This window comes from Petromyzon marinus, chromosome 36 (genome assembly GCF_048934315.1).
Source record: "Petromyzon marinus isolate PM22_M1 ecotype Great Lakes invasive population chromosome 36, UKy_Petmar_22M1.pri1.0, whole genome shotgun sequence".
NCBI lineage: Eukaryota > Metazoa > Chordata > Hyperoartia > Petromyzontiformes > Petromyzontidae > Petromyzon > Petromyzon marinus.
This window is the reverse complement of record NC_133702.1, coordinates 284,062-549,963: the sequence shown is the minus strand read 5'-3', so window position 1 is coordinate 549,963 and position 265,902 is coordinate 284,062. Positions and strand designations below refer to the sequence as shown.

The following is a 265,902-nucleotide window of genomic DNA, read 5'->3' as shown; positions in this document are numbered from 1 at the left end:
AGCTTGACAATTTCCCACCTCAGGCGATGTCACAATTCGGGTTTGCGTTACCATTCAAGACTCGATCCTTTTTAACGCTGAATAATGTAGCTCTAATGGATGCATGGGTGACGTGGACCAATCAACAAAATACTTATTTAAACCGATTATTAACACGATTTGTGGGCAGCTTGTGAGCATTAAGATTGAACTCTATAAAATTATACATAATTCCCACGACACGTCACGGCCACAGTACTGCGTGGGAATTGTCGCGTGGATTGTGGGTGCCCGATGGTGGGGATAGCTGCGGAGGTTCAATTTGGTCAACTGGAGCTCGTTAAAGGATGTTAGGCAGGGTGGTAAAACGTGTGCCTCGCAGCAAAAAGCGTCTGTGTTAGATTCCCGACTCAGACGCTTCTCTGTGGAGCTTGTATATTATCTCTGTTTCCCGCCTTCGCTAAATCACACTGTTAACTGGTATTGGCCAACATCCTCTGCTGAACATTTACCTCACAATTTGTCAATTGGGACCGCAGTGCAGCCATATCGCCCTCTTGTGAAAACTTGACAGGATCCTCCTGAAAAAATGAGGCTCGGTGAGGAATTTTCAAGTTAACGTCACGACGGCATATGAAAGAAAATTCCTCTTCAGCCGACGAACCGTTTGATTCCTGGTATATGCTTTTTTGCTATGGAGATTGTATAAAACCTTATTTAAATATTCTATCTCTGAGCTAGATAGTGCAACTGTCAAGTGAGTTATAGTTCTAGCATCTGGCACGTACGTTTGGAGGCCTTAAGACAACACTTCACCGCGTTGTAATAAGCAGAGCCGTCCCTTGGGTACACTGAAGCGGGACGACAACCCTGGGCCCCGCGCTTTGGGGGGCCCCGCGCTTTGGGGGGCCCCGCGCTTTGGGGGGCCCCGCGCTTTGGGGGGCCCCGCGCTTTGGGGGGCCCCGCGCTTTGGGGGGCCCCGCGCTTTGGGGGGCCCCGCGCTTTGGGGGGCCCCGCGCTTTGGGGGGCCCCGCGCTTCGACGTCACAGTTTAGTTTAAGGTGTTGGGGGGGGGCACTGGGATATGCGCAGGGCCTCGCACCCCCCATAGATGGCCCTGGCTGTAGGTCACTGCGGGCTGCTGAAGATGCGGAAGCGTCTTAAAGCAGCACAGTGATTGGTGCACAGTGATTGGTGCACCGTGATTGGTGCACAGTGATTGGGGCACAGTGATTGGTGCACCGTGATTGGTGCACCGTGATTGGTGCACCGCGTGCCGGGCCGCCTGCGAAGCCGACAGCGCCTGAGGCGATTGCGGTGACCCATCCGGGCACCAGGCAGGGGCTCAACTCCGCTGAGCTCCATGCGGGGCGGGGCGCGGGGGCGGGGCCGGAGCGCGAGTCTGGGGGAGGGGTGACGTCACAAGTACCCCCGCCCCGCCTCCCCCGTTCCACCTTCCCCCCGCCCCGCGCTCAGGAAGTATCGGCGCGCGTGGCACTGTGGGTAGCGAGCGCGGCTGGGTGTGGCTGCTGCGGGCTCTGCTGTGCCGACCGCGACGACTCCGAGCACAGCGCGCACGACGAGAACGGTGAGCGGCGACGATAGCGGGGGGGGGCGAGGAGTCGGGGGTGGATGTGGGGGCGAGAGCCCCCCCGCGCCCTACACACACCGTGGGAGAGTGGGGGTTGGGGGGGGCCCGCTCCCTTCCCGCGGGCCCCCCACTCAGCGGGCTCGCTGTGTGCGGTGCCGCGCATGCGCAGTGGGGGTTCTTTTTAATGTCCGGAGACTTCACTTCCCTGTGCGCGAACAGCGGTAACGACGACGCAGGGTGACCGGGTAACGCGGGGTGACCGGGTAACGCGGGGTGACCGGGTAACGCGGGGTGACCGGGTAACGCGGGGTGACCGGGTAACGCGGGGTGACCGGGTAACGCGGGGTGACCGGGTAACGCGGGGTGACCGGGTAACGCGGGGTGACCGGGTAACGCGGGGTGACCGGGTAACGCGGGGTGACCGGGTAACGCGGGGTGACCGGGTAACGCGGGGTCACCGGGTAACGCGGGGTCACCGGGTAACGCGGGGTCACCGGGTAACGCAGGGTCACCGGGTAACGCAGGGTCACCGGGTAACGCAGGGTCACCGGGTTACATGGTGTGCGGAGCGAGGGTAACAATGTTATGGGTAACAAGATTAAGGGTCATCTGGGGTAAGGTAACCTTGGGTAATCTGTATTATGGGGTGACTGTAAGGGGTGATGAGGTAACGTAGGGTAACGTGGTGCGATACCAGGGTAACCTTGAGCTAATGGCTGCCTTTGTGACGGGTAACCTGGAGTGGTCCGACTAATGAGAATGCTGTGGTGAGTGAGATCGCTAGCAGGTAACCAGGAGTTAGTGACGGGTGACCTGGTCTAAAGTAAACTTGGGTGAGGTAACTTGGAGTACGGTGACCCATTGTGAGTGGTAACCTTGAGTGAGTTATCCTAGGGTGGGGTAACCTCATAAGGGGGAGCCCTGTGGTGGGGTAACCTCTTGTAAAGACTCGCCAGGGATGAGTGGTAGCCTAGAGGGTAACACTGGTGGGTGAGGTTACTTCGAGTTGGGGGGAGGGGTTAACCTGTAACTCGGAGGGGGTTACCCGATGTGTGTGACGGGTAGCCGGGTTAACCTGTAACTCGGAGGGGGTTACCCGATGTGTGTGGCGGGTAGCCGGGTTAACCTGTAACTCGGAGGGGGTTACCCGATGTGTGTGACGGGTAGCCGGGTTAACCTGTAACTCGGAGGGGGTTACCCGATGTGTGTGGCGGGTAACCGGGTTAACCTGTAACTCGGAGGAGGTTACCCGATGTGTGTGGCGGGTAGCCGGGTTAACCTGTAACTCGGAGGGGGTTACCCGATGTGTGTGGCGGGTAACCGGGTTAACCTGTAACTCGGAGGAGGTTACCCGATGTGTGTGGCGGGTAGCCGGGTTAACCTGTAACTCGGAGGGGGTTACCCGATGCGTGTGACGGGTAGCCGGGTTAACCTGTAACTCGGTGGGGGTTACCCGATGCGTGTGACGGGTAGCCGGGTTAACCTGTAACTCGGAGGGGGTTACCCGATGTGTGTGGCGGGTAACGAGGTGACACTGGCGTGAGTCGGACCTCTGAGATGGGGGGTGGGGGGCAGCTGGGACCCGCTCAGGGGGAGGGGAGGCAGACAAAGAGCGGGCGAGCAGTTGATGTGGAAATGTCAGCGATGAATAATTAATACAGCCTCACTCGCCCGTGGCCGACGGTGGCAGCAATGCCCTGTCGCAGCTACACTCACTGCCGCGACTATACTCCTACGGCTAGCACAAATGATATAGTTACAAGTACAGGACGATAGCTGTACTTAATTCGACGGCAACACTTCCCCAGCTATACGACTACAGCAACGCTGCTCTGCATCAGTGATATAACACCGAGCATAGTACAAGTACTTCACCTACAGCTTACATGTGCACCACAACTACTGTGCAACTCCTTCAACTAAACTATTACATATTCTTGGTTCTTTCCCTTCTACGTGACTTTACCGAAAGAACCAAGACTATGAATCCCTGCAGTCACGAAAGCTTTAAATAAAAAAATAAACTATTACAGCTAACAGCCCTACAGCGACACTATTACAGCTACACTACTACGGCAGCTACATAGCTTCTCCTACGCTGCTGCAACTACGTTAATCAAATCTCTAATTGACGAGAAAATCCATCGTAATAGAATAATACTGTAGTGCTGATGACGGAAACCTGTGAAAAGCACACAGCCTTTGTGCATGATGCAAAACATCAGCATATTTCGTATTTTGGGTCTCTTAGGCCAATATAAAATGACATTGACACAGAGATGGACAACCGTATACCTATTTCGTCTTTATCACGTCTCATCACCAAATGTTTTGATGGTGGCCGTAGACAAGAGGACAGCAAAGCACTTCTTCAGGAAATGCTGATGGTTTTTGGATAATGCACAAAGGCTGCTTTTTTACACATTTCTGCTTGTTGTTTACAGCTGCGTTTCAGCAACAGTTGCACTCCTGCTTGTAGATTGCTGTACCATGATAATACATCTACATGAGGACCCGGCTCTACAGTGGTTGTCACATGGGGAGACTGACCCCTACCATAGACATGTGGAATTTCTAAGTGATTTATACAGTGAAGTTGTAACTTAAGACTTTGTAACACTGCTACCGCACTGTAAAGTTAAACCTCCACTTCAATGTTAATAGCCCTGCTGACCCTTCCATGAAAACATGTTTTTCAGAATTCGGGTTTGAGTCTGAGCAGCAAATAGTGTGGTGATGAGATATACAGTACTGTATATTTAGATTTTCTTTTCATACATTTTCAAATGCGCCTTTCCCCCCTTGAAATGTTGAATGACGCTTGTGTTATTAAAGTGTGCGACCCAGTAAAGCAGTATCTCCACGGGGCTAAGGTTTTATTACAACACAGACCTCTTGTATCCATCTTAACAACCGCTGCAACTTGGGCTCATTTCCTGCTCCATTGTAATGGGTGGCCATGCACCCTCGAATAATTTCTCAGTTCCATCGCCACTTTAATGTAATTATGATAACGTCATTCTGATGAACACTCACATTGTGTTTTTACAAGCAGAAAGTCACGATGCACCTTATGTTTTGGAATGGAATTAATGTTTTGTCAATTGGTGTACTGTTGTGTGACAGCCAGTATTTCTCTTATCACAGTGTTCTCATAACTGCTTTGTCATAAATGTTTATTGATATTGAATTACAAGAATGTTGCAAGCCGAAAAGTGCAATTTATTTACTTTAATATAACTACATGATAGATTAATTAAAATGTGGAAGAGAAACGTAATTGGTATAAGAGAGTTTTATTGCTTGAAGTATTACTCGCGGGTGCAGGCAGTGTGCCGCCGTGATCTCGCTTCTCTTCAAGGGGCCACGTGTTGTAACGCGGAGACGCCTACGCTGCTCCGTGTGTGTTGTCATGTAGCCACGGATCGTGGCCACCTGTGAGTCTCAGGGTCTCCTCTGTAGTGGTGCATAGGCTTTCAGGTTGCAACAGCACCTCATCGCAGCGTTCCTACACAGCTAGAAAGCACGACGTTTTGATCGCAAGCGAAGACGGTCGCTTGCGTTGCGATCGAAACGTCGTGATCTATTTTGTCTACCTACGTGACTTTACCGAAAGAACCAACGAGTATGGATTCCTGCAGTCATGAAAGCTTCAAATCAAGATAGAAAGCTCTTGTTTATCCACGTGGACGCTTACCGACTCACTAATTATATGAGTCATTTTTCTGCGAGTGATATCAAAACGTTTGTGGTTGTGGGGTTGCCTTGGTGAGAATTGTCTTGTCTGATTCATCTTCGGATTTGTATGTTGTTACTTTTTACATGCAGCGACAGTTTAGCTGGCATAAACATACATGGATGAATTATTGATCGGGTCGTATGTTGTGATTATAGCAACCGATGAAAGTTAACTTCAGGAACGTATTTAAAAAGGCTCAAAGGCTGAGCTCAAAATAAATATTAGTAAAAACAAGTAATCTGCAACAAGTTTGCTGAACGAGAGAATCATTGTTGGAGGACGCCATTGAAAACACAAGAGTTGTAATTATTAAAGGCGGCAGACCAGCATATAAACGACGCATGAAAGAGGCCGGCCAGTGTGGTTTGCAGTACTTTTAAAAATTTAATTTGAGACTGGAAAAGCATCTTACCTGTTTGTCGAAAGAGGTAACGTTTTCAATTGGTTCACATTACTTCCTGTTACATGCCTCACCGAGAGAGAAAATGCAGGATAAACCTAAAAGTACTCAGGAAAAGCACCGATATGCTTGCTGGTAATTGCAACGATGCACAGACAGAGAGGAGCACATGGATTCGAGAACAGAGGCAGCATACTGACTTGAGAAGAGTAAGTGAGCTTGGGCAAGATCAATTGCTAGATGGGTCGATGGGCCTTCAACGAGATTGGTAACAGAATGACAGCCAAGGGAGGGAATATACCCGAGGATGACTGTTGTGGCGATGAGATCAACTGACATGCAGCAGTGATGTGAATTTATGCATCACAGATCCGTGAGGGATGGTGGTGACATTTGGAGGCCTTAATCTAGCAGGAAATGACTGCTATTTGTTTTATTTTTTGTTTTCATGATATCGTGTTGTATGTGATGTTATATTTGTTATTTCTATATTGTATTTGTTCTATTGAAATTCATTTTTTTTATTTTGTTTCATTTATGTGTTGGTTAAACCCTGCACTCACATCAACAGCAGCCCCGGAGTGTTCTCCAGCCAGTATTTTCCTTTACCAGCTGCCAATTCCACGCCCTCGGCTAACTGCACGCTTTAGCGTGATGTCATTTGGCCTCCCTTGTCTGGAAATAGAACCTGCCCTCCCAGGGCGGCCGTAGAGAGAAGGTTGCCAGAACTCCGAAGCAGGTGTGAGCGCACAACCTCAGTGAGCCTCCATGACCCCTCCGGACGCTGGGGGGTCGCGTAAATTCTAGATTTAAAGCTTTCGTGACTGCTAGGATCCATACACTTTGGTTCTATTGGGTTATTTTATTGGGTTATTTATTTTTTATTGGGTTATTTTATTTTCACCTACGTGACTTTACCCAATAGAACCAAAGAGTATGGGTCGCGTAAAGACGGCTTCCTGAGACTGTGCCGTGGTCCCTTCTTTCCCACGTCTACACAGGACCACACTTATTGGAGTGGCAGCTCTGCAAATGGCTCGTAGAATGTATCCATTCTGAGGGGTGGATTTAACGGTTCTCACCTAGTTTAGTAATATTGGAAACTGCGATTTGATTCCATCCTGTATTGTTTGTAAAATTGATTGACAGACTTATAACAAAACACTGACTGCACCATTCGGCAAAATTCCCAATTCTGAAACCGACTCCTTTATGTTACTGTAATTTTGAAAGCTCACTCACCTTGTCGCTCCTGCCAGGTGTCCATTACCACTGGGCCTCATGACAGACAGGTAGAGCTCCTCTCTTTAAACGTGGGTGACGGCGAGCGGGCGTGTACTGCAACATTGCTGATGTGCTTGCTGGGTGGGCGTGTGTGTCGCAGGGATGGCTGCCATCCGTAAGAAGCTGGTGATCGTGGGCGATGGTGCGTGCGGGAAGACATGCCTGCTCATCGTCTTCAGCAAGGACCAGTTCCCTGAGGTGTACGTGCCCACCGTCTTTGAGAACTACGTGGCCGATATCGAGGTGGACGGCAAGCAGGTAGGGTGCTGGCTGAGCGGGCGTGCATGCGCGTGTGTGTGTGACCACGTGTTGTGTGCGTGACCGAGGACGTGGGCTCACCGTGGGGTCACACTGGCTGTATCGCGTATAATGAATCGCACTCTGACCTCTCACACTTTGATGGAATTGTCACTATTTGTGGTCATGATTCCATTGAAGGATCTACTTTTTTTGTCTTGCTTTTACATGCTTTTTTTTCTGTAAGGTCTTGTTTGTTAATTGTTCTGTCTCATTTGTTGTATTAATGTAAATGTAGTGTTTGTATGTCATGTCTTTACGTCATTTTTTTTTATTCTTGCACTGAAGGTATTTGAAAATAGTACTCATTGCATCCGTGACCTTATAATAATGTCACGGATTCATACTCGTTCATATGGAGCCAGGTCCGTGTGTCAGCAAACACTATAGACAATGTCTGTACCAAAATCCACTGGAAATGTCTGTTTCCTAGCCTCTTCTGAGCCCTGCACAGGGATACCATCCATGTAGTCTGGCTTATGGGGTGATGTTGAGTGTCGTTTCCTTGCCTGCGTGGGTTTTCTCTTGGTGTTCCTATCCAATTTCCTCCCACGTACAAACATGTATAACACGGCATTGGCCAACCATCCCAAGCACGGACCTCGCGAACAAAGTGTTATGGCTTTGATTTAAAGCTTTCGTGACTGCAGGGATTCATATTCTTGGTTCTTTCGGTAAAGAATATAAAGTGTTATGGCTCTTGCTAAATATGGATAAATATTTATAGCATCGACTTGTGCATTCAGTACTGAAAATTCCTAAGCATCTCAAAGTACTAGATTATTATTCACAAGAGAACTAAGCTCCCAAAGGGAAAAATAAAATCGAGCAACAACATTTGGGACAATGTAGTGGAAGAAAACAATGGTGGATGTTTGGCCACTCACAACTGGGGCACGACAGAAGCTGAAGTACAAAATGTTGGTGATGCATCTCCGATGGACCTTCGGGAGCGACTCGCTCCTTTGATGTAACTGCTACACAGCAGGCTCCCGAAGGGCCCTTGCGCTGCCACGGTCTCCCTGCAGCAGACACCGGAAGAGGCCCAGCGCATTGTGGTATGACAGCCGCAGGCTCCTGGGGAAGTCTCGCACAGCCTCGACGTATTCCGGCGATCCCAGGAGAAACCCCACGCAAGTGGAGAATGGTGGAAGGGGCAGGAGAGGGTCAGGAGGCAGAAGGGAGAACAGCGCTGATGCAAGGGGAAAATTTAAGACCAAGAAACAAAGCTTTAAAAGATTGGAAAAATGTAATGGGAAAAAAGGGATCAATTTAGCTATTTTAGTGAAATTGCATTCTTGATATTTAAAATACGGTACATTTTATCGTGTTCTGTTCTTTAACCTTGTAAGATAAAGTTATGAGAAGTAGTTTTATAGGTAATGTTTGGGAATAAGACGCTGTTACCTTAGCACGTTCCTACTCATGGAGGTTGTATGCGGTACACAATTATTTTCATCCACATTGTTGCGGTTAAGAGGGTTTGGGACTTATCGTACACAAAGACAAATAAGTTCTTCTTGCTTGTTAGATCGTAATTAACTGCCCATTTGAAACAGGGGGCATTGTACTATAAATTTACGTGCAAGCGCATCAGCCGTGAAGGCTGAGTAACAGCAAGATGCCGGGTGCATGCACTGGGCAGTCAATACAGCCAGCCCAGTGTTCCGTGAGGGTTGGGAAAACCAGCGCCGCCTGCTGGTGCCGAATAACTAGATGGGCCCCACCATAGGCAGGTGGAGATTTCATTCCTGGATAACCAGCACCACCCATGCATCATCACCAGCACCAGAATGCGCCGGCATGTTTGCGTCGCAGTTGTAGCATTGGTGTGAGTGATTTACTCTGCAACGACTAGATCGTTTTCAATGTATAAATGAGTCGTGTAAATGTCTTCCTGCTGAAATTAGCAATGGGGCAGCACTCATCTCACAAGCATTGAACATTCCACATTATTACGGTGGGATTAATCTCTCTGTAAGACAACCATGGACTTTACAAAGTTGTATCAATTATAAAAGGCTGAGTTGACTCCCATGGTTTGAGCTTCCTAGTATGAGTCAAGCACTCTGACCACATTGCCTCTTGGCTGTATACTTAATACATTTTTAAGTTAAGACAAAATGTAATGAACTGTTCTACCAGCTACACAAGTCGGTGTTTAACTGCAGATTATGCCAAAATAATCTGAAACCAATCAAGTGACATCCATTCAGAATATATGAAATTCACTGTTCCACACCCTTATATACTGTACTAGCTTTACTACCCGGCTTCGCCCAAGACTTGGATTCTTGTCTTGGATTAATACACGGCCTACGCAGGAGGTGGGGGGGATGCGTGACGTCAGCAGGCACACTACGTAACGCTGCCGCATGCGGGTGACATCACAGATGTGACGTCACCACTCACTTGCCGTGCAAAATATATCCATTATTGCGCCCCCCCCAAAATACAAAAGTATATTTTGAGACGTTTTGCATTGTGTACAGTCTGGAAGGTACCCACATGCCAAATTTAAAGTTTGTTGCATGTCGGGAAGTATGGTAACATTTCGAACAGACACACATTCACAAATTTCCCTTTTATATATAGATGGCTTCTTATTAATTACTTTAATGATATGACGTCTGCGATACTGAATCCTGCAGACTCTGGCGGGTAATGCCTGCGCGGGCCACACCCCTAAGTCGAGGTCTTATTCAAAGAAGTTAAACTTACAAAGTGTTTAAATTGTCGTGGCAAAACAGGTGCTTTTATTCAGCTCGCCCCTCCATTTGGTCAAATGCACTCCCTGTCTCTGCAACTCCATTCCAAGTCATACCCGAAAATGCTCGCAAAATGAAATATTTGTAAGCAAATTTAAAACATTTATTTCAGTTGGCTTAATTTTGAGCTGGATTGGTTAGGAAATGGCGTTGAGTTTTGTTATCATTGTTATCATAAGGCAGCCTGCCTTACTCTGCTTTCAGAGTTCTTTATAACAGCTAATTGTTATCGTATAGTAGTTGCGTGCGCTCAAGTAGATGAACAGTGTCATTGCACGTTGCTGTAAGACAACATTGCCCAGGTAGCACATATATGTTCTGTTACGTTGTCACGACCGTGTTACTTTACCACCTCCATATTTGTGGTTTTCCTGCAGAAAGACACTAAGGTCACGTATATCTGGGTTGTCTAAAAAAAACTAAGATCTTTATATTTTCAGCTGCAGCTAATCTCTAATGTCAGCAATTTTTTATTGTGGCTTCACATGAACCTTATGGCGGGAACCCATGGTCCCATAAGCCCACGGCTCTGGCCTAAACTGCGTTGCGACGTCATTTTATGTCTGTTGAAGGCGAATGATACGGCAATCTATTCCTCTCGACGAGCTCTACACGATGCACTAATCAAAGTTTCAAAGTTTTGTTTTTGATTACGGAAATTTTGGCAAAGATGGGTACTTGGTGAAGAACGAGAGGATTGATTTCTGGTGGGTCGCGGCGTTGATGTGCGCAGTGGGACAGTCACCAAAAATAAATAAATAAATTGCGATTTCGGCTTGCGTTTATTCGGGACCCCGGGGTCCCGCCATAAGGTTCACATGAGTCGGCAATTCACAGATATTCTATTTAAATTGTAGGTATATAACTGCATAATAATATATCAGTCTTTCATCCAGGGTGTCCTCACTTAATCTCAAGATTAATTTTCACAAGGGTCCTGGCAAGATTTTGCAGCCGGGGGAGATTTTGCAATGTGGTATCCCTGTGGTCCATAATTGGGATGTTCAGTCAGTCAGTTCCATTTCTGAATGAGTGTATTTGCAAGCGTGAGGAAATATGAGTATCGCAAGAAAATCCACGCATGCACGGAGGATAACATTCGGACTCTGCAGACAGGTCAACAAACCTACTTGCGCTGGAATTCACCAATTCAGAATCCTGAAGGAGGGGTGTCACGCACGTGATGAATTCCACGCCCTCCGCCCCCCACGCCCCCGGAGAGCTGGGTCACGGCAGTGTTGCCACACCCGGCATACTTGGGCTTCTACCGGATTCAGTGTTTAAAGCCATGAAGGTTGTTCCTGGTTAAATATGTTTTATACATGTATCTTTCATGATGATAATATTATACTACGCCTTCCTTCTGTTGTCCCTCAACTCTCTTCTATCACCTTCCTTTCCTTATACATTAACTCTACGATACAATTTACATTACAATGTTGATTATATAGCATTTACATATAAGCACATCTCAAAAGCTAACAAAATAAATATTGTCAAAACCCTTATTGACCCTTCCAGCGTGCTCGCCAGCATTCTTTTCCAATGCTTATTCAATCACCCAGGTCTGCACAATCTGGGGAATACCAAGTCGAGCGACATGCACACTTTTGTCTCCTCCGCAGTTTTAGTTTGTGGCCCTATACATCCATGCTTTTGTTCTGGTTGCTCTTCTCCATGTTGTCAGTGACCACTTCCTATCCTGACTGCCTCTTGATTACTTGTCTCTGAATTTTATACTCGGTGAATCGCAATGGAGGAGAGTTGATTACGTTTCCACAAAGAATCAGATGAAGGACACTACTCAATCTCATTGTTGGTATCAATATGCACACTTCTCTCGCTAAATCACCACCACTCCCAGGTGACACCACCACCGTCAGACCACGAGTTTTGTCTGAAATATTGGGATTCCCTCATGATTTGGTATCGATTTATATAGTTAGTATGAGCAGGAGTGGCGGTGATTTGGTTAGGAATAAATGTCTTTGAGCACTAAAGCGAGAACAGGTTTCCCTAGCTCTCGCTGTCACTTCGACCCTAATCCATCCACCCCCTCTCCATGGAGAGACGTGTAATGGTGTCAGTATGGGAGTGGTGTCAGTATGGGAGTGGTGTCAGTATGGGAGTGGTGTCAGTATGGGAGTGGTGCCTCTTGGTGAGTGGTGTCAGTATGGGAGTGGTGTCAGTATGGGAGTGGTGTCAGTATGGGAGTGGTGCCGCTTGGTGAGTGGTGCCAGTATGGGAGTAGTGCCGCTTGGTGAGTGGTGCTGTTTGTGCTGTGGTCTACAAGCAAGAAGTGTCCATTGTGAATGTTCCAGTGTCTTGACTAGTTGACATACTGGAGAGGATAGCGACATGTGTGCACTCGGGCGTGTGGATGGTACCATGTCCTGGATTTGACTGAGGCCACAGTATGATGACATCCCATTCATTGTTACACGTAATAGTCATACCTGGCATAATGGATGGGGGTTATTGGGGGAATATGCTTGTCATGACTAGGGAACTACTTTTAACGTTAGTGCCAACATCTCTCTTTGTGACCCAGCATGCTGTGATCCATTAACGTGTACGATATTAACTCACGAGAGGGCACTGAAGCATAAAAAACACTTACGTTCCTGTAGAGTAAGCAGTAGCTTCTTTTACTTGAAATGTGAATTGTTTCTGTAAGAATCTGTTGTTTTCAGTTCACATTCTTAGTTTGTGAATTGTTACGCTGAATTCCAGCTTTGTATGTGATCGTGGTACTTTGTGGGTGTTTTGTGATGTGACTTAAAGCAGAAATATAAAAATGTGACATGTATCAATCCGACTTTATTGTTACATTCACTATAGAGCGAGTTGTCGGTGTGATAATTGATAACTTATAGTTTATGAAAATATGTAAAGTACTAAAACGAATGGACAAACAATTAGAATAGATGAATGCGTGTCACTTATGACAATTCATGACCTCGTACAGGGGGCCGGCAAGTTGTCGGTACTGGCGCTGCGGAGGCTGTTTGTTTGGAGTTGACGGTGCTCCGTCTGTTGTTTTTATGAGAACATATTGAAAACAACTCCCTCTGTCGTACTTAACGCTACCTTGTGAAACAGCCTTTAAGGCAGGGTCAGTACTGATGGCAGTGAAGTATTTTTCGCCCCTCCGCTTGTGCATAACTGCCAATGCATTTCCCTTAAGATAATTCAATACCTTGTAGTGTAGTTACGCCCAAATAAATTATCTGTGTGATTGTATTGTGCTTTTGTTGCCCATTATGTCATGTTTAATCATGTGTATTTGGTTACCTCGAACCGCATTGAGTTCTTCGTACAGTCTGTTTTTGTTTATATTTGATCGTTTTAATTTCTGCACTGAAGGTACCAAGACATTGCACCCTTTGGATCTATGATGGGGACTGAGAACCTTCGCTTGTGCATTTCTCTTAATTTCAAAGGCCAAGATTTGTCCCATTTCCGATTCCCTACGGGATTTACTCAAAGGGATTGCATCATATTCCACGAGAAAATTGCGGCGAAGTGGGCACCACCCTTAAGTTCGCCATTATTCACGTCCAAAGACAAAAGATTCCCCGTATAGCGAGTAGCACCAGTGAAGGCCAGCATGGCAAACGAGGGGGTGTGGGTGGCCAGCACCACACCCAGCTGTCTTTGTGTCCCTCGTAGCGATGTTTATACATCACACCAGGTACCCATTTGAGTCTGAGTCGGTCTAGGGGAGGGCCATAACCGGTTCAGATAATTGTCACTGGGGTTGGCCTTGTCAGGTTCATAGCGGTCCCGTAGTGGTACACACGCAGAGACACGCACACAGCCACACACACACAAACACTCACACGTGCCCAAATGCACACGTGCACACGTACAAAATCGCATACAAATACTCTCCCCACAGACACTGTACTGTCACAAATAGACAAAGAAAAGATCCCCCACATAGACTTTTAACAGATTGTTAGTGAGCACCTAATAAGGCCGGCATGGCAACACGATAGATACACACAATACATTCTCTCTCGGACACGCACACATGAAGACATTGTGCAAAGTAACACACTTGAACAGTTGCATACATACCCTCACACACTCGCACAAATAATAGCACACACAATCACACTCGCATAAAAAATCATGAACCTAAATATACAACAGCATCTTAAACAGGACTTCGACAATTTTCAACTGAACGCCCTGAAACTGTTCCTCGACTCTATGAAGACCAAAGTTATATTATTCTCTAAAATCTGTCTCGCCACCTTTGCAAATTGTGGATCTGGACTTGCACTGTATCAAGCAGGTTGACAACTTTAAACATCGAGACATTTATCCTGGACTCACCTGTCTTTCAAAACCCACATCGACCATATGGCCAGCAAGATGAGAATCTAAATTGGATTCTGAGACAGAAACAATTTTTGTATTTCACCTCGGCTCCACATGAATACAGCTGAAGCCACCATCCTGCCCATGTTTGATTATTGTGACACCATCTATTGCCTACCGTCTGACTCTACCTGTATTTTAAATGGAACTTTAAATGTGATACTTAATCTATCCTCTTCGTGATGGTTATTTAAAGATGTAACTCTTGTTTGTATTCATTGGTCTACGCTAGTGATGCTTAACATTACTGTTCATTATAACAGGCAGAAGCCACCTCCTGTCTGTGACAAAATTGTACGTGTGTATATCGTGGCAAAATGGATTGCATGCTGCATCATTGATTAGTGGTATTTGAACCTCCTGTGAGCCTTTGGTCAACTCGGCGTGGTGTGCGAACATCAGCATGGGGTTAAAAAAAGATGGCCAAGAGTGGTGTTGGCATTGCCACCACTGCGTCATGTGCAGCACTTGCTGCTGTAATCCGCAATGCTTTACAGGGGGTTTCTCTTCATGTGTCCTTTGTGAGTTATCCTTCGTGAATGCCTGTATTCATGTTTTTTTTATCTTTGTGCGCGCATTTCCATTTATCTGTGCGTGTGTGCAGGTGGAGCTGGCTTTGTGGGACACAGCTGGGCAGGAGGACTACGACCGGCTGAGGCCTCTTTCTTATCCAGACACCGACGTCATCCTCATGTGCTTCTCTATCGACAGTCCCGACAGCCTGGGTACCAATCTCCTTCCCCCTCACAGTGGCCGTGTAGTGAGAGTCCAGCTCATAGCTTCACACATACACAACAACAACCGCTGGTCTTCACTTAATGGTGGTGACGTCACCACAGCACTTGTGCCACGCTAGGTGCACTTTGAGGCCACATGAAATATCAAAGGCTCGCTGGCAGGAGGTCACGGAGCAGACCCAGGTACCATGGGTTGACTGACTGAGATGTCTGGCAGATGCACCAACTGTGCTCCCCCACTGTGCCAACTTGCTGCGTTTTAGCCGCCTGGCGCTCCTCTCGTTGCTATGAACGTCGCTCCTCTGGGCTCCATTGTTACTGGAAGGCCTCAACTACCAAGTAGTATCCTTCGTGAGCCTCCTACATAGTTCCATTACATGCGTTGTTTTCCAGGCCATGTGTTCACAACACATTGTGCTCATAACAGTTATCGTCATGGCACGTAGTGTCATCGGAAAACTCAATCTTATTCTTGTGTAATTCGATAAGAAAACCCATCTTACAAATATTCCTGCTCTATGTAGTACCCCAGATTTGTTTTTATCTCTACACAGTTCCTTAGACCACTGTTGCCTTGCTGTATATTCCTTCATTAATTCTATCTCAATCACCCTACTATTTACTGGATATGCCCTCCCTATTATATATATCTCGGCTGTGCCACAGTATTTTCAAATTTATAAGCAGACAGACTGAAAATAAGATAGTTAACATTTTATTACATAGACACATAGACATTCAATTGAACACAAGAGATAGACACGTAAATCCAAGTGAAACCATGAAATGGACAGAGGAACAGACGGCTATCCTAACAATTACCTTTTAACTATCGCAGCTGGGTTGGGCAGAATTTGGTAATAAAAACAAAAGTATATTGTCGTGTAAAAACATTGCCGAGCACTGTCCTATTATACTGCCCTAGGATGGTGAAACAGGTCCAGGGTTTGCGTTCACACAGATCCTGGTAAGCGTAAATGTGGAAGACCAGGAGGCTGATAGTTCCTTTGTAGGGATCCTGAAGGGAAGATTATTTATCAAATGTATGATAGTGCACTTGTCCAGTCAAGGATAAGTGGGTTGAGAGCACGAGTGCCCTCCACTTGGTCAGCTGGTATATCCATGTGTGGTTGACCATGATTTTTTAAGTAATCTCGGCAGCACTGCCGTAGTGCTTGGATATAGATGTGAGCATTGGTTATGGCACCTTTATCATGCTCTTCTTGTCCACGCGTTCATAACTTTTAAAATGCGTTGAAAATGTTGCCAAAGGTTCTTTCTGAAAATCTCTGAAGAGGAAACTCGTTGCGTCGTGCGCCGCTTTCCTCACGTGCGTTTGTCTCGTGGACGTCATTTCTGCGCTCAGAAAACATCCCTGAGAAGTGGACCCCTGAGGTGAAGCACTTCTGCCCCAACGTGCCCATCATCCTGGTGGGCAACAAGCGTGACCTGCGGAACGACGACGCCACCCGTCGTGAGCTCGCCAAGATGAAGCAGGTGAGGTGGGGCTACGTGGGGTGCTGCCTCAGGGGGTCCCAGTGCCCTGGCAGCACCCTGAGCTGGCACGGCTCAGAGTTAGCTTGGTTAAAATAGTGCGCTTTTTTGCATTACTGGTAATTGCATGAAAAAAAAACCGCTCAAGTTCCGGTTAGAATTTTGGTACACGTATTATAGTAATGTCTTGTAGCATTAAGCTTGGGTTATAGTTGGAAGTGCTCCACGAAATCAAGTAAGAAGTTAAATCACTGTCATTTACTATACAAGTACCATTCTGGAGGAAGTCAACAAAAGTGGCTCTGTGGGCTACATTCTCACCATGAGAATGTGGAAATTCCTCCAGTCGCTCACGGCCAGAATTGGGAATGCGAACCCCCCCCTCATTGCTTGTATTTTGTATTTTGAACTTCTTTCGCACCGTGCCAACATAGCCAACTGTAATAATCGTGTGAAGAGAGGGTTTCTTTGACTCAGTAATGATAGTGTGATGAGTGATTGGGCAGTGCCCCCACCCCCCTCACCCCCCACCGTGATCATCTTCGTTGCACAGGAACCGGTGAGGACCGAGGAGGCGCGCGACATGGCCAACAAGATCGGTGCCTTCGGCTACATGGAGTGCTCGGCCAAAAACAAGGAGGGCGTGCGCGAGGTGTTTGAGCTGGCGACGCGCGCCGCGCTGCAGGTCCGCACGCGCAAGAAGAAGTCGGGCTGCCGACTGCTCTAGTCTCAGCCGCTCCCCGTGCGCCGGGAGGGGGGCACAGGCTCACGGGACCCGGCCTCGTGACCACGTGGCAGAATCTGGATACCTTTTGAGAGTTTCCCCGGACGCAACGGTGGACTCGATTAACCGCATTTGTTGGGAAACGGGCGACCCTTTGCCGATGATTGATTGTCAAGGTAATTGGACGTTAACCGGATCGCATTGGGCGCTATTAATACAAACTAATTCTGTCAAGCCAGTTTTGGACACGGAGATGATTTGGCGGTGAGGAAGGAGGGGAGGGTGTTGCGGTGAGATGGGAGAGTGCAAGGCTTCGGAATAAATTGATCAAATGTGATGGGACCCCAACCTCACAATAGAAATAAGTTCATCAGTGCACATGCCAGCAGCATTGTTTGAGACTGATTGAAGTGCGGTTAATCGAGTCGGCTTTGTATAAATTAATTCCAATGAATTGTTAACGATTGAAAATGAACAATTATCGGGGATCAGTAGGGATTCTGCTAGGTTTCATGAGATCACCCTTTGCTGAGTTTGGTGCCCCTTGTTTATGAAGCACAGATCTCTGGCCCTATTGCCTTCCTGTTTTAAGTGCAGCCAGGCTGTGGTGCTCCCCACTAGGTGTGTTTAGAAGCCTTTGTGCCTGCGCACTGTGGTGTAAAACCTCAGGTTAGTCCTCTCTCAAGCATATCCACAATGTTCGTTTTGAATCCACGGCGTAACTAAGATTGATTGGACGTGATTCGGACACAGTGCGAGCGCGGCAGCTTGCTCTGTCGTCGCGGACATCGCGAGCGACGGCAGGTGATTGCGCTTGAGCGGCGTTTCCGAAGGTCTTCCTGCTAGCGTGCTGCTGCTGCACGCTGTGTGGTGGGGCTATACTTGTGACATGACTAATGGGTGGGCTGTCGCTCCATCGTGATCCCCCAGCACTGTGGCCGTCTTTGTCCCGTGCGTTTGGCAGCCAGAATCTCGCACCAGTGCGTTTTGAAGTAATGTCCGTCTGTTGCTACTGTTATTACGTGCACCTGCCAAAGCTAGAACACAATACAAGAGGTTGCCTTCTCAGCACGTTGAGCATTTGTATTTTAGATTGCGAAGTCTTTTGAAAACTAAAAAAAAATGTTGAATGATGATTTTGTAATTGTCTAAGGTACTGTGACCTCTGCGTCTGGTTTATTAAGTAGTGCTGTGGCTCATTAAGCACTCCCGGTGTAATTGTTGGGAAAAGGGATCGGTGTTTGGTTTAACTAATTTTGTTCTACCCAATTAAGCCAATTTTGTCAATTAGGCAGCAGGTGTGGCTCAATGCACATAATTATAACTAGTGTGAGGTAGCACATTAGCTTACTTAGTTACATTCACATAGGTGATTCTGTTTATTGTTATTATTATCTGTTAAAGTAATTCCAGACTGAAATGTTCTGCTTCGTGTACCATGGTCTGTTTTGGAATAAAGAATATGCTGTTGTATGTGGTGAAGTGGCCCTTGCAGAGCGATCGTGCGGTGGGGAGCGGTGGTCTCGCGGTTAGCGCACTACACTACGAACCCGGCAGAGACTCGTTCGATTCTCGCTCACGGCAATACCAGTGACAATTATCTGAACCGGTCCGGGGTCGACTCGACCTCGAAAACGTTCCTGGTGTTGTGTGGGAAGACAAAGGCGGACAGGGCGTGGTGCTGGCCACCCACCCACTCGTGTTCCATTCCGGCCTTCATATGTACTACTCGCTAACAGCACTTTGCTTTTGTTGAAGAGTGTGCTCGGCACCAGACCCTTGCTAGGTCCTTCCAAAGTAGCCTCGTGATTCAAATAAAATGAAATGTGCAAATGCGTGCATTGAACATAATGCGTGTAAGAATACAATCGATTTGTGAATGATTTTCCTTTAGGCTAATGCCCTGGACGATAAGATGTATGTTACCAACCACACACTCCCACGGAGACAAAATCCCGTACAAAGGAGCTGGTTTTAGGATCCCACCTCGATGAGGGGCTTTGCACCAGAAACCTCAAGTCTTGTCGGTCTCTTGATGTTCTGGAGGTGCAGCTAAAGTTTGAGAGCTCTCAAGAAAGGGGGAGTGGGCTACACTCGCACGTTACACCGACAAAAGATGGCAATGCCATATGCCAAACTATTTTATAAAGCAGATGGTACAGCTGTGGCGGTATAAACGATAAATAAATTCCTGAACCCTGAGCCTGAATTGCGCCAATTCACCAAGTCGTGCAGGGAGGGTGAATACCCCGGGGGTGTTTTGTATTCGGGTCGCCATCCGTGATCGATTCACTGCTGGATTTAGGCCTCCCCATGTCGCCATCTTCGTTGATCCTGCATTCCCAAATCCGCAATAATGCTGCTGATGCGATTGGCATTGCTCCATCGCAATGGATGTCGCTCGAAAGAATGGTGGCCGGTGGTTGAGACTCGTGACAGTTGCAGCCAAAGGAGTGACGCCCGAGAGCGTCTATCGCGTGGCGATGACATCTCGTGTGCAGGAGCCAGGTGAATTTTTGCCTTGCAGAACTGTCCGGCATGGTGATGCCTTGGGGAGGTCTTCATCCAGCAGCGGATTGATCACGGCTGATGACCACCAAGGAATGTTTTGGGTTTAGCACGAGTATCGGAGCTGTAATGGTGCACGATGGGGCTGCATTTTCCCACCAAAGGTTTGGCCTGAACTCGTGGCATGTGGAGGCGGTGAGGAGAGGAGGAGAGCTCTCAAGGGGGCCGCTTCTGCGCGGCGATCTGCACCGCTCCGCAAAGATTGACGGCGGATTTAATGAAACGTTGACTCGTTTTACAAGGCCAGGGCCCATCACGTGCACGTTCGTGGCGGTGTGGTGACAGCGCGCTGAGCAATATCAACAAGCAGCAGTACACAACAGCAAACACTTGAGCATCCTGACCCGCTTACATGACCAATCATAAAACCCTAACCCTTTAGATGCTCCTACAAATCTGCCTATCCAAGCAGATCTGCGAAACCTGAACCACCTGAAATCGTGCAGTTTTTGACCACATCCCTTGGAATGTGTTGCAATTCAGAGAAATGGCAACGGATGCTTGGCAAACTCCAGCATCCCGAAGCAGTTCTGATCACTGATCTCACTCAAGAATCTCCGGGATTTAATCTACCTCAGAATCAATGGTCGTCCAAATTAGAATCGAGGCCACGCAGTTCACGGCGGATCCGCACATGGCCTTCGCAAGTGGAAATTCCAAGAAAGCCCCATGTGTGATTGTGGAAATAACGTCGACCCCTTCGTGAACGTCTGTGGAAACATGTAATAGAGGCATTAAAGCAATCCACTACCCAACTGAAGTAATTTCCTGGCTGAACGGTCTGGACGTGCGTTGCCAGTGGCCTAGACGTGTGCAAGACAGACAACTAATTTCCCCACTCGGTGCTCAAGCAATCAGCAAACTCGTGAGACGCCTCTTGGGAGAGCGCGTGGCCACGGGATTCACCAACGCCATCACTGAACGGCCACGGAGATAACGGAGAGCTGTGACGCCACCACCACAGCATTGGCGCAAAAAACGTGGCAAGGGCCTTGGGGCAAGGGATAAAATTTGGCCTCCATCCAATTTCCCCCTCCCCTCGATGTAGCGCGGTGCCTGGCCACCTCTGGCCCATGGGGTGCCCGTGAAATTGTATCGCCTGCACGCTCGATAGCTGCGCCACAGTTGCTATTGGGGTGGCACAATGCCACCATAACGAGACGTGCACGTTGCACCCACGCTATACCTTGAAGCTCCCTGTAGGGGGCAGCATAGGCACCAGATTCCTCACAAGGACTGGACATGCGTCTCTGGCGTAACGAGCGTTCTGACGAGAGAGAATTCGCTCAGAGCAATTTTAAATGACCAATGTGCTCGCAAAACGAGAAAATGTTCGTGTAACGAGCAGAGACCGACCGATAACTTTATGTTATATTTTTCATAGATGCTTAGCAAACATAAACATTTTATTAAAAGTTACTGTAAAGAACGAGAGGGCAGTCATCGCCAGGCCACGTGGTAGTACACGCGGTTTCCCCTGTGCTCCGGCGACACTTTCGAGATGACAACGGCTGAGATCGCGACGTGGGCTGTGACCTTGCGGTTCAAGGCCCTCCCTGCCAGGGGCGGCCCGCCCATGGAGACGAACTCGGAGGTCACCTGGGTCGCCAAGTTAAGTGGGGCACCAAATTCGAAGAAATATTTTTTCAATAATGAACATGTCATTATTTCAATTCCCGTGCGCGTACAGATGGAATATAGATTATCATTACTTTCTCAACATTTCCGAGAATGTATTGGTTGGACAGACGGGTGGACCAAACGAATAATTATGCCCCTGTTTTAAAAAAAAAATACGCTGAACAAACATTAAACGGAAAATAGTGGCAAAATGTTTCCCAGTTTACCAAAAACCTCAGTCTCGATCTGCCCTTGGGGTTTTGCATGGCTCACCAGGGCGCCAGTCGCTGGCTGCTCGTCTCGGGCCATCCCTGCGAGTCGCTGCCGTGCCCAGTCCAAATCCCGCTGTGACTCACCGACTGGCCCCAGATAGGTGCCGGTGCACAACAGGGTTTTTTTTGTACACGGGGTTTCTGTTTGAAGTTATAAGTTTGACAAATGCACGTTTGTGTTCTAGAAACTGTCGTAACGTAGGCAGCTGGGCATTACATCATCTTTCAGACCTGTGCACTGACACGAAACGCAACTTCTAAAATATGTGCCTGGTATCGATCAAGGATTCCAAATGGTGTGGGACTCAAATTCTATAAAGAATAGGGGTGGCTACATGGTTTTCACGAAAATCATGGACAAAGTTTAGAGCCAACCCCAATGTGTTGGAACAAAGTTGTACGCTGAGGTTTGTGATCGTATCCGTCCAAGATTCGGGGTTTTGTCTATTCACTCTTCCATTGCCAAACGCGCCCTGACCCGCCCATTGTGCAGGGCGCGACAGAGAACCGAGAGCGTGCTCTGCCGCGCGTTCATTCCGTGTGACTTTTCAACAAAGCGCGCCGAGTCCCATCACCTGGGCGGGGGGCGTCTGCCAGGGCGGACTGCCCGAACCCGGTTCTCTCGCACGCACGCCGGGCAGCGCAGAGCAAATAGAATGGGGTCCGGGAAATGTTTTGAACTCAATTATGATATTCATAATAAATGTTTTTGGGTTAGATCGCGTTATTTCTAAATGTGTCGTAACCCTCCACCACCCGACACGGCCAATCAGCAAAAAAGTGTCACGTTGACAAAAGACACTTAGTTCACTACTTTAGCCCACAGGTGTGTTGAAGAGTGAATCCACAACATTTACAGTTTGAGTACTGTGACGTTTCGCTGGTAATTACATCCAGCATCATCGGGCAATTCGCCAGAATGTAATTACCAGCGACACGTCGTGGGCTAAAGTAGTGAACTAATTGTCTTTGGTCAAGGTGACACTTTTTTGCTGATTGGCCGTGTGGGTGGTGGAGGGTTACGACACATTTAGAAATAACGCGATCTAACCCAAAAACCTTTATTATGAATAATATTGGTCGCGAAAGCCTTCTACGTGTTATACTAAATTATGATAACATTGGTTCGGTGATACGTGATGATAATGCCCAAATAAGGTTATCCTGGGCGCGTGCTTGCCCGTGTCAGGAGTTTATTTTGTACCCACGGGGGCTACGCTGTCCCCAGCAGTGCCATTGCGAGCCGTGGAGGGTGGCGGTGCTACAGGCCCCAGTCCAGCTGCGATGGCTCTCAACTCGCTCGTCCACGCGGCCTCTTCCCACTACTCAAGGAGTCTCCCGCTGCTCAACGGAGCTTCGAGGCGGTGCTCATTTCCCGTTTGGAGACCTGAGCCAGTGGTGGAATTTCCACGTCCCTAAGTCGGGGGGCAAGTTTCTCAATACCACTGGTGACTTCCCCACGAAGTGGTATATATTTTGTTGACCCCGCAAGGATGATGGGCTGAGTCAACCCCCAGCCAGGATTCGAACTCGCAACCTTCTGATTGTGAGCCGCTCGCTCTGCCGCCGACTCATACAACTCAGTAACAGAGCAGACATATAACATCAGTACGCAAGTGGAACTCAAGTGCAGTGATCGATGATAATCTCCCCCGATTCCTCACAGCACGACGAGGCTCAATCACAAGCATCCGTCGACATTTTCACCTTGAAACTCACTGCAGAGGCATCGTGAAGACTCCCGGACGAAGCAGACAGCCAAGACACGGCCTGCTGCTGCTGCTGGCAGTGACGGCTCTGTTTTGGGACATTCTATTCCAAAGTCGTGGACTTCATTGCCAGGGGCATGCAACCTCCTCTCAGATAATTCTCTCGAGACAGAGAACAATACTCCAACACCAACATGGCACTCCTCCTCCCGTGCCTGGCGACACCAGCAGACCTCACACGCGCCCGAGGACCGCAGAGGCCAAGACCGGAGACACTGGGCCACTCCGATAGCCCAGGCCCGGCACCTTCTGACTCCCACCTTCTCGCTCTTTCAGAGCCGTGACCTTGGCGGACAAGACGTTGACGTTGATGCCATAGAAGGAGCTCCTCCCAGATGGCTGCATGCTCGATACTGGTCGATGATAATTGTAATGCGTTCAGGATTCGCTCACTCTCGTCCACAGGACGACTCCAGAGGCGCGAGGAGGAACCACAGACGAGCGGTAAGGCAGCTACACAGTGAGCCGACTCCAATCGATTGTCCAAGCTCTGACGTCCTCTAAGTGTGAAGGTGTTATCGTCCAATTACTGAATGTTATCATGTGGGAGGAAACCGGAGTAACCAGAAAAATAAACCAGGCATGCGAGGGGGAAACACTGTATCTCACACAGACGGAACAAGTGGAGTCCACATTGCTACTATTCTGTCCTCTCCTGGCAAGCCAGGGTATGATACATCACGCTGGTGACTCGAAGCTCCACGACTCTGTGTTGTGATGTGGGCACACGAGCCTTCTTATAAACAAACATTCACAAACAACATTAAGAAGCGTGTGGAACAATCCTCATTTTTATTACAATAGCTTGAGCACGTGAGCATATCGTTGAGACCTAACAATATAAATAGCATCATTTGTATCCCTAACGCACGGAAAGTTGACACAGTTACACATTTAGTGTTCCGTTGCTGAACCCCAGCCCAAAATGCACGGCCGTTTTCATAAACCCAGACCCAATGGCGCACAGACACGAGCCATTTGGCTTGAGTTCAAACGTTTTCCTTGCATGATGCACACTCCACGTACTCGACACTGAATATGTACAGCCCTTTGTCGATCCACTGATGGATGTATCAAGGGGAAAGGTAAAGGGGCAGCGCTGACATTTCTCGTTCACACCACTGCTGGCAGAAAGGCCTCCACGAGAGGGAGCTCTAGAGGGCTCCCTCTACAGGGTATTGGCCTACTCTTCCACACTGGTCAAACATCCTGGAAGAGGAGGTGGGGAGGTGGAAGAAGCCGTGCCCTGTGTTGTCTCGACTGCCGCGCCGGCAGACGTAGCCGGCGACCTCGTGAGTCCGTGCACTGTGACACGTGGGCTGCGCTCCTCCTCCGCTGCACTCCTCGACAACTATTCAGGGGCAGCTTTTCTGACCAAGCAAACCCTGCGGTTTGCTTCGGTTGCTATATCTAACAGTAACCAAAACTGCCTATTCACTAACACAGCATGAACAACAACAACAACAAGGTGAATGGGAATCATCACAACCAGCGAGGAGGCCGAGCGGCTAAGCGACTCGTAGCACCGGGCGGCTCCCGGCGCTGGGTGTGGGATTCCTCTCCGTAGGAGCCGCCTCCGTGTGGACAGTATCGGGCTCACGGCCTCAGCACCAGTCACCCATTACTGTCCAAATGAAAGCCATCAAATATTATTTGGCTTCACCCTTGACTTGGATAAAGTTGAGCTTTTGAGAACTCGAATTTTTTATCGAGTCTGCTGGGTAACACAGGCGATACATCTCCTTACACGGTGTGGCATAGCAGGCTGGATCTGGAGCCTTTTCTGAGACCCCCTTGGATCTGAGGCCACGCGCAAACTTCCCTCCTAGACCCCCGACTCCCCCCGCTCTCTGAGGCCCTGTGACAGAGTGCCGACTGACTCGCGTTGGGTGGCAGAGGCCTCTGGATGAGTTCCGTGGCGTAGCCTTCAGCATCATTCCCTGCCGTGACGGCTTGGAGCCCTGCCCACCGAAGGAACTCCGGAACGGACATGTCTCTTCATCTCTTGCCGTCAATCTGATATGACATTTAAGATGCAGTTGTTGCCAGCATCCAGAAATATATAAATATACATGTTTAACAAAAAAACACAATGTTGTTACAGAGGAAGTTAAAGGGGAGTGGCCTCAGATATTTGGTAAAAGTTAAAATCTCATTGTGCTTGGGTGGTCGAAAATTATGTGCTGAACGGACGAGAGATGTGGGTCGCACTCTGCTGCTGCGGAGCTGCTGCTGCTGCTCCTGCTGCTGGCGGTGGTGGAGCTACTGCCGGTGCTGGCGGTGTTGGCGGTGTTGGTGCTGCTGGTGGTGTTGGTGCTGGCGGTGCTGCTGCTGGTGGTGTTGGTGCTGGCGGTGTTTACTGGGCTCACACATCAGACGCCCCTAAGCGTCCGTCTCCTTTTTGCCGTTCCTGTGCGTGAGGTCGCTCTCCCCGTGTAGGGTGCCCGAACCGGCCCTGGTGCCCGACAACTCCAGGTCGCCCTTCTGGTCCTGGCTCTGCTCTTGCAGCTGCTCACGCCGGAGCAGCCGGAAGTGGATGAAGTTTCCGACGCCCAGGAAGAGTCCCGACAGCACCATGATGCCCCCGCACGTGAGGTACATGGCGTTGTAGCTCCCGGTCCTGTCCACCAGCCAGCCTGCGGCACACACACGCAAAGATCCCCCGTGTAGCCTTTACCAGACTGTTGGGGCAAGTGCTATTGGCGAATAGCACCTGTGATAGGATGGCACGGCACACGAGGGGGTAGGTGGCCAGCACCACGCTCGAATGCCTTTAGTCTCTCCAGTGGCAAGGTTTACAGGTGTTCATTTGAGAGGAGGACCAGAACAGGTTCAGATAATTGTCACTGGTGTTGGTGGCCGTGAGCGGGAATCGAACTCGGGTCATCGGATTCGTAGTGCAGCACGCTAACTGCTGCGCCACCACTCCCACCCCCCACAGACATCGCAACCGCAGTGTGGGTCGACAGAAGGCGTGGGAGCGGCCGCGTCCCGCCGTGCCGCACGTGTGGAGAGGGCACGTGGAGAGGGCACGCGTGTAGAGGGCACGTGTGGAGAGGGCGCGTGTGGAGAGGGCACGTGTGGAGAGGGCGTGCGTGTAGAGGGCACGTGTGGAGAGGGCACGTGTGGAGAGGGCACGTGTGGAGAGGGCACGTGTGGAGAGGGCACGTGTGGAGAGGGCGCGTGTGGAGAGGGCACGTGTGGAGAGGGCACGTGTGGAGAGGGCGCGCGCGTCCTGGGAGTGTGGCAGTGAGGCGAGGGATGCTGTGCGGGCTGCTTCCACACGGGGGTGGTGGCGGAGTGGGGAGGCCACAGAGCGGAGTGGGGAGGCACGCGGCCGCGTGGTGCAGGCGACAATCCAGACACGTCAAAGAGAAGAGAGACGCGGAAGAAGAGTCCCAGTTTGTAACGCTCATCTATTGTACAGCCTCTGTGCACGCACGTGCGTTGTGTAAGGCGGTAGTGTGGTTTCGAATAATTCACAAATAAAATTAGTTGCAGCCCACCCAGGCAGGGGTCGACTTTGTCCATCATCCTTTCGAGGTCAATAAATTAGTTACTACTTTGTGACAAGTCAACAGCGGTCGTTTCATGTCAAGGTTCGCCTCCACCGTCGGAATTCAGAATTTGGAAAATCCGCCGCTGTCTCAGCGCCGACCACGCTCGTGACGCTTCGTTGTTGGCATCGTGTGCGGTCGTGCGCGGTGCGTGGGACCTGGTGGGGGGCAGGGAGCGAGTGGGGTGGTGGGGGGGCTCACCTCCGAAGGGCGGCCCCACCAGCAGCGGGCAGCACACTGCCATGGTGACGAGTCCCAGCGCGCTGGGGAAGCGCTTCGCCCCGACCAGGTCCATGAGCGCCTCGAAGAGCACGGCGCACAGCAGGCCGTAGAAGACGGCGAAGCCCACGGCGAACACCGCCAGGCCCCAGAATCCCGTGGCCAGCGGGCACAGCAGGTCGCACACGCCCGTCAGCAGGATGGAGAGGCTCAGCATGTTGTGGATCTGCGGGGGAAGGGTGACGCAACACGGCCGCTGAGTTCCGCGACTGGCACGGAGGCCCGGTGCCGGCAATGTAACGTGGCCACTGCGGGGAGTTGATGTTTGACCCATTTGTGCAGATTTACCAGTGCTCTCGCCCTATATGTGCACGACAGTACTTTGTTTAGCTAGGAGCTTGTTTCTTCCCACACACCCAACATAGCCAACAAGGAATGACCCAATGACCCAGGCATGACCCTCCTGGGAAATGTTCTTGGCTCTCACTGAGGCTTACCTGGATGAAGCTAATCCAGTTTCAGCAATGCATTTTGTTTCACTCATGTTTACAGTGAACCTAACATTGTAAGCCTCTTTTATTAAACATTCTCAGAATTATTTCCTGCAGATAATTTCCATTCATCTAATGAGGGAATGAATATAAATGGGGAAAATATATCAGCGCTCTTGGATTTGTTGATATAACAACTGACGGAAATTACTGACTTGAAATTACACAACGACTGAATAGAGAAGGCTGATCTAACGTTGACGGGGAAAGACCCATCTTTCATCCCAGCGTCCAAAGAGCCAATCAGAGATTTGTCGATTCGAGACGCCATTAGACACCAGCCCTTCCCATATGTTCTCCATCTGTCCGTCTGCCTCTCTCTGTGTCCGTCCACAAGAAGGCCGAAGCGAAGGGCCCCACGTTTCTGTGGCCGTGCCACCCGGCCGCTTCGCGATACCGAGGGCAGCGAGGCGGTTACCTGCGGGCGGAGCCAGCGTGAGTTGGCGATGGCGCCCCAGGCGGGCCGCGCCACCAGGTCCACCATGGCCAGCACGGTGAGCAGCAGGGCGGCCGAGTACTCCTCGATGCCCATGTGCTTGGCGGAGGGCGTGAGGAACACGATGGGCACCAGCAACCCGATGTACATGAGCACGTTCCCCACCAGGTAGATCATGAACCCCCGGTGCACAAACAGAGTGAGGTCCAGGAGGTCAGTGATCTTCCCGCAAGCGCTCTTCTTCTTCACCTCCTCCACCTCCTCCGCCTTCTTGCCTTCGATGGTCGCCAATGGCACCTCCTCCTCCGCCTTCTTCTCCTCGACCGTCGGCTTCTTGACCGGCAACTGAAGCGGGCGGAAGAGAGCGCCGGCCACGCAGCAGTTGAGGAGGATCCCGCCCAGGATGAGGAAGCTGCCGCGCCAGCCGAAGGTGTTGAGCAGGAACTGGTTGAGTGGTGCCAGCGTACTCAGCAAGAGCGGACTGCCCATCATGCCCACGGCGTAGGCGATTGGCCGCCGCTTGTAGAAGTAGACCCCGATCATCGTGAGCGACGGCTGCAAGTTGAAGGCCAGGCCCATGCCTGTACGCGGCATGATGGGGGGGGGAGGGGTCACGCGGGGTCACACGAGGTCATTCACGACGAGGCTGGTCTCCGCTTGGCCCAAGAGTCAGAGCTTTGGGCTGAGCCGAGGGGCAGCGCGGCGCTCGGCCCAAAGTGAACTTTATACGGTGCCCTTGACACGGCCAACGGTGCCTTCTCATAGAGTGGTACTCGTTTTATCTGCTCCTGTAGGATGATAGGTTGAGTGAACCCCTGAACTGGGCTGTTACGGTATGGAATGATTTGGATCTGAGTGGGCTTGCAGATGGCCGGTACCAGCGTTGCCAAGGTCAGCCGCTGTGGAGGAGGAGGCTCGTGAAGGACGCTGCTCGGCATTTGGAGGCAGTCGCCCTTCAACAACAATGGAGTTTGGGGGATCGACGCTCACAATAACGAATCGAACGCCGGACGGCTAAAACACAGCAAGTTGACACAGTGGGGAGCACCGGTGGTGCATCTGCCAGTCAACTCAGTCAACCCATGGCACCTGGCTCTGTCCCGCGACCTCCTGTCAGCGAGCCTTCGACACTTCACGTGGCCTCAAAATGCACCTAGCCTGGCACAAGTGCTGTCTGTGGCTGTGTCACCGCCACTTAGTGGCGTATGGCGTTTGTTGTTATGTATTTCTGATGGTACGGCTCGATGTTTAGGTGCTTCGCTCCCCATCTGTGAATATCACTTCATTCTCGGAATGCGTGGTTCGCATTTCACAGTCGTCACGACAAATCACACGCTGATGGAAACAGCCGATTTAGTGGTGGTGCTGCGCTATTGCCAACTTGTGATTTGGGAACTTACACTCTGCGTTGACTTTGCGCCTGCATCTTGGAGTTATCGCCAGGGTTTTGGGGAGTAGGTATTTGCTGAGGCTCCGTATGACATACAGATGCATTATTTATTATGGCTCAGGCTACCAAATGTCCTGCCCGGTATGACTAGGACATTCCAGTTTCAGAAGGGCCATCCCGGTGTCCAATAGCATTTGTAAAAAAAATCATAGGGATTTTGTCCCGGCTTTGAAAAGTTCTGTCCTCATTACTCAATGACAGGGCCAAGGGCGCGGTGACGTGGGTGGCGCGCGGTCTGAGAACGAACGGCCACCCACTGTGGGCGGTGATAGCAGTCGAGTGGGCGGGGCTATTGTAAAAGTGGGTGGGGCTGATTGAGGGAAGGGCTCATCAAGTGGCTGCATGTACATGTATATTGAACTTCTTTCGCACCGTACGTAGCCAACCGTGATAACCGGAGGTGCAGGGGAAGGACAACAAACTAAACACACAAAAAGCAGCTCTAGATAAATTAGTTTTCAAACGTGTCCTGGTTGAGCCTTTGAGATATTTGGTCGCTTTACTTTAAACTTACGCCCAAACGCCACGTGATAATCCCACCACCACCTGCACATCCCGGCCTGGTTGGCCAGGCGAGTGGAACGTGAGCCTGGCGATGATTGTGTGTTCACCAAGAGCTCTGATGATAGTCGTATAAACATCGGGGACGCTGATTCAAGCAAGCACTGCGTTGTTTTCACAACTCGGGCGTAAGCAAACACATTCACCTCGCAGTGCGGTGTACAAACTACACAAAGCAAAACATAAACAAGCGCCTCTTCTGGTCCAGTCTCCGAACTGTGGAAAGTGATTACCCTAATGCTCCTTTGTCACGGACCACGTCTCCCTCGAACGTTTGTGTGACATTTTTACTCGGGAGGACGGCCTCGCTGAGGGTCAATAGGCGCATTCTAAGTTCGGGCCATGGCACTGGTACATTATTTAGTTCACGTTATCGCAGATCTCACTCTGTCGTGATGCTGGCAAGAGACGGGGGCTTTGAACTTTGAGACCCGAATCTCTTCAAGTTCAATCAGTGGTAGCGCATGCCTGATCATCAGAGTTTCGGAGGCGGGGTTGGTGCATCACGGAGAGATTGCCACGTGCTGTGAGACTCCAAATCCAATTGGCTGGTGGTGGTGGCAGCACAGCATTGTGGGTTTCTGATATGTTTGTGTCAACAATGGAGCATCATTCGCTCCAATGAGTGGGTTTTATCCGGGTACACACGTTTCCTCCCAGAAGCATAATGCATATGAAGAAGATTACAAAAAAATACCATGATTTCAGTTGCGCAGGCATGTAAATTCCACATTTGCACGACAGGACCAAATATGTTCTTAACGCAACCACGATTGACTTTCTGTAATAGTGGCGTAGCCCCATTTTTACCCAACCCAGAGGGATGAAGGTGATAATGATGTCAGTCACGACAACGGTGAGGCTGCTGATGATGACGATGATGATGACGATGATTCTGACGATGGCGACGCTTGCCGTCACAGTAGCCACGTGAGGCGGCTGCAGCTCGCCAGGGGAGTCAAAGACGTTGCGTTGCGTCACGGACCTACGAGGACACCGAGGCAGATGTAGAGCTGCATGATGGACGTGGCGAAGGAGGCGATGATCATGCCGACCCCAGCCATGATGCCGCCCAGGATCACCACCGGCCGGCTGCCAAACTTGTTGACGAGGACCCCGCACACGGGACCTAGAGGCGGCACCACGTGACACACACACACTGCTGTGACACACACACAGAGCTGTGACACACACACACTGTTGTGACACACACACACGCTGTGACACACACACACGCTGTGACACACACACACTGCTGTGACACACACACACTGTGACACACACACAGAGCTGTGACACACACACACTGCTGTGACACACACACACTGCTGTGACACACACACACACTGCTGTGACACACACACTGCTGTGACACACACACACACAGCTGTGACACACACACACTGCTGTGACACACACACACACACACTGTGACACACACACAGCTGTGACACACACACAGAGCTGTGACACACACACACAAAGCTGTGACACACACACACTGCTGTGACACACACACACACTGTGACACACACACACGCTGTGACACACACACACTGTGACACACACACACTGTTACACACACACACAGCTGACACACACACTGTGACACACACACACACTGCTGTGATACACACACACACTGCTGTGATACACACACTGCTGTGATACACACACACAGCTGACACACACACACTGCTGTGACACACACACACAGCTGTGACACACACACACTGTGACACACACACACACAGCTGTGACACACACACACTGCTGTGACACACACACACAGCTGTGACACACACACACAGCTGTGACACACACACACACAGAGCTGTGACACATACACTGCTGTGACACACACACACTGCTGTGACACACACACACAGCTGTGACACACACACACAGCTGTGACACACACACAGTGACACACACACACAGCTGTGACACACACACACACTGTGACACACACACACAGCTGTGACACACACACTGCTGTGACACACACACACTGCTGTGACACACACACACGCAGCTGTGACACACACACACAGCTGTGACACACACACACTGTGACACACACACACAGCTGTGACACACACACACATTGTGACACACACACACAGAGCTGTGACACACACACACAGCTGTGACACACACACAGAGCTGTGACACACACACACTGCTGTGACACACACACTGTGACACACACACACTGTGACACACACACACTGTGACACACACTGCTGTGACACACACACACAGCTGTGACACACACACACACAGCTGTGACACACACACACAGCTGTGACACACACACACACGCTGTGGCACACACACACGCTGTGACACACACACAGCTGTGACACACACACACAGCTGTGACACACACACTGCTGTGACACACACACACATAGAGCTGTGACACACACACATAGAGCTGTGACACACACAGCTGTGACATAAACACACACAGCTGTGACATACACACACAGCTGTGACACAAACACAGCTGTGACACACACACACAGCTGTGACACAAACACAGCTGTGACACACACACACAGCTGTGACACACACACACAGCTGTGACACACACACACAGCTGTGACACACACACACGCTGTGGCACACACACACGCTGTGACACACACACAGCTGTGACACACACACACAGCTGTGACACACACACACACACTGCTGTGACACACACACACATTGCTGTGACATACACACACATAGAGCTGTGACACACACACATAGAGCTGTGACACACACACACACTGTGACACACACACAGCTGTGACACACACACAGAGCTGTGACACACACACACAAAGCTGTGACACACACACACTGCTGTGACACACACACACACTGTGACACACACACACGCTGTGACACACACACACTGTGACACACACACACTGTTACACACACACACAGCTGACACACACACTGTGACACACACACACACTGCTGTGATACACACACACACTGCTGTGATACACACACTGCTGTGATACACACACACAGCTGACACACACACACTGCTGTGACACACACACACAGCTGTGACACACACACACTGTGACACACACACACACAGCTGTGACACACACACACTGCTGTGACACACACACACAGCTGTGACACACACACACAGCTGTGACACACACACACAGAGCTGTGACACATACACTGCTGTGACACACACACACTGCTGTGACACACACACACAGCTGTGACACACACACACAGCTGTGACACACACACACTGTGACACACACACACAGCTGTGACACACACACACACTGTGACACACACACACAGCTGTGACACACACATTGCTGTGACACACACACACTGCTGTGACACACACACACGCAGCTGTGACACACACACACAGCTGTGACACACACACACTGTGACACACACACACAGCTGTGACACACACACACACTGTGACACACACACACAGAGCTGTGACACACACACACAGCTGTGACACACACACAGAGCTGTGACACACACACACTGCTGTGACACACACACTGTGACACACACACACTGTGACACACACACACTGTGACACACACTGCTGTGACACACACACACAGCTGTGACACACACACACACAGCTGTGACACACACACACAGCTGTGACACACACACACACGCTGTGGCACACACACACGCTGTGACACACACACAGCTGTGACACACACACACAGCTGTGACACACACACTGCTGTGACACACACACACATAGAGCTGTGACACACACACATAGAGCTGTGACACACACAGCTGTGACATAAACACACACAGCTGTGACATACACACACAGCTGTGACACAAACACAGCTGTGACACACACACACAGCTGTGACACAAACACAGCTGTGACACACACACACAGCTGTGACACACACACACAGCTGTGACACACACACACACGCTGTGGCACACACACACGCTGTGACACACACACAGCTGTGACACACACACACAGCTGTGACACACACACACACACTGCTGTGACACACACACACATTGCTGTGACACACACACACATAGAGCTGTGACACACACACATAGAGCTGTGACACACACACACACAGCTGTGACACAAACACACACAGCTGTGACACACACACACAGCTGTGACACAAACACAGCTGTGACACACACACACAGCTGTGACACGCACACACAGCTGTGACACACACACAGCTGTGACACACACACACACAGCTGTGACACACACACACAGCTGTGACACACACACACACGCTGTGGCACACACACACGCTGTGACACACACACAGCTGTGACACACACACACAGCTGTGACACACACACTGCTGTGACACACACACACATAGAGCTGTGACACACACACATAGAGCTGTGACACACACAGCTGTGACATAAACACACACAGCTGTGACATACACACACAGCTGTGACACAAACACAGCTGTGACACACACACACAGCTGTGACACAAACACAGCTGTGACACACACACACAGCTGTGACACACACACACACGCTGTGGCACACACACACGCTGTGACACACACACAGCTGTGACACACACACACAGCTGTGACACACACACACACACTGCTGTGACACACACACACATTGCTGTGACACACACACACATAGAGCTGTGACACACACACATAGAGCTGTGACACACACACACACAGCTGTGACACAAACACACACAGCTGTGACACACACACACAGCTGTGACACAAACACAGCTGTGACACACACACACAGCTGTGACACGCACACACAGCTGTGACACACACACAGCTGTGACACACACACACACAGCTGTGACGCACACACACAGAGCTGTGACACAGCACACATAGAGCTGTGACACACACACACACACAACTGTGACACACACACACACAGCTGTGACACACAGACACAGCTGTCACTGACACACAGACACAGCTGTGACACACACACACAGCTGTGACACACATACACAGCTGTGACACACACATAGAGCTGTGACACACACATACACAGCTGTGACACACACACACACAGCTGTGACACACACACACAGCTGTGACACACAGACACATCGAGCTGTGACACACACACAGCTGTGACACACACACACAGCTGTGACACACAGACACATAGAGCTGTGACACACACACACACATAGAGCGGTGACACACACACAGCTGTGACACACAAACATAGAGCTGACACACACACACAGCTGTGACACACACACACAGCTGTGACACACACACACAGCTGTGACACACACGTAGAGAGTTCTCTGCAGGGGAGAACGTTGCGCAACTCCCACTCGGAGGTTGCGGATGCCGCAGGAGTGGCGTCAAGAACATTTGGGTAGAAACTCCCGAGGTGTTCCCAGGAGATTCGGCACCCGACAACATTTTCCGAATGTCTGAGCGCGGTAAAATTAAACCCGCACGTGGGAAGACATCGAACACGTGCTGCGATATATCTCCTTCTAGCTGCCAAGTGTGAGATGGCATCCCGAGATCACGCGTACCCAGCAGCAGCCCCAGTGTCGCCCTATACCCCAGATTCCACAGCCTGCTCGCTGGCTGCAAGCAGTTGCACCCCTTAGCAGAAAGACATCGGTGCCCTTAATCTTACGCAGCATCTGCCAAACAAAATCACCCAAGTGACAAGAAATAACTCTGGCCGTGGATATGAAGAAAGTAATCGTAAATATATATTGTTTTGTGCCTCATGCAGCTAAAAACATGTTTTGAACAGTTCTGGGCACGGAGCCTTCTGTGGGTCACTGCTCCCCCACGACCGAGCTGCATGAGAGGCCTTGGCAGGCGTCGTGGTCCCAGCGCCCCACGCGGGGCGAGTGTCCCCCTCGTGTGTCAACAGTCTTGAGCCAACTGTTGTTGTTGTAGTAACGCGGTTGCCTGCGTTGCGATGTCTTACCCCAGCCGTACATGAAGGCGAGCATGATGGAGGAGATCCAGGCGATCTCGCTGTAGGTGGTGTCGAACACCTCCTGGATCTCTTTGTAGTAGACCGTGACCCCCTTGGGGGTGGCGTAGGAGAATCCGATGGAGATGACGGAGCCGGCGAGGACGAGCCAGCCCCAGCCGCCGTCGGGGACGCCCTCCCCGGTCCCCGAGCTCGTGGGTGGTGCCATCGTGCGGGCTCCGTGCTACGGCGCCAGCGGCGGTGGCGACGGCTCTGCTCTGCGGGAGAGGCGCACGCGACGCAGGCGGCCGCCGTCAGCGGGAAATAAGCGGCCTCGTCTCTATTAGATTCTATGGTTCTTTCGGTGAAGTCACGTAGATTTAAAAAAATAATAACAATATTTAAAAGTTAAAATAAAGTGAATAAAAAACATAAAAACATCACGACGTTTCGATCGCAACACAAGCAATCGCCATCGGGAGAAAAAAGTTTGGTTGTTTGGCTGCGCTCATCTGTGATGGAAATTCCACATTGCTGTGGTCAGGGCAATCTCACAATGATACGGCGACTGTTCACGACGTGCGAGGTGGCACGCGCCGTGGTTGTTTTCGACCCTGTCAGTGGAAATCCCTAAGTGCCACAAGCACGAGCAATTGTCAGCACGGCAAGTAGGTTTCTGCTCTAACAGGCAACAGATGTCTTTCCCTCGCACGAGTTAGCTTCTGTCAGGCACCCTGCTCAAAATGAATGGCCAGGCGGGCCCCCTTCCACACACAAATCTCTTCAGACTCAATGAAGCTTTTACCTGGCCAACGTCTCCGCATCATTCTGTCATTATTTGTACAGACACGGTCAACGCGAGAGGACAGTGACGCTGGCTGTGCGTGACGCTGGCTGTGCGTGACGCTGTGCCAGCCTTGGTGGATGGACACTCACGACGCCACCTTCACTCGGTTTCTGCAAATAGGACAGAAAGACGCGGCTCTTCTTGTGTGTGGACAACCCCTCCTGACCCGCGAAATGTTCCAACTCACGCGGCACCCCCACCACCACCCGCTCCAGCTCTGCCGTTTCCACCAAGCGAGGTCACACACGGAGACAGCTCGCTGGAGTCTTTCCACAGCCATCAAATGCAACTGCAGCCCCAGCGATGCGTTGGGGCTGTAGGGGAGCTCATTAGCGAGCGCGCAGGGCGGAGCGACGGGGCTATCAGCCGACGTGGATGGAAACGGAGTGGTGAACTGGGTGGAATGACTGCCAGGGCCGAGTTTAGCGGCGGCGAAACGTGCGGCTACGAGGTCACATTCCAGACCCCCCCACTCACCCCAGGCGCTCCGGGCTCAGTGGCAGCAGAGCAGTCCCTACGACTTTCTCGAACCCACGTCTCCGGAATGCACCCCATCTCAACAGACCTCGGAAGCTAAACAGGGTTTATGTATGTATGTTGAACTTCTTTCCCACCGTACGTAGTCACCTGTGCTAATGGAAGGTGCGGTTGGAGCCTGGATAGCGCTTGGACGGGGGACCTCCGTGCACTGTACAGGTGGTATAGGCTGCTGCGAGGCTAAGTTGCCAGCAGGGGGCAGTGCACACAAATCCATTGTACTGTAGTATGCTCCAATGCCCATGTCCCTTGCGTTAGATGGGCGATCACCGAGCATCACTCGGGGGTTGTGAGCAGCTGCCGTGGGGCTTTGTTGTGGACAAGGGACACGGCCACAACACCTATTGTTGTACTGCACCGTACCCCCGCTTCTATGCTCCATTCACCAATCCACACTGACAAGCGTGGTGACGCATGGAAAATAATTGCTACGACCCACGCGGTTTGGGGAGGCCCTCATCCAGCAGTGGATTGACAAGAAGGGCGGTGCGTGGCTGTTTCTCTGCGTGCAACGGTAACTTTAGAGATATTGCTGAGCCGCGGTGTGAGACCAGTCATTCTTCTGAAAATTCCACATTTGTATTGCAGGAGCCAGCCTCTGCAATGGGTGACCAAAGCTGACCCAGGTGGAATTCTTGCAGAGCGCTCTGCTCGCAAGGGGAGGTCGTGAGGCGTTCACGCCGTGGCCGGGAGTCAACTCAGCTCAGCGCCTCTCTGGGGGCCACGGGATTAGTAGCACGGGCGACGTCACCGCCAGACGCGTCGCACGAGGCCGACGTGAATATCGGGGCAGACTGTGGGGTGGAGTGAGCAACAGCAGAGATAACTATGGAGGCGTGGGTGGAGCTGCGAGAGAATGGAGCAGACAGGAGGGAGGTCACCCCGGGTGAGCCCCGTGGCGCTGAAGCGTGACCCACCGCGCTCGATTTTGACTTTGCAGGCACCTTCAGAAGAGGTGGCGTCAAGGCCGAAAAGCCCATTCCTGCTGGCTTCCGGGAGCAGGCGTGCGCCACATCGTCAGCATTACAAAGCAAAATCTGAGCCACGTGGGACAAGCGGCAGTGAGTATTCACAATTTCAGTCGACGTGTGACAGGTGTCTCTGGGCGGACATGCCTGAGAACCGAGGTTCAAATCCAGTTCGAAGCCAACCGCGATAAAACCGGATTCTCTCAGCCCGGTCACCAATGACTACGCAAAGGAGGGATTTCTGAAATGGTTCTGTGATGTACTCTTCTGGCGCCATTCTCTGACACGAGGTGGTGCACGACTTGCTTCCTGTGGCAGTTCGCGGACAATTTGAGGCAGTGACCTCTGTGGATGACTGAGTGATGTCTCATCGCATGCACGCGGTGTCCCGAGGTACTTTGTTTTTTTCTTTCAAACAAGCAACCACACATCCCAATAAATAAAGGGAAATATTATTGTAATTTCAGGTCACTAATTTAGCCGAAGGTCATTGCACGTCAATCTTGGCCTAGAAGCAGACACCACATATTTAATTATATCCCATTAATGACCGGGAACTCTGCAGAGAACCACCGGACAGCGAAGTTGATCCCTAAACGAAGATACACGAGCTCAGGTGAATGTTGGAAAGAGACTCGCAATGTCAGCAGAATACAGCGAGCGTGCAAGGAACACGAGTGTGACGTGTGACACAATGAGTGTGACGCGTGACACAATGAGTGTGACGCGTGACACAATGAGTGTGACGCGTGACACAATGAGTGTGACGCGTGACACAATGAGTGTGACGCGTGACACAATGAGTGTGACGCGTGACACAATGAGTGTGACGCGTGACACAATGAGTGTGACGCGTGACACAATGAGTGTGACGCGTGACACAATGAGTGTGACGCGTGACACAATGAGTGTGACGCGTGCCACAATGAGTGTGACGCGTGACACAATGAGTGTGACGCGTGACACAATGAGTGTGACACGTGACACAGTCCTGACCACTGAGGAGAACCCTCAGCCTTCCTCCAACTGCAGCTCGACGAGAATCGACGTCTGGGAGGGCCACCGATGCCGACCGATGCCACCGCTACGCCGTCCCGATCGACGCTGGCCCAGCTCTCTGGTGCGGCCTTTAGGCCTGACAGGGGCCTGAAGCCACGCACCCTTCGGTTGCCTCGAGTCAGCCGATTTGTAAACCAGAGCAATGAAGTCGGAGTCATATTCTTGGTTCTTTCGGTAAAGTCACCACGTAGAAGGGAAACAATATTGCTCTGGTTTACAAATCGGCTGACTGGAGGCAACCGAAGGGTGCGTGGCTTCAGGCCCCTGTCAGGCCTAAAAGCCGCACCAGAGCGCTGGGCCAGCGTCGATCGGGACGGCGTAGCGGTGGCATCGGTCGGCATCCGTATATTTTTATTATTTTATTGTTTCCCTTCTACGTGGTGACTTTACCGAAAGAACTAAGAATATGAATCCCTGCAGTCACGAAAGCTTTAAATCAAAATCTATTATTTTATTGTTTCCCTTCTACGTTGTGACTTTACCGAAAGAACCAAGAATATAAATCCCTGCAGTCACGAAATTTTTAAATCAAAATTGAAGTCAGAGTCGTTTATCCAGCAAAGCCTCGAAGAGGCTCAAGCCACGTTTTGAGGAGAGATTTAACTTGGACAGTTTGACCAAAACACTCTCGAGTGACAAAATAGAGAAAAAAAACACAATCTTTACAAACCATCGGCCTTCTGGGAGCGCATACTTTCAGAATAATTGATTCAGTCGAGTAGTGAGTTCGTGTGTGTGTGTGCCCAGGAAAGATGGTGAGAAAACACACAACACGCGCAATTCTTACGTGCATCAGCAATCTACTCACTCGTCCGCTTCTTACTGACCACCCCATGTATAGGCCTGTAGTTTGAGAGTCTCTCACACACACACACACATATACAATGATCTGTGTGACCCACCAACCCCTCCGTGTGATCCACACTGACTAAGCAGCGAGCCTAAGTTAGGGTTACCCTGTCCCGGTGTTACCTGGAGACGTTCGTGGGAATAACTGGCATCTGTATTCGGGCAACAGGAATTGATTTGTACCGAGGTGGCCTGACACCGTTATCGCTGCGGTGGTGAACTTCATCCGGCAAGGCTGCCCGGTGGAGATAACAGAAACTCGGCTGACTGGGAAACGCGCGTGGGTTCGTTCTGCTGTGGTGGCTCTCTCGGGAGTTCGCTCCGCACGGCGGCGGCGGCTGCTGCTGCGCACAGTGCAGCGCCATGCCGAGGTCACTGGGAATGGAAATAACGTTCGGGAAACGTTCATCCCAAAGGAGCGGCGAGCAGGCCGAGCGGAAGCAAGACGAGAGGATGCGCCGCGCGCGCCGTGAGGATCTGGGTGAGCGCTCGGCCCTGCCGAGCCTGCGGGGGATTGCCAAAGCGCGCCGTCTGCGTAGCGTGTACGTTAAAGACTCCGCGACATCAGGGCTTTTGATGCGTTCCAGTTTCACGGTCCAAATTCAAAATTAGGAGAGATAAAACCCACCAACTAATGCCAACTTATAATCTACACTTCCAGATCTGCTTTGTAAGAAACAAATACAGAATAGGCTCTCACCTGGTTTAATTATATATTTACAGCCGTTGTGTCAATCCACTGCTGGATGAAGCCCTCCCCACACTGTCGGTCATGAGGGTTGCTTGCCCATATTTCACCACGCTGGGCAAGTGTGAGCGTCGCTCCTCTGCCCTCCGTTGTTGCTGGAGGGCGACTGCCTCAAACTGCCCAGCAGCAGCGTCCTTCACGAGCCTCCTCCACCGCTGGTACCGGTCATGGGCAAGTCCACTCAGCTCCACATCCTCCCGTGCCGCATCAGCTCCATCTCTTATCTCGTCCCCCCCCCACTCCCCGTCAAAATGCCGAGGACTCAGATCCCAGTATCAAGAGTTAATTTCCACTCACTAACTTTCCGACTATTTAAGTTGTACGCATTACAGACAACTGCATCAGATACCTTACCTGCACAGAAGTCACATTAATGTATGAGTACCCCAACCCTTGTGAAATGTAGATGTGCACTCTGTTAACAGTCGCGCTAAAGAGAGGTGAGCTCGCTGCGTTTCACTCAAACAAACCTCACCGCATTCCCTCCACCCGCACCTCCGATTTGCACAGTTGGCTACCGACGGTGCGAAATAAGTTCAATCTACTGTACATACATACCTCTGTGTATGTTTTTAAATGCATCTACGTGGCATTGATTAAACGTTCCCAGAGCAGGACCCTCATGAAAACGAGTCAGTGGGGCTTTTTTTAAATAGATAATTTATATAATTATTATTACTATCGAGCATGTTTAACTTCTTTAGTCATCCACATTGTGGTCGTGGTTTATGATTTTTGTTTAATTTATATTTTTTCCCGAAAGTTTGTGCGTCCAGTGCCCAGTCTTTGGTAAACTCGGCCCATCATCTATCTGGGTTCAATAAAGCAAAGTGTCACTGTCTGGGCAATCAGTCGTAGTCATCCGAAAGGTATACTGGCTCCTGCATTAGGAACGCGTTGTCCATACAACCGGCTCAGGGCTAACGACAAACCAACCGAGACATATTTCACAGTCAGCCTATAGGCCTGTCAAAACTCCCCTGTATACCGGAATGAAGGTCAGCACAAATACCACGCGAGATCTCTCGCTACGAATCAACGCGTGCCACCGACACTCACACACAGAGGTGCAACCCCAGAACTGCCCAATGCCCCTTTCACTGCTTCTTCCCCTGCGGACCGTGGCCACCTCGCTTGGGCGTCCGTCCCCCCCCCAGGGCCCCTGCCTAAAGCCTCGCATCGCCACCGTCGCCTCGTGCACCCCTCACGTGCCGATGGCGACGGAGCCAACCTGGACGGGAGCGCTCCATCTGCCGCCCACTGTCCGTCTCGAGACACCTGCCCGGGGCTGGCTGTGTCAGGCCGTGCGTGGCCGTGCGTGGCCGTGCGTGGCTGTCGTTTGACTGGTCAAGCGACTTCTAGGGATCACATCCCACCCGCCCCGGTAGTTCGCCAGCGCCCGTCGCCATCTGCTGCTGGCGCTGCATCAAAATAAACTGCGCGGCGCGTCTCGAGCTGCAGGCTGCGATCCACTGCGACAGCCCCCTTTGTCGTCGGTACTTTACTGGGCATCTGTGAGAAAGAGCTTCGCAGCTCAACGGATTCATCCAGGATAAATACTAATTCTGATTGTTGCGTCACAATCACCGGTGACCTCGACGACCTCAACGCGGCCAATGGGATGGCAGCGCTGAAGGTGGCGCGTCGAGGTTCGGAGCTCGCGCCGCGTTGTTGTCGCCGCGGGAATCGGAGCGGGCCCGGGGCGGGGGGGGTCACGGTGGCCGTGTCGAGACGCAGCGCTGCTGACTCGACCAGGTTATCTACTACAGCGTAGCAAGTCGATTGTATTAGCTCGGTCATCATTTCTCACGAAGATAAAAAAAACATTAAATTGGGTTTTCCCTTACAATTTCATTTTGTTCATTGCTGAAACGAATACAGATGAATGCAGTACTGTGCTCTAAGTGAATCTATGCTGAACTTCTTTCGCACCGTACGGAGCCAACCGTGCTAATCGGAGGTGCTACTGGAAAACAGAAGAGCCCAGATTGCAACGCATCACCCCACCAGCTGCGAGAGACCACGCGTCCAGCTCACAGCGGTGGCGTGCGACTCTCCCTCGAGTTGACTCGCTGCTGTTTGACCCGAGTAGGACTTTGGTGCAAAACACGAGAAGTAGACATCACCAATGGCTATTATATTATTTTATTTTTATTATTTCTACGTGACTTTACCGAAAAAAACAAAGAGTAATCACCAATGGCTATCTGCTTGAGACAAAGGCAGACATTTTACATCTAATAATTTATACGTTTTTGTAATGAACGCGTTTCGGATAAGAAACGGTTTTGTCGTCGCATTTCTCGCGATGTCGATTTGAATGTCGGAGCGCGCGAGAGAGACCCCGTGGGTGCTCAGCTGAGCTCGCTCCCTACAACGCTGGCGACACGCACAGGTAGAGTTGAGACAGAGAGAGAGGGAGACGGGACACTCACTGCACGGCAGGAGGAGCAGGAGGAGTGGGGGGTTCACTCTCCCCGGAGGATGCGCTCTGTCCTCTTCGACTGCTGCCGCTGCCGCTCCGTCGGGCAGTGGCCGTGGGGACGAAGGGCTCCGTGAGTCCAAAATCCGGACTCGCTCTTCTGCAGCAGCCCTGCAGGAGGCAAAGCGCGGCGTCAGGCGAGAGAATAAATCTCGAAATGTAAATCCCCGTGCCCCGGTGCCTGGTGCCCTCGCCCGGCCGGCCGTGCGACTCTGACCTGGGTGCAGCCAGGCGCGCCGTCAGCAGCTCCCGAGGTGGCTGGTGCGGGGTCGCGTGCTCTGCGCGGACACTCGTCTCGCCATAATGAGCGGCGGGAGATGAACAGTCGGAATAAATAGCGCGGGCTCGCCTCGCTCCGAGCGGGGGGAGGGGGTGGTCGTGTGGCGGGGGGAGGGGTGGTCGTGTGGCGGGGGGAGGGGTGGTCGTGTGGCGGGGGGAGGGGTGGTCGTGTGGTGTGACCAGGTTTCGTGAGCCCGCTCCACCGCGCCCTGCGAGGCGCGGCTCCACGCTGCCTGGCGCCTTGCCTCGTCCTGCAAGGCGCCAGGCAGCGGTCCTCTCTCGCGGATGATGGGGAACGCCAGCGTCAATAAATACTCATGGGATCACAGTCTGCCCTGACTCTTTCACAAGCCAGGATGGGGAGTGGGCTGACTCACAAGTCGCCGCTCGCAAAACGTGTTCAACCGTAACTTGGGTGTCCTGTGCAGAAATGGGTGGCGATGTTGTAACTAATGAGTCCTAATTACGACGAAACTACTGCACAGTTGTCCATCCTGCATCATTGCTGCTGCTGCTACTGCCGTTATTTCGTCACATCTTCTCAAATGTATTTTATGGTGACCTTATCGAAGATATCAACAATACACTTCTTCAGGAAACGCTGATGGACTTCGCATACTGCACGAAGGCGGAGTGATTTTTACACTTTACGATGATGAGGGTAGTAGCTATCAGCAAAACGTCGTTCCCAGGAGTTCAACGTTGCGAGATGGATCTCCAATAACATCCCGGTGTGCTGAAGCGCATTGGCACGTTCACGTGACAACTTTATTAATTATCTGTGTCGGGTGGGAGAGGGTGCAGGACACACGTGGCGATGTGAACAAAAACGTTAATTGTGAACCCCTGTTCTGTTTGTTGGTTGAAACTTGTGCAGAAACCGACTGAGACAACCAGATAGGTCATATCATTGCCAGCGCTTCCTCAAGTTGGAGGGGTGCCAGATACAATCCGGTTGATTCTATTCCCATATTAATGTGAGAACGCCACGCAATGATATAAGGATGGCGTCTCCACTGCGGCGACACAATCAAGATCTCCCAGAAGAACATTCACCATTGTGTATTTGCGCCACAGCCGTTAGCTTGATGCAACATTGTGCTCGATGGAGCTCTCCACCATTCTCATGAAATGTAAATTCTAGGCCATCAACAATTTAACCGGTTGGATACCATCCCGAGGGCGTCCTGGAAACCAACTGGGGTCAAATGTTCTCCTGGGAGAGGCTATTGTGTTTGCCAGACGTTTCAGATGAAGGGAGGATGATGTCACCTCCACTGCCTCCATTCCAAGGCCAAATCCGAGACCGGTGCGACCCCACGACTCACATTCCAGCACCCGGGCCCCCGAATCGGGGGTGCTGGGCCCTCGAATCGGGGGTGCTGGGCCCTGGAATCGGGAGTGCTGGGTCCCGGAATCGGGGGTGCTGGGTCCCCGAATCGGGGGTGCTGGGCCCCCGAATCGGGGGTGCTGGGCCCCCGAATCGGGGGTGCTGGGCCCCCGAATCGGGGGTGCTGGGCCCCGCTCCACCACGTTACCGGTGAAACCCCTCAAGGTCACTCTCCTCCTGAGCGCTGCTCTATTATTGTCACCGTGGCCCCCCACACATAATCTCTCCCCCCCCCCACCTCGCCATCTGAGAGGAGCTGGAGCCTGGGCTCCCCGCTGCATAGGCAACTCACTGGGTCAGGAGGCCGCACGCTCTCGCCTTGACCCCACGACACCCCCGCCCCCACCTCGTCCTATCTCTCATCTCCCGACTCGTTACTCAACCCAGAGCCCTGTCTCGCCGCTCAGGCCACCCAGGGCGGCGCGGGTCCACAGCCCCACCCCCACAGAGAGGCTCCCACAGCGATGGGGCAGCATGACCGCCCGCAGTAGTGGGAGTACAGATCACCACCAAATCTGACAGCTGCTCAAGCGGCACCACAGCCACTATAGGAGGAGGAGTAGGAAGAGGAGGAGGAGAAGGCACCGCGTCTCGTTACGCATGTCCACAGGGGGCCATGAGAACAGCGGTCACGTTTTCAATTCGACTCTCACCACGCAGCAGCGGTGCTCGGTTTGGAACCCTCGAGAGCATAACGGGCTCTGTCGAACCCAGGGTGAGACTCGAACTCGGATCTCTCACATTGTCAGTCGAGAGCTCTCAGCACAGAGCCGCCGGCGGATTGAAACTCAAACAGCGCTGTAACATTAAGCAAATGAAACCAATGAGTCTTTAGGTAAAGCCACGTAGAAAAAAATATAAAAGACCCATAGAATATGTATTCCTGCAGTCACGAAAGCTTTAAGTCCAGATTCAAACTCAACACGTTCGTCAAGAATATATTATTATAATATCATGTCAATAATATAATATTATGTCAATAATATAATATTACAATAATAATATTATAATGATGTCAACTTGCAACGCGCCGCCGCACAGCGGCCACTCGCTCTCGTCGAGAGGAAACTCCTCAGAGGCACGAGGAGGAGGAACACGACACCAGGAAGGCAGCAGCAGCAGCCACGCGGTGAGCCGGCTCCAACAATTTGCCAAGCTCTGCGGTCCTCTGAGTGTTAAGGTGTTATCGCCCAATTAGTGAGCGTTAATTCACGGGAGGAAACCGGAGCACCCGTATAAAACCCACGCGTGGCAGGGGAAACACTCTACCACATGCAGACGGAACTCGTGGAGTCCACATGGTTGCTGCACCGCCTTCTCCCAGCAGAGCCAGGGCACGGCACCTCCTCGACGCACACGGGACGGAAGTTGTAAAACATCAGTGCGGTGATCTACCAACCCTCGCTGCTGCCACCACAGTGCTCGGTGACGGGGCGTGCGCCACGAAACAGAACACTCCGTGCGGCCTTAAACAGAAACCAAATTGGCGACGTATCGGGCGACGGCCCTTCTCTGCAGCACAGAGAGAGAAGCCAGAGACAGTGAGGAAGAGCGAATAGGAGGAGGGGTTGGAGACTGAACTCATTCAACATTGCGGGCGATGGAGCTGGCCGCACGTTGTTGCATCAAACATCGCTCGTTGTACGCGACTGACACTGAGGTCCCCCCACCCACACAACCGCACGCACATCACCCCACTATCTTGCACCCAACCACCCAACCCACACTCCCTCCCTCACCGCCCGGTGGTCTCCCAGTCCCAGAGTAACCCCAAATAACCCAAGCTGCCTTCAACCCGCTCAGCACGTGTCGTTTGGTAACGCGGGGGCGGGCGGGCAGCTGGGCGAGCACACGGAGCTCAGATCTCGGATCGAGATAGGAGCGCGATTGGAACTCGAATCGTCTTCGTGTTGCGTTCTCGAGCACATTGGTGTCGTAACGCAGCTGGCTGTGTGGATAGACTCCGGGCACTGTGATTGCAAACACTCAGAGCAGCGTGGCCCAATGGCAAACGCTCGTGCCTCTCAGCAATAAGTCCTGAGTTCGATTCTCGACTCAGTGCGTCTTCTGTGTGGAGTTTGTGTCTTCTCTCTCCTGCTGCTCTGCACGGGCTTCCTCCGGCGTTCTTCCATTGCAAAAAACCCAACTCACACACGGTGTACTTGGCGTTGGTCAAACACAACCCCAATGCTGAACAATTGCACTGCCAGTGACTCAACTGAGATCACACACACAGCAGCAGCAACATCGCCCCGGACTGCGAAAACTTGGCGTGACCCTCATGAGGGTTTTGAGACTCGGTGAAGCTTTCCTGGATAAATACGCGGAGTAGAACAATATGGAACCGTCCCTCCCTCCGGCCAGCCAGCCAAACTTTTTTTGTGCTTTAAAAACTCACGAATATAAATACGTCGAGGTCGTGCGTGCACGCCCGTGTGCAGAGTCACTTGCACGCGCTCTCACGTGCTCCTAATCAAATCACATCTTGTGCCCCGGCCCACACAAGAGGAGGAATGCGGGCCACGTGGGTCGCCTGTCACGCGAACCACCCTCCCCCTGCACTCGACTGGCGGCAGTGGGCAAGCAGCGGCACCGAAACGTGACCCACCCTCCCACCCCTAGCCCCCCCCCCCCACTCGACACCCCGCCTCTTCCACGCCATCGCGTCTCCACAGAACACCTTCAGCCGCAGGTGGAAATTACACATTCCCATGGCGAGAGACAGTCTATCCAAAGAACGACAACTCTGGAATGTCCACGAAGTGGTACTCCCTTCCCAGGCCACCCTTGCAACTCTTACTCAGCACCTTGAAGGTAGCCTCCACTTAACGTGACGCAACAATGTCCCTTTACAGTCTCGTGCGGATAATGGGCCGTGCTATAAATGGCTCCGGGGTCGGATCGGTCTGTCTGCTCCGACTGCAAACTCGTACTGACCAACGCCCACCAGCGTGGTCCGCTGAGACGGAATCGCGCGCGCGTTCCACAGAACTCGCTGGGACCAGACGTCGCGGTCCCGTGCGACTCGCTCGGAACACGCCTGCACCCACGGGGTCACGCCACGTCCCCGTGACCCCAAGCCGAGGTCACGGCGTGTCCCGTGCGGGCCTCGCGTGACCCCACCCGACCACGGAGACGTTAATTCCCTGACCACTTCAAAAATGTATTGTGCCGAGGTTGTAATGTATCTGCATTCATCTTCAGTGAGTGTCTATGGTAACTATCAGTAGCTATCTTCTTGGTTATTTCGGTAGTCACGTAGAAGGGAAATAATAAAATAAAAAAATAAAACGTCATGATGATGATTGCTTGTTTAGCAGTCGAAACGTCGTGAGAATTGTATTGTTTTATATTTTTATTATTTTATTGTTTCCCTTCTACGTGGTGACTTTACCGAAAGAACCAAGAATATGAATCTCAACGCCTGTTTTGTTGCCAGACAAAAAGGGGGAAACCTCTCCTCAAATTCAAACAAACTCAACGAGGGATTCGTGAATCAGTGTCGATGACAGCGCCGTCTTTAACGCGTAACAGTAACAAATATTATGCCAACTTTAACAAATATGTTGCTTAGGGTGAGATTCACGTGGAGACGAAGCGGCCTAATGGCTCGGCGTTGGCAGGGAGACTGCTGATCGCGTGGCTTATGAGCCGATCCTCTCACCCGACGCGACCTCCCCTGGGAGACACTCGCTAATGAACCGAGGTTACTACACAGAACAGAGTAACACGATAGGAGCGCCATAATAAACATCAGCTTCTGATGATCCACCAAACTGAAGCAGTGAATACAGAGCACACGGCAAGGGAATTAACTCGGCTCCATGAGGAGTAGCAGCAGCATCACTCCCTTGGCTCCAGCCTCTCTCGCCGGCTTTGAAGAACGCCACACGGCGCTGTGAACTCCAACTCATGGTGCATGGGGTCGGTCACTGCATGGGACAACCACGTTGCCTTCCCATAAATTGGTACTTAAAAAAAATAATCTCGAGTTATGATGTGCTGCGTCAAGTCGACTGGGATTTGAGCTCGCGACTTCCGACTGCGAGTTGATTGATGCTCTGGCCGCGTCGCAGCGACACCAACACGCAACCAGGAACGAAGTTGCACGCAACCAGGAACGCCGGGGCGATCCCACAAGCCACGAGCTGGCCACAGCTGCTGGGGGATTCCGAGCCCCCAGCCCTGCACAGCGTCCACGTGCAGAGTTCAAGCGGCCCGTACGACCCTACCGAACGTACGACCGCGTGCTGCAGCCGCAGGGGATCCGTTTACCCGTCACAGTAACCACGATTGTCTGGGCCACTGACGATATTGCGAGCAGATGCCGCTTTGACGAAACGCCGAGGCGACGCGCACGGCCGGCCAATGGAGACGTGCGGCCACTTCCCGCGGCGCCCCCCTCCCGCCATCCTCCTCGCTTGGAGCACTCGGCAGCCCCAAGCGGCGCTCTGCTCTGTCGGTGGCCAAAGTTGCAATGCCACCAAGCGGCGCTGGCGTTGTATCGACCCCTGAAGGACGATGGGTGTCATCGGCTCCTGACCGGCATGTGAACCGAGTTGATCCGCGGTGTCAAAGCCACTGCACGACGCAGCAGAGTGGCACAGCTGCTACGTTGGGTCTGCTCGTCCGCGAGTCCAACACGCTCACCACAGCTCTCCAACAACAGAGCTGAACGTAAATTATGAAAAGCCGTCCTCTTCAATCTACAAGGTGGGTGGCGAGCGTTTCTATTACAAACCCATCCCAATATCCCTTTCCACCCATCATATTCTTGTGTAATATGGCAGCGGCAATGTGTGCAGGAGCTCGATGCCAATGTCGAGGTTTGCTGGCCACGACGAGAGGGCTTCAGCAGAGTTCGTGTTGCGTTGCTGCATCTCCACTGAAAGAGCGCAGGCCAGTGGTTGACCATCTGGTCTGCTCGCCCATTGCACAACGCGCACGCTCGCCGTGCAGAATGCTCGTCTGATGGACATTGAAGGGCGTCACCAGAGCGCGGTGGTTCTCAAGGTGCAGTGCCCGAACCACCGCTGGCCCGCGACGGTCCTGCCAGGTGTTGATGGCCGATCTAGAACCAATGACAATCTTCATAGCTTTTTGGTTTGGACGTTAATATTTTACTTGTTACGTAAACTACCCTAATTAAACTATCATGACCAAGATCTAAATGCCGCTCATAAAACAACTTTAAAGCTGCGTAAAAAAAGTTGTATGTACGATTGAATGAGTAGGCGTGGTATTTCGAGAGGCGTGAATGCGTCGTCACCAAGGGGTGGGTGGGTGGCTGGGTGGTCCGCGAGACAAAACCAGTTTGAGAAACAATGCAAGAGGCTCAATTTGGGCAAAGTGCTCCCACGAGAGCCTCTGGTGATCAAGTTGTTTACCTTTAAAACAAAGATGCAGAGAGGCCTTGGTTTAATTCTGTATTAGTCTAGAGAAAATTGCTTCATGAAACCAGAACTTTTTTTGAAACTTTATTTGCAACTCTCAAAGTCATAAAAGGCAACACAAACATTTTAAAACCCAGACACTTATTTTGTTGCATGAGAGGTGTCCCATCTGCATGACTCGACTCTTCCCCCAAGAAAACAAGAGGAGTCCTGAGTCAAAGAGAGAGCAGGGAAGCAGCAGCGGACACGCGGACACGGCCACCAACCATCCACACCTCCGCCTTGAGCGCTCGCATGCTACAAGAAGTCATTTGTTGGGTGGAGGGGAAATGTTAAAAATGTTTGCCACATCCTTTATGCACGTGTGCAAGTGTGGCACAATCGCACCGCTACACATTTCCATTCACGGATTTCAAAAGACGACCCTTGGGTTTGTAAACGAGGCCGGACGAGTTGGTGGGTCTATTTTCGTGCAGCACGGCGGGAGAGCAGTTACAGAGACAGGTACCGGAGAGGTGGCCCAAAGGGAAGAAGCCACAGGCAGACGCTGGGAGACCGGAGTGGGGCGTTCTGAGGGGGGGGGGGGGGGGGGCTGCAATAGCCCAGCCGAGCGAGATAGCGGAAGCATTGGCAGGTTGTGGTGGCATCAACGCAATTGGCCACGATGACCGTGGACATCAAGCCCTCCACCTCACGGTTTTAAACATGGGGAGCAATTTCTGCTATGGCCTTCACCACGGACCCCAGGACATGGGAGCTGCGCTCCGGAGTCACCGAACGAGGTCGAACTGCACCATCACCTCCTCCCCACCGCACACTAACAAGCACAATTCGCTCACACAACACCAGCAACACGGGCAAATTAACACATACCCCAGAGGATGCCCAATATAAAAACACATCAGCAGCCTCTTGTAGTTTCAAGTTATGCAGTGAACAGTGAAGGCAACAAGCAGTAGCGCCGCGTTCCCAGAGTTTGGCGGTCGAGCCGTAACGGAGCAAATCCTCGGGCGAAGGCGATGGCCGTGGCGCCGCCATGGCGATGGCCGTGGCGCCGCCATGGCGATGGTCGTGGTGCCGCCATGGCCATGGTGGTGGTGCCGCCATGGTCGTGGCGCCGCCATGGCCATGGTGGTGGTGCCGCCATGGTCGTGGTCGTGGTGCCGCCATGGTCGTGGCGCCGCCATGGCCATGGTCGTGGTGCCGCCATGGCGCTTGAAGCGGCGTCTTGGTAACACCAACAAGGTGAAAACTTCGCTGGTGCGGGACGTGTAACATTTAGCGAGATCCGTGTGGTCCTTCAACAGTTGGCGATATCCCAGTAATCCTGCAATGCCAGCGATATGTAGGTCGCACGTGGGCCGTGGTACACGCGCCACCGATAACCGAGCCAGCGCCTCGCCGTACGCGGCACACACGAGCGTCTCCGGAACGCCGTTGCCACGTCCAGGAGCTTGCGGGACGTGGCCGCGTGAGAATCAAAAATAAAAGCGAATGCCCAGTTTAAAAGAGTCAAGAGCTCCGACGGTGTTCACAGAGAATGGCCGTGGAGAGAAAGCATCATAAAAAAGACAACGTTTAAACCAGGGGGGCATCAACGACAAAGCCCAACCTGCAAGGGGCCAACGACTAGAGGTGGGGGGCAATTCAGTAAGCGGCCTCCGAGCAGCAGATCACATTTTGACAAAAATACGCATTTTCCCCAAGCGAGCCTCCAAGTGTTCACATTTGTGCAGATCGCAGCACCGGTAACAATCCCAGCCCTGGGGTGCGGGGGGTGGGGCGGGGGGCGGGGCCCTCCCCTTTCGAGAGATGAGAAATACAGCAGCAGTGCTCAGAGCTGTACGCCCAGCACTTTCGCGCACAGCACACACACACGAGGGACACAGAATTTTGTAGGCGCTGCTACGACCATCAGTATCATAGAGGCGCATTCAACTTGCGCTCGCAACACGTCCGAGTGATATTCATAAAAAAGTGGACGTTCAGGGACTGCGTAAATGGCAGAAAGTGGTTCTGGCAGTCCCATCAAACGGAGCTTGAGAGTGGTGGTAACACAGTGGAGGAAACAAGAGCGCTGGTTCCCGATTGCACCTTCCGTTAAGACAAGATCCGTCACGCAAACACGCATGGTAGCTACACCCACCCAGGCTGCGCGTGCCGTCCGGCCCAACACCAATTTGGAAGTCTTCGTGATGAGGAAAATCTAATCAAAGCCTCGCAATGGAGACGGTGTCTTGTGGCCACGAAATCGGAGAGATTTATTGGCGACGTTCGACCGCTGCACTTCAGTGAAATGACGGTGTGTTGATATTTAAATAAAATAAAACTCTGCAGTTATTGGTGGAAAGTTCCTACGCATTCTGGGACCTCCCGCTGTGCCCTCACCTCATCCTCGAGCACCCCCCCCCCCCCCATCACAGCACCTTGTGCAGGCACTGCGGGTACATCTTGGCGGCGACGCACTCAAAGTGGCGCCCCAGGTCCCAGAGTCTTTCGGGCGCCGTGTACACCTCGCGCCACGTGTCGGCCTCGCCCTCGTTGGCGTACAGCGAGTACCGGCGGCACATGCTGAACACCAGCTCCTCCAGCAGCACCTGCGTCTGCCGCACGAACATGTGGAGGCGCCCGCCCAGCGCCACGGGCCGCGCGTAGGGGCTCGCGCCGGGGTCCAGCGGCAGCTCCGAGCGCCGCTCCCACACGTTGTTGCGCAGCGAGTAGCGTTCCACCGTCAGCGTGCGCCGACGGCTGCCCTCGCAAGGCCCCCCCGCGTCGTCGCCGCCGCCGTCGCCGCCGCCGGCCGCCGCGGCCGCCGCCGCCGCGGCGGCCGCGGCCGAGGAGAGGGCGCCGCCCACGCAGTAGAGCCAGTCGCCGCACACGAGCGCGTGGCTCTGCAGCCGCGGTACCGTCATGGGCGTCAGGTACTCCCAGTGGTCGTGCTCCGCCTGGTAGGCCAGGAACACGTCGCCTGCACGAGAGACACACGGCGGCCGGTTCACGTTCTCTCTCTCTCAAGGTTTCGTTCCACCCGCGCCGTGTGCGTGTGAACATACGTGCGCGTCTCGCACGCGTCATCCGTATGCACGTGCGCGTCGGCGAGTGTGTGCCTGTGCGTGCCTGTGCGTGCCTGTGCGTGCCTGTGCGTGCCTGTGCGTGCCTGTGCGTGCCTGTGCGTGCCTGTGCGTGCCTGTGCGTGCCTGTGCGTGCCTGTGCGTGCCTGTGCGTGCCTGTGCGTGCCTGTGCGTGCCTGTGCGTGCCTGTGCGTGCCTGTGCGTGCCTGTGCGTGCCCACCCTGCAACACGTAGATCCTGCCCAGTGCCGCGGCCGCGCTGTGGTACTCCATGGCGACCGGCATGGGGCTCACCGAGGTCCACACCTCGTCGCGTTCCGAGTAGCGCTCGACGGACTTGAGCGCGTTGCGGCCGTCGCCCTCGTACACGTGGCCCCCCACGGCGTACGTCGCCCCCCGGCAGTGCGCCAGCTGGCAGCGGATGCGTGCGCGCACGAGCGTGCCGCAGACGCGCCACTGGTCGCTCGAGTGCTCGTAGCGCCAGCACTCTGCCTCGGCGCGGTGGTCCACGGCCGCCTCGTTGGAGCCCGGCCGGTAGCCGCCGGCCACCAGCAGGTCGTTGTCGGGCGTGACGAGGAGGCCGGCCTCACGCAGGTCGCCCGGTAGCCGGCTCAGGCGGTAGACGTCGTGCGTCGCCGGGTCGAGGCAGATCACCGTGCGCTTGCGCGCGGAATGCTTGTGCGCCGCCTCGAAGCAGATCACCATCTCCGTGGCGGTCATTCCGAGCCGCGGCCGGCTTGCCTGGGCCTCGGGGTTGGCGTCTGCGGAAGCAGCGGCTCCGTCCGGGCGCAGCGCGCGGGACAGCGCCGCGGGCAGCGCGCGGACGTACTCGGCGTCCATGAGCGAGAGGCGCAGGCAGCGCGCGAACACGCCGGGCAGCTCGGGCAGGCGGTCGGGGTCGCGCCCGGCCCACGCCACGACGCTCTCGTAGACCTGCTCCTCGCGCTCCACGTTGAGGTCGTCGCTCAACAGCAGCTCCTCGAGCTGGGCGCGGCTCAGGCCGCCGAACTCGCGCTCGCGCGCCACCGCCGGGTACCAGCGGCGGATGAAGCCGCAGGCGGCGGCGCGCAGCTCGGCGTGGTGGTGCGCGTCGGCGAACGCGAACACCCCCACGACGTTCTGCGCGTCGAGACGCGACGCCATGAACGCCGCCGTGAGCGAGAGCAGTCCTGGGATCTGGAAGAGGTTGGCGGCCGCGAAGGCTCCCTGCACGTTGGACTCGGTGAGGTTGGCACGCGACGTGTACGCAAAGTCCAGCACCAGCTGCATGGCCTCCACCTCCACGCCGAGGATGGAGACCTCGCGCTGAGAGCTCTCCGTCAGCCCATTGGTGAACATCGACCTGAGTGGCGGTTAGGGTTAGGAGGCAGACGAGTCTTTTGAATTTATAAACGGTAGGAACGGTACATTTACGGTAAAAACTACAATTTGGAAACTCTTAAATGGCTCGACAGCCATCCGCCTCCTTAGGATGGACTAGTTCCTTACAATGAGAAAGCAGAATTTTTACTGACGCAGGGAAAGCCTTGGTGACGAGTTTCATCGCACAGCTTGCTTGCAGAAAAACCACCGGAAATTAAAATAAACATTTACTTACCTACCAGGAGTCGTCGTTTGGGCGTTTGACAAATCTGTTACAGGCAGGCCAGCAAACTACTTGTTAACTTCCCACTTGAGACAAGCACCACCCTGCCCCTCGCTTCACGCAGACAAGAGCGCAGGTTACCAGGAGAGAGTTTTGCGTGGTACCCAGCGGCGGGCGTACAAGGAGAAGCGCTAAAGGTGGTAGAAGACTCTAGGACAGGCCTCTGGTTCACGAGGCATGTAGAAGGCAGTGGGTGGCTTTGACGAGGTGGCCCCGTGCATTGACCGTGACGGCCTTGTGACTTTGATCCCAAGAGAATAAACAGGCCCTTGGTAAAAACCGAACGCCGCTGCACAATGACGAAGGGAGATCACGAGAGTGGCCTCAGCCCTAGCCCCTGCACACGATGTCAAACGACTGTCGGTTTTCTTTTCAGAACCAGACTTAACGCCGCGGTAATAATCTGGGCGGCCGCTGAATTCAAACCGCGAACCTTTGCAACGATGGAGCAGCGAGCGCGCTACCGCCGGGCCGTGGAACCGCGCGGAAAAACCGGGAAGAGCCGACTGGCGCGGCAACGCTTCTCACCGGAAGTAGGGGCTGACGGCAGCGAGGACGTTGCGGTGGCAGGGGAAGGAGCCGCCACACTCGACGAGGAGCAGCACGTCGGTGAGCAGTCTCTCGTCCAGCATGGCCTTGAGCTGCTGCAGCAGCTGGCAAGCATGCTGCTCCACGGGCAAGCACGCCCCGGGCTGCACCCAGCCCAATAGATCTGCAACGCCAGCGGCACGCGGCGCTCGTTCACGCACCAACATACGACAATCCCCTCATTGCGTAGCCTTGACCAGACTGCTGGGGCAAGTGCTGTTGGACAGCACACCTCAAGGCTGACACTGTGCATAAGGAGTTGCGTGGCAAGCAGCATGCTCGGCCACTTTTGTCCCTTCATTCGCAATGTTTACACATCGTACCAGGTATTCATTTGAGGCAGAGTCAACCTATGGGAAGGCCCAGAAATTCATCAACGATGTTGGCCCAGAGTGGAATCGAAATCTGGTTGTCGGGTTCGTAACACGGCCTGCCAACCACTGCACCGCCGCTTCCCAAACATCACACCCCACGCGGGAACGCGCAACATCCCGCTAGCGCCAAGTGCCGTTCGCGAGAACAAAGTCCGGCAATGATATTGGGAATCCGAGGTGACTGGGATCGTAGTGCAGTGCGTGAAGCATCGTTCTAAAATAAACCCCGTGTACACTCCCACACAGCTTATGTAGACAGCTTGTGTCTACACAAGCTGTGTACACTCCCACACAGCTTGTGTAGACACTCAGCTTGTGTCTACACAAGCTGTGTACACTCCCACACAGCTTGTGTAGACACACAGCTTGTGTTTACACAAGCTGTGTGTGTACACTCCCACACAGCTTGTGTAGACACAAGTGTCTCACCGCTCTTAAAAGTTACACATTTTCCTAATTTGCCCTATTATCACCGTCAATGTCATGAGACTAAGTACTGTATCTATTTAGATCTCTGTGCAGTGCAACAATCTTTCTATTCGACAATGCCCTATGAAAGTGAAGATCCAAGAGATCTCTGAATATCGCTTATAAAATTACCTCTCATCGACACAGTTGAGGCCACGGATCCACTGCAAATCTAAGATAAATTGCTGCCAGCAATCATCACCAGCAACGGTTTCCACAGCCCAGACGACATGGCAACTTCCAAAATCAGATCGCAAAAAACGGCATCTTCAGGATTCTGGCTGGGATTGGGGCGTGATGGGCCATGACGGGCTGCAGTCGTCAGATTAATGACAGCCATAACTTAACTAAAAATCTGCAGACCAATAAGCAAGCAAACATTTATTTTTCATTGGCTAGATAGAACTCTGTCAATATATTTAATTACCCCATGTCCGAGATTAATTTAACCAGGTGAGAATTCGTGACCATGGGACAACCGCTATTGCCTTCAAAACAAAAGTGTTCGACTCATTATACGATGACAGAGTTGGTGCCTCAGGATTTAAACGTGGGACGTTCCAATTCAGACCTGGGTTCAAGTACAATTGTAATTGTGGCTTTAAAATTAATTGCTATCAAAGTGCAACTTTAGCTAAAAGGTCTGCGCTGTCGGATCCGATTACGGGTCGGGCACTTTACAAAAGCACCACCAAAGCCGCTTCGATGCCTTAAAAAGCAGCAGCAGCGACTTAGGCTCGCAACGGACAATGCGGGGTCGACGCGGTTAGAACCGCACCCACCCAGGGAGCTCCGTCTCTCCCGTGTGCGCGAGTTGATCCACTACCGCACCGAGGTCTGGCCCATCTGGTTTGAGCGCCTGGTCCTGACGCACTCACACACCTCCATGCAAAGACAATGATCCCCCGTATAGCCTTTAACATACTGTAGGGGCAAGCCCTGTTAGCGAACCCCTATGAAGGCCGGTAATGCACAGGTGTTGTTGGGTGGCCAGCACCGCGCACGGGCGCCGATGACTCTCTCTCTCGTATTAAGTGTATATATCACACCAGGTACTCATTTGAGGCCATGTCGACCGTGCGGAGTCCCGGATCAGATGAGCCGTCAGTGGTGTTGCTCGTGAGTGAGCGGGAATCGAACTCGGGATGTCGGGCTCGTAACAAAGGGCGCTAACGGCTACCCTTCATAAATACTGTACATGTTTTTGGGTTGGATCTCGTAAATATCAATTAGTCGTAACCCTACACCACCCGACACAGCCGGGAAGGTTTGTCACGTAAACAGAACGCGCCAATTCGTTACTTCAGCCGACCGGTGTAGTCGCGAGTAAGTCCACAACATTTACAATTTAAGTCCGACGTTTGGCTGATAATGACATCCAGCATCACCGGGCGATTGAACAGCTACCCTACCGCTCCCCAGGCGCGTACGCACGCACGCGCGTGTCGCGTACGCGCGTGTCGCGTACGCGCGTGTACACACACGCACGCGCGCGTGTCGCGTACGCGCGTGTACACACACGCACGCGCGCGTGTCGCGTACGCGCGTGTACACACACGCACACGCGCGTGTCACGTACGCGTGTACACGCACACACACGTGTGTCACGTACGCGTGTACACGCACACACACGTGTGTCACGTACGCGTGTACACGCACACACACGTGTCACGTACGCGTGTACACGCACACACACGTGTCACGTACGCGTGTACACGCACACACACGTGTCACGTACGCGTGTACACGCACACACACGTGTCACGTACGCGTGTACACGCACACACACGTGTCACGTACGCGTGTACACGCACACACGTGTCACGTACGCGTGTACACGCACACACGTGTCACGTACGCGTGTACACGCACACACGTGTCACGTACGCGTGTACACGCACACACGTGTCACGTACGCGTGTGCACGCACACGTGTCACGTACGCGTGTACACGCACACACGTGTCACGTACGCGTGTACACGCACACACGTGTCACGTACGCGTGTACACGCACACACGTGTCACGTACGCGTGTACACGCACACACGTGTCACGTACGCGTGTACACGCACACACGTCACGTACGTGTACACACACACACGTCACGTACGTGTGTACACACACACGTCACGTACGTGTGTACACACACACACACACGTGTCACGTACGTGTGTACACACACACACACGTGTCACGTACGTGTGTACACGCACACACGTGTCACGTACGCGTGCACACACACACACGTGTCACGTACGCGTGCGCACACACACACACGTGTCACGTACGCGTGCGCACACACACACACGTATCACGTACGCGTGCGCACACACACACACACACACGTGTCACGTACGCGTGTACACACACACACACACGTGCTCGCACGCACCGCTGCGCGCCGCCATGCCACCCGGCGACCCACCCGGAAGCGGAACCAGCCTGGGGCGAGCGCGAGCTCGAGCGCGTCGGGGCTTCATCGTGACTTCCGCTTCCGGTCCGAGTTACTCACGTGACGAGGGGGAGGGAACTTTCCCCCGCGCCTCGCGCCGCGCCTACAAATGGGCGCGAGCCCCGCCCCTCAATTTCCCCCTCCCCGCGCCCCTCACCTCCCCCGCCCCTCGCTCACTGCCCTCCTACCCCTCCCCCACTTACCCCGCCCCTCCCCCACTTACCCCGCCCCTCCCCCACTTACCCCGCCCTACGCTCAGGTTGAACGGGTTTTGTATTTGAACGACAGTCGTCTCAGTGCCACACAGTAACACACACACGCACGTCTGTTACGTTACAAACAAGGTTTTCATTAAGTTGCCCCCAGGGTCTGGAATACTTTTGCCAATAAACTGCAACTTGAATAACTACCTATGAGATCTTCACTCAAAACTGCTCTAGAGGAGTTGTACACCCCTAGCTGCCACTGCTATTCAGTGGCCTAAAATAAAATAAAATGTTTCGCTCCGGATGACCGCTGCAAAGTATTATCTGTATTTTGATTTAGTGTGCTGATCTTAAAGGTGCATTGGAAAATGTGATACTCTGACTGATGCTCCTGTTGTTGTGGAGTAACTCATGCAGCCAGCTATGGCTCTAGGGTTTGGTGTTACATGTTATTTATGTAGTTTATTGTTAAAAATTCGGTCACAGTCCCTATGACCACTGTTACATTGCAATTATGGCTTTATTTTGGTGATTTCGAAAAGTTTTTTGGTTTGGCCATGTTTTTGTTTGTTGAAGTACGGAGTTAGACTGATGGCCTTAATCTCAGTTGTCTTGTGGTTGTTGTTGTTTGACTTGCATCCCACTGGGATTTTTGCACACAGCGTTGGTGTACGGTGCTTTTTCAGGAATATTTTGATGTTTTTTTCCTGGATTTTCTGTTTGCACAGTCACATAATCACTTTAAGATGTTTTCTTGTTCATGTTTTTGTTTTTTTGTTTGTTGTGGTTGCACCCGATTTAAGAGTCGAATGGCTCACAGGGCTATACCAAATAAATGCAACTATGAAACTATGAAATGAAGTTCTAATTTAAGAGACGATACGTATCTCACATGAACAACTTTGTTTCATAACGCCTCGCGATGTACACATTGGCTTGATGGCCACGTTGCAGAGGCGGGAGGAGAAAGTTCTTAGGGGGCGTTGTTTGACCCTGAGGTCCAAAATTAGGGCCCAACATTAATAATAATAATTAATAAGTCATTAATAATTAATAAGTCATCAAAACACCGGTAATCAGGGACTTCACTAATTACAGCCATGCCCTCTTTCACAACAACACCGCGTGAGGACGAGCCGGCTACGCTTTGTGTCTTTAAACTCGGCCCATCAGCAGCACCGCCAATCCACGGGATAAAGACAGCGACTATAGCCGAGTCTTTGGCTTCTCAATCGTGGGATTGTGGAGTCTCCACCATTGGGCCTGGGCTGTCCATATCCCAGGTGTTTATTTTATGTTCTCACTGGAATTTCATCGGAAGATTGTAAGAATCAAGTTGGCCTGAGCTAAGCTTGAGACGTTTCTTCTGCTTGCGAAGAGCGCCCTGTGGCGTGGCCATCTGTGTCTCAGTGGAGACACAGAAACGACTCCCAATTTCAAAAGCGAGCGGCTCTCGATACTCGACCGCTCTACCAGTCAGGAAATTAAGAATCATTTAGAGGATTATGTGATGTGGTTCATAAGAGGTCAACATAATGAAGGGGGAGGAAAATAAATAAATTGCAAGTTTCACCGAATACATTTTTGGTAAATTTGGCCACTTTGCTGAACAGCTTTAGCATTTACAATCGCCAATTTGCGGGCTCGGGATCAAAATCACACAACGGATAGGCGTGGCCTCCCATTGGTGATGTAACGAGGGTTGCCACCGGTCCGGGGATTGGGATTTGAGAAATTAAGTGGTCTTTTAGTTCATTGCCAGATTTGTTAAAAAGAGGTGAGACTTGGCTCCAACAAAATCAAGTGGTCACGAAGCATTTCGGTGGGGGGCCCAGGCGATTATAGGGAGAGAGAGGGACACCTGATGAGGTGAGGGGCTCGAGTGGGACAGAGGGATGAGTGGGACAGAGGGATGAGTGGGACAGAGGGATGAGTTGGACAGAGGGACGGGGAGGCCCGGTGGGGAAGCCAGCGGCGCATTCAGGAGTCCGTACCAGCCACAGACACGGAGGAGATTTGCATTGTTGGCAAGAACCAGAGGCAACAAAACACAGCAGAACCACCACCTTTATTAATCCACGTGTAACATTCACTGTACCGAGTAAATCTTGAATCAAACTTGCAGCATATTTTTTTTTAGTTTTATTACGGTGCAAAAACTACCAAGCGTGTTGACGATTGGTGGGATATCGGTCAATGCTAAACTCAAACATCAAATGCATTTAGAGCTTTTATCCCAGCGTTCCGCGGTAGAGCAGCTCGCAGAGCCTGAGCGCACAACACCAAGTCAGAGCACCAAGCCAGCACCACTAAATCTGGGACTACATTTGAGTTTCAGCTATGATTAAACTGAGTTCTCTCGTAGCAAGTTGATGGTCTCAGTCCAGTCAATATCAAATAATTTTTTTGGATATAATTCCAGTTCTCCAGCTCTAAAAATCTAGATTGAAATGCAACGGATGCTCTACGCAGCGCATGTACCGTATAAACATTTTTACCTTGTGTGTAGGAGTTGAGTAGTTCCGACAAGCCATTTGACATGTGCTGGTGCAAGGCTCACCGTGACGCTATCAAAATATGTTGTTTCTTTCTCATGACATCTTGATATTGACAGCACCATTCAAATGTAACAAAAAATGAAAGCCAAAGTGACTTATCGTCTCACAGGGCTATTAGCAGGTTACAATGGGCTCTAGGAAAACAAGATTGTTTTAAGGCATTTGACTCATCCACAGTTTGAGTCGTATTCATACAGTTTAAGGACGACACGTATGCCTGCAGGAGTGGTATTGTAGCATGTGTTCGTGTGTATGGGAGTGGAGTGCATCATGGCTTCAGCTGTGTGAGGATGGCCTCTATCTGCTGGGCGACGCTGGCCCTGGCGGTTCCCCCTGGAGCCGAGTACTGCTCCACACTGCTCTCGTAGTCCCACACTGCGCACACGTCACTGCCAAACAAGGGGCTGCACGCAAACAAAATGCACACACACACCACACGTACACGCATCCAACACACACCTCTGTTTATTAATGATAGTCAAGTCGAATAGCACACATCAAGTCGAATACCACGCTTCTGTCTCAAAATTTGTGTTACTTTGAGACGGCTGTAAATTCTGGTTGCAGCCCAATTTATCTGGGTTGATTTCACTTCTATGGCTGGCATAAATTTCCCATATTAGAATTCATACTGAGCCGAAATATGCCACCTAACAAATAACAATCACACATGTTGTAGACGACGGGAAGATTCCATTCAACATTAACAGTTACTTTCGTAGCAATGCAGTCTTGACGTTTTACTCGCAGGTAATTCTGGGAAGGTCTTACTCGGATGTACTCTGCGAGAGACAAGTGCTACTTACGTGTTCACTAGACGGACTCAGCAAATCATGGAAACGCCACTTTATTTTAACCAGGATTGATTTCTCTAAGAACTCGAGTTCAACTTAAGTTCGGGGAGAAAGCAGGCCAACTCAAGTTCGAATCGAATGAGGCGGCGGTCCCATGAACAGGTTAAAGGGTCACCTTGCTACAAATGAGCTTGAGGCTGTGTTCATCTTCAAAAGGTTTGAACTAGGTACTGATTTTGATCCGAGTCTACGTTTCTGTGTTCAAGTGCATATATTATGTGCGCGGTACGGCCTAGAGAAGAGATGGCGCTGATGTGGTACAGAAGGATGTGGAGCTGATTAGACTTTGCGATGACTGGTATCAGCGGTCTCAAGATCGGCCTCTGTGGCGACTTGTGAAGGAAGCAACTGAGCTGTTGGAGGCAGGCGCCTTCCAACAACCATAACGGATGGCAGAGGATCGACATTCACAATGAGTGGAGTGCCGGGCGGCTAACACTCAGCAAGTTGGCATAGTGGGAAGCACAGGTGGTGCATCTGCCTGTCATCTCAGTTAACCGATGGTACCTGGGTCTGTCCCGTGACCTCCTGCCAGCGAACCTTCAACACTTCACGTTATTGCCTCCAAGTCTACTAGTCTATCACGACAGTTAACCTATAACAACTTGACCTGTCCTGTGAACGCTTGCCAGTAGCTTTAAAGCGTATCTAGGATGGCACATGCACAGTGATGATGTCACAACCACTTAAGTGGCAAATGGCGGCTGTTGATGTTGTGTGCATAATGAGCGCTGTGGTGGGTCCACCTGATGGTTTGCAGCTCATCCACGGAGAGGTCCTTCAAGGAGCAGCCCTTGGCTTCAGATTCGGCCACGGCTCGTCCAGCGAGATTGTGTGCATCACGGAATGCAACCTGAGGCACACCGCGATTACAACACCACATATACATCATGATGACAACACCACACAAACACCGCGATCACAACACACTATCACATCCAGCAACACACAACACACACACAAGCGTTTAAATATTTGACCCTAACCACACCGCTACCACTACCTTCATCTCCAGGTGCACAGAGGAGGCGAACTCACCCCCTTCCGGACGAGGTAGTAGGCGAGGTCTGTGGCCAGCATATCTGGGCTGAGAGCAGCTCGCATGGCAGCTTTGTTCACCTGCCACACACACACCGAGCCTTATTCACCTGGCATACACACCCAGCCTGGAGAGCCTGTGGAGATGAGTGTTCTCAGCAATTGCCTGTTAAGACTGCAAGAGCATAAGGAGGGTTTTATTTGGGGCCAGCACCATACACGCCAGTCTTCTGCTGTATGCCCAGTCCTGATGTTCCACATCCCATGCTGACACCACCACACCGACCACACCATGTACACAGATCCTTGAAATATCAGGCAAGGCTGCGTTGGCTGGGCCATGTAGCCCGCATACCCAGCCACCGCATGCCCAAGCAGTCTCTGTTTGGCCGGACAGAGGAGGGCTAAGTGGGCCCAGAACGGGCTAGAGAAGAGTTGGGCTCATGCGGTACATAAGAACCTCGAGTTAACTGACTTTTCTGACAACTTGTACCAGCACAGCCAAAATCGGCCTCTATGGATGGGTCTCATAACAACGATGAGAGCATCAGGTGGATAGAACACAGTCCTGTAAATCGGTTCAGTAGCGAGTGCGAGTATTGCATCTGCCAGTCAGAAGGCCTGCGCCTGTCCAGTGACTCCTCTGCAAGCCTTTAGCATTCCACGTGGCACCATGTTCATCGAGTGTGTGCTGAATGGCGCTGTAGTTGTTAGTGCGTGGGCGCGCACCAAGTTACCGTGAGTGTGGATATGACGCCCGTTGCGATCTGCACCACAGCGCTCAGTGTGTCGTAGACATCAAACATTGCTTCCTTGTCCTCCTGTACGCGTTCGTCAAACACAAATACATTTTAACTCGATAATCAAACCGGATATTTCCCTGCATAAGTAACCATCGGAATTAGCATGAGACCATTTTCGGAGCCAGCCAGCTGTGGAAATCCCATATTCTGATGGCAGGAAATCCACTGTAGCCTTCTCACGGAGTAGAGCTGCTCACGACAACTGGGAGTTGCGTGGTAAATGTTTGGAGTGAGGGCGCTGGAATATAATAAAATCGGACACGAATGAAATTACTAATCAGCGATCAGCCCGACCGTGGCAATCGCACCTCCGATTGGCTACGTACAGTGTGAAACAAGTTTGACATTCATACAAAGTAGGCGTGGTGTTGCCCGTCGGGGCGTGCCACAGAATCAGAATCTTTATTGACACTGGAAAAATCTGATGAGCTATAAAACTCTTTTTCACATATGTCCAGTAGGGGGGGGGAGGTAAGAACGTTACAATAAACAGTACAAAAGCACGTGATAGTAGTGCACAGTACAAGAAAGGTAAACAAATCACCCAAACACAAACGAATAAAACTAAACCATCCGTCGAGGTATCTGTTGTATTCATGCTGGTCAAAGTCGATCCGACAGCTACGTTAGAGTATCAACTCATCGAGCGATAATCACTGTGTCAATTTATTGACAAGCAATCCATGGATCAAGTAATCCCATTGGTTAGTACAGCGTAATGTGAAACGCCCCTTTTTATGACTGGCCAATATCTGCGTGATCGGCGATTCGCTCGCAGTCCAATTCTATGACGTGACAGTCCACGGCATGCTCGAGAAGCCGCGATGGAGGCGGACGCAGCACGGGTCGGTGATGACGCGGCCCCGGCCGCTGGCGGCGCAGTAGACAGCCCCGGTGCACACGCAACACACGGACTGGCCGTGCCGTGGACTGCGGTGACGGGCGACACTGTAGTTCTGTGTGCTTGATGGTGATAAAGTTTATGACAGCTGCGTAGATTGTATTGATGATTATGAGTGTTATGCCAATGATGGTGAGAATGATAATGGCGGTGATGATGTCTCACCTGCAAGTCCTTGTTGTACGCGGTGGGCAGCCCCTTCATGGTCATCATCAACCCAGCGCACTGTTGAAAAACAAAGACAAATAACTCCTGTTATACTTATGGACCATCGCGCAAGTCCTTTCGCGAGCATGGCACAAAAGGGTGCAGTGTGGGTAGCACCACACCTGGCCACCTTTGATTTCTAAGCGCTGTAGTTGTCCACAAACTGCAGGATTAATTTAGGCTGAGTTGACCGATGGGATTACAGGCTGAGTTTAGATACAAAGTACCTATGATTTTGAGTATCATGGCCAGGAATGTATTTACGTAGCCAACCGTGCTAATCAGAGGAATGGAACCTTTGTGGAATCAAAGCAAAGTGTGCTGCTAATCATTACAATGCCACTCTACACATACATACACACACGCGCACACCACAGTAATAAAGGCAGTGACCCCCCAATCAGCCTGGTGGGGACTGGTGGTTCAGGAGCTGTTGGCATCTATCCATCGTTGTCAGCTCCGAGTCCGGAGCTTGGCACTCTCTTCGTGCGAGCTCTGCGATGCTCTCCAGGCTGTACTGGATCTACTCCTCGATATTATCGCCCCCCACCACATTCATCTTTGTCGTCCCCTTCTCCTTCTGACGTCTATATCCCCAAGGAGGTGGCGGGGCAGGAGAGTTCCCTGTGATCCCTGCACCGCACGGTGCGTTCATCCCTCTTCTTGTCCATCCTCTTGTCAACATTAAACACCAAATATCAAACGCTTATATCCGTGCCGTTTCATCAACCAAGTCTGGCATCTGCGGTTTGCACTGGCTGATGACGGCTGCCTTTGCCATTGTAATGTTTTTCTTGATCTCCTCTTGGCCACTTTCCCTTCTCATCGATCACTTCCCCCGGCTTTGGGAAGGAGTCAATCTTGTCCCCAATGATGCTGAACTTACAGGGGTCTCTAGTGTCCAGCTCGGCCACTTGCCATTAGAAACCAAACACCAAGGGTGACGTGCGACGAGGTGAGAGCGAACAACGAGGCGTGAACAAGCGACGAGGAGGGGTTACCCTGCCAAAGACAGTGCCAGTCTTGCCCCGGATGAGCTCCAGGCTGTCTGGGTTCCTCTTCTGGGGCATGAGGCTGCTGCCCGTGCTGGAGCGAGGGGTGGGGTTAGGGGCAGGGTCACACACACTCACAACACCGACATAGATCCTAACACCATCATCATCGCACACCTCCCACCACCACTATCAGAACAATAACTGCCATTCGCCGCCAAAATGGCGATGACGTCACAATGGTGCTTGTGCCAGACCACGTGAAGTGATGAAGGTGCGCTGGCAAATCACTTGACAGACCCAAGTGTTTCGCAAGAATAGAGAAGGGGGGGGGCATTAGTGTGGCCGATAAGAGACGGAGCTTTGTATGGAATTTGAAAGAGAAATAAACATTTTTTTTAAACGTTTGGATAGCTACCAACTTAGTGCTGTGTGGAAGCAAATAATCAAAGAATACACTGTTTAAATGCATGCTTATACAGGCCACCATACATCAATAGATGACACTCTACCGATTCCCAGTGAGACCTCCACTACCAAAATAGTCACTCATGAGGATACTGCCCAGGTATGGGAACTCCTCCACTCTATTCACAGCTGTCCCATTCCTCACGAGGAGTGGAGGGGGTGGAATGTTTCATGACACATGTGCTTTAGTTTTGTTGGGCTGATAGTCAGGCCCCATCTCTTAGTAGCACAGCTTCAGGTTCAGTAGTAGTATCATGCTTAGTACCACCATCACACACCTCCTATGTTTACACATCGAAACAGGTACTAATTTGAGGCTGAGTCGACCTAGGGGATGCCCAGAACCGGTTCAAATAATCGTTACTGATGTTGGCCAAGTTCGTGGCGCGACGTGCTAACCGCTGCACTCCCGCACCGCACACACCTCCCACCACCATCACCGTGCGGTGCGTCTGCATGTGTGTGGTCACCTGTACGCATCCGAAAGGCTGACGAAGCCGAACTCCTTGCTGCTGTAGAGCACCAGGTCCTCCGCCATTCGGCTCAAGTGCGTCATGGTGAGGGACGCCGCAAACAGGAACTCGGCTACACGTGGCACCATCACCACGTCACAACACCACCACCACCACGTCACAAACCACAACACCACCACATCATAAACCACAACACCATCACCATGTCACAAACCAAAACACCACCACTACCACGTCACAAACCACAACACGATCACCATTAATACACCACCAGGTCACACATCACATCACCATCGACAACATTGCCATGTCACATATATTGTTACACAGCCATCCTTCCAATCCAGCAGAGCCCTTTTGCAAGGAAAGCAGCTGTGATGATTTTCCCGCAGAGGAACCAGGACATAGCCAGCACCTCTCTCCCTCTGAGCGCTTCGCTGAGGACAGCAAACACGCCCAGCGCTTCAGCCGGTCTCGGGCCTAGGATGGCCCTTAGCTCCTCCTCAACTGAGGATGCCAATGAGCCAGTCGCAGAATAATTGGGCAAGCGGTGTTAATGAACACTCGTTATGCGACCAGCCACATGCACGCGCGCACCGGCCCACTCACCTATGAAGTCTCTGTCGCTTGTGGCGTCCATGCTGTTGAGGCTGATCGAATCAAAGTTCAGTTCTGTAAGAGGATTGGCACGTTAGCTGTGCACATGGGCCTACCATGATCAACGTGTGAACATTAACACTCTTATTACTACCAAGAGTGGTCCTTCCACAAGCACGTGTGAGTAATGCAGAATTGATTCCGTGTAATAGGTGTCTATTTGGTGTTTGAACATATTAACACCTCCTGTATTTATTGCCAGAAAGAAGAAATATTTTTTTCTTTTTTATCATCTTGATGCTGGCAAAAAGGACCCCCTAAACAATGATAATGCAGTGTGTCAATGTAGGTATAATCCATTATTAAAGAACTGGAATGAACACAGCAGCCAACTTGTGTGGCCTACAAAAAATGGCTGCTGCAGCAAGTTGAACAGTTTCTCTCAACGTGGAGTTGTCCTGCCGACGTGTGATGTGACGTGGTTATGCCCTGTATTCTGTTCACCACAATCTGGGTGGTGTTTTGCAAAACAAATCTGGGGAGTTGTTGTTCCACTAGGATTACACTTTAAAACTTTTCATACAAGACTACAACATTTGCCCGGCTTACAACAGGTGCGAGTGTGAGTGACATGCACACCGAATGTGGTGTACGTGCATACAGCATGCTCTCTGCCACGTACCCTTGCGCAAGACCTCTCGGTCAATGTTCAACGGGTTTCCGGCTATGGCTCCACTGCGTGAGCACGCACACACACAGACAACAACAACAACCGCGATTCGCCACTAAGTGGCGGTGACATCACCACGACGCTTGTGCCAGGCCATGTGCACTTAGAGGCCACGTGAAGTGTCGAACACCCGCTAGCAGGAGGTCACGGGGCAGACCCAGGTGCTACGGGTCGACTGACGGAGACGACCGAGATGACTGGCTGATGCACCACCTGTGCCCCCTACTAAGTCAACTTGCTGTGCTTTAGCCACCCGGTGCTCCGCTCGTTGTTGTGAGCGTCGCTCCTCCGCCCTCCATTGTTGTTGGAGGGCGACTGCCTCCAACTGCCCAGTAGCATCCTTCACGAGCCTCCTCCACAGAGGCCGATCTTGACACCGCTGGTACCAGTCATCGGCAAGTCCACTCAGCTCCACGTCCTCCTGTACCACATCACTCCATCTCTTCTCTAGCCCGTGCCGCGCCCGTTCAGCCCCCTCGATCCGGCCGAACAAAAACTGTTTAGGCATGCGGTGGCTGGGCATGTGGGCTACGTGGCCCAGCCAACGCAGCCTTGCCTGCCGGAGGAGCTCACACACGCACACACACATACGCATACGCACACACAGACAAAGACGTTCCATTCATCCTGGACAGACTGAGGGCGTCACCGTTACCGAGCGTCCATTGACTGAGGGTTGTGTCCCCAGTGCAGATGCAGGGACCACACCAGGTTCTTATTTCAGGCTAGGTCAGCCTCGGGGAGGACCAGGCCCCATGGGGTAGATTTCAGACAGAATTCAAATATCAAACTGGGCCACCATAGTCAGACTGTGAATGAGATCTGCCCATTGGGTCACTGTAGAGAATGTGAATGAGACCCATCATACAGTCACTGTAGAGAATGTGAATGAGACCCGTCACACATAGAGTCACTGTAGAGAATGTGAATGAGACCCGTCACACATACAGTCACTGTAGAGAATGTGAATGAGACCCCTCACACACACAGTCACAGTAAAGAATGTGAATGAGACCCGTCACACATACAGTCACTGTAGAGAATGTGAATGAGACCCCTCACACACACAGTCACTGTAGAGAATGTGAATGAGACCCGTCACACATAGAGTCACTGTAGAGAATGTGAATGAGACCCGTCACACATACAGTCACTGTAGAGAATGTGAATGAGACCCCTCACACACACAGTCACTGTAGAGAATGTGAATGAGACCCGTCACACATACAGTCACTGTAGAGAATGTGAATGAGACCCGTCACACATAGAGTCACTGTAGAGAATGCGAATGAGACCCGTCACACATACAGTCACTGTAGAGAATGTGAATGAGACCCCTCACACACAGTCACTGTAGAGAATGTGAATGAGACCTGTCACACATATAGTCACTGTAAAGAATGTGAATGAGACCCGTTACACATAGAGTCACTGTAGAGAATGTGAATGAGACCTGTCACACATACAGTCACTGTAAAGAATGTGAATGAGACCCGTTACACATAGAGTCACTGTAGAGAATGTGAATGAGACCTGTCACACATACAGTCACTGTAGAGAATGTGAATGAGACCCGTCACACACACAGTCACTGTAGAGAATGTGAATGAGACCTGTCTCATATAGTCACTGTAGATAATGTAAATGCTCTGTCTGCCATGTGGAGTCACCTGCCCAGAGGCAGGACGTTGGTGCGGGCGCGTGCCTGGGCAAGCCGCTCTGCATCCCTCAGCAGTGCCGTGGCGTGGCTGGAACAAAGCCCAGATTACGATAAGCACCATGCCACCATCGCATCGACACATCAACAAATCGTCACGTCTACACATCATCACAAGCGGGTTCACCACCAGGCCGGGTGTGGCCACCGCTCCACCACATCCACCTCACAGCGACGGATGACCTGTTGCACTGTAATCCGGTCACCTGAGCAGCCAGTGGCTCCACCGGATTGGCTGCGCTCGCTGCAGGTGCGTGTACCCAGGGCAGAGGACGTCCATCTCCCTGTGGCAACACGAGACAGCACAGCAACGAAGCACACAGCACAACACGGCGTCCACACCACACTCCACCGCTCACTCATTCAGCCTTTCACTCTCCCACCCACTCACCCATCAATACACCTACACACTCCACTCGACCACACACTCATTCATTTTCTCACTTACTCCCCCACCCTTTCACTCCCTCACCCACTCACCCACGCACCTACCAGTCCACCCAGTGACTCCACCACTAGCAAGTAAGAATGCAGGTGAGCCTGTAAGTGAGGTGCAGGGGCCGCGTGCAACGGGGTGCAGGGCGTACGCGTGGGCGCGCTGAGCGATGGAACGCACGAGCGTGTGCAGCAGAGCGAGGAGGTGGGAGAGTGACTCCCGCAGCCAGATCCTCACGTCCGTCACCACCTGCAGGGGAAACGTGCGGAGAGGCCGGGCCGTGGCTCGTGGGCCGTCACGCTCGCGGGGAGTGGGACGCACGCCCGCTGCACGGTCGCCATATTAAGTCCCTTCCACTATTTGAGTCCCATTTAAAATGTTTGTTGTTTTCTTTGGCCTTGAATTGAGTTGACCTTGGTTTGCGTGCGCTATGTATGTTGCGAGGTACAATATTCTTTCTTTGTTTATGTAATGTTTTTGTCTTGTACACCGTTGTGGGATGCAGTTTTGCATGAACAAGCGCGATATGAAAATTAATGTAATAATTATTGTTATAAGTCTAATGGGTTCTCCCTGCGCAGGTTTAAATCTTGGCGGCTATGGAATATTGATATTTGCTCCATTGTTGTACCATTTTTTATGCTATTTTATGATTTTGGTGACCCAGGTCAGTCTTGCAAATGAGACTTTATCCTGGTCCTGTTGAGTTCTCATCTGGTTGGACAAACCCAACTTGAAAACCCGAACATGAGCAGGGGTGGTACCCATCTCTGTGCCGTACGCGAGGCTTAATCTCTGTGCCGTACGTGAACGTTACTGAGCGTGCGGGTTACTGACTGAGTGAGTGAATACGTGTGTGGGTGTAAGAGAATACGTGTGTGGGTGTAAGTGAATACGTGTGTGGGTGTCAGTGAATGCGTGTGTGGGTGTAAGTGAATACGTGTGTGGGTGTCAGTGAATGCGTGTGTGGGTGTAAGTGAATGCGTGTTTGGGTGTAAGTGAATACGTGTGTGGATGTAAGTGAATACGTGTGTGGGTGTAAGTGAATGCGTGTGTGGGTGTAAGTGAATACGTGTGTGGGTGTAAGTGAATACGTGTGTGGGTGTAAGTGAATGCGTGTGTGGGTGTAAGTGAATGCGTGTGTGGGTGTAAGTGAATGCGTGTGCGGGTGTAAGTGAATGTGTGTGCGGGTGTAAGTGAATACGTGTGCGGGTGTAAGTGAATGTGTGTGCGGGTGTAAGTGAATGCGTGTGTGGGTGTAAGTGAATACGTGTGTGGGTGTAAGTGAATGCGTGTGTGGGTGTAAGTGAATGCGTGTGTGGGTGTAAGTGAATACGTGTGTGGGTGTAAGTGAATGCGTGTGTGGGTGTCAGTGAATACGTGTGTGCGTGAATGCGTGAGTGTGTAAATCACGAGACCTGGTCATTTCGGCTCCGTCCCGTGTGCAGTTTCCCTCCGGCTTCTCCAATCAGCTCCTGCAGTCCCCATCATCGCAAATTACGACCAGCACCACCTTCACCATCATCAACACCATCACTACCATCGGCATTAGAATCACCGCTGGATGTCTCTGCACTGTGGCTGTAAGCCGAGTGCTGGGTGGGGGTTTTCTGGGGTTTCGGAGGGCTCCAGGGCTCTGCCACTGCGCCAGCTGCCCATGTAACATCACTCCACACGGCCATCATGACAACTGACCGATTACCATTTGGACTCCAGATTAAATCCATTACCTACGAATGAAGTCGCTTCGCGTGCTGCTGTTCCATGGTTTCAAGAATCAGTACTGAAGGTTGCGTGTGATGTGTGCACGGTACTTGCACTCATTCATCGGGAGGGTGCATTCTGAAAAGCAATTAGTCTTTGGTTCTAATTAACTTTACGGTTTGTAAGTAATAACAATACAATTTTGATTTACATAGCATTTAAATACAACGAAATCTCGAAATGTATCGTAACGCAATGGTGAATTTGGTATTTTCACGGGAAAAAACAGGCATTGGAGTGCTAACCAGGGGTGCCACCCAGGGGTGCCACTCCAGCTGGTGGGACACCGTAGAAGTGCACCTTGAAGGACAAGTTACAACCCTGCAACAGCTTTGGATCTGACGGAAAGAAGCACTCGAGCTGTGGTGGCAGCAATGGCAATAAAATAAATGAAAACCTCCTTATGGTAATCTGATTACCATACTGCTCGTACGATGACTCTGATGTCATCCAGAAAAAAATAGTAATATACTGGATGACCGGCACTTGCCTCTAATAATCTGGATGACCAATGAGCTACACCCACTGTCTTCTCGTAAGTGCGCTCACGTCTGTGTCTGTGTGTCTGTGCGTCTGTGTGTCTGTGTGTCTGTGCGTCTGTGTGTCTGTGCGTATGTGTTTCTGTGCGTCTGTGTGCCTGTGCGTCTGTGTGTCTGTGCGTCTGTGTTTCTGTGCGTCTGTGTGCCTGTGCGTCTGTGTGTCTGTGCGTCTTTGTTTCTGTGCGTCTGTGTGTCTGTGCGTCTGTGTGCCTGTGCGTCTGTGTGCCTGTGCGTCTGTGTGCGTTACCTTGAGGCGCCTCTCGTTAGCCGTGTGGATGTCTTCGTCGTTCTCTTTGACCTCAAACTTTCCCTGCTCCCACTCCTTCTCGATCTGCAACATGCATGCACGCACGCACCAGCTTCATTCACGCTCACTCCAGCGCCTACAAACCAACGCACGATCAATGCTCACGGTCACACAAGAAAACCTCACTGCTCAAGCGCGGTGCTCGTCTCCGTTGGTGGCCATGAGCCAGTGGGGGAAATTCCACGTTCCTATGATGAGGTACTCCTTTTATGGACCCTGAAGGAATGATGGGCTGAGTCACCCTCTGACCATCATGTGAACTTCAAATTTTCCAGATTACCCACAGCACATCGCGTGAGCAAACTCCCGAATAGTGCGCATGTCTGTGCGTCTTTACACGAGCGCATGCAAGAGGTCACGCCTCTCTTTGACAACAGCGCTGCTTTGGTTTCGCATGGAGAGGTGGAGTATGCGCAGCACGAGGGGCGCACTACGCTACGGGGAGTGGAGGAGCAAAGTCCCCTTGGGGCATGTGGAGTCTCGAGTCACTGGCGCCGCTTGGCTGTGAAATTCCACAGGCAGCGTCCATTGCTCAGTGGTGTACAAGAGACCCCGCATGCGCATTGCACGTGTGGGCAGCCTTGTGGCACTGTGGCAGAGCGCTCGACTCACGATCCAAAGTTTACGACCGTTAAACACCAAGTTTGTTAGTTGTGCAATATTCCTTAAGAACCGTGTACAGGCGACCCCCACACCTACGACCTAACTGGTTCCTGAACGACGGCCGCAAGTGGAGCCGTCGTAAGTCGAATCCTCATTTCCCATAGGCGCAATGTAATACATTGGGGTTCCGTTCCTGTGTATAATGAGTAGTGTGTGTGTCTGTGTATAATGAGTGGTGTGTGTGTCTGTATATAATGAGTGGTGTGTGTCTGTGTATAATGAGTGGTGTGTGCGTCTGTGTATAATGAGTGGTGTGTGTGTGTCTGTGTATAATGAGTGGTGTGTGTGTGTATAATGAGTGGTGTGTCTGTGTATAATGAGTGGTGTGTCTGTGTATAATGAGTGGTGTGTGTGTCTTGTATAATGAGTGGTGTGTGTGTCTGTCAATACTGAGTTGTGTGTCTGTGTATAATGAGTGGTGTGTGTGTCTGTGTATAATGAGTGGTGTGTGTGTGTGTATATAATGAGTAGAGTGTGTGTGCCTGTGTATAATGAGTGGTGTGTGTGTCTGTGTATAATGAGTGGTGTGTGTGTGTGTGTATAATGAGTGGTGTGTGTGTCTGTGTATAATGAGTAGTGTGTGTATGTCTGTGTATAATGAGTGGTGTGTGTGTGTGTTTGTGTATAATGAGTGGTGTGTGTGTGTCTGTGTATAATGAGTGGCGTGTCTGTGTATAATGAGTGGTGTGTGTGTCTTGTATAATGAGTGGTGTGTGTGTCTGTCAATAATGAGTTGTGTGTCTGTGTATAATGAGTGGTGTGTGTGTCTGTGTATAATGAGTGGTGTGTGTGTGTATATAATGAGTAGAGTGTGTGTGTCTGTGTATAATGAGTGGTGTGTGTGTGTGTCTGTGTATAATGAGTGGTGTGTGTGTATAATGATTGGTGTGTGTGTCTGTGTATAATGAGTGGTGTGTGTGTGTAATGAGTGGTGTGTCTGTGTATAATGAGTGGTGTGTGTGTCTTGTATAATGAGTGGTGTGTGTCTGTCAATAATGAGTTGTGTGTCTGGGTATAATGAGTGGTGTGTGTGTCTGTGTATAATGAGTGGTGTGTGTGTGTGTGTATAATGAGTAGAGTGTGTGTGTCTGTGTATAATGAGTGGTGTGTGTGTCTGTGTATAATGAGTGGTGTGTGTGTGTATAATGAGTGGTGTGTGTGTCTGTGTATAATGAGTGGTGTGTGTGTGTGTAATGAGTGGTGTGTGTGTGTGTCTGTGTATAATGAGCAGTGTGTGTCTGTGTATAGAGTGGTGTGTGTGTGTATATAATGAGTAGTGTGTGTGTCTGTGTATAATGAGTGGTGTGTGTGTGTCTGTGAACCTGTGTGAGTGCGACGCGAATGGCCTGGGCCTCGGCTTGGGTTAAGATGCCCGTGAGGCTCAGCGCGAGGGCGTAGGCCGAGCTGCCTTGCAGGTCCGCATGCCACATACGGCGATCGACGCCCAGCGAGGCGTTGAACCGAGACATCAAGGGGTCCGTGGCTCCTACAAAGCGGCCACCCCACAGCTTACCAGCCTGGGACACGCACACACACACCACCAACATCACGTGAAGCCTCATAGAGCAAAAGAGTTGCATTAGCACTGTTCTGCACTGTTCCTCGAGCCCTTTGGTTCCCCTGTACATTCGACATCACACCAGCTACTCGTTCATAGCCAAGTCAACCCACGAAAGGCTCAGAGACAACGTAAACAGCAATGATCATGCCGATGAATCTCACCATCTTATCAATGGACTTACACCTGCCGACCTCTCACCACTCACACCAGTCTACTCTCCTCCACATACTCCCTTGGCTAAGTCATCAGTCTGGAACACCCTTCCCCCAGCCATTTGGACTTTTCTCTCTCTCTCTGTCCTTTTTCAAGTCCGGGCTCAAAACCTTCATTATTTCCTACAATTCATAAAATTAACATATAAATAAAACCCTTCCCCCATGTTGCCCAATTTCCACTGTTTTGAACAGGGAGATTTGATTCCCTTTAAGACGCTCCGTCAGATTGACTGGGTCTTGGGACGGTAGATTTGACCTAAGTTAGACAATAGAGACTCTACTGGGGTCTTTAGTCAACAGCCGTATACAGCAGCTTATGTTCCATCTCCATATATATAAAAAAGAGAAATTTGTGAATTTGTGTCTGTTGAAAATGTTTAGCATATTTTCCGACATGCAACACACTTTAAATTTGGCATGTGGGTAGTTTCCAGACGGTACACAATGCAAAAAGTATAAAAATAGACTTTTGTATCTTTTTTTGGGGGGGGGGGGGGCGCAATTATGGATATATTTTGCACGGCAAGTGAGCTGTGACGTCACATCTGTGATGTCACCCGCATGCGGAAGCGTCACGGAGTGTGCCTGCAGACGTCACGCACCCCCCCCCAACCCTCCGTGAGTAAAGTGCCATACAAATGTGTTGCAGGTTTAAGGCGTTCTTCGCGCAGCATTGCTTTATTATTTGAGTCGTTTACTGCCGTACGCACGCTGAAAGTTGTGTGTGTCTGAAGAGTAACTGTGTGGAGTGTGAACATCGCCACTGGGGAGACAAAGGCGGCCGGGCGTCGTGAATACAAGTCCCGGGCGAAGCTGGATAGTAAAGCTAGTAAAAAATAAAACGTCCCCTCTCTACACACGCGCACGAACGTAAACACACACACACAGCATCACTCACCTCTGTGCTGCCCGATGTCTCGGACATTTTCAGCAGCAGGTATCTGTAAAGACAAATGTAATGGTGTCAGGGACACGGGCCCGCATTCGCTGTTCTGTCGTAACATAATCCAGCAGATTATCTTTCTTGGGCCCGGTGTGCATCCATGATGTGTGGATGCACTGACGAGGTTGGGAGAGCGTGTTGGTTACTCCAAGGCCGTAAAATGCACACACGTTTAGGAACCTTTAACTGTTATTGTTTTACGTTTAAAACAGGTCCCTGCAGGGTGGGCTGGTAGGACAAGTCTCTGCGCTGTCTATTGCTGATTTTACACCCAACAGCACGAGATTTCACTTCGTTAAAGTATTGAAAGGGGACGGACGGACACATTAAGCTATTGCAGGCTGGTACACTCAGTTTACAACTTCGTTCCTACCAGTATTATTTCGTACGTAGCCAACCGTGCTAATCGAATGAGGGAGATGATTCCAATGAAACCAGCACAGGTGCCTGCGTCATTACCCACTCAGGCGTCAAGTCGCCCAACAGGAGGAACCTCGATCCCTTTGGGCCACTTTCGCCAGCATCTGGGACAGTTCGCCCTCCTGTAATATTCAACTTCGGTGGGAGTGCCAGCCATCACCACCATTCTCGCCTTCCGTTGAAGGCTTGCACGGAACGCCAGGGGGTGGGTGGCTCGTACCACGCCCGACCGCCTTTGTCTCCCCAGTGGCGATGTTTACTACACACCGCACCGGGTACTCGTTTGAGGCTGAGTCGACCTAGGGGAGACTCAGGACCCGTTCAAACAATCGTCACTGGTGTTGGCCATGAGCCGGAATCGAACTCGGTCGCCGGGTTTGTAGAGCTAACCACTACACTGCCGAGGTATGGGGCCGTCCATAAATGACGTCACGCGATTTGGGCCGATGTTTTTTACCCCCCCTCGTCACACGGCGTCACAAAAAGTCAGACCCCCCTCAAATATGCACCCCCCCCCCCAAAACCATATTTCCATTTTGAAAATAAAACATGCTTCAAATCACTTTAAACTATTGTCATTGTAGTGCGTGTTTAATGTGGTGCTGCACTCTGATGTTGTAGGAGAAAACACGTACTAAAAATGTGGCGTTGGAAAGCTGAAATTTTGCATAAAATTCAAAGTCTAACTAAAACTGCAGATGTTCAGAATATTATATTGAAATTCTCTTATAATTATAAAATATTAAAAGTAATTATAACTATAAAAAAATACTTGAAATTTTGTAGTAGAACGAAGCAAAATGGAGAGTACAATTATAACAATCACATTCATTCCACATAATGAAAGCCCTGGTAGAATCATTACAATCTAAATGTTTCATAACTAAATGTATGCTTCTCCATTCTCCCATGGAGAAGCAAAATGCTCCTTCATGGAATAAATAAAAGGTGACCTTAGTAAATTTAAATAATCAAATAGTTAATAATGAAAATTAATCAAAATGAGTGTTGTTATAACAATTCTATTTAATCAAGTAGAACGTGTTTATATGTATTTAAAGTTGCGCATTTTTATGTGATGTGTTGTTTATATGTATTTAAAGTTGCGCATTTTTATGTGATGTGTTGTTTATATTTATTTAAAGTTGTGCGTTTTGATGTGACGTCACATTTCTCAAATCCCTCCTCCCCCCTCGTCACACGTCACAAATGTCTGACCCCCCTCCCCCCCCTAGGTGCGTGACGTCATTTATGGACGGCCCCTATGACTGTACAACACACGCTCACCCCCAAAACTCACATGCACCCCCAACAACAGCAGCCACCATTCGCCACTAAGTGGCGGTGACGTAACCACGGCGCCTGTGCCAGGCGAGGTGCACTTTGAGACCACGTGAAGTGTCGAAAGCTCGTTGACAGGTTACGGGACAGACCCAGGTGCCATGGGTTGACTGACATGACTGGCAGATGCACCAGCTGTGCCTCCTGCTGTGCCATCACTCACACCCACCCCCATCACTCACCCCTACCACTCACTCGCTCCCATCACTCACACTCACCCCCATCACTCACACTCACCCCCATCACTCACCCTATCACTCGCTCCCATCACTCACACCCACCCCCATCACTCACCCCTACCACTCACTCGCTCCCATCACTCACCCCTACCATTCACTCGCTCCCATCACTCACACTTACCCCCATCACTCACCCTATCACTCGCTCCCATCACTCACACCCACCCCCATCACTCACCCCTACCACTCACTCGCTCCCATCACTCACTCGCTACCATCACTCACACTCACCCCCATCACTCACACCCACCCCCATCACTCACCCCTACCACTCACTCGCTCCCATCACTCACACTCATCCCCATCACTCACCCCTACCACTCACTCGCTCCCATCACTCACACTCACCCCTATCACTCACCCCTACCACTCACTCGCTCCCATCACTCACACTCATCCCCATCACTCACCCCTATCACTCACTCGCTCCCATCACTCACACCCACCCCCATCACTCACCCCTACCACTCACTCCCATCACTCACACTCATCCCCATCACTCACCCCTATCACTCACTCGCTCCCATTACTCACACCCACCCCCATCACTCACTCGCTCCCATCACTCACTCGCTCCCATCACTCACACCCACCCCCATCACTCACCATATCACTCACTCGCTCCCATCACTCGCTCCCATCACTCACACCCACCCCCATCACTCACCCCTATCACTCACTCCCATCATTCGACCCCATCACGCACACCCCCATCACTCACTCCCATCAACTCCCATCACTCGCTCACCCCCATCACTCTCACCTGACTGTCCGCTTGAATGAGCTTCGCGTTTGGGTCACGTGGCCCTCGGGAGGCCTGGGTGGGGGGCGCGGCCCGCGCCCACTTGGTTCCCCCCACCCCCGCGTTACGTCATCACGCACAGCGAAACGGAATGACGTCAACACGTACGCAAATACAATGGCGTGGCCATACACGATGGGTGTGGGTCATACGGCACCACCGCATGGGAACGCCACACGCCCGGTCACGTGTCTCGCGTGGTATTCACACCAACATCTCGCGAGAGGTGGCGAGCCCGACTCGTCTGGTGATGCACCAATGGTTGAATCCGCTCCCGGAGTTGTGCTCGCGTCTAACCAATGCTGCTGAGATTCTGCACGCCCCAGAACGGACAGTCACGCGAAGGACCGCGTATCGTCTGCTATGCAGAGGGGGGCTCACGCCGCAACCCACTGGGGATTCCTTTGCGCGAGGTCACTAAGCCCCACCTTACGATGGGAGCCAAGTCCCAACGGCAACCGCCGCTCGCTCGCCACCAAGTGGTGGTATGTTGTTGAACTTTTTTCGCACCGTACGTAGGCAACCGCACTAATCGGAATGGTGACTTCTCTATTTTCCACACTTTGCGGTTAGCACGGTTGGCTATGTACGGTGCGAAATAAGTTCAACACATACTGTGGCGATTGTGCCAGGTTAAGTGCACTTTGAGGCCACGTGAAATGTCGGAGGTTCGCTGGTTGGGGGCCGTCCATAATGACGTCACGCGATTTTGGACCCCTCCCCTCGTCACAGGGCGTCACAAAAAGTCAGACCCCCTCTCAAATATGACGTCACAAACCTCTGCCCCCCCCCCCAAAACCATATTTCCATTTTGAAAATAAAACATGCTTCAAATCGCTTTAAACTATTGTTATTGTAGTGCGTATTTGATATGGCGCTGCACTCTGATGTTGTAGGAGAAAACATTTATTAAAACGTCTATTTAATTAAGTAGAACGTGTTGTCTATATGTATTTAAAGTTGCGCATTTTGATGTAACGTCACATTTCTCACCCCCCCCCCTCGTCACACATCGTCACAAATGTTTGACCCCCCCCCCTAGGTGCGTGACGTCATTTATGGACGGCCCCTTGGTGGTCACGGCACAAACCCAGGTGTTATGGGTTGAGAGCCGACTGGCAGGCCATGTCCAAAAACTCACAGCGCCAGTCTGGTTCACCCAGGAGGGGCACACTCAGCCCAGACTGATATTCTAATGCACACCACGAGTGTGCAAGGAAGATTCATCTCTCCCCGTGAGAATGTCGCCCTGGTCCCGATTCGACCCAGTCCTTCCCAACCTTTATGGACCTGCGGCCCAGTCAACCCTCAATGTTTCTTGGTGGACCACCATGGTCCGATACCAGCATCAGCAAAAAAATACGAATTTAAAAGTGCTCAGAAATGTCGAATTAAATGGCCATAACAATTTACTTGCCTTTTATTGGCTCACAAAACGTAAATAGATGTGCAATGGGCTGTAAAAAACTATGGTATTTGGTGAAAATAATTGTGATAATTGCAAGTTCCACAAAATCGCACGCCCTTGCAGCCTACAGGTTGGGTGGGATCCACTGCCCTACCTCAACCTTGATTTTTAGAAAACAGAGACAATGCAACGCTCTGGACGTGGATCATACATACTTGTTCAAACTACATCACTTTTGATGAATATATGGTTAATGACAACACGTACAATGCAGAGTAAACACTAAACTGTTAAAGTAGGTCTACAACAGGTCCATCTGGTTCGCCTAATTTCATTGTTATCCAGACCATACCCCCAAATAATTGAACTCGCAACCTCCAGCACGCTCTAACTGCACTTTAATTGGGCTGCTTGCTATTGTAGTGACTGGGAATGTCACTGTGTGGTGCCGGGCTTGAGAGGCCACAGTGGGATGTCTACTGTTGTGTGTACACCCCGGACACGGGGTGTAGCAGCAGCCCTAGTGGGGGCTTGGGTGAGTGCTGGTTCAGCGTGGTGGCACCACGCACAGCGTGCGGTGCGGGCTCCCGTTGAGAGAGCGAGAGTCAGCCAGCTGGGGTTACGTTGGGGGCACGATACTCTGGCTGACCCGGGGACATGTGGCCGGATGATACTGGAGGGGGGCCAATGGGTGGTCACGTGGTCCGAGAACTCTCGAGAGCCTTCGGGCAAGGGCGAGTGAGATCGAGGTGGGTGGGGCGAGAGGCAGAGCCAGCCCATATAAGAGGGGCCCCTGTGAAGGGCTCGGGGTTCTTACTGTTGGAGAGGCAGGAGATCCACGTCAAGCTTGAAGAAGCTTCCAGCCACGAGGTCCGGGACCCAGCTTGTGGTCCGGACCGGGATAGTGGAACCGTGTCTCGTTCCGCCATAGCGTGGTTACCACCCGAAGGTTTGTTTTGTTAATACCCCTGGAGTATGTTGTGCAAATAGTTAATAAACGTGTTACTCTGAAGACGTCTGCGACTCAGTTGGACTCACTACACGATCACACCATGTTTCAGCTCAGTATGGAAATTGCAGGGTACAAACATCCAGGTATTGCTGTTGTTATTCTGCTTGTTTACCCCAGAACAGCCTCACCAAGTCTCAAACTATTTTTAGGAGGATCCTTCCAAGTTTCCACAGTAATGGGTGATTGCCGTCACTTCCAAGAGTGATTTGCCATCAAGAGTAAGTTTGCCATTACGGCCGACCTCCTCTTCGAATGACATCACGGGATATTTAACGTGCACTGTGAATAGGGCGTGTATTTTGAGTCAATCCCGCAGTATTAATCAGGGCAGCCGCTGGGTTTGAACCATTATCCTCTGCAACAAGTGGCAAAGGAAGGTCACAAACACTTTGGCTGCATTGTAATGACACCCCCAATCACGCTACAATAAACTCAAGCAATTGCCCCATATTTCCACCTGATAACTGGTACGTGATGGGAAACGGGATGCCATGTGTTACATTACAATGGCAGGAAATGTTATTCTGAACGACAGAGGCATGCGAAGAGGTTAACAGGATTGGCTTCCAAAGGCTCAGACACCGGACCAGTGATTAGATATGCAATAGACTGGGTAACTCATTTTAATAAAAGCAACTTGCGAATGTATAATTTTACAGAAGATGCAACCTTTGTGAGACAGGTGGGTGCTTGGTAATAAGTGTGCCATCTGCTTCAACACAAATTGGCAATACAACAAGACCTGTGTAAGTAAAGACCATGTGAACACCACCAGACCAACCAGATTCACTTGTGCCTCAAAAATAAATACCGCATATAAACAGCGCATCCCAGGTCAAGGGTCAGGGGAGCCCACTTGAGTTATTTATTCCAGGACATCATCGTTTTTGGCTCCATTAAATAATAACTCTGGCTCAAACGTTGAAGGTTAACCAAGTTTTATGTGGCACTCATTTAAATCATGAGGCAGTGGTAGAATTCCACATTTCTATGGCAGGGTCAATCTATCCATAGAACTGCGGTACTCATTTAATCATCCACGGAGAGATGATGGGCTGAGTTGACTCCTAAACTTTGACCTCCCAAACATTCTTACTGCAAGTTGGGCACTTCTGCTGAAACATCACCAGCCAGGTTCAACTAAACAGCTACAGAAACCTAAACGTGGTGTGGAGAGTGAAAGCGACGAGTCTTTCAGTGCTGTCAGATGACAGAGTGCAGGTCATGAAGGTGGCGCTCTCAGGGGCCCCACCAAGCGAGCCTCGTGTCCACCCTCCCCAGCGTAGGGAGCGCCGCCAGCACACATCACTGCGCCATCTCTGTCTCCATGGCACGCGCCGTCCACTCGGGGGCGTGCTGCGTGATCTTCTCCAGCAGCGTGTTCACCTGCGCACACAAACGTGCCAAGACAATAAGATAAAGGTTCCCCCTATAACCTCAACAGACATTTGGGGCAAGTGCTGGTATGGCACAGGAGGGGGTGGGTCGCTAGCACCACGCCTGGCCACCTTTGTCTCTCTAGCGGCAATGTTACATGTCGCACAAGGTACTCATTTAAGGTTCAGTCGACCGAGAGAAGGCCCAGGACCCGTTCAGATAATCGCCAATTGTGTTGGCCGTGAGAGGGAATGGAACTTGGGTCTCCGGGTTCGTAGTGCAAGACACGAACGACTACACTGCCGCTCTACACACACGAGCACACACGCGCGCTTAAAACACGCACCTGCCGTGCGTCGCAATAGTGGAGGTGGCTTCCGAGGCTTGAGGCATCGATAAATGAATTAAAATACATTTCAGCCACGAATAATTAATCACGCTCATGCATAGTCACAGGAACGCGTAGGCCGCCCGCCTTGCCTGGAAGCACAGGGATTGGATTTGCTTGTCCCACGTGGGCAGGGGCTCCCGCGACTCGAAGTGCACGATGCCGTCGATCTGGTCCACGACGCCGGCCATGCGGCCCTCGGTGATCATCTGTGACGCGATCTTCTCCGCCTTCTCGGGCGGGATCTCCAGCAGGGCGCCCAGCTCCGAGAACGTGATATTGTTGTACAGCTTGCTGGCCGACAGCAGATTGTGCTCTATAACTGCACGGTCCAGGATGCTGGAGCCTGTACACGCCAGGGTGAAGATGCAGTGAGGGTCCCGCTCATCCGTGATTGCCACAGAGAATTACGTCTGTGTTTTGTTTGTGAATCAAACCGCTGTGCAACCACACTCTATCACCATACTCTGCTTATCTGGAAGACTGCAGGGGCAAGCGCTGTTGGTGAGCACCTATTAAGGCCGGAAAGGCAAATTATTTGTGTGGTGGGGCCAGCACCCTGCCATTGTCCCTCTCATGCTAATGTAAACAATGTGCACCAGTGATATAATTCGAGCCAAGGGGAAGCAGAGGGCATGCTCAGAAAACACTTGCCAGCTATGTTATCTGTGGCAAGGGGTTGCTGGGTTTGTGGCACAGTGTGCCAACTGCTGCACCACAGCTCTTGTGCCCCTCTCACCGTCTGCTGTGGTGGCCTTCTGGTGCGGGGCGAGTTCGGCTGAGAACTCGTGCAGCTGCCCGCTGCGGATGATCCGGTCAAGGTACATCTTCTCCAGTATGCCGTGGGCTGCCAGCTGCTGGCACCGCTCGTCTGGTGACGACACAGCCAAGGACAGAACGCATGGTTACATACGGCAATATTCAACAACGGGGAGGTGATTTAAACATACCTATATTTGTGCCCGCACACCTATACGACTATTAACGTACGTGATTACGCCCTGACAGCGTGGTGACTTATCTCAGAAGTACCAGCCCCATGCTGCAATTGCACGGTTTATAGAGTGATCAGTACTCACTGCTGTAGCTCTCCTCACATTAACCCCACAACAAGCAGAGTGCCGGGTGGTTAAAACGTGAGGTGGCAAGGTGGGCATCACAGGTTGTGCATCTGCCAGTTAGCTCGGTCAACACATAACAGATGGGTGTGTCCCGTAACTTCCTGCAAATGAGTCTCCGACACTTCATGTGGCATCAGTACACCTACCCTGGCACACGTGCCGTAGTGACGTTACTGCCACCTAATGATGAACAACGGTTGTTGTGTGAGAGACACGTGTGCGACCATACCTTTAAACAGCGTGGCGAGCATGCGTGACCGCTGCTGTCCAGCGGAAGCCAAGATGGTGCAGTGCAGTGCATGCTTGAGGGCCTGACAAAAGACAAAGCACCCTCTTAAGTCACCGAGCTGCCTGTCAGGGCAAACGCTGTAACACCTGTCACGTTCAACACAGCAAACAAGATGGTGGTGGGGCCAGCCACACGCAAGACCGACTGCTTTTGTCTCTCCAACGCCGATGCTGACCACACCAGATGATACTTTTAAGTTTAATTAAAGAGGTCAGGTTAAATAAGTTCATTAAGAGATGTCCAGCAGTAAGATATATGTGAAAAAGTTTTTAAGTCTTGGGCAAAATGTATCTCCATACTCAGGGTGCTCATCTATGTTGGTGGCCAGTTTCAGAAAATCCAGTCTATATGTCTATGGCAGAGAAAAATCTACAGACTATAAAATTATGATGGAATGTTGAATGTAAACATCAGTTTTCCCAATAGATTAACTAATTGTCTGCCTCCCTGCTGTGACCTGATATTGCAATGATGTGTAATCATAATTGTGGGTCACCGCTATTCCAGGTACCTGCAGACGCTCCTCCTCCGCCACAAGGGGCTTGTAGGAGAGCTCGTTGTAGCGCTGCGCAGCCTCAATAAACTTGCGCCTGTAGTCCAGCACACGGGCATAGCAGACCTGTACTCGCGGGCACACAAAGACAGACATATGTGCACAAACATTCTCCGATTATCCTGGTCAGAATGTTATGAAGAGCGATGGCATATATAATGAGCATGTCTGATATAATCTATAGAGGCAGAGGAGAATATGAAGGATGTGGTGAGATGATGTGCGATACATGCAAACGTTACCTCAAGGATAATTGAATGAACCAGACAATAAAACTTAAAAAGGCAATACAAGCTAGATGGGGCAAACAATACATAAAATAATCAAAGCTTAAACGAAATTCTGACTGCAAATTGACGATTCAAACTGCAAAGGAGAGGTCAATCGCTGCTGCATACGCAATGGCAGCTCTGGTTGTGATGTCACAGGCATTGTCTGCTGGATCATGGAGACGGCCGTAAGCCTGAAACAGGCCCGGGTCTGGTGGGGGCCACACTCGGAGCACGCTGCGTGCCCCGCCGTGGCAGCCACACGAGCACGGCGAGGGCCACCGCGGCATTTACCTTGTAGTGGATCTGCAGCAGGGGGCTGGCCGACTCGTTCTGCAGCAGCGACGCACGATTGATGAAGGCCTCGGCCTGCACGGGGTCATCGTCCTCCAGGTAGAGGCGTGCAATCTTCAGGTACGTCTCCAGCTTGTAGTCGGTGCTGTAGTGCTTCTGCCCGGTCTCCAGCGGGATCCCCACCAGCACCTGCGCCGCATTGCGCCAGTCCTGCTCGCGCTCGTAGATGCTGGCCACGTGTTGCCGGATGCTGGCGACCTGCACGCCACCATTCCATCGCAGCCTTCATTCAGTTTTCATCGCACAACACACGAGAGCGTGACGGGAGTGAAGAACTAGAATGAGGTAGAACTGTGCATGATGCAGGGGGATGCGAGGAGGTTGAGAGATGTATTCCATTACTTGGGCGCGCACTTCATGGAACACACAAACTACTTTGGAAAATGGTGGGAATATTTTGTTAAAAGTGTAAAGTCTTCGTGACTGAAGTAATTTTGGTGTTAATGTATGGGCCAACAATGCATTGAGAAAATAAGTATTTAGCCATTCAGGGCTTATGGGGGAATGTATAGGATGGTAGGAATGTTATGAAAGGAAAGGGCAAGCAATTAGGAAGTTTTAAATTAAATGCGGCAAGAGTGCATTGGATATGTATTCATGAAGAGGGGGGTGACGAGGAGGAAGACAAAGCCAGATAGTGGGTCACTATAAGCGCAGGAAGAAAGGTGTTGACTGCACAAGAGCTGTGGGTTTTGGTAAAAGAAAGCAATGGCGAGCTGTCGGCCTCATCATCACTGGGCCATGGTGACTTCTTCGTGACTGACCATGTCACCATGGCCAGTCACATGCTTACTGTCGACTTCAACGTATTACATCCGTTCAGGAAAGAACTAAAATCACAAACTGCCCCGCTCAAGTGCAAGGTGATGCTCATCTCCCACTGCGCTACTCGGAAGCATCTCAACTTCACAAAGGCGCTGTGGAGCCAACGCCGACACGGGAGGCAAGCGGCACCTGCTCCTCGAAGCTGATGACACGCGGCTGGATCTTGTCGAGCGCGTGGTGGGACACCTCCTTGGAGACGGGGTCCGGCAGGCGCGCCAGGTGGCCCGTGAAGTCGGAGAGCAGCTGGCGCGATATCACCAGGCTCACGTTCTCGTTCACCATCGCCTCCACAAACGCCTTCAGGCCCTCGGCCTGGTCCTCGGAGCCCGGGGCGGCCACGGCTCGTTCAAGCACCTGCGAGGCGTGCGGGCCGAGACAACAACAACCCCGTCAGCCGGGGCCAGAGAGAGTGGCGTGTGACACGTGCCACTGTGTGCGCACGTGTCAGTTCGGGCGCATGTTTGTATGTACTGTACGTTGAACTTCTTTCGCACCGCACGTAGCCAACTGTGCTAATCGGTGGTGCGAAAGTGTGTTGCGTGTTAGGATGTTGATGGTATATAGTGGTGATGGTATATAGTGCAGTGTTGTTGATGGTGCTGGTGCTGGTGTGCCAGGCACGCTGTGGATGTTGAAGAGCTGCTGCTGTTGCGAGCCGGACCCCTCACCTGGCGGTACCTCCCCGCCAAGTCCTTGTGGGAGCCGCTCGACGACACCAGAGACGCGAGCTCCTGCCGCACAGACGCCGCCATCTTCGCAAGCGTGACGTCAAGCGTAAAGATGACGTCATGTCACCGTTAACGGACATCCCCCCCACACAAATGACGTCACCAAATGTGACGTCACCCGAAGCGTGTCGTTTGCCGTGACTTTACAAACAATTATTTATGTTTTGATTTAAAGCTTTCGTGACTGCAGTAATTCATATTCTTAGTTTTTTCGGTAAAGTCACGTTGAAGAGAAACAACAAAATAACAAAATATATATAAAACAATAAAAAATTCTCACGACGTTTCGACCATAACTCAAACGGTCATCATCACCTGATGAAAAAACTAAGAATATAATTATTTATGTTTTAATGTGTTTAATAAATCCGCCTTGTCGACACCGACGGCGTGAACTTGTCACGAAGTTTAATTTCAAACTGCACGTGATAATACGGTGTGAATTCAATATTTCTGTTTGGTCAATGTTTTTTGTGGAGAAAAGTTTTTGTTTTATGTTGTTCCTTGTTAATGAAGTGAAATTATTCTGAAAAAAGTGATTTTATACCGCGCTGTAAATTTACACAACCTGCGAGGTGACGTCATCACTACATCCGGGGCACAGCGCGACCCCTGACCCGAACGGCGCTGCTCACGGTGCAGACACGAGGAGCCGAGCGTGAGTGCGGGACAGAGCCGAACACTCTCCTCACCTTATATTCACCACCACACTCACCTTACACTCACCTTATACTCACCATATTCACCACCACACTCACCTTACACTCACCACCACATTCACCACCACACTCACCTTACACTCACCACCACATTCACCACCACACTCACCACCACATTCACCACCACACTCACCTTACACTCACCACCACACTCACCTTACACTCACCTTATACTCACCATATTCACCACCACACTCACTACCACACTCACCTTCACACTCACCTTATACTCACCATATTCACCACCACACTCACCTTACACTCACCACCACATTCACCACCACACTCACCTTACACTCACCACCACACTCACCACCACACTCATCTTACACTCACCACCACACTCACCTTACACTCACCACCACGCTCACCTTATACCCCTCACCACCCTCACCACCACACTCACCTTACACTCACCTTACACTCCTCACCTTACACTCACCACCACACTCACCTTACACTCCTCACCACACTCACACCACACTCACCTTACACTCACCTCACCGCATTGATCAAACTCGGCCCATTCATACCACACGAACATTTATCTCACCACACTCGGCTTACACTGACCACAGCCATGTTCTGTGTGTGTGTGCAGGGCGCGTGTGAGAATGGCAGCTGCTGACCCTGCTGCTGCTGCAGGAGCGGGCGCCGCGCCGCGTCCCAGCCGCCCGGCCGTGCCCGCGGACCTGGGCGCCTACCTGAGGCGCGCCAGCGAGACGCTGCAGCAGGGCTTCCCCGGCGCCGACGAGCAGGGTGGGCTGCGTCCCACGGCCATCGTGCATCATCCACTCGAATCGCTCTCCTGTGGTGCACCGTGCTTTCTGGTGATGCGTGTCGGCCAACGTTCCGTGCCCCTATGCGCCGAGTTATTTGTGCTGCGCTCTGTAGACAACCGCTACGTTCTACAAGGATCTGAATATTTATTTATACTGGAGGATTCCCGTGAGCTATAAAGCGCTTTTCACAAATCTCCAGGGCAGGCCAGAACGTTACAACAACAAACAATACAAAACACGATAGGAGTGCAAAGTATAGGAACCGATAAACAATTTGAAAAATATATACAAATAAAACTAAACTTTTTTTAAAATCTAAGTTGCACGCTGCGTTGTGTGCACGTGTGAGCAGTCCTCTTCGTGGAGAACGTCCTGACGGAGCTGCGTGGCCACGAGCTGCCCGTGGCCATGGACCCCGTGCTGGGCCCCTTGCTGGAGCGGCTGCTCGAGAGCGCGGACGCGGGCGCCGCGGGCCGCGTGCTGGCCGCCCTGCGCGCCGCGCTGCTCTCCGCCTGCACGCACCGCTCGGCCGCGCACGTCCTGCAGACGGCGCTCACGCAGTGCTCGCGCCTCGCGCAGGCCCCCGCGTCCGAGCCGGGTGGCGACGCTCGGCAGCAGCCGCCGCCGCGCAAGCGCCAGCGAGTCGGTGCCGCGCGGGACGGCGACGAGCAGGGGGACGGCGACGAGCAGGGGGACGGCGACGTGGTTCGGTTGCACGAGGAGGTGGTGGGCATCGCCGAGGCGCTGGGTCAGGACGAGGATGAGGAGGAGGAGGGGCCGGCGGGTGGCACCGCTGGGCTGGAGGAGGAGGAGAAGCCGCAGGGCGGGCGCTTCATGCAGTGCGCGCGCGACGTGCGAGGCAGCCACGTGCTGCGCTCCCTGCTGCAGGTGCTGGGCGGCGTCGCGCTGCGAAGCGCGGCCGCCGGGGTCAAGCACACGGCGGCCAGTGGCGTCACCACGCTGCGGGGTGTGTGTGTGTGTGTTCCTGCTCACAGCCAACATCAGTGATGAATGTTTGAACTGGTCCTGGGCCTCCATAAGATCAACTCAGCCTTAAATTAGTATTTGTTGCAGTGTTTAAACATCATAACTGTGGAGAAAGACGCCTGGACGAATTACTGGCCACCCACCCGCTTGTCCGGCGTTGCCAGCCTTAATAGGTGCTCGTTAACAACACAAGGACGCTACTGGGCAGTTTGAGGCAGTCGCTTTCCAGCAACAGCTGAGGGCAAATAAGTGGCGCTCGCAACAGCGAGCGGAGTGCTGGGGGGCTAAAACCCAGAAAGTTGGCACAGTGGGGAGCGCAGGTGGTGCATCTGCCAGTCATCTCATTCGGTCATCTGAGTCTATCCAACGACCTGCCAGCGAGCCTTCCACACTGCATGTGATAGTCTCAAGGTGCACCTTACCTGGCATAAGAGCTGTGGTGTGCGTGTGTACATGCACGTGCTGGGTGTGTGCTGCTGCCGAGTGACTCGCGTGCCGGGTGCTTTTTGTGCAGGCGAGGGCCGTGGGTCTCAGCCAGATGCAGCGCCCGTGCTCTTCCCGGTTCCTCTGAGTTTCCGCCCGGCGCTGCGCTCGCTCATCACCCAGGGCCTCCTCCCCAACCTCCTTGGTGAGACCATGCTCTCCACTAACGAATCGACACGTGCACACAGATACGTTTTGTTAACAAAGTGGATATAACAGGGCAACCCACCACTTAAATGGACCGGTATTTCAAGGACAACACTGAATTAAAAACATCTCCTATATCCCTCTCAACGAGGGTTTGACCCAGGTTCCACCCGGACAGTCCGGAATTAGCATCTGTGTGCGGGCGGCAGGAATTGATTTGTTTGGAGATCCGGTGGCATCGTGTTGAACTTCATTACAGTTTACTACACATCTCTTATAGCCCGAGGCTGACTTAAAAGAGATTTGTTCTGGTTTGGTCTGCAGTAGAAATGGTGGGAACCCTCATAAACAAGCGTTTGCCCTGCTTGTGCATGTGCGGTGTTCCCACCTTAGCGTGCATCCACGAGGAGGCGCCGGCGCTGGTGCTGCAGACGGCGCTGTTGGTGCTCCACGCCAGCGATCCCAAGCTGGGGCGCAGGCTCTGCACGTCCCTCCTGGACGGCCTCACGCCCAGGTGAGTGCCACCCACGGCGCCGCCGCCGCCCGACACGACGTCGGATCTTGCAAAGAGTCGCTGCATCTGTTTCCGCAAGTTGGGCGCATCGCGTTGGGGTTTTTAATCGTATCCCAAGTGACGCACGTTGGTACAGGAAGAGCAGTCTGGTTTCCTAGAGAGTGGACTGCAGCAGATTCGCATGTTTGTGATGAAATTCACGCATTTTGTGGTTGTGTCATCTCACACAACGATAGAATCATTGCAGTGATTGTATTTATAAGCAATTCCAAACTGTCGCTCGTTCAGGTTTCCATTCCCCGATTCGATTCTGGAAGCTGTGATGCAAAGACACGAGCAGCCTGCCACTGTTTAGCTCTTTGCACTTTCCAATAGCTGCCTCCATCTATTACAAGGAGCATTGGCTCCGTGGTAGTGAAGGATCACCTGTGTGGGTGTGCGTGTGTGTCTCAGCTCCGTGTTGACACTCATGAAGGATCGCGTTGGAAGTCGTGTGCTGGAGCGCATCGTCGAGGTGGGAAACCCCAAACTCCTGCGCCGGCTGCACAAGGAGACGCTGCAGGGGAATCTGCTGCCGCTTGCGCTACACCCCCTGGGCAACTTTGTGGTGCAACGGCTGCTGCAGTGTTGCAGCGAGAAGCTGGTACGCGATCGTGCTGCCCGCACGCGGCCCACGACGCCGGCGTGACCTTCGAAGCGCGGTCGGTCTCGCCGATTCCTCCGGTCTCCTGCACTGCCGTCATCACCTCTCTCCTGTGCTTTGCTCCTGTGCTCGCTGTCTCCGCTGCAGTTTCCCCGGCTGTGTTCCGAGCTGGTGCCGGCCGTGGAGGAGATCATGGCCGAGGGCCACATGGGCGTGGTGACGCGACTCGCGCAGGCCGCCGGGAGACTCGGCGTGCTGCAGAAGGAGTGTCTACAGCAGCTGCTCGTGGTGCGCCCTGCACGAGCCCCAAACGCACGCACGCATGCACACGCACGCATGCACACGCACGCACACGCACGCACACGCACGCACGCACACGCACGCACGCACACGCACGCACGCACAAGCACGCATGCACACGCACGGGCTCGTGTCACATTCTCGTGGTGCGGTGTGTAAACATCGGCACTGTGCCTTCCCCAAATGTTTTGCTGCTTTTCCTAAACTTGCATTTATTATTGAATAATCGGGAGGAATTGATGTACTTATGGAATTTGTACTAATATTTTTTTGTGACTTACCTTTTCTCTACTTTGCGCTCCTATCGTTGTTTGTTGTAACTTGCTGACCAGCCTCTACTGGACATCTATAAACAAAAAAACTTCATAGCTTATTGGATATCGCCAGGATAAGTAAATAAAGATTCTGATTTTATACCTGTGTGTGTGCGCCATGATCTGCAGGCTTTCCACTGTGCGGAGAAGTCGCGGAGGAAGAGCTGTGCGCTGCCCTTTGCCTGCCTCCTCACGTGGGACATGCTCTATGGAGAGAGTGGCACTGAGCAGCCAGAGTCCTTCGAGGTGCGTTCTCATCGCCGCATAATCACGGCGTGCCGCGTCCTGTGCCGTAACGACGGGATTGATTGGCTGCGCAGCGTCTACCGGAGCCCACATTCACACCTAGGCTGTGCCGTGATCTGAGAACTCGGCTCTCTATCGTGAGGTTGCACGATGCCACCCACCGTACCTTGCCTTCGTGATTGGGGGCATGGCATCCTTAACGGGCGCTCGGAGACAACGCTTGGCCTGTCAGTCCTGTACCTCCCCCCCTCCCCCCATCGTTTGTGGTGCGCAGGTGAACTACCACGGCTCGGTGTTGCTGCAGGTCCTGCTGGGCTTCTCGGAGCCGGCGCTCGTCTCGAGCAGCCTCCTTAGCCTGCCGTCCGCCCAGCTCTCTGCGCTCTGCTGCTGTGCCGCGGGAAGCCACGTGATCGACGCATTCATGGGCAGTGGCACCGTGTCGCGCAAGCACAAGGGCAAGCTACTGCAGCAGCTCAAGGTAACCACGCTGTTCGGTCGCAAAATCATAAAAGTTTGACTGCCCCTAGAGCGACAGCCTGAATGGACACTCTCACTCACAGACAGAGCTGCTTCAACGTAGAACAGTCTGCCAGACGCACTGACATGTGCCTCCAGTATCAGCTTATTTGAATCTCTAATTAAAACTCGCACCACATCTGCAACTGTTACAGATAGAGTGCATACCTCATGAACCGATGGCGTCCACCTGGCCTGTGCGTCCTGGGTTGTCCAGCACGGAGCTGAAGCTTCCTTGATGAGAAGTGACCGTTGCGAGTGTAAGCTGATCACTCGAGTGCGCTGCCGTAATGTCTCTAATGACCCCACTGGGGTCCATCTGCTCTCCATGTGCACATCACCAACACTGGTGAGGTGCAGAGAATCCCCATGTATCCACACCAAATCTGAACTCTAACCCATAGCAACGCACAGTCCCGGGAGACTCGCCAAGTGTGTGTACCTGGAGTCCTCTTGCTCAGCTCACCAGTGGAGCCCTCTAACCCCACCTTTGTCGCAATTCCCAGTGCGATCTACGCCGTGGTAGATAATACAGGGCCTGGTGTGCAGCAGGGAGAGACCCCAAGGTGGCAAGCTGCCTTGTAGCCAGGAGCTCAAATTGAGGAAGTTAATTGGCAGTTTTCTTTTCACAAAAACAAATATTGGATTCACAATGCGTTAAAAATATGAAAATAACAGCCCCACCTGTTTAAGTTGCTTTTTTTAATTAACCAAGCACTGTGCAGCGTCACAAGCTCGTATTTCAGGTGGCGACAAAACGATAAAGTCTCGGCCGGCTCGGTGTGGTCTTGTCGATCGACAACCTCCAGCGTTCGTTATTAGCCCAGAGAAGAAGCGTGCGGGGGAATGCAGTACAGAGTGCATCAACGTGAAGCCGCCGCCAAGGTGAGCGAGGGGCGGATGGAGGCGGCGAACGTTTTTGGACATGCGCGCTCCGTGTCGGTGCCTCCACAGGACCAGCTCCGCACCTTGGCCACGAATAAACATGGAAGCCGGGTGCTCGACAGACTGTGGGCAAAGAGCGGAGTCAAGCAGCGGGAGGAGGTGGCGCAGGAACTGGGTGGGTTGACACTAGTATACACAGCTCACCTGTACACGCCACTCACCTGTACACGGTGCATTTGTGCATCTCTGGGGTCCCATGCTATCAATGTTTTTCTGGGGTCTGTCTCAATGGGATTGTGTCTGTGGGGTCTGTGTCTGTTTTGGATCTCTGAGTCTCTGTGGGGCCTGTGTGTCTCTGGGGTCTGTGTGGGGTGTCTGTATATGTATATGGGACCTGTGAATTTCTGTGGGGTTTGTGTGTCTCTGTGGTGTTCAGCCGCATGCTGGACTGATCTGCGCCGTGACCCCATCGGCCGCTTCGTGGTCCGGAACCTGTGTCTGGAGAATTTTGTTCGGCGGCCGGAGGAATGGAAGCAACACCAGGCATCTCAAGAGAAGAAACGCAAGGCCCTGTCTGAGATACTTGAGTAATGGCCATGGGGCCACCAGCATGCTTGTTGTCCTTCCCCCGCACCTCCGTACGGTGGGAAAGAAGTTCAACATACATACAATGACCCTTGGTCATGAAGCCCAGGAGGACCAACGCTATACTCCATCATCACCATCGTCGTTGTCGTGGTCCCAGTCATCAGGGTCCATATATCGGGGACTGCCTGGCAAATATAAACAATGTGGTGCAGGGAAGCCAAGAAATTAAATATATCAGAATCCTTATTTATCCTGGAGAAATCCGATGAGCTATGAAGCTCTTTTTCACAGATGTCCCACCATGGGAATGTGGCATTTATGTAATTCTCACCGCCTCGGGAAACACGCGTGCGAGCCAGTGCTCTCATTCACGCTTGGTGACACTCATGTGCCGAGTGAATACACGCTGCTCCGTGCTGTTAAATAAACCTCGCTCAGTTTTGGCAAGTATTTTTAGTGGGTTACGTTTTCTGCGAGAATATATGCCTGACTTTTGTTAGCGACGCGTGTGAATTTTGTACTCGTAAATCGGATTTGTTATTATTACACAGCCACACTTTTTTAAGGCCATTAAACTATACTTCAATGCCGTATTGCAAGTGTTGTTATTTAGTCATAACGATCCCAGATTTAGTTGATCTCCAAAATAATTACACTAAAATAAACAAAAGTTTTCATTATTTATGACCTCAAAATCACCGTATACATTGACATGACCGCGAATATACTGTACGATGCATATTCAAACAAAGCCCCAATTTCACTTCACCCACTTGGCCACGATGGATGTATGAGGTGGAAGGACCAAATGCAGCTCTGCACTCCTGCTTTCCCAGGCACGAGCGCGGTAAACCAGAGCCTCACCTCCAACCCTGTGAAATCCTGTCCCGTGCGATGTGGTCAGGCATCACCAGAACACCAATACAACCTTTGAGCTTTGGATGGTGGAGTAGTGAACCTGGGTCACCACCCAAATCATGCTGAAACGACCATACAGCACCAATGAAAACTGATTCAATTATTTTGTTAAAGTATCTGCACCGCGAAATTTTGTCCTCGTTATAAATGTCATGAGTGACCTCTTTAATTGGGCTGATCTGTTTTCTGCCATGGATACGATTATTTTGTTTCCACACATCTCGGTTTGCACAGACCAGGCCAGCTCCTGTGCCGTCGCAGGCGCTGCTGCCGTAAGACAGCAGTTGAGACGGCTTCTCGGTCACGGCGCTGCGCAATGTGCCCATCTCGTGTTGTCAATCCATTGCTGGATCAGGGCTTCCCCCCACACCGTACGGGTCGCGAAGGTTGTTTCAACCGCTCCTCCCCACGCTGGTGGGCCTGGAGTGGTGGCAGGGGAGCGAGAGATCGATGGGTTGGCTGCACCGCCCTCGAATGACCACGGCACCCACATCCCATTTTTGTTCACGCTTGCCGCCCATGCTAGCGCTATCCAGGCTCATACCAGCTTAGCTTCCAAGGTCTGATGGTATTGCGTGCTTTATTTCTCAGTTACGCGATATAAATTCAACCAATATAAATTCAAGTTGTCATTTTTATATAAAATTTCACATCCACAAACGTTCGTTCAACCCAGAAAATCCTATTCTCATGTAAACCTTGCAAACACAAGGATAATGTAATAAAAACAAATGTTGCCATATACTGAATTCTAATTTAACATTACATGCCTTCGCTGCGTTTCAGTGCAAGAACAGTAAAATTTAATGTGTATAACATTTGCAATGGCACACTGTTCATGATCTCGGCAGCACACCATTTTGGCCAGCGTGCTTCTGTTAAACCCAATTCTGGAGCCTGCACCAAGCAGGGCCCCACGGCTTGTCCAGCCGTGGGGCCCTCGTGACGCCCATGGCGCCTTCCTTGCCACTCCCCTGGCTCGGGATTGGCTGCCGATAAGTTTCTCATCCTCGGAATTTCTATAAAAGTCGAAATAATTTCCATATTTTCTGAATTACGAGGTACACTTTATCCTCTATTTTAAAGCAAACGTTACGTGTGTGGAACCATATTGTAAATGTATTGATGCCAGGCACAGGTTCTGGGGTGCATCTTGTAATGGGAGAATAGGGAAGTGCAACTTAATGAGAATGGAGTCGTTCCTCATGAAGTTGCACCGTCGTAGTTTGTGGTGACTTGGCTTACTGGAAGCTTTGATCAATTCAGTGAATCTGGTAACTCAAACGTAACTTAGGTGGTGCCCTTCGTAAGGCGAGAGGAGCCCCTCGCACAGGAGGTTTAGGACGTCGTAGTGCTTGACGTCGTACAGCGCCTCTAGCAGGCTTGGCACGCTGGCAGCGCGCGTGCTCGCCACGCGCAGCAGCTCCTCCGCATTGCCCAGCAGCAGCGCCTCATCGCTCGTGATGCCCAGGCGGTGCGCCAGCTTGGACAGCAGGTTCTGCTGGCTGCCTCCGCTGCTGGCGTTGAGGGAGGAGTTGAGCTTGAGCGTGAGCCTCTCCCTCAGCCTGAAGTCGAGCGAATCGATGGCCATGTCTGTACACGTGTCCACAGGGGGCAAGCCGCACACGCCTGACGTTACTGCCGCGCCACGCGGGCCTGGTGCAGGAGCGTGGTCCGCAGGCTTGCAGTTCGGGGCAGCTCCTCCACACGAGCGGGTGGTGATGGGGCCTGCGCGTTCGTGGAAACTAGTCCAAAACACGGCCACGACGGGGGCATACCAGAACTCACCTTTAGTTTTCTTTAGGGCACGTCTGTATAGGTCTTCTACACGCTCAATCAATCTCTGAAAGATAGCGGTAAACAAAGTTTCCTTAATAAAAACATTCCGTGTCCAGCAACTGCAACGACCAAGTCTAAGGACAATAGTGAGGCTCTGTAAATGTGCAGCAGATAGAATGGCTTAAAGTCTACAATCTGTAGCATTGTCTCAAACGTTCCAGAAAAAAAACGCCACCTCAACATTTCAAAGCTATCGTAGAGCACCTTGCCTACAAAACATTACATCTCACAAATCCGTTCACGTGGCACGATCAACATCTCTGCCTGAACATTTTGCCAACACCCAGATGTCCCATGTGACCCAGTTGCATTTGCGAGCCACTGCAGACCACCAGATTCCCATTCTCAAAAGCAGTGGCTGTATCCTAAACAAAAAAGGGGAATGTTACAAGCTAAGCATAATAAAGGAAAAAGGCTAGAAAATAGAATCTGAAAGTAAGACAATGTACAGTGAAGGAAAAAAGTACTTGATCCCCTGCTGATTTTGTACGTTTGCCCACTGACAAAGAATGATCAGTCTATAATTTTAATGGTAGGTTTATTTGAACAGTGAGAGACAGAATAACAGCAAAAAAATCCAGAAAAACGGATGTCAAAAATGATAGAAATTGATTTGCATTTTAATGAGGGAAATAAGTATTTGACCCCCTCTCAATCAGAAAGATTTCTGGCTCCCAGGTGTCTATTATACAGGTAACGAGCTGAGATTAGGAGCACACTCTTAAAGGGAGTGCTCAAACTCTCCACCATGGCCAAGACCAAAGAGCTCTCCAAGGATGTCAGGGACAAGATTGTAGACCTACACAAGGCTGGAATGGGCTACAAGACCATTGCCAAGCAGCTTGGTGAGAAGGTGACAACAGTTGGTGCGATTATTCGCAAATGGAAGAAACACAAAACTGTCAATCTCCCTCGGCCTGGGGCTCCATGCAAGATCTCACCTCGTGGAGTTGCAATGATCATGAGAACGGTGAGGAATCAGCCCAGAACTACACGGGAGGATCTTGTCAATGATCTCAAGGCAGCTGGGACCATAGTCACCAAGAAAACAATTGGTAACACACTACGCCGTGAAGGACTGAAATCCTGCAGCGCCCGCAAGGTCCCCCTGCTCAAGAAAGCACATATACATGCCCGTCTGAAGTTTGCCAATGAACATCTGAATGATTCAGAGGACAACTGGGTGAAAGTATTGTGGTCAGATGAGACCAAAATGGAGCTCTTTGGCATCAACTCAATTCGCCGTGTTTGGAGGAGGAGGAATGCTGCCTATGACCCCAAGAACACCATCCCCACCGCCAAACATGGAGGTGGAAACATGCTTTGGGGGTGTTTTTCTGCTAAGGGGACAGGACAACTTCACCGCATCAAAGGGACGATGGACGGGGCCATGTACCGTCAAATCTTGGGTGAGAACCTCCTTCCCTCAGCCAGGGCATTGAAAATGGGTCGTGGATGGGTATTCCAGCATGACAATGACCCAAAACACACAGCCAAGGCAACAATGGAGTGGCTCAAGAAGAAGCACATTAAGGTCCTGGAGTGACCTAGCCAGTTTCCAGACCTTAATCCCATAGAAAATCTGTGGAGGGAGCTGAAGGTTCGAGTAGCCAAACGTCAGCCTCGAAACCTTAATGACTTGGAGAAGATCTGCAAATAGGAGTGGGACAAAATCCCTCCTGAGATGTGTGCAAACCTGGTGGCCAACTACAAGAAACGTCTGACCTCTGTGATTGCCAACAAGGGTTTTGCCACCAAGTACTAAGTCATGTTTTGCAGAGGGGTCAAATACTTATTTCCCTCATTAAAATGCAAATCAATTTATAACATTTTTGACATGCGTTTTTCTGGATATTGTTGTTATTCTGTCTCTCACTGTTCAAATAAACCTACCATTAAAATTATAGACTGATCATTTCTGTGTCAGTGGGCAAACGTACAAAATCAGCAGGGGATCAAATACTTTTTTCCCTCACTGTAAATGTGAGCAAAACATTTCAACAACAGAACGGCAATATTGGAGCAGACGTTCCGGCAGCCAGCCATCCAGGTGGCGTTATCCATCCAGTGAAACCGGTTCGAATGAGTACAGAAAAAGCAAAATTGTATCACATTCACAATTGCCTTTCTGCATATTACAGTTGGAATGGTGTGGCTAAGTGCCTTCATTGCGAATGTCAAACGAATATCAAACATCCAAACAACTTTCCTTCGGTCGCCTACCACTGCACATAGCACGACATGGATCTTGTACCCACTGGCATGGTGCCACACCAGACACTCACAGTTCTCGTTGGTCCCTCTGGCTTGATGGGCACCGTGGGAAGTAGACTGCAACAACAAAAAGCAGCAGCAGAATTAACTCAAAGAATTGTCCTCTACGCAATCCGGGCGTGCATTTCACTGGCGGAACAAACTGGGAAGTCGATGCAAGGGTGCTGAGCACGACCTATCGACGCGACTTCTCAAACAGATTAGCTACTGCAGTCCTTGCTGGATGAAGTTCACGCCATCTACATCACAGATGCAGGTTACGGTGGGTGTCCCTTACAGAAGGAACATAAGGAAATGTTGGTAAAAAAAAGGCCGTCTTCATTGTGAAGTCAGCAAGGCATAAGGGAAGTGTTGGAGAGTAAACCCACAACATTTACAATTCGAGGATGATGTATTGCCGGATTATCCTAGTCGCAAAAGTAGCTACGCGTGTAGTATCTATGCGTGTAGTAGCTACGCGTGTAGTAGCTACACATGTAGTAGCTACACATGTAGTAGCTACACATGTAGTAGCTACACATGTAGTAGCTACACATGTAGTAGCTACACATGTAGTAGCTACACATGTAGTAGCTACACATGTAGTAGCTACACATGTAGTAGCTACACATGTAGTAGCTACACATGTAGTAGCTACACATGTAGTAGCTACACATGTAGTAGCTACGGGCCCCGCACTTTCAAGGGCCCCGCGCTCAATGCTTTCAAGCTATCAATTCCGGTTCTGTATTCTAGATTTAAAGCTTTCGTGACTGCAAGGATCCATACTCTTTGGTTCTATTCGGTAAAGTCACGTAGGTGAAAAATAAAACAACAAAAATTACGACGTTTCGGCCACAACACAAGCGGGCTTCATCAGGTGAAGGGATCAGGCTGTCTCGAGGACAGCGCTGGAGTGAAACACAGCCACGCTCAGACCGTGACCTTTAAGCTGTGTGCGAGGAAACAATGTGCCTTGACAAAGGAATTAGCATAAAAATTACCATTTGATTGGCCGACTTTAGAAAAGAGGTGGTGTACGTGCTGGTGTACGTGCCGGTGGACTTGCCGTTTGGCGCGGGGGGGGGGGGGAGTTTACCTATTGATGGTGTGAAAAGGGAATTTATAAGAGCTGCGAAAGTTTGGGGTACCACTACTTGAAAAATATACTGTACCATTGAAATTAGTTTAATGTTTAGTTCGATTTAGAACATCTTTCCAATGGTTGATTAATTTGAAACCATCTTCTCGGTTGAAATTGTGTCTGTGTTTGTAGATCTGAATTGCCTCGTGAACAAATCTCTGATAAAAACCCGTGGGTTTGCAAAGAACCTTGGTATCGGAGAAAATTATATCGTGATCACCCACAGCGTTGTAACAGTGATCAGCCACGGCAGAAGAATTCGTTTTGCCGTGTTTCAAATCTGATTTGTGTTCGCGAATTCGGTCAGAGACATGTCGCTTCATCTCCCCGATATAGCAATCACCGCAGGTACAACTGTAATTATGGATAAAAAATCATACAACAACAAAATCCAGAATCTGCTCAACGATGGAAGTTACTCAAAAATTAAAAATGACCCTACCAATAGCCTAGCGATAAAAACCAACAAGATCATCACAAGTTCGACCTCCCTAATCGACCCAACTAAACGTCCCTCCCTAAAACCTTCTGCTGCAAGACCCCCTAGATGCTATGGTCTTCCCAAGATTCATAAAGAAGGCACCCCACTACGACCCATCGTATCCACAATCAACTCCCCTACCTATAGACTAGCCCGTTTTCTGTCAGATACCTTGCTACCTTTCACTGGCAAGACTGCCTCAGCAGTACTTAACTCGGCCCAATTGGTCTCTATGGCCAAAGACGTTGTACTGTCCCCTGACGATATCCTTGTCAGCTTCGATGTGGTCTCTTTGTTCACCAAGGTCCCAGTACCTGATACCATCGAAATAATTAAAAATTGGTCCAACATGGACTAGACCCCGACACACCTGCACTGGTTAGGCACTGCCTCAACAATACCTACTTACTTGGAATGGCTCCTTCTACAAACAAAATGAGGGTACCCCCATGGGATCCCCCTTGTCACCAGTGATAGCCAATATTTTCATGGAGAAATTTGAATCAGACGCCATCCAGACTTCCACCCTCAGACCTTCCCTGTGGAAGAGATATGTGGATGACACTTTCGTCATTTGGCCACATGGCCTCCCAGCTCTGAACCTTTTCCTACACCACATCAATTCCAGACATCCCGCCATCAAATTCACCACGGAAGTGGAGAAAGATGGCAAGCTACCATTCTTAGATGTTCTGTTTGAGAGGAGACCTGATGGCTCATTGGGGCATTCTGTCTACAGGAAACCCACCCACACAGATTCCTACTTAAAACCTGATTCCCACCACCACCCAGCCCAAAATAATTCTCTCATCAAAACTTTATACCATAGGGCTCATTGGATTTCGGACCAACACCACCTAACCAGTGAATTAAAACATGTACACCTGGCCCTCAAAAGGAATGGATACTCTGACCGTACCATCCACCAAGCTGTTTCTCCCTCCATACAGAAACAACCACTTGATACTCCGGTCAAAACCATCACACTACCATATATAGCAGGCGCTACTAAAAAGATTTCCAAAATTCTAAACAAAAACAAGATCCAGGTCCGGTTCAATACAGTACACAAAATGGTGATCTGATCCCATCCATGAAGGATGTAATTCCTGACTTACAGTACCCCGGGGTGTACCTGCGGTGATTGCTATATCGGGGAGACAAAGCGACATGTCTCTGACCGAATTCGCGAGCACAAATCAGATTTGAAACACGGCAAAACGAATTATTCTGCCGTGGCTGATCACTGTTACAACGCTGTGGGTGATCGCGATATAATTTTCTCTGATACCAAGGTTCGTTGCAAACCCACGGGTTTTTATCAGAGATTTGTTCACGAGGCAATTCAGATCTACAAACACAGACACAATTTCAACCGAGAAGATGGTTTCAATTAAGCAACCATTGGAAAGATGTTCTAAATCGAACTAAACATTAAACTAATTTTCAATGGTACAGTATATTTTTCAAGTAGTGGTACCCCAAACTTTCACAGCTCTTATAAATTCCCTTTTCACACCATCAATAGGTAAACTCCCCCCCCCCCCCCCCCCGCGCCAAACGGCAAGTCCACCGGCACGTACACCACCTCTTTTCTAAAGTCGGCCAATCAAATGCTAATTTTTATGCTAATTCCTATGTCAAGGCACCTTATTTGCTCGCACGCAGCTTAAAGGTCCGCGGTCTGAGCGTGGCTGTGTTTCACTCCAGCGCTGTCCTCGAGGCAGCCTGATCCCTTCACCTGATGAAGGCCGCTTGTGTTGTGGCCGAAACGTCGTGATTTTTGTTTTATTTTTTACCTACGTGACTTTACCGAATAGAACCAAAGAGTCCGATTCTGTACTTGCTCTATTACTATAGTACTTTACTGCCTTCAACTTTTATGAACGACTGGGTGTTTGAGGTTAGCAATTTTTCGTATTATCTGGCTGTATAGAAAATGAAAAAATACAATTAGTTTACTGTGCAAGTTAAAAATGTGTTATAATATTAATATTTTTTTGTAATTAGGGCCCCTTTATAATATATGCTACAGGCCCCACACTAGCTTAATCCGGCACTGGATTACAACCAAACTTCAAGCGATTAGCTAGAATTGTGACGAAGTCTTCCTCTTTCGGTCTTAAATAAGGTAAAGGTGATGTCACCAATGTGACCCGATCATGTACGAATGATCCATTGGCATGTATATGACTGTATTAACCCTCCTCTGGTCTTTGCATTAAATGTAGGGTTACTCTCCAACACACCGGTGTGCTGAAGTACAGGAGTAACTCATTGGCACCTTTTATTTACGTGACAAACCTTACTAAAGTGCCTGTGTCGAGTGGTGGTGGGTTTAACGACACATTTATATTTACGCGATCTAACTACCCCCCCCCCCCCCCCCGGTTATTATGGATAATATTGGTCGCGAGGTTGGGGAGTGCCAGCTCAGACTTCTGCCTCTGATGGCGTGAGGAGCGGGCGGCGGTCCAGGAGGAGTGGTGCAGGCCTGCACCACACCACTGGACCTGCACCCACACCACTGGACCTGCACCCACACCACTGGGCCTGCACCACACCACTGGACCTGCACCCACACCACTGGGCCTGCACCACACCACTGGACCTGCACCCACACCACTGGACCTGCACCCACACCACTGGGCCTGCACCCACACCACTGGGCCTGCACCACACCACTGGACCTGCACCCACACCACTGGGCCTGCACCACACCACTGGGCCTGCACCACACCACTGGACCTGCACCCACACCACTGGGCCTGCACCACACCACTGGACCTGCACCCACACCACTGGACCTGCACCCACACCACTGGACCTGCACCACACCACTGGGCCTGCACCCACACCACTGGACCTGCACCACTCCTCCTGGACCTGCACCCACACCACTGGGCCTGCACCCACACCACTGGGCCTGCACCCACACCACTGGACCTGCACCCACCCCACTGGGCCTGCACCACTCCTCCTGGACCTGCACCCACACCACTGGACCTGCACCCACACCACTGGGCCTGCACCACTCCTCCTGGACCTGCACCCACACCACTGGACCTGCACCCACACCACTGGGCCTGCACCACTCCTCCTGGACCTGCACCCACACCACTGGGCCTGCACCCACACCACTGGGCCTACCCACAACAGGACCATTCTTTTGCCACGGAGGTGGCCAAACTCTTGCAGACAGTTCTACGAAAGGGCCGACTTTCGGGTACGTGAAAAGCAGACTTGTGTTCCTGCTGGGTGCGCCCAAGCTTCTCAAGCTGCTGGTCCTCCTTGCCAAACGACAAAGGCTCCTCAAAGGGCAACCGCGTGAAAACCGTCTTCAGAGCCTGAAATAAACGAGACTGCTCTGTTCATAATGACCCAAAAGGGGTCAGCTCGGAATCTTCCCGTTAGTTATCACCGAGTGTCCTCTCAGGAGGAGGCCCACCAGCGACATCCTGGGGCTCACCTGGGCCCCACGGAGGCACTCCTGTAACCGATGACTGACGGGTCCTTGCGCGGGACGGCCTTCATCCAGGGATCCTGGCCCGGATTCTTCTGCCGATTCTCATCACTGAGGGGAAAATAAAAATAAAAAACATGAGGCTAAAAAGAGTTATACATTCAAATCCATGAACATTCCTGCTCATCGTTATTCACAGACACGAACTGGAAACTCAAGAGGGTGCAATGGCTCCTGCCAAGGACACAAAAGCTTCGTGCAGGCTTGTGGGACGGGGCGCTATGTACCATATCAGGCCATTTCTGTAGGATTGTTATCAATTAAATTATCGGTGAACGTGCAATGAGCTACTGATGTACACAGCATAGACGGCACACGCTGCTGCTGTGCAAGTTATTCCTGCGTGGACTCTGTGACGCGATAACTAAACCAGCATGCCGCTTGTGTTGATCAAAATGCAGCTGAAAAGATGCACTCCCAGAAGGCTGTGTGGCCGATGGGATGTGTAAATATATATATTTTTATGTACCTGGAAAGACAAATAGAGAAATGTGGCGTGATATATAATTGTTACGTCTGCAATGAAATCTGCATCAGCCGCCAGTCCCTCCTCTAACGCAGTGTGAAGCGTGCACCCTCTCGCTCGGCGACCGACAGGACAACCGCAACGGAGGCAGATCATGATGCTTCAGGAGCACGCTTGCTCGTTCCCCCCATGTATTCGTATCGAAGGTTCGCGGCTTCGAGACTGCTGTGTCCCAGCAGACGCAGCGATGATTGGTTGCCTCTCACCTGTCAGAATCATCCTTCACCAAGTTTGGACCTTTGACTTTTTGCACTCCAGAAGTGTGAGCTAGGGGAAAGACGCAGCCACAGAGACCTGCTCATGCCCACACCTCTAAAACAAAATGTCATATTTCATACTCTGGTAACTGTGTCCAAATTGAGTTAAGCAAAGCTAAACCACCCCCTTAAAAGTATTAAGTATGATTAAGTATAATTTTGTAGGTACATAGCTATACTTTGTGCCTCTGGTTGTCCAACAGGCTGACACTTTGACAATGAAAATAGTGAACATTCATAACGAACCGGCTCAGTGCGAACCCGCAGCCCCAACGTGACCTCACAACTCTCTTGTGCAAGTTCGGTTTGAGGACGTTGCGCTCAATGGCGACCACTCCATCACTATTCCTGCCCATCGACCATCAACCCTTCTTACTGACACGTTCTGCACGAGTCCACTTTACTGTTTGAACGATGTCATTAGCCTGGATAGCGCGCCTCCCTCTCTCTGCCTCTCAATGTGATTCCAAGCACGCATCTCCTTTCTTCATTGAGTACTTTTCACTTCCATGGATTTTGCGAGTTACCGCATCCTAGGGACATGGGCTGCTGTGTTACCCAGTTGTGGCCCTCGGAGAGAAATCTGCCACTGTTTGACAAACCTCTTGTCCATGAACTTTGATTTGCTAAAATGTATTTGGCGCCTAAATGCGCTTTGCTTTGTACATTTTTATTACATGAACATTGCATCATTGAAGCTTCAATACAAACCACACATGCATTGAAATTTTGTTACACAAATGACATGGTCGCAATATAATCATTTACAAGTAGCTGTAATAATGTTTTACTTACAATAATTGACAGTTGTTTTAATCGATGGAAATGAATTGCAGCGTTATTGTTCATGACAGTGACTATGAAAGAAACGAACTCACCATTTTTCTTGTCGCTCTGAAATTAAAAGCAAAGGTTAACCATCACGTCGTGTGCATTATATCACTGGTTTACTTGCTGGCGAATGCCCCTTCTGAGTTTGGCGGTGTTAATACGCTTACATCTCCATCGCCAACAGTGAATATATAAAAAGTGACGCGTTGCAGTCATCCTGGTGAATCTGCCTCTTAACAGTCGGCTCTTAAACATCCATAGAGACGCGTCCGAGTGTCCGCGTGGAGATGCTGAGCCGTGATGAAGACGCCACTGCAGGGGCCGCTCGCTTCGGTCCGTGCCCTCTCCATTCACCGAGAGCACAACCAGGGGTGGAGCAGATGCCGATTATTCCACTCCTTTATCCAGGAAATGCTCCCCGAGTCTCAACTCTTTTTAAGGAATGTCCTACCAAGTTTTTTTGCAGGAGGGGGCGATGTGCTATCCCAATTTAGCCGGGCGGTGGTGGTGCGTGCCCATGGAGGCAGCGAGGATTGGTGGATCGCCGCACAAATGTTGTGAAACTCCCTTCCCGTGGGCGTGGAGGTGCCATGCCCTGGCTCACCAGGAGACGGTGGCCCGGCACAAACGCGGACTCGTGCGGTAATTTCCGCTCCTGAGTTACCGACGTCGGCCGCATGCTGGAGGGTGTGGACACCCCGCCGGGCACAACGGATTTCGCCACTTTACAGTAAACACAACGGGCACAACGGATTTCGCCACTTTACGGCAGTAAACCAACGTCATGCAGTCAAGGAGAAGAGCTTGTCACGACAATGATTTACATGGACGATTGGAGAGCTCGCATTTGGATGAGAGAAAGCTGACTGTACATCGCCAATTAAGGGCGCACTGGTGATACCCATCGACTTTGTTTCGGGACTAAGATAGTTTTACCGTAGCGGATTTCCTGTTGGCGTTGTGTTGAGAGTGGCCACTGGGAAAACAGAACACACGGTATACGGCATGAGAAACGTTCATGCAAATGTATGTTAATCATGGAAGCACACTCCGTGTGTGGCAATCGAATCTCCGTCTCGTCCAGGGGATGTCATCACTCGTGAATGAGTGCCCAAACCCACATCGACAGTCTCTCTATGTAGAACCACTTCACATTTTTTACTCATGCAGCTGCCAACGTAAGCTAATTATAACCAACATTTGAATATATTGCCTTATAAAACACATGGCTAGGGCTCATGCCAACTGAACTAATCATTTTGAATGAGTTTCGCCTCATATAATAGCTATCCAATCTCAAACATTGTTATACAGTTTTGGAAACATCTTTTAAACTTACTCGAATGCTTGCAATCTGCTAACACTACATTTAAAAGCAGATTGGTTGGACGAAAAGAGAATGGAAGATAACTCACGATTTCAAAGAGTTAAAAAGGTCTTGGCATTGCTCGCACTTGCAGTTCTTCAGCTTGTCGCAGACTCTTGGGAAGGTGCTGTGGCGTCGTTGATGCAGCAGCTGTCTAACAGCCATGAACATGCAGGCGTGAGCCGTGAGTAGTGAGCCCCACTCATCACTCAGCCATGAACATGCAGGCGTGAGTAGTGAGTAGTGAGCTCCACGCATTCACTCAGCTATAAACAGGCATGAGCCTTGAGTAGTGAGCCCCACTCATTCACTCAGCCATGAACATGCAGGCGTGAGCCGTGAGTAGTGAGCCCCACTCATTCACTCAGCCATGAACTTGCAGGCGTGAGCCGTGAGTAGTGAGCCCCACTCATTGACTCAGCCATGAACATGCAGGCGTGAGCCGTGAGTAGTGAGCTCCACTCATTCACTCAGCCATGAACATGCAGGCGTGAGCCGTGAGTAGTGAGCTCCATTCATTCACTCAGCCATGTATAGGCAGGTATGAGTTTTTATGCACAGCTCCAGAGACATAGATCCCCTGTATAGCCTGAACATACTTTTGGGGCAAGTGCTGTTAGTGAGCACCTATGAAGGCCGGTACGGCACATGAAGGGGTGAGTTGAAGCACCACACCGCCTTTGCCTACCGAGTGCTGATGTTTTACAAATCGTACCAGGTACTCATTTGAGGCTGATTCGACCTAGGGGTGGCCCAGGACCATATAAAATATTCGCCACTGTAATTGATTGTGAGCGGGAATCAAACTCGATGCACACTAGCCCGTATGCTATGTTAAGTTTGTCTCATTTGAGAGGGGGGAGTTACAGAGAAGGAAATTAATTGCTCATGGTCATTAAAATGAACATTGGTGTCCATCTGTTCTGACTCAACTGCTGTCCACTCATGCACAGCTGTCCTGCTGGATCGAACGTGGCCTCCTCCGAAGGGCTGTACTGCGAGTCTCTGGAAGTCTCCTTCCTAAACCAAAAGGGCAAGACAAGATGTACCACACGTCGATACGCTGGGCCATTTAAGCGCCCAACAAACACACATCCTTAAATCTTTACCGGATAAACACGAGCAATGAAAACAGCCGGTGCTGGGCCAGTTATGCTGCAATTTACCTTTCTGTTGGCAAGAGCGGATTTGTGACTTGTGTAGCTGCAAAGAATACAAAGATTTGATACATTTAGTTTTTTTGGTGCGGTTGAGAATGCAGTACATTCAAAGGGTGCTGGTCGGGTGCTGAGCATTTTTTTAATGTTTTAAGTTTTTGAGCCGGCTGGCCAGGATTGGGCAAATCCTCACCCACTGTAGTCAATTTAGAGCGGCTGCTTCCACCACGTCAGTTCACAAGCATCAGTGCAGTACACGCAATGTGCACATTTTGTATTTTCATTCAGGTGCCTTAAATGTATCAATAAAACCTCACCGAGTCTCGAGGTTCTTTTCAGGAGAGTCCTGCGTTGGGACGTTTTGCTAATTCCTCGATTGAACGAGCGTCCCCATTGGGCAAGGTAGCGAGCGTTGCCTCGTTATGGCGCTTGCAAGCGAGTGGAGATCTCTCCCGAGTGCGCGGTGACTTGCGCGCTGTGTCCCTGCGCGCTGCTCTCACCCGAGGTCGCTCGCCATCCGGATGAGATCCTGTGACACCAGGAGGCCACCGGGTTCAAGAGGCGGCAAGTGGCCCGCCGGCGCGGCCCACAGACCACCCACACGACCAGGATCGCAAACAGCAGCAGCACGCCCAGCAGCATATAGAACAGCGGCCGTACGTGCTCGTGGGATGAAGTTGGCACTGCAAGACGACACGAGGGCAACAGGCGTCATCTCCAATCGTCTCCACAAGAAATGAGAGGGTGGTTAGACGGGACCCAAAACGCGACAGACACCAATGGTCACGACACAAGCGGTCATCGGCCCACAGTCTGCGTCCGGCACGTGGCGCGTCTGGCGCAGTCACGCCCGATGGTTTTGACTGTCTGGCGAGCGTTCGCGTACCACCGCCGCTTTCCGTCGGCTCACACCAGGCTGTTCACTGCAAGCTGGCTACAGTGATGTCGCGTTCTTTCTGATCCTCGCCCATGGAGATTAGCGCCGCCACATTTCTCATTAGAACCGGGAGAGACATTCATGTTTGACCGATAGCGAAACAGGCGCTGTCACACCTTAGTGGTGTAAGTGAGAATACTCACCGGCATGGGGGATTCTGACATTTGCGGTAGTGCGACCATCCCCACATTCTAGAGGAAACACACACATAATATAGAGTGAAATATGGCACAAGCCACCAACAATCACGATTCTAAACACTTATCCAGAAAAGTCATGGATTCTGACAGATTCTTCATGCCCTAAAGTTACCTTGTCCATGTCTTCAATTTATATGTGCTGCTACTTCAACAAACGTCTCAACCCATGCACCGCAAAATATTGCAATATAACGAAGTTTAAACCAGCACAATGACAAACTGGCCATTGGTAAAAACGCATCTGTGGTGTAAACAACAAAGTTATAGCAGATGTATCAACTTTTAGGTTCTGGGAGCTTCAGTCGGGCTATAAACATCTGAAATCAATTAGATAAGCAGACCATATCTCCGTTTTACTGGTAGGAGCCTCCTGGTTACACCAGCCCACAGGGGATTACTGTGTCCGTCCGTCCGTCTTGCATCCAAAAATGGGAGGGGAGGGGCTGGGTGGGAGGGGTGGGGCTGGGTGGGGAGGGGCTGTTCACCCCGTGGTGCCCTTATAAAACTCAACGTTTAACCTACTCACGCCGGCTTGTGCCCGCCTTCACAGTCGGGCATGTTTGTGGAATATACCACGTGGTGCCGCCGTTGACCCTGGCCATATGCCGAGCAACCCAACGTTCCTACCAGCTCCCTCCGCAGGAATGTGTTATGTAAAGAATACTAAAGTAAAGAATACTAAAGTATTCTTTACATGACCCATTGGCCCTGTGGCCATCTGGGAGTGAATTATTTCAGCAGCATTGATTCTCAGTCAACTCTGGACTGATTTCGACACACGGTGTCTCATCAGCAGCAGAGTCAGTCTTGATGGACATCTGTAACGAGCCAGTGAAGTCTCTCCCACCGGGGTACTTTGTTTTGGCGCTCCTGCAGTCGCAGCACTCATTCTTATCGTATTTGTTGCTCGAGTCCGGGGACAGCAACGAGCAATGGTAGAACCTGCAGAGAGCAACGCACACAAACCATTAATAATCTCAAGTCATTGAAACTCAATACATTCGTCAATCTTATCTTTTATATGATTATGTATGGAGTCCCTTATTCCAAAGGGCTTTACAGCAATCATAAAATTGTACTTAAGACAGTGGTTGAGATAATAAAGAGTGGGGTTATTAAAAGTGGAGGTGTAGTTATGGTGACAAGAGAACAGGCAGGAGAGGTCAAGGAGGGGTTGGGGTGGGCCTGGTCGTAGCTAGGGGGTGGGCGCAGGGAGTAGCAGTCGGATGGGCTAGGGAGAAGAGGAATAGATATCATAGCACCTCCACAATGAAGAACGGACATTTCCATAAATAACACCTATTATATATTTTTCCATTTTAAGGTCACGGTGTTATTAACGGTTGTGTGCAGTTATTGTTATTGATGCTCATACACCGCTGCCAATGCAGCATCACAAACTATCGTTTCCTGCGCAGTCAAAGCAGAGGAACATGGGGCTTGGAGGAGACCACGTGGTCCCCGAGCAGAGTGGCTAGGGAGGGGTGGGGATCTTCCAAGGAAGGCAGTGCCAGAGGGAAGACTCCAAAGGGGATCCAGACAAAAGGGGAATGAGATCAGCGCAGCAGCAGCAAGCGGATTGACGGACGGCGGTGGGATGGACCGTGGTTGACTCGCGACGAGCGGCTCCTCACTGTGCAAAGGCGAAGACAAAGGGATTGAAACGGGCGGACGGCGGCGGTGGTGGAGCGCTCACCCGGGCAGACACTCCCCGCAGACGGAGTCGCGTTGCTTGTTGCCGGCCTGCTGTGTCTTGGCGTTGTAGAGTTCGCAGTCGACGTGCGGCTGGCACTTGCCATAACCGAGTTTGTCGCTGTAGTAGCCAGCGGGACAGGCCGCGCACGTTGTGCCTTCACCATAGTCGTAGCCGCAGACCTGCACGTGGCACGTTCGCGACCCGGGCCGGTGACCTCCAGGTCGGTGTCAAGAGGTCAGTGGGCCCTTGCTGTTAATCCCAGCACACGGCTCACTTCCCGCCAACTCGCACAACTGTTGCTTGGTCGGCATTCCACATCCAACGAGTTTGGCATGGAGCCATTCCCACAGTCAACTAAACATGCTCATCAGTAACACTGTGGCGTTACAATTAAACATATATAATAGGCCAGTTACCAATGGCCCTGCAAATGTAGAATGTGATTGTGGTAAAATACACACATAATTATAAAGGGAAACTTTAGGGATTCAGAGGTTCGTGGATTGATGGATTAAAATAAATTCCAGTTGCTCTCAACAAGTGTATCGAGTAACGTGCATCAGAGTGGATGCCATGAAACCTCGTGATTGCGTTTCCCTGCATACGTCTCTCTTACTAGATGACCTCACAATCCAGAGTGCGTGTTTCTGCTTCTCTTTCCACTCATCACGAGGCGTGTGCAATGAATGTGTAGACGTGGATGGTGGTGGAGCACATGGGGTAGTGACTGGAAGCGTGGCTGCGAAGAAGCAGATTGTCTGATTCGTTGGTTTGAAGCACAGCACCTGATTGGGCTCCTCTCCAGGGGGGCACTGTCGGCAAGGCTGGCACAGTCCGTTTGACAGGAACTGGTGCTCCCCACACATGGGCGCGCGTGCAGCCACGCAGGTGACAAGCTGCCGATACAGAAGATACGGCGGTGAGCAAACTCGACGGACATTGCAACTACCAGCCGTGCACAAAACGCACAACGGATCAACGCCACTCATCAAACAACGACACCGAGCAATCCACCTCAACAGTCATCATCCATCATCGATCCATGATGGATAAAGTTATCTCCAAGCTATCGCCATCTCTTACGGTCCTCCAATATAACATCAATGTCACATTACTAATCAGAACCACCTAACATCTCTCAACAGTGACAGCCAGTGAACAGTATTACACTCAGCACAAATGAAGTGCCACTGGAATGTGTTGCTGTATTATCAACGTGGTTTCAGAATTGTGGCCTAGTCTGGTGCCAGCCCAACTAAGACCCTTCACCCCATGGCCCACCACTAACATTCTATGAAGTGCATTAAATTCCCTTTATACACGTAAAACTCTTGATATTTTAGACATTAATGCACTATATGGCGTAGTTTAATCCATAGATTCTATATTACATTAATTACATTAATTATTGCACTTTTTTACTGATGATTTATTTCATTAGATACACATTGTAATTGTTTTATGTGACCAACCTGGCTCGGCTAAATCCAAATTCCGGCTAGCCTGGGTCTGGATAGCTATTGGTGTTTTACTCTCCATGATGACGCACCACGGCTCTCTCGAGAGGCAGCGTGAACACGAGGCGACGCGAGCTTGCAGGACACCCATAGAAAGTGGAAAGCGCCAATCTGTGAGTGACTGAGAAGATCACGGCGCAGTGCCTTACTAAAGGGCGAGGGAGGACATTTTGTGGATTTTGAGCGTCTTTCTCTTGAAACATGGGGTTCTTCTGAGTACTGGCAGTCCCCCCCCCCCCACGTCATAATAAATACTAATATTTACTTATTTATCCTGATGAGTTGTAGGACTCTTTTTCAGAAGGGTCCCACATTGAGGTTTTTATTTTAAGAAGTTTTCAGTGAATTCTTGAGTCGGAGGAAACCAGACCACGCGGAGAAAACCAACCCACGAGAGGGGGAAACACTCTTTCCCCCGTACAGATGGAAACAGATGGCGATGAGTAAATTTGCTGCACTGCCTTCTCGTGGCGAGCCGGGGTATGGCACCTCCTCAATGCCTACGAGAAGGGAGTTTCACAACATTTGTGCAGTGATCCATCAACCCTCGCTGCTGCCTCCACACTGCTGGATTACAGGCTACGTGTATAGTCACCACTGCCCAGCGATCTTGCAGTAATGCTCTGGCAAGAGCGTGTATGTAAAGCAGAGATTGTGAGGCCGGGTGAGTGGAACGCAGAGGGTGGACTCACTGTGCCGAGCGCGAGGAGGCCCAACACCCCTGCAGCCACAGAGGCTGCGTGGGGCCGCACAGCACGGCACGGTGCACAGCCCAAGCTCCCACGCTGCAGACAGCATGGACAGCAACACCATCAACATCACCATCAACATTGTAAGCATCAACATTATCATAATTAACATCACAATCATTATCATTGCATAAATAAATAAAGTTCCCATGTCATGTGAAAACCTGTTTCAGCTAAGCAATCAAAAATTAGAGAATAAGACATCATATTCGTATATATCGCCCTCAAACCCTTCAGATAAAGACCTTTGTAGGCCTAGGTGAAAAAATTACAACATCGAGATATTTGACTCCCACTTCTTCCAAATTGTTTGGGGCCATATTCAAGGGGTGGCTTTGCGGATGTTTCTAGTTGCGAGCACAATTTTAGACTGGCCAGGTGGCTCAGCAGTGGAGCGAGTGGCTCGCAGTCGCAAGGTTGTGAGCTCGAATCCTGGTTGGGGGTTGACTCATGAGGAACAATAGTTTGACCGCTTCTGTGGGAAAGTCAAGTGGTCGCCCTATGGATATACTCACCCCTGCCATAGGAATGTTGAATTTCACTGGCTCGGAGCTGTGAACTGGAGATGAGCACCTCCACAAAGCTCAACTGAGAAATAAATTACTTTGACTACTCAATTCGACTCTATATGTGCCAACGTTCAGCTTTTTAGTCTTTCTGGGACGTTATGAAAATTTACATCATTCATTCAGTCTCACGACGAGCAAAACGAGAGTAACTGGTCACGGGCATTGCCAGCTACTTACCATTATAACATTCCACCAAAATTACCGGCATTAAATGTCACATTGAGATGTTAGCACCCTTTATAGCCTCCAGATTTGATCCAGCATCGGGCTATGTTCAACAATTTTTTTTTAATTCATCCAATTCTGGGTGGCATAGATTAAAAAATTTTGGTTTTGGAGATTTTTCTAGTAACATTTGTTAACGTGCTGCATTATCTTCAACAGAGCGAAATGCTTAGGAAATTACATTACTTCAAATGGTATGTTTTAATATTACATACACGATTGATATGTATTGCGTTATGCCTACCTGGGACCCTTAAGGGTAGGCATTCCCAGGTATTGTGATGTATTATTTTTCACGATGCAGTGTGTTTACCTCTTGGCCTATGATTCATCAGCAACCACGCCTCGGATAGTCACCACGCCACAAAGAAGTATGTGCTGAACTAATCACGTACGCCGGTTTAATCAGTGATCGGGTGCAGACGAGGACAACGAGCACCTTGCTACCTTTAAACAGAGGCACCAAGTAATCCTCATTCTAGTCGTGTTAAACATGACAATGTTTGGCATCGCATCTTCATTTGGCTGAACCTTAGTGTTCTTCACGTGCCAGTTTTGAATGCATACTGCACTGCAATGTTTTATTCATTTATGGCATTTCCCCTCCTCTTTGGAAGTGAAAATCAAATCAGTATAGATGGCCAGGTGGGTGAGAGGTACGAGAGGCTAAGCCGGCACAGTCGACACCTGGGATCGAATCAGGATTTTAGCCGCCCGTGGGTAAGCCGGTTTCACAAGTGCAGTGAGTTCGTGTTCTCAAGTGCAGTGAGTTTCGTGTTCTCAAGTGCAGTGAGTTCGTGTTCTCAAGTGCAGTGAGTTCGTGTTCTCAAGTGCAGTGAGTTCGTGTTCTCAAGTGCAGTGAGTTCGTGTTCTCAAGTGCAGTGAGTTCATGTTCTCAAGTGCAGTGAGTTCGTGTTCTCAAGTGCAGTGAGTTCATGTTCTCAAGTGCAGTGAGTTCGTGTTCTCAAGTGCAGTGAGTTCGTGTTCTCAAGTGCAGTGAGTTCATGTTCTCAAGTGCAGTGATTCCTGTTCTCAAGTGCAGTGAGTTCGTGTTCTCAAGTGCAGTGAGTTCATGTTCTCAAGTGCAGTGAGTTCGTGTTCTCAAGTGCAGTGAGTTCGTGTTCTCAAGTGCAGTGAGTTCATGTTCTCAAGTGCAGTGATTCCTGTTCTCAAGTGCAGTGAGTTCGTGTTCTCAAGTTCTGTGAGTTCATGTTCTCAAGTGCAGTGAGTTCATGTTCACAAGTGCAGTGAGATCATGTTCTCAAGTGCAGTGAGTTCATGTTCTCAAGTGCAGTGAGTTCATGTTCTCAAGTGCAGTGAGTTCATGTTCTCAAGTGCAGTGAGTTCATGTTCTCAAGTGCAGTGAGTTCATGTTCTCAAGTGCAGTGAGTTCGTGTTCTCAAGTGCAGTGAGTTCATGTTCTCAAGTGCAGTGAGTTCGTGTTCTCAAGTGCAGTGAGTTCGTGTTCTCAAGTGCAGTGAGTTCGTGTTCTCAAGTGCAGTGAGTTCATGTTCTCAAGTGCAGTGAGTTCGTGTTCTCAAGTACAGTGAGTTCATGTTCTCAAGTGCAGTGAGTTCGTGTTCTCAAGTGCAGTGAGTTCATGTTCTCAAGTGCAGTGAGTTCGTGTTCTCAAGTGCAATGAGTTCGTGTTCTCAAGTGCAGTGAGTTCATGTTCTCAAGTGCAGTGAGTTCGTGTTCTCAAGTACAGTGAGTTCATGTTCTCAAGTGCAGTGAGTTCGTGTTCTCAAGTGCAGTGAGTTCGTGTTCTCAAGTGCAGTGAGTTCGTGTTCTCAAGTGCAGTGAGTTCGTGTTTCCAGCCCAGTCACGAACGACAGCAGAAACACCCCGGGATGTAATTTTATTTGGTTTTGCACTTATGTAGTGTTGTAAATAAAGCCACATTGGCCAGATTCCGCCTCTTGATAATACAAAAAATATTGTTTGGACTGTTTTGTGACAAATATTACTGTCCCTGGCAGGGTGGGTGGAAAAGAGGTGGCCCCGAGTGTGGATTAGAGATTTCACAAATCGGTCTGTGAGATGAGAAGAGGTTCTCCCCTTTTTTCTGGCAATAAAACAGCTGTGTTAAGATGTTAAAACACCAAACTGAAACCTTTTACAGGGAATCATGTCTTCATTAACCACAATACTTGTGGTCAGAATGCAAACAAAAAACGTACTCTGATAATATATGTGGCATTGTCTTTGAAACTGATTGGTCCACACCAGAGACAGCTTTCTTTGGAGCCTAGTCTCAGACGGTGTTAGACCCCAGAGGACGCCTCGTCTCAGACGGTGTTAGACCCCAGAGGGGCTTCGTCTCAGACGGTGTTAGACCCCAGAGGACGCCTCGTCTCAGACGGTGTTAGATCCCAAAGGACGCCTCGTCTCAGACGGTGTTAGACCCCAGAGGACGCCTCGTCTCAGACGGTGTTAGACCCCAGAGGGGCCTCGTCTCAGACGGTGTTAGATCCCAAAGGACGTCTCGTCTCAGACGGTGTTAGACCCCAGAGGACGCCTCGTCTCACCTTTTGAGACGAGGCTCCAAAGAAAGCTGTCTCTGGTGTGGACCAATCAGTTTCAAAGACAATGCCACATATATTATCAGAGTACGTTTTTTGTTTGCATTCTGACCACAAGTATTGTGGTTAATGCAGACATGATTACTTGTGAAAGTTTCGATTTAAAGCTTTCGTGACTGCAATGATTCATCTTCTTTGGTTCTTTCGGTAAAGTCACGTAGAATGAGAATAAAATAATAAATTGATAAAATAAAATAACACAATAATATTCTCACGACGTTTCGGCCACAACACAAGCGGCCTTCATCAGGTGAAGGGAGCGAGACTGTCTGGTAGGACAGCGCTGTGATCTGAACGTGGCTCTCTCACTCCAGCGCTGTCCTACCAGACAGTCTCGCTCCCTTCACCTGATGAAGGCCGCTTGTGTTGTGGCCGAAACGTCGTGAGAATATTATTGTGTTATTTTATTTTATCAATTTATTATTTTATTCTCATTCTACTTGTGAAAGGTTTCAGTTTGGTGTTTTAACATCTTAACACAGCTGTATTGTTGCCAGAAAAAAGGGGAGAACCTCTTCTCATATTTTGGTACTGGCAAAGGAGGTTCCATGGTAGCTCTGTGATAGCTCCTTCCATGGGAAATGCATTAACACTGCTCTGAGAGTTTCCAATTGATTCTTCATCTCGTGACACACTGCCGATAGCATAAATCGATACAAATACAAAAAATAAACAGGACCTTTCTCAGCAATGAAACTGACATACGTGACTCGGGTCATACACTATCTGATATTTTCAAAAATGTAACTGAAAAACCTGAAAGGCTGGTTTGGAAGTGAAATAAAAAAAACCCACAAATAATAAAAATGTTAAACATTGCAAGTACAGTAATTTAAATATATCTGAATAAAGCAAGTTTTAAAAAAAATACTGTGCTGTAAGCATATTTAAATGTATCAGGTCAGTAATGCATTCCCTTAATCTCACACTGAACTTACATACGCGTTAAAGGACTAATGTCTGCTTGTCCTCTGATCCTAATGTATACAAGTTAGAGAGTGGTATTTCCACCAGCGTTAACGTGCCAAACCTTGTAGGCCTCAGTGAGCAGAGCCCGAGTCAACGCATCATTTGGCCATGCAGTAACCCCCTGCCCCCCATTGCACTGAGCGTGACCTCCACCGAGACCAGTCAGCTCCTTCAACGCTCGCTCTGGTGGCACGGTCAAGGGTGAGGGGCAAGCCCTCTCCATCGCTGTGCCATGATCCAGCAAGCTGCTGGAGTGATTACGGAATGACCTTACATTACCGTACACACTTCCAGCACCTGCTCGCCACTCAATGGGCCCCAGAGTAAGCATAGTCCACAGTGTAAACATCCACGGTGAAGCCCTCTCTCGTTCGCAGCGAGTGCCCCGGGCTGACAGTCCGCGTATTGCTGAGCGGCATTCTTCACTGATTGGTGGCAGCAGTGGCCGACCTCGCGAGGCGCAGAGGGAAAACCGGTTTCGAACCCAGTTTCGCATTCAGGCATTTGGCACACACGAGACAAAACAGCCCTTTGGCCTGTCGCTAATGCGGCTTTGTTGTCAACATTTTGTGGAGAGATACAGCTGCTTTTCACCGCCGGTAAAACGAGCGGCACTCTCCAGCATTTTGCTGAATATGCTCAGAACGGTGACGACGGGGGGCTGTTTTTGTCGCGAGTTCTGCCAAGGTGGTGAACCGGAGAAACACGGCTGGTCTCTGGGGGTTCGTGCAAGCAGCGCGCTGAGACTGCTCTGGGCCTGCGTGCGGGCCAGCCCCGCCGTGACCTCTTGCCCTGGGCGGCCCACGGGGTGAGGGGTGTGGCCACCTCTCCCGCCTCTCCCCGGCCACACCCCGGCGCGCCCCTGGCGCCTCCGTGGGCTCGAGGCCACGAGGGCTGCTCGAGTGTCGAGTGGGAGCTCTTGCAGCAGCCCCACCATTACACCCCTCATGTCCACGCGTCAGGCACGAGGCCCCGTGTCAGGCGAAGTTACCGAGTAAAGAGTTTCACGAGCGAACACACCCGACCGGACCGTGCCTCTCTTTGTGCACAACGCCTCCACGTGGCACGGGGACTTGTTGATAAAGCAAGGAGGCCACTCACAGACCAAGGAGGTCACTCACAGACCAAGGAGGTCACTCACAGACCAAGGAGGTCACTCACAGACCAAGGAGGTCACTCACACAGCAAGGAGGTCACTCACAGACCAAGGAGGTCACTCACAGACCAAGGAGGTCACTCACAGATCAAGGAGGTCACTCACAGACCAAGGAGGCAACTCACAGACCAAGGAGGTCACTCACAGACCAAGGAGGCAACTCACAGACCAAGGAGGTCACTCACAGACCAAGGAGGTCACTCACAGACCAAGGAGATCACTCACAGAGCAAGGAGGTCACTCACACAGCAAGGAAGCCACTCACAGACCAAGGAGGTCACTCACAGACCAAGGAGGCCACTCACAGACCAAGGAAGCCACTCACAGACCAAGGAGGTCACTCACAGATCAAGGAGGTCACTCACAGACCAAGGAGGTCACTCACAGACCAAGGAGGTCACTCACAGACCAAGGAGGTCACTCAGACCAAGGAGGTCACTCAGACCAAGGAGGCAACTCACAGACCAAGGAGGTCACTCAGACCAAGGAGGTCACTCACAGAGCGGGGAGGTCACTCACAGACCAAGGAGGTCACTAACAGACCAAGGAGGTCACTCAGACCAAGGAGGTCACTCAGACCAAGGAGGCAACTCACAGACCAAGGAGGTCACTCTGACCAAGGAGGTCACTCACAGAGCGGGGAGGTCACTCACAGAGCGGGGAGGTCACTCACAGACCAAGGAGGTCACTCACAGACCAAGGAGGCAACTCACAGACCAAGGAGGTCACTCACAGACCAAGGAGGTCACTCACAGACCAAGGAGGTCACTCACACAGCAAGGAAGTCACTCACAGACCAAGGAGGTCACTCACAGACCAAGGAGGCAACTCACAGACCAAGGAGGTTACTCACAGACCAAGGAGGTCACTCACAGACCAAGGAGGTCACTCACAGACCAAGGAGGTCACTCACAGACCAAGGAGGCAACTCACAGACTAAGGAGGTCACTCACAGACCAAGGAGGTCACTCACAGACCAAGGAGATCACTCACAGAACAAGGAAGCCACTCACAGACCAAGGAGGTCACTCACAGATCAAGGAGGTCACTCACAGACCAAGGAGGTCACTCACAGACCAAGGAGGTCACTCACAGACCAAGGAGGTCACTCACACAGCAAGGAAGCCACTCACAGACCAAGGAGGTCACTCACAGACCAAGGAGGTCACTCACAGACCAAGGAGGCCACTCACAGACCAAGGAAGCCACTCACAGACCAAGGAGGTCACTCACAGATCAAGGAGGTCACTCACAGACCAAGGAGGTCACTCACAGACCAAGGAGGTCACTCACAGACCAAGGAGGTCACTCAGACCAAGGAGGCAACTCACAGACCAAGGAGGTCACTCAGACCAAGGAGGTCACTCACAGAGCGGGGAGGTCACTCACAGACCAAGGAGGTCACTCAGACCAAGGAGGTCACTCAGACCAAGGAGGCAACTCACAGACCAAGGAGGTCACTCTGACCAAGGAGGTCACTCACAGAGCGGGGAGGTCACTCACAGAGCGGGGAGGTCACTCACAGACCAAGGAGGTCACTCACAGACCAAGGAGGCAACTCACAGACCAAGGAGGTCACTCACAGACCAAGGAGGTCACTCACAGACCAAGGAGGTCACTCACAGACCAAGGAGGTCACTCACAGAGCAGGGAGGTCACTCACAGACCAAGGAAGTCACTCACAGAGCGGGGAGGCCGCGCCTCGCCGTAACTCTCCATGCTCAGTCGGCAGTCGTAGCCGCGCGGTGCTCACGGCTGAGGGTTCCTGATAAACACGAAACAAACACACCAACACATCCAACACAACAAATACACTTTAATACGTAATATTGTTTTTTTTGGGTTAGATCGCGTAAATATAAATGTGTCGTTAAACCCGCCACCACCCGACACAGCCAACTAGTAAGATTTGTCATGTAAACAGAACATGCCAATTCGTGGCAGGTTTAACGACACATTTATATATTTACGCGATCTAACCCAAAAAACCCTCTATTTATGGATATTGGTCGCGAAAGCCTACGTGTTAAATCAAATAAAATTTTACATCCAATCAATGTCGTCACCAGTTGTCCTTAAAGGCAACACAGTCCACTCACACACAACACAGTCCACTCACACACAACACAGTCCACTCAGACACAACACAATCCACTCACATACAACACAGTCCACTCAGACACAACACAGTCCACTCAGACACAACACAGTCCACTCACACACAACACAGTCCACTCAGACACAACACAGTCCACTCACACACAAAACACACAGACACAACACAGTCCACTCACACACAACACAGTCCACTCACACACAGCACAGTCCACTCACACACAACACATTCTACTCAATCACAACACAGTCCACTCACACACAGCACAGTCCACACAGGCACAACACAGTCCACTCACACATAACACAGTCCACTCACACACAACACAGTCCACTCAGACACAACACAATCCACTCACACACAACACGGTCCACTCAGACACAACACAGTCCACTCAGACACAACACAGTCCACTCACACACAACACAGTCCACACAGGCACAACACAGTCCACTCACACACAACACAGTCCACTCACACACAACACAATCCACTCACACACAACACGGTCCACTCAGACACAACACAGTCCACTCAGACACAACACAGTCCACTCACACACAACACAGTCCACACAGGCACAACACAGTCCACTCACACACAACACAGTCCACTCACACACAACACGGTCCACTCAGAGACAACACAGTCCACTCAGACACAACACAGTCCACTCAGACACAACACAGTCCACTCACACAACACAGTCCACTCACACACAACACAGTCCACTCACACACAACACAGTCCACTCACACACAACACAGTCCACTCACACAACACAGTCCACTCACACACAACACGGTCCACTCAGACACAACAAAGTCCACTCAGACACAACACAGTCAACTCAGACACAACACAGTCCACGCAGACACAACACAGTCCACTCAGACACAACACAATCCACTCACACACAACACACTCCACTCAGACACAACACAACACACACAGACACAACACAGTCCACTCACACAACACAGTCCACTCACACACAACACGGTCCACTCAGACACAACAAAGTCCACTCAGACACAACACAGTCCACTCACACAACACAGTCCACTCAGACACAACACAGTCCACTCACACACAACACAGTCAACTCAGACACAACACAGTCCACGCAGACACAACACAGTCCACTCAGACACAACACAATCCACTCACACACAACACACTGCACTCAGACACAACACAACACACACAGACACAACACAGTCCACTCAGACACAACACAGTCCACTCACACACAACACAGTCCACTCACACACAACACAGTCCACTCAGACACAACACAGTCCACTCACACACAACACAGTCCACTCACACACAACACAGTCCACTCACACACAACACAGTCTACGCAGACACAACACAGTCCACTCAGACACAACACACACAGACACAACACAGTTCACGCAGACACAACACAGTCCACTCACACACAACACGGTCCACTCAGACACAACACAGTCCACTCAAACAACACAGTCCACTCACACACAACACAGTCCACTCACACACAACACAGTCCACTCACACAATACAGTCCACTCAGAAACAACACAGTCCACTCACACACAACACAGTCCACACAGGCACAACACAGTCCACTCACACAACACAGTCCACTCAGACACAACACAGTCCACTCACACACAACACAGTCCACTCAAACAACACAGTCCACGCAGACACAACACAGTCCACTCAGACACAACACAATCCACTCACACACAACACAGTCCACTCAGACACAACACAGTCCACTCAGAAACAACACAGTCCACTCACACACAACACAGTCCACACAGGCACAACACAGTCCACTCACACAACACAGTCCACTCAGACACAACACAGTCCACTCACACACAACACAGTCCACTCAAACAACACAGTCCACGCAGACACAACACAGTCCACTCAGACACAACACAATCCACTCACACACAACACAGTCCACTCAGACACAACACAACACACACAGACACAACACAGTCCACTCAGACACAACACAGTCCGCTCATACACAACACAGTCCACTCACACACAACACAGTCCACTCAGACACAACACAGTCCACTCACACACAACACAGTCCACTCACACACAACACAGTCCACTCACACACAACACAGTCCACGCAGACACAACACACACAGACACAACACAGTTCACGCAGACACAACACAGTCCACTCACACACAACACAGCCCACTCAGACACAACACACACAGACACAACACACACAGACATAACACACACAGACACAACACAGTCCACTCAGACACAACACACAGACACAACACACACAACACAGTCCACTCACACACAACACAGTCCACTCAGACACAACACACACAGACACAACACAGTCCACACAGATGAACTCCGTGCACGTGGCCGTGAAGAACCCTCAGCGCGTCACCACAGGAGCCGGGCAGTGAACGAATGCTGGCGACAGAACCACACGCACCACGGCCACCACCAACATCCAGCACAACCACACACCACTCACCTGGGGTATCCCCTTGACATCCCCACAGGTGTCCACAGGTATCCCCTGAATACCTCAACAGGTGTCCCCTGAATACCTCAACAGGTGTCCACAGGTGTCCCCTAAGTACCTTAACAGGTGTCCCCTGAGTACCTCAACAGGTGTCCCCTAAGTACCTCAACAGGTGTCCCCTGAGTACCTCAACAGGTGTCCCCTGAATACCTCAACAGGTGTCCCCTGAGTACATCAACAGGTGTCCCCTGAATACCTCAACAGGTGTCCCCTGAATACCTCAACAGGTGTCCCCTGAGTACATCAACAGGTGTCCCCTGAATACCTCAACAGGTGTCCCCTGAGTACCTCAACAGGTGTCCCCTGAATACCTCAACAGGTGTCCACAGGTGTCCCCTGAATACCTTAACAGGTGTCCCCTGAGTACCTCAACAGGTGTCCCCTGAGTACCTCAACAGGTGTCCACAGGTGTCCCCTGAGTCTCCCTGCTCCCGCCTCGCAGCTCTGCGCGGGGTCTCTCGCCGCGGAGAGGCCGCGCCCCGAAACTCCTCCCCGTGTACTCTCACCACTCACCGTGTACTCTCACCACTCACCGTGTACTCTCACCACTCACCGTGTACTCTCACCACTCACCGTGTACTCTCACCGTGTACTCTCACCACTCACCGTGTACTCTCACTACTCACCGTGTACTCTCACCACTCACCGTGTACTCTCACCGTGTACTCTCACCACTGACCGTGTACTCTCACTGTGTACTCTCACTACTCACTGTCTACTCTCACTACTCACCGTGTACTCTCACCACTCACCGTGTGCTCTCACCGTGTACTCTCACCACTCACCGTGTACTCTCACCACTCACCGTGTACTCTCACTACTCACCGTGTACTCTCACTACTCACCGTGTACTCTCACCACTCACCGTGTACTCTCACCGTGTACTCTCACCACTCACCGTGTACTCTCACCACTCACCGTGTACTCTCACCGTGTACTCTCACTGTGTACTCTCACCACTCACCGTGTACTCTCACCGTGTACTCTCACCACTCCCCGTGTACTCTCACCACTCACCGTGTGCTCTCACTGTGTACTCTCACTACTCACCGTGTACTCTCACTCCTCACCGTGTACTCTCACCACTCACCGTGTACTCTCACTGCTCACCGTGTACTCTCACTGCTCACCGTGTACTCTCACTGCTCACCATGTACTCTCACTGCTCACCGTGTACTCTCACCGCTCACCGTGTACTCTCACTACTCACCGTGTACTCTCACTACTCACCGTGTACTCTCACTACTCACCGTGTACTCTCACTACATGACCCCACATGAAGAACGGACGTCAGTATTTTAACCAATTGTCTTTTTTCGCGAGGTATCCTAACGAGCTCAGTCACTGCAAGCGAACACAAAAGCGAAGGGACGCTCTCTGCACGAGTCGCGTTATTTGTTCTCGCTCGCTGGCCACTCTTGGGAACCCACATTGTTTACCATCAACGAGTTTAGAAATTTATTTAATATCGTTCTAGGTTACCATATGGATTCATATTGAATCGTAGTTATTTTATAGTGGCAGATTCATACGTGATTATTCACCAATGACTCGGAAATGTCACACTTCACGTAACGTCTTCCCTGGGACATGGTTACCACGGACCCCTGGTTGAGGACCACTGGGATCGAGTGTTTCCCCCTTGCACGGCGCTTGTGCACGTCAAGAGAGTGTCGAAGGCTCGCTGGCAGGTCACGGGCTCACGGCACAGATCGAGGTGCCATGGGCGGTGAACTGAGACGACTGGCAGATGCAGCGACTGTGCAAACATGCAGTAGCGTCCTTGACGAGCCTCCTCCACAGAGGCCGATCTTGACACCGCTGGTACCGGACATCGACACTTGCACCAAGCACCACGTAACCTCAACCTCGTCCACTACCATGGCGAACTTCTTATTCTCACCACACGGACCGTGCCAGCGTCGTGGCACGGGGCTCGCGCGCGCCTCTGAAGGTCGCTCAAAAATGTGACGGTGACGCCACCTACAGGGCGACCAGTGACGCCAGCTCACAGCCCTGCACCACACACACCACAGCCCTGCAACCACACACACCACAGCCCTGCACCACACACATCACAGCCCTGTACCACACACACACACCACAGCCCTGCACCAGACACACCACAGCCCTGCACCACACCACAGCCCTGCACCACACACACACCACAGCCCTGCACCATACACAACCACAGCCCTGCACCAGACACACCACAGCCCTGCACCACACACACACCACAGCCCTGCACCACACACACACACCACAGCCCTGCACCACACACACACACCACAGCCCTGCACCAGACACACCACAGCCCTGCACCAGACACACCACAGCCCTGCACCACACACACACCACAGCCCTGCACCACACACACACACACCACAGCCCTGAACCACACACACACACCACAGCCCTGCACCAGACACACCACAGCCCTGCACCACACCACAGCCCTGCACCACACACACACCACAGCCCTGCACCACACACACACACACCACAGCCCTGCACCACACACACACACACCACAGCCCTGCACCACACCACAGCCCTGCACCACACCACAGCCCTGCACCACACCACAGCCCTGAACCACACCACAGCCCTGCACCACACACACACCACAGCCCTGCACCACACCACAGCCCTGCACCACACCACAGCCCTGCCCCACACCACAGCCCTGCACCACACACACACCATAGCCCTGCACCACACTACAGCCCTGCACCACACCACAGCCCTGCACCACACCACAGCCCTGCACCACACCACAGCCCTGCACCACACCACAGCCCTGCACCACACACACACCACAGCCCTGCACCACACCACAGCCCTGCACCACACCACAGCCCTGCACCACACCACAGCCCTGCACCACACCACAGCCCTGCACCACACACACACCACAGCCCTGCACCACACCACAGCCCTGCACCACACACACACCACAGCCCTGCACCACACACACACCACAGCCCTGCACCACACACACACCACAGCCCTGCACCACACCACAGCCCTGCACCACACACACACCACAGCCCTGCACCACACCACAGCCCTGCACCACACACACACCACAGCCCTGCACCACACACACCACAGCCCTGCACCACACCACAGCCCTGCACCACACACACACCACACCACAGCCCTGCACCACACACACCACAGCCCTGCACCACACCACAGCCCTGCACCACACACACACCACACCACAGCCCTGCACCACACACACCACAGCCCTGCACCACACCACAGCCCTGCACCACACACACACCACACCACAGCCCTGCACCACACACACCACAGCCCTGCACCACACCACAGCCCTGCATCACACACACACCACAGCCCTGCACCACACACACACCACAGCCCTGCACCACACACACACCACAGCCCTGCACCACACACACCACAGCCCTGCAACCACATCCGGGCCTGCACCACACAGCTCTGCATCACACAACCCTGCATCAAACAACCCTGCATCACACACAACCCTGCATCACACAAACCTGCCACACACAACCCTGCCACACACAACCCTGCCACACACAACTCTGCCACACACAACCCTGCCACACACAACCCTGCATCACACAACCCTGCACCACACAGCTCTGCATCACACAACCCTGCATCACACAACCCTGCATCACACAACCCTGCATCACACAACCCTGCCACACACAATCCTGCCACACACAACCCTGCCACACACAGCCCTGCATCATACAACCCTGCATCACACAACCCTGCCACACACAAACCTGCCACACACAGCCCTGCATCACACAAACCTGCCACACACAACCCTGCATCACACAACCCTGCATCACACAAACCTGCCACACACAATCCTGCCACACACAACCCTGCCACACACAGCCCTGCATCATACAACCCTGCATCACACAACCCTGCCACACACAACCCTGCCACACAGAACCCTGCCACACACAACCCTGCATCACACAACCCTGCATCACACACAACCTGCCACACACAACCCTGCATCACACAACCCTGCATCACACAACCCTGCCACACACAACCCTGCATCACACACAACCTGCCACACACAACCCTGCATCACACAACCCTGCCACACACAACCCTGCATCACACACAACCTGCCACACACAACCCTGCATCACACAAACCTGCCACACACAACCTGCCACACACAACCCTGCATCACACATAGTCCTGCATCACACACAGTCCTGCATCACACATAGTCCTGCATCACACATAGTCCTGCATCACACATAGTCCAGCATCACACAGCAATATCGTTCAGGAGTTGAACACAAATATCGAGACGTGCGAGCCACGAGGGGGCTTCAGCAGAGACTTCGTGTCGTTTTCTGTTCCTCTGTTGAAGAAGCGCAGACCACAGTCATTTACTATATGGTCAACATTGTGGGTTGCGTGGCCACAATCACACTCCTGCACTGTGGCGTGTCTTTATTTGTCTATTCATGGACGTGAATATGCGCATCGGCCTGTTGATGATGTTGTGATGGAGTTGATGGTTACTCCCGTGCCTTCGAGGAGGAGTTTCTAGTCCAGGAGGTGTGCGATGATGTTTGGGTCTCGAATGAGGAGATGGGTTCTATTAGTCTGGACCTGCGCGTTGGTTCACTCGGCTCGCACAGCAACAACAGAAGCAGCCTTCTTGAAGTGACGTGCGGCGGATGAGGAAGCAACGGATCCACACCCACCCCGAGACAGCTCAGCACTCACCCCGAGACAGCTCAGCACTCACCCCGAGACAGCTCAGCACACGCCTCCACTCTCACACTGGAGACGAGAGTTTTGATTTTATTTTATTTGTTACGCGGATGATCCCATTTGGCCAGTTGCCCGGCTATTTTTACGCAGGAGATCCGTGGTGCCGTGAGCACAGCAGCAACATAAAAACGTAATTACTGTACCTGCAGTTGCAGAAAAGGAGGACAAAGTCCTGCAGGTTTATTGCACAACGAGCACACGAGGTGCAGTCGAGCATTCAACTGCGGTACAAGAGAGTCGCGCGTGACGCAGGAGAGTTGGGGGAGAGGCGGCCCAGCGCGGCTCTGCGGAGCGGGCGAGGGGAGTGCGCGACCACCAGGTGAGGAGGGCCGCTGTGGGTCAGGGCGAAGTTGGTCACTTGGCCGGGCTGTGTGTGTGTGTGGTAGTGTTGTGTGTGTGTGGTAGTGCTGTGTGTGTGTGTGGTAGTGCTGTGTGTGTGTGGTAGGGCTGTGTGTGTGTGTGGTAGTGATGTGTGTGTGTGTGGTAGGACTGTGTGTGTGTGTGGTAGGGTTGCGTGTGTGGTAGTGATGTGTGTGTGGTAGGGCTGTGTGTGTGTGGTAGTGCTGTGCGTGTGTGTGTGGTAGTGCTGTGTGTGTGTGTGGTAGTGCTGTGTGTGTGGTAGGGCTGTGTGTGTGTGGTAGGGCTGTGTGTGTGTGGTAGTGCTGTGTGTGTGGTAGTGCTGTGTGTGTGTGTGGTAGGGCTGTGTGTGTGTGGTAGTGCTGTGTGTGTGTGTGGTAGTGATGTGTGTATGGTAGGGCTGTGTGTGTGTGTGTGGTAGTGCTGTGTGTGTGTGTGGTAGGGCTGTGTGTGTGTGTGTGGTAATGCTGTGTGTGTGTGTGGTAGGGCTGTATGTGTGTGTGGTAGGGCTGTGTGTGTGTGGTAGTGCTGTGTGTGTGTGGTAGTGCTGTGTGTGTGGTAGTGCTGTGTGTGTGGTAGTGCTGTGTGTGGTAGTGCTGTGTGTGTGTGTGGTAGTGATGTGTGTGTGTGTGGTAGTGCTGTGTGTGTGTGGTAGTGCTGTGTGTGTGTGTGGTAGGGCTGTGTGTGTGTGTGGTAGGACTGTGTGTGTGTGGTAGGACTGTGTGTGTGTGCGGTAGGACTGTGTGTGTGTGTGCGGTAGGGCTGTGTGTGTGTGTGGTAGGGCTGTGTGCGTGTGGTAGGGCTGTGTGCGTGTGGTAGGGCTGTGTGTGTGGTAGTGCTGTGTGTGTGTGTGGTAGGGCTGTGTGTGTGTGGTAGGGCTGTGTGTGTCGTAGTGCTGTATGTGTGTGGTAGTGCTGTGTGTGTGTGTGGTAGTGCTGTGTGTGTGTGTGGTAGTGCTGTGTGTGTGTGGTAGTGCTGTGTGTGTGGTAGTGCTGTGTGTGTGTGGTAGTGCTGTGTGTGTGTGGTAGTGCTGTGTGTGTGTGTGGTAGTGCTGTGTGTGTGTGGTAGTGCTGTGTGTGTGTGGTAGGGTTGTGTGTGTGTGGTAGTGCTGTGTGTGGTAGTGCTGTGTGTGTGTGGTAGGGCTGTGTGTGTGTGTGGTAGGGCTGTGTGTGTGTGTGGTAGTGCTGTGTGTGTGGCAGTGCTGTGTGTGTGTGTGGTAGGGCTGTGTGTGTGTGGTAGTGCTGTGTGTGTGTGTGTGGTAGTGATGTGTGTGTGGTAGGGCTGTGTGTGTGTGTGGTAGTGATGTGTGTGTGTGTGGTAGGGCTGTGTGTGGTAGTGCTGTGTGTGTGTGGTAGTGCTGTGTGTGTGGTAGTGCTGTGTGTGTGTGGTAGTGCTGTGTGTGTGTGTGTGGTAGTGCTGTGTGTGTGTGGTAGTGCTGTGTGTGTGTGGTAGTGCTGTGTGTGTGGTAGTGCTGTGTGTGTGTGGTAGTGCTGTGTGTGTGGTAGTGCTGTGTGTGTTGTAGTGCTGTGTGTGTGTGTGTGGTAGTGCTGTGTGTGTGTGTGTGTGGTAGTGCTGTGTGTGTGTGTGTGGTAGGGCTATTTGTGTGTATGTGGTAGTGCTGTGTGTGGTAGGGCTGTGTGTGTGTGTGGTAGTGCTATGTGTGTGTGGTAGTGCTGTGTGTGTGTGTAGTAGGGCTGTGTGTGTGTGGTAGGGCTGTGTGTGTGGTAGTGCTGTGTGTGCGGTAGGGCTGTGTGTGTGTGGTAGTGCTGTGTGTGTGTGTGGTAGTGCTGTGTGTGTGTGGTAGTGCTGTGTGTGTGTGGTAGTGCTGTGTGTGGTAGTGCTGTGTGTGGTAGTGCTGTGTGTGTGGTAGTGCTGTGTGTGTGTGGTAGTGCTGTGTGTGTGGTAGTGCTGTGTGTGTGTGGTAGTGCTGTGTGTGTGTGGTAGTGCTGTGTGTGTGTGGTAGTGCTGTGTGTGTGTGGTAGGGCTGTGTGTGTGGTAGTGCTGTGTGTGTGGTAGTGCTGTGTGTGTGTGTGGTAGTGCTGTGTGTGTGGTAGTGCTGTGTGTGTGTGTGGTAGGGCTGTGTGTGTGTGTGGTAGGACTATGTGTGTGTGGTAGGACTGTGTGTGTGTGCGGTAGGGCTGTGTGTGTGTGTGTGGTAGGGCTGTGTGTGTGTGGTAGGGCTGTGTGCGTGTGGTAGGGCTGTGTGTGTGGTAGTGCTGTGTGTGTGTGTGGTAGGGCTGTGTGTGTGTGGTAGGGCTGTGTGTGTCGTAGTGCTGTATGTGTGTGGTAGTGCTGTGTGTGTGTGTGTGGTAGTGCTGTGTGTGTGTGTGGTAGTGCTGTGTGTGTGGTAGTGCTGTGTGTGTGGTAGTGCTGTGTATGTGTGGTAGTGCTGTGTGGTAGTGCTGTGTGTGTGTGGTAGTGCTGTGTGTGTGTGGTAGGGTTGTGTGTGTGTGGTAGTGCTGTGTGTGTGTGGTAGTGCTGTGTGTGTGTGGTAGGGCTGTGTGTGTGTGGTAGTGCTGTGTGTGTGGTAGTGCTGTGTGTGTGTGTGGTAGGGCTGTGTGTGTGTGGTAGTGCTGTGTGTGTGTGTGTGGTAGTGATGTGTGTGTGGTAGGGCTGTGTGTGTGTGTGGTAGTGCTGTGTGTGTGTGTGTGGTAGTGCTGTGTGTGTGTGTGGTAGGGCTGTGTGTGTGTGTGTGGTAGTGCTGTGTGTGTGTGTGGTAGGGCTGTGTGTGTGTGGTAGTGCTGTGTGTGTGTGGTAGTGCTGTGTGTGTGTGGTAGTGCTGTGTGTGTGTGTGTGGTAGTGCTGTGTGTGTGTGGTAGTAGCGTGTGTGTGTGGTAGTGCTGTGTGTGTTTGTGTGGTAGTGCTGTGTGTGTTTGTGTGGTAGGGCTGTGTGTGTGTGGTAGTGCTGTGTGTATTTGTGTGGTAGGGCTGTGTGTGTGTGGTAGTGCTGTGTGTGTGTGGTAGTGCTGTGTGTGTGTGTGGTAGTGCTGTGTGTGTGTGTGGTAGTGCTGTGTGTGTTTGTGTGGTAGTGCTGTGTGTGTTTGTGTGGTAGGGCTGTGTGTGTGTGGTAGTGCTGTGTGTGTGTGGTAGTGCTGTGTGTGGTAGTGCTGTGTGTGTGTGTGGTAGTGCTGCGTGTGTGGTAGTGCTGTGTGTGTGGTAGTGCTGTGTGTGTGGTAGTGCTGTGTGTGGTAGTGCTGTGTGTGTGTGGTAGTGCTGTGTGTGTTTGTGTGGTAGTGCTGTGTGTGTTTGTGTGGTAGGGCTGTGTGTGTGTGTGGTAGTGCTGTGTGTGTGTGTGGTAGTGCTGTGTGTGTGTGGTAGTGCTGTGTGTGTGTGTGGTAGTGCTGTGTGTGTGTGTGGTAGTGTTGTGTGTGTGTGTGGTAGTGCTGTGTGTGTGTGTGGTAGGGCTGTGTGTGTGGTAGTGCTGTGTGTGTGTGTGGTAGGGCTGTGTGTGTGTGTGTGTGGTAGTGTTGTGTGTGTGTGGTAGGGCTGTGTGTGTGGCAGGCCCACGCGAGGGGTCGAGCCTTGGTCGAACTCTCCACATGACTGACGCGGCGTGAGGAGGCCCTCATCCAGTCAGATTCTGAATATATATAGAAAAACCAAAAACATAACAGGTGATATGACATGAATGTGTTGTTTGTACTTTAAAATTATTCAAATACTACATTTTATCGGTCTCTCGACATTACAAGTGAACGTTTTTCTTATTCCACGGCCGATCAGTCGGTAACATGTGGCAGTCCTGTGAAACGTGGCAAAAAATCATTGCCGACAATCATGCAGAGGAGATGCTCGCCATGGACGGGACGCGTGGTGTAGGGTGGAGGTGGCCAGGTGGTGCTCGAGACGGGCAGAGTGGCCAGCGAAGGCCTCTTCAGTTGTCACGTGCCAGGTCTCCTGCCGCGTGTGTGCTGCCTGTATCGCTCTACTGAGCCACGTGACGATACACGGATGTCACAGCTAACCTCGACAGCAGTGGCAGCCAATAAGAGGAGAGGTACCTCGAGGTGGTCAGAAACTCGAGCGAAGACCTGAAGCCAGATGGTGGAAGACGTCACGTGCCGACGGAGATATTGTGATGATTTAAAAAATACGTATGGACTCTGGCATAGCAGAGCTATCTTGGTACAGCGAACTGCATCAGGTGTTTGTATTATTAATCCACTGGTACTGTTCATTTTATACGTCGGCCTTCACGACCAAAATTATTATTCATAATGGGTTTATTTTGGGTAATATCGCCGTGCCGGCGTGTCGATTTTCAACTACCGTTTATCCTCCTCCACCGACTGACAGGGCCAAGCAAATAAAGTTGTTACTTAATTGGCAAATGTGTTGATTGATTTGGTTTATCAACAAAACTTGATTGTTGAAAAGAAAGGAAATGTTTGTAATTTAATAAAAAAAATCTGGTCACAATGTTTCTCACTTTTAAACATTTGTTTTTGCTGATATAACAAATCAATTGCCATTTGACCATCATGTGACAACTTAATTTGATTGGATCTGTCGGTTGAAACTAAACATTGACATTCTACTTCCACGATCTACAACCCAAAATCAGCTAATTATGAATCGCAGTTGCTAAATGAGATCCTCCAGCCATTGAGCGGTCACGCTCTTGCCCATGTGGGCGAAACGTGCTCTTTAGTTGAGGTCTCTGCGTGCCATGTAGTTTGTGTTGTGACGCGTCGACTCAGCCTCAAACGAGTAAACATCGCCACTGGGGAGATAACAGGCGGCCACCTACCCCCTCGTGTGCCTTCATTGGTGCTCGCTAACAGCACTTGTCCCAAAGGTCTAAGGCTATACGGGGGATCTTTGTCGTGACACGTAAGCTTGTCTCTTTGAATTCTCCATTATAGACCAAGCATTTACACATTCCAGGTCACCTTTTCAGCTGTGATGCAGGGTACATAACTCTGTACATAGCTGTGTGCAGAACATAGACATTGCTTTAACAAATATGTACACATTCCTGTTGTATTTACAGCTAAACGTCAAACTAGTCTAAAAAAAACATTTGAAACATAGATTCGTGACAGTTAATTCCTTTGGTCCTTTCTGCATTCTGCTATTGGCGTTGCTTGGGTCAACAATCGAGTGTTTGTGGCGCATATCGTGACAAATATATGTAAATAATATATTCTATGCCCAGCAGAAAACGTAGAGATTCCAATGTGTGATGTGATTGGAATACATACTTTGCAGTTAAGGTATGTGGTATGTTCTACACTGCCTTGATGCCACTCGGTCTATACTCTGTACACTCAACAGATTTTATCAAGTGAATGGAGAGAAAAAGTTTGAGTGGTACTGGATAGAAACGAATTGCAGTATATATTTTAAATGTATTTACCAGTGAAACAAATTAGCATAATTCTGCAGATACTTGACTGTGAATGATTTCAACAGTACCATCATACAATTGTGAAGGTAAATGTACATTTTATCCTTGTCTTATTTTTTTTCTAAACGACCCAAAAGCCAAGTCAAATAGTGAGACAGACCCCCAACATTTCTGGGGGTCCATCTGTAACTTGCTGACCTGCCCCGACTGGACATCTGTGAACAAAAAGAGCTTCATAGCTCATCGGATTCCTCCTCCTGCAGCAGTCTGAATAAGAATTATAATTTTGATCCGTATAATGCATCAGAACAGAGATGTTTATCCTTGAGCCGCGCTATGCACCGTGGGTGGCCCGAGTCGCTCCGTGATCTCCCCCCATTCACACATCGCTGCCCACTCACAGTGCTGTGTCTGTGTGCAGGCTGCGCCAATGGACAGAGCGAGGCCCCCAGCCCCGTGGCTTTCCACTGTGTCCCTGAGGCTCTTCACATTGGTCGTGTCTGGCTCTGGTAAACTCCCCCCTCGCCTCCTCTACTGATTTCTTGCTGGAATCCTCTAATTACACAGCTTGACAGATGACACACCACAGACATGATCGTCTTCAGCTCTGATGTGGAAACCATCTTCAAACAGTATTTCAATGTCTGTTTGCAAAAACATTCCCGATAAGAGTCGGTGTATTTTGTACAGGCGACTTGTGTTTGCAGAATACATCATGTACAACAGCTGTTCATCAGTCCACTTCTGGATGATGGTCACCTCACGCCGTCTGGCTCAGGGGGGTCGTAAAGGTTTGTAAAGACAAGGAGCCTAGACCTGGTGGCATAGATGCGCAGTACAACAATATACTATCTTGCACTGTGTTCTGCTACCCACGACAGAGTACTGTACCGTGACAGTTATTTGGTCACAGTTTGGTTTTCTTCATATTACGTCGTGTTTGCTAAAGTCGGCACTGTTTGTAATGCACTGCCTATCACGAACAACGGAACAATCTCAACAGAGTAGTAATAGGTTGGAACAAACGTGACTCGTGTGATGAGTGGCCCCAGTAAGTTCACCAACACTGGTCACTGTTTCACCAACATTGGCGCAAAGGCTGCAAGTTATCGAGATCACCAGCTTCTATAAAAACAACATTCACAATTGTCTCACGCATCTTATGAAGGGCGTTTGAGTACAATTCCCATCAATACTATCAGTAAAACAAATACGTAACGACTGATTCCTATGGAGCGGTCTGCCTGAGCATCATATTTTGTTCGTAATATATCAATAATGCCCTTGATCCAGGAACTGTTCACCGAGTCTCAATGCTCATTTCCAGCAGCGTGCCGCTGCACCGAGACGCTGGTTCAGTTCCAAGTTTGCGCGGTTAAATCCCACACACATTGGTCGCCAGAGAGAGGGGATGGTGAGTGCAGGAACATGGGCGCTGGTAAGCCCCCTCTATTTTAGAAAATCGCCCTGTTGTCGTCATCATAATTCACAGTCGACCATCCCCAACATGATTTTGCGCTTCGCTCTTTGCGTATTGCACAAACCAGCTTCAGTTGTAGCCTAGCACACGCGCACACGCGCGCGCTTGCACGGCAACCGTGGCTCAGAACCAGTTTGGCCGCAGTTGCCCGCTTACTTTGTGTGCAGAACGCTGCCTCCAAAGCGATGTGGTCCGTCTCGTCTCCTGGGCATTTGGATGTTTGTACAGTGGCCAGCAACGGATTGTTGTACGCTGCTCGCTTTGTGGCCAGCCTAGTTACTTGCTACGCAGTGTGTACAGACACATTGACATGTGTACACATCTACACACGGATGCAGGCACTTGTGGGTTTTATGAGCGCTGCCATTGATATTTTACTAATTCACTTCATCCGCCGTTTAAAAATCGTGGCTTGTGGATTGGTAAAATAGAGAGAGAGGTTTCCTGGACAAAGTTGACAATCCACATATATACTTGTATGTTAAGATAACTAACGCAGGGTTCATTATAACAAATTTACAATCCACTTTAGACAGTTTATATTAATCTAGTATTGCGTATGATGGCAGTATGCTCATGAGCTAAATGCCAGTGTCGAGGTCTGCTCGCCACGAGAGGGGCTTGAGCAGAGAGTTCGTGTCGTTGTGCTATGCCTCCATAGAAGCACAAGTCACGATGTAGGTCGTCGTTTGGTTTGCATGGCCTTTCATTTTCCATTCGTGAAGACGTGCACATCGGTCTGTTGACGTTCCGATGCTGTTGATGATACAACAGTGTATTCAAGGAATGGTAAAGTCAGGAGATGCGATGTTTGGGTCTCGATTGAGGTGTTTATTGATAAAAGTATAACTAACTTTTAGTGGTGGAATGTTTGGGGCTCAAGGATTTAAACTTGTCTCATGGTTGTTATTGTGTGTCTTGCATCACACTGGGATTTTTGCACACAGCGTTGTAATACGGTGTTTTTTTTTTCTGGAAGATTTGCTGGTTTGTCCAGGATGTTTCTGTTGCGCGTCATCGCTTTAAGATGTTCTTTGTTCATATTTTGTTTGTTGCGGTTGCACCTGACTCAAGAGCCGCGTAGCTCACAGGGTTATACCTAATACATGAAACTTGAAGTTTGTTGCTATTCTGTACCAAGAGCTCAATGCTTTGCCTAAGTGCCCGAACAGCCACATGTCTACTTACAAATAGAAACAAATCTTTAACCCACTGTGCACCATAATCACTCCCGTTTATTTAGCTACACCAGATGTGAGAGGTGGTATAGTGGCTCACAGGTTAGCACCGCTGAGATCTTCCATTTGAATGCAGGTGGTTACCGATGATGCAACCTGCTTCTCCAGCGTAGTGACTCTATGGTCTCTGCCCAGTCAAACAATGATGACACAACACACGCCAAACAAAAGACATTCGTTGTTGCCCTTAATTTGACTGAATCCCAGCCCTTAAGGGGGGGGGGGGGACAAAATATTGTACTACTGTTTGTCAAGACTCAAAGTGGTAGTAATAATAATGGTTTCGTTTGTTGTTAATAGTTTTACCCAGCCGTGGGTTGGAAGTGCGCGCGCCAGGAGACGTGTTTGTCACAGCTGGAGCTGTGGCGACACTGAGCTGCACCTACCAGTGTGAGGCCCAGCAGCAGCTCATCACGGTGGTGGAGTGGTGGAGAATCGACCGCCCACAGCGTGCGAAGGCCAGTACGGTATCCCCAACTCGGCAGTCTGTGCACACAATGAAGCCAGTCGCGCATTCCGGAGGTCAACTGCAGTCATTGTCAGCCAGGGTCAACCCACGACTGCATGTCGGCCTCCCCAGACGGTCGTATGATAGAATTCTCCATCTGGCTCCAGAAAGTAGCCCATTTCATCTCATCATCTCCTCGTAGATGTCATTTTTTACTTGTTCCCGCCTTTGACCACCACTGTCGTTTGCCTTCATTTCCGCTATCCTATTTTCAGAACGTGCAAAATATCACGATTAATAATTGTGTGAAAACTCAGCTTGTCTGACTCCCCTCTCAATATGCATTTTGGGACTTTCTTCATGCAATCTCAGTGTGGCTGCTTTTGTAAATGGTTTTCACGATACCCATATGTGTTTATTTAGGCCTTGGTTTTTTAGATGGTGGATGTCTGCATGTATGTATGTTGGATTTAGTTTGCACCGTATGTAGCCGACAGTGCTAATCAGAGGTGCCTGCATCAACCGAGTCAAAGGATTTTCTATAGTTTACAAAGGTCTGGCACAACAGTCATGGCAATGCATTGCCCTTTTACAGAATCTGATTATATGTTTGTAGGTGGCTGCCATTGAGACTTCTCAGCTTCCTTGGCTGCGAGTGTTTCAATAAAACGTCCTTCTGTGTTTACAGATACTGACTATGGACTACTCCATCATAGCCCACGACCATCGCGCCGACTGGATAGGCAACATCACGTCCTGCAATGCCTCCATCTCCCTGCGGGACGTGCTGGTGTCCGACACTGGCACCTATCTCTGTGATGTGCTGCTTCTGCCCATATACTCAGAGGGCCAGGCCACCCTACAGCTCCACGTGTCGCCTTATGATGGTGGCTATTGCCTCAGAACACCTTGAACATCCACTGTTTGGAGATGACACATTTACATCTGTGTTGTGAGCTGTGCATCGTGATAATTATGTTGATGATGATGTTGAGGAAGTACAGAGAGCTATCCAGAATCTGAGACCAGGAAAAGCACTGGGCAGAGATGATCTCCAGCAAACTGCTCAAGGAGGGTTGCATTGTGTGCAGACTGCTCTATATGACATCACAACTATCTGGACCACAGGATGGGTTCTGCAGAAATGGAAGGATTCCTTGGTGGTCCCCACTTCAAGAAGGGGGACCGTGCTGATTGTAACAACTACTGGTGCATCTCTCTCAGTATGCCGTGAAAGATCCTAGCAAGAATTAGTAAAAATCGCCTTGCCAGGCACGCTGATTAGAGGCTTGCAAAGCCTCAATGTGGTATCAGGCTGGGGTTGTCCTGCACGGATGCCATATTAATTGTCCATCTACTACAGCTGAAGTGTAGATAATTTTAACAGGACCTGCATCTGCTTAGAAATTTACCTGGTCAAGGTCTAAGATGCCATCAATTCTTTGTAATTTCGGCGTCCATTACCTTCTGCTCACAATCATTAAGAACCTTTATGATGATGGGCAGGCCCAGGTAAAGCTGTGTGGCTAAGAGTCAGAGTCATTCCTTGTTCACCTTGGTGTGCAAGAGGGATGTCCTCTGGTCCCTACACTATTTAACATAATCTTTGACCACGTAGTTTGTGGCGCTTTACATATCTTTATCGGAGGAATTTCCATTTTCTACAGATAAAGTAATTTGGGAGTTATTTTTCAAATTCCGCCTATTTGGACCGTGACACCAGTACACAATAGCCGACATCATCATTACCATATTCTTGGTTCTTTCGGTAAAGTCACATAGAAGGGAATCCCTGCAGTCATGAAATCTTTGAATCAAAATAATCATTCCCCTTTTGTTGAGACTATAGCACAACCGTTTCGCAGCAGGGAGTCCTCACAGCTGTATTGACCTTTTGATTTCACATTTACGACCAGCAGGTTGGGAGACGAATCGGTATGCAGATTTAATTGACTTTAGCAAAGCTTTCAGACGAAGTCATACTTGTATCCATAATTGAACATGTGTAAGAGTTTTTAGGTGAAATTTAAAACTAAATCCAATCTTTTTATTCTATTTCCCTAACATGTCTGTATTTTTGTTTCTTCATATATTTGCAGTAAAAAAAAAATCCGATCTAATCCAGCCTCTGCCCAAGCCCACACCCAAGCCCCCGACTACGATAATTGTTGCCTTCGTTTTAGTTGTAGTTGTGATCATTATCACGGTTATTGTGGCTCGCTACTGGTTAAGGTAAGCCAAGCAATGGGGCAGGCATCATGAAGCAGTTCTAAAAAGTCTTTAGAATGCTTCCGTTGTTTGTCTGTATGTCTGGATGTGGATGTTGGGTCAAGTGCTGTTAGGGAGCACCTATGAAGGCCGGCACGGCACACGAGGGGGTGGGTGGCCAGCACACGCCCGGCCGCCTTTGTCTCCCAAGTGGTGATGTTTACACACTGCACCAAGTACTCATTTGAGGCTGAATCAAATAGGGAGTGGTCGTGTAGCGATTAGCGTGTTGTGCTACGAACCTGGCGACCTGTGGTCGATTCCCGCTCACTGCTAACACCAGTGACGATTATCTGAACTGGTTCTTGGCCTCCCCAGGTGAACACAAATGAGTACCTGGGGCAGTATGTAAGCTAATCTACCAGGTAAAGCCCACTGAATTATTCAGATTTTCTTCAGAGGTGAACTGGTCACGCAGGATAAGTCATTGAAGTGACTAATATCATATGTGGAAATTTATAGTAGCAACCAAATAATGTAAATGCATGTTTCTAAATGTAGAGGGCAAAACCGGAGGATCCGGATAAAAATCCACGCAACCACGGGGAGAGAAACACATATACAAGACCCATTTCTTTGCCTCAAAAACTTCCCTTACGTAAGTGCGCTGGTAGGCATGGGAAGTTATCCGATTATCATCGTGCCTCTAGTGCCTCCAGCACCGCTCCTTTTTCCGTAGCTGCACGCAGATTGTGTGGAGGTCTTCTGAGTACCGGGGTAGCGTTCGGTGTCATTGGCGCTGGGTTACAGTGCTCGACTCGCTCATCGGCAGTGTCGCCAAGAGGTGTCATGAGTGGCTGGCCTCCAAGGCCTGCTGGTATTTAACGACTGAGCCGATGGGAAATCTCAGATAACCTCGTCTGTAGGATGGGGCTTCCCTCTCGTCCAGTGTAATCCCTCTTCTGATTGCCTGAATGTTATAAATTGCATGCAATGCAATGTTTTGCATCTGTACCATGTCACTCATTTGCCCCAATATTTGATTCGTTTTTAAATCAGCCGAAAACTTTATTTCATTTAAATTCGGGCGATATGAATTGTTTAGAAATAAATTAGCGCAGCCAAATACACAGTTTTATGATGTGGCCCAGATGAATTGGCATACGGCATTATTGCAATACAACCACGCAATACAGAACACACCTCCAGCTTAAACATTCATCGAGACATGGGCAGTATGAATGGTTGCTGACATGCACATTGACCCTGCTCACAGTGATACTGATTTGACTGTTGTACAAACCTCAAATCAGAAGCTTACAACTTTAACAGATCGTCCGTGCTCTTTCTAACCAGGCCTAAGCCAAAGCCAACGGGTGAAAGCAGAAACATGTAAGTCTGATTCACGGAGTCTGAAGACCTGTGGTTATTGGTTGCTTCCTTGTGCGCGTTTGTGAGCTCACAATTCCTCCGCACCCATGAGAATAGTTATTTTGAGCACCTGAATGAGTTAAATGATTACATCACCCTGCTGCTCTATTTTAAGACCGGGAGCAAGTGGGGCTTTACTATTCTGGCGAATTGCCCGATGATGCTGGGTGCAATTACCAGCGAAACGTCGTACTCAAACTGTAAATGTTGTGGATTCACTCTGCAACACACCGGTGGGCTAAAGTAGTGATCTATTTGTCTTTTATCAACGTGACACTTTTTGCTGATTGGCCGTGTCGGGTGGTGGAGGGTTACGACACATTTATAAATAACGCGATCTAACCCAAAAACCTATATTATGAATAATATTGGTCGCGAAAGCCTACGTGTTAAATTGAGATTTAACGTGTTCAAACACTATCAACTGTATCTGCACTGTCTAGTGTAGGTCGTACAGAACATCTCCCAGTGTATTACTCAGTGGTGTGTGCCGTCTATAGCCATGCTATAGCCATGTCATTGCCAAGGTCTGTAAGCCACTTTATCTGGACTAAAGGATTATGACATTTACTCATTATTGGTGTGGAGGTGCAAGCCGTGTTGGATACGAGACTTTACCTCTAACTTCGAGAAGAAAAAAAAACTCAACGAGTCTGTCAATAACACTCCCCTAAAAGGAACAAATATATAAGAGGTGATGTTGCAGGTATCATGGTCCTTCTGGCATAACACAACTATCAGCAATTAATGCGTTTACTTCTAAACAAACGACCCTGTAGAGTTGGGGTGAAGACACGAAGACAAACACTAAACCAAACAACGCATCCACACTCTTGACACATTTGGCCATTGGCCGAAGTGAGCAGTGTATGTAGATTTTATTCTCAATCGCTTATTTTAAACACTAAAATAATCGCTAAAACTGATAGTTGTAAGAGTAATGAAGTCATAGGTATCATTTATTTTTTAAGTTTGCCATGATAATAAAATCTGTGGCTTGTCGAGTAGCCCTGACTTCACACTTCTTCCTGTGTTTCTCTCTCTCTAAAGTGGAGGGAGGAGAGTCAACCGTGCCCCTTGCGTGAATTCCAACCACGGATTCACAGTGCACGCAACCTCTCTTAGTAAATGTGGATGCAAGGAGTGCAAGAGTCTTCTCAAATACACACACAAGTAAGCTGTCTGCCTTCCACACATTCTGTTGTGAATACATCTTACACGTTATAAAGACTCCAACTTATTAGTGAACGCATTTCCTTATTTGTCAGAAGCAAGAATTAAATATTACCCACCAATAATGATTAATTTATTTAGAGAGATGAAATAAGATTTATGGTTTCACGCTTGTGGTTGTGTAAAGACCAGTTACAGTACTGCCACTCTTGCTAGAAATATATCCAGGTTCATGAGTTGTGCTCGAGATGCACATTGTCAGGATAATAATCAACGGCGCACACATGCATACGTGACACAGTTCTCAAACAGGACATGTGTTGAGGTGCAACTGACGACGCTGACACGGCTCTTGAGTAGGGGCGGATGCCAAGGTTTATTTAGGGATACTGTCGGTAACTTATTAAAGGCTTACGCCTAACATGTGACAACCCTAATATCTCCCCCAAGAGAAAGGGTACTGGGAGGTCCCTAGCTCCACCCAGGCTATACGTGATCTTCCCCCAGCACCGACCGAGGGATCATCCAACTCGGTCGGCCGGGTGAAGTTTCACTCTCGCATGGTGCTGATTCCCCCTACCCTGGATCCCGACTCCCTAACGCTCTCCGTTCCTGGCCCTTCGCGACGACCCGCTCTACGTCACGGGTTCCCCCTTATATCCCCGTAACCTGACGTCATCCATTCTCACCCCCCTGAGTGACATGACGTCCTCCACTATTCGGCTACGCATGTGTGTATGCTTACGGTGGGTCTGCGGGAAAGCGAGGGGCTCGCAATCAGAAGGTCGCAAGTTCGAATCTTAATTTTGGAATTGACTCAACCCATCGTATCTCCAGGTTTCATAAAATAAGTACTACCTTGTACAACTTTGTGGGCAAGTCAGTAGTGCTTGTCCTGGTGAGAGACTCAGTCCTGCAATAGGATTGTAGAACTTCCACTACTGGCTCAAGACTTTAAACAGAATGAGCACTGCTTCAATGCTCATTTGAACAATAAGCCACACATATGACTTTTAACTTGCGCATGTATCGATGGTTCAATTTTAATGTACAATTATGTTGAGGGACTGTTCTTGTCTTGGTGTTTTGCTACCTGCCCAAGCTGCATTTAGTATTGAAAAATCGGCAAGAATGTACGTATATTCTTGGGTCTTTTGGTAAAGTCACGTAGATAGGTTCACTGAAAATAACAGCAGCTTTCCCGCTATTTTTTCCTCCTGATGACGATTGCTTGTGTTGCCATCGAAACGTCGTAGTTTTTTCGTTATTTTTTGTTATTTTCTTTGAACCTATCTACGTGACTTTACCGAAAGACCCAAGAATATTAATTCCTGCAGTCACGAAAACTTTCAGCCAAGATTTAAGAATGTATGTACTCATGCAATTTGTAGTTATATACTTTATTCATTTTTATTTACTTACTTTTAGTGACTTTCTTACCCTTTCTATACTTTGCACTCCTATCGTTTTTTGTATTGTTTGTTGTTTTAATTTGGTGACCCGCCCTCCTAGACATATGTTAAAAAGAGCTTCATAGCTCATCGAATACCTCCTCCAGTCTAAATAAAGATTCTGATTTTGAATTGGACTTGTTGAGTATATTAACTGTGATTTACACAATCGGTATTTGTTTACCCTTATCTTTTGCAGTCTTCAGCAAGAGGACATGGCTTCAGCCGTGCAGGTAACCGTCGGAGCTTGTTTAATGTGCTGAGTGAAAGTTGTTGATACAGAAACGACCATCCAGTTCTTACACAGCGCAGAACATTTTCAAAACAAAAAGCACAAATCATCACCACATTCGCCGCTGTTACTGACTTAGAGCAGACAAATACACAGAAGGCTGATGTCGCAGGCGATGCCACTTCTGCAGAGCTCAGAGAGAGTAGCTATTTTTAGTTAATTAAAGCTGCAATCTGTAATTTAGAATCACAATGCCAACGATTTACCGAGTAAAGCCTCAAAGTTGTAGAAGTAACCTAACCTGAGTGTTAGTAGACACCCCACGCATAAGAGGGGAAATTCTCACAGTTCCACACAGATGAATTCAATCCACAAACGCAACCCAGTTAGTGGACCAAGTCCATCCGTGGACCGCGCACAGTGCTGTACCGGCACTCCTGGGGCCTGGTAGCCCTTGGGGATGGTTCTTCGGAATCACTGTGGAATTGTTCGACAGCTGATATGTCAACAGTCTCCTGTAGAATATTATGCAGCAAACAAACATGATTGGCATTGGAGTGAAAGTGGGGGGGGGTAAATAAAAATAAACAGACGGCAAGGGATCTGAAACCACGAAAAGTGTGTTGGTAAAGGAAAGGTGTGAAAGGATAGGAAAATACCAAACAAAATATAGAATGCACAGAACCCTGTAAAACAGAAGTCCCCAACCTTTTTGGCACAAGGGACCGGTTTTGTGGAAGACAGACCGGGCGGGGGGGGGGGGTCATCATTGCGTCTTTGCCCCTTTTCAAAGAAGCTCTCCAGCGACGTTTGTTTTTTACTCATTGTGGCTACTAGGGGTCAGCTTGTGGGCTTACTCATTGTGGCTACTAGGGGTCAGCTTGTGGGCTTACTCATTGTGGCTACTAGGGGTTAGAGCTTGTGGGCTTACTCATTGTGGCTACTAGGGGTCAGCTTGTGGGCTTACTCATTGTGGCTACTAGGGGTCAGCTTGTGGGCTTACTCATTGTGGCTACTAGGGGTCAGCTTGTGGGCTTACTCATTGTGGCTACTAGGGGTCAGCTTGTGGGCTTACTCATTGTGGCTACTAGGGGTCAGCTTGTGGGCTTACTCATTGTGGCTACTAGGGGTTAGAGCTTGTGGGCTTACTCATTGTGGCTACTAGGGGTCAGCTTGTGGGCTTACTCATTGTGGCTACTAGGGGTCAGCTTGTGGGCTTACTCATTGTGGCTACTAGGGGTCAGCTTGTGGGCTTACTCATTGTGGCTACTAGGGGTTAGAGCTTGTGGGCTTACTCATTGTGGCTACTAGGGGTCAGCTTGTTGGCTTACTCATTGTGGCTACTAGGGGTTAGAGCTTGTGGGCTTACTCATTGTGGCTACTAGGGGTCAGCTTGTGGGCTTGCTCATTGTGGCTACTAGGGGTCAGCTTGTGGGCTTACTCATTGTGGCTACTAGGGGTCAGCTTGTGGGCTTACTCATTGTGGCTACTAGGGGGTTAGAGCTTGTGGGCTTACCAACACCACGTGACTGAGTGCGCGGTGCGGGAAAGAGGCGCGGATGGAAGTGGTAAATAATGAAATAATGAGTTGGTGGGCCACGCGCGGACTCACCGCTCTCACCTCCTGCTGTGTGGCCCGGTTCCTGCTGTAAAACCATTAGCAAACAAAATAGAGAACATGTCACAAACATGATTCAAGGTGTCATAAATGCAATGGAAGCATGAATTCAGTAAACAGGAAGTTTATGATTTGTACATCAAAAACAGACAATGAGAGAGTTGGGAAAGCAGTGGAGGGATTGTTTGTGTGGATCTCTCTCAAGTGAAGAGGATTTCCAAATGCCACTGCTGAAGAATCAACATCAGGATCTTTATTTAGACTGCAGGAGAAATCCGATGAGCCATGAAGCTTTTTTTCACAGATGTCCAGTTGGAACGGGTCAGAAAGTTACAACAACAATACAAAAACAAATACAAATGAACACTTTATTAAGTGGTTATTGTTAACGTTTTAGTTATTTCATAATCCTTCTCAAATAACATACATCCGAGTTAAATATCCGCAGTCGGACTTGTAAATAGTTGGTGTGTGAACAGCAGACGTTGCGCTGTTTGTTAGAGACACGATCCCAAAGCAGTTGCATACGGCCTGTGTATTTTTTGTGGTTACTTTTCTTTAAAGTTCAATATTATTATGTTGCAGATTGGGGATGAAGACAGTGGTAAGTTGTTTCCATTCAACGTGACTTTACCGAAAGAGCTAAGAATTTGAACACTACTATTAAAAAGTTGCAGGAATTTTTCAGAACGGGTTAAATGGGAGCAAGTATTCCTTGCCAAGATTTCTTGAACTCCTGCTAACCCCTCCTCCATCCCCTTTTCTTGCTTCCTTCACTTGAATGTTCAGTCGTGAAGAGATCGTAATGTGAAGGGTGACCTTATTGTAGCAGTGGGCATCCCATTACAATTAATGGTAACAAAAAATCCTCTACGTCACCTGCTGCTCCACGTGAGGTATATTTCCATCCCAGTGAGTTGTCAACTATTCTGAGGATTATTGAACAATCTCAGATGTAAGACGCACCCCAAACTTGTTTTACTAACGTGGGGAAAGAGTGAAACATATAATCCAAATGATATAGTACAGCAATTATTAAATGCACCTTTAACCATTCAGGACATTGTTTAAAACTCCATAGCTCTGGTTTTAAAGCCTGCGTCTTGCTACAATGATGCTGCCGATAACTGACTTTGGCACTCCATCTCTCACAACCGCTGCCACTGGCCTGCAGAAGATTCTGATGGAGCGTCTGTTGCTAATGTCTTAATATTTACATGGAACCTCCCATTCAGTTTGCCACAATGCGCCCTGTGGCAGTAGAGCCCAGGTAGAAGCTGTCTTTGTGAGGCAAACGTTGGACCCAGCTCGGGCCTACAAGTGGGCATCAGTCTGCCAGTTTAATCACAGGCAGCTGCCTGGATTCAAACCCAGGCAACAGCAATGTTGGCTCAGCACTCTGACCTTGGAGCCACCAGGTCATCTCGACCACTATACGTGCCTGGCCACTGGCTCCTCGACGGTTGGTAAACGCCTCTCGTTGCTGTGTGTGTACACGTTGATGCGTGGACACTCACATTTGCTTTCGTGCATTGTTTTGTGTAGCCCTCAAGTTTCTCCACTTCAGGCTGAAGAAGCAACCCGAAGAGGAGGAGGAGGTCTCCCTCAACAGGAGCTGGACCTGCACCATGTGAGGGGAGGGCGTGACCTTCACGAGCTTCTCACTGTTCCCCGCCTCCCCGCCTAGGCTGGGGCTGATCTCACCAAAGACAAAGATCCTCCATATAACCTTAAAAGACTGTTGGGGCAAGTGCTGTAAGCGAGCAGCTATGAAGGCCGGCACGGCACACAAGGGGGTGGGCGGCCAGCATCGCGACCGACCGCCTTTGTCTTCCTAGTGGCCATGTTTATGCACTGGACCAGGTGCTCATTTGAGGCCGAGTCGACTTAGGGGTTCAGATAATCATCACATTGGGTTTGGTGGCTGTGAGTGGGAATCGAACTCTGGTTTCCGGGTTCCTAGCGTAGCGTACTAACCACGACACTACCGCACGCACACGTAAGCGTGGCAGATGACCGCCGCCTTTGTAAGATGACAGCTGATAAGCACCCCATTTTGTTTACAAGTCAGTTATTTTCTGGTCAAATGAACATCTGCACGTTGAAGTCCTGAAAACACTGGTCGAAATTCCACATTCCTATGACAGGGGCGAGTGTCTCCTCACACTCCGCACCTGCGAATGCCCACACCTCCACTTAGCACGGTTGGCTACGTACGGTGCGAAAGAAGTTCAATATAAATATTCACATGTTCTTTAATCTACGTGTTAAGATTCTAGCAGGTCATTCAATTAATCCTTTACAATTCGGAGTGTAAATAAAACTACACAAAGCTCTAATATCAGTAAAATATTTGTACCAAATGTGACATTTCTCTTAAACGAACACCATTCAATTCGGCCTTTTTAAAATCTTAATTTCATTTTATACAGCGGAGTCATTGATGCTAATTGCATTTCACAACACTATACAATAACTTTATACATAATCACATGAAGGACTAAATCCTATTTGTAACAATTAAATAAATGAAAACCCTCAGAAAAAAGTATTAATTAAAATGAATAAACAAACCCATAAGTGGCATAAAACTTTTATACTGAAACAGCCTACAATAATATTTTCCTGAGGCCTCATTCACCATCAATAATTACTGTTCTCTTTGGTAGTTTGGATATTCCAAACCATTTCCTAATTTATTCACACGTTGCCATACACCCAAAATTACATCGAAACCAATCTGGGTTCCGAAAAAAATACAGCACCACATCTGCTGCATTATACTCTCTGAATCACGTTTACAGTGGCCTTGATAATAAGCAGTACTGCGCCTGTCTTTTTCTTGACTTGTTCAAAGCCTTTGATACAGTGGACCGCAACACCCTGCTTAGTAAACTAAGTTGCCTCCATTTCTCCAAACACGCAGGGAATGGTTAAAAAGTTACCTCTCTTCTCGCACCCAAACTGTATTCACAGATGGTTGGAGGTCAAACAGTGTTAAGATAACAAAAGGCGTTCCACTGGGTTCCATCATCGGCCCCCTCTTGTTCTCACTTTATGTCAATGACTTGGGCACTGACCTGGATCATTCCAGGGTAAATCTCTTTGCAGATGACACGATACTGATTACTGCTGGCCGCTCTCCGGATCACGTAATTGCTAAGCTCCAGGGTGATTTCAACAAACTACAACATCAGCTAGTTGTTCTTAAACTAGTCCTGAATACCTCCAAAACCAAGGTGCTATGCTTCTCAACAGGACGAAAGCAGGAAGTTATTTTTCCCCAATTATATTCCTTAAATAATCATCAAATAGAGCAAGTCAAGATCTATAAATATCTTGGGGTCATGTTTGATTCAAAACTGATTTTTCAAGATCACATTCATTATATTGGTAGACACAATAAAAAATTGGTTTTCTGTATCGACACAAGCACTGCTTCCCCACTATGTTCCGCTTGGAATTGATAAAAGCTACCATACTGCCTCTACTTGATAACTGTGACATCGTATATAAATCAGCCCCCAGTACTATACTGAATAAGCTTGACTCAATTTATCATTCGGCCTTAAGATTTGCATTGAACTGCCCATATAGGACCCACCACTCCGATCTCTCCATTGGGTCAAACTTAACTTCTCTTAATGATTGACGGCTTGTGCATCAGATATTATTTATTCACGAATTAGTTACAAAAAAATCAGCAGACTACCTGCTGGATCTCCTCACTGTTTCGAAGAACAAACATAACCTAAGGTCCTCGCTCATTTACCAGTTTCACATTCCTTATTGCCGTACAAATACTGGAGGAAGGGCCTTTTCTATTGATGCCCCCAGGGTCTGGAATGCTATCACCAATAAACTGCAACTTGTATCACTACCTGTGAGATCTTCACTCAAAACTGCTCTAGAGTTGTACACCCCGAGCTGCCACTGCTATTCAGAATGGCCTGAAATCAAATGTATCGTTCCGGATGAGCGCTGCAAAGTATGATCTTGAGTTTTGATTATAGTGTGCTGATCTTTAAAGATGTATTGAAAATGTTTGATACTGCTACTGATACTCCTGCTGTTATGGAGTGACTCATGCAGCCAGCTGTGGCTGCAAAGTTTGGTCGTATATGTTATGTATATCGTTTATAGTTAAATTTGAATCACAGTTCCTATGATCACTGTTACATTCAAATAAATACCTCTGTTGGGCAACCACACACACACGCACCTCTGTTGGGCAACCACACACACACCTCTGAGTTCTGCACCAGCGGAGAGATCCTTGCGGTGACAGGAGTCAAATGTATTGTCTCCTCGAAATGAGTTTGCTTGTAAGGTTGAGGAATTGTGAACATGTATTCATTTCCTGAATTACCAAATTCAAATAACGAGTGAGGCCCCTGTTCAGTGCGATGAAGAAGGGTCATTACCCAAATTGTCACATATATTGTTCCTTTAAAGGCCACAGGGTCACTTACATTTTTGAAAATATTTGTGCTGTTTATATTTGTGCGCAACTGATCATTTGTTGGTACATTATATATCAACTGTTTGCGTATACTCGGTGGGCAAAAGATCGCGTAGCCTGCTGTGTAATTTTAGTTAAAATCTTCTTGGTCTGCCGGCCACAGAGAGCCACCTTCCCACGGCGACTCAGGGAGCCACATCTCGCCATGAGTGCGGGGAGAGGGGAGCGGCGGTGCAGCGGTCAGCGCGCTGCGCAATGAACCCGGCTGCCCGAGTTCGATTCCCGCTCAGTGAATACCAGTGACGATTATCTGCACCGGTCCTGGGCCTCCGCTAGGTCGACTTGGCCTCAAATGAGTGGTGCGATGCGTAAATATCGCCACTAGGGAGACAAAGGCGGCCGGGCGTGGTGTTGGAGTCTACTTAGGACCAGCGGCGAAGATTCTTCTGTCACCGATAAATCCCAAATCGTGGCTACCACCTACTCCATTGAGGCGTCGAAGCCCAGCGATTTACCCCCTGGGATTCTGCTGTTGTAGCTGCAGTCAAAAGGGGTGAATCAATGTCTTCTGTCCCTTCGATCAGATGCTCCGTAACCTGGGTCACAACTTGATTCAAAGCCCCTCACGCACTCAGACACTCAGGTGTATTTGGCGACCCACAATGACGCGTATCGTCCTCAAGTCGCCGGCAGGATGTTGGCATTTATTATCCATGATGGATTTCAAGCACACGTGTCTCAACGATCACTTCCTGGAGGTCTGGGGAGAACAGCATCCATGCTTCCTGCGTGCACACCTTCGAAAAAAGTACAGTCAATGGCGTGTGTACAAGCGTTTTGTACTATTGCTAAAACCAAATCACCCTTGTCTTCAGATTGATTCGTTGTGAACCGAATGCGTGACATTTTTTCACTTTTGATTTAAAGCTTTCGTGACTGCAGTAATTCATATTCTTAGTTTTTTCGGTAAAGTCACGTTGAAGAGAAACAACAAAATAACAAAATATATATAAAACAATAAAAAATTCTCACCTGATGATGACCGTTTGAGTTATGGTCGAAACGTCGTGAGAATTTTTTATTGTTTTATATATATTTTGTTATTTTGTTGTTTCTCTTCAACGTGACTTTACCGAAAAAACTAAGAATATATTTTTTCACTTGTTTTGAATGCAGGTGGAGAGAGTTTATGATTTAAAATTTCCATAGGAAGCTTTGCTGCTCTCACGTCGTCAGCTAAGGTTTATGCAGTGGCTTCGTAGCTGCACAGGAAATAAAACTACCAAAATGAGTGTTCACCGGTGTCTGGAATCACTTGCGCCCATTTGAAAACCTCCCTGTGCGTACGATAGATACCATCACAAAATAACTCAGGCACCACAGGCGGATCATATCAGACGTTCTTTATTTACAGGTTGTGACCGCACTGCACACCATCCTCACGCTGGCCATGGAGGCAGAGGGCCGATTTGCAGTTCTACAAACGAGTATTGAACAGGAGCTTGAAGTTTGAAGGCTTTAAACAGTTATGGAATAAAAGTCATGAAATGTGATCTCAAAATCGGTGTTATTTACACCCCAATCCACTGTAGGGCTGCCATGTGAAAAACTCGTGTGATGGCAACCGTGTGACTAGTAACTTGTGCTCATGGAGACCATGTGACCAGCGACTCATGAAGTAGACCATGTAACTAGTGACTCACATGAAGGGGACCAAGCAACTAGTGACTTGTATGAAGGGGACACTCGTGACTAGTACTAATGGAGATCATGTGACTCGTGTGACTATTCTGAAGGAGACGATGTGATCAGAGAACTCGTTGGGGAGAATGGCAGAAGGGCAGCACGGGAAGGAGGAGTGTGAAAGTGGGGATGAGCGAGTGGTGTGTCCGTGCGAGGTACGAGCAGCACGCGCGAGTGACCTGCAGCTGCCCGCATCACAAGTGGGGAGGTGAAATTAAACAGTGCAACTTTCCAACAGTTACTTTGAATGTAGATTAATGTTGCTCCGATTACAGCGTGGTCTGCATCACTGGAGATATAAAAGTTGTTTTCACATTTGCAATGATGTTATAAACCCAGTCCACCAGGATTGTCATATAAAGAGTTATGAATGGTTTGAATGTGGTCGCATTGGTTTGACAAGCGTAAACTTTGAACTTTAAGAATGGCCAATTCTCAAAGAGAGGTTCGCGGATTTAATAATTTAGCGCCAAAGTTAAGTATGGGCGAATTAATTACGCATTTGTTTAATTTACATGTCTGTGTTTCGATTAATTCATTTGTTTGTTCTCATTGGATGGGCAGGTGGCATCTCCTCACCTTCATCCCATCTGTAAAGGCAAGAAATGCAGGAGGTGCTGTAGAGTGTTATGCCTATCCTAGTGCGTACATATGAATGGTTTACAAGATGCATATTACCTGTTGTAACATAACGTATCAGCATAATAACATCAACATTAACAAATTAAAGCTGAACAATGTAATGTATTATACAAAACAAAAATAAAGCGTAAGCAGCCTTGCTTAACACCAAATTGGTGCGACGTCTGCAATCAACAAAAATGCGGAGATGCTCAATAAACTTAATCTTCGCTTGCCGGACGCAGACACTTCACACTTTTAAAAACATCCCTCCCTCCCACCGCAACCGCTGACAGCTCCTGCAGCGTGGGGGCCGAGGACTGCAGGAGCTGAGCGTGGCGGCTCACGGCAGGGCGTAAGAGCAGGGCCGAACCGCAGGACCTAACTGGAGGGTGCGCGGCTGCACGCGGATCAGCAGCGCCACAAACGGCACTTGCTGACGGTGTGAGAGGGCGAGCGGTGGGGCCGGTGGGCGGGCGAGCGTGCTATGGGTGTAAGACCAGAGTGGTCGCGTGCGTGTAAATAGGGGGCGGGGGTGTGTAGAGCCGCCCCGCGTCGGGGCGTTCTTGGTTGTGCGTTTCGCGGCTGCGGTGCGGGGGGTGGGGGGCGACCTCGGGCCTCTCGCTACTTGCGAGTGCGGTTGGGGCGAGAGCGGCGCCGGCGGTCGGGCTTCCTCTGCTTGTGGAGCCGCCCGATGCTCACGCCCTGACGGCGCCGCACCGAGATGTTCTGCTCAACCAGGCTGGACAGCTTGCCTGAGTGTGCGTGTGTGCGCACAAAGACAAAGACCCCCCCGTATAACCTGTAACAGTCTGTTGGGGGCACGTGCTGTTAGCGAGCACCTATGAAGGCCGGCACAGCGCACGACTGAATGGATGGCCAGCACCACTCCAGATGGTCTTTATCTCCCCTGTGGCGATGTTTACACACTGCACCAGATACTCATTTGAGGCCGAGTCGACCTAGGGGAAGCCTGGGACCGGTTCAGATAATCCTCACTGGTGTTGGCCGTGAGTGGGAATCGAACTCGGGTCGCTGGTTTTGTAGCGCAGCGTAGCGCTAACCGCTACACTACCGCTCCCCCCCCCACACGAACGCACACAGGCACACGCACGCCAAACAACCCTGTCAAACCCTCTAGCCTGGTGTGCAATTACTCTGTAGAGCATGTGTGCATTCGTGATGAAAGGAGGCAAGTGTCTGAACATTCTACTTTGGAAATCCTGTGAAACAAATCTCTTTACACACGAGACAAACAATACATTTCTATTCCTCACCCTAATTCACACGACGTGACATTTGTCACGCACGCAAGAGACGCGCGTACGGACGGCAGCGTTGCTCTCATCAGCGAGCATTTCAACTGGAGAGGAAATGGTGCTCACCTTGCTGGGCGAGCATAGAGATGAAGGTGCAGATGAATTCGTCGTAATTGTGCGTCCTCCGCTGGTCGTCAATCTGCCGAACATGACACCGCGCGAGGAACTCAACATGACCGGTGCTGCCGTGGTGGACGGGGTGTGGGTGCCACCATCGCTCGGCACGAGTAGATTGCAGGTTAAAGGAAAACAAAACTGCAGAGATGGAGCAATGAAATCAGCTCTTGTACAGCAGCAGTAGTTGCGTTGTGAGGCCATGAGGGATGCAGGCTGGTGGTGGTGGTGATGAGGGCTAAGCTGCACATCAAGGGGTGTCTGACAGCAGCTTCAGGAATGAAAAGATACATTTCTATAATCTACAATTCCTGCTTTCGCAAGCACTGCTATCGCGCCCTCGAGCGACGGCAGTGAGATACACCTGTAAAGGGCGGGCGTGACATCACACGAGTGTGACAGCTCGGGGTGAGCGTCGGAGAGGATGTTGTGGACACCACTGCCACACGCGTTGTCACCGAGCTGCACAGCGAGGCATGGCCTCAGCAATGAGCCACAGTCCCACTGGTGTGGTTCTCCCCTCCGCTCACACGGTGAGAATCCTCTCAGGTAGTGACGCGGCCCAGCGGTAGCGTGCTCGCCACTTGGTGCAAAAGTCACGGTTCGAATCCAACGGCTGCCCCGATTATCATTGCGAGTGTCATAACCGTGACAAAACAAGCAGTCTGGTACACAGTGGACATTAAAAATCCCCTGACGTCATTCTCAAGAGTAAGCCATTGTGTGCCGGGCGTCGGGGTCCAATTTTGCCAAATATCACAATTTACTCAATGAGAATATAAATAGCGATCATCGCTCCCTACTGGCAGACTAATGCCCCAGGTCACTCTATCCTGGTCTCTGGAGGTCTCACCTGGTTACACAAAATGAACTTGAACTCAGAGCGTATTACCGCGTCTACATCAACACATTGTACGTGGCTCGGAGCAGCCCAACCCATGGGAAAGGACACTTTGTCACCGGGAGTTGGGCTTTGAAAGGGACAATGAGAGTTTTAGAAGAAAATACATTTCAAATGCTGGACTGCCTGTGATTGGTGCGTGAGCGAGTCAGACACTGGGGTGCCGTGCGAGGCAGTGAAGCTGGGCAGTGAAGGCCCCTGAGGAGGAGCCGGCGAGGCTGCTATCTGCGCGGGTCAGCGAGCGGCAGCACCCAGCCTCACCTTGTACTTCTTCCTCTTCTCCACCTCCTCCTTCAGACAGACCTCGTAGTTGGAAATGTCAGCCTCCACACCCTTGAGTAGCGTCAGGAGCTCCTGTAGGGCCACGGGACAAAAGGAATGAAGCCCACGCTCACGTGCGCAAGCGTCGTGAGCAAGCGTGACCGCGTGTGGGAATGCACGCAGTCCGTTCGTAAGTGCGTGCCTGTGTGAATCCACGCGTGTGAATGCGCGTGCGATGTGATCGAGCATGAGCACGTGTGCGAGCATCGTGTGAGTTCGCGTGTGAGTAAATGTGCGAGTCCACGTGTCGGCTAGTCCGTGCGTGTGCGAGTCCGAGTGTGACAAGAGCAGCGCGGCTTGGAGCCGGAGCCGTGCTCACCTGTGGCGAGTATTTCCCGGGCTGGACCGGGCGCCGTGCGGGGAGGCCGGGGCCCCTATCCTGCCCCGGGGAGCGCGCGGCCACTCGGCCGCCCGACGGTGCCGCCACCGCCGCTTCCGGGGGCTCCGTCCGGTCGAGCGCCGGCGCGGCAGGGGGAGCGCCGGGCCCGTCAGTGGGCGACGGGAGCCGGCGGGCGGACGTGACGCGCAGCCGCCCGTCGGGCTCGAGCGCTAGCAGCTCGTGACCGACGCGGTGTCCCATGTCGTGCAGGGCGCGGTCGTGCTTGGCCGCGTCGAGGCGTGCGAACACCTCCTCGCTGAGCAGCGCGCGTGGCAGCGCGGGCGCCAGCGACACGGGGCTGCCGGGTCGCGTGGCACTGCGGGAGCGCACGGGCGAGCGCAGCGGCGAGTTGAAGGCGCTGCCGATCTCCGACGCCGTGTCCGTGCTCTCGTCGCTGGGCGCCGGGGAGCCGGGAGCCTCCGCGGCACCGCTGTGAGCCTGGGCCGGCGAGCCGAGCGCGGGGCCGGTGTCCGTGTCCCCGCTCTCGCCTGCGGCCCCTCGGTAGAGCAGGGGCGCGGGAGGATCTTTGAGTGGTGGCGACGGGGCCCGGCGGAACCTGCGCAGGGGCAGAGGGGGCAAGGGGACATTGCCAGAGCAAAACAAACCACATGCTCACTGGTGGCGGCACAAGTGTGTGGAGGAACGACTGTGGAGCCAAGTGTTTAGATTATTTTGTGTTTGTGAATTTATCGCAACGCTGAGTTGGTGTTGTGTTTCGTGCTGAGCGGTGTGAGTAGTGTAAGTGGATGACGGTGTATGTACATGGAGACACTGAGTGTCGTAGTGACTAGTGTGGAGTACGTGTAGATATTGTGCGAGTGTGCCAAGGTCACCGTCCACGGCGGAGGTGCGGCCTGTCCTCGAGTCCGTCCTCCTCCAGGCGCCCGCCCGCACGTGGAACGGCCACGCGGGTGCGTCCCAGATCCCCAACCTCCTGGCAACACGAGCACCCACCACCAGTCTACCAGCCACTTACTCACCTACTAATTTACTAAACTTCCAACTCACTGACATATTCACCCACTTATTCACTAAACTATCAACTTACAAGCACACCAACTCCACCTGCCCATCCACCCACTCACTTACCTACCCACTTCCTTACTAGTTCGCTCACTAATCTACCAACTCACTAATCCACTTACCAACAAAGCTACTCAATAATCTACAAAATCACTGATTCACTCACTCAGCTACTTACTCACCCACCCACCCACATCCCCGCTCGCAGCCGTTTTCCCGGCTCCCATCCCCAGCAGCACCTGCAGAGGGGACTTTGCGTAGTTGTGATTGTCCAGGAATGCAGGGAGGCGCGGGGCGGGGATGGAGGCGCTGGGGGAAGGGCCGGCCGCCTGCGCCGGAGGGGTGGCTCCGCCACCACCGCCGTCAGCTGGGCTGCCGGGGGGCGGTGCCATGGGGGGCACGGGGCCGCCAGCGTCCAGGGGGCTCCCCTCCCGAGCCCGGCTCCTCACGTCTGAAACGACGGGCGAGGAGGAGCTGGCGGCTCAGGCAGAACCATCGTACGTGGACAGAGCTTCCCCAGCGCTCGCGGCAACTACACGAGGGGCAACGAGCAATTATGCACACGCGGAGAGCGAACAATTATTTGCGGCCGGGTCCCACCGTGCGCGCAGTTCCTCGGGTCATGGGTCCTGGCGCCATCCGCCGTCGCCCTGGCGCCGCTCTCGCCCGCCGGCCGTGCGTCGTCCCTCACCCCGGCCTCTGCCTTACAGGGACCCGGCCGCGACGGCTCCCCGTTCACGCCGCCTCCTGGCACCGCTGGCGCCGCCGGTGCCGCCCTGGCCTCTTGCACGCTGCCCTCGGGGGGCAGCCCGGCCTTGCTGTCGTGCGAGCTGCCCTCCGAGTGCAGGGTGGCCTTGACCGTGGCGTCCAGCGGGTTCTGTGCCCGGATGAGTTCAGGTTGCGTAACCAGCACCAGCTGCCCAGAAAGGGAGTACACGTAGTCGTGTTACATATACAACGAACTCACAGACATGCACATACACGGTGCACACTCAGAGACGCAGTCCACATAGCAGTGGACTGGAGAGCTTGGGATGGCTTTCTGCTCGTCATATCTCACGCTGATCTCTTCCTGCGCGCCACTAAGCGGCGCTATCGCATGGTAACATTCCCCTCTGCTGTAGTGGAAAATGGGATAAAAAAAGCATGATTTTGTAATAACTACATGCGCAAGCCATTTTTCTTTCCACATGTCACTGCTATAGATCAAGAGCTTCTGATTATTTAAACGTTATGTCACAGATAATATGTGGTTACAGAAGATAGATATGCAGATAATAAATGCAATGCCCTCGTTCAAATATTTGTGTATCTTCCTGGGGGAGAAACTAAAAGAGAACTAATTAACATTGGAAGAAGAATCCTCGTGAAAGGAAGGCTTCAGGTGCAGTGGTGGTGATGCTGTGGGGGCGAGGCTTGCTAGTGATGGTGAGGCTGTGGCAGTGGTGAGGAGGCTGTGATGGCGAGATTGTGGTGGTGGTGAGAATGGGATAGTGAGGCTGTGGTGGTGATTAGAGGAGGCTGTGATGGTGAGGCTGTGGTGGTGAAGAGGCTGTGATGGTGAGGCTGCCGTGTGAGTCGAGCGAGCAGCACCTGCTGCAGGGCCTCCAGCACGGTGTTGCGGTTCGCCTTGAGCATGGTGAGCTTCTGCTCATAGATCTGCCTCCGGTCCGGCACCACTGCCATCAGGTTGAAGCGGATGTCATGGTAAGGCTCCCTGAGGGCAACACGACACAACAATCATGGAGATAACTGTGTGGCCTTTGGGTTAGTGCAGTGAGCGAGCATCTATTACAACTGCGTTGGGGCATGAGCAGGTGGTGAGTCAAGAAACAATGCCCGGCTGCATTCGTCTCGCCGGTGTTAATATTTAATCACCGCATGGGCTGACCTCACCTAGCAGAGGCCCGGGATATGTTTTGATACGAATTGGCACAGGGCCTGGATATTGAACTCGGGTTAGTGGCTTTGTAACGTAGTGCGCAAAGCACCACGCGACCACTCACGCAAGACCACGTAACTAAGTAGATGCATGACACAGCCAGTATACAGCACTGCATAAAGAGATCACAGACTCTGTGGTTGCAATGACAGACCTCGCAGTGTTTAACAAGAGTTTGTGCTCGCGTTTTTTAAACACGGCGTGGTTATCATCGGAGGTAGCAGCGTCGCCACGGTGGCCACTGTCAGCGTGGTGATTTTTTTTTAAGTGTCATGTTCATGGCCCCGGTCCATTGTCCTGCTAAATAAGGGCAGTTGGGCGTGGTGCTATCCACCCTCAACATCACGGGTACATCCCGGCTGCAGCTCAGAGAGGTCCTGCCTGATCACTGCATAGCCCCCGTGGCTCGTGGCGACGAGGGCTACGTAGGCGCTGTGTCGGGACCAGGGGGGCGGTCTCCTCGCTGCACTCACCCCCCCGTGGCCAGGCCGATGCGCTCCATGATGACTCTCCTGGCCTTATCCGTCCACTCCTCCTCCTCGCCCCACGGCCCTGCGCGGCACCGTCGCCCCACGCACAGCACCGGCAGACGCAGACCGGAAACGGGTACACATGTAAACACAGGCACCCGCACACGCGTACACGCGTACACGCGCACACACAGGCACGCGCGAGTAGGCACACACTGACACGAATACAGGCAAGCATAGATGTACACATACGAGTACATCTACAGCCCACAACTGCCAGTACACACGTGTTCACTCGTAATTCCCGGTTGAACATGGGCTGTAACACTGCAGGAATAATGCTATAGAGGGAAAGCGGATACTTGATGCACAAATAAAACATTTAAAACTGTCCGGTATCCCATTGTGATCACTCAAAGCAGACAATGGAACATATGACAACTCAATGCCTGATTCACAAACACGAAGCAGGCATCATCACAGCGATGAAGCACTCTGCTACTCTTAACACAATCATCTGGCTCAATAACCTCAGTGTAAAATTACAGCTGTTGCTCTAAAGCAGCATCAGCCATACGAATTACAAGTGGGACAGCAACTCCAGCACAAATTGACGTGGGTTGGAAGAAGCTGTACAGTGCAACGCCTGAAGCTCATTATTTCTTTATTTTTCACGAACAAATAAAGGATCACCCAAACGCGAATGTGGCGCACAGCGACAAACAGTTGCACACATCGTGAGGTCATATCCACTGTGAGCCTACAGGTATATTTGTTAAGCTATGGGTCCACGTGTTGGACTATGGGTCCACGTGTTGGTCTATGGGTCCACGTGTTGGTCTATGGGTCGCTGTGTGAACTCGGGTCCACTGCGTGCGCTCTCCGAGGGCACGAGTGGGATTCCCCTGTTCCTGCTGCAAATCAGCATCTGGATATACAACCGATACATCGATCTGTAGCTGCTGCTCAATTCATATCCGTACGAAGGAAGATGACCACAAAACAGCGGCCGTGTTTATGGCGGAGAGCGCTGCTAAGCGTCCGCGCTTGGCATGAACGGAGTGGCACGGAAGTGCCGAGGGAGGGCCGTGGGAGCATGCCTCACCGTGGTCGATGGGGTAGGCCTTGAGGCCATCGAGCTCAAAGAGCCGCCCGTTGATGGGGACGTAGCTGACGAAGTGAAAGGCCTCCATGGTGCGCACGGCGCTCAGCCCGTTCTGCTTCTCGGGCAAATGGCGCGGCTCTGGCCTGAATCGCAGCACGGCGCAGCGCAGTACGCAGCGCAAAACAGGCACGCGAGATCTTGAATACAGGATTGCTAAGCACAATGCAGCACAGAACAAATGCAGCACACAACAAATGCAGCACAGCAAAATGCAGATTGCAGCACCAAACACCGCATGGATCACCACATGCGAACGAGCACAAGTTAAAACACGCACAATACAACACATAGGCACACACTCCAGTTAGTACAGAAGCAAAGAGTATTACACACACAGCACGTCATCGTATATACGGCCAGCAGAGGCAAGGACCACACATAAACATGCAGAATATTTGTTTTATTTTATACCTACGTGACTTTACCGAAAGAACCAAAGAGTATGCAGAATAACTCAAATGCATGTAGTCAAGAGAGAAGGCACACTCAACACCCTCCACACATCCAACATAATACTCACCCAACACTTATCACACAATGCTCCGAACACAAACAACGCAACACTCACACAGACCAGCATGCGGCACCGTCATTCTCGCAGTGCGGAGTTCTAAACCAAAGGTTTATTGGCACTTACTTCAGTTCCAAACTGTTCCCAAAGTGATCAGGAAGGGCATGCCCGTATAAACACATGAGTGAGGCATAAGGCAGCAGTAGGTAATGGTGGCTAGCTATAATGTACTGATGATTCCAAAGAAGGATGGCCCCTATAGATTTGTCTCATCCGCTGATGCTTGTAATTTTGCCTTTATTTATTTGGTGGTCTAAGGCTGTGTACATTAAACACCCGGTGTGGTGATGTCACTTCACATTAAAAGCATGATGGGAGGACCGATCCTTTGGTCACAATTGTGCCTTTTGATGGCGCTTCGAGTGGGAGATTTGTGAAAACGACTTGACTTGACTACAACTGACCGTACGTGTGTATACCTACCACTCCCATTGGGGAGTTGTGTGCCGCTAGGTGATATGACAGAGCTGTGTGGGACAGCGGTGGCAGTACCCCCTTACGCCCACGCCCCCTCATGGGGCATGCGCCCGCACGGCACTCGCACAGCGCACACACAGCCCGTTCGCTGGGCCCGCCGCCAGCCGGGTTCGGCTCACCTGGCGTGGCTGTTGTGTGCTTTGGCGAGCGCCGGAGCGTTCCCGATGGCGTAGCCCTTGCTCTGCAACGAACCGGGAGCCCCGGTGCCAACGGCGGTTATTCCGGCAACATCAGCTTGTGCCACCATGGCAGTGGTGATGGTGGGAATGGTAGATATGGGAGTGATGGTATTCATGGTTGTGTTAGTAGTAGTATTGATGGAAGTGATTGTTACGATGTTAGTAATGGTGATGGTAGTAATGATGATGGTACTCATGGCGATGATAGTAGTGATAGCTGTGGTCGAAGCAGTGATGGTATTGGTGCTGGTGATGGTAGTCACGGTGATGGTGGTAGTGATGGCTGTAATGGCTGCAGTATCAGAGGTGATGATGGAAGTGATGCTCATGATGGTATTAGTGCCGGGAAAGGTAGCAATGGAGGTGATGATTGTGCCTGTTGTGACAGTGTGCGGTGGTAATGGTAGTGATAGCGGTGATGACTGCGGGGAGGGTGGCAATGCGACTGCCACGACGACACCAATGTCTGTGTTTGTGCTGGTCATGTGGCGTCACCTCGGGGCCGAATCCACGAGTGAAGTCCTTCATGCGGCTCAGGGTAGGGCCCAGCTCCACGTCCTCACAGTTGAGCAGCACGCTTAGCAGTGCGTGCGTCGCACAAGAGTTGGGGATCAGCTGCACCGAGCACACGCGCAAGGCCGCAGCGGCAGGGTCGCGCTCAGATTAGCTTGCGCCGTACGAACTTCGGTGACATCCATGAGATAGAAGTTAATTTATTAATTTACTTGCACTGCGATTTCGGTGGCTGAAAAGTACGCTTTAGGCTGTGGTAGAAGAATCCAAAACTCCAAGCGCGACAACGAGGTAAGAGCACATAAGTGGCAGAAACCCCCCACGCCACCTCGAACAACTCCCTCGTTCATAAACAGTACGCGCAAGAGCTGGAGATATGTGGGGACGGACACAAGTGGAACACACGTATGAGAGACCGCAAACAAATTACTAACAGCAGGACATGGAGACTAACAAAACACTCACCAAAACAGGAACAACTACATATAACTTATTATCACAGCACTCGCGACATCTCTTAAAAACCTGACAAGGACACGCAAAACCACGGAACGGTAATGAACACTGTCCAATACTTATTCTTAGTTCTTTCGGTAAAGTCACATTGAAGGGAAACAACAAAATAATAAAATATATATAAAACAATAAAAATTCTCAGGACGTTTCGACCATAACACAAACGGTCGTCTTCAGGTGTGTCGGTTTGCATAAATTTATTTATTTAGAAAACGGCGTATTTATTTATTTAAAAAACGTTAGCGCCACGCGCAGCGATTTGGCAGTTTATTTAGACGGACTAGTCCATCTATGTTCTGAAAAGAGGAGGGGGGAGACGAATTTTTTTTTTAATGTATGCTGTCTGAAAGCCACTGTAAGCGTGAACAATCAATTAAGACCTGAAATGGTTTATCAAATCTTTCCAATGATTGCTAAGCCAGAATCCATCTTCTCGGTTGAAATTGTCTCTGTGCTTGTATATGTGGATAGCCTCATGAACGAATCTCTCATGGTAGCCAGATGGCTTACAAAGAACCTCTGTCTTGGAAAAGGCACCTCAAGAGGGTCCTTCTTCATGGTTTGAGTGATAGCTTTGCGGATTGTATAGTCGGAGTAACCATTAGCCTTTCAAAACCATCACTTTACCCTACATTGCGGGGATCACAAAAAAGATCTCCAAAATCTTGAATAAACACAAGATCCAGGTCCGTTTCAACACATTACATAAAATCCGTGATCTGGTTCCGTCTGTAAAAGATGTGATTCCGGACATACAATACCCTGGTGTCTACAAACTAAGTTGCCTCTGTGGTAGTAGTTACATTGGAGAAACCAAACGCCATGTCTCGGACCGCATTCGTGAACACAAAGCAGACCTTAAACACGGTAGGACCAACACCTCGGCCGTGGCAGATCATTGTTATAATTCAGTAGGCTCACATAACATTGACTTTTCCAAGACAGAGGTTCTTTGTAAGCCATCTGGCTACCATGAGAGATTCGTTCATGAGGCTATCCACATATACAAGCACAGAGACAATTTCAACCGAGAAGATGGATTCTGGCTTAGCAATCATTGGAAAGATTTGATAAACCATTTCAGGTCTTAATTGATTGTTCACGCTTACAGTGGCTTTCAGACAGCATACATTAAAAAAAAATTCGTCTCCCCCCTCCTCTTTTCAGAACATAGATGGACTAGTCCGTCTAAATAAACTGCCAAATCGCTGCGCGTGGCGCTAACGTTTTTTTTATAAATAAATACACCGTTTACAAAATAAATAAATTTATGCAAACCGACACACCTGAAGACGACCGTTTGTGTTATGGTCGAAACGTCGTGAGAATTTTTATTGTTTTATATATATTTTATTATTTTGTTGTTTCCCTTCAACGTGACTTTACCGAAAGAACTAAGAATATGAATTACTGCAGTCACGAAAGCTTTAAATCAAAATGTCCAATACTTGTTTTGAGTGGTTGACGTTTAGCTTTCGAAAAATGACAACAGATTGGCAGCAAGGCATGCACGAAGGAGCCAGGACGACGTGCGCGCACGCACCTGGTGCGCGAAGAACATATTGTTGACGATGTCGTCGTGGATGACGGACGCCTCATCGAGAAGCGGAGAGACCTTCCTGCGTGAGCGGCGCTCCTCGATCCACTTGAAGAGGAATATGAACCCATACACGGGCCTGAGGCATGCACGCCACACAGGGGGGATGGATTATTGATGGTGTGGGGTCATAGGGCATGGGGTCACGAGGCCACCAGTAAATGGGGTCGCTGGATTCAGCATGCAGGGCAAAGTAGCTCTCAGAAATGGCTCCACACTGGGGCTGGCGTTGCACGGTGTGGAGGCAGGGGGATCGCTCACGGAGGTATAAGTGAAGCCTCACTGTTTGTAATTGTTTTATAAATAAGTTGCAATTCAATGTAGAATCTGGCATCCAATGAGGATGTGGTATTCGGTGAAGCGTTAGTAGAGAGATAACGGTGTCTTCCTGGTCACAATTTCACGCACAATAAGGCAGTGAACGCCAATTATATTTAGATTTAATTGAATCGTTGTGACCTCTGAGGGCTCATTGGTAGACACACACAAAGCTTATTACACAGCTAACTATATCGTCGAAAGGTTATGTTCGATAAAGTAAAGGTAAACACGCGATACAAGAATCGAAAAGGTTCAAAGCACACTGGGTAGGTTTTAGCGGTCGTGTAACATTGCCCGTGTGTTCGGGTTGCACCGCCGTGATGTTCGGCAACTTGGGGAGAAACATCGGACATGGCGCCAAATAACAGTTGCACAACCCTAAAACACATCGGATGTGATAACTCAATCATTATAAGATGTGCAACTCACTGCTCACCCATTGCATTTGCTCTGCAGGTCGTAAATCTCTTCCACTTGTACTCCATTCACCCCTTGGGAAACAAAAGCACGAGTGAATGGCACACCAAGATATTTCAACTCAAATGAAGATCCTCATTCTCACCCACGGATAAGAACTCGAATCAACGTGTCGGTGTTCTAACCCAGCGTGTCTCTATGTCCATCTGCACTGGTGGCCGTGAGTAAGTGATGGAAATTCCACATTCATAGGACATAACCAACCCCTTCACAGGACAACCACTGCTACCTTACTCAAAGTGGTGCTTATTTATGGATCTCAGTCAGCAGCCGACAAGGAATTAGAACTCACATCGCTCCCAATGAGAGATTTTCCTTCATGGCACCAAGGTAAACAGAGTACTGTATAAATATTACGAGACAAAAAGAGTTTAACTTCCTCACAGAACCGGAAAAATGCCAATTCTCAGCCATCAGCTCATTCTTGAGACTATTTGGAAAGTGATGTATAGTTATCTCAGAAAATAGGAGGCACCTTTTTGAAGCGGCTTGTCAGCTTGTTTTATTTTAATGCCTGCACGATGACCACCTGGCTCACGACTCGTCCTGAAGTAGAAGGCCCCTACCGGCTCACACGCCGTGACATCTCCCGCACGATGGTCCCACCGCTCGACTACAACAAGCCGCCTCTCTGTCACTGCTCTCACTGCCACTCTGTGCGGCCCCATACTCACGACACGACAGGTCCTGGGTCATTTCATTGGGCACTCACCAAAGTCCTCCACCAGAAGTGTGAAGAGACCTGCCAAAGTGGAGAGCACGTGGCAAGTCAGAATTAAACACCAGGTTACGATGGGCAACTCCTGGGGGAACCGACAGCAGATGCACAACTTGTGCTCGCTGCTGTGCCAACTTGCTGCGTTGTATCCGCTTGTTGTGAGCGCATATACACAGACATATATACACTGTGCACAACCCAATAAACAGCAACAACCCAACACCATGTCCCTCATAAACAGCCGCCGTGCACCACGAAGTGGCGGTGACGTCACCACGGCGCCTGTGCCAGGCTAAGTGCACTTCGAGGCCCACGTGAAGCGTCAAAGGCTCGCTGACAGGAGGTCGCGGGATATACCCAGCAGATACCACGGGTTGACTGAGGCGGCTGGATGACCGTAAACACAAACCCACCAGCACCACAAACCCTCTCGCCCAGGCGCGACCTCAACCTCCCTCCACCACCGGGGTCCGCCGTGTCCCCCGTGCTCCCGTGCCCCCCTGGTGTCCCCCAGTGTCCCCCCGCGTGCCTCCCGCGAGCCCCCCGGGCCCCCCTCACCCGGGTCGCTCTCGAGCTCCAGCCACCCCTTGTTCATGATCCCGCGCAGCTCTTCCAGCATCATCCGGGCACCCGGGGACCCGGATCGCGACTCCAACTCACGCGGGGCTCGCGGTCTCCGCCGTCGCGCACTCACGGCGGCCATCTTACTGCGGGAGAGGCGCCCGCGCGCTCGTCGCCGAGGTCATCGCCCTGCGACTGCCGCCCGCGGGGAGACCGCGGCGCAAAACTCGCGCGGGTTTATCCGCAGCAACATGGCCGCCGATCGGCGACCACTCGTAACATGACGTGGCCCGACAACGCATCGCAAACAACCGCGCGCTCGATTGGCCTTGACCCTGGGGAGTGGGAGGGGTGGAGCTGAGCGGACTCGGCCAATCACGGCTGAGGTTGCTGCCGGGTGATGAGGATCAACAGCGGGGAGGTTCCGCCGGGGACGGTGACGGCGAGGCCCGAGTCTCCGCTGTGTCCCGACTCCCCCTGATGAGCTGTGAGTTTCTTGGTCTCCGAGTCTCTGCGTCTTGCGGCTTTGTGAGTCCCGCAGTTTCGAGTCTCTTGGCGTCTGGGTCCCTGAGCCTTGGGCCCCCGGCGGCTCTCCGAGTCCCCGAGTCTTAAGGGCGCCGGGTGCTGGGGCCGAGCGTTCACGCCGTGGCTGGCGATGTCGCGCTCCGCGTGGTGGGGTGAGCGGCACCGCGCCGAGCTGGACGCGCTCTTTTTCCCGCGCGGGGCTCTGAGCGGCCTCCCCGAGCCCGGCTCCGCGCGCCACTCCGACTTTTGGCTCTTCCTGGGCCGCTTCCAGGCGCGGCAGGCGAAGCAGGGTCCCCAGGCCGGGCCCGGCTCAGTGACCACGGGTGGCGCGCTGGGTCTCCCCGCCGTCTACGACCGACAACACCGCATCAACGTGACGCTCGCCGTGCCCGAACTCGCGGAGCGGCTGGCGAGGCCAGCTCATCGGGGAGGCGGGGACCCGGGTGGGGAGAAGCGCGGTGGCAGGGGCGAGAGGGTAGACCGGGGTGAGATTGAAGAAAGGAGATACAGGGGTGAGAGGGGAGATGGAAGTAACAGGGGAGAGAGGAGCGAGAGAGATGTCAGGGGTGAGCGGGGAGAGCGGCGCCGGTCCGGACGCTGGGACCAGCGACCTCCAGGCGAGGGGGGTCAGGAGGAGGAGGAGGATGGCCTGACCCCGGCACGTCTGCGCGAGTTCCAGGCCGTGCTGCTACACTACGTGGACTTCTGCCAGAAGCAGCAGATGAGCCGCCTGGCCAAGCTGCGGCGGGATCAGAGGAACCTGCCCATCCACGAGTACAGGGACCAGCTGGTGGAGCTTGTGCGCGCCCACCAGGTGGTGGTGGTGGCGGGGGACACGGGCTGCGGCAAGTCCACGCAGGTGCCCCAGTATCTGCTCTCGGCAGGTATGAGCCGCGTGGCGTGCACGCAGCCGCGCCGCATCGCCTGCATGTCCCTCGCCAAGCGCGTCTCCTACGAGAGCCTGGGCGAGCACGGCTCCCAGATCGGGTACCAGATCCGCTTCGAGACGTCCAAGACGGCCGCCACCAAGGTGCTTTTCCTCACCGAGGGCCTCCTGCTGCGCCAGATGCAGACGGAGGGCTTCATGTCGCGCTACGACGTGCTCATCCTGGACGAGGTTCACGAGCGCCACCTGCACTGCGACCTCCTGCTCGGCGTGCTGCGGGAGCTGCTGCCCCTGCGAGACGACCTCCGCCTCGTGCTCATGTCGGCCACCATCAACATCCAGCTCTTTTCGCGCTACCTGGGCGACGCGCCCGTGCTGCAGGTGCCGGGCAGGCTCTACCCGATCCAGGTCATCTACCGGCCCGTCCCCGAGGAGGAGAAGACGGGCAAGTCGGAGAGGATCGACCCGCGGCCCTACCTGCGCATCATGCAGAGCATTGACCACAAGTACCCGGCCGACGAGCGCGGCGACCTGCTCGTCTTCCTCAGCGGCATGGCGGACATTGCCCGCGTGGCGGAGGCGGCGCAGAGCTACGCGGTGGAGACGAAGCGGTGGATCGTGCTGCAGCTGCACTCCACGCTGTCCGCGGAGCAGCAGGACAAGGTGATGAGGCCCACGGCACGAGGGGATGTGGGAGGGGGGAGACAGTCGGGCAGAGTTTGCACTCCCGGATTATAAACGAAGGGGGTAAAGGAAGACGAATTGTTGGTCACCGTGACTCACACGACGAGTGCAAAATGTTGGTCTTTGTTGCCAAATTCATTCTTGGCTATTGTCACCACCGCTGCCATCATCATCACCGATATCAGTAGCAGGATTGTCACTGTTTGACACCTGAATTTAATGCACACTTCAGAAAATGAGATAAATTCGAACGTTGCATTGGAATCCTTTTGAGGATCATAATACTGTAATGTAACTTATTTAGCACTTCATCAATAGGTCGCAAAGCTTTTTCAGGAAGGTCCTGCATTGAGGTATCTGGCAATTTAAATAATTAACGAGTGATTTGAATACACGGAGAGAACTCATATCCATCACTCGAATGGTCCACACATGGGTTCACGACCCTACTTGTTATACTGCCATCCCTTGGCTACTACACAGCCCAGTGGGCTGCAGAATGCAAAATCTTGATGTGATCCACCAGCCCTTAACTCAAAAGTGCTGTGTCACAGGTGTGGACTGACACGTGCTGATTGTCAACGTCGTGGAATGTGCTGATAAACTTGCAACTCGACAACCGAATGGGAAACAAATAGCCAACTGAGCGATACGGCCTCGATAGTTTTTTTGAGTCTGTTGTTAGCAGAGCGACGTCCTCTCCCCCTCCTGCGTTGCGTCTCCTGCGCAGGTGTTCGACCTGGCCCCGGAAGGCGTGAGGAAGTGCATCGTGTCCACCAACATCGCCGAGACGTCCGTCACTATCGACGGAGTGCGCTTCATCGTGGACTCGGGTACGCGGCCGCAGCGCCCCAGCAACGGCCTAGAGACGGGGCCTCGCCTCCAGCCGTGCGGTGTGCGCGAATTTCTGGATGTGTTCGCCCCTGTGCTTGTCAGGTTCACTATTCTTGCCTCTATGCGCTGGGCTGTTGGAGTTTTTAGGAGCAAGGCGATGAGGAGGTGCCTACAGGTGCAGTAAACAAGCAGGTTGGTATCAAGCTGCCATCTTGAGTGGAGAGAGATCCCCTTTTCATAGGTAATGGTTAAGGGCACTCTTTTATCTTTCCCATTCGCAAAAAAACCCAACCCTCTTGAATATTTTGTTGAGTGTGTATGGCTCTGCTCGGATAAGTTAAACAATGTAAAATCGCATAAATTCACATAAACTGTGGAAGTGGACCTCAAGCTGGCTGCTGCTATCACCGGAGACTGGGTTCACAAATGGACAAGACTTCTCATATATACAGCCTCATACTTGCGCGCTGTGGTCACAGGCAAGGAAACACCAATACATGGCCTGTGCAAGACAGGGGGGCCCTCGGGCCTTTAGCAGGCTCTCTACATCACAGTGTCAATGATGAACGTGTTAGTCACGTGTGATGGCTCTTGTCTGTGATCCAGAAATTTTGAGGTGAGGGTTGATGGATTGTATAAATTTAACTCCCAAACTCGCTGGGCTACAAGGCAGCGAGGAGATGGCATGCACAGTACAGCAAATGGGTTATGAAACCATCGGTGCGCTTTTTTTGAGTGTCATCACCTCGAACATGTGGGTATTCTCTGGGTACTGTGGTTTTCTCTTCATGCAAAAACACTCGGTAAAGGATTTGGTCAAATATCTCTATGCAGGACTTTCGTGGAATAATCTCCACACTTAGCGAGCCTTTCCGGGTAGATGAGTGCTGCGCCACCATTCGGGCAGTAGCCTGACGTCATGGATGTCCTCTGCTACCGCTCAGGCAAGGTGAAGGAGATGAGCTACGACCCCAAGGCTAAGATGCAGCGGCTGCAGGAGTTCTGGATCAGCCGCGCGAGCGCGGAGCAACGCAAGGGCCGCGCGGGGCGCACGGGGCCCGGGGTTTGCTTCCGCCTGTACGCCGAGTCGGAGTACGACGCCCTGGAGCCGTATGCCGTGCCCGAGGTCCAGCGCGTGCCACTTGACTCGGTGGTGCTGCAGGTAACCACGCGCCTCCCACACGCGTTACCGCGGCCACCTCCCCGCCCGCAGTTCCTCGCAGCCCTGTGTGTGCCCTGTGTGTGCCCTGTGTGTGCCCTGTGTGTGCGTGCGCCGTGTGTATGTGTGTGTGCCCTGTGTGTGCCCTGTGTGTGTCCTGTGTGTGTATGTGTGTCCTGTGTGTGTGTTGTAATCTGTACTGTTATAAATGCCATGTGAGTTCATTCATAAAGTTGTTGGAATTGCTTACGAGATTTCCGTTGTACATAGATCTAGTTTATTTTATTATTTGTGCATCATGTTTATACAATTTCCCTGGTTTTCTATGCAGCGCTTGTAAACACTCCCCATATATTACGCTAAAAAAATATGGCCGGTGGAGGCCTCACGTTACGTTCGTTCTTCGCTTCTGCTGCCGTAGATGAAGAGCATGGGGCTGGGAGACCCACGCTTGTTTGGGTTCCTGGAGCCACCCCCGGCTTCCAGCCTGGAGACGTCCATGCAGTTCCTGCAGGAGCAGGGAGCACTGGACGAGCAGGAGGAGCTCACGCCGATCGGGCGCGTCCTGGCCACGCTCCCACTGGACGTGCTCACGGGTACGGGGAGGAACCGAGCCGTGTCTCGCCACGTCGCGGCAGGGACACGCGTGGTGAAGAGAAATGGGAGAAACGTGGAAGGAGTATCCACCGCAGTCTTATTCCTCCTGCCGTGTTCCCCACTCCCCTTGGTTCTGACCCATTACTGCTCCTCTTGCTCCGCTCGTTCTGTCCTGGGCCATAATCTCCATGCCCACTCTACAGTCCTTCACATCCTGGCTCACCGCTTGGAGCCACCTCTATATTAGCCTGCCCCTCAGTGTCCGCCCCTGGTGCTTCCATATTCATCATCTGATGTACCTACATGCCACTTGAGTCAGCTCTTAGCTTGTCTGCTATGAGTACCATTCTTCCTTTTTCCTCATCTCTTTGTATCCTTATATCTTTGAAGCCCATCTCTGCTACCCTCATTTCTGTGGTGCACAACATGTGCTCCAACTTGGCTTTTACACTCCGAACATTCAGACCCGTGCATCGCTACTGGTCTAATTACTGTCTTGTAAAGCACGTCGGGAACTTGGTATTCCTCATCACATGCCTGCTGCTGCTGCTCCTTTGCATCGTACTCGTCCAAAGAGGGCCGCAATTGAGATGCTGTCTCCACCGCCGTGGTGGCGGTACCTCGCCGTGACGGTCAGGGTATTGTGTGATCTCTGTCGGCTGTGTCATAACAGAGCCGTGCCGCCGCTGCTGCTGCTGTTGCTGCTGCAGGGAAAATGCTGCTCGTGGGCTGCGTGCTGGGTGCGGTGGAGCCGGTGCTCACCATTGCGGCCGCCATGAGTGTGCAGTCGCCCTTCCACCGCAACGCCCACACGAACCCCGACTGCTCCCGCGCACGCCGCTCGCTTGAGAGCGACCACGGCGACCCGCTCACCCTGCTCAATGTGTTCAACGAATGGGTGCAGGTACCGTGCTCATGCTCGCGCGCTAACACACTCTCACGCAATGCATTGTTACGCACGCGTTTCATTATCAGCAACAACCATTGTCTATCCATTGTCTATCCATTGCCGGGTGAATCCTCTGGAGCACGTCCCCCCCCCCCTTTTTTTTTCCTGAAGACGACCGCTTGCGTTGCGATCAGAACGTCGTTTTCTGTTATTTTTTATTATTTTATTTGAACCTATCTACGTGACTTTACCGAGACCCAAGAATATAGTTTAGTACAGTAAAACCTTGGATTGTGAGTAACTTGGTCTGCGAGTGTTTTGCAAGACGAGCAACATGTTTTAATACATTTTAACTTGATAAACGAGCAAGGTCTTGCAATACAAGTAGTACGTACAGTATACGCTTTGTCTCCCGAGCGTCACGTGATCACAACTGAGCCAATGGTTCTTTTCTCTCTCTCTCTCGCTGCGGGATTGTGGGTAATCGTCTCCCATGCTCGGTCTCAGTCGGCGTGCCTCACTCGTATAGTCAACATCCGTGCGAAACTATACTGTTTACTATAGTGTTGTGACCACGTAAAGCATTTTTAAATTTTGTGTCCAAGTGTAGTGACTGTTCTTTAGTAACTGTGCTGCAAATGGCCCCCATGAAGAAAAGGGTTGAAAATGAAGGTGTTAAGAAGAAGGAGATGATTACGGTGGAAGTTAAGAAGGAAATCATCGAAGCACGAACAAGGTATGCGAGTGGCCGACATCACAAGATTTTATAACAAGTCAGCGTCGACGATTTTCACAGTATTACAGAAGACATAAGAAATAAGGGGGCTAGATGCAGCAAAAAGAGTCACGAGAGTATCAAAGCAACGGTCACGTGTTCTGGAAGATGTAGAAAAGTTGCTTCTCGTGTGGATAAACGAGAAGCAACTAGCAGGTGATACTGTGACCGAGAACTTTATCTGCAAGAAGGCAAAGGCCTTGTACGCCGACCTTGTAAGTAAACTGCCAGGTACGTCGACAGAAAACGAAGGCTTCAAGGCGAGCAGGGGATGGTTTGATAACTTTAAGAGGAGAAGTGGCATCCATAGTGTTGTGAGGCATGGAGAGGCTGCGAGTTCGGACGCTAAGGCAGCTGAGGCGTTCGCTGCCGAGTTCCAGAAGCTCATGGTTTCCAAGTTACCTGCCGCAGCTAGTTTTTAACTGCGATGAGATGGGGCTTTTTTGGAAAAAGATGCCAAAGAGGACCTACATTACAGCAGAAGAGAATGCAATGCCCGGTCACAAGCCCATGAAAGACCGTCTCACCCTCTTGTTGTGTGCTAATGCAAGCGGTGATTTCAAAGTTAAGCCCCTGCTCGTGTATTATTCCGAGAATCCACGACCCTTCAAGAAATGCAAGGTGCAGAAGAGCCAGTAAACGTTATGTGGAGGTCCAACAGCAAGGCTTGGGTCACTCGTATCTTGTTCGTTGAGTGGATCATCGACGTCTTCGGTTCTGCAGTGAATAAATACCTTTTAGAAAATAATTTGCCACTCAAAAGTCTTGCTGATTATGGATAATGCTCCTGCTCATCCTGCTGGCCTTGAGGACAACTTACTGGAGGAATTCGAGTTCATTAAGGTCAAGTTCCTTCCTCCCAACACCACTCCATTACTCCAGCCCATGGATTAGCTGGTCATTTCGAACTTTAAAAAGCTTTACACCAAAGCACTATTCAGCGATGCTTCGAGGTGACCAAAGGAACAAACCTTACCCTCCGAGAGTTTTGGAAAAATTTCCACATCGTAAACTGCCTCAAGATCATCGATAAAGCCTGGGATGGGGTCACCAAGAGAACCCTCAATTCTGCTTGGAGAAACTGTGGTCTGATTGCGTTGAGGGGGTTTGCTCATGAAAAGGAGCCGCCAGTTGTCGATGGAATTGTGTCCTTGGGGAAGACCATGGGACTGGAGGTGAATGAGGACGACATTCAAGAGCTGGTGGAGGAACATGGCCAGGAGCTGACCACCGACGAACTGATGGATCTGCATCGTGAGCAACAGCAAGAGGTTATGGAGGAGATCTCGTTTGAGGAGGAGGAGAAAAAAACGGAGGAATCCCTCACTTCAAATGAGATTAGGGAGATGTGTAAAATGTGGGAAACTGCAAAATTTCGTAGAAAAGCACCACCCGAATAAGGCTGTAGCAGTGCGAGCGATGAATCTGTTTAACGACAATGCAATGTCACATTTCCGTGAAATCCTCAAAAGGAGGCAAAAGCAAGTGTCATTGGATAGGCTCCTTGTTAAAGTTGCGCAAAAATAAAAATATTCCAGTGAGCCAACAGATGGCAGTGATTCCGTTAGTGACAGTGAAAGTCGTCCTATACAATAACCCTCCTCCTCCTCTCCCCTCTCTCGTCTCCCTTACACCAGCCACGATTCAATTGAATTAATAAATTTGATTACTTCATATAAAATTTTAATAATAAAAATATAAAAAGGTATTTTGTATTAATAATTTTTATATGAATATTTTGGGTTGTGGAATGAATCGTCTGAGTTTCCATTATTTCTTATGGGGAAATTCGCTTTGATATACGAGTGCTTTGGATTACAAACACGTTTCCGGAACGATTTATGCTCGCAATCCAAGGTTTTACTGTACTTTGGGAAGATTGATTTGGCTAGACCTTGGTAGACACCACAGGGCTCCCCCTCACTTTCCATTCAACATCATGGGGGAGTACAGCGTACACTTCCTGTGTGTGGATTCTAGAAGCCGCCAAGTATATGGGGCTACCCTGGTTACTAGGGGCAGTGATGCAATGGACTTGACAGGAGAGCACGGTCAAGTCCCAACTACACTTATGAGTACAGAAAGGGAATAGGAGGCACATACCAGTTCAACTAACTACATTTAAAAAGGATGATTATATACGCTTTGGTTCTTTCGGTAAAGTCCTGTAGATAGAAAATTCATAGATCACGACGTTTTGATCGCAACACAAGCGACCGTCTTCAGGTGAAGACGGAGTATGGATTCCTGCAGTCACGAAAGTTTCAAATCAAGATAGGATGAATATATATAAGATGCAGACTATTCTATTGGAAAAATATCCCAAGCCATCCTGCACAGCTGATTTGTTACACATTTTACTTGACTCCGTTCGCCTGTGCATCCACCAGGCTGTAGTTTACAGCAATGATGGTGTTGGGAAGGTGGTGCGGAGTGCGCAAGGTTCCTCCCAACTCAGCGTTCAGTGTTGGCATCTCCCATCGAGACCTGGTTTATCTGCTGACAGGTGAAGTCGGGCGGTCAGGTGCCATCACGCAAGTGGTGCAAGAGGCACGGACTGGAGGAACAGCGCCTCTACGAGATCGCCAACCTGCAGCGCCAGTTCAAGGTGGCCCCCACAAGTGTGTGTCAGTCAGGACGATCGTCCGTGGTGCTTGTGTGTTTGTGCTTTCGTGCCAATGTTTTATGTGTGCTCTGGGGCTGGCCATGTGGTGTAGGAGTCGGTTTTTGGTGTAGGAGTTGGTGCTTGTGCTGTGCGAGTCACTGCTGTTGGTGTGCTGTAGAAGCTGCTGTGCTGAATGAGTCACTGCTGTTGGTGTGCTGCAGAAGCTACTGTGCTGAATGAGTCACTGCTGTTGGTGTGCTGCAGAAGCTGCTGTACTGAATGAGTCACTGCTGTTGGTGTGCTGCAGAAGCTACTGTGCTGAATGAGTCACTGCTGTTGGTGTGCTGCAGAAGCTGCTGTGCTGAATGAGTCACTGCTGTCTGTGTGCCGCAGGAGCTGCTGTGCTGAATGAGTCACTGCTGTTGGTGTGCCGCAGGAGCTGCTGGTGCAGTTCGGGCTGCTGGGTGGCGGGGAGGAGCCCGTGCGGGACAGCGTGCAGCGGGTGCGGCAGCATGGGGAGCGGCGCCGCCTGCACCAGCTGCGGCGTGAGCACGAGCAGCGCGGCCCCCAGAAGCGCAAGCTGCTGCGGCTGCAGGACGGGGGCCTCGAAGAGGATGACGGCGGCGATGACGGGGAAGACGACGGCGCCAGCGGCTCCAGCAAAACCATCGACATCCAGGTCCCCCTCCTCCTGTCCCTCCTCCCTCCACCGCCGTCGCGGTGCGCCTGCGTTCAAAGATGACGCAGCCACCGAGCCTCAAGAAGACTCCTCAGGAGAGCGGGATGATGAGATTTTGGGCCAGTTATCTTTTTAATTACATCACAAAATGGGAGGAAACTGGAATACAAACTCTGACACACATTTCAGATTTAAGTTGTATTGCATCTCCTCACTGCCACGTCGCTGTGCAAGAAAATGATGATAATTATACAGACGAAAAGGATGATGTCTGCATGACAATCGATGTCATCATGAAACCGAGCCCTCGCTTCTTTCCAATCATCACACCCTCCTCCCAAGCCCTCACGCTGCGCACATCCCCGTCGCATTATCGTGCAATTTCGGTTGCACAATCCACCACCCCCCCCCCCCCACCACTAAGGGCACCGGATCGCAGGGGGCCTTTGGCGAGCGAGCGCAGTCGCGAGTCTCGGCTTTAATAGGCGCTCGCTAACGGCACTTTCCACAACGGCCTGTGGAAGGCTACACGGGGGATCTTTGTCTTGGCTTGTGCAGGACGTCAAGTTCAAGCTGCGCCACGACGTGGGCCGCCTGCACGCGTCCTCGCAGAGCTCGCGGGGGCTGTCACGGCGCCAGCTGAGCGTGCTGAAGATGGTGCTGTGCAGTGGCCTGTACCCCCAGCTGGCAATCCCCGATGAGTGCAACGCTGCCAGGAAGGACTCGGATCAGGCAGCTCTCCCACCGTCCACGCACGCTCCCCCACCGTCAACGACGGACACGTTCACACCTCGCACACTCAGACTGCGCTCGCGTCGCGCTCAGTCTCCACGAAGTCGCGTGCAACAATTAAGACGAATTTGTCTCAAGTCACTCCCCATGTGGCATTCAGAACCTCACACTTGCAAATAAGACTCTGCCCATCTTGAATCCGTGCCTGAACAAACATAACAATCTCTACCCACGCGCGAGTGCAAAACTACGCGCCCGTGTCGCGCTTGCACGCAGCCTCACGCGAGTTTCCCCGCAGGTGTTCCACACGAGGAGCAAGCCGTTCGTCGTGCTGCACCCCACCGCGGTGTTCGCCAACAGCCCCGAGCTGCTGGCCCCACCCGAGGAGCGCGAGGACACGCGTCCCGGTAGGTACCACCAGGTGGGGGCGCCCCGCGCGCCCCTCCTTCCGCGACGAAGCGATAACCGGCCTGCGTGACTGGGTATAGAACAGGTACAACAGGCGTACCTCCTGCGTTGTAGCGCTGTAAGAGTTCTCACCGGAACAAAAATAGAGGTTTGCGCACAATGCCTGTGCTGGTCATCTCCGCACTGACTTCCAGTGAATTGTGGAATCGATTTTTTTTATTACTGACATTTAAAGCACTAAACGACATCAGAGTGCTTGTCAGAATTATTGAGTCGCTATCGGCCTCCGCGTGCACTGAGGTTAGCAGACAGTGGTGACCCCTACCCTGCGCTCTTGAGGGTCGGGCTCGGGTTGAGAGGAGGTGGCTCCCCTGGGGTCGCACTCTGCGACTCTGGAACTCTGCCCCATCGTGTCACAGGTTTTGCCGACAGTGGCTTTTTAAAATCAAAGATCAAGGTCTATTTCTGTAATTTAGCCTCCTGATTTTATGCTGGCATGTTATGGTTATTTTAATGTTTTTTTTCTTCTATGGATATTTATTATTTTATGAGATTTGTCTGTTAATGTTTTATCTTCACTTGTGTAAAGTTTGTTGCCTTAAACCTTGTGGAATGAAAGGTGCTCTGAAAATAACGATTATTCTCAGAAAACCAATAAAAATTTCATAAAATATACATTTTCAAGATTCCCCAAAAGCCTGAGGCAGGCAATAAAAAATTATGAGCCTCCGAGGAGCCTGCTACGTCGCATTTTCGGGTTCCTTGTTGCGGCTTGCCAAGCGTTGTAAGCTTCTCCTCTGCCCGTGTTTACCGCGCGCGCAGTGACGGCGGCGCCACGGAAGTCCGGGCAGAGCCACCGGCACCAGCTGCTGGCGTACGCCTCGCTGCTGGAGACGACCAAACCCTACCTGGTGAACAGCATGCGCGTGCCGGCGCTGCAGGTGTGCGCCCGGGCTTGGCCCGTCCCCCGTTGTCCACGCAGCGCACACGCCCACAGAGCATGCCGTACAAGCTTGGTATATTCGTCAGTAACACCACATTAAAAGGAACAAGTATACGATAGGTGACGTTTCACAGGACATCGGAGGCCACGGCAGGAGACAAACACCGATAGTACACGCAGAACACGCCATGAGCACGCACACACACCGCTCCATACAAGCCACGCGCAGACACGCCACGCGCCGCCGGCCCCACGCGCCCTCTGCACCGTCTGCCGTGCCGCAGGCCCTTCTGCTGTTCGCGCGCTCGCTGGACACGAGCGCCGACTGCCGGCGCGTGGTGGCCGACGGCTGGCTGGAGCTGTCGCTGGGGGACGCCGAGCAGGCGCAGCAGGTGCTGTGGGCCGCAGTGCAGCAGCGCGAATCCTGGGAGCGGCTGCTGCGCTCACACCTGCTGAGCGGGGGCGCCGTGGCGACGCGCGGGGTGCAGCTGGGCCCCAGGCTTGAGCCTCAGGCCCAGGCTCGGCTCAAAGAGACGCTCACTGAGCAGCTGGCGGAGTTCCTCGAATCCAAGGCACGAGCGCGCAGACAAACATGCACGAACGCGCAGACAAACAAGCACGCACGCGCAGACAAACATGCACGCACGCGCAGACAAACAGGCACGCAAACTCACAAATTAGACAAAGATCGGCCATATAGCCTTTTAGAAACTGTTGGCAAGCACCTATCAAGGCTGGCAAAGGCACACGAGGGGGTGGAAAACACCCCACCCGGCCATCTTTGTCTCCCCAGTGCTGATGTTTACAAACCGCACCAGGCACTCATTTAAGGCTGAGTTGACCTCGAGGAGGCCCAGGACCGGTTCGGATATTCGTCACTGGTATTGGCCGTAAGCGGTATTGGCCGTAAGTGGGAATTGAACTCGGGCCATAGCGCAGTGTGCTAACCACTACGCTACCGCTTCTCACACGTTACAAACGTGAACTCGCACACAAGCATTCAAACTCGCCCGCTTACAATCACAGACGTAATCGCAAACGCGCATGTGCGTGCGTCGGGACAGGTGGAATACACTATGCGCCGGCTGGGTGGGCTGGAGATGAAGACGCTGTACGTGGGGCCAAGCGAGGCCGTGAACGCAGAGCCCGATGGGCCGGGCCTCTTCCCCATGGCCCAGAGTCGGCCCCACGCCACCAAGGGCGGTGTCGCCGTCAACTCCTACCTCACCTACGGCTGCCTCCTGGTGAGGCCTCCGCACTTGCCCTGCGCTTCCGAACCATCGTGGTGCTGTAATACTTTATGCCCGACAAAATTACCAATAGGCCCATATATGGAAGAAAGTAGGTGTGGTGTTGCCGAATTTATAGAGAGTTGTGAAACCTGATTCAAGGTGTCTATTGTAGCCATTCTGCTCAGTCGATCTGACAGTCACGTTAAAATGTACGTTTTTATATTCCCCTACATTCTGCGATTGAGATTGCATACAAAACAAGGGCGTACATGTCCGATTTTGTTATTTTTGAGAATTCATCACGAAATATTCGAGGGTTTTTCACTGCGTCAATTTATTGGCAAGCAATCCATGGATCGTGTAATCCCATTGGTTAGTGTACTGCCCCCTAATTTGATTGGCCAATTGCTGTGTGATAGGCAACTCACTCGCAGGTAGTTGCTCAGAAATCCTGGTCAGTGGTTGACTGAGCTCATTGTCGTCACACGGTAGCTGGTGGTTGTCAGGGGGGTGGTGGGGAGCAGTAGTAGTGCAACGGTTTGCGCACTGCACTGCACCCAGCGACCCGAGTTCGATTCTTGCTGAAGGCCAACACTAGTGATGATTGTCTCAACCAGTCCTGGGCCTCCCCTAGGTTGACTCGGCCTCATCGGAGGTGCGCTACATAAACATTGCCACTGGGGAGACAAAGGTGGCCGGGAGTGGTGCTGGCCACAGACCCCCTGGGGTGCCGTGCCGGTCTTCATTGGTGCTAACAGCACTTGCCCCAACAGTCTGTACGCAGGATCTTTGGCTACGCACGTGGCCTGTAACCCAGCACTGTGGAGGTAGCGAGGGTTGGTGGTATCACGCAAATGTTGTGAAACTCCCTGCCTGTGGGCGTCGAGGAGCCATATAATGGCTTGCCAAGTGGTGGTGGTACAGCAAGTCGATTAATCTCCATCCTTTCCACCTGTACGGGATAGAGTGCTGTCCCTCCCACGTACACTCATGAATGGGTTGAAAACCTCTTTATATGATTGGTACAAGCGAGTTTTTGCGGACTGTGCAGTGTTGTGAGATACTTTGCATGAGCTACGCTGCTATAGAAAGTCGATTGTGATTATTAGGGTAATTTTGTGTTAACCGAAAGTCCTATGGCTAGACTCTGGTCTGCCACAAGAATGTGGAATTTCCAGCATTGGCTTAGGGCTGCGAATAGAAGTTGAGCACCGGGAGCACTCTGAATGAGATACCAGTCCAAGTTGAATAACGTTCATTACCCTGTTAAATACCACCAGTCTCGGGGCTCCAATGCATATTGTGTATTTCACTCTGAATGAACTGTATGATATCTTTCATTTGGCATGATCCCAATTGCAATTCCTAAAACCCCACGCAACGTCATCACCGCGCTTGGCATGTGCACGGCTTGGCATGTGCACGGCTTGGCATGTGCACGGCTTGGCATGTGCACGGCTTGGCATGTGCACGGCTTGGCATGTGCACGGCTTGGCATGTGCACGGCTTGGCATGTGCACGGCTTGGCATGTGCACGGCTTGGCATGTGCACGGCTTGGCATGTGCACGGCTTGGCATGTGCACGGCTTGGCATGTGCACGGCTTGGCATGTGCACGGCTTGGCATGTGCACGGCTTGGCATGTGCACGGCTTGGCATGTGCACGGCTTGGCATGTGCACGGCTTGGCATGTGCACGGCTTGGCATGTGCACGGCTTGGCATGTGCACGGCTTGGCATGTGCACGGCTTGGCATGTGCACGGCTTGGCATGTGCACGGCTTGGCATGTGCACGGCTTGGCATGTGCACGGCTTGGCATGTGCACGGCTTGGCATGTGCACGGCTTGGCATGTGCACGGCTTGGCATGTGCACGGCTTGGCATGTGCACGGCTTGGCATGTGCACGGCTTGGCATGTGCACGGCTTGGCATGTGCACGGCTTGGCATGTGCACGGCTTGGCATGTGCACGGCTTGGCATGTGCACGGCTTGGCATGTGCACGGCTTGGCATGTGCACGGCTTGGCATGTGCACGGCTTGGCATGTGCACGGCTTGGCATGTGCACGGCTTGGCATGTGCACGGCTTGGCATGTGCACGGCTTGGCATGTGCACGGCTTGGCATGTGCACGGCTTGGCATGTGCACGGCTTGGCATGTGCACGGCTTGGCATGTGCACGGCTTGGCATGTGCACGGCTTGGCATGTGCACGGCTTGGCATGTGCACGGCTTGGCATGTGCACCCTTGGCATGTGCACGGCTTGGCATGTGCACGGCTTGGCATGTGCACGGTGTGTAGTCGGGTGCCGCCACCTGGACAGCTTAGCGCAGCTTCTAAACTAAACCTGCTGCCAGGCTTCACCACGAGCACCATCCCCTCCACCGTGTGGGTTTTCTCAAAGTATTTCTGTTGTCCTCCCACACATTAAAATATTGAGTTCATAATTCACCAAATATGTCAAGCGGGATGCTCCTGAAAAAAGTCACTCCTTGAAATGTGAACCCACCTGACATGTGCTTGGGGCACATTCCTGCATGAGTTAACACAGACATTTTCCACGTTGGCGACGGGGTGATGGTGTTGCCACTTTGCGCATGATGCTCTGCACGACGGTGTTGTGCCTTTGTACGGTGGCGTGACGGTAGCGTGACGACATTTGGCCGCAGGAGGGCTCGGACAGCATGTACGGCGAGTGTCTGCGAGTCTTCTGGACGTGTCCGCGCTGCGAGCTGCACATGCCGCTGACGCCGCTCGAGAGGCTGCAACACAGCGACGCGTGCAGCCGGGGGGCGGAGCAGCAGGAGGGTGCGTGCGCAGCCGGTGCCTACTGCCGCGAGTGTTCACGTCAGTTGACTGCAGGGCCATCCTTGGTGATCTTGCTGGCCGAGGCAGGGAATGCAGACTCCTAATGTTTGTGTTGTAGACTTCTGAGCAGTACGGTCTCAAATAAGTACCTGGGGCGGTGTGTAAACATCGCCACTGGGGAGACAAAGGCGGCCAGGCGTAATGCTGGTCACCCACCCCCTCGTGTGCTGTGCTGGCTTTAATAGGTGCTCGCTAACAGCCCTTGCCCCAATAGTATGTTAAGCCTATACGGGGGTGCTGCCGTCAAGGTCCAAATTTCATTAATTGCAATTTACTTAATTGGGAAAATACAAAGCAACATCAACCCCTTCTGGCAGACAAATGCAATCTGCAGGCCGGTGCTGCATCGGGACAGCTACCACTGTCGGTCCCCTTGGCTGGACTACAGCAAGGCAATGGAATGGTAAATATGTAACGACAGGCACTTTGAGTTACTTAAGTATTTAAGAAAGTGCCCCTATCGTTATGCTTAACTACGGTGGTTATTGATTTAATGCATATTTTAGATGGCTTGAATATTTAAAACAGATATACGGTTAATCCATCACATTGTGAGACTTTCAGATTCATGTTTTCCTCTGGCATTTGCTTAATCAACTTGACTCATTTAACTTCACCGAGTCTCATCAGCAAAGTGCGACCTTGTAAACCAATGGCACTGGGTGTCCCGAATTTAAGGGCGGGAATTGCCGCCCACTAACGATTCGGGTTTTCAACGACGCGTAGGTAACGCACTCGCCTGGCCAGTCTGCTGTAGCCGTGAGCCGAGGGTTGAAAATCCATATTTTATGGCCTGCGGTGCTGCCGGACGAATCGTTTGCCCCCCTCATCTTGATGTCTGTGCACCCACGCGCGTTTCCTCTGCAGCCACTTCCCAGGGCCCCGGGTGCACGGGGACAATGCCCGCACGCCTGCAGCAGCTCTACCACTGCGACGAGTGTGGGCAGGACCTGCAGCTCGCCCCCACGGAGATCCTCAAGCACAAGAGGAGCCACAAGGATGGCAGCGGACACAGCACCTAGAGCTTGGGCCGCGAACGCCCATCCGGTCAAATGTGCGGAGGCGGCTCGTGATTCCACGCCAGGATAGGGAAAGCAACTGCAACATCCAGAACAGAATGTGGCCAAACCTCGACTGTCGCCAGAGTTGTCGAGAAGTAAGAGGAACGCTGTTGTCAGCCTGGTTTTTATTTATTATGAAAAGTCATTTTTTTATACAAATGCAGCTGTGTATATAGATGTGAACCTCGCATGTGAAAGACTGATAAAAGAAACATCTGTGATAAGAAGCCGTGCATCTCGTAGTCGTCGCGGTAACCTCGTGGTGTCACCACTGTATGCACGCCGAACTTGTCACACGGTATGCAACTAACCACGCTGAGGTGAGGGTATCAGGCTCTTGGCCTGGGGAAAAGGTTCTTGCCGGGGGAGTTCATGCCTTACCTAATTGTGGAACAATCAACCTCCACACAATCGCCATGTTAAGCAACACTCTTATAGCACGTGACAATTCAACTTGCTTGGCTATGTCAGGTGGTGGAGGGGTTTCATGACAAAAATTTTGCCAGATCATTGTGGCCTAAGCCAAAAATCTATTCTGGATTGTGATATTGGCTGCGAAACCCCACGTGTTAAGTAGATGAAGCCTGTTTTGTACGACTGCTGCCTTGTTCACTGAGCACAGAGCTGGTAACGCTAGATCATACGGACAGATGCTGGTTTGCAAGCGTCTGGCTTCTTGCTCTGACGAAAAAATCAATAACGCAATCATAGCACACGCATCACAAGCTTTCCCGAGTTGCCACCTTTCTCCGTGCCTCCCTCCGCCTGAGGGCACCGCTGCGTCTCTCGGTGGCCCGAGCATACCGTTGAACCCCCGCAGCCTGGCGACGCCGGAGATGGATATTGCGATCGTTAACGCGCCCCTGGATATCGAATTCATCAGCTCCGGCTGCTTGCCGCTTGCGCACTGCCTAACGATGACCACATGCTGCCACGTCCCGACGCCAGCCGATTTCGGCGGCGGCTCCAAGGGGTGGTTCGTGTATCCCAACAGCTTGTGGACCTCTACGTCACCCCGCCATTTTCCTACGCTCAATAAACATCTTTTCAAAGTGGCAACGTGTACCATTACACACCAACGACTGCACAAAATCGAGACTGTTTACGAGAGAGGATTTCATTGCACTGCCTTGGCCTCTTCAGGACTCCAGCCACGTGGCTAAAAAACAACTTAACTGGTATTGGTCAAACATCACAATGCTGGAAAATTACCTGAAATTTACTCAAATAGGATCATACACAGCAACATCACCCCTTACTGAGGAAACCTGGCAGGGCCCTCCTGAAAGAGTCATGAGACTTGGTGAGGCTTTCCTGGGTGACCATGTGGATGATAATATTGCTTCAGGAGCCATTAGATGATATGTGATGGACAATGCCTCCGGAACCTCTGGTGGTGGGATGCAGTAACCGCCCCCCACCTCAACCACCTGCACGCCGACACCGTGGGCCCGGCAGACGAAGCCTAATCCAGGCAGTCGGGTTGCCACCCTTTCAAATGCAGACCAAACCCAGAGACGTTTCTCGGTGAGCCGAGGTCTATAAACCCTGTACAGCGAAAAGTTTGACAATACTGTGAGACGTCAAACAAATCAATCCACGCCACCCAAACCAAGATACCAATTTCCAGACAGGTAGCAACCCAAATTAGACAGCCGCTGTATAACGGACAGTATTCATTGCAAGGTTCACACTCCGTTCACGATATTAAAACGACAATACACAGCTTTTAAATAAATGTGTTTTTTTATATGAAAAAGAAGAAAGAACTACCAAACCAAGAATGAGGTGCAGAAAGTAAAATATCCACAGCCATTGCAGAACAAGCTTAAAGTGAAGCCGTGAGCGTGGTTAATAATAAAAAGGTTCAGTGGTGCAGCCCGTCCTGGTGCCGGCTGCCAAACGGGGCGGCCGCAGCAGCCCGCGGCAAACGCAGCGCGCGCACCGATGCACGCGCCGTACCGACAGCACAACCGCCACGTCACGCGCTCACGACCACTACGTTAACCACTGTGTGGTTAGTTTGTTGTCCTTCCCCCGCACCTCCGATTAGCAAGGTTGGCTACGTACGGTGCAAAAGAAGTTCAACGTACATACATAACCAGGAAACCACTACGATCAAATGTAGTTCATTCAACGCTGGTAAAAATGTACATTTCTCTATCACGCGTTAGGTAGAGAAATGTGTTTTTTTTACCAACATTTTAATGTTGGTAAAAAAAATCTTAGTAGTACCGTTTGTATGCAAAACATTAATTTTGGCAAATATATATGAAGAGTTAGATGCTGTAAGACCACAAACCTTCGTACTGTGAACACAACTTGGACTGCACACCCCTCCTCCTCTTGGCAAGATGACAAAGTCACGCGTGGAGAACGCACATGCACCGACTGGGAACGCGAACCGCCCCCTGGTCCAGCCGCCGCGAGTGGCTCACGGGAAGGGCTTCAACGCGCGGGTCGACCCCCCATGGTCACGTGGTGTTTGTTCATTAGCGGTATATATGACACCAAGCGCCAACGCTTGCTTTTACTTTTTGAGTTTCAAATTTGTGTTTTCATGTTTTTATTAGAATTAATTTGAAATTGTTACAGTAGTTAATTTATAACCATCGCAGCACCCACGTTAGTGGCAGTGCCAGGCGTGTGCAGTGTTAAGAGTACAGTATTGCAAAGAATTCTACGTTTGCAGATAATTTACAAGTTTGCTTGATCTGCTGTTAATGCAGGAATCCCGCATTTAGAGGTTTCTAGCTCACTGGGACCCTCCTGCAGTAATCAACTCGACTGCGGTGTTATTCCGCGATCCGTGCCACCGCAACACACGGTCAGTGTTTGTAGCTCGCCAGGAGGCTCCTTGCCATTAAGGAATTGAAATTAAAATTCCCTGCGCCGGCAAAGGCCAGCCCCTCCATGGTCCCTCTCCCAAGCACCGACACTACCAGCGCAACCTCGAATGGAAACACATTTACATTATAAAAAATACTACAAAATATCCAAACACGGTTGTAAAAGCTTTTCAAAACTATTGACAAAATCCCTTATTGAGCTACTGCACATAAAGTACACTTCGTCATTAAAATCAAGAACCGCCACCCATTACGTACCACATGCCTTATGTGCATAGACCTGATCATCTGTAGTATTAGCTGCTATACCATGTGACTGAAGAACGAGAAGTTAATCGTGTACACTTTGGTAAGTCAAGGACAGCATAGTGCTGTGCGTATCAATGCGAGTACCACCGTGCGCTGGACCGGGTGGATTTGTGTCTCCGAAACGTTACGGCCGTTGGCTCCCGTGCACAGCTCTCACTAGCAACTGCGTGGGACGTCTATTACAGTAATTAAATTGCTTTCGTCAATTAGTGTTTTAACAAAATCACAGGAGAACGCAATGTTTTCATTACTAGAGCAGCGTCGCACTGCTGCCTCTGCTACTGCAGCAGTGGCAGTGTGGGTTCGTGACAAGAGCGGAGAGGCGATCAGAGCCCAAGCCGTTGCACTACACGTGCTGGAGTTAATTAAACTTGGTCATAAGCCTGCTGTTGGGAATGATCGATACCCCTAGATTAATCGCGCAAAATCAACAAGGGTTACTAATTTATCTTATTGACAAAATCAATCACGACAACCCCAGAGCGTTTTTGAAATAATGCCACAAAAGTAATGATACCAATGCGGAAATTATATGGGCAGTGGATACGCTTGCACAGCTACTGCACATACAGCCGTAACACAAAACGAGAGACCGAGTCAAGCTGGAATCTTTAAACACTGTACAAACGTGGTTCCCTTCGCGCGGAGGGTTGGCGAGACTCTAAAGCGGGAGGAGGAGATTGATACGCACGGCGCCGAGCGTCCCAGACAGTCCCTGGGCCACGGCGTTAGGGGGGTACGTAGGTGGGCAGCGACTTGACGGGGTGGACGCTCTTGGGGTGGGACCTGCGGCTCTCCTCCACGCTGGCGAAGGGCGGGGGGGGCTGGTACGGGGGCACGCTGCCCCCGCCGCCGTCATCCCGCAGGGGGCGCAGCTCCTCAGGCAGTCCCCCGGGGAACGTCTGCCCCGAATACTCGGGGGGCGAGAGCGGGGCGCGCTCCTCTGTGAGGATGAGCGGCATGCTGGAGGACGGCGCGGGCTTCGCCTCGTCCAGTTCGTCCGCGAAGATGATGGGGACGCCCTTCTTGATGAACGTCGTGTGCTCCTCCAAGGACATCTTGCCCCGGCGCTTCCTGCGGTAGCAGACGAATGCGACGACGCCGGCGATCAGGAGCAGGAGGGCGACGGCCACGGCTGGGATGACGGTGTGGAGGTAAGCGTCGTCCTGGCTCAAGCTCCCGAACTGCGTGGGGGGCTCGGTGGCGCGCGACACCGCGGGCTCCCACGGCGCCGTCGACAGGAAGTTCGCCCCCTGGCAGCCGTCGGTTCCCTTTATTCCGACCGCCACCGCCTCGAACTCGGGCAGCATGGCGGCGCGGAACTCGTCACGCGGCCTGCCGTCTCCCGCGTGCATCTTGCCATACAGCTGTCGCACTTCCGCAAGGGGGCACGGCTCCGCGGGGAGGGAGCCATTGCTCCACGTCACGACGAGCGAGCCGTAGCGGAGCCCCTCCAGGGTCAGCACGCTGGCATTCTTCTCGCCAAACGCCTGAGCCAGCTTCTTCATTAGCTTCACCTTCAGAAAGAGGCTCTTTGACACCGCGTCGTAGTCGTTGGCGAACGTCGCCTCGAATTTCACGCTCGATTTGCCGCCGTTGGGTTTGTCGCGAACCACGATTTCGAAAGCGTCGGAGACGAACTTGCCGCCTTTGTCGGTGGCGGTCAAAAAGAACTCGTGTTTGGTGACCTCGTCGTCCGGCGGGAGTCCGAACAGCACCCGGCTGGCGCTGTTGAGCTGCACCCACGCCGAGTGGTCCACGTGGGAGGACAGAGACAGCTTCAGCTTGTCGGTGGGGCCGTCTTCCGCGTCGTAGAACGTGTCCACCGGGATCTTGTACTCGAAGTAGGTCCCCGCGTTCACGTCCAGGCGGTCCACCGGGTTCTGCAGGTACGGGACCTGGTTGGCCGCGGGCCTTGGCGCGGCCTCGTCGGGCTTCTGCACGCGGGGCCTCTTGGAGCGCGGCGGCTTGCGTGTGGCGGCGGCAGCGGCGGTGGCCGCGGTGGTGGTGACGCGCCGAGCGGAAGGGGCCGTGGCGGCCTCCGTCTTCCGGGAGACGTCGGGGACAGCGGGAGGGGCGGGCACGAGCGTGGGCTCCGCGGTGCCGGGCAGCGTGGCCGTCGGCTTAACGGGGAGCAGCGCCGTGGCTGCGCCGCCCGCGGTGAAGCGGTCCCGGCCACGGTCCGGCGAGGCAGTTCGAGTCGTCGGGAGCGGGGAGTGCGACGGCTGGGAGGGCACGATGCGTGCGGGTGGCTCCTCGGGCTGGGGGGGCCGGGTGGGGGGGGCGCTCGTCATCACCGGCGTGGGCGTCACGTGCAGCGCCCCGCGCCGGACGCGCTTCCCCGCGGGCGGCTTCTGGTTGGCGATGTACCAGCCAAGCACCGGGAATCCCAGCGCCGTCGCCATGGCGCCCTCCTTGGCCGGCTTCTCCACGGCCGCCAAGCTAGGCACCGAGGCCTCGCCGAGGCCGCAGCCCAGCAACCAGGACAGCGTGGCGCCGTTCTCCACCATCTTCTTGGCGTTGCCCGGCCCCGCCACGAAGGCCGACATGTCGAACAGCTTGTTGTTCCGCACGGGCAGCAGCCTCATGTCGTGCATCGCGACGCCCGAGAAGGCGGTCATCCTGTCGAGGAGCTGCGTGCGCCGCGCGAGCGCCAGCGTGTCGACGTCGGCGTCGATCACCACCGTGAGCACCGTGTGGGGCTGGCCCGGCTCGCACGCCGCCAGCGCGATCGAGTTGGAGAAGGGCGCAGGCGGTTTGGCGCTGGCGGAGCTCTCCTCGGGCAGGACGGCGATGGAGAACACCTGGCTGGGGCTCGCGTCGTGGCCGATGGAGATGTGGTAGACGCCAGTGTCGGCTTCCAGGGGGTGGCCCAGGAGACGGCCGGCCCGGGGGTCCCAGTGCAGCCACCGCGGCAACGCATCACTCCCCACCTGGTACACCTGCGAGCAACAGAGACAAAGATCATCCGTGTAGTCGTAACGGACTGTTGGGGCAAGTGCGGTAAGCAAGTAGCACCTATGAAGGCCAACATGACACACGAAGCGGTGGGTGGCCAACACCACGCCCGGCCGCCTTTGTTTCCCCAGTGGTGATGTTTACACACTGCACCAGGTACCCATTTGAGGATGAGTCGACCTAGGGGAGGCCCAGGATCGGTGAAGATAATCCTCACTGGTCTTGGAATGTTGGCCGTGAGCGGGAATCGAACTTGAGTCGCTGGATTCATAGCGCAGCGCGCTGACCGATACGCCGCCATTCCCCACACGCAAGGACAAAACAACAACAACAACAACCGCCATTCGCCATTAAGTGGCGGTGACGTCACCACGACGCTTGTGCCAGGCCATGTGCACCTTGAGGCCACGTGAAGTGTTGAAAGCCCGCTGGCAGGAGGTCACGGGGCAGACCCAGGTGCCACGGGTCGACTGACTGAGATGACCGGCTGATGCACCACCTGTGCTCCCTACTGTGCCAACTTGCTGTGCTTTAGCCACCCGGCGCTCCGCTCGTTGTTGTGAGCGTCGCTCCTCCGCCCTCCGTTGTTGTTGGAGGGCAACTGCCCAGTAGCGTCCTTCACGAGTCTCCTCTACTGAAGCCGATCTTGACACCGTTGGTACCAGTCATCGGCAAGTCCACTCAGCTCCACGTCCTCCTGTACATCACTCCATCTCTTCTCTAGCCCGTGCCGCGCCGCGCCCGTTTAGCCCCCTCGATCCGGCTGAACAAAAGCTGTTTAGGCATGCGGTGGCTGGGCATGCGGGCTACATGACCCAGCCAACGCACACACGCATCGTTCTTCTGAGCTATCCAACTTGTATTGATTGACTGCCCCAAAAACTCCGAGTCTAATATGATTGAGGGGGTGCGGAGTTGTGTGGATTGGGCTGCAGTGTGCCACGCATACAGAGCGAGCAATGCACTGCACCTCGCTCTTGAGCAATTCAATCTCCATGCTGTACGTACAGCGGTACACGCACACGACACACGATCTGCAGAAATCCGAAATGCGCAATTCTCACAGCCACGATACGATACAAGCGTAAGCGGAGGAATCGATTTGACTTGTGACCCGCTGCGTTATTAGCCTGACCGCCACGCTCCACCGGTTACCACCGTTAAGTTATTCAGCAACGTCCGACCGCCGCCCCCGCGCCGCGCGCACCTGGACGGACGCGTTGCCCTCGAGCAGCGCGGGGAGATGGAGCTCAAAGCCCTGGCCGGCGCTCGTGCTTAGGTCGGGCACGGCCCCCGCCGCGTCCCCCGGCCCCCGCGGCTCTGCGGGAGGCAGCGGCTCCTGGCTCTGCCACTCCGGCCTCCAGTCGAGGGCCCGGAGGCTCGGCTCGGGGAACGAGTCGGGCCCGGCGCGACCGAGGAGCTCGCCGGGCCGGCTCGGCTCCTCCGCGTTCCCGGTGCCGGCCCCGGCGCTGGCCTTGTCGAGGCCGAGCATGACGAGCGCGACAAGCAAAGCAAGCAGACAGGCCATGGCCCTGTGCATGACGGACACGGCCCAAGGGCGGCTGTCCCCCGCCCCGTCGCACCTCGGAGGGAACTGACGGAGATTCTGAAATTGAGAGGAGGGCACACACAATAGCACAACATCAGAATTGGCTGTAACTTGTTTAAATAAAACTACAAATGTTTTCTAACTGGTGTTTGTCTTGAGATTGTAAAACCTGTATTTTAATTCTGAGGGCTGGAATGTAACCAAAATAGGTGACAGCCATTGGTGATTGGGCCGAGATAATTAGCGGAGTTGAGAACGAGGATTAATCGTGGGCGGCTGAACCAAGATTCAAACCCAGGTCCTCAGTGGCACCAGCTCAGTTCTCTATCCTTTGAACCACCTGGACATGTCTTTTGTCCTGCAGATGCCTCTGGTGTGCCTGTGCTGCTGAGGAATACGCCGATACTCATTGAAAACATGGACTGCCCCACACTCATCACACGTGGAGGAACGATGGGCGCACTGCCACAGCCCGGGCAAGCACTCTGTATCAGAAACATAGAACAGAACCTCCGTCATATGGGTGGAGATGATCAGGCAAAAAGACAAAGATCCCTCGTAGAGCCCTAAAATAATTTTGTGGAATGTGCTATTTGCGTGCACCTATGAAGGCCGGCACAGCATGCCAAGGGATGGGTGACCAGCGCCGCGCCCAGCCGCCTTTGTCTCCTGAGAGGCCAAGTGAGCGGTAATCGAACTCTGGTCGCGGGTTCGTAGTGCAGCGCGCTAACACACACGTACACACGTGAATCGGGTTTCTGTGTTCAATCAGGACAGGGTTGTGTACCATTAACCCAGGCGTTAACAATTAATCAGGTGTTTGTAACAATGCACACAAGTATGCTGTTGAGAAGCGAAAAATAACTAACCATTGTTGCTGGAGGGTTTCCAAGGCATTTGGTTTAGCATTTAGCTGCGCTCAGCAGCACGCTCGTAGGAATTCAGTGTGGCCTCGGAGAGGTTCTGCGTCCGCTGCAGCGGCACAGCCTCCAGAGCCACACCGCGTGAGCTGCGCTTTCCCCCGCGTGCGGTGGGAGGAGAGATATCAGCCACGGCTTCCAGCAACAGCCGCTCCACTAACCACATCACGAACCGCACTGCTAGCCACATCGCTAGCAGCATCACTCACCGCATCACTAACCGCACCAATAACAGCACTACTAACCGCATTACTATCCGCACCACGAATCACATCATTGACTGCACTGCTAACAGCACCACTACATGAAATCGACTGGGCGAGGCTGGGGGAGACTGCAGTACGCTCCCAAACCACGACCACCAACTCTCACTCATGGAGCGAACCTGTGAGCCTGTTCAGCTCCAGTAATTAACCTGTGTGTGATGCACTGAGTCACGCCAGCCGATTCCTAACCCTCTGAGTGGGTGGATAGCACGCGAATGTTAATCATCACTGAGCGCGGTATTCAGAACAGCCTGGAAACGAGTCAAAACTCGTTTCCGAGAGGGTAGTGCTGGTGCCTGGGTTCGATTCCCGAAAAAAAACATGTATTTAAACTGGTATTGGCCAAACATCCCAATGCTGAAAATGTACCTGAAAATTACTCGATTGAGTTAACACACAGCAAAAACGTGGCAGCACCCTTCGGAATGAGAGTGTAGAGACAGTGAGGCTTTCCTGGGTAAACAAGCAGAATAAAATAAATGACCGAGTGACACTCTTGTGAAGAAACCTCCAGAGGCAGAACAACTCTCGTGACACGTATGCAGCTCTGCTAGCGAATGATTGGATCGTCTTCCCGATAGAAGTTTATGGAAACTCTTATGAATCCACAATCGCTTTATCCAGTTACAGCTATCTGTCCATCTTTAGGTGTTGCAGGCCACCTAATCCGAAAAACCACCGAATCACTTCATGCTAAGGCCTCGGCACAGAGACCCTGTCTCTCTGTGCTCCATGCGTTGTGTCTCTTTGTGTCTCTGTGTTGACTTCCTCTGCTTAGGTGTCTGTATGTATGTCTGCGGTTCTGTGTTTCCTCTCTCTCTTGGATTTAGCTCTTCTGTGCCTGATGATGATTGCTTGCGTTGCAATCAAAACGCCGTATGCTATTATGTCATTTTATTATTATTTCTTATTTCTACGTGACTTTACCGAAAAAACCAAAGAGCACTCTAATGATCTAAACCACCAAAACCACCAAACCCTCCTCAAACATTAAAATCACCAAAACCACCCAAACCACCAAACCCCCCTGTAACCTCACAGTAACCTTCAACCCAGCACAAACCCCGTTGCCGTCACTCACGCCAACCTTTACGCCCATGTGAACCATGGCCCCAATTACAACAACAGCGATGGCGCGCTCGCTGCAGGACCGATCACGCCGGAGGACGGAGGAGTCGCAGGGATGCGTGGGCAAGACGCTCGCTCGGCGAGAATTCACGATCTGTAAGATTTTGCAATGGAATTGTTTGAACAACAAAACAATAACGGTAATAATTAAACGTGCCAGTCATTCGCCGTTTCGGTGAAGCTTGCCGTTCGATGGCAGGACGAGGGAATGAAGCGGTAGACAGAACCGCGTCACGCGATCATTTGCCGTGAATTACTTCCCACATTTTGCGTCATTTAAAATCCTGCTCATGCGTTTTCGCGTGGTCGTTTTCACACGTGTTGACTTGCAAGGCATTCACTGACAATATCTATTAGCAGCGCGATACACAGACGATTTGGTTTCTAAACCACGACCCTGGATGCTTCAATTACCGACGCGTCAATTCACATCAACTCATTTGTGGGGCAAGCTTTGAAACGCGACTCCTCCCGGGACGCTTTGGGAGAACCGGGGGAGTTCCTGCAGGAGGACCCGGATGATGGATGGGAACAACTGCACAGATGAGGCGCAGGGATGCTCCCTCTACACGTGACGCATATTGAAAGCGACTCCTCTCTTGACAAAATGTAATAACTTGCGTGATTGCGGAGACTACAAGAAACAAAACAACTAAGCAGACCATACGCGTCCTTCACGTAGCTGTCGCCCCACATAATTGTGTTATAAACTACGACGTTTCGATCGTAGGTTGTTTATTTTTTTTATTCATTTGAACCTATCTACGTGACTTTACCTAAAAGACCCAAAGAATATGAACTCCTGCAGTCACGAAAGCTTTAAGTCATAATTGTGCTTTGTTTAACATATTCCATCAGTCACACGGTCTTCTGGGAGTGCGTAACATCAGCAACATTGGTTCAACAATAGCAATTCTGGACCAGTTTTGATCTTCAATGTCTCATTAGCAGAGTCAGGCTTTAGAAACAGGCATGACGTGTATTTTACTACCAATATTATTATTGTGCCCGTCTCCCAGGAAAGTAATCATTGAGTCTCAACACTCTTTCTGGAGGATCCTGCCAGGTTTTCACGGTGGGGAGGGGAAATCGCTATGTATCTGTAATACAAATGAGTCATCTTCAGGTAATTTTGCAGCATTGAGTGGGGAAACTGGAGGACACCCATGCAGAACAGAGGGGGAGAACATACAAACGCCACACAGAAAATGTCCGAGCTGGAATCGAACCCAGGCTCTTCTTGCTGCGAGTGTTACCACCGCGATACCACTGCGCCGCCCTGCCACCCTCTGCGCTCGAGACAAACTGTTGCGCAACAGCGTGCTGCCTGCACGGGGCAATACAGGGAGGACTTTAATCGTTCTGCTCACTTATACGCGGAACTTCAGTTTTACTCGTACAAAAGTAGGACAATCGAAAGTGCCAATGTGGGCGGAACTCTCGTGACGACACCTCGAAGGCTCGGCGAGCGAGGAAGCACCAGGGAGAGGCCTCGCGCTCACATCGACGTGCGGGGAGAGCCTTGGGCCCAATCCCCTCATTCCCTCCCATGACCCTCCCGTGATGCACGAGACCTTCCTAATGCCGAACCTGCACCAAGCAGGGCCAAACTCGTTCTCCGCACAGCAAGGAGGCTCGGGTTTGTCATCAGCCCCCCCCGGCTCCAGGCCGGCGTTGCTGTAAAATTCGCGGAAATCCCCGAGGCATTCTGCGTGAGCGTGTTGGTCCCCACCTCATACCACGGCCAAACGAGGGAGCCGTACCGAGCAACGAGGAATGATTTCCTTAACATTCAGTCAACTGGAATATGTAATCAATGCCGTGGCAAATCCATGCAGATTTATCCCAAAGACCCGATGTTACTTACGGCAGTGAAGTCCATCAAAGAAGCACTAAAAAAACCTAAGCTGTTAACATCGTTGTTCGTAATGAACGCATCTCATTGTGGTTTAATACCTTGATTTACCCGATGAGGCTGCAAGACTCTTGATAATGGAATAAACTTTTCACCTAAGCGGAGGCCAGTCGAACACTACACATAAAAGAGAGGGGAGGGACGAGGACATGGTGGAGGAGACCCGGCAACTGCACCGACCTCACCGACAAAGACAAAGTGGCAGCCCCACACACCGCTCCCGCGCAGCACCAACGTTCCCGCTGTCCAGGAGCGGTGGATCCTAGGACAGTGCTCGCATCACCAGGGCCGGACACCGCAACGAGGTCACGGCGTCACATTCCTACGATCCCTGCCCCGTGCCCCCAGCGGGAGAGACGGTCTCAGCTCCCAGAGAGAGAGAGACAGTCTGCCGGGCCCAGTCAACTGGGCTGCTTTATAAGCTCAGGAGGCCGGGTCCGGTGCTGCCAGGTTCGTTGTTGCGCTTCCCCGCTCGTGCCCCTGGCCCTAGCGTGACCTCGGGAGCAGTGGGCCCCACGTTAATACGCTCCACGCTGAGAGCCACACAATGTGGCTCCCACCTGCTCCGCTGAGAGAGATGATGAGTTTTCGTGGGAGGGCTTCACTCCTTGTTTGTTCTGCCGATGCGCTCCAACTCGTTAAGTGAGCGGAGCTACCAACGCTTGGGAGGGCCAGGGACGGTTTTGCCCGAGCTGGGCGAGTCGTGCCGAGCGGCCACCATGCAGCAGGGAGGCCCATCCTGTCCAGGCCACCATCCGTGACCAACTGGGCAGCATTTAATACAGAACAATAAAGTAATTGATCATGCGTAGCGCTCTGTAATAACATCATTGTAATGCCAGTGGCAATTCCTCAGGTAACACAAGGTTTCAAAATTTATCGTTTGACTTTTGCCACCGACTCTATTTGCTGTAGGAATGCCGCACGTGCTATAAATCTGACTTTGTATTGTCATCATCTCCTTTGCTTTTTTACTCAGTGCTGTTCCGAGTAACTGGCGTTGAGCCAGGTCTCCTCCGTTCTTTACCCACAATCATTGCCGCGTCTCGTCTCAGTGGAAGATACCTGGGGAGAATTGCAGTGATGACGTTTTTTCAATGCCTGCAGCATGGGGAATTTTTTTTTTAATCAAAAATGAACTGAAGCAGATTGTGAAGCAGGTCACCAAGTGTGTGTGTCTATTGCTGTATAAAAAGCTTCAGTGCAGAGAGACCTTCACAATCCAACAAAATGAATGACCCTGCTGATTTCCAACCCACCCATTAACTTACAACATAACATATAATCAACTAACCATTCTATGTAATGGAACGTCAATGCATACAAAACACTTACTTGACTTTATATATTGACTACACAGAGCCCATTATTTGGGGGTTTTAATGTGAAAAACCAAAAACCCTTCACTACAGTTTCCATCACACAACAGATTTGGCCGAAATAATTTGACTCACTACTCCCTTGACACCCGGACCTCAAGTTTACTACAGCGAACCCTCGAGACCTGTGGCCGATTGCGAACAACACTTGAAACAAAACTGTGTTCCTTCACGAAGAGGACACTCAGTGTCGCCCGGCGTATTCTGTAGAAGCCAGCCACTTGGCTTCCGCCACAGGACGCCGTCGAGCACCGCACCTATCACCCCGAGACAACATCTGACTCAAAGAAAGCCGCCGTTTTTCCGAGTAAACTGAAATGTGAACCCGGTTTGAGTCTCCTCGCACACAGTTACAGAAGAAGAGAGGCGTGAAAAGCCTTTGCTCACCCTACCCCTCTCGTTGGTGCTCACGTCCAGGCATGGCCGAATTGCAGCGGTGGAAATTCCCACTGTGATGGCGGACCTCGGTCTCTCCATAGGCTTCGCACAAAGGGGTACTCATTATATTCACCCTGCAATTAGGATGGGCTCGTGTTGATCTATAACTGGAGTTTTGAATTTACAACATTCCAACTGTGATTAGGCCACCGTTCTATCACGGTGCCACCCAGCAGGGTACAATGTGATTAATTAGCTCTATAGGCACCGTGTCATCTCATCCACACCGTGTATAACCACCACACCACAAGTCACAACACACTTCTATTTCTGCTTCTTCCCTCGCACTACTCCAGTTTGGATTTCCTCCACCCATTGTCGTCTCTTTCCCCAAGCTCATACAACAACAACAATAACCTTGCTCAATGCAAGAGAGGCATTGACTCTATTACGACTGTTTGTTGCTGGCCTTTCGATGCTGTGGGCCTTGGCCCTGCACTCAGCAACTGTAAAAAAACAGTGGGATCGCGATCCCGGGGGGTCCCAACGGCAGTCAGGGGCCACGCGATGTCGCTGCCTCATCTCTATCCCCATCTCGTCTCACGACATTGGGATACTGCCGATGATTCTGAGGCTGTCCGAGCATCCTCTTTCAAAGCACAGGGAATTCCTGCATCTATAACTAAGTTAATGGGATCCTTTGACAGCTTAAAGAATGGGATTCTCTAACAGCCTAAGGATCTAATAATAGTTTTCCCCCTTTTTTCTGGCAACAAAACTGAAACCTTTTTACAAGGATTCATGTCTGCATTAACCACAATACCTGCAGTCAAAATGCAAACAAAAAACATACTATGATAATATATGCATTGTCCTTGAAACTGATTGGTCCACACCAAGGGATGGCTTTCTTTTGAGCCTCGACCCAATTGGTGCTCGACCAGATGACGCCAAAAGGCCTAAGGATCGTCCAATAGAATCCCTTCCATTGGAATGGAGACAGTCGGATTACTGGAGAATATTTGACAGGGATCATCCCCATTGACTTCAATGGTGAATTCTTCATCTCAATTATTACACAAGCATAAGACTATAATGGTAATTCCAAGGATCCCCACCAGATGGCGAGCTAACCATGGGAGGATGCCATTCAAGTTCGCATAGGAATTGCCTGAAAACAATAATCCCCACAGGTTTCTTCCACGGTGGAATCGTGGGATTCCTGTACTATTCCAATGCTACATGCCGAGTGCTGTAAACACACACAGCATCGCGCGACGAGCAGGCACAATGCCGCCTTGATCGCGAGTTGGTTGATTCGTGATTACACGTCACATGTACAATGCAACAGTAGACGTGGGGTTGCTTGCGCCCGGCAAGGCGACTTTGGTTTTATTATTATTACACGCTTTTATTTAACTCACTGTCTGTTGTCGTATCCTCAAATCTTGTAACTCAATTTTAACCCACTTCCCAATGTGGTATCGACTACAAACTTGGTATACTTATGTCATACTGATGACAATACTATATTCTATCATTAAAAATACAAATAATCTAAACAATCTTTGTTATATGTTATGCTTCGGCTTGGGTCTAATTGTCCACGCTCAACTGACGTTGCTGTAAATGACCACGGCCCCCTTACGTTGTGGCAAGCTTCGGGGCCACTTCCTGGAGTCGTGGAGTTCTGCCACTACTCGTCCGGTACATTTCATTAAAGCGTGTTTAAAAAAAGTATTTTTTAAATATTACTTATCTATATACTCAGAAAAGCCATCAAGACACTCTTGATAGAAGTATTATTTATTATACGTTAAAAAAACTTAAACTCCAAGCAAATACACCTCAGACAAGCCACTGACAAAGAGCTGAGAAGCTCACAACCGCCGCCCACCCAATAGGGATGGAATTACTCAATTTTGCACCAGATTCTCTGTGTATACTCGCATTGCCACCTTTTCCACCGTTGGCCAAACCCAGAAATGATTCTCAGTCAGCACGAGGTCTATTAAAACCTTACTGCATACTGCAATTGAGTTCAACACAACACCGTTACCAGATCTCGTTACAAATAAATTCCTATCACCCTATGATCACTGTTACATTGCATTTATGGCTTTATTTTGGTGATTTCTAAAAGTTTTTTGGTTTGGCCATGTTTTTGTTTATTGTAGTACGGAGTTAGACTGATGGCCTTAATCTAAGTTTTCTTGTTGTTGTTTGACTTGCATCCCACTGGGATTTTTGCACACAGCGTTGGTGTACGGTGCTATTTCAGGAATATTTTGATGTTTTTTCCTGGATTTTCTGTTTGCACATGCACAAAGTCACTTTAATATGTTTTCTTGTTCATTTTTTTGTTTGTTGCGGTTTCACCCGATTCAAGAGCCGAATGGCTCACAGGGCTATACCAAATAAATGAAACTATGAAACTATGAACACAGACACCAACTCCCGACTCCCGGACAGTCTGGTCCAACCCAGCCAGGTGGCCACCCTAGTGTAAGCCCATCGTACTGTGACACGGAGGTGCGTACCACTTGCGAGGGCATGCTTTCGTGAAGCTCCTTAAATGCGGAACAAGTTCCGTTACCATCGAGGGGACCGTTGCAGTGTCTGTGAACAATGGCCGGTGGCAATGCCTAAAGGGCCGCAGAGCGACGGACACCCTCAGCGGGGCCGGCGCCGCGGGACCAGCGTGGGGCCCCATCGGCCATCTCCTCCTTCGCAGAGGCGACAATGAAAACCCAACGGGGTTTGAGCCACGTCCCCTTCTCCAAGAAGCTGCGGCCGTTCGCCGCACGAGTGGCATCGGTGCAGATATGGAACAGGTACAAATAGCAACTCGAAGAGAAAAACTAAGGGCTGCTGCCTGGCAAACACATCCCACTGAACATAAGCATTTGGGAGGCCCGACTGCCAAGCAGAGAATTGTAATTTTGGAAATATTCTCAGATGGACGTCAATTAAGTCAAAAGACAATTAACAAAAAACATTTCAACGTAGAGGAGGCCGCTGGCAAAGTGCCGCGTGCAGCGTCACCGCGTTCGCCGGCACCGACGGGGATAGCGCAGCGGCGGCAACGGCGCCAGGCTGCTCGCAACGGTGGCTCTCACCGGACGTTCGGAGCCACGGCCGCGTGGACAACGAACTACATGGTTCCATTCGCCTCACTCGACTACTACTTCACTCGAACCTCCTCACACACGCTCGAATTGTCAAGGCGGCCCTGACTGAATTAGATTTCCAACAGTGCTGTAACCCCCTCTCGCCTGCCCCTTTCACAAAAACTCCTACAGCCGTCTGCTGCTGCTGCTGTGTTTTCCAGTTGAACCCCCTTTACCGGACAGCTTCAATGATAATGAAAAAACAACATTCCAATGTACTTAGAGAAGGACGTTTTTAATCAGTGCATTTTACCTGCCCCTACAAATATGGATCATTTGTAGTGTTTATTTATCATCTCTATGGCATCATTAACCAAAGTATGAATATACAAATTGGCATACATTGAAATTCATCTCTCTGTACATGCACAAATCAATGCGCGTATTGTGAACATAAGAATCAATGTGAAATATTGAAGTAATTAATGCTTACAGGACCAGCAGCCATTATGAAATCATTTTACTGCGATTTACTTGTTTGTGTGAATGAGCTGAAGTCAATGGCTTTGTTTACTCTCTGCACTTAGCCAGCATTTCGTTAAAACGAGCTCGACTCTGCTGATGAGACACCAAGTGTCAAAACCAGTCCAGAGTTTCGTTTTGTTGAACACTGCCAAAATTGTGCACTGCCGGACGGATGTGTGGCTGACGAGATGTGTACAGAATACTTGTGTAGTTTATGTGTAGGGACAGCTATAGGAAAGGAGGCGGATTGTCCTGCTTGTTTTGTGTAGACGAGACTGGAATAGGGTCACCGACGCTGGCACCAGAAGGCGGTGATGCGGATGGCTCGTTCTGCTCACTAAGAGCCATCCACAGCTGCACAGCAGCGGTGCAATTGACTGTGGCAAGCGAGGCTGCTCAGATTGCTGATTAAAATCATTGAGCAACCTATTGGTGTGGACTAAAGCCTCAGTGGTTAAATAAGAAAATAATAGCTTTAAGAAACCCGAGTCTCCACATCTCCGCAGCGTGGGCACCTTTGGGTGCTGGCACACGAAGTGTGCATCACAAACACACTTCGTTCCTTGGGAAAATCTGTAAAATTAATGGCACCTCCTGAATGTTAAAGGGAATTGACAGTTGGGTACAAGTGGTATACTCACCATTCTTATAGCGTAAGGCTATCACTATCGTGCACATAGTCTGCAGTATTTCCGCAGTAGGGGACGATGCTGCTATGTATGATCCCCATTGAGATATTTGCGGTGTAACTTTTAGAATTTGCCAAACTTGGACCGTGACGCTGCCACACGACTGGCTACTCTATTCAAATGACGTCACGGGATCTTTAACATCCACCGTAGAGCAAACGGCGCACACTTTATGGTCAATAACCAGGGCGGCCTGCCGGATTCAAACTCCAAACCTCTGCAACGGACGGCGAATGCGCTACCGAATAAGACTGGCCTCGTCATGGGAATAGAGTTAGCAACACTGCCTTTCAAAAGACAAGCAACAACCAACGTGGGTTTGAGCGTGGAGGCTCTGGGCCTTTGTCGTGGTCACGCGTTAGGAGGGACAAAACCCAGGAGTGCACGCGGGGTGGGGGGGGTTCCAGAACTGAGAACCTTGAGCAGAGAAAGGGAGTCCGTAGCTGGGGATAATGCCTCGATTATGATGGTGAGAGAACAAATAGCGAAGGCTAAGCCTTGGTAAAGGACAGTTTCCTGCGAGGAAGAACTGTTCAGGCACTCTGCACTGAAAACAAAGTTCTGAGTTAATAAATACAAAGAGCAAACAGCGAGAGAATGCGAATGCGAGCAGGAGGGCGAACGAGCAGCCATAAATCTGAGTTGAGCAAAGGCGCAGCAGCTCGGAGATCGGAGCTGGAGGCACATGCGGGGGGAGATGAGAGGTTTGCTGCAAGGGCGCAGGCCGAGAACCCAACCTGAAGAGATTGCGCCTTGGTGTTGGAGGGACGCCGCACATTGCAAATAACGATAAAACTTAATCATCATGCATTACACTTTGCACACTGTCTAACAGGAATGACGATCTAAGTCCGTCAGTTTTTATTCCCTCAATATAACTGCGACACAAGTATTATCTCTGTACAGATTGACTGTGGTGTGGAAATTGTCCAGGATTTCTAAAATAAATTTCAACATTCATATTTTTTGGGTCTTTCGGTAAAGTCACGTGTGATGAGTCGTGTGGTGAGTCGCTGCCCACCACTTACATTAACATTGGCTTCTGACATTTGGGCTACGCTCATTTCAAACCTTTATCAACAGTTTGCCTTTAGAAGCTAACCCCCTTTTCCTGGTGACGAACGCTTGTGTTGCGATCGAAACGTCAGTTTTTTGTTATTTTCTTTGAACCTATCTACGCGACTTTACCGAAACACCCAAAGAATATGAATTCCTGCAGTTACGAAAGCTTTAAGTCAAGATTAAAATTTCGACAAATAATGAGAGGGCTCTAAACACAGCACAGTAAATGTTACACACCCAAGTCTATTTTTCTGCCGTAAAAAGTACTCAGTTGTCGTGTTTTTAATTATTGTAATCACACAGAGCAGTGGCTTTATACAAGCTCAATATGGGTGCCTCAGTCATATCAGCATGGCCACGTGTGTTGGCATTTGTATCCGATGGGTGCTTGAAGCATCACTGCCAGAAAAACCACAGCGAGAACCACGCGGTGTCACAGCGAGAACCACGCGGTGTCACAGCGAGAACCACGCGGTGTCACAGAGAAAACCACGTGGTGTCACAGGGAGAACCACGCGGTGTCACAGCGAGAACCACGTGGTGTCACAGGGAGAACCACGCAGTGTCACAGCGAGAACCACGCGGTGTCACAGGGAGAACCACGTGGTGTCACAGCGAGAGCCACGCGGTGTCACAGGGAGAGCCACGCGGTGTCACAGCGAGAACCACGCAGTGTCACAGCGAGAACCACGCGGTGTCACAGGGAGAACCACGCGGTGTCACAGCGAGAACCACGTGGTGTCACAGGGAGAACCACGTGGTGTCACAGGGAGAACCACGCAGTGTCACAGCGAGAGCCACGCGGTGTCACAGGGAGAACCACGCGGTGTCACAGCGAGAACCACGCGGTGTCACAGCGAGAACCACGCGGTGTCACAGCGAGAACCACGTGGTGTCACAGAGAGAACCACGTGGTGCCACAGGGAGAACCACGCGGTGATACAGCGAGAACCACGCGGTGTCACAGGGAGAGCCACGCAGTGTCACAGGGAGAACCACGCGGTGACACAGCGAGAACCACGCGGTGACACAGGGAGAACCACGCGGTGTCACAGGGAGAACCACGCGGTGACACAGCGAGAACCACGCGGTGTCACAGGGAGAACCACGCGGTGTCACAGGGAGAACCACGCGGTGACACAGCGAGAACCACGCGGTGACACAGCGAGAACCACGCGATAACACAGCGAGAACCACGCGGTGACACCGGGAGAACCACGCGGTGACACAGCGAGAACCACGCGGTGACACAGCGAGAACCACGCGGTGACACAGGGAGAACCACACGGTATCACAGGGAGAGCCACGCAGTGTCACAGCGAGAACCACGCGGTGTCACAGGGAGAGCCACGCAGTGTCACAGGGAGAGCCACGCAGTGTCACAGCGAGAGCCACGTGGTGACACAGGGAGAGCCACGCAGTGTCACAGCGAGAGCCACGCAGTGTCACAGCGAGAACCACGTGGTGTCACAGGGAGAGCCACGCGGTGACACAGCGAGAACCACGCGGTGACACAGGGAGAACCACGCGGTGTCACAGGGAGAACCACGCGGTGACACAGCGAGAACCACGCGGTGACACAGGGAGAACCACGCGGTGTCACAGGGAGAACCACGCGGTGACACAGCGAGAACCACGCGGTGTCACAGGGAGAACCACGCGGTGTCACAGGGAGAACCACGCGGTGTCACAGGGAGAACCACGCGGTGACACAGCGAGAACCACGCGGTGATACAGCGAGAACCACGCGATGACACAGCGAGAACCACGCGGTGACACCGGGAGAACCACGCGGTGACACAGCGAGAACCACGCGGTGACACAGGGAGAACCACGCGGTGTCACAGGGAGAGCCACGCAGTGTCACAGCGAGAACCACGTGGTGTCACAGGGAGAGCCACGCAGTGTCACAGCGAGAGCCACGTGGTGACACAGGGAGAGCCACGCAGTGTCACAGCGAGAGCCACGCAGTGTCACAGCGAGAACCACGTGGTGTCACAGGGAGAGCCACGCAGTGTCACAGCGAGAGCCACGTGGTGACACAGCGAGAACCACGCGGTGACACAGCGAGAACCACGCAGTGTCACAGCGAGAACCACGCGGTGACACAGGGAGAACCACGCGGTGACACAGCGAGAGCAGCTGTGGGACCAGTGAGAATGGTGCGAGTCTCAGTGAGAAGCCACGCAGACCCCTTGCTTCCCTGCCCAGGAAGCACGGCTTCTGTCAGCTGTTGTTATTATCACCACACTTGTTCACCCAGGAAAGCCTAAACGAGTCTCCACTCATCTCCAGAATGATTTTCAGGAGGGTGCGGCCAAGTTTTCACAGTTGGGGAGGGATATTGTGGTGTCATCTCAATTTAAGAATTTGCATGTAATTTTCTACATTTTTGGTAAATTTGGAGCATGCACTGAATACATAAATAAACAATACTTAACCCGAATCAACTCGCAAACTGGGCATCATTTCCCCCCCTCACTCCCAAACAGGTCCCTTAATTACTTCTCTCAAGAAGCGTGTTATCACTGCTTACCTCTAACCACGGCTGCTGCTGTCGTGGCCGCCACTGCCGCCGCTAAGTGCTGTCACCTTGCAGGAGAAGCAAGCATCGCTTATCGATTGAGAGGTCACATGACTTCCACTTTGCCCCTCCAAGCAGCTCAAGTATTAAGTCCTGGAGACTATAAACCTGCAAATTCCTTTATAATTACAGTGCATGGCTGTGTTTAGTTCCATTGTAATTACATGGCAATGCAACCTTATCCCAGTGTTTTGAACAAATGCTACTTAAGCCTTGGGGAAAATGAGGCTCCTTTTCAAGATCAGTGGCTTCATAGCTGGTTTAAAAATTGTGAAGCTGGGTTCCAGGCCACTGCCGCAGATGAAAACAAATGTGATTTTCAGTGACATCTTTGGGCAAGCCAATGACATCACCGGATTTAATCACGTGTCCCCGGAGAGATGGTGACTGCAGTGCAATGCGAACAAAGCAGCCTCCCACAGAATCCTCTTTTTGACAAAAGAAATCGAGTCAACAAAATTACATCGGGGAAAGGCAAAATCATAAAGCTGCAGCGGAATAGTGATGAAGGCACACACAATGAATGGCAAAACATTCCACCGAGCACAAAGAAGCACAGCAAATTGACTGTAGCCATTAAGAAGCTTTGCAGTGAAGTGCTAGACGTGCCACAGAAGCAAGAGTCAAAAATATGCAATTCCACTCAGCTCTACAGAGTTTTAGACTTGCCTAGCATTGACACAGGACAAGTGGAGCACAGCAAAGAGAGACGTCTATGGTTGTGGGGTAAATTTAAACTCGGTGTAGACACAAAGATATTCTTCTTGATAGATATGAATGGCACGGCAGGGATAAAGCAGCGTGCTTCCGTAGGGGTATGACAGCCTTCTCATTCCACTGCCTGTGTCCTGGGGTTGCATTGAACAAACAATCTGTGTGATCTGTCAAGTTGCACTGACGAATCTCAGCAGAATCCTCATCTCAACACTCAAATGAAGTGTGAACGATAATTATCAGAAGCAAGAGCACTCAAACTTTCCAAGCAAAAGTTCAGTTTAAATGGGATGGCTTTAATTGAGGACATTTACACCAAGTTATTCTAGGTTTGTAGAGCAGCGTGGATGAATGAGATTTCCCTGAATCTGGAATCACATCTCAGAACCTCATGGGAGGGCAGCAAGGGTTTGCATCTGGTGTAACCAAAGCAGATAAACTTAATGGCAGATTTACAATCATGTCATGATGGGTGTGACGTTGCATGCGTCAAGCTGTGGATAGTGAGGAACACGATATTCGTTTCTGGAAACAAAACTTCATGTTTAGCTTTAAGAGCAGCAGGATTACGCAGTGGTGACACTCACGCCTCACCACAAGCAGGTCCTGGGTTCGATTCTGACTCCGGCACGTTACTGCATGGAGTTCGTATATTCTCTTCCTCTGTTCTGCATGGGTTTCCTCCAGGATCCTAGTTTCTTCTTATAGATAAATAAATCATGCAATGCAACTGGTAATTGCTGAAAATTTACCTACAAATTATTCATTTGGGATCACACACAGCAGCAGCATCATCATCCCTGACTGAAAACTTGGCAGGACCGTCCTGAAAAAAAGTCTTGAGACTCAGCAAGGGTTTCCTGGCTGAACGAGTGTACATTTTATAAAACACTTCTCAGTGATCTTTTGTATACGTGTACCGAGTTTCAAGCGAGAACTGAGCCACATGCCCGGATATTTGCAGAATGTATAACTGTTGATGGTAGATACGCAGAACGTGCTTAGAAACACTGCGCCAGGGTGGAGGCTGGAGGACTTGTGACACAGCAAGAACACGCATATGGGTTTTACATCCATTTATCAGGAATTTGAAATAATGTGCTGTAGCACTTTAATAAAATGTAGTTGCAAACTTATTTGGACTTTAATTATTGACGAAACAGGCTGGAATATAATCGCCAGCGCAGGAGCCGCTTAGAACAACCGTAGTTCACGCAGCTCGCTTTGCGATTTAATGCCGCACTGTATTTATACCTTGCGTAACGACACAAATTCACTACGCCACACACGGCAAAGGGCATTGCTCGCCCGCCCGAGCCCGAGAGGCAGGGTTGGTGGATTGCGCAGGGATCAGAGCCGTGCCGCGTTGCGAGACCTCGTGATGAGCAACATAAGGCAGAGTAGCAAGTAGGTTTGTGACCGACCTGTGCAGATTGCGCGTGTTCAGTGGGAACTTAATCGTGCAGAGTGTGCAAAACATACTGCCCTGTTACTGGAAGATGGCAATACTGTACGCAGGAAATGCACTTTTTTTACTGGCATTACCTTTTGTTAATTATGTAAAGAATGAGGTCTCTCCGCGCTCCCACACGGGACAATGCTCATCTGTACTGGGGGCCCTGAGCACATTTCTGTAGTGGAAACCATAGCAACCAGTCTCTCCATAGGACAACCACCGCTGACTCGCAACAAAGTGGTACTTATTTCATCAACCCAAAGGGATGTTGAACTAAGTTGATACCTGACTGGGATTAGAAATAGAAAATCTGCTGTTCATTGAGAGAGAAGACGCAGTCTTGGGCAGAGAAGGGGAAGGTATCTAGCCAGGACTGGCAAGGGGGCATGGAGTCAAAAGTTTGGTTGGCTGGGGGAAGGGAGTTCCAGACTAGAGGACAGCAGAGGGGAAAGAGTGACCTCCCACTGAGCAAATGTTGACTGGGGACTTCAACAGAAAGCCTTGGTTGCTAGAGTGTAGAGTGGGTGGAGGGGAGTAGAGTGAGATGAGAGGGGAGAGGTAGGAGAATGTGTGGACGGCAGTAGATGGAGATGAGAGGGGAGAGGTAGCCAGGGTAGAGTCCGTGGAGAATCTCTGATAAAATTCTTCAGGACTGCAGGAGACCTTCCTGTTAAACATACCACATCGTTGATTGTTATAATCACAAACCTAAAGTGGGTGAGCCCTTGTGATGGAACTTTGCTAGAGTTTTGTTGCGAATGAGGCATACGGAATCAGAATCACATGCAAACCGGCATCCTCATGCTCACGCATGCTCGTTGGATCTGAAGATGCCACAGCAGTGTTGTCACGAGTGATGTACCCTCTGCATGTTTACTGCAACTTGGTGACCTGGTTGCACAAAAAGCACACACAACTGTTGGGGGCAGTTGCTAGTCAGGGTGCTTCACAAGTAGCCATGCGTGTAGAGGATGCATTTCTGTTTAAAAAAAAAATCAATGGGACACTTTTTTGGAGTAAACGGCACATTCCAAATAGTGCTCGACAAACACCCGCAACGGAAGCGACATTATTCCTCTGCGATGCGAAAGTTTACCATCGCTTCTTGTTTATCAGGACACGCAGAAGCCTCAGCCAGTTTATAACAGCGAGCCGTGTGAAAATGCCTTTGAGTGGTGCGAGTCCGTGCCTGGCGCAGGATGCAATGACAGATGCAGCGCACGCAAAGATACTCGCGACCGACACCCTCGGAGAGCAGAATCGCCTGTTTACAAATTCCATCATCATATACAATTGCCTGGGGTTAAATAAATACTATATCCCACTCTCTACCGAAATTATGGTTTCGTATCTCATATCCTCTGCGAGCAAACTCGTATTCTTTACCACCTAAAATTTGTGTTAATTGTGTAATATTGTATGACGCATGTTGATCGGCTAACCAAGCTTATTAGTCATGACTGCAAGTAGCTTTTTTTGTAACACCCTGCGAACAATGGTTTTGCACTTTGCTTGGCATCCTGTCATTTAGACTGTGGCCTGGGCGAGGCTGCTTGGCGTGTGGGTGATGATAATGTGTGACCAAGAATGGCACAATGCCAGCAACAAGATATGAAACTCGTCATCGAAGCCTATATTTATACCGCATGTGATGATTAATACAATATAATGATTTATATCAAATCGCAGCAAAGCAATAATGCAGATGGTTGTGGGAGTTTATGTGCAGGAAGCCAGGGCATTGGTAGTGGATCATTTAAAAATGAATTGTGGTATGGTGGTGGCAGGGTGGTGACAGCACAGTGTTAATGCTTGTGCCCAACAGCAAGAAGCGTCCGGGTTTGATTTCAGACTCGGGCAGCTTTCTGTGCGGAGTATTCTCTTCCCCTGTTGTTTACTCCAAGTTCTCTGGTTTCTTCCCGTAGCTAACAAAAACACAATGTAATTGGTGTTGACCAAACATCCCAATATAGCAGGATTGGCCTGAAAAGAGTATTGAATTCAGTGTGGCTTTCCTGGGTAAATGAGCAATTATTATTTATAGTATTGCATTGGAAAATGCACTTACACTAGGTTTTTAGTTTTAATTAATCTTTAAACAGGATTTGTCTTCACGTTTTTCATTTATGTTCTAATGTAAAGAAACTCGTTTTAGGGGTTTCCTCCAGGCACTCCAGATTGCTCTTCTCTACCAAAAATAGCAAAACAAGAAGTGGCCGAACACCCTAGACAGGATCCTCCTGGCGACGAGGCTCTTTGCTGAAGCAGCGAGGCTCAAGAAGAAGAGAAACATTCGGACGGCAGGCAAGAAGACTGCTGTGATGGAGCAGTGCTGCCACCCACCCCGGCACCGCCCAGCGGGGCGCCATCCCAACACCATCGCTGCGAAGTCCACCGACCGCATCAGTGCAGGATCACACACGCGGCTGGGCCATGCCGGGTTACTAAAGCTAGAGGACACAGCGACCGTCTGGCTCGTGGAGTTCATGGCCATGCCGATGCGTTGAGCTGACACTGCTGAGATCCATGACGTGAATCCAGGCAGCCAGCCAATGGGTAAACCACGTTTAGCGATTGTGGTCTTGTCTCAGTCACCAATTACCCTATTAAACCTAGTTTATTCACTTTATTTTAAAAAATTGTGTTCAAGGGACTTAACGTTTGACTCTGTAATACGACAAACCAACCCTGCAGGGGATGTAAATGTGCACTGCCAAGTGTGAACAAGAGACCAAGTAAAGCGACTTCAGATGTTGTGTGAAATCTGCTGGGGGTGCTCTCCGACTCCGAACACACGGTGACGCACCGTGCACTGTCGCAACACCAATGTTAGGATACAATTGGGGGATAAAAAAATGTAAAAGCCTTCATGTGCAGCTGTCCATTATGAACAGCTGCACACAGCCAAAGAAATGATCGGATTTCTCTCGGCGTGGTTGTGTTTTTACAAAAAAATTCAACAACTTGCAGCGAGCCAAGGAGTAACCAGACACCTATCTCATTCATAGCTGCTGCTGCAATGCAAATAACATTCTTACACCGTGCACAGTAAAGATAAACTCAGGCCTCTTGCTTAGACATGGTGGTGACATAGCCCAGCAGCAGTGCGTTCACCGCCTGTTGCAGAGGTTCAGGTTCTGACAGGCCACCCTGCATAATACTCCGTGGGGTGCATCAACTGTAAATATATGTCGTCTGCTTCACAGCGGACATCAAAGTTTCCAAACGAGCAGGCCGTTGTGTGCCAGCATCAAGATCCAAATATGCCAATTTGAAAATTATCCGCAAATTACTCAACTGGATATTACTGTGTGCAATAAATAGCACATTTGTGATAGCCTTGCACTATAGGTATGGTGTGAATCCCAAATATACAAAATGATTATGACCATAAGGCTTTAACATGACGAGGTTACATTCACGCTGAAATAGGTTCATTTATTTAGAACAATACAGCTGCCTGTGGTATTGTTTACTGTTTTGAGTTTGCAGTGGCATGTGTGCCGCTGGACGGGAGGTGATGAGCTGGGCTTGGTGACATCATTAGCGCCATCAAACACATCGCTCGGGAGTGAGGACGTGAGGCGGCTGAATTGTTTAAGGGACCCGGCTAATAACCAACAGGAGATTTGTCCATTACAAAACTTTGTCCATTTATCAATTTAATAAGCCAATCATCCCAGCACTAGTGTAGCCTATTTGTCAACTGATGGCATTCAATGCTGACAGACACTGACTGTACAGCACTGTGGTAGAACGGCAGCTCAAAACTGCAACTTCAAATCCGATGACTTCCAGTCCCATGTCAACTGGGACCATCGCCAACCCGAGGTAAGTATAATGGATATCATTCTGTGGGAAGGCCATCGTGGTTGACTGTCGATGGACTAATCACTTCTGCAGAAATGTGCCATTTCAATCACTGGTTTAGGACCCCCAGTGGGGATGACCACTGTCCAAAGATTGCTTGAGTATGGACGCGTACTGATTGCTGGTTGTGTAACCACAGGGCAACGTGTAAAGCAATGGCATATTTTCCCAGTAGATGACAATGTTGCTGTGTGTGATCCCAAACGAGTAATTTGCAGATTGTGTTTGAGCATTGGGATGTTTGGCCAATACCAGTGACAATGTGTGGTGTTTTTTTGGCTCAGGGAGGAAACCGGAGAATCCGAACGAAACCCATTGCAGAATAGGTGGAGAACATACAAACGCAACAGAATGGTGCCCAAGTGAGGAATCAAACGCAGGACCTTCTTGCTCTGAGGCACAAGTGTTGCCACTGTGCCACCCTGCTGCCATATTAGCTCTGGACTAATGTAAATATTGGTAAGAACAGCATAATCTATGTTAATAATACACTCCGTATAAATGTAAGCACATCAGACCGTATTGATCCACTGATGGATTAACGTTTCACCTTCTTTCACTAATGTGTGTACACTTTTCTCCAATACTGGATCCATATCACGCTTGCATATTGGAATAATGTCCCTCCGATCGATAGGAATAGCCATCAACTGGAAAAATAGTGCAGATTGAGACGAAATATCAAACACACTTAACGTGAATTATGAGCTGCGTTTACACCACAGGACTATGTGGGGAAATCACCATCATAATACCGAGTGCGTCTTTTGTAGGAGTGTATGTGCTTATCAGTACAATCTTAGCCACCGGTGCCACCAGTGGCCATCCTGCAGACTGGTCCTTGCCTTTGGAATGTGGAATTACCACCACTGGCTCAGGGCCACCGAGAAGAGTTGAGTGATGCCCTCTTGCTCATTTAACAGGGAGGCATTTGACTCGACACTTTAACATTATGTAAAATGGTTTTGAAGTGCGGTGAAAATAAAAAAAATCATCACAATGGTACAACCATATGTAAACTAGTTCTAATGCTGACTGGTTACATCTTTAGTGCGAATCATCAGAGTAGTACAACCCTGCTATCCTACTGGAACTTTGTGTAACCCACAGCTGTTTTCAGGAACTGCCCTTGGCACACACTGTGAGACCTTCGTAAAGAAAGGAATTAGCACAACCTAAAGGCCTGTAAAACAAGACTACATCCTCTCCCATCACTACACCCCGCTCCTAAACACCAGCCTTGAAAAGGCTTTTATTGAGGCTGTTAAGGAGGATGCCTGGCAGTGTGTGGGCCGGTTGCTTTCTGTGGCAGCCATAAAACACAATCTGTACATGTCGCGGACAGTGCAGTGATGATGGCTAATAAGGACAAAACGAGTAAAGAATGAGTGTTGGTTTACTACCAACACTTAACAGGCTACATACACTACACACACACAAACACCACAGACACCACACAGGGTAATCTACATTTTACCATGATGCCCTGTGACCCAGCTGTATACTTTTGGTGCCTATTTACTTGCATATTTCTCTGCATTCATGAGTGGCTTCTTCGTCGCTTTAGTATATTTTGATTGGACGTGTTTATGAAACACCTTGCCCACACGCTGGCTGGCTGTATACATTTGGTTAAGACCAACACACAATCGCTTCAGAATATAGGTCAGTTAATTGTTGCTGCAAATCATTATCTCTCCCCAGTTATTACATCACAATTGTATATGCTCTGAAAAATCAAATCCTACATAGTCTTTAAAGAGTATACATACAACTCAAAGAATTGCCTATGCAAAATAGTGTGTGCTCAGATGTATAAATAAAATCTCTTAACATTACATGAATCGTGGTCACCAGAAAAAAAAGCACGGAGTGAAATTAATCTCCTGAGCCAACGGGAGAAACTCCACATTCCTGAGTGTGTGACAGGATAAACACTGCGATGTCTCCCCACAAAGTAGTATGCCTCTATCAGCTCCATAAAGATGATGGGCCCAATCGACCCCCACCAGGATTTGAACTCTTGACTTTTCCATTGCAAAGTGTGAGCCCCAACCACTGTGCCACCTGGCTGGTTTTGTACAGGGATAGAGGGTCCAGCCCCAAAAGGCACAGAGGGCCACTGCCCCAACAGGGACAGAGGGCCACTGCCCCAACAGGGACAGAGGGCCACTGCCCCAACAGGGACATAGGGATTGGCCTCAGCAGTGATCGCACGCCACAACAGGCCTGCATTTTTTCAAGAGGTGTAAGGGCAGATCGTGACAGAGCTAAGGCAGTGGCGCCTTCTCACAACGTTTAATTTAAACAAGGCTCTATGAACTGCAAAACTGCGTTCAATTGAAGAGATGAGTGTCTAAACACAAAAAACCCATATCAGTCCATCGGCCTTATGTACCAATGACTTGCAGGAGCATTGTTTAAGCAGGACACCTTGGACTCGTTTCAACGTAGCCCCTCTAATCCCTACGTTTGTTACCCAAAGTCCTCCACGACGGCACAATCAGCTGGGTACAATTTTTTCGTGCTGTGCTTAACAGGCCCAATGGTGGCCATTCACGACTCCTGCTGATAACTTGCAACTCAGCAGAAACCGTGCGACATGACCGACTCTGCTGATGAGACTCAGAGTTGAAATTGCAAGAGTTACGTGTAAAAGTTGTCCATTACATTAAAAATTTAACAATGACTACGTTATCCTGTGCTGTAAGTGTATCAAGCACTGGAAATGCTGAACATGACCACACTGAGTTGATGCCTTCATGTGACCGGCTCTACCCGTGGCTTGAGGACAATGACCTCGGTAACTTCAGACTCTGCATGAGACAGCACTGGCAGAAGCTAAGGCTGAGAATTTAAGTTCGTGAAGCTGATTAAGCAGCTGCTACTGCTGCTGCGTCCAACTGCATGTGTGCTTGCGCGCGTACAAATGAGCGGGGTAGCGCGTGTAGTCGCCGAGTGACGGGAGCGGGTCGCCATAAAAGTGTTTGCAGACGAAACGGTGCGGGCTGCTTCACCTTAAGTGTCCGACTAAAGTGACCAATCCCGAGTCACCTCAAATGGAACATCAATTGCCGAGCGAGCACAGACGCAGGCAAGAGTTCACCGCCGGGGTAACTCCTAGCTTGGGGCCACGCGCGGACCACCCTGGGGTGCCTGTGAGAAGCCGCTGTCGCTCACGGTGATTGCGTGACAGCAGCGCGACTGGGCACGAGTCGCCGAAGAGCCAGCAACCAGACAGCAGCACAGGCCCATAACGGTGGTAACGGACAGATGGCCGAAACGAAACAAGCTCACAGCCGCCCCCTCATTCACAACGTGCTTGACCCGAGCCACCACCCTAATCCTCAATGAATTCGCCCATTGTCTAGACCTGGCTAAACCAAAGCCGAGTCCCGGAACCAAGAGCTCGTCATAACTCAGAACCAAAAGTAGTCCACAACCATTAATGAGCCAAAAACGAAGCCGCACATTTAATGAAATGACCATTTTAGTGTTCGGCTGAACCGAGCACGAACCACAACAGACGAAACATGAGTCTCAGATCCTACATCACTCAAAGAGATTCAAGCACCCATTCATCTCGATGAAGCGCTACTGACGGATTCGTCTCAAAAGGCGGTAAAGTTTGGAGATAAAAACTCATCGCCGTTGGCCACGGCCGGGTGAACGTCTCCAGTGGGGTACATCTCGAACGCTGCTCGCGTGGCCCAAATGTTGAAGTGGGGCAGCAGCGACACGCGGGCTGGCAGGCTGCTCGGAGCAGATAGGCCAGGCAGGTGAGGGTAGGGCAGATGAGGCAGGATCCGGTGATGATAGGGCAGGTGAGAATAGGGCAGCGAGGCAGGGTGAGGTAAGGCAGGTGCGGTGAGGGCACGCCAGGCTGGGTGAGGTCGCGTCGAAGCGCCCCAGGTCAGGCCGGGCAGCGGCACTCGGCCGCGCCTGCGGGGTGAGGAGGCAGCGCGACGCCACGAGACCGGGAACCACCGCTCAGTCGCTCGGCTCACACGGGTCCCCGCTCACAGTCGCTAGGGTCCCCGCTCACAGTCGCTAAGGTCGGTAGGTCCGCTCGGTTCCCCGCTTACAGTCGCTCGGCTCGCTAGCGTCGCTCGGATCCCCGCTCACAGTCGCTAGGGTCCCCGCTCACAGTCGCTCGGATCCCCGCTCACAGTCGCTAGGGTCCCCGCTTACAGTCGCTAGGGTCCCCGCTTACAGTCGCTAGGGTCCCTGCTAACAGTCGCTAGGGTCCCCGCTTACAGTCGCTAGGGTCCCCGCTAACAGTCGCTAGGGTCCCCGCTTACAGTCGCTAGGGTCCCCGCTTACAGTCGCTAGGGTCCCCGCTAACAGTCGCTAGGGTCCCCGCTCATAGTCGCTCGGCTCACACGGGTCCTCGCTTAAAGACGCTAGGGTCGGTTGCTCCCCTAGCGTCCACGCTCAAGAGTGGCTGGGTCACTAGGGTCGCTCGGGTCGCTCGGATCCCCGCTCAGGGTAGCTCGACTCGCTCGGTCCGCTCGGTCACCTGGGGTCGCGCAGCGAAGAGGAGCGACGGCAGAGGGGCGTCCGAGCAGCGGCGGTTCCTGCTGCGTGGCGACTGCGGTGGGTGCGGCGAATGTATCGGCCTTGCAGGGGGTGAGAGTGCAGCGAGCGAGCCGCGTCTGCCGCCACCGCTCTCCTCTTTCTCGACGGCGCTGCCGCTGAGGACGCGACAGCCGAGTCCCGGCTCCTCTCTCCCCGAGGCCTCCACTACGGGTGACGTCACCGCGCTACGGCGAGCCGAGCGCGTTTGTAAAACGAGGCGGCGATTGCACGAGGGGGGAGGGGCGCTGGAGAGCGGGGGGGGCCTGACCCGAACCCCTCCCCCAATCCTAATCCTATTAACCAGATTAAAAAAACATCATTAAATAATTAATCAGACATTCCGCCTCCTTCCTATATCTGTCCTGCCGCATAATAAACGGAAGTATATATTTTTTCACATCCCATTAAGGCACACAATCTTCTGAGAGTGCATAATTTCAGCAGCATTGCTGCGGTTCATGCAAAACCTGCAGCAGTTTCGACACGCGGTATCTCATGAGCAGAGCCAGACTCGCTAGAACCAATCACGTCGACCACTGTCCCACCAAACCCCCTTCTACCAAACCCAACAAGGGATTGGTGGGACAATGTTCGACCTGATTGGAGACTGGGGGTTGATCCAAGGCCTCTGCGCAGGAGGAATGTGTTCTGAGCCCTGTGCCATTGTGCTCCCAGATAGCGCAGTAGCGATTGAATTTGAAACGAAAACACAAAGCGCAGCGGTGGGAAAAGTTGTGCTTCAGACTAAACTCGTGCACTTGTGGCTGTGTAGGGAATGACTAATCTCGGTTTTATTTTGTTCTTATTATAACTTGTTATTGCTTGACATCATGCTGCATTGTTTTGTTATCCGATGTCCTTTCACTCGCAAGGGGGTGCAGGACGTGTTCACTCGCTATCGACATCGTTATCGTGGCCAATGACTTGACCCATACACTCAAGTGGCCTCGAGTGATGGGCGAGCATGAGACACTCTCCTAGGGTAGTTGGGGCGTCATCGCCGTGCGTCGCGTGCCAAGCGGTGCCACTCTGCTACCACCACAGTGTGCGGTGCCACTCTGTTACCACCACAGTGTAGGGTGCCACTCTGTTACCACAACAGTGTGTGGTGCCACCCTGCTACCACCACAGTGTGGGGTGCCACTCTGCTACCACCACAGTGTGGGGTGCCACTCTGCTACCACCACAGTGTGCGGTGCCACTCTGTTACCACCACAGTGTGGGGTGCCACTCTGCTACCACCACAGTGTGCGGTGCCACTCTGCTACCACCACAGTGTGCGGTGCCACTCTGCTACCACCACAGTGTGGGGTGCCACCCTGCTACCACCACAGTGTGGGGTGCCACCCTGCTACCACCACAGTGTGGGGTGCTACTCTGCTACCACCACAGTGTGCGGTGCCACTCTGCTACCACTACAGTGTGGGGTGCCACCCTGCTACCACCACAGTGTGGGGTGCCACCCTGCTACCACCACAGTGTGGGGTGCCACTCTGCTACCACCACAGTGTGCGGTGCCACCCTACCACCACAGTGTGGGGTGCCACTCTGCTACCACCACAGTGTGCGGTGCCACCCTGCTACCACCACAGTGTGGGGTGCCACCCTGCTACCACCACAATGTGCGCTGCCACTCTGCTACCACCACAGTGTGCGGTGCCACTCTGCTACCACCACAGTGCCCCCCCCCAGCCCCCCTCACGCCGCAGCCCGGCCATGCCCCATCACTCACTCTCTCTCCCCATGGGCTCGCTCCTACTCGCGTCTCCTCTTGCTCATCAAACTCTATTAATGATGAGAGTTTATACATTGTGGGAGGGAAACAGATGGGGGGAGGGGCCGTGTGAGTGTCCCCACGGGGCTTGGGTGGCACTGGCAGCAGCCCCGGCAGGCACGCGGCGGCTGCCTGCCCAGCTCCAAGTGCCACCTCCGTCGCCACCAATGGCTCGGTATTCATTCATTAGTGGTAGGCATTCATGAGATGTTGTTTGGGGGGTTCGAGGGGTCGCGTTACGGTCGCTGCTCGCCGTGGGGTGGGTGGTGGTGCGCGCGTGATTGAAGAATGGAGCAGGTGACTGCCCTAGGGGCTGGGTGGGGCTCAGAAGCTGGGCATGAGTGCTTTGTGTGTGGGGGGCGACAAGGGCGAGTCTGTGAACACACGATGCTTTAAAGTCCAGTCTCCTACTCTTATCCACTCAATCTCTCTGGCTTCTACACCTATGTCCTATGAAGGACCGTTGCCTGAAACTTTGCCCATTATACAGTTGTCCTATAAAGGCCACGAACGGTGTTATTGACGAATGTGTTTATATTAAAGTAAAGTCACGTAGATAGGTTCAAAGAAAATAACAAAAAACTACCACGTTTCGATCGCGACACAAGCGGTCGTCATCAGGCAAAGGGGGGTTAGCGTCTAAAAGGAAATGTTTATAAAGGTTTGAAATGGGCGTAGCCAAAATGTCATCAGCCAATGAGAATATAAGTGGTGGACAGCAACTGCGGCGGTGGTGAGTTTTCCACCAATCAAAGGGCTGCCAGGTAAAAATTGTTTAGTTTAGTTTACAATTATTTATCCTTGTACACCACTGTGAACGCAGCAGCGTCCACAAATAAATGGGGTAATCGTGAACACACGGTCCTCGTTAACCAAAATCACTCATTTAAACAATCCATGAAACACTTTAATGGCTATCACATTGTGGGGAGGTCTTCATCCAGCAGTGGGTGACACTTGGTTCTGAATGAATGTTGTATGTTTAAATCCGACAGAGATACCACGTGTCACGAACAAAATAGCAAGTGGACATTGCCTCTTTCCCACATCAGTCTCTTCACGTAAAATATAACGGCATTTTCTCCACATCTCATCAGTCACACGAAGTGCTCAATGTCAGCAACATTGGTTCAGCACAAGCGAACATTCGCAACGGTTTCGACACGCAGTGTCTCATCAGCAGAGTTAGCCTTGCTTGAATTGACACTGGTGAACCGCCTAATGTTATAGCCTTTCTGTTAGATAGGGGTCCAAGTATGACACAGAACTCTGTCATACATAACACAGAATACTCATTGGTGTCCTTGTGGATAATATAAGCAACAAAATGCGTGGCAGCTCTGGTTGAAGTCGATTCCACGTGGCAGCAGTGAACAGGCGCTGCAGGAAAGCACCACTCATGGCAACATTCTCCAGCACAACGCGCTGTGGGTAAGGCCAGGGGCAGGACGGGATTTGTCAGGTATATTGTGAGTTTAATTAACAGGTTACATAAGGCATGAATCAAGCAGTCGGAACAGGCAGTGAGATTAAACATGGGTTTACCATCGTAAAGGGAGGTCGTCAAGGACGTGTGTCGTCACCTAACATTTTCAACGGCTACGGAGAAGACGTTGAGAGCCGTGCAAGAGGAGTTTGAGTAATTTCCTGGCAGTTCGTCCCTGCGCTTCTGCACGTGCGCTGCAAGGCCCTCTTCTCGCCTCAGCCCATCGCAGATTACGCGGAGCAAACCCAAGGGGAAACAGCTGGGCCTTGCACAATGGTGCATTCAGTGGCCAAAGCGAGCTCAGCGCCAAAGGAGGTTGCTCAGCGTCGCGTCCACGGTCGGACTTGGCCCAGAGCAGCGGCCCTGCCGAGCAGCATCGCCGCGGGAGACGGGGGGCTCTCTGCCAGGGCGGGGATCCCGCGGGGGTCTCTGTCGTGATGAATCTGCCTCCCTGCTACCTAGGGGCTGCAGACAGGGTCGGATTAACCCAGAGGTTAATGCGGCGATTGCCTCAGGCCCCCATATTTCGTATTCCCTCCATTCCACGTTGCGGTAACAGCTGAACGACGGTAGTGCGGCCATCAAAACATGTTGTCTTTGTATTACGATGACACCATTCGTGACTTTTCCACAGCTGAAGTTAAGGGAACATTTTGTTTGAAGAAATGCGTGTTTTAAGTGATTTGTTTGATGAATTTACCTTGAGTCAAATACATTTGTAAATGTTATATCGGTAATAAATGTTTGATGACTTCGTTTTTTTTTTCAATATGTAATACATATTTAGGCCCTTACCTCATCTCAGCCTTTGGCCCGTCATAACCTAAATGCGGCCCTGGCTGCAGGTAGTGCTTACCAAACACCGCGAGACCCATAGCTCCTCTGTCGCTAGATCGTTATGCAGAATGCTGCACTCAACAACAGCTGACAGCAGACGCGAGGTGCAGAGAGCAGGCTGCTGCTTGCGATGGGATCTCGCCATGCTGTGCGTATCCACGAAAGCCTACGTGTTAAACGTGACTGTACCGAAAGAACCATAAGATAACACATCAGACAACAAACAAGAGAGAATAAACGGGACACGCCGCATCTTTGATTCAAATAGTGCCCTCTTGAAATGTGAAACCTGATGGCATGGCTGGGGTGGATTCTTTTTCTCAATGCTAAACGCGTGTCAAACAATTCCCAGGCTGCGTGGTGGCAGTGGAGGTAGTGTGTGTTGAACTTCTTTCGCACCACACGTAGCCAACCGTGCTAATCGGACGGCCGACGAGGAGTGAGGAATGTGTCCGTGCCAGCGTGTCCGCAGCGCGCGGGAATAAACATACGGGGCAGAGGATACATGGAGCGCTGAAGAATGCAGCAAGAGAGTGCAGCAGCAGCAGCAGCAGTCCCGTTCCACGCAAGGTCTCCCATCTCTGTCAACATCTCGCAACGCCTTCCGCCCCATCCCTCACCGTTACCGGCACCCGGCGCGGAATGTCCCCGCCGTGGTGCTCGGTGACCCCGAGAGAGGCCCCCGCGCTCCCACCCACCCCTGGGCGCTGGGTTGGTGGTGGCGCAGTGGTGGCACAACACTCGCGCCTCACAGCAAGAAGCTCCTGGGTTCGAACCACCGACTGTGACGCGTCTCTGTGTGGAGTTTGTATGTCCCCCCCCCCGTTCTGCATAGGTTTCCTCCGTATGCCCCGGTTCATCCCATAGCTAAAAAAAACATACAATGCAACTGGTATTGGCCAAAACATTATGTGAATGTTGAAACATTATCTGGAAATTACTCAATGTGGATCACGCAGCACGGCCGCCTCCGACTGCGAACACTTGGCACGACCCTCCTAAAACAGTCTTGAGACGCAGTGAGGCTATCCTGGAAAACCAAGTAGACTGGCTACAATCTCCCAGCCGTGGCATCGCTCGTGTTTATCCACCTTACCTTATCTACCGCACTCACGTGAGCCCCCGTATAGCCTTAAGAGACTGTTGGAACAAGTACCGGTTTGAAGGCCGGCACGGCACACAAGGAGAAGGATGGCCAGCACCACGCCCGACCGCCTTGTCTCCCTAATGGCGATGTTAACACATCGCACCAGATACTCACTTGAAGCCGAGTCGATCTAGGGGAGGCCCAGGAGCGGTTCAAATAATCGTCACTGGTATTGGCGGGCGTGAGAGGAAATCGAACTCGGGTCGCCGAGTTTGTAGTGCAGCGTGCTAACCGCTACACCACGACTCCCGCTGTGCTCGGACCCCCACCCTTCATCCCGCACCCCTGTCTCCACTGCAGTCAGGGCCGTCTATAGGTGGGTGCGGGGCCTGACTCAAATCCCACAGTAGAGCACCCATCTCCATGGAGCACCCATCTCCATGGAGCACCCATCTCCATAGAGCACCCAGCTTCATGGAGCACCCAGATCTATGGAGCACCCAGCTCTATGGCGGACCTCGCTTCATGGAGCCCCCAGCTTAATGGAACACCCAACTCCATGGAGCACCCACCTTGATGGAGCACCCAGCTCGATGGAGCCCCCAGCCTCATGGAGCACCCAGCTATATGGAGCACCCAGCTCTATGGAGCATCTAGCTTCATAGAGCACCCAGCTTCACGGAGCACCCAGCACTATGGAGCACCCAGCTTCATGGAGCATCTAGCTTTATAGAGCACCCAGCGTAATGGAGCACCCAGCTTCATGGAGCACCCAGCTCTATGGAGCACCCAGCTTCATGGAGCACCTAGCTTCATGGAGCATCTAGCTTCATAGAGCACCCAGCTTCATGGAGCATCTAGCTTTATAGAGCACCCAGCTTAATGGAGCATCTAGCTTTATAGAGCACCCAGCTTAATGGAGCATCTAGCTTTATAGAGCACCCAGCTTAATAGAGCACCCAGCTTCATGGAGCACCCAGCTCTATGGAGCACCCAGCTTCATGGAGCACCTAGCTTCATGGAGCATCTAGCTTTATAGAGCACCCAGCTTAATGGAGCATCTAGCTTTATAGAGCACCCAGCTTAATGGAGCATCTAGCTTTATAGAGCACCCAGCTTCATGGAGCACCCAGCTTCATGGAGCACCCAGCTCTATGGAGCATCTAGCTTTATAGAGCACCCAGCTTAATGGAGCATCTAGCTTTATAGAGCACCCAGCTCTATGGAGCATTTAGCTTTATAGAGCACCCAGCTTAATGGAGCATCTAGCTTTATAGAGCACCCAGCTTCATGGAGCACTCAGCTTCATGGAGCACCCAGCTCTATGGAGCACCCAGCTTCATGGAGCACCTAGCTTCATGGAGCATCTAGCTTTATAGAGCACCCAGCTTAATGGAGCATCTAGCTTTATAGAGCACCCAGCTTCATGGAGCACCCAGCTTCATGGAGCACCCAGCTCTATGGAGCACCCAGCTTCATGGAGCACCTAGCTTCATGGAGCATCTAGCTTCATAGAGCACCCAGCTTCATGGAGCATCTAGCTTTATAGAGCACCCAGCTTCATGGAGCACCCAGCTTCATGGAGCACCCAGCTCTATGGAGCACCCAGCTTCATGGAGCACCTAGCTTTATGGAGCATCTAGGTTCATAGAGCACCCAGCTATATGAAGCACCCAGCTTAATGGAGCACCAAGCTCTATGGAGCACCCAGCTTCATGGAGCACCTAGCGTCATAGAGCACCCAGCTATATGGAGCACCCAGCTTCATACAGCACCCAGCTTCATGGAGCACCCAGCTTTATGGAGCACCCAGCTTCATGGAGCAGCCCGATCCCTGGAGTACAATGCCACAATGGTCTCACCAACAGCTGTGTTATAAACCGTAAAAGTGTATGAACCGCTGGTCAGTTTCCTGAGATATATTAATTGAAATTCCCCTTAGTTTGCCGCGTGAATCAGGGTGAACTTAGGGGACACGTTAGGCAATTGGCCACTGATCGGTAGGATTCTGTAAAGGCATCCTGGGAACACGGCACTGCTGTTCGGGACGGGTGGCTGTGCTGCTGTGCCGTGACGTCGTGCACCGCCTGGACGATGACATTCTCATCTGCGGGTTGCGCAGCAGCAATGGTTCTCGATTGTTCAGCTATCGCGCGTCACCACTTCCACGGCAGAGTGGGCGGCAGGATGGTGACGCAGTGGTAACACCATTGACTTCACAGCAAGAAGGGCTTGAGTTCGATTCCCAACTCGGGCGCCTTTCTGTCTGGAGTTTGTATGATCTCCTCTTGTTCTGCAAAGTGTGTGTGTGTGTGAGAGGGTGGAGTATGTGTGATCTCTCTCTCCTGGTTCTGCATGGGTTTTCTCTGGGTTCTACAGTTTCCTCCAATAGTTAAAAACCCCAATATATTTTATCTGGAGAATATCAATAAAATATAAATGTACCAAATCTCAAGATTGGCACCATTGCTATTCAGGGTCGGTGTCGCCCAAGATGGGGAAGGCTACGACTCTATGGGAGTTAACATCAGAATCTTTATTCAGACTGGAGTAATCCGATGAAAGATGAAGCTCTGTTTTACAGATGTCCAGTAACGTAACCTCTAGACCACATCTGCTGCGTGTGAAGCCCGCACGCCCTCCTGTTTAATTAATGTACAGGACTGTATACACATTCATTTCACTCGAGTACCAGAGTTCTCATTGTTTCCTCGTGCACTGAGTTTCACACGCCCAGCGTGCTATTTGCGCTCGGATCCAATTCGCGTCATCGGTGCCGCGATGTTCAAGTTGCTCACAAGCGGCAGCTCAGTGACTGGTCCCCTATGGCTGCACCCTCATCGTGCTTGCTTCAAAGGCAGTAACAACAAACACGCGCCTGCCAGACACTCGGCAACGTTCGTGATCTTTGTGACGGCTCCTCGCCCTCCCAGCGAGGTCCGTGCCTCGCCTCCCTCCGGGCAGCAGCGCTCAACCCTGTGGGGCGCGCGGCACGGAGCCGCCGGGCTGTGGGTCCTGCAGGGCCGCCCACTGTCCGTCTGGCTCCACGCGAGTTCGCTCCCCACCCCTGAGCGGTGCGACTCACTGTGACGGCGGCCCCCCACACAACAGCTATACTTGCCCCCACCCTCTCTCCTCTGCTTGCAGGCCACTGGACAGCAGCCCTCGCCCATCGGCGAGAGGCTCTCGCCGATTACTGAAAAATCAGCGCAGAGAAAGCGCCGTTAGCTGATGCCAGCGGTAAAGTGCGGAGCGGTGAAATTGAAAAGCAAGCGGCTGCTTGGAAGCCCCACGCTTTTGTGGGGCGATTTTAGACGTTTATTTTCCGAGTCCTGTAAAGGCCATTGAGTAGTTGCGATGAGGGTCACTGTACGGTTTCCACAGAGCAAGTCCGTACACGCGTCTCAGTCAGCTTATGTCTCTCGAAACTCTTCAATTTACAACTATATACCAGTGCCGGTACCGTAGTACGAATGAATTATTGCCACCGGAACACAGTCGACAACTCCTGTCCCGGTTAAACACGGCCAGGTGGTGAGCCAATTGTCCAGATGCTGTGCAAGTCCACATGGCACGCGGCACGGCAGCGTGCGCCTGGCACCGCCGCTCCCCGTCCGCAGAGCGGTGGGCCCCCTGTGGCGCGAGTGACGTTGGGCCCGGCACAGCGAGGGCGGCTCCTGCACCTCCGGTTGAACATCGTCGTTCAGTTTGCCATGACCCCACGAATGGAAACCTCCCTTTGCAAGGCCGAGAATAATGCAGCTGCTTGCTAGCAGCAACAGCACGATGAACATTGCCTACGGGACGGTTCCGCCTGGAGGAAGGATGGGATAAGCCAATCGCTCCCTCGCATCAGGGAGCGAGAGTACAAAGGTTTTGGCCAAATAGCGGCTCAAGCGAGCGAGTATACGCGCCGCTAACGCTAGAAAGACAAAACATAGATTTCAGCCGGGCTGGGAGATTTTCAACTGATTGGCCACACCAGACGGGTTGACTGAAGTGGCAGTGGAATTCACAACAAGGCTGGAAGTAGGCGCGCCAGCGTGGGCTCCGTCCTCCGGGGGGCGTGCGGTAGAACCATCGTCCCCAGAGATCACTTTAAAGACGTGAGTGTGGAGAGTGAATGTGAACAGTGAATGTGGAGAGTGAGTGTGGAGAGTGAATGGGGGAGAGTGAATGTGGAGAGTGAATGTGGAGAGTGAATGTGCAGAGTGAATGTGGAAAGTTAATGTGCAGAGTGAATGTGGACGGTGAGTGTGGAGCGTGAGTGTGGGGCGTGAGTGTGTGGCGTGAGTGTGTGGCGTGATTGTGGAGCGTGAGTGTGGAGCGTGAGTGTGGAGAGTGAATGGGGAGAGTGAGTGTGCAGAGTGAATGTGGAAAGTGAATGTGCAGAGTGAATGTGGACGGTGAGTGTGGAGCGTGGGTGTGGGGCGTGAGTGTGTGGCGTGAGTGTGTGGCGTGATTGTGGAGCGTGAGTGTGGAGCGTGAGTGTGGAGAGTGAATGGGGAGAGTGAGTGTGGAGAGTGAATGTGGAGAGTGAATGGGGAGAGTGAATGTGGAGAGTGAGTGTGGAGAGTGAATGTGCAGAGTGAATGTGGAAAGTGAATGTGCAGAGTGAATGTGGACGGTGAGTGTGGAACGTGAGTGTGGGGCGTGAGTGTGTGGCGTGAGTGTGTGGCGTGATTGTGGAGCGTGAGTGTGGAGCGTGAGTGTGGAGAGTGAATGGGGAGAGTGAGTGTGGAGAGTGAATGTGGAGAGTGAATGGGGAGAGTGAATGTGGAGAGTGAGTGTGGAGAGTGAGTGTGGAGAGTGAATGGGGAGAGTGAATGTGGAGGGTGAGTGTGGAGCGTGAGTGTGGGGCGTGAATGTGGAGAGTGAATGTGGAGTGTGAGTGTGCAGAGTGAATGTGGAGCGTGAATGTGGAAAGTGAGTGTGGAGAGTGAATGTGGAGAGTGAATGGAGAGAGTGAATGTGGAAAGTGAGTGTTGAGAGTGAGTATGGAGAGTGAATGTGGAACGTGAGTGTTGAGAGTGAATGTGGAGAGTGAGTGTGGAATCAATATGGAGCGTGATTGTGGAGAGTGAATGTGGAGCGTGAGTGTGCAGAGTGAATGTGGAGAGTGAGTGTGGATTCAATGTGGAGCGTGAGTGTGGAGCGTGAGTGTGGAGAGTGAATGTGAAGAGTGAATGTGGAGAGTGAATGTGGAATGTGAATGTGAGGAGTGAATGTGAAGAGTGAATGTGGAATGTCAATGTTAAGAGTGAATGTGGAACGTGAATGTGGAGAGTGAATTTGGAGCGTGAATGTGGAGAGTTAAAGTGGAGAGTGAATGTGGAAAGTGAGTGTTGAGAGTGACTGTGGAGAGTGAGTGTGGATTCAATGTGGAGCGTGAGTGTGGAGAGTGTATGTGAAGAGTGAGTGTTGAGAGTGAATGTGGAATGTGAATGTGAGGAGAGAATGTGAAGAGTGAATGTGGAGTGTCAATGTTAAGAGTGAATGTGGAACGTGAATGTGGAGAGTGAATTTGGAGCGTGAATGTGGAGAGTTAAAGTGGAGAGTGAATGTGGAAAGTGAGTGTTGAGAGTGACTGTGGAGAGTGAGTGTGGAATCAATGTGGAGCGTGATTGTGGAGAGTGAATGTGAAGAGTGAATGTGGAACGTGAATGTGGAGAGTGAATTTGGAGGGTGAATGTGGAGAGTGAATGTGGAGAGTGAATGTGGAGTGTGAGTGTGCAGAGTGAATGTGGAGCGTGAGTGTGGAGAGTGAATGTGGAGTGTGAGTGTGGAGAGTGAAAGTGGAGTGTGAGTGTGCAGAGTGAATGTGGAGAGTGAATGGGGAGAGTGAATGTGGAGCGTGAATGTGGCGAGTGAATGTGGAGAGTGAATGTGGAGAGTGAGTGTGGAGAGTGAATGTGAAGAGTGAATGTGGAGAGTGAGTGTGGAGAGTGAATGTGGAGAGTGAGTGTGGAGCGTGAATGTGGAGAGTGAATGTGGAGTGTGAGTGTGGAGAGTGAATGTGGAGTGAGTGTGCAGAGTGAATGTGGAGAGTGAATGTGGAGAGTGAATGTGGAGCGGGAGTGTGCAGAGTGAATGTGGAGAGTGAGTGTGGATTCAATGTGGAGCGTGAGTGTGGAGAGTGAATGTGAAGAGTGAATGTGGAGATTGAATGTGGAATGTGAATGTGAGGAGTGAATGTGAAGAGTGAATGTGGAATGTCAATGTTCAGAGTGAATGTAGAATGTGAATGTGGAGAGTGAATTTGGAGCGTGAATGCGGAGAGTTAAAGTGGAGAGTGAATGTGGAAAGTGAGTGTTGAGAGTGACTGTGGAGAGTGAGTGTGGAATCAATATGGAGCGTGATTGTGGAGAGTGAATGTGGAGCGTGAGTGCGCAGAGTGAATGTGGAGAGTGAGTGTGGATTCAATGTGGAGCGTGAGTGTGGAGAGTGAATGTGAAGAGTGAGTGTTCAGAGTGAATGTGGAATGTGAATGTGAGGAGTGAATGTGAACAGTGAATGTGGAGTGTCAATGTTAAGAGCGAATGTGGAACGTGAATGTGGAGAGTGAATTTGGAGCGTGAATGTGGAGAGTTAAAGTGGAGAGTGAATGTGGAAAGTGAGTGTTGAGAGTGACTGTGGAGAGTGAGTGTGGAATCAATGTGGAGCGTGATTGTGGAGAGTGAATGTGAAGAGTGAATGTGGAACGTGAATGTGGAGAGTGAATTTGGAGGGCGAATGTGGAGAGTGAATGTGGAGAGTGAATGTGGAGTGTGAGTGTGCAGAGTGAATGTGGAGAGTGAATGTGGAGAGTGAGTGTGGAGAGTGAAAGTGGAGTGTGAGTGTGCAGAGTGAATGTGGAGAGTGAATGTGGAGAGTGAGTGTGGAGAGTGAGTGTGGAGAGTGAATGTGGAGAGTGAATGTGGAGTGTGAGTGTGCAGAGTGAATGTGGAGAGTGAATGTGGAGAGTGAATGTGGAGTGTGAGTGTGCAGAGTGAATGTGGAGAGTGAATGTGGAGAGTGAATGTGGAGAGTGAGTGTGGAGCGTGAATGTGGAGAGTGAATGTGGAGTGTGAGTGTGGAGAGTGAATGTGGAGTGTGAGTGTGGAGAGTGAATGTGGAGAGTGAATGTGGAGAGTGAGTGTGGAGCGTGAATGTGGAGAGTGAATGTGGAGAGTGAATGTGGAAAATGAATGTGGAGAGTGAATGTGAAGAGTGAGTGTGGAGCGTGAGTGTGGAATGTGAATGTGAGGAGTGAATGTGAAGAGTGAATGTGGAGTGTCAATGTTAAGAGTGAATGTGGAACGTGAATGTGGAGTGTGAGTGTGGAGTGTCAGTGTGCAGAGTGAATGTGGAGAGTGAATGGGGAGAGTGAATGTGGAGCGTGAATGTGGAGAGTGAATGTAGAGAGTGAATGTGGAAAGTGAATGTGGAGAGTGAATGTGGAGCGTGAATGTGGAGAGTGAGTGTGGAGAGTGAGTGCGGAGCGTGAGTGTGGAGAGTGAATGTGGAGTGTGAGTGTGCAGAGTGAATGCGGAGAGTGAATGTGGAGAGTGAATGTGGAGTGTGAGTTTGGAGAGTGAGTGTGGAGTGTGAGTGTAGAGAGTGACTGTGGAGTGTGAGTGTGCAGAGTGAATGTGGAGAGTGAGTGTGGAGAGTGAATGTGGAGAGTGAGTGTGGAGCGTGAGTGTGGAGAGTGAATGTGGAGAGTGAGTGTGAAGAGTGAGTGTGGAGCGTGAGTGTGCAGAGTGAATGTGGAGAGTGAATGGGGAGAGTGAATGTGGAGATTGAATGTGGAAAGTGAATGTGCAGAGTGAGTGTGGAGCGTGAGTGTGGAGAGTGAGTGTGTGGCGTGAGTGTGGAGAGTGAATGTGGAGAGGGAATGTGGGAAGTGAGTGTGGAGTGTGAATGTGAAGAGTGAATGTGGAACGTGAATGTGGAGAGTGAATGTGGAGAGTGAATGTGGAGAGTGAGTGTGGAGAGTGAATGTGGAGACTGAGTGTGGAGCGTGAGTGTGGAGCGTGAATGTGGAGAGTGAATGTGTAAAGTGAATGCGGAGTGTGAGTGTGGAGAGTGAAAGTGGAGAGTGAGTGTGGAGAGTGACTGTGGAGCGTGAATGTGGAGAGTGAATGTGGAGAGTGAATGTGGAGAGTGAATGTGGAGTGTGAGTGTGCAGAGTGAATGTGGAGAGTGAATGTGGAGAGTGAGTGTTGAGAGTGAATGTGGAGACTGAGTGTGTAGCGTGAGTGTTGAGCGTGAATGTGGAGAGTGAATGTGGAGAGTGAATGTGGAAAGTGAATGTGGAGCGTGAGTGTGGAGAGTGAATGTGGAGAGTGAGTGTGGAGTGTGAGTGTGGAGAGTGAATGTGGAGCGTGAGTGTGGAGAGTGAATGTGGAGAGTGAATGTGGAGAGTGAATGTGGAGAGTGAGTGTTGAGAGTGAATGTGGAGACTGAGTGTGGAGCGTGAGTGTGGAGAGTGAATGTGGAGAGTGAATGTGGAGAGTGAGTGTTGAGAGTGAATGTGGAGAGTGAATGTGGAGAGTGAGTGTGGAGTGTGAGTGTGGAGAGTGAATGTGGAGAGTGAGTGTGAACAGTGAATGTGGAGATTGAGTGTGGAGCGTGAATGTAGAGAGGGAATGTGTAGAGTGAATGTGAAGAGTGAATGTGAAGAGTGAATGTGGAGAGTGAATGTGGAGAGTGAATGTGGAGCGTGAATGTGAAGAGTGAATGTGGAGAGTGAATGTGGAGAGTAAATGTGAAGAGTGAATGTGGAACGTGAATGTTGAAAGTGAATTTGGAGCGTGAATGTGGAGAGTGAATGTGGTGTGTGAGTGTGGAGAGTGAATGTGGAGTGTGAGTTTGGAGAGTGAGTGTGGAGCGTGAATGTGGAGAGTGAATGTAGATAGTGAATGTCGAGAGTAAGTGTGGAGAGTGAGTGTGGAGAGTGAATGTGGAGAGTGAATGTGGAGAGTGAGTGTGGAGAGTGAGTGTGGAGTGTGAGTGTGGAGGGCGATTCGGGATCGTTAACAACCACGATTGATGCCCTTCCATATTTGACCTCCGAGCTGCTGTGGGAGAACGCAGCTCGCAGACGATCCGTGTGTCTTTACACGGTGATTCCTCGCTCTTATTCTGACAATTCACCAACTCGTCGCTGTGGAGGGGCGGAGTGGAGGGGGACATTTATCTCTGCAGAGTCTAACAATATGACGGCTGCGTGGGCCCCCAGGGCCTCAATTAAAGCAATTCAAATGCAGAAGCTATTCCTCGAGTCATGGTGTCATGTCAGCCGCATTAACTTCAGCTGTGTGCCGACCTGACGTGGAACGCCCCAGAAAACCACGAAGCAGGGCGCTCGAGCGGAGCGCCCTGCTTCAGCAGCAGCAGCAGCGCTGAGGCTGACAGAGCAGCGGCTTAGAGACCCTCGCCATCAGACTCCGCTTGGCTGCATTCCTGTGGGCAAAGCTGTAAATGTCAGGGCTTGAGTCGCCCAATCGTCTTCGCCACGAGAGCACGGCGAGAAGTCTATGCAGGGCAATGCAGACCGCAGGAATGCTTAATTCTGGAAGAAAGTGGCTTTGAAGAGGGATATATTTATTTATTTTTAAGGCATGAATTCCTATTACCTGTTGCATATGTTTGGTTTCTGAATGAGAGGAGATTAAGGCAGAGCGATTACAGAGATAATCATGTACACGCTGACACAGCCCCCGATTGGTCGCGGCTGACTGTCGAGGACCTTGCTGGCAGCAGCAGCGGCAGCGGCCTCGCCGCGTCACACCGCACGTTTGGCGTCACACCGCACGTTTGGCGTCACACCGCACGTTTGGCGTCACACCGCACGTTTGGCGTCACACCGCACGTTTGGCGTCACACCGTGGGTGGTGTCGCGGTTCGCGCCCTGCCCTACGAACCCGGCGAACAAAGTTCGAATCCCGCTCACGGCCAACATCGGTGACGAATATCTGAACCATTCCTGGGCCTTCCCTAAGTCGACTCGGTCTCAAATGAGTATCTGGTGCGATATATAAACGTCGTCACTAGGGGACAAAGGCGGCCGGGCGTGGCGCTGGCCACCCACCCCCTCGTATGCCCTGGCGACCTTCATAGGTGCTGCTCGCGAACAGCGATTACCCGAGCGGTCTGTTAAAGGCTTCACGGGGATCTTTGATGGTTGTCCTTGTTAGGTGCAGTGTGTTATGCGACTGCACAAGGCGCTGAAATCAACGACTTATTTTACCTCCTTAATCTGAGGGGGCGTTGTCATGTTGTGTGGCTGCCTCGACGTGGGCGAGGGCGCACCAGACATGGCGATGTTCATACGTCGGTTCCGAGCAACGGACTGGTTCCTTTCCTGTTAGAGCTGAGCGCAGCCCCAACTCTGAAGCAAACCCGAGCCCAAACGCCAAACCGAACTCTCGCCCCAACTCCTGCAGAAGCTACGGAAGCGTAGCGCACACGCGGTGGTGACGGACACAGCAGCAGCAGCGGCGGCAGCGTCAGAGACGCTCACGAGTCCTGTGGCGTCAGAGAGAGGCTCCAGGATCAGGGGCTCCAGGATCAGGGGCTCCAGGATCAGGGGCCACAGGATCAGGGGCTCCAGGATCAGGGGCCACAGGATCAGGGGCTCCAGGATCAGGGGCTCCAGGATCAGGGGCTCCAGGATCAGGGACTCCAGGATCAGGGGCTACAGGATCAGGGGCTCCAGGATCAGGGGCTACAGGATCAGGGGCTACAGAATCAGGGGCTACAGGATCAGGGGCTACAGAATCAGGGGCTACAGGATCAGGGGCTACAGGATCAGGGGCTCCACGATCAGGGGCTCCAGGATCAGGGGCTCCAGGATCAGGGGCCACAGGATCAGGGGCTCCAGGATCAGGGGCTCCAGGATCAGGGGCTCTAGGATCAGGGGCCACAGGATCAGGGGCTACAGGATCAGGGGCCACAGGATCAGGGGCCACAGGATCAGGGGCTACAGGATCAGGGGCCACAGGATCAGGGGCCACAGGATCAGGGGCTCCAGGATCAAGGGCTCCAGGATCAGGGGCTCCAGGATCAGGGAGCTGAGTTGTGAGATTCTAAGGAGGCAGCGCAGCAAGGCGGCGTGAGCCTTGTGTGAGCGAGTAGCATGACGCACGCACTGTGTGACCACTCATTCATTCACTCACTAATTCACTCCTCCCGCCTCCCTGGTGCCATGCGGTGTCCCTCCACCACAACAGCTGGGCCGTGTTAGTCCACACCGCCAAGCGATGCTGTGCAAATTGGATTAGTGTCTCCGTTGCAAACTTGTGTGTGCAGTCCTCACTTGAACACAATGTCAACATAACCTCGGAACGTAGGGCAGCAGCGTTGCTCTAATATAATGAGAGATACGCCGGGTGATAGATGGTGCGTGGAGCGGTGCTACACTGGTCAGGGCACTGTGCTGTGAACCCAACGACCTGAGTGAGAGTATCGGCCACGGCTAACATCAGTGGCGATATACCTCGTGCCATTCATTGACAAAACAAATCATGAAGTGCTTTACATGTGTACATTTCAGCATGCCGTGAATTAAAATATAAAAAGTGGCATACAAGAAGTTGCCATGAGGATAAACAGATTCCATCTGAATCGGTTCTAAGCCTCGACTTCAACAACCCACACTGACCAGCGGGGTCAAGTAGGGTCAAGCCGACACGACCTGGGAATGCCTTCATCCAGCAGTGGATTGACAAAAGGCTGTGAATTATATTCTATGAATACGGTGGTACTGTAAACACTCAAACACACAAATACATTGCCGCATTGCCCGAGCGTTCGCTCGAAGCTGTTCCTGGCTCATTCATCCGAAATAGAAAGCGGCAATTGCTCTTTAGCGAGCATCCAGTTAAGGCTGGGACGGCACACAATCGGGTACCAATGTGTACACGCTGTACTGGACACTCATTTAACCCCGAGTCGACCTAGGAGAATCCCAAACCAGGTTCAGATGCTAAGTGCCAGAAATCGAACACACGTAGCTGGGATCACGGCACAGTGATACCATGACCCCCACCCACATAAAGCAAACAGTAAACTGCGTGTGACAATTATCTGAACAAGCCCTGGCCTCCCCTAGGTCGACACAGCCTCAAATTAGTACCTGGTGCGGTGTGTAGTAAACATCGCCACTAGGGAGACAAAAGCGGCCGGGCGTGGTGCTGGACACCCGCCCCCTAGTGTGCAGTTTCGACCTTCATAGGTGCTCACTAACAGCACTTGTCCCAACAGTCTGTTAAGGTTATACGGGAGATCTTTGTATTTGTTTGACTTTGTGTGTCACACAATGTCCAGCTACCGCGTGTCCAAGCAGCTTTTGTTCGGCCGGATAGATGAGGGTAAACGGGAGCGGCACGGGCTTGAGGTACAGAAGAATGTGGAGCTGATTGGACTTGCCGATGACTGGCACCAGCAGTGTCAAGATCGACTTCTGTAGAGGATTAGCACGGTTGCCTAGGTACGGTACGAGACCTTGAACAGAGCAACACGGATCTGGATGAAGAGATCTCGGCGCTCAAACGGAGGCAGTCGGCCATCGTTTGCAGTGGCGTCAACGACGTCCACGAGCTGGAGATCAAAGAGCTCCGCGAGCTTATTGATCACGTTCGTGGAGAAAAGATGTCCATGCAGATGGAGCAAAAGCGCCTGAACAACGACATCAAGAAGCTCAGTGAGGAATATGGTCAAGAAATTCGTCTACACAATGAAGCAGATGAACTCATTCAGATGTTCAGCAAGAACACAGAGGCCACATCTCTGGTGCTCATGAAAATGAGAAGCGGATGCAGGCCATGCTCGATGAGATTACTCTCTTCAAGAAAAACCACGAGGAGGAAGTGGACAAACTCCTGGCCCAGATCGAATCCTGTTCAGTGTCAGTGGAGAAGGGCGACCATGGAGCCGATATCGCGGCAGCCCTGCGTGAAATCCGCGGCAAGTTTCGGGTTAAAGGGCACATTGAGGGGGCAGAGGAGCGTTTTCAGTCCAAGTTCATGGAGTTTATTGCAGCAGTGGAGCGGAATGAGGAGGCACTACGGGCGACCAAGCAAGAGATCTCCAAGCATCGCCACCAGCTCTGTGTTCCGCATGCGAAGCACAGAGCTGGACGTGCTGCTGAGAAGCAGCGAGTCATTCGAGAGGCAACAGAGCGACAAGGAGGACAGACACCAGATCAACTTGCAGGTACAACAACTTGCAGGTACAACAACTTGCAGGTACAACAACTTGCAGGTACAACAACCGTCTGATCTAGTGTGGGATTGATGAATAATAAAGGATGATAACAGTACGTCTACTCTCACCAATTACAAATGACGATGTCCCTATGCTTAGCCATGTGAAAACGTGTTGAGATATAATTATCAGTAAATGCATGGTGGCTATACTAGCGGGCACCATTATGCTTTTGTAGTTTAATTGCAAAAAATATCATTTTTATTTGGATATCAAAATGCAATGTGAATATACCGAAATGTTTGAACCTAGAAGGTCTGTGGGCTGACAAATGTAACTTGTTTCTCAAATAAATTCACTTTTCCATTGAATGAAATTCTTTCAGACTAAGACGTCTGTAGTGAAACACTACAAGTCTTCTGTAACTGTTCAAAAAAATTCCTTTCAGATTAAGACATCTGTAGTGAAACACTACAAGTCTTGGCACTAAGCACCTTCTCGAGCTAATGTTAATGTGACTTTCCGAGCTCACATAGCACCGACGTCTCCCACATCGCCTGCAGGAGGTGATGGAGCAGTGGCAGGGAGATGGAGCGGTGGCAGGGAGATGGAGCGGTGGCAGGGAGATGGAGCGGTGGCAGGGAGATGAAGCAGTGGCAGGGAGATGGAGCGGTGGCAGGGAGATGGAGCGGTGGCAGGGAGATGGAGCGGTGGCAGGGAGATGGAGCGGTGGCAGGGAGATCGAGCGGTGGCAGGGAGATGGAGCGGTGGCAGGGAGAGTTGGGCCACTCCACGTGGGAGGTGGCGCGAGTTCCAGGACCTGCTCAACACCAAGATGGCGCTCAACGTCGAGATCATCGCCTACAGGTTGGCTCATGCCCAAGGGCATGGTGAGGTTGCCATGGTCTCCAGTGCAAGGAAGGAAATGGGGCCCACAATTCTGATGTTACCCCTCTTCACAGTCCGGCATTTGGACCCCACCAAAGCCCATGGGCGCCGGTGCAGTTGCACCACCTGCACACTCGATAGCTACACCGCTGTTCGTACCTCTCCATCAATAACAACAACAAGCTGTCCCCATGGGTGACGTGTCCCCATGGGTGACGTGTCCTCATGGGTGACGTGTCCTCATGGGTGACGTGTCCCCATGGGTGACGTGTCCCCATGGGTACCGTGTCCACATGGGTGACGTGTCCACATGGGTGACGTGTCCTCATGGGTGACGTGTCCTCATGGGTGACGTGTCCTCATGGGTGACGTGTCCTCATGGGTGACGTGTCCCCATGGGTACCGTGTCCACATGGGTGACGTGTCCACATGGGTGACGTATCCCCAAAGGTGCCGTGTCCCCATGGGTGACGTGTCCCCATGGGTGACGTGTCCCCATGGGTGACGTGTCCACATGGGTGCCGTGTCCCCATGGGTGCCGTGTCCTCATCGCCTACAGGTTGGCTCATGCCCAAGGGCATGGTGAGGTTGCCATGGTCTCCAGTGCAAGGAAGGAAATGGGGCCCACAATTCTGATGTTACCCCTCTTCACAGTCCGGCATTTGGACCCCACCAAAGCCCATGGGCGCCGGTGCAGTTGCACCACCTGCACACTCGATAGCTACACCGCTGTTCGTACCTCTCCATCAATAACAACAACAAGCTGTCCCCATGGGTGCCGTGTCCTCATGGGTGACGTGTCCTCATGGGTGCCGTGTCCCCATGGGTGACGTGTCCCCATGGGTGACGTGTCCCCATGGGTGACGTGTCCTCATGGGTGCCGTGTCCTCATGGGTGACGTGTCCCCATGGGTACCGTGTCCACATGGGTGACGTGTCCCCATGGATGACGTGTCCCCATGGGTGACGTGTCCCCATAGGTGACGTGTCCACATGGGTGCCGTGTCCACATGGGTGATGTGTCCTCATGGGTGACGTGTCCTCATGGGTGACGTGTCCTCATGGGTGACGTGTCCCCATGGGTGACGTGTCCCCATGGGTACCGTGTCCACATGGGTGACGTGTCCACATGGGTGACGTGTCCCCAAAGGTGCCGTGTCCCCATGGGTGACGTGTCCCCATGGGTGACGTGTCCCCATGGGTGACGTGTCCACATGGGTGCCGTGTCCCCATGGGTGCCGTGTCCTCATGGGTGACGTGTTCTCATGGGTGACGTGTCCACATGGGTGCCGTGTCCACATGGGTGACGTGTCCACATGGGTGACGTGTCCTCATGGGTGCCGTGTCCACATGGGTGACGTGTCCACATGGGTGCCGTGTCCACATGGGTGACGTGTCCCCATGGGTGACGTGTCCCCATGAGTGACGTGTCCTCATGGGTGACGTGTCCACATGGGTGCCGTGTCCCCATGGGTGACGTGTCCCCATGGGTGCCGTGTCTGCAGTTCTCTTATGTACACACAGCCATTGCCACTACCCCTGCTAATGGCTGTCATCTGTGTTTTCGTACAGGCAACTCCTGGATGGAGAGGAGAGTCACTACAGCAGCAGGCTGCCTCGCATCCCAGTCGCAAGCATTGCAACAAATACACCCAAAGCTGAGCCCGATGAGAAGTGTCTGGGCGATCAGCTCGATGCAGAGGAGATGCACGGAGAAAAGGAAGCAATAAAAAAGTCCAGCCTGAGCAATTGAAAATTGAAAAAACTCTATTTAAGGAAAGATATGCTGTTGTTGAAGTTGGGGAGACAGATGAGCCTGAAGGTGATATTGAAAGTCTCAAAATTGAAGATCAAAAGACTTGTAGAAGCCTTTGAAGCTAATCCACAAGACAAAGCTGATGTCACAAAACAGCAACAAGCAAAAACTGAAGACATGCCTGAACCTCAGGCTGGAGATGACATCGAAGAAGGAGATTAAGTTAAGGAAACGCCAGCAGAGGAAACAACAGCAGGTGACGATGAACCTGTGATTGAAGAATCCTGCAATAAAAACATTTTGGAACCTGAGCAAGGTTCTGGTGAAGATCATGAGAATGAAACGGAAGTCTTAAAAGAGGCATATGAACAGGAATCTAAACTAGAAGATAAACAAGCCAACATTTTTTAACTCAAAAAGGAGGAATATGACAACACAAAAGGTAAAGTTAAGGAAACGAAAGCAGAAGAAAAAAACAAAAGTTGAACATGAAGCTGTTGTTGATGAGCTGAGAAAAGTAGAAACAGATAATCAGATACGTGGAGAAGAAGCAAAAATCATCACAGAGGGAGCTAAAGATGGAACACATCTGGAAGCGAAGCCGCCTGACGTTGAAGAGGCTCCAGAAGAGCAAAAGGAAACAGTGGCACAATCTCACCAGATGTTACAATTAATGCCAATAGTAGCTCAACTAAAGGGTAAACTAGTCATGAAGTCAGCTGATCCACCTCTACAGAAAATATCAAAGGAGGATGCAAATCAAGATGAGCTCAAAACTGAGATAGCAAAACCTGCAGTGGCTGATGTTGAGCCAATTAAAACTGAGACTACACTAGAGCAAGAGCCCAAAATAACTGATGCGGAAAAACGTACGAAGTCAACACTCATCTCTGATGAAGATAGTATACTTTCAAAGAAACGGGTGAAAACCCAAGAATTTGCCATACCTAAACGGGATATAAAAACAACTAAAGAAAGAACAGAGCACATTGAGAAAGCTGTTTCACAAACAATGGTAGAAGCTCAATCGAGCGACAAAGCTGTTAGACCAACCAAGAAAGAAGCTAAACCCATAAGGAAAGCGGGAATACCAACAAAGGAAGAAGCGAAACCCATCGAAGAAGCTGTCACTCCAACTAGGGAAGAAGCTCAACCCATCGAGAAAGTGGTTACTCCAACCAAGGAAGAAGCTAAACCATCAAGAAAGTGGTTACTCCAACCAAGGAAGAAGCTCAACCCATCCAGAAAGTGGTTACTCCAACCAAGGAAGAAGCTAAACCATCAAGAAAGTGGTTACTCCAACCAAGGAAGAAGCTAAACCATCAAGAATGTGGTTACTCCAACCAAGGAAGAAGCTCAACCCATCCAGAAAGTGGTTACTCCAACCAAGGAAGAAGCTAAACCATCAAGAAAGTGGTTACTCCAACCAAGGAAGAAGCTCAACCCATCCAGAAAGTGGTTACTCCAACTAGGGAAGAAGCTCAACCCATCCAGAAAGTGGTTACTTCAACCAAGGAAGAAGTTAAACCCATCGAGAAAGCCACTACACCAACCATGGAAGAAGCTAAACCCATGAAGAAAGCTGTTACTCCAACCAAGGAAGAAGCTAAACCCATCGAGAAAGCCACTACACCAACCAAGGAAGAAGCTAAACCCTTCAAGAAAGCTGTTACTCCAACCAAGCAAGAACCTAAACCAATCAATAAAGATGTTACTCCCACTAGGGAAGAAGCTAAGACCATCAAGAACGCCACTACACCAACCAAGGAAGAAGCTAAACCAATCAAGAAAGATGTTACTCCAACCAAGGAAGAAGCTAAACCCATCGAGATACTATCCCAAAACAACGTGAATAGTGTCTCAGTATTAGTTCTGAGGCACTATCATCGTATCCAAATAGTACCAAAACGTCAGAGTACTGTCTCAGTACCCCAGTAGTTACTGATACTTCACTGGGTACACATATTTCTGCACCGAGCGAGTTGGACTTCACAAAGAGGCCTATCCAACAAGGACAGGGCCATCTATGTTGATGTGAGAGTGAGTTATGGATGGTGATGATAAGAGTGTGGTGTGGATGGTGATGGTGAGTTATGGATGGTGATGGTGAGTTATCAATGGAGCCGTTCAAGGTTGGCAACAACTTGAAGTCGTCACGAAGGATGCAGGTGCAGCACTGAGTGAGGGCGGGGAGGAAATGCAAACTCCACCCACTCGGTTTATGTCATAAAATAAGAATCTGCCGACGTCTTACTGGATGACGGCCTCCCCGTGCCGTTGTTTAACCAAACTTAACCATTTGTGAACAGTGGAAGTTGATTCAGCTATCACTGGCCATTGATGTTAGCCGTGGTCAGGAATCAGCCTCAGGCCACTGTGTTCACGGCTGCTCCCCCAGTAACGGCTAAGATCGCTGTACCCAGTGATGGAGATGTACGGGGCAATTATGCAGCTTATCAGGGGATTCTGTAAGCGGACAGCAACTGCCTTTTCCCATTCCAGCCAGGCATTGGGGTCTAATTGAGTAGGGAGAGTGAATGCGAATAGCCGATGTAGTAAAGAGTTGATGCTTGTGGAAAAAAATCCGATAAGTATTGTTTTGGTATATTTAGGAATGTAAAACGTTCTATTTGAAAATGTTACGTTCTACACTACGAATAAAAACGTATCAACGTGACATGTGAAATTGCGTGGATCCTGTAAGTCACCTTGGAAGGGTTTATTTCACGAAATATGAAGCACAGTGGTGCTTTATCAACGCTCTGATTGTATTACGTTCACAAATGGCTTATTGCTAAGATGCATAGGTCACACGTTACAGAGGCATCTAAAAATCTGAACAGTCTTTGGGAGTGGCACTGGAATTTCAGACGACAAAATGTCAGCGTCTAAACAAAGTTCCACTGTAGTGCTCAGTGCGTGTATCCTTTGTCGCCCTCCTACGCTGCCCGTGCCTAAAAGGACACGGACTCACTCTGCCCAAACACGACCCCACAGCTCAGTAGAGGTCACGCTCATCTCTTGGGCGCAGTGAATTAGCAGCTGTCATAGGAGGGCATTCCACCCACGGTAGGCCTAGCTCTGGTTACGGCGAGAGAGTGCCAATACCAGCACCGCCGCCTTATGAAAAGAACACATCGTGGGATTCGGCAAAACAAACTCTAATTGAACGAAAGGGGGTAACGCAATGACCTCGCCGCATCAAAGCTGAAGGAATGAGCTCAACAGATGGACATGCGCGCTGATGGAATGGCTGCCAAGATGAAAACCTGCTTGAAGTTATCGAGCGCAGTGGTTGACACTCGCATCTCACAGCAAGGAGCGCCTGAGTTCGACTCCCAACGCGTCTCTCTGTGTGGAGCTTCTCTCTCCCCCTGTTCTACATGGGTCTCCTCCAGCGTCCCCAGTTTCCTCCCAAAGCTCAAATGCCACGCAGTGTCACCGGTATTGGCCAAACAACATCCCAATGCTGAAACATTTCCTGGGTGAACAATCGCAACCCCAACAACAATAATAATCGACCAAGGAATAGGGAACCCTGACGAGATGAGCCTCAGCACACGGGCGAGCAGTCGCACACAAAGAACGGTGGTGGCCCATTGCTGATACTGATCTCGAAGTCGCTTGGTCTCGTTCATTGGAGGCCTTGCCACGGGAATGTGCACCGCAGGGGACCTCGGTGGCCGGCCGCGGGCTGTGCCGAGCGTGGACGGCGTGGGGGGGTCAAGCGGAGTTCGCGATCCGCACGTGGCCGAGTCCCCAGGGCGGAGCTGCACGGCGCCACTCGTCCACGCGACTCGTCCAGCCAGCGACGGCGCTGCGCTCAGAGCAAGCACCTCGCATTGGCGAGCTCATTAATAGTTCAATTCCCAGTCGGGGGGTTAACTCAGCCCGTAATACTTCCAAGGGTCACTAAAATGTGTACAGTACCACATTTTATCTAGATTTTCTTTTTATCTTCCTGTAGGGATCGCAGCCGCACCGTAGGAATGTGGCATTTCCACTCTTGGCTTGCGTTCACCATTAGAGATGAGCGCCGCTTCGCTGAGAAGGAAGACGTTTCGGCCTATGCATCAACCCTCCTTAGAATACGGTCAGGAACAAAAGGCGGGCGTGGAGTGAAGGGAGAGGAGGCTTCTGGAGGTCAATCCAGGGCGAGATTCCTCGTAGAATTTCTGGCGTAGCTTGGACGGTGCCGGGAATAGCGCGGAATCCTCCTCACGCAACCAGCACTCGCCCACGTGGATTCCCACCGAGTTGCTAACACAGACCCCTGAACGTGAGGGATTGTCCACCCTTCCCTGGATGACTCAGTAGCAGTAAAATATCTCTGCCAGAAAAACAAATTTTTGCGAAAAAGAGAATATGGAACGTGCAAGGAGAATGCGTGACTATGATTGGGGTAATTCTTGTTATTGTGGTGAGATCGCATTGCTGTGGTGTGCTGCTGGCGCTAGGATGTGAATTCCCCCCATGCATGCGCTTGGCTTATGGCTGTAGAATTCCACAGGGGCCAGGTGAAGGGCCCCTTCTCAGCCAGGCACGCGGCCAAACCGGTTTACCGCGAGGCGGGAATCAGCGTCTCCATCCGCCTCCATCCACACACGCGGGCTCAGTAGCCACACGGCTTGGAGAACGCAGCGGCGGCGGTTTCACGTTGAGCGGTCACCCTCTCGGGCCCCATGGTCACTGTCTAGAGCTCCATGGTCACTGTCTAGAGCCCCATGGTCACTGTCTAGAGCCCCATGGTCACCCTCTAGAGCCCCATGGTCACCCTCTAGAGCCCCATGGTCACCCTCTAGAGCCCCATGGTCACCCTCTAGAGCCCCATGGTCACCCTCTAGAGCCCCATGGTCACCGTCTAGAGCCCCATGGTCACTGTCTAGAGCCCCATGGTCTCCCTCTAGAGCCCCATGGTCACTGTCTAGAGCCCCATGGTCACTGTCTAGAGCCCCATGGTCACCCTCTAGAGCCCCATGGTCACCCTCTAGAGCCCCATGGTCACTGTCTAGAGCCCCATGGTCACTGTCTAGAGCCCCATGGTCACTGTCTAGAGCCCCATGGTCACTGTCTAGAGCTCCATGGTCTCTGTCTAGAGCCCCATGGTCACTGTCTAGAGCCCCATGGTCTCCCTCTAGAGCCCCATGGTCACTGTCTAGAGCCCCATGGTCACTGTCTAGAGCCCCATGGTCACTGTCTAGAGCCCCATGGTCACTGTCTAGAGCCCCATGGTCACCCTCTAGAGCCCCATGGTCACTCTCTAGAGCCCCATGGTCACTGTCTAGAGCCCCATGGTCACCCTCTAGAGCCCCATGGTCTCCCTCTAGAGCCCCATGGTCACTCTCTAGAGCCCCATGGTCACTGTCTAGAGCCCCATGGTCATCCTCTAGAGCCCCATGGTCACTGTCTAGAGCCCCATGGTCACTGTCTAGAGCCCCATGGTCACTGTCTAGAGCCACATGGTCTCCCTATAGAGCCCCATGTTCACTGTCTAGAGCCCCATGGTCACTGTCTAGAGCCACATGGTCACTGTCTAGAGCCCCATGGTCACCCTCTAGAGCCCCATGGTCTCCCTCTAGAGCCCCATGGTCTCTGTCTAGAGCCCCATGGTCACTGTCTAGAGCCCCATGGTCACTGTCTAGAGCCCCATGGTCACCCTCTAGAGCCCCATGGTCACCGTCTAGAGCCCCATGGTCACCCTCTAGAGCCCCATGGTCTCCCTCTAGAGCCCCATGGTCACCGTCTAGAGCCCCATGGTCTCCCTCTAGAGCCCCATGGTCACTGTCTAGAGCCCCATGGTCTCTGTCTAGAGCCCCATGGTCACTGTCTAGAGCCCCATGGTATCTGTCTAGAGCCCAATGGTCACTGTCTAGAGCCCCATGGTCACCCTCTAGAGCCCCATGGTCACTGTCTAGAGCCCCATGGTCACTGTCTAGAGCCCCATGGTCACTGTCTAGAGCCCCATGGTCACCCTCTAGAGCCCCATGGTCTCCCTCTAGAGCCCCATGGTCTCCCTCTAGAGCCCCATGGTCTCCCTCTAGAGCCCCATGGTCACTGTCTAGAGCCCCATGGTCACTGTCTAGAGCCCCATGGTATCTGTCTAGAGCCCCATGGTCACTGTCTAGAGCCCCATGGTCACCCTATAGAGCCCCATGGTCACTGTCTAGAGCCCCATGGTCACTGTCTAGAGCCCCATGGTCACTGTCTATAGCCCCATGGTCACTGTCTAGAGCCCCATGGTCACCCTCTAGAGCCCCATGGTCTCCCTCTAGAGCCCCATGGTCTCCCTCTAGAGCCCCATGGTCTCCCTCTAGAGCCCCATGGTCACTGTCTAGAGCCCCATGGTCACTGTCTAGAGCCCCATGGTCTCCCTCTAGAGCCCCATGGTCACTGTCTAGAGCCCCATGGTCACCCTCTAGAGCCCCATGGTCACTGTCAAGAGCCCCAGGATCTCTGTCTAGAGCCCCATGGTCTCTGTCTAGAGCCCCATGGTCACCCTCTAGAGCCCCATGGCAGCTTCGCCGCTCACCTCGCTGCGGTCGCCTCGTGGCGCAGCGCATGGACCACGCCCACAGCTCCCAGTCACAAAGGTCGCGAATTCACACCTTGGGTCAGGGGTCGAACCCGCTGATCATCTCTTCAGGGTTGCTAAATTCTCACGACCACTTATTGAGAATTTAACATCACTTGTCCCTATCGATTGACTTGGCCCTATCATAGCAAGGTGGAATTTCTTTCAGCACGGGCTCAGGGCTGGAAACGAGCCCGGGGACCGCGGCGACTTTTTGTTTCGAGCCCCCCCCCCCACGCGCCTCGCCTGCAGTGGCGTCCTCCGCCTCTCCCTCTCGAGTCAGACGCACGGACAGGCGCGCTATGAGGCTTTCTACATTTAAATAAATAAATAACAGTGAGTCACCTCTACTATGGCTCGAGACAAAATGCCCATTGTTTTAGATATAAACTTCAAGACTAACGTATCTTTAAACGTAAAAATTAGCGCTCATTTGGGCTAAAGATAAATACCTGTACAGCATGCACGTGGAGATCTCTGAACACCAAAGAAAAATATCCCCCGTATAAGCTTAAGAGGCTTTTGGGGCAAGCCATGTTAGCGAGCACCTATGAAGGCCGGAACGGCACATGAGGGGGTGGGTGGCCAGCACCATGCCCGACCGCTTTTGTCTCCCATGTGACGATGTAAACACACCGGTACCAGGTACTCATTTGGTACTCATTTGAGACCGACTTGATCTAGGGGAGGCCCAGCACTGCTTCAGATAATAGTCACTGATGTTGGTGGCCGTGAGCGGCAATCGAACTCCGAAGTCCGGGTTCGTAACGCAGCTCGCTAACTGCTACACCACCACTCCCCCAATCTGAACACCGCACATTCCAAGAGAGACCTCCACTCATCACGATGACAGAAAGCAGAGGCGCCTCGCCCAGCTGCCCCGAGTGCCTCTCCAGCCACGGGAGAGGGCGCAGTGCCCGCTGCTGCCCCAAGGGCTGCTGTGCTCTGTCCCGTGGCGAGGCGGGGTGCGCACAGCGGCGAGCCTCCCTGGCTGGGCTGACACTGCCCAGAGCAGTGGGCGAGGGCACTGCCCAATCCCATCCGGTCATTCCAAGGCGCAGCCACACTTTATGATAATAATTGAAATTTGTAAAGTGTTGCATTTCATCCGTAGATCCAAATGCGCGCCGTGTATGGACCAGGACACAAGCAGAGCCTGCAAGGTAATTGGCCAGAACTAAGGGGTAACGGTTAATTTAAAGAGGTGAAATTTCAATACAGTCTTAAATATCTCGAACGACTCTGTGGTATTTGCAAAAGTAAAGCGTTCCAAAGCCTGGGAGCTGCACAGTGGCAAAAGTCCGATCATCCCAGGAACAGAGCCTTGACCTCGGAGTCCTTAGAAGAAGGCGATTCGAATACCCCAGGGACCTCGTGGCTGGGGAGCAAACACGGAATGGGTTCCTGTAGTTACTGCGGGGCTAACCCACTGATGGCCTCGTAGGTCAGCAGCGGGATCTCAAAGTCCATTCGGTACTCGACTGGTAGCCAGTGCGGAGACAAGAGAGCGGCTTTGTGGCGTGCTGCTCGCGACGCGGCGTGCGAGTGAGGATTTGAGCAGCTGCATTCCGAACGAGCCGGAGTCTACCCAGCACCGATGTCAATAACGTCCCAACACGGCGAGATGATGACTCGCACCCACAGGACGAATGTCAACGTTGCACTGCAGCCTGCAGCTTTGCTTCGAAGTTCTTTTGAGACGCGACCGTGCGGGGACACGCGTGGGGTCCGGTCACGGAGAGGTCAGGCGGCCGTCGTCGCGTCTCACCTGCGCGGGACGCGGACCCTAGAGGAGTCGCGCAGCTCCGGTGACGGGTCGCCTCCTTCCCTCCCTCCCTCTCGCTCCGTCTGCACGCCGCCGCGTGGCCTCACCGAGCCCGGGCGGTCGGGGCCGCCGGTGGTGGAGCTGCTGCCGCTGCCACCGCCCTCACCGCTCTTCACTCCCCCGCCCTGCCATTTATGGCCGCCCTAGCCGAGCACAGAGCCCCTCGAGGTGCACACAGAGTGTCCTGCACGGGAGCAGCACACACACAGCACACCCTTACAGCACACGGAGCATATATACAGCACACACTAACAGCACACACGCACATTACACACACAGCTTACACTCGGTCTCAGGATCTGTCGTATTTATCCCGGAGGAGGAATTTCACAGAGCTACGCAGCTGTGGTACCACGACCGCGGTGTCACTCCACAAGCACCACGATTCCCCCCCTACCCCCGCCCTGAACGTACACACACCGCACACACACACACCGCACACACACACACCGCACACACACAGACTGCACACACACACACCGCACACACACACACACCACACACACCACACACACACCGCACACACACACACCGCACACACACCGCACACACACACACCGCACACACACACACACCGCACACACACACCGCACACACACACACCGCACACACACACCGCACACACACACCGCACACACACCGCACACACACACACACCGCACACACACCGCACACACACACACCGCACACACACCGCACACACACCGCACACACACACACCGCACACACACACACCGCACACACACCGCACACACACAGACCGCACACACACACACCGCACACACACACACACCGCACACACACACCGCACACACACACACCGCACACACACACACCGCACACACACACACACCGCACACACACCGCACACACACACACCGCGCACACACACCGCGCACACACACACCGCACACACACACACCCCGCGCACACACACACCGCACACACACGCACACGTAGTGTCCCGGCGGGGGATCGCCTGGCACCACGGGGTTTCATCCGAAGAGCCCCTGGGTGGGAAGTCCCGCAATTTCCCGGTGCCAGGAGATTGGCTAACCCCCCAGGACAAATCACATTGCGGCCCCCCTAAATTGGCTTAAAATTGTATGGGCGCACAAAAGTTCACCGGGCCAGCCGCAATGAGTCACTCACAGCACCGGGGAGGGGCCAGGGTGAAATATTTAGCGAGCAGCGCAAACGATGAGGTCAGAATATTTCTTCCGGGCAGTGCAGAGTTTTTGCGTCGCGAATAAAGACAGCAGAGAGCTTCGACACAGTGTTTGTGATTCGAGTGTGCGTCCTGCTTCAGCAGTTTTATGTTGTGGTTGTCTCACCTGATGACGATTGCTTGTGTTGCGCGATCGAAACATCGTGATCTATTATTTTTTTCTACCTACGTGACTTTACCGAAAGAACCAAAGAGTATCGAGTGTGCGTGTACGCACGGCCGCTTTCAGAGCGAGTCTTAGCGCGGGTGCGGGGTAGCGAATAACCACCCGCCGACGCGAGTATTCGCGCAGACGTTTAACGCCAGTCTCAGTGCGGACGTGTGTTAGAGTCTGATCGCCGGCAGGGGCGCGCGTGCTCGCCGCCGCTGTAGCATCAGCGTGGTCTGTGCGTGTGTGGTGTGTGTGGTGTGGTGTGGAATAACCCCGCGCGGCTAACGCGGGGTGGGGGGGGGATCACCCGGTCGGCGGGGGCCTGGGGGGGCCTGGCGGGGGCCGATCGACGCGGTGGTGGAGGGAGTGGAGGGGGAGGGAGTGGAGGGGGTGGGAGTGGAGGGGGTGGGAGTGGAGGGGAGGGAGTGGAGGGGGAGTGAGTGGAAGGGAGGGAGTGGAGGGGAGGGAGTGGAGGGGGAGGGAGTGGAGGGGGTGGACTCCGACCCCCACACAGCTCCCGATTCACAGATGTCACCATGCAGTAAGGACGCGGGGTCAGCGAACTACAATCAACAACACTCACTACAATCAACAACACTCACTACAATAAACAACACTCACTACAATAAACAACACTCACTACATTCAACAACACTCACTACAATCAACAACACCCACTACAATCAACAACACCCACTACAATCAACAACACTCACTACAATCAACAACACTCACTACAATCAACAACACCCACTACAATCAACAACACTCACTACAATCAACAACACCCACTACAATCAACAACACCCACTACAATCAACAACACTCACTACAATCAACAACACTCACTACAATCAACAACACCCACTACAATCAACAACACCCACTACAATCAACAACACTCACTACAATCAACAACACTCACTACAATCAACAACACCCACTACAATCAACAACACTCACTACAATCAACAACACTCACTGCAAGCAACAACACTCACTACAATCAACAACACTCACTACAATCAACAACACCCACTACAATCAACAACACTCACTACAATCAACAACGCCCACTACAATCAACAACGCTCACTACAATCAACAACACCCACTACAATCAACAACACTCACTACAATCAACAACACCCACTACAATCAACAACACCCACTACAATCAACAACACCCACTACAATCAACAACACCCACTACAATCAACAACACTCACTACAATCAACAACACTCACTACAATAGAGGGTACGAGAGGGAGATAGAGACAAGTAGTGAAACACTCCTCCACTCTTGGACCTTAAATAAGTGGTGTCGTGATGGCGGTGGCTGCAGCGAAGCGTGCGCACCTGATTGTCAACTCTGTCGCTCTCCGTCCACCATAACACTGGCGGCGTGCTGCTGAATCAGTGAGAGATTGGGCACGTTGGTTCATCACGTGATAACTTTATTCATTTGATGTGTCGAGTGAAGGAGGGTTTACGACACAATTTACTTTCGCGTTGTGATCAAATAAATTACGAACGCAATACGCCTCCTTCACAAATCTGTTTCTTGACTGGACCCATATCAGAGGAAGCCCTGCGCCTTTAAACATTTTGCCAGTTCAACAGCATGGGTTCGACAGCGAGCCTGACTGCTGATGAGACACTGAATGTCGAAACCAGTTGAGGATTTGCTCGTGTTGTTGAACCAAAGCTGGTGAAATTATGTACCCCCAGAAGGCCGTGCGGCTGATGGGATGAGTAGAAATATGCCGCATACACAAGATTGTACGTGGAGTGTGAAACTCGTGAAGGAGGCAAATCGCCCGCCTGCTCCTTCGGTTCCTTCTGGGCGCGGGTATAAGCAGTGCACGTGCCCTGGCACCCAGCTCCGTGGAGGCAGCTGCGAGGGTTCGTGGAGCGCGCGCGCATCCCCGAAGCTCCTCCACCCACCGGACGACGAGATCGCCATCTCCTGCCGTGCCACGCTATGACAGTACAGCACATTGGATTTATTTACACCTGTATGACAATTCCCTGTTACCACCACCGAGTACGCGTGGGTTTGCTCCAGGTATCGCGGTGTCCTCGCACATTTAAAACACTCATCACCAATGGAGTTGATCAAACATCCCAGTTGAGGGCCCCGGAGTTTGGGAGATCGGTGGGAGCTCCGGTTCTGGCTGCCTTTCCGCTTCGCTTTGATTTCGCGCGCCTCTGAGTCTACTGAAGACCGTGGACAGCATTGCAATTGCGCGCGTATGTGTCTTTTTCGAGGAGTTATTGTCGAAACCTGGAGAGGAAATGTAATGCACACAGGTGCCTGGGACACGGAACAGCGCGACGCTGCGTGCGGTTCGATTCCCGTGACATCAACAAACCCTAGACAGGTGCAGCAGCAGCAGCAGCAACCTTCCCTCTGCCTTCCGCTTGCGGCTGTCCCGACTTCACTCGAGGTGCTCTCTGCGAGTCATTCCCGGACTGCTTGGCTCTCACCTCCCTCTGGGTCAAGATGGAAATCCAAGCGGACGGGCCGCGTGGCGATGCGGCAGCTCGCAGGCCCTCTGGGGCCACGCAGTCGCGAGAGCCACCAGAGGCAAGCAGCAGCAGCAGCAGCACTGCCCGGATCGCGACTGAACACGGAGCCCTCTAACTACTGCACTTTGTGTACCGCGTGCGATGAAGGGATAGCGCCCGAAGGGTCATCTATGAGATGCGCCTCCCTTCAAGGCGGCGTTATTGTACGTCTGTTGAACTTCTTTCGCGCCGTACGTAGCCAACCGCGCTAATCGCAGGTGCGTTATAGACGCATGCGTGGACAGTGGCGCCGTCGTGACTGTCTCGCCTCACAGCCAGAAGGGAGTGGGTTCAATTCTCACCGCGGGTGCCCCTCTATGTAGATTTAACATGTAGGGCTTTCGCGACCATTATTATTCATGATTAAAGAAACACATTCTCCGAGGCCACGTAGGGCTCGTGTCGTCATTAACGGAGCAGGCTGCTGTCAAGGGAATCATCTTCGCCAAGGTTCGGTGTTCCAGCCGCCACTCCTCACTGATCGCCTCAACCAGATATCTGAGCAGTTCTGAAGTGTGCAAAGTCTCGCGAGGATTATTTAGTCTTCTCTACCTCGAGGTGGATGAGTTTTGGCAGGCGGCCGAAATTCTCAAAATTCCACCGCGGCATTAAACATTCCTGGTGCTCCTCCTGCGCCAGCCACGCTGCCTGCTGCTGCCGGCACGCTCCTCGCGTGTGCCCGAGACGCCACCGCGGGCCCTGCGCATCTCCCCCCTGCGCGCAGTCCACTTCGCGGTGAACGCCGCAGAGTCCCTGGCGCCATTCGCAAGAGGCGACTGAGTGGCCGGCGTCACGATCCAAATTCTAAAGTTACACCGCAAATTGCTCAATCGCGATTATAATACACGCAGCGGCAACAGTAAATATCGCCGCGACCGGCAGCAGACTGATGCGGGCCCCGTGTTACCCTCGCAGCCTGCAGAGTTCCCGTCTGCTCTCGCAGAATCGATGAACCGTGACTGCGAGAGGCTGCGGCTTCTCTGGGCTGCACGATACACGCGAGGAACAGCAGGTGGCAGCTGACAACCAGAAAAGCACACTGACCAATGCGCGTTCTCATCCGTCCCTTGCGTGACTCCGTTCCAGTGTTTACATTATGAGACCTCCTTTGCCAGTAACAAGATATAGTAATAGGTTTGAGCCTTTTGGCGTCTTCTGGTCCAACACCAGTGGAGACTAGGCTCTAAAGAAAGCCGTCTCGGGTGTGGACCAATCAAATTCAAGGACAGTGCATATTATTATCAGAGTTGTCTTTTTGTTTGCATTTTGACTGCTTGTGTTGTGGTTATTGCAGACATGATGCCTTGAATAAAGGTGTCAGTTTTTTGTGCCAGTTAAAAGGGTAAAACCTATTAGTATACGTTCCAGTGATTGAACTCCACGCTCCAGTGTTGAAGGGAATCGGATACCGACCCGTGGCATTGGTGACAACTCCGAGTTTCTGATGCTCTCGTGATATTGGTGCAAGTCCCTGGTGACTCTCACAACGGCCGTCCAATTGTTGGATGTTAACGCTGCACGTCGTCTACGCTGGAGCAATAACATCCAATAGTTGACATTTATAACGGTGAAACCGGCGTGGTGCATGGCACACCGCCAAGGTCACAGTCCACACGGAGGTCTCCGGTCCAATTCAATCTCCCGGCTCGGCAACTGAAACATTGAGGCAGGTTTCTAAACCCCCTGCTCGCTCCGCCTCTCTCCACCCAACAGCAGAGGTGGATCGTTAACCGATCACCGCCAAAACCGGTAACCGGTTTTAGAATCAATCGCAGGTTTCTTAGTCACGAGGTACATGTACAACCCATGCAATTGCCTTGCTCACGCCACGTTTGATTGAAGGGCCCTCCGCTAGATGCCGCTCTAGAGGTGTCTTTGGTCTACTCTGGCACGACGTCTTAGAAGAAGTGGAGCGCCTCGCTCCCACCGGCGGGAGAATCGCGCGGAGCTCTCAGGGGGGGGGGGGAAGGGGGGGGCTCGCAAGTTGCAGGCAGGCAGACAGGTGAGGGTGGTGAGGGTGGTGAGGGTTGTGTGTGTTGTGTGTGTGAGGGTGGTGAGGGTTGTGTGTGTTGTGTGTGTGAGGGTGGTGAGGGTGGTGAGGGTGATGAGTGTGAGGGTGGTGAGGGTTGTGTGTGTTGTGTGTGTGAGGGTGGTGAGGGTGGTGAGGGTTGTGTGTGTGAGGGTGGTGAGGGTTGTGTGTGTGAGGGTGGTGAGGGTGGTGAGGGTTGTGTGTGTTGTGTGTGTGAGGGTGGTGAGGGTGGTGAGGGTTGTGTGTGTTGTGTGTGTGAGGGTGGTGAGGGTTGTGTGTGTTGTGTGTGTGAGGGTGGTGAGGGTGGTGAGGGTGATGAGTGTGAGGGTGGTGAGGGTTGTGTGTGTTGTGTGTGTGAGGGTGGTGAGGGTTGTGTGTGTGAGGGTGGTGAGGGTTGTGTGTGTGAGGGTGGTGAGGGTGGTGAGGGTTGTGTGTGTTGTGTGTGTGAGGGTGGTGAGGGTGGTGAGGGTTGTGTGTGTGAGGGTGGTGAGGGTGGTGAGGGTGGTGTGTGTCGTGTGTGTGAGGGTGGTGAGGGTGGTGAGGGTTGTGTGTGTTGTGTGTGTGAGGGTGGTGAGGGTGGTGAGGGTTGTGTGTGTTGTGTGTGTGAGGGTGGTGAGGGTTGTGTGTGTTGTGTGTGTGAGGGTGGTGAGGGTGGTGAGGGTGATGAGTGTGAGGGTGGTGAGGGTTGTGTGTGTTGTGTGTGTGAGGGTGGTGAGGGTGGTGAGGGTTGTGTGTGTGAGGGTGGTGAGGGTTGTGTGTGTGAGGGTGGTGAGGGTGGTGAGGGTTGTGTGTGTTGTGTGTGTGAGGGTGGTGAGGGTGGTGAGGGTTGTGTGTGTTGTGTGTGTGAGGGTGGTGAGGGTTGTGTGTGTTGTGTGTGTGAGGGTGGTGAGGGTGGTGAGGGTGATGAGTGTGAGGGTGGTGAGGGTTGTGTGTGTTGTGTGTGTGAGGGTGGTGAGGGTTGTGTGTGTGAGGGTGGTGAGGGTTGTGTGTGTGAGGGTGGTGAGGGTGGTGAGGGTTGTGTGTGTTGTGTGTGTGAGGGTGGTGAGGGTGGTGAGGGTTGTGTGTGTGAGGGTGGTGAGGGTGGTGAGGGTGGTGTGTGTCGTGTGTGTGAGGGTGGTGAGGGTGGTGAGGGTTGTGTGTGTTGTGTGTGTGAGGGTGGTGAGGGTGGTGAGGGTTGTGTGTGTTGTGTGTGTGAGGGTGGTGAGGGTGGTGAGGGTTGTGTGTGTGAGGGTGGTGAGGGTGGTGAAGGTTGTGTGTGTTGTGTGTGTGAGGGTGGTGAGGGTGGTGAGGGTGGTGAGGGTTGTGTGTGTGAGGGTGGTGAGGGTGGTGAGGGTGGTGTGTGTCGTGTGTGTGAGGGTGGTGTGTGTTGTGTGTGTGAGGGTGGTGTGTGTTGTGAGGGTGGTGTGTGTTGTGTGTGTGAGGGTGGTGAGGGTTGTGTGTGTTGTGTGTGTGAGGGTGGTGAGGGTGGTGAGGGTTGTGTGTGTTGTGAGTGTGAGGGTGGTGAGGGTGGTGAGGGTGGTGTGTGTTGTGTGTGTGAGGGTGGTGTGTGTTCTGTGTGTGAGGGTGGTGTGTGTTGTGTGTGTGAGGGTGGTGTGTGTTGTGTGTGTGAGGGTGGTGAGGGTGGTGAGGGTTGTGTGTGTTGTGTGTGTGAGGGTGGTGAGGGTTGTGTGTGTTGTGTGTGTGAGGGTGGTGAGGGTGGTGAGGGTGGTGAGGGTTGTGTGTGTGAGGGTGGTGAGGGTGGTGAAGGTTGTGTGTGTTGTGTGTGTGAGGGTGGTGAGGGTGGTGAGGGTGGTGAGGGTTGTGTGTGTGAGGGTGGTGAGGGTGGTGTGTGTCGTGTGTGTGAGGGTGGTGTGTGTTGTGTGTGTGAGGGTGGTGTGTGTTGTGAGGGTGGTGTGTGTTGTGTGTGTGAGGGTGGTGAGGGTTGTATGTGTTGTGTGTGTGAGGGTGGTGAGGGTGGTGAGGGTTGTGTGTGTTGTGAGTGTGAGGGTGGTGAGGGTGGTGAGGGTGGTGTGTGTTGTGTGTGTGAGGGTGGTGTGTGTTCTGTGTGTGAGGGTGGTGTGTGTTGTGTGTGTGAGGGTGGTGTGTGTTGTGTGTGTGAGGGTGGTGAGGGTGGTGAGGGTTGTGTGTGTGAGGGTGGTGAGGGTTGTGTGTGTTGTGTGTGTGAGGGTGGTGAGGGTGGTGAGGGTGGTGAGGGTTGTGTGTGTGAGGGTGGTGAGGGTGGTGAGGGTGGTGTGTGTCGTGTGTGTGAGGGTGGTGTGTGTTGTGTGTGTGAGGGTGGTGTGTGTTGTGTGTGTGAGGGTGGTGTGTGTTGTGTGTGTGAGGGTGGTGAGGGTTGTGTGTGTTGTGTGTGTGAGGGTGGTGAGGGTGGTGAGGGTTGTGTGTGTTGTGAGTGTGAGGGTGGTGAGGGTGGTGTGTGTTGTGTGTGTGAGGGTGGTGTGTGTTCTGTGTGTGAGGGTGGTGTGTGTTGTGTGTGTGAGGGTGGTGTGTGTTGTGTGTGTGAGGGTGGTGAGGGTTGTGTGTGTTGTGTGTGTGAGGGTGGTGAGGGTGGTGTGTGTTGTGTGTGTGAGGGTGGTGAGGGTGGTGATGGTTGTGTGTGTTGTGTGTGTGAGGGTGGTGAGGGTGGTGAGGGTTGTGTGTGTTGTGTGTGTGAGGGTGGTGAGGGTGGTGTGTGTTGTGTGTGTGAGGGTGGTCAGGGTGGTGAGGGTGGTGAGTGTTGTGTGTGTTGTGTGTGTGAGGGTTGTGAGGGTGGTGAGGGTGATGAGGATTGTGTGTGTTGTGTGTGTGTTGTGTGTGTGAGGGTTGTGTGTGTGAGGGTGGTGAGTGTTGTGTGTGTGAGGGTGGTGAGGGTGGTGTGTGTTGTGTGTGTGAGGGTGGTGAGGGTGGTGAGGGTGGTTTGTGTGAGGGTGGTGAGGGTGGTGAGGGTTGTGTGTGTGAGGGTGGTGAGGGTGGTGAGGGTTGTGTGTGTGAGGGTGGTGAGGGTGGTGAGGGTTGTGTGTGTGAGGGTGGTGAGGGTGTGTGCGTTGTGTGTGTGAGGGTGGTGAGGGTGGTGTGTGTGAGGGTGGTGAGGGTGGTGAGGGTTGTGTGTGTGAGGGTGGTGAGGGTGGTGAGGGTTGTGTGTGTGAGGGTGGTGAGGGTGGTGAGAGTTGTGTGTGAGGGTGGTGAGGGTGGTGAGGGTGGTGAGGGTTGTGTGTGTGAGGGTGGTGAGGGTGGTGAGGGTTGTGTGTGTGAGGGTGGTGAGGGTGGTGAGTGCTGTGTGTGTGAGGGTGGTGAGGGTGGTGAGGGTGGTGTGTGTTGTGTGTATGAGGGTGGTGAGGGTGGTGAGGGTGGTGAGTGTTGTGTGTGTTGTGTGTGTGAGGGTTGTGAGGGTGGTGAGGGTTGTGTGTGTTGTGTGTGTGTTGTGTGTGTGAGGGTTGTGTGTGTGAGGGTGGTGAGTGTTGTGTGTGTGAGGGTGGTGAGGGTGGTGAGGGTGGTGTGTGTTGTGTGTGTGAGGGTGGTGAGGGTGGTGAGGGTGGTGTGTGTGAGGGTGGTGAGGGTGGTGAGGGTTGTGTGTGTGAGGGTGGTGAGGGTGGTGAGGGTTGTGTGTGTGAGGGTGGTGAGGGTGGTGAGGGTTGTGTGTGTGAGGGTGGTGAGGGTTGTGTGTGTTGTGTGTGTGAGGGTGGTGAGGGTGGTGAGGGTTGTGTGTATGAGGGTGGTGAGGGTGGTGAGGGTGGTGAGGGTTGTGTGTGTGAGGGTGGTGAGGGTGGTGATGGTTGTGTGTGTGAGGGTGGTGAGGGTGGTGAGGGTTGTGTGTGTGAGGGTGGTGAGGGTGGTGAGGGTTGTGTGTGTGAGGGTGGTGAGGGTTGTGTGTGTTGTGTGTGTGAGGGTGGTGAGGGTGGTGAGGGTTGTGTGTATGAGGGTGGTGAGGGTGGTGAGGGTGGTGAGGGTTGTGTGTGTGAGGGTGGTGAGGGTGGTGATGGTTGTGTGTGTGAGGGTGGTGAGGGTGGTGAAGGTTGTGTATTGTGTGTGTTGTGTGTGTGAGGGTGGTGAGGGTGGTGAGGGTTGTGTGTGAGGGTGGTGAGGGTGGTGAGGGTTGTGTGTGTTGTGTGTGTTGTGTGTGTGAGGGTGGTGAGGGTTGTGTGTGTTGTGTGTGTGAGGGTGGTGAGGGTGGTGAGGGTTGTGTGTGTTGTGTGTGTGAGGGTGGTGAGGGTGGTGAGGGTTGTGTGTGTTGTGTGTGTTGTGTGTGTGAGGGTGGTGAGGGTGGTGAGGGTTGTGTGTGTGAGGGTGGTGAGGGTTGTGTGTGTTGTGTGTGTGAGGGTGGTGAGGGTGGTGAGGGTTGTGTGTGTGAGTGTTGTGAGTGTGAGGGTGGTGAGGGTTGTGTATGTTGTGTGTGTGAGTGTTGTGAGTGTGAGGGTTGTGAGGGCGGTGAGGGTTGTGTGTGTTGTGTGTGTGAGGGTGATGAGGGTGGTGAGGGTGGTGAGGGTTGTGTGAGGGTGGTGAAGGTTGTGTGTGTTGTGAGTGTGAGGGTTGTGAGGGTGGTGAGGGTTGTGTGTGTTGTGTGAGGGTGGTGAGGGTGGTGAGGGTTGTGTGTGTTGTGTGTGTGAGGGTGGTGATGGTGGTGAGGGTTGTGTGTGTGAGTGTTGTGAGTGTGAGGGTGGTGAGGGTTGTGTGTGTTGTGTGTGTGAGGGTGGTGAGGGTGCTGAGGGTTGTGTGTGTGAGTGTTGTGAGGGTTGTGAGGGTGGTGAGGGTTGTGTGTGTTGTGAGTGTGAGGGTGGTGAGGGTTGTGTGTGTTGTGAGTGTGAGGGTGGTGAGGGTTGTGTGTGTTGTGAGTGTGAGGGTGGTGAGGGTTGTGCGTGTTGTGAGTGTGAGGGTGGTGAGGGTGGTGAGGGTTGTGTGTGTTGTGTGTGTTGTGTGTGTGAGGGTGGTGAGGGTGGTGAGGGTTGTGTGTGTGAGGGTGGTGAGGGTTGTGTGTGTTGTGTGTGTGAGGGTGGTGAGGGTGGTGAGGGTTGTGTGTGTGAGTGTTGTGAGTGTGAGGGTGGTGAGGGTTGTGTATGTTGTGTGTGTGAGTGTTGTGAGTGTGAGGGTTGTGAGGGCGGTGAGGGTTGTGTGTGTTGTGTGTGTGAGGGTGATGAGGGTGGTGAGGGTGGTGAGGGTTGTGTGAGGGTGGTGAAGGTTGTGTGTGTTGTGAGTGTGAGGGTTGTGAGGGTGGTGAGGGTTGTGTGTGTTGTGTGAGGGTGGTGAGGGTGGTGAGGGTTGTGTGTGTTGTGTGTGTGAGGGTGGTGATGGTGGTGAGGGTTGTGTGTGTGAGTGTTGTGAGTGTGAGGGTGGTGAGGGTTGTGTGTGTTGTGTGTGTGAGGGTGGTGAGGGTGCTGAGGGTTGTGTGTGTGAGTGTTGTGAGGGTTGTGAGGGTGGTGAGGGTTGTGTGTGTTGTGAGTGTGAGGGTGGTGAGGGTTGTGTGTGTTGTGAGTGTGAGGGTGGTGAGGGTTGTGTGTGTTGTGAGTGTGAGGGTGGTGAGGGTTGTGCGTGTTGTGAGTGTGAGGGTGGTGAGGGTGGTGAGGGTTGTGTGTGTTTTGAGTGTGAGGGTTGTGAGTGTGATGGTTTGATTAGGTGCTTTCGTGACTGCAGGAATTACTCTTTGTTTTTTTCGGTAAAGTAACGTAGAAATAATAAAAAATTAAATTATATAATAGCATACGACGTTTCGATTGCAACACAAGCAATCATCATCAGGTACAGAATTAACATAGACACATCAGGGGACACAGAGAGAGGCGGAGGCGCACACTAAATCAAACAGGGTTTAGCAAAAATTATGAAACTATATAAAGCAACACAGACGGTCGGTTAAAAGACAATTAACGCATGGTCTGGTTGATCACGCTATTTCAAAGATTGCTAAATTGTAAGTTAAGTGTCTGTGTTGCTTTATATAGTTTCATAATTTTTGCTAAACCCTGTTTGATTTAGTGTGCTCCTCCGCCTCTCTCTGTGTCCCCTGATGTGTCTATGTTAATTCTGTACCTGATGATGATTGCTTGTGTTGCAATCGAAACGTCGATTGCTATTATGTAATTTTATTTTTTATTATTTCTACGTGACTTTACCAAAAAAAACAAAGAGTGTGAGGGTGGTGAGTGTGAGGGTTGTGAGTGTGAGGGATGTGAGTGTGAGGGTGGTGAGTGTGAGGGTTGTGAGTGTGAGTGTTGTGTGTGTGAGGGTTGTGAGTGTGAGGGTGGTGAGTGTGAGCGTTGTGAGTGTGAGGGTTGTGAGTGTGAGGGGTGTGAGTGTGAGGGTTGTGTGTGTGAGTGTGAGGGTTGTGAGGGTTGTGAGTGTGAGGGTTGTGAGTGTGAGCGTTGTGAGTGTGAGGGTTGTGAGTGTGAGCGTTGTGAGTGTGAGGGTTGTGAGTGTGAGGGTTGTGTGTGTGAGGGTGGTGAGGGTTGTGTGTGTTGTGAGTGTGAGGGTTGTGAGTGTTGTGAATGTTGTGTGTGTTGTGAGTGTGAGGGTTGTGAGTGTGAGTGTTGTGAGTGTTGTGTGTGTTGTGAGTGTGAGGGTTGTGAGTGTGAGGGTGGTGAGGGGTGTGTGTGTGTTGTGAGTGTGAGGGTTGTGAGTGTGAGTGTTGTTAGTGTGAGGGTTGTGAGTGTGAGGGTTGTGAGGGTGAGGGTTGTGAGTGTGAGGGTTGTGAGTGTGAGGGTGGTGAGTGTGAGCGTTGTGAGTGTGAGGGTTGTGAGTGTGAGGGTTTGTGAGTGTGAGGGTGGTGAGTGTGAGGAGTGTGAGTGTGAGGGTTTTGAGTGTGAGGGTTGTGAGTGTTATGTGAGGGTTGTGAGTGTTGTGTGAGGGTTGTGAGGGTTGTGAGTGTTGTGAGTGTGAGGGTTGTGAGTGTGAGTGTTGTGTGTGTGAGGGTTGTGAGTGTGAGGGTGGTGAGTGTGAGCGTTGCGAGTGTGAGGGTTGTGAGTGTGAGGGGTGTGAGTGTGAGGGTTGTGTGTGTGAGTGTGAGGGTTGTGAGGGTTGTGAGTGTTGTGAGTGTGAGCGTTGTGAGTGTGAGGGTTGTGAGTGTGAGCGTTGTGAGTGTGAGGGTTGTGAGTGTGAGGGCCGTGAGTGTGAGGGTTGTGTGTGTGAGTGTGAGGGTTGTGAGAGTGAGGGTTGTGAGTGTGAGGGTGGTGAGTGTGAGGGTTGTGAGTGTGAGGGTTGTGTGTGTGAGGGTGGTGAGGGTTGTGTGTGTTGTGAGTGTGAGGGTTGTGAGTGTGAGTGTTGTGAGTGTTGTGTGTGTTGTGAGTGTTGTGTGTTGTGAGTGTGAGGGTTGTTAGTGTGAGGGTTGTGAGTGTGAGGGTGGTGAGGGGTGTGTGTGTTGTGAGTGTGAGGGTTGTGAGTGTGAGGGTTGTGAGTGTGAGGGTTGTGAGTGTGAGTGTTGTTAGTGTGAGGGTTGTGAGTGTGAGGGTTGTGAGTATGAGTGTTGTGAGTGTTGTGTGAGGGTTGTGAGTGTTGTGAGTGTGAGGGTTGTGAGTGTGAGGGTTGTGAGTGTGAGTGTTGTGAGGGTTGTAAGTGTGAGGGTTGTGAGTGTTGTGACGGTTGTGAGTGTGAGGGTTGTGAGTGTGAGGGTTGTGAGTGTGAGGGTTGTGAGTGTTGTGTGAGGGTTGTGAGTGTTGTGAGTGTGAGGGTTGTGAGTGTGAGGGTTGTGAGTGTTGTGTGAGGGTTGTGAGTGTTGTGAGTGTGAGGGTTGTGAGTGTGAGGGATGTGAGTGTTGTTAGTGTGAGGGTTGTGAGTGTGAGGGTTGTGAGTGTGAGGGTTGTGAGTGTTGTGAGTGTGAGGGTTGTGAGTGTGAGGGTTGTGAGTGTGAGTGTTGTGAGTGTGAGGGGAGTGTGAGGGTTTTGAGTGTGAGTGTCGTGGGTGTTGTGAGTGTGAGGGTTGTGAGTGTTGTGAGTGTGAGTGTTGTGAGCGTGTGTGTTGTGAGTGTGAGGGTTGTGAGTGTTGTGAGTGTAAGTGTTGTGTGAGTTGTCAGTGTGAGTCTTGTGAGTGTGAGGGTTGTGAGTGTGAGGGGAGTGTGAGTGTTGTGAGTGTGAGGGTTGTGAGTGTGAGGGTTGTGAGTATGAGGGTTGTGAGTTCTGTGAGTAGTGTGAGTGTGAGGGGAGTGTGAGTTCTAGATTTGAAGCTTTCGTGACTGCAAGGATCCGTACTCTTTGGTTCTATTCGGTAAAGTCACGTAAGTAAAAAAATAAAACAACAAAAATCACGACGTTTCGGCCACAACACAAGCGGCCTTCATCAGGTGAAGGGACCAGCCTGTCTCGAAGACTGTGCTGGAGTGAAACAGAGCCAAGCTCAGACTGCGACCTTTAAGCTGTGTGAGAGGGATTAAGGTGTCTCGACAAATGAATTAGCATAAAAAAATAGCATTTGATTGGCGGACTTATCATGATGAAAGGTGTAGCACAGTGATCGGCACCGGCAGTGCACCAGCCTGTGCTGCGAAAGTTTGGGGTACCACTACTTGGAAAAATATACTGTACCAATGAAAATTAGTTTAATGTTTAGTTCGATTTCGAACATCTTTCCAATGGTTGCTTAATTTGAAACCATCTTCTCTGGTGAAATTGTGTCTGTGCTTGTAGATCTGAATTGCCTCGTGAACAAATCTCTGATAAAAACCTGTGGGTTGCAAAGAACCTTGGTATCGGAGAAAATTATATCGTGATCACCCACAGCGTTGTAACAGCGATCAGCCACGGCAGAATAATTTGTTCTGCCGTGTTTCAAATCTGATTTGTGCTCGCGAATTCGGTCAGAGACATGTCGCTTTGTCTCACCGATATAGCAATCACCGCAGGTACAACTCAATTTGTAAACCCCGGGGTACTGTAAGTCAGGAATGACATCCGTTCACGGATGGGATCAGATCACGAATTTTGTGTACTGTATTGAACCGGACCTGGATCTTGTGTTTGTTTAGAATTTTTGAAATATTTTTAGTAACGCCTGCTATATATGGTAGTGTGATGGTTTTGGCCGGAGTATCAAGTGGTTGTTTCTGTATGGAGGGAGAAACAGCTTGGCGGATGGTACGGTCAGAGTATCCATTCCTTTTGAGGGTCAGGTGTACATGTTTTAATTCACTGGTCAGGTGGTGTTGGTCCGAAATGCAATGAGCCCTATGGTATAAAGTTTTGATGAGAGAATTATTTTGGGCTGGGTGGTGGTGGGAATCAGGCTTCAAGTAGGAATCTGTGTGGGTGGGTTTCCTGTAGACAGAATGCCCCAATGAGCCATCAGTTCTCCTCTCAAACAGAACATCCAAGAATGGTAGCTTGCCATTTTTCTGCACTTCCATGGTGAATTTGATGGCGGGATGTCTGGAATTGATGTGTAGGAAAAGGTTCAGAGCTGGGAGGCCATGTGGCCAAATGACGAAAGTGTCATCCACATATCTCTTCCACAGGGAAGGTCTGAGGGTGGAAGTCTGGATGGCGTCCGATTCAAATTTTATCAGAGATTTGTTCACAAGGCAATTCAGATCTACAAGCACAGACACAATTTCAACCGAGAAGATGGTTTCAAATTAAGCAACCATTGGAAAGATGTTCTAAATCGAACTAAACATTAAACTAATTTTCATTGGTACAGTATATTTTTTCAAGTAGTGGTACCCCGAGCTTTCGCAGCACAGGCTGGTGCACTGCCGGTGCCGATCACTGTGCTACACCTTTCATCATAAGTCCGCCAATCAAATGTAATTTTTTACGCTAATTCCTTTGTCAAGGCACCTTAATCCCTCTCACACAGCTTAAAGGTGCACTGCTGCGTGCTACACCTTTCATCATGATAAGTCCGCCAATCAAATGCTAATTTTTTATGCTAATTCTTTTGTCGAGGCACCTTAATCCCTCTCACACAGCTTAAAGGTCGCAGTCTGAGCTTGGCTCTGTTTCACTCCAGCGCAGTCTTCGAGACCCGCTGGTCCCTTCACCTGATGAAGGCCGCTTGTGTTGTGGCCGAAACGTCGGGAGTGTGAGTGTTGTGAGTGTGAGTGTTGTGAGTGTAAGTGTTGTGAGTGTGAGGGGAGTGTGAGTGTTGTGAGTGTGAGTGTTGTGAGTGTGAGTGTTGTGAGTGTGAGTGTGGTGAGTGTGAGGGTTGTGAGTGTGAGGGTTGTGAGTGTTGTGAGTGTGAGTGTTGTGAGTGTGAGGGGAGTGTGAGTGTGAGGGATGTGAGTGTGAGTGTTGTGAGTGTGAGGGTTGTGAGTGCTGTGAGTGTAAATGTTGTGAGTGTGAGGGGAGTGTGAGTGTGAGTGTTGTAAGTGTTGTGAGTGTGAGTGTTGTGAGTGTGAGGGGAGTGTGAGGGTTGTGAGTGTGAGGGATGTGAGTGTGAGTTTTGTGAGTGTGAGTTTTGTGAGTGTGAGTGCTGTGAGTGTGAGTGTTGTGAGTGTGAGGGTTGTGAGTGTGAGTGTTGTGAGTGTGAGTGTTGTGAGTGTGGTGTGAAGGTTGTGAGTGTGAGTGTTGTGAGTGTGAGTGGTGTGAGTGTTGTGAGTGTGAGGGTTGTGAGTGTTGTGAGTGTGAGTGTTGTGAGTGTGAGGGGAGTGTGAAGGGTTGTGAGTGTGAGGGTTGCGAGTGTGAGGGTTTTGAGTGTGAGGGTTGTGAGTGTGAGTGTTGTGATTGTGAGGGTTGTGAGTGTGAGTATTGTGAGTGTGAGGGGACTGTGAGTGTTGTGAGTGTGAGTGTTGTGAGTGTGAGGGTTGTGAGTGTGAGTGTTGTGAGTGTTGTGAGTGTGATGAGTGTGAGAGTTGTGATTGTTGTGAGTGTTGTGAGTATTGTGAGTGTTGTGAGTGTGAGTGTTGTGAGTGTGAGGGTTGTGAGTGTGAGTGTTGTGAGTGTGAGTGTTGTGAGTGTGGTGTGAAGGTTGTGAGTGTGAGTGTTGTGAGTGTGAGTGGTGTGAGTGTTGTGAGTGTGAGGGTTGTGAGTGTTGTGAGTGTGAGTGTTGTGAGTGTGAGGGGAGTGTGAAGGGTTGTGAGTGTGAGGGTTGCGAGTGTGAGGGTTTTGAGTGTGAGGGTTGTGAGTGTGAGTGTTGTGATTGTGAGGGTTGTGAGTGTGAGTATTGTGAGTGTGAGGGGACTGTGAGTGTTGTGAGTGTGAGTGTTGTGAGTGTGAGGGTTGTGAGTGTGAGTGTTGTGAGTGTTGTGAGTGTGATGAGTGTGAGAGTTGTGATTGTTGTGAGTGTTGTGAGTATTGTGAGTGTTGTGAGTGTGAGTGTTGTGAGTATTGTGAGTGTGAGTGTTGTGAGTGTGGTGAGTGTGAGGGTTGTGAGTGTTGTGAGTGTGAGTGTTGTGAGTGTGAGGGTTGTGAGTGTGAGTGTTGTGAGTGTTGTGAGTGTGGTGAGTGTGAGGGTTGCGATTGTTGTGAGTGTTGTGAGTATTGTGAGTGTGAGTGATGTGAGTGTTGTGAGTGTTGTGTGAGGGTTGTGAGTGTTGTGAGTGTGAGTGTTGTCAGTGTGTTGTGAGTGTGAGGGTTGTGAGTGTGAGGGGAGTGTGAGTGTTGTGAGTGTGAGGGTTGTGAGTGTGAGTGTTGTGAGTGTGAGGGTTGTGAGTGTTGTGAGTGTAAGTGTTGTGAGTGTGTTGTCAGTGTGAGTGTTGTGAGTGTTGTGAGTGTAAGTGTTGTGAGTGTTGTCAGTGTGAGTGTTGTGAGTGTGATGGTTGTGAGTGTGAGGGGAGTGTGAGTGTTGTGAGTGTGAGTGTTGTGAGTGTGAGGGTTGTGAGTGTGAGTGTTGTGAGTGTGAGGGTTGTGAGTGTGAGGGTTGTGAGTGCGAGTGTTGTGAGTGTGAGTGTTGTGAGTGTGGTGAGTGTGAGTGTTGTGAGTGTGAGGGTTGTGAGTGTTGTGAGTGTGAGTGTTGTGAGTGTTGTGTGAGGGTTGTGAGTGTTGTGAGTGTGAGGGTTGTGAGTGTGATGGTTGTGAGTGTTGTGAGTGTTGTGAGTGTGAGTGTTGTGAGTGTGAGTGTTGTGAGTATGTGTTGTGAGTGTTGTGAGTGTGAGTGTTGTGAGGGTTGTGAGTGTGGGTGTTGTTAGTGTGAGTGTTGTTAGTGTGAGTGTTGTGAGTATTGTGAGGGTGGTGAGTGTGAGTGTTGTGAGGGTTGTGAGTGTTCTGAGGGTTATGAGTGTGAGTGTTGTGAGTGTCGTGAGGATTGTGATTGTGAGTGTTGTGAGTGTTTTGAGTGTTGTGAGTGTGTCTGTTGTGAGTGTGAGTGTTGTGAGGGTTGTGAGTGTTGTGAGTGTAAGTGTTGTGAGTGTGAGTGTTGTGAGTGTTGTGAGTGTGAGTGTTGTGAGTGAGTGTTGTGAGGGTTGTGAGTGTGAGTGTTGTGAGTGTGAGTGTTGTGAGGGTTGTGAGTGTGAGTGTTGTGAGTGTAAGTGTTTGTGAGTGTGAGTGGTGTGAGTGTTGTGAGTGAGTGTTGTGAGGGTTGTGAGTTGAGTGTAGTGAGTGTGAGTGTTGTGAGGGTTGTGAGTGTGAGTGTTGTGAGTGTAAGTGTTGTGAGTGTGAGTGTTGTGAGTGTGAGTGTTGTGAGTGAGTGTTGTGAGGGTTGTGAGTGTTGTGAGTGTTGTGAGGGTTGTGAGTGTGAGTGTTGTGAGTGTGAGGGGAGTGTGAGTGTTGTGAGTGTGAGTGTTGTGAGTGTGAGTGTTGTGAGTGTTGTGAGTGTGAGTGTTGTGAGTGTGGTGAGTGTTGTGAGTGTGAGTGTTGTGAGTGTGAGGGGAGTGTGAGTGTTGTGAGTGTGAGTGTTGTGAGGGCTGTGAGTGTGAGTGTTGTGAGTGTAAGTGTTGTGAGTGTTGTGAGTGTGAGTGTTGTGTGTGTGAATGTTGTGAGTGTGAGGGCAGTGTGAGTGTTGTGAGTGAGTGTTGTGTGAGGGTTGTGAGTGTTGTGAGTGTGAGCGTTGTGAGTGTGATGGTTGTGAGTGTTGTGAGTGTGAGTGTTGTGAGTATGTGTTGTGAGTGTGAGTGTTGTGAGTGTGAGTGTTGTGACGGTTGTGAGTGTGAGGGTTGTGAGGGTAATGAGTGTGAGTGTTGTCAGTATGAGTGTTGTGAGTGTGAGGGTTGTGAGTGTGAGGGGAGTGTGAGTGTTGTGAGTGTGAGGGTTGAGAGTGTGAGTCTTGTGAGTGTTAGTGTTGTGAGTGTTGTCAGTGTGAGTGTTGTGAGTGTTGTGAGTGTGAGGGTTGTGAGTGTGAGGGGAGTGTGAGTGTTGTGAGTGTTGTGAGTGTGAGGGTTGTGAGTGTCAGGGTTGTGAGTGTGGTGAGTGTGAGGGTTGTGGGTGTTAGTGTTGTGAGTGTTGTGAGTGTGGTGAGTGTGAGTGTTGTGAGTGTGAGGGTTGTGAGTGTTGTGAGTGTTGTGAGTGTGGGTGTTGTGAGTGTGAGTGTTGTGTGAGTGTTGTGAGTGTTGTGAGTGTGAGGGTTGTGAGTGTGATGGTTGTGAGTGTGAGTGTTGTGAGTGTGATGGTTGTGAGTGTGAGTGTTGTGAGTGTGAGTGTTGTGAGTGTGAGTGTTGTGAGTATGTGTTGTGAGTGTTGTGAGTGTTAGTGTTGTGAGGGTTGTGAGTTGAGTGTTGTGAGTGTTGTGAGTGTGAGTGTTGTGAGGGTTGTGAGTGTGAGTGTTGTTAGTGTGAGTGTTGTGAGTGTGAGTGTTGTGAAGGTTGTGAGTGTGAGTGTTGTGAGGGTTGTGAGTGTGAGTGTTGTGAGGGTTGTGAGTGTTGTGAGGGTTATTAGTGTGAGTGTTGTGAGTGTCGTGAGGGTTGTGAGTGTGAGTGTTTTGAGTGTTGTGAGTGTGAGTGTTGTGAGTGTGAGTGTTGTGAGGGTTGTGAGTGTGAGTGTTGTGAGTGTAAGTATTGTGAGTGTGAGTGTTGTAAGTGTGAGTGTTGTGAGTGAGTGTTGTGAGGGTTGTGTGAGTGT

General features: G+C 51.3%; 11 protein-coding genes across 24 annotated transcripts; 4 read left to right on the top strand and 7 right to left on the bottom strand.

Moving 5' to 3' along the window:
• The first annotated feature begins 1,432 nt into the window (after window positions 1–1,432).
• On the top strand, window positions 1,433–18,872 carry LOC116949440 (transforming protein RhoA-like). Its single transcript, XM_032966787.2, has 5 exons — window positions 1,433–1,566; window positions 7,093–7,250; window positions 15,051–15,171; window positions 16,550–16,680; window positions 17,231–18,872. Exons 2-5 carry the CDS (start codon window positions 7,095–7,097, stop codon window positions 17,402–17,404), a joined length of 582 nt encoding a protein of 193 aa, XP_032822678.1. The 5' UTR covers window positions 1,433–1,566; window positions 7,093–7,094; the 3' UTR covers window positions 17,405–18,872.
• A 5,526-nt stretch (window positions 18,873–24,398) lies between these two features.
• LOC116949441 (monocarboxylate transporter 2-like) lies at window positions 24,399–44,216 on the bottom strand. Of its 2 annotated transcripts, none has more exons than XM_032966789.2 (7): window positions 44,076–44,216; window positions 43,812–43,969; window positions 36,381–36,646; window positions 31,390–31,533; window positions 28,376–28,974; window positions 27,389–27,632; window positions 24,399–26,266 (listed from the first exon to the last, which is right to left on the bottom strand). In XM_032966789.2, the coding sequence occupies exons 3-7, from the start codon at window positions 36,595–36,597 to the stop codon at window positions 26,013–26,015; spliced, it is 1,458 nt and encodes a 485-aa protein (XP_032822680.1). In that variant the 5' UTR covers window positions 36,598–36,646; window positions 43,812–43,969; window positions 44,076–44,216; the 3' UTR covers window positions 24,399–26,012. The 2 variants fall into 2 exon arrangements, with proteins under 2 accessions (XP_032822680.1, XP_032822681.1); XM_032966790.2 differs by having other exon boundaries at window positions 36,381–36,641.
• A 7,135-nt stretch (window positions 44,217–51,351) lies between these two features.
• Window positions 51,352–59,613, bottom strand: KBTBD8 (kelch repeat and BTB domain containing 8). 5 transcript variants are annotated; one of them, XM_032966795.2, is made up of 5 exons: window positions 59,459–59,478; window positions 57,198–57,377; window positions 56,164–56,347; window positions 54,212–55,332; window positions 51,352–53,888 (listed from the first exon to the last, which is right to left on the bottom strand). In XM_032966795.2, the coding sequence occupies exons 2-5, from the start codon at window positions 57,202–57,204 to the stop codon at window positions 53,338–53,340; spliced, it is 1,863 nt and encodes a 620-aa protein (XP_032822686.2). In that variant the 5' UTR covers window positions 57,205–57,377; window positions 59,459–59,478; the 3' UTR covers window positions 51,352–53,337. The 5 variants fall into 5 exon arrangements, with proteins under 5 accessions (XP_032822686.2, XP_032822683.2, XP_032822684.2 ...); XM_032966792.2 differs by lacking the exon at window positions 57,198–57,377 and having other exon boundaries at window positions 59,459–59,613; XM_032966793.2 differs by lacking the exons at window positions 57,198–57,377; window positions 59,459–59,478 and adding an exon at window positions 59,492–59,613.
• Window positions 59,614–61,777: 2,164 nt separating this feature from the next.
• On the bottom strand, window positions 61,778–80,735 carry ASL (argininosuccinate lyase). The gene is made up of 17 exons (XM_032966797.2): window positions 80,254–80,735; window positions 77,446–77,488; window positions 76,094–76,288; window positions 74,049–74,132; window positions 72,917–72,973; window positions 71,650–71,747; window positions 71,269–71,346; window positions 71,016–71,093; window positions 69,298–69,350; window positions 68,628–68,690; window positions 68,016–68,130; window positions 67,087–67,171; window positions 66,044–66,103; window positions 64,912–64,995; window positions 64,175–64,255; window positions 63,883–63,989; window positions 61,778–62,686 (listed from the first exon to the last, which is right to left on the bottom strand). The coding sequence occupies exons 2-17, from the start codon at window positions 77,470–77,472 to the stop codon at window positions 62,551–62,553; spliced, it is 1,401 nt and encodes a 466-aa protein (XP_032822688.2). The 5' UTR covers window positions 77,473–77,488; window positions 80,254–80,735; the 3' UTR covers window positions 61,778–62,550.
• Window positions 80,736–83,319: 2,584 nt separating this feature from the next.
• On the bottom strand, window positions 83,320–88,696 carry COPS4 (COP9 signalosome subunit 4). The gene is made up of 8 exons (XM_032966804.2): window positions 88,557–88,696; window positions 88,018–88,242; window positions 87,004–87,261; window positions 86,399–86,506; window positions 85,828–85,909; window positions 85,217–85,348; window positions 84,570–84,823; window positions 83,320–84,098 (listed from the first exon to the last, which is right to left on the bottom strand). Exons 1-8 carry the CDS (start codon window positions 88,638–88,640, stop codon window positions 84,018–84,020), a joined length of 1,224 nt encoding a protein of 407 aa, XP_032822695.1. The 5' UTR covers window positions 88,641–88,696; the 3' UTR covers window positions 83,320–84,017.
• A 471-nt stretch (window positions 88,697–89,167) lies between these two features.
• Window positions 89,168–96,331, top strand: NOP9 (NOP9 nucleolar protein). The gene is made up of 11 exons (XM_032966798.2): window positions 89,168–89,274; window positions 89,937–90,094; window positions 90,470–91,084; window positions 91,619–91,732; window positions 92,128–92,248; window positions 92,702–92,891; window positions 93,039–93,179; window positions 93,635–93,751; window positions 94,026–94,229; window positions 95,222–95,327; window positions 95,589–96,331. The coding sequence occupies exons 2-11, from the start codon at window positions 89,950–89,952 to the stop codon at window positions 95,741–95,743; spliced, it is 1,908 nt and encodes a 635-aa protein (XP_032822689.2). The 5' UTR covers window positions 89,168–89,274; window positions 89,937–89,949; the 3' UTR covers window positions 95,744–96,331.
• Window positions 96,332–97,219: 888 nt separating this feature from the next.
• Window positions 97,220–125,797, bottom strand: LOC116949446 (tumor necrosis factor receptor superfamily member EDAR-like). Of its 3 annotated transcripts, none has more exons than XM_032966802.2 (18): window positions 125,717–125,797; window positions 122,319–122,400; window positions 115,078–115,170; window positions 113,654–113,764; window positions 112,869–113,047; window positions 112,020–112,114; window positions 111,116–111,163; window positions 110,536–110,718; window positions 110,045–110,081; window positions 109,812–109,898; window positions 108,928–109,032; window positions 108,449–108,488; window positions 107,560–107,575; window positions 106,631–106,691; window positions 105,845–105,949; window positions 100,783–100,828; window positions 98,447–98,501; window positions 97,220–98,251 (listed from the first exon to the last, which is right to left on the bottom strand). In XM_032966802.2, exons 2-18 carry the CDS (start codon window positions 122,352–122,354, stop codon window positions 97,938–97,940), a joined length of 1,611 nt encoding a protein of 536 aa, XP_032822693.1. In that variant the 5' UTR covers window positions 122,355–122,400; window positions 125,717–125,797; the 3' UTR covers window positions 97,220–97,937. The 3 variants fall into 3 exon arrangements, with proteins under 3 accessions (XP_032822693.1, XP_032822691.1, XP_075928103.1); XM_032966800.2 differs by lacking the exon at window positions 125,717–125,797 and adding an exon at window positions 125,276–125,696; XM_076071988.1 differs by lacking the exon at window positions 125,717–125,797 and adding an exon at window positions 125,352–125,696.
• Window positions 125,798–129,515: 3,718 nt separating this feature from the next.
• LOC116949448 (uncharacterized) lies at window positions 129,516–151,335 on the top strand. 3 transcript variants are annotated; one of them, XM_032966805.2, is made up of 10 exons: window positions 129,516–130,457; window positions 136,267–136,354; window positions 138,864–139,021; window positions 139,700–139,898; window positions 141,111–141,243; window positions 142,576–142,611; window positions 143,701–143,823; window positions 145,474–145,507; window positions 147,710–147,728; window positions 148,299–151,335. In XM_032966805.2, exons 2-10 carry the CDS (start codon window positions 136,276–136,278, stop codon window positions 148,385–148,387), a joined length of 870 nt encoding a protein of 289 aa, XP_032822696.2. In that variant the 5' UTR covers window positions 129,516–130,457; window positions 136,267–136,275; the 3' UTR covers window positions 148,388–151,335. The 3 variants fall into 3 exon arrangements, with proteins under 3 accessions (XP_032822696.2, XP_075928102.1, XP_032822698.2); XM_076071987.1 differs by having other exon boundaries at window positions 129,517–130,457; window positions 136,249–136,354; window positions 148,670–151,335; XM_032966807.2 differs by having other exon boundaries at window positions 129,521–130,457; window positions 148,670–151,335.
• Window positions 151,336–152,974: 1,639 nt separating this feature from the next.
• Window positions 152,975–167,801, bottom strand: BAP1 (BRCA1 associated deubiquitinase 1). 2 transcript variants are annotated; one of them, XM_076071986.1, is made up of 16 exons: window positions 167,512–167,801; window positions 166,948–166,977; window positions 166,195–166,249; window positions 165,384–165,516; window positions 163,307–163,426; window positions 162,752–162,813; window positions 161,525–161,667; window positions 160,423–160,501; window positions 159,601–159,724; window positions 158,608–158,923; window positions 158,247–158,458; window positions 157,818–157,915; window positions 156,925–157,540; window positions 156,546–156,638; window positions 155,336–155,408; window positions 152,975–154,705 (listed from the first exon to the last, which is right to left on the bottom strand). In XM_076071986.1, exons 1-16 carry the CDS (start codon window positions 167,654–167,656, stop codon window positions 154,575–154,577), a joined length of 2,430 nt encoding a protein of 809 aa, XP_075928101.1. In that variant the 5' UTR covers window positions 167,657–167,801; the 3' UTR covers window positions 152,975–154,574. The 2 variants fall into 2 exon arrangements, with proteins under 2 accessions (XP_075928101.1, XP_075928100.1); XM_076071985.1 differs by having other exon boundaries at window positions 157,818–157,918; window positions 167,512–167,800.
• Window positions 167,802–167,842: 41 nt separating this feature from the next.
• Window positions 167,843–184,613, top strand: DHX34 (DExH-box helicase 34). 3 transcript variants are annotated; one of them, XM_076071984.1, is made up of 15 exons: window positions 167,848–168,001; window positions 168,719–169,588; window positions 170,340–170,442; window positions 171,388–171,605; window positions 172,024–172,198; window positions 172,910–173,103; window positions 176,370–176,471; window positions 176,905–177,147; window positions 177,706–177,879; window positions 178,178–178,286; window positions 179,110–179,228; window positions 179,515–179,802; window positions 180,295–180,474; window positions 183,127–183,280; window positions 184,193–184,613. In XM_076071984.1, the coding sequence occupies exons 2-15, from the start codon at window positions 168,761–168,763 to the stop codon at window positions 184,345–184,347; spliced, it is 3,042 nt and encodes a 1,013-aa protein (XP_075928099.1). In that variant the 5' UTR covers window positions 167,848–168,001; window positions 168,719–168,760; the 3' UTR covers window positions 184,348–184,613. The 3 variants fall into 3 exon arrangements, with proteins under 3 accessions (XP_032822701.2, XP_075928098.1, XP_075928099.1); XM_032966810.2 differs by having other exon boundaries at window positions 167,843–169,588; XM_076071983.1 differs by having other exon boundaries at window positions 167,847–169,588; window positions 183,127–183,265.
• A 1,500-nt stretch (window positions 184,614–186,113) lies between these two features.
• Window positions 186,114–246,343, bottom strand: LOC116949451 (dystroglycan 1-like). Of its 2 annotated transcripts, none has more exons than XM_032966813.2 (3): window positions 245,983–246,343; window positions 191,710–192,108; window positions 186,114–190,486 (listed from the first exon to the last, which is right to left on the bottom strand). In XM_032966813.2, exons 2-3 carry the CDS (start codon window positions 192,040–192,042, stop codon window positions 188,273–188,275), a joined length of 2,547 nt encoding a protein of 848 aa, XP_032822704.1. In that variant the 5' UTR covers window positions 192,043–192,108; window positions 245,983–246,343; the 3' UTR covers window positions 186,114–188,272. The 2 variants fall into 2 exon arrangements, with proteins under 2 accessions (XP_032822704.1, XP_032822703.1); XM_032966812.2 differs by lacking the exon at window positions 245,983–246,343 and adding an exon at window positions 216,567–217,747.
• Window positions 246,344–265,902: the final 19,559 nt, after the last annotated feature.

Excerpts from the sequence above, each read along its gene's own strand:
- LOC116949448 (XM_032966805.2), top strand. The coding sequence starts at position 136,276 with ATGGACAGAGCGAGGCCCCCAGCCCCGTGGCTTTCCACTGTGTCCCTG. Across the intron at positions 142,612-143,700 it reads ACGGGTGAAAGCAGAAACAT|TGGAGGGAGGAGAGTCAACC; the intron begins GTAAGTCTGATT and ends CTCTCTCTAAAG. Across the intron at positions 143,824-145,473 it reads CTTCTCAAATACACACACAA|TCTTCAGCAAGAGGACATGG; the intron begins GTAAGCTGTCTG and ends TATCTTTTGCAG.
- DHX34 (XM_032966810.2), top strand. The coding sequence starts at position 168,170 with ATGTCGCGCTCCGCGTGGTGGGGTGAGCGGCACCGCGCCGAGCTGGAC. Across the intron at positions 177,148-177,705 it reads GCAAAACCATCGACATCCAG|GACGTCAAGTTCAAGCTGCG; the intron begins GTCCCCCTCCTC and ends TGGCTTGTGCAG. Across the intron at positions 178,287-179,109 it reads GCGCGAGGACACGCGTCCCG|TGACGGCGGCGCCACGGAAG; the intron begins GTAGGTACCACC and ends CCGCGCGCGCAG.
- LOC116949451 (XM_032966813.2), bottom strand. The coding sequence starts at position 192,042 with ATGCACAGGGCCATGGCCTGTCTGCTTGCTTTGCTTGTCGCGCTCGTC. Across the intron at positions 190,487-191,709 it reads AGGGCAACGCGTCCGTCCAG|GTGTACCAGGTGGGGAGTGA; the intron begins GTGCGCGCGGCG and ends TGTTGCTCGCAG.
- COPS4 (XM_032966804.2), bottom strand. The coding sequence starts at position 88,640 with ATGGCGGCGTCTGTGCGGCAGGAGCTCGCGTCTCTGGTGTCGTCGAGC. Across the intron at positions 87,262-88,017 it reads TCATCAGCTTCGAGGAGCAG|GTCGCCAGCATCCGGCAACA; the intron begins GTGCCGCTTGCC and ends GGTGGCGTGCAG. Across the intron at positions 85,910-86,398 it reads CGGAGGAGGAGCGTCTGCAG|GCCCTCAAGCATGCACTGCA; the intron begins GTACCTGGAATA and ends GTCTTTTGTCAG.
- NOP9 (XM_032966798.2), top strand. The coding sequence starts at position 89,950 with ATGGCAGCTGCTGACCCTGCTGCTGCTGCAGGAGCGGGCGCCGCGCCG. Across the intron at positions 91,733-92,127 it reads CCTCCTCCCCAACCTCCTTG|CGTGCATCCACGAGGAGGCG; the intron begins GTGAGACCATGC and ends TTCCCACCTTAG. Across the intron at positions 95,328-95,588 it reads GGAGGTGGCGCAGGAACTGG|CCGCATGCTGGACTGATCTG; the intron begins GTGGGTTGACAC and ends TGTGGTGTTCAG.
- LOC116949446 (XM_032966802.2), bottom strand. The coding sequence starts at position 122,354 with ATGGAGAGTTACGGCGAGGCGCGGCCTCCCCGCTCT. Across the intron at positions 115,171-122,318 it reads AGGCGCGGCCTCCCCGCTCT|CGTGGGAGCTTGGGCTGTGC; the intron begins GTGAGTGACTTC and ends TGCTGTCTGCAG. Across the intron at positions 105,950-106,630 it reads GTGAAGGATGATTCTGACAG|TGATGAGAATCGGCAGAAGA; the intron begins GTGAGAGGCAAC and ends TTTTCCCCTCAG.
- LOC116949440 (XM_032966787.2), top strand. The coding sequence starts at position 7,095 with ATGGCTGCCATCCGTAAGAAGCTGGTGATCGTGGGCGATGGTGCGTGC. Across the intron at positions 15,172-16,549 it reads CGACAGTCCCGACAGCCTGG|AAAACATCCCTGAGAAGTGG; the intron begins GTACCAATCTCC and ends TTCTGCGCTCAG. Across the intron at positions 16,681-17,230 it reads AGCTCGCCAAGATGAAGCAG|GAACCGGTGAGGACCGAGGA; the intron begins GTGAGGTGGGGC and ends TTCGTTGCACAG.
- LOC116949441 (XM_032966789.2), bottom strand. The coding sequence starts at position 36,597 with ATGGCACCACCCACGAGCTCGGGGACCGGGGAGGGCGTCCCCGACGGC. Across the intron at positions 31,534-36,380 it reads CGCCTTCATGTACGGCTGGG|GTCCCGTGTGCGGGGTCCTC; the intron begins GTAAGACATCGC and ends TGCCGCCTCTAG. Across the intron at positions 27,633-28,375 it reads CACGCTGGCTCCGCCCGCAG|ATCCACAACATGCTGAGCCT; the intron begins GTAACCGCCTCG and ends CTTCCCCCGCAG.
- ASL (XM_032966797.2), bottom strand. The coding sequence starts at position 77,472 with ATGTCCGAGACATCGGGCAGCACAGAG. Across the intron at positions 67,172-68,015 it reads AGCCTTTCGGATGCGTACAG|CACGGGCAGCAGCCTCATGC; the intron begins GTGACCACACAC and ends CCCTCGCTCCAG. Across the intron at positions 63,990-64,174 it reads ACTACCTCGTCCGGAAGGGG|GTTGCATTCCGTGATGCACA; the intron begins GTGAGTTCGCCT and ends GGTGTGCCTCAG.
- KBTBD8 (XM_032966792.2), bottom strand. The coding sequence starts at position 59,546 with ATGAAGCCCCGACGCGCTCGAGCTCGCGCTCGCCCCAGGCTGGTTCCG. Across the intron at positions 55,333-56,163 it reads GCCGTCAGCCCCTACTTCCG|GTCGATGTTCACCAATGGGC; the intron begins GTGAGAAGCGTT and ends ACCGCCACTCAG. Across the intron at positions 53,889-54,211 it reads CAGGATCTACGTGTTGCAGG|GCGACGTGTTCCTGGCCTAC; the intron begins GTGGGCACGCAC and ends TCTCTCGTGCAG.
- BAP1 (XM_076071985.1), bottom strand. The coding sequence starts at position 167,656 with ATGGCCGCCGTGAGTGCGCGACGGCGGAGACCGCGAGCCCCGCGTGAG. Across the intron at positions 163,427-165,383 it reads ATATGTTCTTCGCGCACCAG|CTGATCCCCAACTCTTGTGC; the intron begins GTGCGTGCGCGC and ends TGCTCGGTGCAG. Across the intron at positions 154,706-155,335 it reads CTCTATGCTCGCCCAGCAAG|GCAAGCTGTCCAGCCTGGTT; the intron begins GTGAGCACCATT and ends ACGCACACTCAG.